The sequence below is a fragment of the Musca vetustissima genome, unplaced genomic scaffold (genome assembly GCF_032173495.1).
Source record: "Musca vetustissima isolate MV318-11 ecotype Yass unplaced genomic scaffold, APGP_CSIRO_Mvet_v1 utg16925, whole genome shotgun sequence".
NCBI classification, from domain to species: Eukaryota; Metazoa; Arthropoda; class Insecta; order Diptera; family Muscidae; genus Musca; species Musca vetustissima.
The window spans coordinates 215,650-504,007 of record NW_026883972.1 but is presented as its reverse complement, the minus strand read 5'-3'; the positions used below and the strand labels follow the sequence as shown (position 1 = coordinate 504,007).

Below are 288,358 nucleotides of genomic sequence, written 5' to 3'. Positions count from 1 at the left end.
ATGCGAAACGTCGTCGATTTTTTAATAACCATCGTCGCTGTCATTTTTAATAATTTTCAAACGTGATGAATTGCGGATGGCTTAATTATCATATTTTCACTAAATCAACCACCACCACCACCAAGAGTAATGGAGAGTTTTCACCACTAACACTAAACCACACATCAATCAAAAGTAAATTTTTAATGAAATAAAAGGATATTTTAAAATTAAAAACGCAAAGTAGAGAGAGTAGAGATTTCGAAGGGTGTCTTGCCACAAAGCCACTTATTTTATGCTGCAGCATAATCCTCGACAAGGCGGATAAATGAAAAAACTACTCTTTATTAAAAAGGTAATTCATTTGAAGATGGATGGGTGGATGAATGATTTTCCTGTAATTTATACAGGACACATAAAAGAGGATAAAAGGGATAACTCATTAACTCTATGTGTCCGACACTTGTTTTTATTGTAAAGTCATGAAAGATATTAAAATGACCTGTCAACACTTTTATTTTGTGAGCTTCATTTTGATGGAATATCACACAGACAATGAAAATTAGCTACTTAAAATCGCATTAATTTTGATGGAGAAAGCTTCCAACGACAAAGCTTCCAACGATGTTAATCAAGCAAGAATATTTCTGTTGTATTTCTATTAATTTTATCTATTTCTATTTTAGATCCTGAAACTATGCTACACTTCAATGAAAAGCCTGAAAGTATACTTTGATTTTATGAACACAAAAAATGCTTAGTCATTGGGTCATTTGCTCGCTCCATGTTCTATCACATGGAGCGATAACAACTATTGATATTTCTATTTCATGTTAATATTTTGTGCTGACCTCAGCATTTCAAAAGGAGTAAAGTCATATTTTTTCGACCAATGGTCATTTTCTTCGATGGCCATAAATCTTAACACGACAGAGAATATGCCACGAAATAGTTTTAGTTCAACGAAACGAAACGATTGATGCCCTACATTTGGTACCTCCAATATATGGAGGTAAGGAACGAACATCGGCCTGGTGGATACATCCTCTAAGCTAATAATATATTACTTGTACAATTCTGCACAGACGTCAATAAGGCAAGGGCACATAGATATGCTCTCCTTATGTTCTAAGCCGTATGACTTAGGCAGACATATACAATCTGGATTGTCTGCTCTGAAATTTTTAATCGGTTGCAGTATGGAAAGATATTCAAGTCCTTGGTTCTGTAGTGTTTGTAGGGAATGGCTGCGGTATTTTATGTATTAAATTGGATCCAGTATTTCTAGAAATATGAGGATATTGTCAGACGTCAACATAATAATCCAGGCAAATGGCGTAAACTGATAAACTGCAATTTATGACGGACCACATAAACTCTACACTTTTCACAGACCTTCAAACTGTATAACTTCTGATCACCGTACTTTCCTGGACCATGGCAAGGTTTACACATCTGAGAGATACCCACCCCCTTAGATCTTCGGGAAGTAATTTCCGCATTATATACATACCTAATACCCAAATAACATCCTTCGATTCCTGGAAGGAAGGATGACAGCACGACTTTATGGTCGTAAGGGTGACAGACCCGTTGAGATGCGCGTTATATTTCAACCGGTAGTTTATAGAGCACATCGAAAGTGACAGGGCGAAAAAATGTGTGTTATATATTCGTATGTTATAGATGACTCCAAAATTGCAAAGCCACCAAGGGTGTTGGACAGGACGTAATGTGATGAGCACGTAACTTGTCACGGAATCCCGGCAACGATAAATCGTACAGGCGGATATCACTTCTGTCACCAGTAGCAAAAATGTCATTTCCATCCATATTAGTTGAGTATTTATCAAGAACAGACTAGGAAATATGTTCGATATAAAAAAGTTAGTTATATCTGGCGTACTTGACTGTATAATGAAAATGGGCAGGTACGGATTTATTATGATATACCGAAACGTGGATCGATTTATCCCATTTTCTTGTCTCATTTAAATAAATACTCCTTATGCCAATCCTCCGAACATTGAAATTTTGAAACATTGAAATTTTGCTGACAAACCCCCTAAGAAAAAAAAAACAATAATAGAAATAAGGCGTTTGAACTGGACCGGATTTTTTATATAGGAACAAATTTGATTTTACATTTGGATAATTTTTTTAGAAAAAAATCGTTTTCTATGTTTGTTAAGAAGAAGTAAATTGTTTGATTTCCTGTAAAAATATATATTCCGTAGACGTCCAGTAGAAAAACATATGTCCTCAGTATTTGAGAATTTTTCCCACAGAAAAACTTGATCATCGACTACAAAGAATGCTTTCCATTAAAAATTGACTATTAGTTTCTAGAGATTATCCAAGCTTCCTGGGGAATTAATCGGTTCTCAGCGTCCATCTGTGGGATAAAATCGATACTCCGCTGCGGGAATTTTTTCTATTGTAAACAATCAGAAATCAGCTTCGAATTTTTTCTATAGATAACAATCGATCATTATTGGAAAAACATCCTACGCCTCTGAAAGATTTTTTCAGGGAAAAATCGTCACCGCTGTATATAAAATCTCCCTGCATATACATCTGCTTAGATTTTTTCGATAAGAGAATTTGGCTATCACTTTGTATCTGTGAATGGATCCACAGGGTCGGTCTATTGGAAAACAATCGACATTCCGCTGAAACTATCGGACACAAATTTCTGACATTTTTTCAATCGAAACCAGTAAAGAAAGTAGTAAAGTCGGACGGTGCCGACTATATAATACCCTTCACCACCTTGGGTATATTCAACAGATGAATTTTAACGGACGTCGCATTATTGAAGGACCAGTAAAATAAAATTGGATCCATAAACATGCCATTCTGCAAACTATACTAAATTTTTCATTTGGTCAGATATATATCTGATCCTATATCTAAGTCTGAACAGATTTCAACGAGACTCGCCAGATAAATTTGTATTAACTTCATTGTACAAAATTGTGTGGCAGCTAGACAAACATAGGGTATTTAGTGCACAATTTACATAAAATCGAAAGAAAAAATATATAGGAGCTATATCTAAATCTGAACCGATTTCTCAGAAACTTAGACTTAACTCAGTACGCCATGTCAAATTTCGTGCAAATCGAAAGATATATATTGACTTTGGTGCACCATTTATATTAAATCGGAGGAAAATATATAAGGGAACTATATCTAAATCCGAACCGATTTTCAAGCAAATCGAAAGATATTTAGGGACTTGGAAGTCCCATTTATCTTAGATCGGACGAAAATATATATGGGATCTACATATAAATCTGACCCGATTTTCACGAAACTTGGCACACAACATTCTGGACCTAATTCAGTACTCTATGCCAAATTTCGTGCAAATCGAAAGATATATAGGGACTTTGGTGCACCATTTACTTTAAATCGGACGAAAATATATATGGGAGATATATCTAAATCTGAACCGATTTTCGTGAAACTTAGCATACATTATTATAGACACATTTGGTACACCATTTACCTTAAATCGGACGAAGATATATATGGGAGCTATATTTAAATCTGAACCGATTTTTACGAAACTTAGCACACATTCATTACGCTGTGCAAAATTTCGTGCAAAACAAAAGATTTCTCAGCTTTTTGTTTTTACTGTGCAAAAAATCGACGTATGTCTTTTATAAAATCCATACTTCGTTTATATAATCGGACTTCTCCTGCGATTTTTTTCAGAAAAACTTTATTCTCGTTCGTAAACAATAGATCCCATTATTTTGAAGTTTTTTTTTTCGTTGGGGAATATAGTTCCTTAGTTTGTATTCACCATCCTATATAAAATCTCACTTCAGCTTTTCTCTAAGAATGACATCGTCCTTAAAATATTTATTGGGAATAAGCTTTGATTAGCTTTCTCATTTTTTAGGATTTTTCGATTGGAAAGATATTGCTGATCGAAAAAATGATTTAGTATTCATCTCCACCCGACAAAAAAATCAGCAATGCTACAAGTAATATTGCGGTAAGAAAATCAGGACTTAATAAAAAACAATAATTTGTCTTCCCCAAAATGAAACTGAATTATAAACCCAAAATGCCGAATAATTCTATAGATCTACATTATACACATCTTAAGAAAGTATCATAAAAGCTAAGCAAAGAAATTAGCTTCCTGGTATATCAATTTTATCTATAGTTCACACTTGAATGGCAATCGGACAACTGTTAAAGCTAATAGCGAAGGAATGGTCAAATAGTAGCCAATAGAAATACACAGTTAATACTCCCCTCCCTCCCTTCCTCACCCAAAAAGCAAACAATCTAAGCACTTAACCATACCGAAAATACAAAACAGGACAACAATATGTATCGACGACCAAACACCAACAATAGACAGACACAAAGCTAAGAAAATCAATGAACGACGCGTGGCACATGGTGTTTGGCTATCGACCATCTACAACGTCGTCGTCATCATCCTCGTCAATGCTTGGACGACAACATTTTTGTGTATATAAATCATAAACAACACCAAAAAATATTAATCGTTATCATGTAATCTACACCCCCATACCCCACACCATGCAACAAAAGAAGCACTTTGTGTCGCACAAGAATGGCCGTCGTCTCGCTTATGAATTATAAGTGTTAAAGGTCGAAACTTTATCTACTTGCCATCATTGGTAAGGATCATTACAATTGATGTCCTTTCTATTATTTTTTTTTTCGATAGAAAAATGAATATTAGTATCGATAATGAAAATATTGATTTGTTGTGTGAGAGAGTGTGAGTGTTTGTGTGTGTGTGTCGAGTTTTAATGGTCTTATGATAATAGTTTGATGTTATCCACCTAAAAAGTATACCCAGTATTTATTTATAGCCTAATGGTATGCTAAGGTTAATTGAGTCGTGAATATAAATGACAATGAATATTTAGTGGTTAATACAATTGAACGGTTTTATTTGTAGCAATAATTTGTGGTAAGGGGATTAAATATATAATATTTTGTGTGATTTACATTGCAGCATGGGAAAATGCAGTTTAAAGACCAAAAACCAGAAAGGAAAGTAGTAAAGTTGGACTGGGACGACTATATGATACCCTTCACCACTTTGGGTATATTCTACATATGTCTCCTCTACAAAGTTTAATCTCTATCAGATACCCGTTTGAAATATATATGAATGCTGTATCTGCACCTGCCCAATTTCAACAAAGGGCAATAACGCTATTCTAGTCTCAATTCGATACGTTGTGCAAAATTTCGTGTCAATCGGTGCACCATTTACTTACAATCCAACGAAAATATTAGGTTGGGAAAAAGAAATTCATTATTTTTTATATAAACTATAGGACTTTATTTAACATGTTTCGGAGTGTTTCTGGCGAGTTTCTGGCGAGTCACTGTAGATGTGTGTGGCCAAGCGTTGACCTGGGGGAACACGACACCTCACCTGTTGGCTAATTCTGGTCAATTGCCATCTTCAAACGGTCCAGTTGTTGACAGTTGAGATCAGAATTTAGTATTTGGCCATATGGAAGCAACTCATAATAAATAACCCCCACCAAATAACCTTCCTGGCCGTTAGTCCTGGTTTGCCCACCGGTCAATTTCGATCATTTCTGCGATTTTATCAATATTTTCGGCGACGCACAATTTACATAAAATCGGAGGAGAATACATATGTGGGAGCTATATTTAAATCAGAACCGTTTTTTCACGAAACTTAGCAGATATCATTCTAGACTCAGTTCAGTACGCTATGACAAATTTCGTACAATTAGAAAAATATATAGGGGTTTGGTGCATCATTTACATAAAATCAGACGAAAATATATATGGGAGCTGTATATAAATCTCAACTGGTTTTCTCGAAGCTTACGCTGTGCCAAATTTCGTGAATAAAAATTTCGAAATATATATAGGGACTTTGGTATACCATTCCTATTAAATTGGACGAAAATATACATATATGGCAGCTACAACCGATTTTCACGAAACTTAGCACACAGATATATAGCGATTTTGGTACACTATTTACGAATAGGACGAACTATACATGGGAGCTATATCTAAATCGGAAACGATTTTCACGAAACTTAACACACATTATTCTAGAGTTAATTCAGTACGCTATGCATATTCTCAAAAGGGACCATGGGCCTATCTCGATTCCTTTTGCCTGTTACAAACATATGCCCAAAGACATAATTACTTATGTGTGTATGGTGAAGCGTATACAAATTACAAAATATGGCGTGCAGTTCACCCGGAAAAATTTACAGTGTATAAATCTGATATCAAGGGGACAGATATGGGCAATACAATGACCTTTGTAACGGGATACACTTATGTAGACTTATATTCTTATATGGTTTAATATTATCATTGCGACACTAGAGAATGTAAATATCGCGATTTTTGTCCAGTCTCGGAATTTTGATCCGCAGTGGTAGTCCGTCTATAATACTTCGCTCACTTGTTTTTGACTTGAAATTCCCAAAATTATGGAAAAACATAAAAGGACAGATGGTGCGTGCATTCTGAGTTGCAAGAACAGTAAAACGATTTATATCCATATCCACCAACAGAAGGACCCTTTAGATTAAAGTGGAAAATAAAAAGAACGTAATGATATTATGATACTGAACATGTGCTACTCTTTATTCTCAACCTAAGCTAATTATTCGCAACAAATTTTATTCAACTGATTTAAACACTAAATATAACAATGGAATGTTTCGACTCTGAATTCATTTCAAATTTAATATAAATTACAAAATTTTGATCATTCCCAAGAATTTCCCCAAAAAACCAAGACTCCAAGTCTTTGCAAAACATTTGTATCCGCCAAACCTTTACATTTCAATTATAGACTGTGCTCAGGCATGTAAACAAAATTTACCAGATGACGGACGGGGAAAACGAATAAAAAAACACAAAAAGGATTCAGACCATTAAATTCCGGATGCTAGACAAGAGCAACAATAACGGGTAGTAAAGTAAAGCAAACAGGCGAAGACCAAACTCAAATAACTAAACCTGAAAACTGTGGAAATTTGCATGCAACTTTAGAAGTATTTGGCAGGACCATAACCAACAACAGAAGCAAAAAATATATATTGCAAAGTACCAGCAGCTCAGCACATAAACAAAATTATAATTTATACATATTTTTTAGAAACTCCACACAAAGATGGGGTATAAATAACAAGAAAATTAAACAACCCTTCCGGTTCGTATAAATCATCGGAAAAAAAGAACAGTTTACTTGGATAAAATGGTTATGATAGTTAAATGGCTATCTGCAAAATATTATCTAGGACATATGGCTGGATATCTAGCAAATACAATCTTTCACCCTCCCTCCGCCACACACTTTAACCCTTTTCCTCTGATAGGAAATTGTAAAATTTTACACAAGCATATCTTTGGGTTTTTTTTATCGCTCAACTCACACTTCATTACAAAACCACAATGATTTTTTTAAAAACAAAATCAATTTTTTTGCGATTTTAAAATCTAATGTTTTTCACGCACTCACACTCCACTCTCAACTTAGTCGACGAAATGTCCTTTTCCCCAAAACAAAAGAAAAAAACTGCCACACATTGAAACTTGTTATGCTTATGGCGGCAGTACTTCGTACAACTATGTACTTCTACAGTAGCTAGCTATTCGTACATTTCCGTTTCCTGTTCTCATTTGTATTGTTTGGCCAAGCCAAAAAACAACAACAGAAATAAAAAGCCAAGCCAGCAAAGAACAATGATCCGTTACGTTCCGTTGAATTGTAGAAAACTTTTCTCTAGACATCCTTGTTCAGGACAAGTTCTTTAGCAATGCTACCACGAAGACAGACGACGACAACGCTGATGATGGTGGCGATGGCGTTATTTGTTTACAAACAATTTAGCAAATAATTTTGTAGGATTTTTCGAGCATAAAAAAACAGCGACACAGATTGAATTGCTTTGAAATGCATAAAAGGATTTATAAAGAGTACACGGAGAAAAATAAATTTGGGCGTAAGACTGTGCATATGTTTGTAACATGCAAAAGGAAACGAGATAGACACATGGTTCCTTTTGAGAATAAGCATAGTATCACTTTCTAAGTCGATTTATATATGTCCATCCGCCCGTCTGTCGATGTTAAATTGTAAAGAAAGTACAGGTCGCATTTATGACCTGAATTGGATGAAATTTGACACAGCTCATCTATTTGGCTCAACCCCTATTGAAATTGGGAAAATCAGTTCAGATTTATATTTTTAGCTCCCATATATAGTTTCATCCAATTTTAAGTAAATAGTGCACCAAAGACCCGAAGTTAGGCCGATTGCCGCAAAATGTTACTATAACATAACGCGTGTTAAGTTTCGTAAAAATCGGATCAGCTCCCATATATATTTTTCTTCCGATTTTATATAAATGGAGAATCAAAGCTCCAAAATTTCCTTCGATTTGCACGAAATTTGGCATAACGTACTAAATTAAGTGTAGAATGATGTGTGTCAAGTTTCGTGAAAATCGGTTCAGATTTAGATATAGTCTCCCTATATATTTTCGTTCGATTTAAGGGGACCCCCCCCCCATTCTCGGGGTCAAAATTTTTGTTGATATAATTCGAATCTACACTGACTAAAGAATGTCTCTACAAAGTTTCAAGTGAAAATCTCAAGAACTTTTGAAGATATAGCCGATTTATTGTGTCAGCATCTTTAAGTATACAGATCTCTACATCAAGTGACGGCTGAAGGGCTTCTCAAACTGTAAACGCGTTTTTCTCTAAACATTTTTTTGCGAATGGCGGGCACTATAACTCAAAAACTAATAATCCAATCGGTTCCAAATTTTGCAACGTTCCTCTGGGAGTGTATAGCTCTGGTATGAACTAGGATAAAGCCAATCGGTGAAGATCTTCCTTATTTTTTAACTTGGTTTTTGGTAAAAAATCGGCGATTTTCCAAAAATATATTTTCAAAGGTCCACCATTTTGTTAATTTTAGAACGATGTCAATAATCTTAGTTCATACGAGAGCCAGACATCTACTCTTTCTAACATCGTTGGAATTTTCGGATTCCGATGTTCCAGTGAAGAGTTATCATGCCCGCCATCAAAAATAAGGACTTTTCTTTAATTACAAAAAAACAACAACAAAACAATAACAAAAATTTTTTGTAAATTATTTTTCTTCTCTTTTAAATCTTCAAATATATGGGAAATTACAAAAATCTTTTAAATTCCTTGAAGCTGAGGTTTGCAAGGTTATAACTCGCGAAATATGAACATATTGCATATAATTTAAATTCAATTCTATAAAATGAAGTGTGCTTGTCAAAATCTTGAAATATTGGTAATAAATAATAAGTTGCGTGGAAGCTGTGATGGTGGTAATGTAAAAAAATGGGTGAAAATGTGTTGAAGCCAACGAGTTTTTTTGTGTTCGTTCCCGATTTGTGGCTAAACTACACAACGCACGCACATGTGATCAGTGACTAAGTTGCAGAATACCCCATGGACAATATGGTTCTAATGTATGATTTTTCGATATAATCACTGCATCCACCCAAAATGGATGCTGACATTTTGAAGCCGGATTTTCGGTGTTTTTTGAATTTTTCTTATAATTAGGATGCGCATCCAGATAATAGAATAAACTAATTATAGGATCGTAGAACTCGTGATTCTGCTTCGTTTAGTGTATATCTCATGAATGTGCTCACTGTAGCTTCTTTGCAATTGGGTTCCAAAGACGAAAATTTGGTGCGTAAATTTTTATAAAAAACATATTTTTTGAGTCTAAAATTAAGAAAGTCCATTCAAATTCCGTGGAACCCCGCGTGATTTTAGTTTTTTTACGTGCCGGATCGAATGAGCCCATCCATGTTCAATTCCGTCCAATAAAACGGCGGATATAAGTACCTTGAATGTGGAAAAAACTGCAAAAACTTATTTTGACAAATTCGCGTAAAAAATCGCGGTTTTCTTCGAATTAATTTTACATGCATTTATGCTTGTATTGTCAAATTCGCGAATCTGTGTGGAAATAGGTCAAAAATACATCGATACGCGAATAATATGCGTATTTTATCAAAAATTGATTGTGGAGGCACATCCGCGGTTCTTAACCGATCCTTTTAAAATAGGTGTCCGTTTGCGTATTTTCATAGGAGATTACTAAAATCGGATGCGCATAAAAATCGTATGCACGTTGCGTGATTTTTAGCCATTTTTAGGGTTTTTGCATAGTAAAGTGCATCGAGTGGCACACTTTGACCGCTAAATTAAACATCGAAAAATTAATAATTATTGAAAGACATTGATTCGGTTTATACGAAAATCGCATGCGCATCAACTGATTTCAACTAATTCGCGAATTGCAAGCTTTTCAATATTGATCATTTTTATGTATTGTAAGTGCAATATATTTAGCCATTAATGACGTCGAAACGCTTATCAGATGAATCTGCCGATATTTAACAATCATCTAAAAGAATTTGCAGAAGAAAGCGTCGTATATTTTAGAAGATTAAGGCAAAATCGTATCCTCTTAACCATACTAAAAAAATCGAAAATTCAAAAAAAAATTTGTTTTAATTCAAAAATTAATTTATTTTATTTTCCGATATCTTCATGTTTCTATTTGTTTTTCGCGACTATTAAACCGTATTTCAGTGTGATTTGACTAGTATGCAAAGAAAACAATGGTGTTTAAGCATTTGTGAAGAAATTCGCGAATTACAACGGATAGGAATCCATTTAATTTATATTTGAAATACAAGATTTAAAACCGCTATAACTTTTGTGCGCAGCATCCGAATTTGTGAACGCGAACAGATTTCGAATCAGCATATTTTTCTTAACCTATGTACCAAAAATCATAAATGTGCTCGCAAAAAATTTTCAAATGGAATTTTTTCAAAATTTTTTTAATGGAATTTTAAAAGAATTTTGTAATTTCCCATATATGTGCAAAGTTACAAACCTTAACAAGCATTAGTATTGATTTACCAGCCCATTGAAATTCTTGAAAAATTAAAATCGAGAATGGGTGGGGTTCCCTTAATTTAAATCGTGCACCAAAGTCCCTATATATCTTTAGATTTGCACGAAATTTGGCATAACGTATTGTAATAAGTCTACAATGATGTACGATAAGTTTCGTGAAAATCGGTTCAGATTTAGATATAGCTCCCATGTATATTTTCGTCCGATTTAATGTAAATTGTGTACTAAAGTCCCTGTATATCTTTCGATTTGGACGAAATTCGACAAAGCGTACTGAATTAAGTCTAAAACAAGTGAAAAAGCGTTAAGTTCGGCCGGGCCAAACTTTGGATACACTCCACCATAGATATACTGGCTGTTACTTGAAATAAAAGCATAGGGAACATACCAAATGTGTACCTATACCGACATTTCTACTAACCGATTATGGTTTTTTTGGAGGTACTGTTATATGGGAGCTATGTGTAAACGTGGACCGATATATCCCATCTTCGAACTTGACCTGCCTGCAGACAAAAGACAAATCTATGCAAAATTTCAGCACAGACGGACGGGCATGGCTAGATCGTCTCAGAATTTTACCCTGATCAAGAATATATATACTTTATAGGGTCGGAAATGAATATTTCGATGAGTTACAAAGGAATGACAAAATTAATATACCCTCCATACTATGGTGAAGGGTATAATGATATGGGTTAAATTTAGTGAAAATCGGTTCAGATTTGGATATAGCTCCTATACATATTTTTTCCGATTTTAGGTAAGTGATGCACCAAGGACCCAAAATATGGCCGACAGGCTCAAAACGTACTGAAATTAGTATAAAGAAGCCTGTGACAAGTTTCGTTGCAATCCATTCATATTAAGATATAGCTCCCATATATAGTATTGCCCGATTTAAAGTAAATGGTGCACCAAAGACCCAATGTTAGGCCGATTGCCACACAATTTTGCACAACGTACTGAATTAGGTGCAGATTAATGTATGTAAAGTTTTGTTGAAATCAGATCAGATTTAGATATAGCTCTCATATATAGTTTCGTCCGATTTTAAGTAAATGTTACACCAAAGACCCAATGTTAGGCCGATTTGCACAACGTACTGAAGTTAGCACAACCTAACGTGAGGAAAGATTCATTGAAATCGGTTTATATTTAGATATAGCTCCCATTTATAGTTTCGTCCGATTTAAATTTCATGTTACACCAAGGACCCAAAATATGGCCGAGATGCACAAAACGTGCTGAAACTAGTATAAACTAACCTGTGATAAGTTTTATTGAAATCAGTTTAGATATAGCTCCCATTAATTTTATCATCAGATTTTAAGTAAATGGTGCCCCAAACTCCTCATTTTTGTCAGATTGACGCGAAATTTTGCACAACGTACAAAATTGAGTAGAGAATGGCGTAATTGCATTTTGAAGAAATGTAGACATAGTCCATATATTCGACTGACTTCATTATTAATGGGTTGTAAAATAATCAACGAGTGTCCGATTGAGATTTACTTTAAATCAATTTACATAATTTTGTCGCTATCCCTTCAAAAGAAGAGTTTAGTATAGGTTACAGAATGACATGTATATGGATTGATCTAAGTCGGTTCACATTTAGCTATAGCTCACATATTTCACTTCATCCAATTTCATGTCAATGGTCCTTCGAAAATGCGACGTCTGTCTGGTGATGGGTCCCGTCCGACTTTACTACTTTCCTTACTGTCTTTTTTTTTTAATTTTAATAATCCTAGTTCGTATAAAAGTCACAGAATTTTTGGAATCGGATGTTTCAGTTATCGGAACTGTATACCAAGAAAAAACCAAGGTAGTTTCTGGATTTCACTATAAAAAATAATTAATTAACCCCTTCGAAACCCATAACGAAATTACTATAATTGTTTAATATAGATTATAGTTCCCTTCCAGAACCTAATAGAATCTACTCATTTTACATGTTTTGCATCTTTTTACTCGAAAACCGTTTCTCAACCCACAAAGCTGGTGAAACATTAAATCAAATTTAAGAGAGCACAAAACAAAATGGCGTTCTCTTTGTAAACTTTTTACTCGAGAAATTTGGCCGAGTAAAAATGGTAAACAGGAATGCCTACTTCTGATTGGCTGGCATAGTTGTGTAGGGTATAAAACTTGGCAATATTGCCCATATATGAAAATTTTTATACCCTTCGCCAGTGTATCAGGCAAAAGGAATCGATATTCTGAGTCGATTTATACCTATCCGTTTGTCTCTCCATGTATTTTTGTGAGCAACGTACAGGTCGCATTTATGATCCTGTTTGGATAAAACATGGCACATGTCACATATTTCGCCCAAGGACGAACCCAATTGAAATTGGAGAAAATCGGTTGAGATTAAGATATAGTTCCATTTATAGTTTCGTCCGACTTAAGATTGAGACAAAATTTTGTAGAGCGTACTGAATTAGGTCCGGATTGATGTATGCGAAGTTTTGTTGAAATCGGTTCAGATTTAGATATAGCTCCCATAAATGGCGCACCGAGGAGTCTATGTTTGTTCTATATTCACGAAATTAAGAAGCGGGTATGGAATTTAGTCTAGAATGATTTTTGTTGATTTTGAAATCGGTTCAGATTTAAATATAGCTCACATATATACTTTAGTCACATTTTATGTAAAAGGTGCACCATAGTTCACCTATTCTATTTGCATGATATTTTGTTGTTTAAATCGGTTCAGATGTAGATTTAATGCAAATGGAGGATCCTATGTCTGTTCGATATAAATGAAATATTGCGTAGCGTATTGGATTGAAGTCGTCTCAGGTTTGGATATAGCTTCCTTATACATCCAATTTCATCTGAATGATGTACAGAATAACTAATGTTTGTCCGATTAGGACGAATCATTGCACATGCTACCAAATGGAACCCAATATAACGTTTATACATACATATTTTGCTCGATTTCAAACAAATGATTGACATTAAGTTTTTCATAAATTTCAGATTGGTATGTGTATGGCTTGTTTAAATTGAGTTCAAATATCTATGTACTTCACACAGACAATTTCGTCCGATTCCATTGCAATGGTTCTCCAAAGATGATATGTCTATTCTAGCTAAAGGATATTGTACATATGAGCATCTCTTATCCCGTCCGAACTTTCCTTACTGGTTGTATGTATGTTTTATACTCCCTATAGACTTGGAAATTCGAAAGGTACGTGGTACCGTCATGAGCCGCTTTTTTAACCGCTTTATGCTCAAGACAGCAGAACCGATTTTGCTAAAATTTTCACAGACCATCATACATTTTCTACAACGCTTTATTCTCAAACGGCTGAACCTAATTGGCTGAAATTTTGCTAAAACGTACTGATTTCCAAGGAATTCAAATGGGGTGGTACCTCACACACGCCCATTGAAAACTATTTATCCTATAAAAGGTTGATACGATTTCGCAAAAATTTTCACAGAACATCCCTTTTTTATTGAAATCATAGGGGGCGTGGTAACTTCCGCACGTCCCTTTCTTAAAAACGATTTATTTAAAAAAAACTTATCGATTCAAGAAGGGAAAAGAACTTTCCATTTAATGAAATCCATAGTTTCTAAATATAGTATTAATGCGATCTAAAGTATCGAAAAAAACCTAACATACGATTCAAAAATTTATATACGATACTGTAAAACTTGCACCGTCAATCGAAAAATTCTATTTTGGATAGCTGAAGAACCGAACCTAAATGAACCTGTAATTTGGTGGGTAGAAATGAATCAATGGTGTATGTAGATACACTTTTTTTGTCACAGAGGAGGAACCCACAACTGTGTAACAGTTGAGGGCCATAGCAAGGGAATTCCTAATGGTTGAATTGAGAATTTAATTATTACTTTTTGAATTAGTATGTCTACGAAGTAAGGTAGTTCTAGGTAAAATATTAGAAATTAAATAAACAGCTACAGATAGAGACCCGACATTTGATTTTAGGCCAAGCTCTGTAAAATACCATCTTCTAACATTTCTAGTCCATCACCAATTACACGAACTACTGGGAAAAGAGGAACTATGTAGGTAGTATATTCTTCAGTCAAATATAAAATAAATATACGACACAAGTTATGTTTATTTGACATTTCTTCTACACATAACTAAAATGCGAAATATTGATGAAAGGTCCTGATTTCTAACCAAAATGGAGTAGAGATTGCCACACACAATTTCTTCCAGACGAATCTTACAAACAATTGTTTTATTTGAAATAAATTTTAATATACATATGTCAATTTAATTTGTATTTTTTTACATAGTATTCATAACAATGACACACATACACAAATATGTGTTCTGATTTGGCCACTTTGAGAAAAAAATGTAATCAGTTGGTAATCAGCTATGGCCTTATAGGAGGTTATAAAAACTTCAGTTCTACCGAAGTATTTTTTTTTTTATAAAATTTGTTTGTTCAAATTTCAACTCCCTTTTTCTCGCTGTGTATAAAAAATAACCATTGCTCCTCACTCACTCTCGTTAATAGTTTCTGCACAAGGATTGAAATTTGTTTTGCCAACATAATCTGTGTTCCATTTGAAGCCAATATTTTGGCTATTGGCTTTGCAAATCACTTTTTATGGCTCTCCATAGCCAAGATGCTAGCTAACCATTACCATGCCAGCGAAAGGATATGAATATCGCAAGCAAACCCACAGCTACAAAAAGACAAAACGGAGGGTAAAACATCTAGGCTAAATAAGAGGGTGGCAATATTGGGTGTTCAAAATCACTTGCCAAACATATGTGTAGCGAGGGTTGGGCTGGGTTGAATTGGATTCAGGTTTTTTATCGAGTTTGTTTTTCCGCTTAAAGTATTTCCTTTTTATTGGCTTTTCCTTTTTTTTGCTGCTCCTTGCTATACAACTTGACAACTTCATTGTGATTTTTTATGGCCTTTTAACAATATTAAGTGCCATTGTTGCGTCTCTAGCATTTCGAATGTACGACTGTCTGTCCGTGCGTTCGTTTGGTCGGACGGTCGTTTGTTCTGCTTGATAGGCCACGACAACGATGCTGACATTGTTGTCGATGTTGTCAACAATGTCAACATCATCATTATTGCTAATCTAAACAAATTTTTTATCATTGAACGAAAAACCAAGCAGAGAGAGGGCGATAAGCGAACAACAAAAATTGGACTGACATTTGCTAACCATAAAGGAAGTATTACAACAACTATACCACCTCCCCCTACACCTCCCATCTATTCAAACAAAATCTTGTCTTTTTTTGTGATAATTCTTCCTATTTTTGTTGTCGTTGTTATTTTTATTGGCATGTATCTTCTTCTGGTTCTTCTTTGCATGCTATGAAGGGTCAGGAAAAAAGACAAGTGGGTTTGGGTTAAGTAAAATATTGTCAATCAATTCAATTAGAGCAAGCATCGGTTTGGGGGAATGGTATGGTCTTTAACTTTTATGGTTCCACAACCCAGAACATTGACAATGTCCACAACTACATGAATGGTGATTTATTGGATGGTCTCCCATGTACAACTCAAAAGACTTGAAATAAATTATTCATGATTGTCCTTGTTGGAATTACTGTTTTTTATTTCATCCTTAAATTGACCATTATTATCTTAGAGGGGAGTGATTACATCGCTGATTTTTCGATGGAAATTTAATTAATTTATTGGTTAACAAATCATTGGACAGAGGGACAGAAGAGATACAATGTAGTTGAGAGCTTCATAAAAAGTTTGTCTGACCTGTGGGAGGCCAATAGTCTCCCACAGGTCAGACAAACTAGGAGTATGCCTTAATTTTTTATTTAAGTGTGTGCCTAATGATATGTATGAAGTATATAATGAGACAATAGGTTTTATAAAATATTAAATATCAAGAATTTTTTAGGGAATATATTTCAAGCCATAGTTTCGAGAAATATTCGTTAATTCCACGGTCCACGTTTTGAGGTTTTCATATTTTAGGAAAATCCCCAATAAAAATCGTTTAATTTTTATATTTGGTGTACATAATGGTTTAAATAAATCGGTTCCTTATATTTTTATTTCAAGTACCTTGCAGTATACCTATGGTGGAGAGTATCCAAAGTTCGGCCGACCGTACTCAACGCTTTTTTCCTTTTTTTTTGTTTTTTTGTTTTTTTAATGTCACAAAGTAGCAAAGAGTTGGTGAGTGATGTCCCTCTCGATTTTAATTATTAATATTATATTTTTGTCGGCGCATTCTGGTACCAGAGCCAGCTGATGTAGTTTACAGTGACAATTACCAAATTATAATCCCTGTTTTTGTAATTGGCCAATCAATTCTTCCACTCATTACGTTAGCACCCCTAGTTAATATAATTATATCCACTGTTCTTAAAAGTTTTACATTTACTGATTCAAATATCAACTTGCCCTTTGTATTAGACAAGCAGGAAGAGTTAGAATTTTGACATTTGGAATGTCGATCACTGATGGAATGTCAGAAAGATGAACAAATGGGTTTTTGGAAATTCGACCTATAAGTGCACCAAACGTATGAATCTTTACTAAATTTAGTTCTAATTGTATATATTAAAATCGTATGTGTACGAAAAGTACTAAATGGTACTAAATTTGGTTCAAGTTTGATATAGGTCAACAAATAGAGCTGAAGCCTTGAAATTGAAAATTAAAATGGGGTAGGAATTAAAATGGAGTGTACTTATGGCTACGAATGCTACTAATTTTAGTACAATTTGGAATTTGGGTGAACGAATAGATTTAAAAACCTGAAATTTGGAATAATGATTACTGTTGGAGAGTAGGATTGATTTGTGGAAAATTGAAATTAGAAAATTCGTAATTATGTGTTCTAAATGGTACTAAATTTGGTACAATTTAGATTTAAGATTAAGATTTGAGTACAGAATTGAGGTAGTGTTGGAATTTCGAACTTATAAGTACGAAAAGTGCTAAATGGATATATGTTAACAGAGCTGGGATCCTGAAATTTATAATTAAAACAAGTTAAAAAGTGTCAGTTGGTATTGCCGATATCTTCGGAGTTTTCACAGGTTTTATTATTCGTTTTATATAAGGTATATGTTTAATTGAAGATATTTCGGATTTTATATTGATCAGATATATAATATTGACGCTTTTTTTAGGATAATATTGGATTCATAAATATTGAAAATGTTGATCCTCTGTGGGGGAGGTATTTACTATATTGAATCGGTAATACAACATCTTGCACCCTATTTCCGGGTTTCTGTCATCAAATCGATTAAGAATGGATAGTTTTACGACACTTTAAAGACGTGGGTAAATACTTGGGTAAATACCCGAGTTTTTACCCAAAAATTGGGTATAAACTCATTAACTGCCGAACCACTTGACATAGGCGGCCAAAATTTTGCACACATGTTTCTAATGACAAAGCAAATATAGAAATCCAACATGGGGTCCCTGGGTCCAAGTTTTGATATAGCCCCCATATAACCATATCTCCCGATTTAAGGTAATTTTTGTTTATTAGACACATTTTACAACCAAATTGGCTGTAATTTGGCACAGAGTGCTCTTCTTGGATACAAAATGTCCATGCAAAATTTTATGTATGTAGGTCCACGTTTACTGGTAGCCCCCATACAAAAGTACCCCTATTTTGAGTATTTACCCAAAAATTGGGTATAAACTCATTAACTGCCGAACCACTTGACATAGGCGGCCAAAATTTTGCACACATGTTTCTAATGACAAACCAAATATAGAAACCCAACATGGGGTCCCTGGGTCCAAGTTTTGATATAGCCCCCATATAACCGTATCTCCCGGTTTAAAATATTTTTTGCCTATTAGACACATTTTACAACCAAATTGGCTGTAATTTGGCACAGAGTGTTCTTTTTGGGTACCAAATGTGCATGCAAAATTTAATGTATGTAGGTCCACGTTTACTGGTAGCCCCCATACAAAGGTACCCCTATTTTGAGTATTTACCCAAAAATTGGGTATAAACTCATTAACTGCCGAACCACTTGACATAGGCGGCCAAAATTTTGCACACATGTTTCTAATGACAAACCAAATATAGAAATCCAACATGGGGTCCCTGGGTCCAAGTTTTGATATAGCCCCCATATAACCGTATCTCCCGGTTTAAAGTATTTTTTGCCTATTAGACACATTTTACAACCAAATTGGCTGTAATTTGGCACAGAGTGTTCTTTTTGGGTACCAAATGTCCATGCAAAATTTTATGTATGTAGGTCCACGTTTACTGGTAGCCCTCATACAAAGGTACTCCTATTTTGAGTATTTACCCAAAAATTGGGTATAAACTCATTAACTGCCGAACCCATACCTTTGTATGGGGGCTACCAGTAAACGTGGACCTACATACATAAAATTTTGCATGGACATTTGGTACCCAAAAAGAACACTCTGTGCAAAATTACAGCCAATTTGGTTGTAAAATGTGTCTAATGGCAAGTGGTTCGGCAGGTAATGACTTTATACCCAATTTTTGGGTAAATACTCAAAATAGGGGTACTTTTGTATGGGGGCTACCAGTAAACGTGGACCTACATACATAAAATTTTGCATGGACATTTTGTATCCAAGAAGAGCACTCTGTGCCAAATTACAGCCAATTTGGTTGTAAAATGTGTCTAATAAACAAAAATTACCTTAAATCGGGAGATATGGTTATATGGGGGCTATATCAAAACTTGGACCCAGGGACCCCATGTTGGATTTCTATATTTGCTTTGTCATTAGAAACATGTGTGCAAAATTTTGGCCGCCTATGTCAAGTGGTTCGGCAGTTAATGAGTTTATACCCAATTTTTGGGTAAATACTCAAAATAGGGGTACCTTTGTATGGGGGCTACCAGTAAACGTGGACCTACATACATAAAATTTTGCATGGACATTTGGTACCCAAAAAGAGCACTCTGTGCTAAATTACAGCCAATTTGGTTGTAAAATGTGTCTAATAGGCAAAAAATACTTTAAACCGGGAGATACGGTTATATGGGGGCTATATCAAAACTTGGACCCAGGGACCCCATGTTGGATTTCTATATTTGCTTTGTCATTAGAAACATGTGTGCAAAATTTTGGCCGCCTATGTCAAGTGGTTCGGCAGTTAATGAGTTTATACCCAATTTTTGGGTAAATACTCAAAATAGGGGTACCTTTGTATGGGGGCTACCAGTAAACGTGGACCTACATACATAAAATATTGCATGGACATTTGGTACCCAAAAAGAACACTCTGTGCCAAATTACAGCCAATTTGGTTGTAAAATGTGTCTAATAGGCAAAAAATACTTTAAACCGGGAGATACGGTTATATGGGGGCTATATCAAAACTTGGACCCAGGGACCCCATGTTAGATTTCTATATTTGCTTTGTCATTAGAAACATGTGTGCAAAATTTTGGCCGCCTATGTCAAGTGGTTCGGCAGTTAATGAGTTTATACCCAATTTTTGGGTAAATACTCAAAATAGGGGTACCTTTGTATGGGGGCTACCAGTAAACGTGGACCTACATACATAAAATTTTGCATGGACATTTGGTACCCAAAAAGAACACTCTGTGCAAAATTACAGCCAATTTGGTTGTAAAATGTGTCTAATGGCAAGTGGTTCGGCAGGTAATGACTTTATACCCAATTTTTGGGTAAATACTCAAAATAGGGGTACTTTTGTATGGGGGCTACCAGTAAACGTGGACCTACATACATAAAATTTTGCATGGACATTTTGTATCCAAGAAGAGCACTCTGTGCCAAATTACAGCCAATTTGGTTGTAAAATGTGTCTAATAAACAAAAATTACCTTAAATCGGGAGATATGGTTATATGGGGGCTATATCAAAACTTGGACCCAGGGACCCCATGTTGGATTTCTATATTTGCTTTGTCATTAGAAACATGTGTGCAAAATTTTGGCCGCCTATGTCAAGTGGTTCGGCAGTTAATGAGTTTATACCCAATTTTTGGGTAAATACTCAAAATAGGGGTACCTTTGTATGGGGGCTACCAGTAAACGTGGACCTACATACATAAAATTTTGCATGGACATTTGGTACCCAAAAAGAGCACTCTGTGCTAAATTACAGCCAATTTGGTTGTAAAATGTGTCTAATAAACAAAAAATACCTTAAATCGGGAGATATGGTTATATGGGGGCTATATCAAAACTTGGACCCAGGGACCCTATGTTGGATTTCTATATTTTCTTTGTCATTAGAAACATGTGTGCAAAATTTGTCAAGTGGTTCGCCTATGTCAAGTGGTTCGGCAGTTAATGAGTTTATACCCAATTTTTGGGTAAAAACTCGGGTATTTACCCAAGTATTTACCCACGTCTTTAAAGTATCGTAAAACTATCCATTCTAAATCGATTTGATAACAGAAATCCGGAAATAGGGTGTAAGATGTTGTATTACCGAGTCAATATAGTAAATACCCAAATAAATACCCGCAAATGGGTATTTACCCGGTATTTACCCACCCCTTGGGTATTTACCCGGTAAATACCCGGTAAATACCATCTCTACCCATCATCATTCCCCATCATCGAAAGAAATATCGAGAGAAATATTAAGATGTGCAAGGTTTGGATGAAATCGATTATTCCCTTCAAGAAGTATCGTGCCCACCAGACAGACAGACGGACGAACATGTGTAAATCAACTCCAAATTTTCTGAAACGGATTTGGTCCAAATAATTATGGGGTCTAAAACCAATCTTTCAATGAGGCATATTTTCACCTTATCAAAGTGTATATAGGTATAAGTGTATTGGCCATAAGGATGGGAGGTATAATTACTGTTGTAGTGTAGAATAGAGAAAGTTTGGGAACATCGTACATACATCTACGAAAGGTAATAAATGGTACTAAATTTGGTTGTTGGTAAACGGATAGGACTGGAGTCCTTAAATGTGGCCTTAGGATTATTATTGAAGTGCATTACTGAAGTAGTTTTTAAAATTAATACTCATGGTTACGAAAAACACTAAATTTGGTACAATTTGGACTTTGGATTACCGCTGAAGTGTTGGATAGTGGTAGTTTTGGAATATGGGTACGAAAAGTACAGAATGGTACCAAATCTGGTACTATTTGGATTTTGGGGAACAGATAAACGTGGACTTACGATTTATGTAGTATTAGAAATTCTTACTTATGAGTATGAAAAGTACTAAATGGTACTAAATTTGGTACAATATAGATTTGAATAGATATAGTTGTAATCCAGAGATTTGGAATTTAGTTGAAGTGTAGAATTCAGCTATGGAGACAGCTTTAGAAATTCAAATTTATGTGTACGAATATTTCAAAATTCACAAATTTTGGAACAATTTGGGTTAACGGAGAGAACCTAACCTGGAAACCTAAAATTTTAAATGTGGGCCACTGACGGAGAGTTAAAAGGAAGTAAGAAAGGGTTTTAGGTACTAACTTGTACTAAATTTGAGGATGTTAGAAGTACGATTGATGAATGAAGGTAGTCTTGAAAAAATTAACTTATGTGTAGCGGACAATTCGCTAGTGTATTATAAAATTCATTTAAATTCATATATGCATGTTTGAATTGATATATTAGATCATTCAAAGATCAATGTATAAAATTATGCATAACCAGTTAGCGGGGCGGATATATGTATAACCAGTTAGCGGGGCGGATATGCCTTACACTGGCATATTTTCCGAATATTACTAATATTCAATACATCTCTTCTAATTCTCTCTTCATCGTGGGCCGTGTTGTGATGTTCGGCTTATAATTGTGGCCTATAGATCGGCCCGCCCTCTAGTGTAATAATGGGGTACTAAATAATATATGAATACGTAAGCACCTGTAAATATTTAAGTGTAGCTCACACATCCGAGTACATACGACAATATAATTAGTATCACTTTAAAGGTCAACCACTCCTCTCGGGTCTATATCCTTCAGGAGTAAATATATACGCCATAGAATACAAATTTTGTAATTTTTCACATAAAAGTCAGGGTCCATTTGACCCGCTAACTATTTATCAAAACAGGCATGCTTTTCTCGATTTTAGTGTCATATTTGCGGCTTCTAGGACGACAAGAAAAACAGACAAAAATAGAGTTTTTGTTACATTTCATTCCCTATGTATAGGGGTCTTCATTGACCAGGACCGGTCCTACATGCAAAATTCCGTGAAGAATTGTCCATAACTGTGGCTTGTATCGTGTTTACAAGTTATATTGAGCAGACGGACGGACGGAGGGACACACATGTCTAGATCGACTCAGAGATATGACGATGATGACTTAAAGGTGGGTCTAGAACCAATATTTCGCGGTGTTAATTTAATTTAATTCCACGATTATCGGAAATTATGTTTATAAACTCAGAATCCGGTATGCCTTCTTTCTAAAAACGAAATAACATAGTCAGACAAACAGAAAGTGTATATTAGTACATCCCATACTCAGTATTCAATTCGTCTAAAATTGTCTTTCTTTCAAAGAATTGTGTCATTCATTAACGGATTTTATTAACGACTTTTACTGCAATATCCACAATATTTGTCTAAATTCTAAACAGAAGTATATCCTCAAAGTAATTATGGATCGATCTTGTTTTCTTCTCCATATTACATTAAAATAGTATAATAACGACAATTTCCCGATGCGAAGTTAAAACAACTTCTTATCTTTACATTTTCAAACAGATAATATCATTTAACGCTTCTTCCTATTCTTACCCAACTTATATATTAATAAATACCTACTTACTCAGCAAAGGAAACTTTGCTTTAAAAAATATTAAAAAACTGCTGGAAGAATAAATAAAAGAACGAAGAAAAGAAAAGCATTGCCATTATGCCCGTCTGGACGTAGCGGAGTGTAATATTAATTTTATGAAAATCTCAGCATTTGAGGGTTATTTATGACATGCCGTCCCTCCCCCCTTTGGTTTTGGCCACTAATAAACGTCATCAACGCCACCCACTGTGTAACAATATCATTAACCAGATTTCAATTTGTGTTACAAAGTGTTTATGACTCGTTTCCTGTGGCACCCTGCCTCACCCACAGGCCAACAAACAGCGACATTAAACTGCGCAATCAAAAGTCTTTGGGGGAAAATTCTCACTGTCTGCCTGTCTCTCTCTTTATTGGTACGAGAAAAACACACACATTCACTGATTACGGTGTCTAATGGGTTTTTGTTTTAACCCTGTAAAACTCCACCCCCATGTGGAGAGTTTGACGCAGACAGAAATTTATTTACTCTCACAGCAGTACGCCCCCAAAGCATTTCTCTTTACACAAAAAGTTTTCATAGCTGAGAAAATTTCCCAAAACACTTTCATTTCACTGGAATAAATGTCCCGTCCCACACTACCACTCATGGCAGTAAGAAGCACAAAATCTCTACACAAATGAGACAGAGAACTCGTTTCATTTGACATTTATGGCCAATTTAGTTGCTGAAATTCGCACCTAGGGAGGTCATCTGTTAAGGGACCAAACAGCCTGTTTAGCTAAAGAAAATATATTTTTAATGAAAGTCTGGGTAAACATAAGAAAAATCTGTAATCAAAGTACTCCTATGTGTCCCCCAAGCGGAGTAATCTGACAAACACAAGCGATTGATAGCCATGGAATAGCTGCTAATGAGACAATGATGTCATCATTAAATTACCAACCGTGTCAATGAGAATTTTTATGTGCGGCATGTCCTCTAAATGAAATATATTCAAAAGGTAATGATGTTTGAGCAACAAAGTGAAAGAAATGAAGTGGTGTGTGTGTGTTTGTGAATCTAGAGGTGTTAAAGAAGTAGTGATAAATGAAATGCACAGGGAACTTTAATGTCAAATATCACTGATTAGACTTAGACATGTTAAGGAAGACATATTATATGCAGTCAAAACATGAAATACAATTTAAAATAGTTCAGATTTGTAGATTTTTGTACAGAACTGTCCAAATTTCTAAAAAAAAAAGAAATTGTTTAGTAGCCATCAACACTCATTATGATCAACTCTTCGTAAACAACGGAATTTTGTTTACAATTTTTGTAGATGCTGTCTTCATTTTTTTCGAAGTCGTGTATTAATTTTTATCCTCCTCAGAATCGGTCGTTATCGATTGCAAATAATTATGTATCAAAAATGTACCATCTTTAATATAAAACGCTGAGAATTAGAAAAAGTATAGGAAGAAACGTGATTTTATTTAGAACAGCAAAAGAAAAACTCCAAATAATTTGATATTTATTAACCGTTCAATAGATTCGGCGAAAGAAGGGTAATATAAAATGTAATATTCGTGGATTGTGTTTGTGTTATGGAAATTAATTGTTTTAGGAGGTTTTCGTAAGGAATGGAAGGATAATTTCGAGAAAAGGGGTAGTGGACGGAACAGAACAATGGGAAACCCTAAAATTTTAAGTTATGCCATGTACAGACGAGCGTCGTTTGCTCTCTCATTCGTTGTTCGACCTTTAATTATGAAGTAATTACTTAGTTCCCTATACAAAAATTGGTATGTTCCCGTACTGCAAGAATCTACTCAATTTTAGTATTTTCTTCGATATCATAAAGGAAAAAAGTGTTATCGGAGTAAACAATAGTAGATTCTTGCAGTACGGGAACAGACCAAATGTCTGAGCGAACACCGACTTTTGTACGTTGTTCAATTCGAATCACTCTCTGAATAACCAAGAAATTTGCCCCATCCCTAACAATTGAGAGAATTTATCGAAAATAAATTAATTTTGACAGCATTAAAATATTTATATATACTACGCTAATTTCTTTTCCCTTGGTTCTAATTAGCGTACAAAACAAGAAACAAATGTGGGGCAACTCAAACAAAAAATTCTCCAAATTTTTATATGTGACAGTATGTGACATTTGAATTGAGAAAATATAAAAATGTATTAAAAACAACAACATTTTCAGAAAAAATGGAAAACATGAATGAAAAGTAAATAGATATGGGTTTATACTATAGTCAGGAGAATTATTTTTTCTATTTAGATCCCTATGTAATTCAATAAAATAAGTTAGATTTTTGGTGTAAAACAAGAAACAAAAAGTTTGAAATAAAAAACTCTGATGACATGAATTATGAATAGTGTTGTATGAACGGGTTAATTCATGTACGTAATTCTGAGAGCGAACTACGTTGTTCGGATGCCCGTCAGAACATGGCATTAACCTAAAGAATGTTGAAAACAAATGTCAAACAGAAACACACTAACAAATGACCACTTTTTCTGTGCAAAATTCATAGCGGCAACAAAATCATAGTATTCGTCGTGAAATTTGGCCCAACTGATTTTTTTGTTACTAGAATGGTTATTATTGAATTTTTCATATATATTTTCATCCGATTTCAGGTTTAAGATGCACCAAATCCATTATATACGGATTGTGATGAAATTTGGTTTGTACGATTTTTTTGAGTCTGCAAATAAGTGTGTCGAATTTCGTTCAAGGCGATTCAGATTTAAATATAGCTCCCATATGTATATGTTCTATCCGATTTCACGTCTAAGTAACTCCAAACCCACAAAATAAATCCGATTATCGTAAAATTTAGTTTGCATGCGTTTATATAGGCTAGAAACAACTCAGAAAAATTTTGTTCAGATGGGGTCATATATAGATATCCATATAGAGGAGGTGATGCAAATGTGGTATAGGTTGGTAATGTGGTATAGTCACTTTTTTGTAAACTGAAAATTTTAGAATAACTGAAACATGTTCTATAGTTTGCTGTTCTCAAAAAAATAAGATAGTGTAAAATTTAAATTTAATCGGATAAAAAATAACCAGTAAGGAAAGTAGTAAAGTCGGACGGGGCCGACTATATGATACCCTTCACCACTATGGGTATATTAAAAAGGACTATTAGCATGAAATTGGATGAAATAAAATATGTGATATTTGTCTAAATGTGAATCTACCTAGATATATCCATAAAGTATGTAAATCGACTTCAAACAAATATAAATAGGTCATCCGTTGGGCTATGTCTGTACTTCTAGAAAACGCAACTACGTAATTCTATGCTCAATTTTTAAATTGTGCAAAATTTGATGTCAATCTGACTAACATGAGGAGCTTGATGCCCAATTTACTTGAAATCGGGCGAAAACATATATGGAAGCTCTCTCCAAATATTAAGCGATTTCAAACAAACTTGTCACAGGTTAGGTTATACTAATTTCAGAACGTTTTGTTCCTATTAGCATATTGGTTCCTTGGTGCGGCAATTACTTAAAATCAATCTATAATAAAAGGGAGTTATATCTAAATCTGGACCGATTTTCGCGAAACAAGGCACACATCACTCTAGGCTGAATTCAGTACGTTATGCCAAATTTCTTGCAAATCGAAAGATATAGGGACTGTGGGGCACCATTTACATGAAATCGAACGAAACTATATATGGGAGCTATATCTACATCAGGACCGATTTGGCAGACATCACTATAGGCTTAATTCAGTACGATATGCCAAATTTCGTGCAAATAGAAAGATATATAGTGACTATGGGGCACCATTTACATGAAATCGGACGAAACTATATATGGGAGCTATATCTAAATCTGGACCGATTTTCACGAAACTTGGCAGACATCATTCTAGACCTAAATGATTAGGCTGTACCAAATTTCGTGCAAATCGAAAGATATATAGGGACCGTTTACATTAAATCGGTGAAATATATATATGGGAGCTATACCTAAATCTGAACCGATTTTTCCCAATTTCAATAGGGTTCGTCCTTGGGCCTTGCCAAATATGATTTAAATCGGATCTAATTTAGATATAGCTCTCATATATATGCTTAATCCGATTTCAACTTAAACAACACCACTACACTACAGATCAAATGGCCAAAATTAAAACCTGTAAGAATTGTATCAGTAATCATAAATTTATTATTTTGTGGTTTGTGCTCTATTAAAAATTGGAATTAATCCATTAGAATTCAAATAATAACTTCTTTTATTATATTATATACAATGTTATTAATAGCTTAAATGTAATTCATTTTGCAAATTTAAATCAAAAACTTCATCCATTTCATCAATTTCGTCTTGATTGCAATATTGTCCATCGGCTCACTGCCATTAAATATGTCTAATATGTTATACATTATTTTTGTCATTGAAAACATTAATCTTTCTGTAAAATTTTTCCGAATTTTGTGCTAATTTTAAGCAAAATAAATGTACTATTTGCTTTAAAAATGACAACAGCACCAGCTTTTTTCTGTTTGTTACCTTCTTTTCGTCATATTTCAAAAAGATCGATTTTTTTATACGGAGGTGGCCTAGAAAAAGGGGCATTACTCGCAAAACGCAAATTTTAATTTAATTCGAAACTACTCTAATTCTAGAATGTCCCTAGAAAATTTCAAGTGAAAATCTCAAGAACTCTTGAAGATATAGCCGATTTATTGTGTCAGCATCAAGTGACGGCTAAAGGGCTTCTCAAACTTTAAACGCGTTTTTCTCTTTTGCGAATGGCGGGCACGATAACTCAAAAACTAATAACCCAATCGATTCCAATTAAATCAAAAAAATTTTTGACCCTGAGAATGGGGGGTCCCCTTAAACTCGTTTTTCTCTTTTGGGCACGATAACTCAAAAACTAATAATCCAATCGATCCCAAATTTTGACACGTTTCTCTGGGAGTGTATGGCTCTCGTATGAACTAATAAATAAAGCCAATCGGTGAAGAACTTCCTTATTTTTAACCTAGTTTGTGGTCAAAAATAGGCAATTTTTCTAAAAAAAAAAATCAAAGTTCCGCCATTTTGTTAATTGTTGTGCGAAGTCAATAATCCTAGTTCATACGAGAGCCAGACAAGTACTCTATCTAACACCGTTTGAATTTTCGGATTCCGATGTTCCAGTGAGGAATTATCATGCCCGCCATCAAAAATAAAGAATTTTCTTTGATCACAAAAAAAGAACAACAAAGCAATAACAAAATTTGTTTGCAATTAATTTTTCTTCCTTTTTAAATCTTCAAATATATATGTACAAAGTTACAAACCTTAACAAGCATTGGTATTCATTTACCAGCCCATTTAAAATCTTAATAAAAATAAAAAATGGAGAAAGGGGGGTGGTTCCCTTAAATAAATTTGAATTAACTCATTACTTATGACTTAATTTTTGTGCAAAAATTCAAAGAGCTCATATTGGGTCATTTTTTAATAGCTTACTGAAAATCAATCTATCAAACTACTTTAACTCTTTAAAGTCTTAATAGGCTAAAGGGTTATTTTCAAGTATACTGTCGCAAACATAAAAATGTTTTGATTTAATATAAATAAGCTCACTTGTATCTATATTTTTCATTTTACACTAATTAATTATCGTAAACACAATCGAAATAATACGCACTCAATGTTGACTAAGCACCACAGAAATATAAGCATATTTATAGAATAAATTGTATTGAGCGACTTGCACGGCCAGATGTGTAACGGTACTTCATATTTAGCACTAATAAATATCACATTTTTCAATTTTGCACAGAAAAAACGGTCATATGACCTATAGTGCGATGATACATTGGCACCATGACTGGAAGAATTAATGGATTGATAACCAATTACAAAGCGGGAAATAAAATTTAACCATTTTCACTGCATATTACATCAGCTGGCTCTAGTATCCGCATAAAAAATCATTCATCGATGAAGGTAGTCAGAATCGTTTATTTCATCTAAGGAATGAAGTTTTTAGAACTTGAGAAAAAAATGATAAATATGTTTAACTAAAACATGAAGAACTCCTATTCTCTTCGTCCCTTTTAAGCTGGATCTGTTATCAAAATTTATAAAAAACATTCATCGATGGAAATCACCGAAAAAATAATTAATAAAATTCAAGGAGAGCTTTACTCCCTGCTTATTATGTGATTTAACAAAGTGCACCGATGTTATATGATTCAGGCGAGGATAGTAGTAGTAGTAGTAGTAGTACTTCTTTATTGATTAAATATGTTTACAATTCATTTCACAAAATATATTTACCGTAAATTATAAAGAAGTTGTATATGTTTGTGACAATGTTAAATAAAACGTCTGTCACTCAATATAAAAATATAATTTAATTGAATTCATTTAATAAAAAGAGGCGATATTTATAGCTTTTTTCCAAGTAATTTGTTAAGTTGTCCCAGTCGGCATCATCTTCACCATCCAATATTTTAATTATTTCCGTTTCATCCAATATTGGTTTTTGGAAAGATATTATTCTGAATTCTCGAAGAACGGGGCAAGTTCCTAAGAAATGTTGCAGTGTTTCAATCGCATGTAAATTACATAGTTTACATACTTTTGATGTCGATTCTGAATGAAATGTGTTATATGCGAGAGGGATCATTCCGCTGCGAGCTTTGAATATCCAACGTATTTGTTCGTGTGTGTATTTTTCATTTAAGTAGTGTTGGGCTCTGTCCGGGTTCAAATGTTTATATATTCGGAGACTTTGACTGCTTTGCTTTCTATATAACCTTTCCTCCTTCAATCGTGTTTTTATGTTGCTCATTAAACTTGTACAGAAAATATTCCAATTATCTGGGGACGACATCATATGTGACCATGGTATGTTAAACTGTTGAGCCAATTCATTCAATTCTTTTGCCCAAAACGTATTTTTTCGAAGTATAAGCTCTGATAGCTGCTTCGGAAGTCTTTTGTTTGAATACTGGAACATAGCTTTGCTTAAATAGTTTAGGTGAAGTCCTAAAGTGTAAAATTGAGTGTCTTCCACACCAGTTTCCAGCATCAGCACATAGTTTGGTGTAAAACTTGGTACATGCAAAATTCTCTTTAAGTAGTATTTCATCAATTTGTTTATCTCTTCGAAATAAGAGAACCCCCAAACTTGTGCAGCATAAGTTTGTATGGATCTACAGACAGCTAGAAAAAGTTTCCATTTCGCATTCATTACTACATCCGTTCTTCCTATGAATTGGTTCCAAGTAGCATTTATTGCGTTTTTTGCTTCATTACATCTGCTCTGCACATGCTTATGAAATTTCATCTTAGGGGTGAATGTAACCCCCAAATACTTGAATTCGTTTGTGACCTTTATCTCGATGCCTTTATAAGTCCACTTTTCATTCTTACTTGGTCTTCCTCCATTTCTAAAAACCATAATTTCGGATTTGGATAAGTTTACCTCTAAGCTCCAAAGTTTACAATACATTTCCAAATTATCTATCATAGTCTGTAACACATTTATATCGTCTGATAGAAGAACAATATCATCTGCATATAGGAGAATTCGTATGTTAATATTTTCAACAAACAATCCGCCTTCAATGTACTCATGTAGGTCGTTTATATAAAGGCTAAATAATAATGGGGATAGCAGACATCCTTGTTTAACTCCCTTAGTTGTTGCAAAGTATTCTGAGAGCTCTTTTCCATTCCAAACTGCAGATTCAGGCGAGGAGATCGTCCAAATCGTCTACTTCATTTAAGAAATTAAGTAGTTGAGTTTTTAGAACTTGAGAAAATAGACGAATATGTTTTACTAAAAAATCAAGAACTCATATTGAATTTAGCATGTTTAGCATATATTTGTATACCCTCCACCATAGTATGGAGGGTATATTAATTTTGTCATTCTGTTTATAACACATCGAAATATTCAGTTCCGACCCTATAAAGTATATATATTCTTGATCAGGGTAAAATTCTAAGACGATCTAGCCATGTCCGTCGTCTGTTGTAATCACGCTATCTTCTGAAGGAATTGAGATAGGGTGCTGAAATTTTGCATAGGATTGTCTTTTGTCTGCAGGCAGGTCAAGTTCGAAGATGGGATATATCGGTCCACGTTTAGGCATAGCTCCCATATAAGGGTACCCGCCAAATTTCGGTATTTTGGGGTTCTTGAGCGCGTTTTTCAGCCGAATTCGCTGAAATTTGGTACATTGGGTTCTTATTGGGTACTAAATGTCTCCACAAAAATTATAAGTATATGACCACTTTTTCTGGTAACTCCTATATAACGGTACCTCCAAATTTTCAGGATTTTTCAGGGTTTGGTCGTATTTTTCCACCGAATTGGCTATAATTTAGTATTTTGAATTCTTAATAGGTACCAAATCTCTCCACAAAAAATTATGGATATAGGTAAATTTTTTCGGGTAGCCCCCATATAAGGGTACCCCCCAATTTTCGGTATATTGGGGTTCTTGAGAGCGTTTTTAAGTCGAATTCGTTGAAATTTGCTACATTGGGTTCTTATTGGGTACTAAATGTCTCCACAAAAAATTATAAATATAGGTCCACTTTCTCTGGTAGCCCCCATATAACGGTACCCTCGAATTTGCAGTATTTTGGGGGTTTTGATCATATTTTTTCACCGAATTTGATGTAATTTAGTGTTTTGAATTCTTAATAGATACCAAAACTCTCCACGAAAAATTATGAATATAGGTCCATTTTTTCGGATAGCCCCCATATAAGGGTACCCCCCAATTTTCGGTATTTTGGGGTTCTTGAGCGCGTTTTTCAACCGAATTCGCTGTAATTTAGAATTTTAAGGTCGTATATGGTAACAAATCTTCTTAGCAAAAATTATTAATATTCGCCCCCTTTTTGGGGTAGTCCCCATACAACCCCTTTTTATATTAAAGTAGTTATCTGATTCTTTCCGCGTTTTTTCATGATTTCGCATTCCACCATAGTAGTGTATTTATTCTGTACTCGAAATATGGAATTCTATGACGATTTAGCCATTAGCCACCAGTTACGCATATCCCGCATATTGTGATACCTACCCATTTTCGGTATTTTTAATGTTTGGTTAGAAATAGAGCTATGTATATAAGTCCTTAATTTACATAGAAGCTCAAATAATTACAACTCCAACTGTAAGGTATTTCCAACACAATGTAATAGCCTCCACGAACCTACACATAGAGATGTTTTTTTCTGCAATGACAATATCCATATTAAACCAGCAGCTTCCACCCCACCCCCCAAATAAAATCATGTGTACATTGGTGATGACCTCATATCGACAAAACCTGTTCACGTTTTGGGGTTTTCCGATTTTAGGACAAGTCTCCATTAAAAATTGCTGAAATTTGTATTTGATATACATTATGGTTTACAACAATAATTGTTGTTATAGGCATACGCGTTGGTATGTTCCCCATATTTTCATTTCAAGTAACTATCAGAATACCTATGGTGGAGGGTATTCAAAGTTCGGCCCGGCCGAACTTAACGTCTTTTTCACTTGTTTCTCTTTTAAATGAAGTAAATTTATAACTTCAAGGAAAAGAGCAATAAGTAAGGCTTATAAGTCTAATGCGAACTTCTTACATTTAGAAACAAAAAATAACTAACTTTGTTACATAATATTACATCGGTTCTTCTCTTGAAGTTTAAATTTATTAATTTCGAAGGGAAATTATGTTTTTAAAATACTAAACCAAGTATGAAATTCTTGATAATTTATCACGTTCTTTTTGGTACAGTAGATATCGGATATAATCACATCTGATATAAGAAAAAATCGCATATAACAAAGAATATCAAAAACACAGAGCCTTTTTACATCTCCTCAGTTTAAAAATTGCTTCATATAAGAAAAACGCGAATAAGAAATACACTGATATAAGAAATGTTTGTAAAACACCAAAGCTGACAAAGGTATTTGAAAACGTTTCATATAAGAAAATATATATGATTCTTGGCCAGTTTATTTACATTGAAAATGTTCAAAGAAAAATAAAATAGTTTTTTAATTCTAGTTGTAGACGCAGGCACGGTTAAACTGTTTGGTTTGTTGCTGTATACTAGCAACACCAGCAAAGTCGTTGTGTGCATTTGTCGCGATGTGACAACACACAAAAGTGGGAAAGGTATGGTATTGTTTGTAAATGCCTTGTTAACCTCGAAGTGAGGCACCAGCGAAATTCTCATGCTGTTTATGTCGTTGGTCTGCTAAGTACTTCGCTTTGTTACAAGAGACATTTGGGTATGAAAGGTTTTTTGTATAGAAGCAATAGCTTCCGGGGAAGAATATCCCAACAAAAAACTAAGGGAACTGATGAGGATCAGTGGCGTGATCCGATACTATAGTCTTCCCTGCCTTACCCCTCGGCAAACAATGCCATACATTCCCCATTTTCCCCATTTTATAAAAACAACAAACTGGGATTCGCCTAATTATTTTTCAAAAACTGAATGAATATTATTTATATGTATTGAAACATATGCACCTATTTTTAGTCAAACCCTGAGCTGATTTTAATTTAGTAATTTTGTATTTTTATAAGCTGAATTCCTTTGTTTAATAACATGTTTTTCTTTAAAACATGTTTTTCTTACTTTAAACATTTTAAACATTTTTCATTATGACAGTATATTTATATAATAAAGATTTCATATATGCGTATGTGCGCTTATAAGAAACAACTTTCTTATAACCGTAATTCCATATAAGAAAATAACGCATATAAGAAAGAAATCTTTGTTTTTTTTAATTTTCTTATATCCGATATATTCTGTATGACAACCGTGAACGTTTGGCTGCCTGAAATCGCGGGCGGTGGTTTATTTAAAATGTAATATTTTTTGGGCGATAACAAAACATCTTCCACAAGATCGTTAATTGTTGAGACATCTTGACTTGTATTGGCACTTGTTCCATGTAGGCAGTCCGTAACCGGCTTTTTATTTATGATTTCTTCCTACATAAGAGAATGCGGGCAATACTGTGAGACACCACCATCCGTGCTGCAAATACTCACTTTGTTCCTGTGCATCTTAACCTTTGTATGGGTTTTAGATCAAACCAAACATCTAAATATGAACACATATATTTTATTTTATTTCGAAGAGTAACAAGCGAAATGAAGGTTTGCCGTTATATGGATTCTTTCGATGAGTGATTATTTCGAGGTGTTACAAGCGGAATGACAAAATTATAGTACATTATCTAAAACTCTTCTAGTCTAATATAAGCTAGTACCACTACAACCGTTTTACCATATTAGAGGGTATAAAAAAATTATATGAAATACACGAATATTCACATGCCCGTCCGTATATCATAAAATGACCTTTACAATCAAAATAAATCAAAATACCTCACTATTTATCATAATTTTCCCTTCCGGTATTGTTTTCATCCAACAATGTCACAAAAGTCCTGGGAATTTTTCTTTGTGTGATATTTTGTTTGGTCATAACACGATAGATTTGTGTTAAAATCTGACCTATTATTGTTCTCAATGACATTTTTTGATTGTTTTTGTTTTAGCCTGACTAAAATTGACAAATGGAAAGCACAACCCTTTCGCTATTCTCTCCTTTTCTTCTCATCGTCGACTGCCACATTATTGGTAGGCTATTGTGTCAAAGGGAAAGGCTATAAATGCCCTGCCCACGCAATCATTTGATGACAATTAACGTTAAAATGCTTACGGCAATTACGCCACACCAACGGTTGAATAAATGAAAGAACAACCACCGTCACCACAAAACATTGAACAACAACAATTGTCACACAACAATTATCATTCGAAAAGTGTGGGGGAGGGGGGGAAATATTTCACCTAAACCCACCAACCAAGTCACAACAAAGTAAAAAGGAAAAAAACAATTAGCAAAGGAAATGCGCAATACAACAGAAAAAGGGTTAGATTTCAATGCCGGTTAGTTTTAGCGGCGGTCGTTTGGCCGTCGAAGAAGTGACAAACACATTCTTACTTACTTAGCTGGCTTGTGACAGAACTTTCCAGGCACGTCTTTTGCGCAGTTTTTCCAATTTGAAAGACCATATTTGTCCATGTTATCTTCCACTTGATCTTTCCATCTTATTTCTTCCGTTTCTGCATGAGATGCAGCACGGCATCTTGTAGGGTATGAGTTTGGTCCGGCGCGAAGTGGCCTTGCTTTTGAGTTGTTTGCTCAGACCATAGTAGCATCTGTTGGCCATTACTATCTTTCTCCAAATTTCTAAACTGATGTCATTTGTTGTGTTTATGGCGGTACCAAGGTATATAAAATCTTTGACTACCTCGAAGCTGTAGTTCTCAAGTTACACAGTTGGTCCGAGTCTACTGAACATCTTGCGCGTTTATACCATCAGCTTGGTCTTCTTGCCGTTTACTGCCAGAACCACTTCGGCAGACTCTTTCTCAATTTGTTCAAAGGTGGCTGTTACCGCTCGCAATGTTCGACCCATTATATCGATGTCATCGGCGTAGGCGAGTAACATGTGTTGTTTGGTGTACAGAGAGTCATTTCTGTTCACCTTTGCGTCTCGTATGACCTTTTCCAGTAGGACGTCAAAAAGATCACACGACAAACTGTCACCTTGTCTGAATCCTCGTTTGGTTTTAAAGGGCTCCGAGAGGTCCTTTCCGTACAAGTTGTCCTGCATAGCGGAATTAATTTTGCAGAAACACCAAACGCAGACATGGCTTTATACACCTCTGAACGGATAGGGCTGTCGAATGCGGTTTTATAGTCGACGAATAGGTGGAATGTGTCGATGTGTTTTTGTGGGTTTTTTCCAGGATTTGACGCAGAAATTTGGTCAATGGTGGATTTGCCAGGTCTAAAGCCGCATTGGTATGGTCCAATAATATAATTGACCATTGGCTTCAGTGTTTTACACAGTAGCTGGATAACACTTTATATGCGATTTGAAGGAGACTTATTCCTCTATAGTTGGCACACATCGTCTTGTCCTCTTTTTTTCCAAGGGATACAGGATGCTGAGGTTCCAATCATTGGGCATGCATTCCTCTAGCCAAATTGTACTAATAAGCTGGTGCATGCTCCTTACCAGCATCTGACCACCAGTCTAGAATAGTTCGGCTTGTAACCCATCGGCACCTGCTGCTTTATTATTCTTCAGCCGATTGATTGCTATTCTGACTTCATTTTGGCTAGGTGGAATACACTGCATACCGTCATTTATTATTGGTTCTGGGGTATCCACTTCACTGCTACTATTTGATACTAGAAGCTTTTCGAAATGCTCCTTCCAGATCCTCAACTCGCTGTTTGTATCTGTCACCAGGTTTCCTTCGTTATCTCTACAGGAGGATGTGCCTGCACCAAAGCCTTCGGTTTGGTGTTTTATCCGTTGGAAGAAGTTTCGGACTTCATTCTGACTCCTGTACATCTCGATTTGCTCATGCTCCCGTTGTTCTTGTTCTTCCTTCTTTTTTCTGAAAATACGATTCTCCTTTTCTTCCGATAGTTCTCCATCGCATTACGTGATGCTACTGTCCGCAGAGTTGCCATATACGCTGTGTCTTTCATATCAGTAGCATTACGACACTCCTGATCGTACCACGGATTTCTTGACGGTGGTCTTTGGTACCCAAGTGTTGATTTTGCTGCAGTTTGTAGGGATTGGGCAATTCTCTGCCACTGTGCTTCTATATTATTATCGGGACAAGCGGAGCTTTCGTCAAGCAGTTTGGTAAGTTGAGCGGAGTAGGCGTATATGACAACCCTGCGGACAGTAGCAACACGTAATACGATGGAGAACTTGGCTGCCACAAGGTAATGGTCCGAATCGATATTTGCTCCTCGGATCGATCGGACGTCTAAAACACTGGATGAATGTCTTCCGTCTATCACAACATGATTTTTCGTTGTTCGATCGGGAGAAATCCAAGTGGCATTGTGTATATCGAGATGCTTGAATCTGGTGCTGCTAACTACCATGTTTTTTGCTGCCGCGAAGTCAATCAACCTCATTACGTTGGGTGCTGAATTTTCCGACGGTTGGGCCAAAGATATTTTCCCTTCCGATTTTTGCATTAAAATCTCCAAGCAGAATTTTAATGTCATGGCCAGGGCAACGATCATGTGCTGTTTCTAGACGCCCATAAAATATGTCTTTGGTCTGTTCACCTTTATCTTCGGTCTGGGGATGCGCGCAAATGAGACTGATGTAGAAGAACTTCGCATTTATACGGATTATAGCAATTCGCTCATCTACTGGGGTGAATCTGTAGACGAGGTCTTTTATTCTCCTGGTAACCATAAATCCGCAATCAAATTCACGTCTCGTTTCAGGGCGTAATCTTCTGATTTACTTACGCCAGTCCCTTTTCATCGCATTTCCTGTAAGGCAATAATATCAGTTTTGTATTTCTTGAGTACATCCGCCAAAGAGAACACTGCGCCTGTTCTGTACAATGTGCGCACATTCCAAGTGCAGATTCGCAGATCGTGGTCCTTTATACGTTTGCGGGGGTCGACAACATTAGGTGGGTTTGGTTTTCTTTTTCTTAGCTTTTTCATAGTAGGTTCGGTTCTTCGCCTGTGGGCTTCTAACCCGACGCCTCAACCTATTTTTTATAGTTCTTATGGGTGAACTCGTGGCACATATTAGCTCACTATTTCATCGGGTGATAAAAATAGGTACCCCAGGTGGCACCACGGGGAGGTCAGTGTCCACAATTGAGATGAAAGATGGACCAAGATAAGCCTGGACTTCGCCATGTTAAAGCCAATCAGAGCCGTTGCTTGGTATCTATCATCCCCTACGCCACAAATACATTCCGCTGTTTTAAAAATCGATATAGTGGAATAGTAATATATCCTCTTGAAGCGGAACTATAAACCAATATGAGTAAGTTTTGAATGGTGATTTTCGCACTGGATGAGCGGTATTTTCTAAACAATAAGATATCGAAAAATGAAATTGCAGCCATATTAGTTGTCAATTATTTTAAATTGTATCTAATTTTTGGTCTTTCTTCTTATTGTATCTACAGATTATTTTTCCTCCTTGTCACCGAAAAACTCGGTTCTAATTTAATTTTTTGATTTATCCCTTTTTGGCACTTGCGAATAATTAGTGCATCTTCATGAGCTGTCGGAGTTCGTCCTCTCAGCTTAAAAGGTAACTTTTCTGTTGTCCTTAAGGACAGACGCGAAAATTTTAATAATTTTATTTATTGAAATATATCGCCGTTTGCTACATATTCAACGACTACGAACTGTATCAGACTAGCGGAAGTCATTAAGGTTGTGTTAAATAAAGGGGTTGCTGTTTTGTTTGTGCTCACTTCACTCGCTCTAAAAGAGTTTTGCCATCGATAATTTCTCTTGAAGATTTCCACCTACTTCTTACAGACACTCACACAACACTTTCCCCAATATCTTTCTTCGGTGGAAACGCAGAAGGGTTTGACAACACTTTTCTCGAGGAAATGTGATATTTATGAAAATAATTTGTTTACATTTTTATTTGTTGTTGTTTTACACCTACTCATGTGACTTTGTTCTTGGTGCTCGATGGGAACTTCGGAAAACAGGATACTAGCTGACCTTATTGGCATGTGAGCGTGTGACTGAGGTGTGCTATTGTATTTTAAGCTAATGGATTTTGACTTTAATTTCCTTTTTCAGACTGCAAGTGCCTAGCAAAAGGGGGGGGGGGGGGGATGGCGGGATAGTTGTAATCATTTCGAACTAAAAGCCTGACAACGGAGACTCGTGATTTTTCATCAACATGAAAATGTATATTTAAATTGTTCATAAAAAAATTATATGCATATAACACCACTTATATAATAAATGCCACATTTCATTCCCCTTCATGGCATGCATGAGGGGTGCAAGGATTCCTTCCCATTGTTTGGTTTAATATGTAAATGAACCGAATAACCAACCAAATGGCAAACAAAGCAACCATTCATTGTTATTTATATTCATTTTTGAGTTAATGAAGGCATATCCTTGCTGCTAATGGATGTCGGGCTGGAAAGCTGATCTGGAAGTGTGTCGCAGTAAAAGTTATTACAACAATGCAAATGTTTGTTGTAATGATTTCTTTTTGTGTGGGCTTGAGAGTCAGTGTTTTTGAATGAAGATAACTGGTTGACTGGCGGGCTAATGATGACATGACAATAAATATTGTCGGCTACCCCATTCAGATGGATGGATTTCCTTTTTTTCGCTCAATAATTTGTTACCACATTTGTATATCAGTAGCGTGGGAAGTGTTGTAATAACACACAAACATACTAAGGCAGGCATGCACTAAAAAGTATCGATGTCAATTTTGATGTCACACATCCTTTTTCCCACTTTATTATTTTTGTTGTTTTAAAGTCAAACAAATAAAATCAGGTCATGTGAAAAAATTACTACTTTAAAATAATGAATTAAAGTAGAATTATGTCCATCATGCTAATCTAAATTTTCAACTGAACACGAAATAGAATTAAATTGAAAGAGTTTTTATAAAATATGTGTAGAACACGATATCAGCACTGAAAATATCGCGAGTTTTTTCCGGATTCGTAATTTTCTAGAGGCCTTTATATTGGAAACGTTTATTTTGGGCAAGAAGTGTTAAAATTAACCAGTGAGCAGAGCAGTATAGTCGGACGGGGCCGACCATACGATACCCTACACAACTACCACGGAACTCAGATGTTTCTTCCAAGCCTGGGCAATATTTCGAGATATTTGCCCCGACATCTTCCTTACATGTTCCGAATATTACAAATATTCAGTACAGCCCTTGTACTTACTTGTCCAGATTCCCTTCACGGTGGGTTGAGTTGTGATGTTCGGCTTATATTCGAATAGAAAACACACAAAGAAATTATGTTTTCGGTCCACTTCATCCCAAAATTTTATTCTGATCATCACCAAAATTTATAGGCGTTGTCCTTGACCATAATTGGAACTTCATTGAAAATTTCAAAGCGATCAATGCTATATTTCCGCTCTCTAATTTGGTAATGGGTTACTAAATAATATCTGAATACGTAAGCACCTGTAACTATTTAAGTGTAACTCCCACATCCGAATAGATACATCAATATATTTGGCATCAATTTAAAGGTCAACCACTCCTCTTGGATATACTATCAACATATCGGGTCTATATCCCTCAGGAGTAAATATATAAGCCATAGAATTCAAATTTTGTAATTTTTCACACAAAAGTCAGGGTCCATTTGACCCGCTAAATAATGATCGATCTTTATCAAAGCAAACATGCTTATTCTTTGGCCCAATCCACTTCTCCATGTAAAATTTTGCGATGTTAGGGTCATATTTGCGGTCTCTAGAGCGACCAGAAAACCCGACAAAAATTAAATATTTGGTCCATATCATCCCCTAAATATTAACCGATCTTTACCAAAAACAATAGGGGTCTTCATTGACCAAAACCCTTCCTACATGACCAAAACCTTCCTCGTGAAGATTGGTCCATAACTGTGGTCTGTATCGTGTTTACAAATTATAATGGACAGACGGACGGACGGACAAGCATGTCTAGATCGACTCAGCTAGTCGAGATAAGACGATCGGTATACTTAATGGTGGGTCTAGGACCAATATTTCGCGGCGTTACAAAATCTTGGGGCTGCACAAAGCTGTAATACCCTGACAACATAGTTGTGTAGGGTATAATAAATACAAAATCATTTAAAACTACGCCGATTTTAGCAACCTACCCTACGACTATTGATGCGAAAATTGTAAATTAAGCTCTCGTTGGGTACAACTCTTCTAAATATTGTTGGTTTCGTTCCAAAACCCGACCTTAAAAAAGATTTTCAGGCGCGTCGGTCTTTTGCGCAATTTTTCCAATTTGAAAGACCATGTTCGGCAATTTTGTCATCCACTTGATCTTTCCATCTAATTCGTGGCCTTCCACTTCTGGGTGAATCATCAGCTGGTTCGCTTTTATATGTTTTTATACCCTTCACCACACTGTGGTACAGGGTATTATGTCTTTGTGCATATGTTTGTAACAGGCAAAAGGAAACGAGATAGACACATGGTTCCTTTTGAGAATATGCGTAGAATCACTTTTTAAGTCGATTTATGCATGTCCGTCCGTCCGTCTGTATGTCTATCCATGTTAAATTGTAAACAAAGTACAGGTCGCATTTATGATCCGAATTGGATGAAATTTGGCATAGGTCACTTATTCGGCCCAAGGACGAACCCTATTGAAATTGGGAAAAATCGGTTCAGATTTAGATATAGCTCCCATATATATATTTTATCGATTTAATGTAAACGACCCCTATATAACTTTCAATTTGCACGAAATTTGGTACATCCCAATCATTTAGGTCTAGAATGATGTCTGCCAAGTTTCGTGAAAATCGGTCCAGATTTAGATATAGCTCCCATATATAGTTTCGTCCGATTTCATGTAAATGGTGCCCCAAATTCCCTATATATCTTTCATTTTGCACGAAATTTGGCATAACGTACTGAATTAAGCCTAGAGTGATGTCTGCCTAGTTTCGAGAAATTCGGTCCAGATTTAGATATAGCTCCCATATATAGTTTCGTCCGATTTCATGTAAATTGTGCACCAAAGTCCATATATATATCCTTCGATTTGCACGAAATTTGGTACAGCCTAATCATTTAGGTCTAGAATGATGTCTGCCAAGTTTCGTGAACATCGGTCCAGATTTAGATATAGCTCCCATATATAGTTTCGTCCGATTTCATGTAAATGGTGCCCCAAAGTCCCTATATATCTATGAAAATCGGTCCTGATTTAGATATAGCTCCCATATATAGTATCGTCCGATTTCATGTAAATGGTTCACCAAAGTCCCTGTATATCCTTTGATTTGCACGAAATTTTTCATGACGTACTGAATTGAGCCTAGAGTGATGTCTGTCTTGTTTCGTGAAAATCGGTCCAGATTTAGATATAGCTCCCTTTTATTATAGATTAATTTCAAGTAAATTGGCCATCATACTCCTCATGTTAGTCAGATTGACATAAAATTTTGCACAACGTACAAAATTGAGCATAGAATTACGTAGTTGCGTTTTCTAGAAGTACAGACATAGCCCAACGGCTGACCTATTTATATTTGTTTGAAGTCGATTTACATACTTTATGGATAGATCTAGGTAGATTCACATTTAGATAAATATCACATATTTTATTTCATCCACTTTCATGTTAATAGTCCTGTTTAATATACCCATAGTGGTGAAGGGTATCATATAGTCGGCCCCGTCCGACTTTACTACTTTCCTTACTGGTTTTTTAACTGTGGTATCTTCATCCATTTTCACAACATGACTTAGCCAACGTAGCCGCTGCAGCTCGATACGCCGGACAATGGCGATTTTCGAGAATAGCTGGTACAACTCATGGTTCATTCGACGGCGATATTCACCGTCAACGCAGATCGGCACATACATCTTTCGGATCCAAGAGCTGCCTCATCTCCTTGCGTATGTAGCCATGCTTCAGATCCATATAAAAGCACAGGTAGTATCAGCGTCTTGTAAAGTGTGAGTTTGGTCTGGCGGGAGGTGGCCTTGATCCTTCTCCGAATTTCTAAAATGATGGCATTAGTTGTATTTATGGCGGTACCAAGGTATATAAAATCTTTGACTACATCGAAGCTGTAGCTCTGAAGTTCCACAGTTGGTCCCAGTGTACGTCTTGCGCGTTGATACCATAAACTTGGTCGGCGTTTATTGTCAGACCCACTTTGGCAGACTCCTTCTCAATTTGTTCAAAGGTGGCTGTTACCGCTCTCAATGTTCGCCTCATTATGTCGATGTCATCGGCGTAGGCAATTAACTTGTGTTGTTTGACGTACAGAGTGTCATTTGAATTCACTTTTGTCTCTCTGAATTCTCGTTCGTAATTAAAGGGTTCCGAGAGGTCCTTTCCAACTTTCACTGCTGACAATGTGCAACTCAAAGTTATCCAGCATAGCGGTATTGATTTTGCATGAATACCAAACGCATAAATGGCTTTAAACACCTCTGCACGGATAGGGCTGTCGAATGCGGCTTTATAGTCGACGAATAGGTGGAATGTGTCGATGTGTTTTTCGTGGGTCTTTTCCAGAATTTGGCGCAGAGTGAAAATTTGGTCAATGGTGGATTTGCCAGGTCTGTAGCCGCATTGATATGTCCCAATAATGTTATTGACCATTGGCTTCAGTCGTTCACACAGCACGCTGGATAGCACTTTATATGCGATGTAAAGAAGTCTAATTCCTCTATAGTTGGCACATATCGTCTTGTCTCCTTGTTTGTGCGCGGGACACAGGATACTGAGGTTCGAATCATTGGGCATGCTTTCCAAATGGTACTAATCAGCTTGTGAATGCTCCTTACCAGCATCTGACCACCAGTCTTGAATAGTTCGGCTTGTAACCCATCGACACCTGCTGTTTTATTATTCTTCAGCCGATTGATTGCTATTATGACCTCATCTTGGCTAGGTGGTAAACACTCTATACCGTCATCTATTATTGGTTCTGGGATATCCTCTTCACCGCTACTATTGTGTTTCTGTCACCAGGTTTCGTTCTTCATCTCTACAGGAGGAGGCCTTCGATTTGGTATTTTACCCGTTGGTAAAATTTCCGGACATCGTTCTGACTCCTGTACATCGATTTGTACTGGCCAAAGAATATGTATATAGGGGAGAGGGGGGCACCTTTGAACACTTTTTTCTTTCAAGCCTTATAAATTTTTTTATTTTATAATTTTTGGTTTCTTATAAATTTTAACTAATAGGTACATATGTAACCTTTAAAATGAATATATATATGACATACTTAAAACTTGATAAATATATTTTATTACTGTTTTAATGGACGAAGTCAAAGTGTTCAAAACTGCCCCCTCAGGGGGGCAGCTTTGAACAGGGATTGGCATTTTTGAACGACATGGTTTTTTACAGTGTTTATGTTAAAATATAAATGTATTTTATTCATACATATCAGAAATGCATTTATTCATTAAAAAATATATAAAAAATTTTCAAAATTTAAAAAATCAGATCAAAATTTATTAAAACATAAAACGACTTAAAAACAAAAATTAATATGGTGAAAAATACAGTTAATTTCGTAATCTTATAAGTCCATTTGAAATTTTTGAGAAATCGGAGCCAAAAGTTAAAAATTTCGTTTTTTACTCGAGTTTAATGGGCATGTTCAAAGGTGCCCCACCCATGGCATTTTTCGGAAAAATATAAAATTTTTTTTGTAATAAATATATATGGAAGAAATTACTTTAGTTATGTTTGAAATGATTGTTGGAATGCAAGAAAATTGTTTGACGAAAGAAAATTATCACAGAATTCTTCCTGCGTCCTTACAACCAAATGAAAAAAGTTTACAATGACACTGCGAAAACATGGTCACCCATGCACAATTTGTCGACACATGAAAAAGCAAGCCAAAGTGGTTTACGCAGATAGATAACAAGATTGTCATATACAAAAATGTGGTTGCGGGTCGGAAAAATTTAAAACCAAGATTTTATGAGCGCTGTTCAAAGGTGCCCCACGTTCAAAGGTGCCCCACGTTCAAAGGTGCCCCCCTCTCCCCTACCATTAATTGATAATTGTTGCAATTATTGAATTCTCAGAAATTCGCAGAAAATTCACAGAATAATTTTTATTTAATATTGTTTATTGTAGACAAAAATTTCTCTGAGGATGAAATTCAAGGAAATTTGAAGTAAGAAAATAAACAAAAACTAGAAAACTGACCTCATTATTCGAATTATTTATGTTTTACAACATTATCGCTGAGAATGTCAAATATCGCAAGACGTTTATCGGCACAAAAAAGTTATAAACTATAAAGGGCCCCATACACTATAAATCATGCCGTCATGCCGATGAACCCCTTTGTGTATATGTGAGATTGACTAGTGTATGGCAAACTCTTCAATCACAATTCCAAAAAATCGATTTTTGTCGCAAAAGTTGCATTTTGAGTTGTAAATTCAGTTGTTTTTTTATTCCGTCACAATTCTATTATTTTTGTACACAAAATTATTTACTGACAACTTTCAAAATGAATATTATTCATCAGATTGATAGGGTTTCATTTTTAAAATTAAAGGGCCCCATACACTATAAATCATGCCGTCATGCCGATGAACCCCTTTGTGTATATGTGAGATTGACTAGTGTATGGCAAACTCTTCAATCACTATTCCAAAAAATCGATGTTTGTCCTAAAAATTGCATTTTGAGTCGTAAATTCAGCTGTTTCTTTATTCCGTCACAATTCTATTATTTTTGTACACAAAACTATTTACTGACAACATTCAAAATGAATATTATTCATCAGATTGATAGGGTTTCATTTTCAAAATCAAAACTATTTTGATTTTCTTCATGCATTGTGTGTGTCACACATACATAAATAAACTTTCAAAAAATAACACATACTATTATAAATGCTGTACGGCATGATGTATAGTGTATGGGGCCCTTAAAACTATTTCGATTTTCTTCATGCATTGTGTGTGTCACACATACATAAATAAACTTTCAAAAACCCAGCAAGCATTTTCTATCCAAAACATATCCAAAAAATTACTACCAGGCGATGAAAACACTCGTAGGCGATATCGTATTTTTAACAAATAAGTTATACCGTTTGGGAAGAAATGAACCACGTACTCGTTACCTTTAAAAAGTAACTTCTTCGTCACAATTTGAAGTTAATAAAGCGACACTCCAAAATGACACTGTTTTGTTACCTTAAATATTATCGCCTTAGTTACTTTCAACTTTCACTAAGAAGATACGTTTAAGATGTGACGAATGCGTGTTTTGCGTGTGTTGTTTCCAACAACGACGTCTGGGGAAACTTTAGATGGCACATATCTGTAAAAATTAATGTTTTAATTTCAAATTAACGCAAAAGTAAGCTGACTTGCCTCTTATTATACTATATGTAGTAAATGGGGTTTTGTATAGTTCCAAGCCATGTAATTTAATTGCTATTTGATCACTTATAACAGCTTATTATTACCAATTGTTCCCAAATTTTATCTTCTATTAGAAGTTTGGCATCAAATTTTTTAAAATCGTCGAAAACATAAAATGACAGCTATGGCAACAATTGCAATTATTTTTCTAAGGGAGTGGGCATTATGACAGTCTTTTAACCCATAATGAGTATATGATCCCCCTAAAATACTACGAATGTATACTTCGTTTGGAGTTCCTCTTAATGTTCTGCAGTCTTTAGGTACATTGATTCCTTCTTCTCTTAACATGACCAAGAGCTTATTATGCGTTATGATTTACAAAATTTTGGATTGCCCATTCGGATCATTTTTTCGAAAAAGATTAATTTTTTTAAGTTGTGCATTCAGTTTTATCTTCGCCGTCATATTCACTTTCACTATTTTCCGAACTGTCATTCACATTAAAATCATCAAGTTCAAAAACACTTATATCATTGCCTTCTTGGATGTAGCATTCTGTTGACTTTGAGAAAAAGGTTGAATATAATCCAGATGCCTCCCTCTTGTTTCTCAATTCAATTTCCTTTTTTGGTGTACAGCTAATGTGCCAAATGATACTTCTTTACTTGTACTTATAACCAAAGAGTTATACATCCATGACCTTAAATGTACTTTACACGTGAATTATATTGTTCCGCGCCTTTGTATATTATTTGATACAGCAATGAAAAAGGTTTCAGGCCGAAGATTTTTTATAATGAAAATGTAGTATTATCTACAATTTTTTTTTCGATGACAAATATTTATACAACGACAGTTAAATTATGAAACTATTTCCATCTTCTTTCATTTAACTAAATAGTTATTACAGACGATCGAAATTGGATAACAATTCATTTGTTATTGTAAAATTACGAAGTATCACCCTTTTACAAGAAATAAGTGTCGAAGTAGATAATTATTTGAAGATGGAGTTAGAAACTCACTTCCAAATGCTTGCAGGGAAATAACAAATACTATGATAAATGCTGTACGGCATGATGTATAGTGTATGGGGCCCTTAAAGCACGACAACTATTCAGCTTGTAAATTTATATATTTTTTTTAACAAAAAATATTTTCCAAAAAGTCTCGTCATCTTCATGTGATAGTCTCGCTACTCATTGTATATTTCCTATATTGATTTTTATTAATCGGAAAAGTCAATCTTTTGTGTTTTCATTTTGGGCATCTTTTCTGTTTGGTATAGTTCCTCTGCATGCATTTTTTTCTTTTTTTGTGGATGGATAAAAAACATGAATTTTGTTCATGACAGACGACTGACTCCTTCAAAACGTCTTTTGGACAATATCTTGTTGGGGGTGCTTCGAAAGCAAGGAAATGATATGTTCTTTTAAAATTCGTCACAGTGTTTTTGTTCATATATTTTGTTGTTGCGTTTTTTTCCTTCATTCTTTTATTTAAGTTTATTTTTACGGAATACACAAGATTTCATCCGGTTTTCTTTTACACAGTACAGCGGATGTTGTAATTCCGTATTATGTAGGGTATTTAGTTTTGATGGTATTTCCCATTAAAATTGAAATGAAGCCTGTCAGAAATATAATTCGTAATAAGAGTGTGTCGCTAGAAAGGGTTTAGATACACAGGTTAATGCTGTGTTAATGATACGATTATATCACTCAAACTCAAAAATGAAATAAGGAGGAGTCAACTTGTTGATAAAAGTCTCCCCTAATGTACAAATGTGTATATATGTGTTGTTGTGTGTATTTGTTATTTTTGACAACAATTCCACTTCACACCCTTATCTATCTGTGTGATAATGAGTGTATTACCATTTGTAGCCCCATTTCTTCGTAACATATTTTTATATTTTCTTATCATTTAAAATTCTAATGTCTACAATTAGCTTCAAAACTCCGCCAGTTGGGGCGTGGCCATTATTCAGTGATTGGTCTAAAAATTAAGGGAACTGATAACAGTATCAACAAATCATATGAATTCTCCAATTAGAATCAAGTGATATCAAAAACATTGAATTGAATTGAAGGCATACTCACGTGTACAATGAGTATGCATTCAGTGAGACGATCCATCTCCAAGAGTACAGGAGTCAGAATGAAGTCCGAAAATTTTACCAACAAGTAAAACACTAAACCGAAGGCTTTAGTTCAGGTATATTCTCCTGTAGAGATGAAGAAGGAAACCTGTTGACAAATACAGACAGCGTGTTGAGAATCTGGAAGAAACATTTTGAAAAGCTTCTGGTATAAAATAGTGGCGGGAAAGAAGATTCCTCAGAATCAATAAGAAATGACGGTATACAGTGTTTACCACCTAGCCAAGATTTTGTCAGAATAGCAATTAATCGGCTGAAGAATAATAAAGCAGCAGGAGCCGATGGGTTACCAGCCGAACTATTCAAGACTGGTGGTCAGACGCTGGTAAGGAGCATGCACCAGCTGATTAGTACACTTTGGCTAGAGGAATGCATGCCCAATGATTGGAACCTCAGCATCCTGTGTCCCGTGCACACAAAAAATGAGGCAAGACGAAATGTACCAACTATAGAGTAATAAGTCTACTTCCCATCGCATATAAAGTGATATCCAGCGTACTATGTGAACGACTGAAGCCAATGGTCAATGACATTATTAGATCATACCAATGCGGCATCAGACCTGGCAAATCCACCATTGACCAGATTTTCACTCTGCGCCAAATCCTGGAAAAAAACCACGAAAACCACATCGACACATTCCACCTATTCGTCGACTATAAAGCCGCGTTCGACATCCCCATCCGTTCATAGGTGTATAAAGCCATGTCTGCGTTTGGAATTAAATTAAATTTAACATCCTGCTGGAAAAGGTCATATGAGAGGCAAAGGTGAACAGAAATGGCACGCCGTACACCAAACAGCATATGTTACTCGCCTACGTCGATGACATCGATATAATGGGTCGAACATTTCGAGCGATAACAGCCACCTTTGAACAAATTCAGAAGGAGTCTGCCAAAGTGGGACTGACATTAAATTGTGAAAAGACCAAGCTGATGGTAGACTCGGACTGACTGTGGAACATAACAACTACACCTTAGAGGTAGTCAGAAATGTCATATACATCGGTGCCGTCATACATGAAACAAATGACATAATTTTTGAGGTTCGGAGTTGGCCTAAGTAAGTAATTTGGGAAAAGGTCACCTCTCGCTGTTGCAGATGAGGCAGCTCATAAAGTGTTTGAGGGAAAAAATACCCCGAAAGATCTACGGATTGATCGGCGTCAAATGAACCACAAGCTAAAGGGGAGACTGGGGGACCTTCGGCAGTTTTTTTAGAGCTCTATATCTCAGTACTTATTCAACATATATAACAACTTTATGGCTGATTATTGTCCTCGGACACTTAATTATAAAAAATAGTACCAAAAAGATATAAAAAAAATAGGATTAGTTAAAAAATTTTACAGTTTTGTAAAAAAAGTCAAATTCGCCCCAACCCGGGGTAGCTTCGGCATTTGATGGGGCACATTCTGCACCATAGCCATAGCCGGGTAATTGTCATCGCTATCAGTCTGGTTGAAATTCTGATCATCTAAAGGCTCTATTTGGCTTTAATACGCCACACAATGTTTGAATTATAGGACTTTATTTTCTAGCGGCGGACGTTTACATCTCAAGTTCGCACACACCATCAGAAGTTGGGGTTTTATATCGCATTTTTGTCAATACAAACACGTTTGATCTTATATATGCAATTTCGAACCATATTAAAGGATTAGTTTTAAAGACAAACTCAAAAACATTTTAAGGAAATAATATTGCACAATCTGTATATGGCCGAATGTGCCCCACTTTAAAATGCCGAATGTACCCCGAATGTACTTTTTATAGTTTTTTTTTTTTCATTTTTTCGATCAGTTTTGTAAAAACATTATATTTTTAAATATTTCTATTATAATACACATCGTAGTTAACCACTTTTAAATAATATTGTCTTAAAAATTTAAAAAGTTTTATACACGAAATACTTACGAAATGGAATCGAAATATTACAGAAACATCTATAAAAATACAAAAACCCATGTATCTAAATTATCTTATTAGCTAGAAATTTCAAACTTTGTGTCAGTTATTTATTTTGATATTCGATACCTATGTATTGAAACTAGTGATGTACGGTGAGAGCTTCATATCGGAAACGCGATTGCCGAAGGTGCCCCGATGCCGAAGGTGCCCCAGTCTCCCCTACCATCTATACAAGCCATCGATATAGTCATACGTATTGAGATGCTGCGAATACGGTGGCTAGGCCATTTTGAGCGAATGGATGAGGATGTCCCAGCTCAAAGTGCATATAAAAGCGATCGTAAGGGTAACGCCAGATATGCTATGGCAAGATCAAGTGGAAGAAAACATATCGAAATGCGCACAAGATCGACGATTTTGGAAATGGATGAAAAACATGAATGAAAAGTAATTAGTCATAGAAAGAGAATTAATTTTTATTTTTAAATCAACAGCTGATGCTCTCAATAAAGTTCAAATGTTAGCATAAAACAAGAACATAAGATTATTATATTATTTTATTATTAACGTTATACTGAAATCGAATAACATACCGAATAATGCTCGTCAGAACATGACATTAATCAAATCGATTTTTAATACATTTGACAAAACCGAAAGATCGAAAAGTTGATTTCGAAAAGTCAGCTTTTGCTCTCGACCATGGTTCAATAAAAAGGTGATGTATCAAAACAAAAACATTTATTTTTGTCTCGATCATCTGTCAAAATTTTCCATATAATATTTCACATGGTTGGCAACATTGCACATCGAATTCAAGTAGAAATTACACACTTTGACAGTTAATCAAAACATCAGTTGCTCTAAATGGACTACCTATTCATTGTGCCATGCTCTCGACTACGTTTCCCTATCTTTGTTTCATGATTTTCTCATACTTTTTGTAAGTAGATCCATTCCTGTTCCTCCTGAATTCAAACCGTATTGTTCAATTTATTTTTTCGTTAAGAATTTTTATTCAAAAATTAAAAACATATTAATATTATTTTATTTATATTTCTTACTGTTATTTTAATTTTATTAGCACACTATTTGTTATTAGTATCCATGATGAATATCATATTCAACATTCACACATCACTCACATATTTATTCAGTTCAATTTGATACTATTTTAAATAAATATTTTTGTTATTGTTGTATTTGAAACTAATAATCGTAATATTAAATATATAATTATTTGTGTGTTTGTTGTTTTATTAACTATAGCAATTTTGTAATTTGTTGTATTAAATATAAGAAAAAATATATATTTCGATTTTTGCACCAATGACAATATTGCTCGTTCATTTAATAATATTAATTATAAACAGTACTTATATATAAATAATAATTATATACACAAAATGAAAATAAAAAGATTAAAAAATAAAAATAAAATTAAAATTTTAATATTATAGGGGTCCCATACTGGAACGACTGGAATTTTGAGTATTCCAAAACGAAGATTGAAAATGAGATCATGAACAACTTTATAGGAAATGTCTCAACGGGATCGTAGCGTATCCGTTCATAAAGGTTACAGCTTTTTCTATTTTTCGAAAATACTACAGAAAATGATTTTCTGTAGGATGCAATGCAGATCCTAAAACATAACTAATAAAATTATTAGTAAATATAATTATTTTTTTATGAAAACAATAATATTTAAATCACTGGTGCATCTATTGTTTGGTGGTTAATTACGTTCTTAACACATATTTTTTGTAATTGGTTCTGTTCTTAGTTTCTATATTATTATCGGAATCAGAAATAAAATTGAATGCAGGATTACAATTCATTCCCGCATTACTTATAAAAATGTATAAAACTTCCCCGAATTTTTTAATACCTTTCCATCCATTAAAAATATCGAACATAAATTACCGATTAACATTTGCAGCAAAAAATTAAAAATCGGGGATGTGCCAACCTAATATAAAAATCTATTATTAAAAAAATAGTGGCTAGGTTCTGCTCAATTTAAAACCAGTAAGGAAAGTAGTAAAGTCGAACTGGGCCAACTATATGATACCCTGCACCACTTTGGGTATATTATACATATGTATCCTAACAGACGTCGCCTTTTCGAAGGAACATTGACATGAAATTGAAAGAACTTAATATGCGATCTTTAACTATAAGTAAACCGACTAACATCAATCCCAACTCATGCCATTCTGCAACTTATTCTAAATTTTGTAAATAGATTTAAAAGAAATTTTACAAACGCTATTTGGTATGTTTCACTGTTTAAAATGTAATATCAATCAGGCACCTATTGACAATCAACATGAATTGGTCGAAATTATATGTAAGCTATTCTATATCTAAATCTAACCCATTTTAAGGTAACTTGCAGAGATTAATTTATATTAATTTCAGTACGTTGTGTCAATCGGCCTAGCTATGGGTATTTAGTGCACAATTTACATTAAATCAGACGAAAATATATATGGGAGCTATATCTAAATCTGAACCGATTTTCACGAAACTTAGCACACATCATTGTTGACCAATTCAGTATCCTATGCCAAATTTGTGCAAATCGAAAGATATATAGGGACTTTTGAACTCAATTTGCCTGAAATCGGACGAAAATATATATGGGAGCTATATATAAATCTGAATCTCGAAACTTGGCACACGTCATTCTAGACTCAATTCAGTATCCTATGCCAAATTTCGTGCAAATCGAATGATATATAGGGACTTTGGAGCCTCGTTTACCTTAAATCGGACGAAAATATATATTGGGGCTATATCTATATCTGACCCGATTTTTTTTGGAACTTGACACACCTCATGGTAGAGTCAATTTAGTACACTATGCAAAATTTCGTGCAAATCGAAAGATATATAGGGACTTTGGTGTCCTGTTTAATCGGACGAAAATATATATAGGAGCTATATACAAATCCGAAGCTATATACCGAAAAGAGCCACACGTCATTCTAGGCTCTTTTCGGTAACCCATGCCAAATTTCATGCAAATCGAACTATATATAGGGACTTTGGTGCACCATTTACATTAAATCGGACAAAACTATATATGGGAGCTATATCTAAATCTGAACCAATTATCTTCAATTTCTATAGGGTTCGTCCTTGGGCCAAATAAGTGACTTGTGCCAAATTTCACCCAAATCGGATAAATGCGACCTGTACTCTATTTACAATTTAACATCGACAGACGGGCGGATTGACATTCATAAATCGACTCAGAAAGTGATTCTATGCATATCCTCAAAAGGAACCATGTGTCTACCAAATTGTACTCTTAACGCATTTAGCTTTCGCAACACAATACAGAGTAACCTCCCTGAACTTTTAGTTTCGTATCTCGATGCTAAACATATAAAATACCTAAAATCGGAATGTATGTCTCATTATATGGGGATTATGCCTATGGTGATATGCGGTGATATATCGCATTTGCAATACCAACCATCCTAGAAGTAATAGCAATGCCAGGCCAAAAGTTCAAAGCTCTTTGAGATTTCTATCGTGATATCAATATACATAAAGGGGGCTCCAATGAATATTTCGAGATGTTGCAAATATTCCGCCAACATTACTGAAAATAAAGAACATACATCAGGGACAGTGTCAGCAAAAATTAAAGTTTAGTGATTTGTTTACTAGATTTCTAACAATTTCATTTAAATGTCGAAACGTTTTGTAATTGGAAAAAAGTATCATTGTAACCCATCAAATCTTCAAATAAATCTCTCATTTTTCCCGCCATTGGCAAATTCTATGACACATGATGACTTCTGAAAAATATAAAAGATGCTATTTTTTATAAATGCTGCCAGACCCGCTCCATCTATTCAGTAGCAATTTACCTAAACCCTACCCCAATATCTGTGGTCCTGAATTAGAATATTGGGCACACAGAGGAAGACATTAAAGCAATTTTCGTAGACCTATAAGTTCCATTGTTTTCTATACAATTGACATAGCTCGTCAATCATTTGGAGTATAACAGCAGATAGAATAATTTACTTACCAACTCGACAGTCTACTTTATTCATATTAACAACCTGTATCGATGCTTTTTAGGAAGAAGATTTGCTACTCATCATTATACCCTACACAAGTATGTTGTCTGGGCAGCCCCAAGAGTTTGTAAAGCCTCGAAATATTAGTCATAGACCCACCTTTAAATATACCGATTGTCATATCTCGACAACCTGAGTCAATTTAGACATGTGTGTTCGTCCGTCTGTCTCTTATAATTTGTAAACAGGCCACAGTAATGGACCAATCATCACGAAATTTTGCATGTAGGACCGGTTCTGACCAAAAAAGATCACTTTGGTTATGATTTAGGTAATGAAGCGGTTAATGTTTAGGTGATGAAGCGGTCCAAATACTTTATTTTTGTCTGTTCTGGTCGCTCTAAAGGCCACAATTATTACCCAAATATCACGAAATTTTATAATATTTTCTCCTGAAGGAATATGTGGGAGTTTTTCTTAAATACTTACAGGTGTCTACGTATTCTGATCTTGTTTAGTATTACCATTACCACACATGAGGGGGAAATGTAGCTATGATTCCGGTTATGGCCAAAGGCGAATGCAAATGGCTTAAAACAAAAAAAAAAAACAAAATATTTCTTCCAATGAGCATAAATCTGAAATTGTTTGATCGATACTTTACGAGAAATCTATCAGTACAGCCATCTGTCGAAAAACTAAAGGATTTCTTTTTCTCCAACCTAATATTTTACTCCGAGAAATCATGATTCAGAAAAGATCCCACAGAGGAGTTGTTTACATCTAAACGGTTGATACCCTACACTACTAGAACTGAGCTCTAACTTTCTGTGGATTTATTCCGCGAGATTTGCACTCTCTTGAGTTTGGTATCGAAATTCGTCCCTCAATTAGAAAATTCTGCACAGAACGCCCTGGAAGTGTTTAAAATATTGAGGAATGGCAACTTGAAGAAAATTGCCATTAATACCGAAGATAGTTGAACAGAATAAAAAAGAAGCATCAGTCATTAACGAGTTATTTCAATACACTTTTAAGCAAATAGGAGCTTATATTGTACGTAACCTATACACTGTTGGCCAATACTAAAGAATCAATAATCAGTTTGCAATTTCAGTTGCTTTAGTTTTGGCCATCTCATATGAATCGGACAAACCATGAGAGTTTAGAACATCATTTACAGAAAATACGAAATTATATATTGAAGCATATCCATATCTGAATCGATTTCAATGGACACGCACACATCACTATAGACTCAGTATGGTATGACATTCTAAGTTTCGTCTTCATCGGACAAATATTGGGAATTTAGCCCAACATGAAATAGAATAGAAATATATATATATATATATATATATGATGGGAGCTGTATCTAAATCTAACCCGAATTATACAAAACTTTACATACGTCAATCTGTAATTAATTCAGTACGCGTTGTAACATGGGTGAACTATTGTGAAATCAGACAAAACTATATCGCAATCGGTTTTCTCCAAATAAATGGACTGTGCCAAATTTCATCTAATTCGTATCATAAATGCGAAATGATTGCAATTGAATATGGACAGACATGCATAAACAAAGACATAGAAACCGTAAAGACTCGACAAAATGCATTTTGACAAAATAGTTTATGAAAAAGTATCCAAGGGGGGGAATCAGGCATAACAGAGGTATGTTAGGAATAAAACTGCCAATACGCGATAATGTGTGTAAAGAAACTAAATAAAATCAGAGGTCTGCACTCAAAACATATATTTTCATTTTATAAGCATAAGATATAGCACTAAAAATGTTTAATATTGTTCTCTCTGTTGTTATGATATCGTAACAACAGAGGAAAAGCCATCTGTTGGAAATTGCTTACGTATCGATTGTCCTCTCTTTATACTTTTATGTCTTTGGCATAAATCGACTCAAAAAGTAATTCTCAAAAGGAACCATGAGTCTATCTCGTTTCTTTTTGCGTGTTACAAACATATGCACAAATACATAACACCCTGTACTACCGTGTGTTGAAGGGTATAAAAATAAAAAACGGATCCCAGATTTTTAGTATGTTCTGGAATTTGTTGTTAAACCGAAATTTTAACCTCCAAGTTTGTTCTGATTCATGTTAATAACATAGTAACCATTATTTCCTTTTCATTACCACATACTTCTCTTCACATTATTATTCATGTATTTCATAATTTCTTTTATATTGGGTTTTTATCATCATAATTATTATTTTTGTTTTTTTTTTCTCATTAGTTATAAATTTATTTAAAAAATTTCGAAGATATGTTATACATCTAAAAATTTTTGTTTATATTATATAGACTATTTATTTTAAACTTACAATTATTGATTTAATTTTATACTTTTTCTGTCACTAAATTGTTCACATTATTAATTTGTAGTTTTGTTTTCTTAATTTAATTATTATTATTATTTTACTTAGCATTGTTTTAAAATCAACAAAATCGTGATTGATTAATTAATTAATGAAAAACAAAACTTTTTTGTTTACAAATATCAAATCAAAGGAAGAATAGGAGGACGATTCCTTATTGCATTTCATTTACATTCAATTTAATTTAATATCTCAAAAAAAAAAACTAAAACAAATTTCAAAATACTATGTATATAAAAATTGTTTTACATTTATGTATGCATAATGTATTACATATTATAATTAGTTGTAGGTAATATAAAACAATAGTATTGAAAAAAAAAACATCTCTTACAATAGCTGAGATATAGTTAAAAACATAGTTTGTTTAACTGTGAAGACGTCATCGCTGTAATTCACTTGCTCGTCGTCGGTGGCCTCGTAGATTGCCGCCACATTGCAGAGGAGAATGGGGAAGGAATTTTATTTGATTTGTGTATTGGGTATGTAGCGAACTTTCACTTGATTGCCCAGCAACAGCTGCTGTTGTTGATCCAATTGTTGCTGCTGCTGTTGTTCCAATTGCTGTTGAGCATGTTGTTGTTGCTGCTGCTGAGCTGCTTGCTGGGCGGCTTGTTGTGCTGCCTGTTGCGCCTGCTGTTGAACTTGTTGCAGTAGTTGTTGCTGAGCTTGCTGTTGGGCCTGTTGTTGCTGTTGCAGGTGCTGATTGATCTGTTGGGGTATTGACAAACCACTGACATTGCTCAAAACACTTTGATTATAAGGCAGAACATCATTTATATCGACTTTGATCAACGATGGTATATTCAATGCATTGGCCTTTGATTTATTTTTGGGAGGGCGACCACCTACGTGAGAAACAAAACGGGTACAATTGAACAGAGTGGGGGGAGAGAGAGACAAAGAGAAATATGTGAGTCGAAAAATTGGGGGCCACAGGGTAAAAATTGTAATTTTGTTATAGTTTTGTAAATGAATTTCGAAATCATCAATTAAAGTGAAGAATCCATGGAAGGGACTTGGGTAAGGGGAATGGCATTTGTTGGCAAAATATTTGTTGGGGGAAAACGTGGAAGGGATGTGGAGCAAAATAATAAGAAAAAATCAAAAATATTAATAAGTTATGAATTGCAGCTCATGAAAAAATAAAAAAAGAACCAAAAAATAAATATTTAAAGGAATTAAAAAAAGTTAATTTGTTTTTTTTAAAGAAAATACTTTAATTAGTATTAGAATTATTAGATTTAAAAATATATGTTATTAACATAATTTAAAATTATTTATATGTTTGTTTTTAAAATTAAGAGAAAAAAAGTTTGTCTCGTATACATTTTGAACATTTCCATTTGAAAATCTTAAAAAATAATTCATAAAGCCATAGAGTAAAATTAGACAAAAATAATAATTAAAAAATATATAGTTGTATGTAATATAAATTGTTAGTATTTAGAAACCATTGCTAATGTATATATATATATATATATATTTAAAGAAATTAAAATTTTCAAAATAAAAAAGGCCACTTGAAAAAAATTATAAAAAAAAGCTTTTTTTAAATAAATCTTATATGATAAAAGAAATGAGGTATATCAGAGGTTACAAAAAAAGATGTGGGTCCCACAAAAAAAAAGATTAGAGATTTTTGAAGTCATATTTTAGACAAAATTTTAATGTTTTTTAAATATCGAGTTGATCGAAAAATTAAATATGTTATGGATGTCGTCCTGCGGACCAAAACTGTGTTACTGTATCATATTTTATAGAATATATTTAGACGGAAATTTAAAAACTCATACAATTTTGTATGCAATTTGTCATGATTGTTAATCATATTTTATAGACAATTTTAAAAACTCCTAAAATTCTGTATGAAATTTGTCATGTTTGCTAATCAGCTGTATTGTTTTATTTCCTTCAAAATAACTGACTCAATTGTGAATTTGAATTGATATTTGGGTATTTCATTTGTGTAGTTTTCTCTATTAATTTGTGTAAGCATGTAATTTGACCGATGTAGAGGGAAAATATTGATAATTGTCAAATCCAATATGGATTTGACAACTGAAATCAACTGACGACGTACTTCGCTGTAAATGGTACAATTATTGAGTCGGTTTTATCTTGTAAGAATTCTTCAATTTGTTTCCAGTCCTCATGTCCCATCCAAAATATAGAAAAAAGCGCATCCTAAAATAACGTTACTAAAATGTATGCTTCAAAACGATTCCACTTCAATCTATACTGTGGCTATGGATCGGTAAAGAACCATACGCAAAATTCTCTAACAAGTGGTCCGTGGTATTCTTGTTAACGCCAAAAGAATAAACATATATGCTATTTAGTAAACAACTTCTTCATTCAGGGACGTACATTTTGGATTTCTGGATATATTAGATATGGAATATATTAGGATTTCTTGAGTTAAAGTTCATCAAAGCTGAACCTGAAATTAAATACTGAACATAAATGACTGAAAAGATTAAAATAACCTATAACCGAATATCAATTTTTGAAGTATTTCAAATGTTTGAAAACAAACTTAGGAAGTATTTTTTATTTCCATATTACAAAAGAATTTTTAAGAGGAGTTTTATAATTGAGTTCTTGCCATTTAAACGTCGCACATATAACTTTTTATTTTTATCTGTAGTTATACTGCATACGACATCATATCGAAAAATATGTAGAAGTCATTCCAGAGGTCAATATAGAAGTTATTCTAATTGGAAAGAGAATGACATTACAATTCAAGCTTTAACTCATTTAGCGACACCGCCCTTTTAAAAGAACTCCAGAAATGTCAAAACCGCGGTTCAAAAATTACCTTATTTCCACAAATTTCGATTGCCTCGTATTTAATGGTTGTATAATCTTCTATACATCCTCAGTTTTAAAGTAAAACTTAATTTTATTTCAAAAGTTTAAACTAATAATAAAATATTTAGGCATTGAAATGAAATATTAAAAATTGAAATGAAAATCACTGGCGTTATCTGGGTTTAAGAAACTCCTAAGGACGCCCTGGCTATAGAAACTTAATTAAAATTAAAGCGCATTTAGAATAACTCCTAAAAGTTAGAAGATATTTGAAATATTTAGAATGGCTTTTGAGGGACTTTTAAAAACTGGAAGAGTTAGAACTCCAACAATTTAAACCTCACTGTTGAAAATTGCGTTTTTTCCACAAATTTCTATAAAATTTCGTATTTAATGTTTGTATCATCTGCAATACACCCTTAGTTTTAAAGTAAAACTTAATTTTATTAAAAAAAATCTAAACTAATAATAAAATATTTAGGCTTTCAAATTAAATATTAAACATTGAAATAAAAATCTGCGGCGTTATCTGGGTTATATAAACTCCAAATTACTTCTAGAATTGCAGCGCATTTAGAATGACTTCTAAAGCTAGAAGATATTTTGAATATCTAAAATACCTTTTGAGGGACTTCTAAAAACAGGAAGAGTCTTGATATCCATAGATGGCATTCCAAACATTTACAAGAGATTTCATACTTTAGGGAACATCTAAACATGAGATATATTATTAACCATCTATAGAAGACCATCCAAAGGGGTAAATAGAAAATTCTTGCAAATGGAAAAAGCAATGGTTTATTTTCTTTATTTATAGGAACTCCAAAAGAGCTAATAGCTATGGAAACTTCTCGAAATAAAGCACTTTTAAATAATTTCTAAAGTAAAAAAAAATAATATATAGAATATCTTTTAATGGAAACAGGAAGAGTCTTGATGTCATGATGTATTTAGGTTTTGGAAAACCTTAAACTGGCTCATGATGAGAAATACATCAAAATTCTTTTTTAAAATTTAATATTCCGAGGCTTTTAGAACAAATTCTAATTTTGAAAAATAAATAAAAAATTTTTATACATCATAAGTCAAAATACCTTCCAACTTCTTTAGAGAGGAACTTTAAAATGTTAGGCAATATGAAGACTGCGAAAGTGCGGACTTTTATCCACCTATAGAAGAAGTTCAATGGGTAGTATATGCTGAAATCCTGCAATATATCTTATAATAGAAGTGATTAAGATATACGTTATTTATTCAATTTTTAGAAATAAAAAATTTTATGTGCCGAGAAAGGTTGAAATGCGATGAGAGTTTGATCGCTTCAATTCTGTAAATGTTGAGGGGAATAAAATTAGCTTCTTTCACCTACAAACTGAAAATTAGAATTGTCTAATGTATAACAGGGCATAAGCAGAAGACCCTTTGACATTTGATAAAAGCTTCCAATACTTCTGCGGATAGAATACTTATTGAAGTAGTTCTATTGACGGTCGAAGATATTCCATAAACGGCAAAGTATCTTGCTATATGTAGGCTAATCACTGAACATGTCCATTACATTAAATAGCCTAGTTCCTAAGAAATATAACGATTTTCCTAATTAAGAAAATGTCTAAAATTCATAAAAAAAAGTCTACTATAAAAAATATTTTCCACATTCCCCTTATTTGTATACTATTTAGCAGCATATATATGAATACATATTTTTAAATGTAATTAGAAAAAATTTCAAAATTTATTCTATAAATTTTATACACATTTCATTGTATAAATTATATTATTTATACACTTAATATTTATAATTTTAAAATTTTCATTAAAACTTGCTTGGTCATTAAATCATCACTCTATCCATTTTTGTTTCGCCAATTACACTAATTTGTGTAAAAAATAAAAATTAAATAAAAATTTATAGGAAAAAAATTACAATAAACATGGACAGAACTAAACAAAAGGAGTTTATGTATGATAGATGATGAAAATGATGTTGGAAGGAGATGGTTTACAATTTTCCATTGGCTAAAAAAAATACAAACAATGAAATCAAATAATAAGACTTTCAAAAATCTCTATCTTAATGTTAGAATTTGTTGCATTTTAGAGTATGATGATGTTATGGATAAATTTCGTGTTGTTGTTAATATAGAAAAGAAATTAATATTTTTGTAAATTCAAGAAATTAAAAAAATAGGTAAATGGGGGGTGGGGGCATATCATGTTTACAAAGTGGGAATTTTATCCCTGGGGTTGGGTGGGGAAATTGAATTATTATTTTCTTGTTTTCTTAAAGGATAGAGGTGTTTTTCTGTTTTTATTTTAGTTTGTTTTTCTGTGTTTGTTTTTTCTTAAGAATCATCATCTTCGTCTTTTATAAACATACGTTGGGGAGCGTGTTGCAGCGACAATGGTTGGCCCACCATGGCCAAGGGTTGCTGAGGCGGTTGTAGTGTTATACATTTCTTGGATCGTTTTGGAGGCGGTAATTCTGTGTGTGAATGACTATTTAACAAATGTTTCGAGAGATGTTGGCGAACAGCAAAGGCCTCATTACAACTGGCCACAGGGCAAGTGAGGTACCTATTTGGGAGAGGAAGAAAGAAAATGTGTTACTTTTGATTTCTTTTTGTTATAAAACTTACGATATATTATGAAAATTGTATACATAAACACCATATGGTGGTATATTGCATAATTTAGAATTGGAAAATGAAATTAATTTGATTTTGCTGGGGATAAGAGATTATGTCTACATACAATTTAACCATTTGTGGGGGAGGTACCAGAAGGAATGGCCCAATGGGTCTCATATTCGGTGTTGATATAGGCTTGGTAAAGATAATAGGTTGTACAAAGTTTGGTTCGTTCGCCAGATATTGGATTTATATATATATATATATATATATTGGCAATTTTGACCAGAAGGACGGGGCCAATGGGTCCCATCTTCGGGCTTGATCTAGGCTTGATAAAGATTATAGATTGAACAAAGTTTGGTTCAAATCAGATAGTCCGTTCGCAATTTTGGCCATATATAGGGTAGGTACCAGAAGGAAAGGACCAATGGGTCCCATCTTCAAACTTGATCTAGGCTTGGTAAAGATCATAGTTTGTACAAATTTGGTTCAAATCAGATAGTCCGTTTCCCAGATATTGAATTTATAAATATTGCAATTTTTGACCATTTGTGGGGGAGGTATCAGATAGAGGTGACCAATGGGTCCCATCTTCGGACTTGATCAAGGATTGGTAAAGATAATAGGTTGTACAAAGTTTGGTTTAAATCAGATTGTCCGTTCGCCAGATATTGGATTTATATATTGGCAATTTTGACCAGTTGTAGGAGAGGTACCAGAAGGAGTGGGCCATCTTCGGTCTTGATGTAAGCTTGGTAAAAATAATTGGTTATACAAAGTTTGGTTCAAATCAGATAGTCCGTTTGCCAGATATTGGATTTATAAATTTTCAAAATTTGTAACCTTTGTGGGGGAGCTACTAGAGGGAGTGGTCCGATAAGTCCCATCTCCCAACAATATACAGGCATGATTAAAATATTAGGTTATGCAAAGTTTGGTTTGAATTTGATGATCTGGTTGTAATGATATTATGAAATGCATTTGCAGCAAAATTGTGACCATTTTGTTGGGGAGGTACCAGAAGGAGTGGACCGATTTTCCCCATCTTCAAACTTAATTTGAGTTTGAAAGAAATCTTACGATTTGCACAGCTTGGATCAAATCGGACCTTCCATTAGCCATAATATTGCATTTATAAATATTGAAAATGTTGACCCTTTGAAAGGAAAGGTACCACAAGGAGGTGGCCAATGAGTCCCATCTTCGGACTTGAACTAGTCTTGGTGTAGATAATAGGTGGTGCAATGTTTAGTTTAAAACGGATTGCATGATACTATAAAATTAAATTTTGACAAAATGTTGACCACTTGGTGGGGAAGGTACCAGAAGGAGTGGACCGATATTCCCCATCTTCCCACATAAACTAAATTTGGAAAAGATTACCATGTGCAATGTTTGGATGAAATCGGTTACTCCCTTCGAGAGATATCGTGAGCACTAGCCAGTCAGACAGACTGACAGACGGACGGACATTTGTAAATCGACTCCTAATTGTCTGAAACGGATTTGGTCCAAAGAAACATGGGGCCTAAAATACCAATATTTGGATAAGGCGCAGTTTTGCCGTAGCAAAATGTTTATACCCTCATTATCCATATGGATGGGGACATCATTAAAGCCTTTCTTTGCCAGCCTCCAGCAAAATCAAATAATTTCTCTGTGTGAAGTTTTCATTTCGATTCGAACGATAAATCGAAAATTGTCACATTCTAAACTCTTTTTTTTTTCATCTAACTCTAAAAGCATTTTTGGTTCTTTAGCCAGCACCTGCCCTCTAAATGACGTTGTTCATGCTTCTTCAGCAGTGATTCCTGATTAAACGAACTCGGACATATATTGCATTTATATTTGAATTCTTCGTGCATCTTCAGGTGGGTCTCCAAATGGGTCTGTTGCAAGAATTTCTCATCGCATTTCGTACACTCGAATGGATATTGCAGGCCATGGGTTTTCATGTGCGTGTGCAGTTGTGATTGCTGTTTGAATGTTTTCTCCGGACAACGGGGACAATAGTAGCCGGTGATGCCCGCATGCGCTTGCAAATGTTGATTTAGAGAGGTGACCTGGGTGAATTTCTTCGGACATTGATTGCAACAATATTGCTGGACTTTGTGGTGGGTTTTCATGTGATTGTTGAGATTAGTGACCTGGGCAAAGGAGCGTCCACACTCCGGTTCAATGCATACAAAAGGTCTTTCGCCCGTGTGCAAGCGCCGGTGATTGTTGAGGTTGGTAATCTATGGAAAATAAAAAGGAAAAATAAATTATAATAGAATTTTGAACAATATACAATTCTACAACTTGACTCACCTGTGTAAATGTTTTGCCACAATCCACACACACATAGGGCCGATCATTGGTGTGAATGCGTTCATGGTTCCGTAAATTGGCCGCTTGCGTAAAACCTAAATTTGCAATTCAACCAATTACATACCAATATGGTTGGTAGGAATTTCCAAATAGGAATTGTTAAGAAAACATGAGGATTTTATTTAGTATTTGAATTGATTTAATGTTTTTTTTTTAATTCTTTCACATGGTTCACGATTTACCTTTATTACAATAATTACAAACAAATTTCCTTTCGGCCGCATGATTGCGTATGTGTGTTATCAACGAAGACTTCCTTGAAAATGTCTTATTACACAACGGGCACGAGCCTTCTTCGTTAAATATTAGGTCCACCTAAAGAATAAAATTTTGCGTAAGATTTAGGATAGAAGGAAAAGATAGTAGCAGGTGTGTGTGTATGTGATATGTATGTGTGTGGGTGTATAAGAGTGTAAATGTTTGTGTCTATGTATTTTTATTAGCTAGTATTTTCTTTTCTAGAGATGTATGGATGTGTGTGAGTGTGAAAAATTACAGCAATAGATTAAGAAGGATTCTTTTTGTGTGATAAGGATATTTCATTTTGTCATTCTGTTCTTTTTACGCGCATTTGTACGATTGCGAATTTCTCATTGATTTATAGATAACGTTTGAATTGTGGGTTTCTTAAGACTTATAGAATTACATTTTGGTATTTTTAAAAACTATTACAGAAACAATATATTGCCATGCAAAATTGAAATGTAAGCTTATAAGCTTTTACAATATTTTAAAATTAGTTTTTGTTTTTTTTTTTAATTTTTCAATATGTTTATACTTTAATTTTAGTCATTCGAATATTATATATAGTTAGTTTTTTGTTTAAATTTACATTTTTAAAATGTATATTCCAGTCAATTTAAACGTCAATGCGGCATATTTAAGACATTATTATTAAATTTATTATAAACTAGTCACAATTATTGGTACATCATCATTAAATATGCATTGCTTTAATATATAGGCAGTTCGTGAATAGAGGGAACACCAGTTTCGAATTTGCAAGGAACAAATCATTGTAATGTTGCCTTCATTCGCCATGCCAGGAGAAATACTTACAAAATACTACTTAAATCTACATTGTATCATATACTTTGCGGGAGACTAGCAATATATAGATGATTGTGATCATCATTCTTATTTCTTTAATATTTTTTTGAAAAATTTAAAGAAATGTCTTCTTTCCTACTGTTTATGAAGTTCATTTCAAAAATATGATCTGAAATTAATTTATAAAATCTCTCATATTCTATTTGCAAAATACTTTAAGAACATATTTATATTTTGAAAGTCTACGGTTTACTGTCACCCTCAAAAAAATAATTGAAATCTAACTCAAAAATATATTTTATCTTTAAAATTATTCATAACATTTTCTGTTATAACATTGCATGTCTCATATTTACTGCAGCCATCAAAATATATCATATAGTAAAAGAAGATGGACTAAAATGTTTGAAAACCAAATATAATTCCTGAATTTTAAATTTTAACATATCCTCTTTTTTAAATACTGCATTTTATCTATTAATTTCAAACTTTTATTATAAGATTGTTTTAATTTTCTAAAACTAAAGCTCAAATTTGTCATGTTTGCATTATTATTCTATGATTTTCTTTATCCCTATTTAATTTAAATTCAGTAAATTATTTTCCCTTCAAAAACACAATTGCAGATTTATACTGAAGCCCTGCATTAAGTAAACCCAGATATGCCGAGTGTACTACATATAGTACGGCTGTTATGTCAAAAATTCTATATTTACTGTTTGTTACATTTCTAATTAGTTCTGCAGGCCATACCACTATGTTGATCGTTATGTTCAGTAGATCCCTAGCATTCAGATTATAAAATTTAAGTGCAATAAACACAGTAACTTAAAAATAACAAGTGTACAGAATTTTCTATCCTCAGCATGTCTGAGTTATTAAAAAATATACAAATTTCTTTAGACCTTACAACATAGCAATGAACTTAAATAATGTTTTTACAATTTTTTATATTATTATTATTATTATTGATGTTCCTATTTAGTACACCATGGAACAAGGGACCCTACTAAATGCGCAATTTTGATAAAACAATGCGCAGGAACTGAAATAGCTTATACCAATATTTATAGAAATGAAGCCGACGGGAATTCGTGTCAATAAAAGTATTCAGTATTTTTTTAATTATTTAAGAAAAGCAAATTTGATATAAGGTTTGAATAAAAATAGAATGCAGAACTGAAATTGTTTAAAATGCTGTGCTATATTCTGAGTCATTGAAATATATAATAATACAAAATGAAGCTATTGGTGGATTGACACTGTCAATCAACATGATTCCAAAGTCATCGAGATCATTTAAAGGGATTTTGAAAATTCATAATGCCATCCCGCTTCAATCGAGGAATGCTATCTCTACCCCCTCTCTCGACAAGTCTAATTATACCCACACAACTATGTTGTAAGGGTATTATTGGCCCTAGACACACCTCTTAGTATACTGATTGTTATATTTCGACTAGCTGAGTCGATATAGACTTGTGTGTCCGTCTGTGCATTACAATTTGTAAACAGGGCACAGTTCACTATTATGGGTCAATCGCCACGAGTTCTGGCCCAAGAAAATCCCTATTTTTGGTAATGATGTGATAATATGTATGGGATGAAATGGACCAAAAACTTTATTTTTGTCTATTTTTCTGTTTGCTCTAAAGGCTACAATTATGACCCGAAAAAACAGTTCTGATAAAGATTAAACATTTCTGTGAAAAATTACATTATATGTATTATATTTGCTCCTGAAGGACATATACCCGAGAAGTAGATATTATAACCAAGAAAAGTGGTTGACCTTTAAGTAGATACTAATAATATTGGCGTATGTACTAGGAAGTGGGACTTAAGGGAACCCCAATTGTATTGTTGTTGTAGCAGCCCTATTGCTTTTACACAATGGGCTGAGGTGACAGACGTTGGCCGTGTAAGACTCGGGTCGTTTCGGATCGTTGACCCCTTTATCGTGGAAACGAACAATTGTATTGCAATTGTTCTTGTTTTACTGCTTGAAAACAAGATTTGGGGAAATGCCGCAGAGGATCTACTGACCTCTAATCGGCCAATAAAGAGTAAGTATGGCGAAATATCACCCAAAAAGAAACCCCTCATTATGCCTCAATCACTATATTCCATCTTACAGGACCGCTGACTTTACTACGATTGAGAAGATAAAATTATTGCAGTTTCACAACGGCATAATGGAAATTGGAAGATTATGTCTTGGAGCATTATTGTACAAACGTGTATATTATTCCTGGTCGTATTTCCGTCAATGGTTAACAATTGTACCTATTTGTTGCATAGAGTAAATAGGAACAGAACTTATTCTAATTATAAAATAGTTATTGGTTTACATTATTAATATTTAACATAATAAATTATAACAATATCGGCATAATGCAAAATTTAACGATATATATAACTTTGAAAAGCTTATAAAATATAGACTAATATAATTCCTTAAGCTAAAAATCATATAGTTTTTTATAGGTTGTTATGAAATTTGATTAGATATTATTGATACAGTCGAAATAATATTAAATGACACCTTTTCTAACGACATATCGGTTGTAACGACTTATGTAAAAGTCCCGAAAAAAGTTTGGCCTTTTATTTGATATCGTTTACAGCGACCAAATTTGCCGATATAAGCGATAGCGACTGTATATAAATTGAACCTAATTATAGCTGGAAATCAATATTTAAAAAAAATATATACGGGATATGCATTAAGTAAGAATGGGCGTCCCCAAATACTGGCATTTTTTGTGATACATGGATCCATTTTTGTGATAAATTGATAGTTTTTTTCCAAACCAATTCTTATTCTGATCACCAATCAAATTTCATAATAACAATACAGGTATATACAACAAATATCATTGTCAATATACGATAAATCATAATAAGTAGAAATTTAAGAATTTTTATATAAATATTTTCTACAAGATTTTTTAAAAATAGTAAATGTTTTTTTTAGTTACAATGAGGTATATTTTCATAGCAATACTGGTAAATTGTATAATGTAAATTTGATTGTCTATTTATAAATTATATCATTTATTTATCTAGTCTGTTAACAAAAATATGTAACTTTTATAATTCTTTTTTGGTCGAAATATATAACTTTTTTATAATTTTGAAACATAACAAATATTTCTAACAGATATTATACAGAATCTTTTCTTTTTCTTCAATATATTTAAAAAATTTGATTTATTTTGATTTTATACAAATTTCGAAGAAGTATTAAAATTTTGATTTACATTTTGAAATATTTTACCTTTGTTTCCAATATTTCAGTACGTAATCATGTTCAATGTTTACATTTTTTATGAAACATTTTGTTGTTTTCTTCTCCAAAAAGGTTAAATGATTAGTTCGGTATGTGTTAATAAATAATTGTTATCGTTAATAAAATGTTAATTTTTTTGTTTGGTTATGTTAGAGGTATTATTACTGTTTGTGTTAAGTGTTAAAATATGTTATACTAAATAGATATATATTTGTTTAAATATAATGTTAATAAATTTCAAAAGCAATATTATTTTCAATTGGAGCCAACACTCCAACAATTTACCATAATCCATGTTTTTTTTTTAAATACTCATCATTTGGGGTTAGAAAATAAATTTTTAAAAAACTAGTTTATACAGTACTTTTTCATTAGAGATCTCTAAATAGATGGAAGAAGATGATATAAAAGGATTTTGCGACATTGTACCAAGAGCCTGGGGACCGCACTGTGTCCTTGCCAAAGCAAACTTATTCTAAATGCTTTCCTTTCAAATTGCTGGCCTATATATGCACATTACAAAGATAAGAGGACATAAAAAGAGAGGAAGAGAGAGGAGAAAATAGAAAAAAAAACATTTTTTAATTGAAAACGATTTTGACATTAAACAATAATTTATAATTTAATTACATTCTATATCCCTCTATATCTTGTATACAGTACGTTTTTCTTTAGAATTCGGTAGTGCTGATTCTCTTGTTGATGCTGATAAAATTTTCTGAAATTGAAATTGAAAAAGATTTCTATTTCTGAAAATAAAAAAAGAAGAGCAAACAAAATAGTAATTACTGGATAAAAATTCCCTTAACCATGGAAATTACAACGCTACGTACCTGGAGCTCCACATAACCTTCATCCGGCTTGTAATAGGTGTTGGGGGACGATTCGTTGTTGTTATAGAGGGGATATATATTACTGCCAGTGTCCAGCTAGCCAGTCAGCCAACTCAATATTCCTTGGATCCAAATCGAGGTTTTAATTTGTCTACATCTTTTGTGGGGAACTTCATCTTCTTATTGATCTTTTATTTCCACACATCCATTAAGAAATCTCAAACCGTATCTGACTCTCTTATATTCAACCCTCACATTTTGATTTAGTATAGTATATCAAAACAAATTATAATAATAAAATATGCAAACTAAAAACAAGTGTGTAATGAGAAGTGGAAGCAATTTGGACCGTGTACCGGTTGTAACAAAAATATGTCACCTACTCACCTAAGTCTAATATTAATAATAGTGTACAAATATACAAAATTAAATACTAATATACAAAGTGTTATACGGTTATATTAAAGATTTTCATTCCTATTAAAAGTGTTATACCGCTATACAAAGTGTTATACTGTTATACTATGTGTTATACTGTTATAAAAAGTGTTATACTGTCATAAAAAGTGTTATATAATTTTAATATACATATATACACCCTATAAAACGCTTGAATGGCGAAATAAAACTGTTATACAACGTTTTATAATATTATACAAACTGTTATAAATATAAAATATGCAATAAAAATAATTTTGAAATTGTTAAATAGGGTGCATTAATTATATTATACAGAATTATACTGATTATACTGTTATACACATAAAATAAATCTATTGTACCAATTCAGGCGCTTCTTCCTGCGAAGAGTTTATCTTCAAGCGAGTTTAATTTGATTTATAATTATATGCTAACCAGTCAGTCAGTACCAACATACTGACTGCATCGTCTGTATTGTATTTTTTCGATAATTATTATTTTATAATACATAATTTATATTAGAAAACGTTGTTTCCAATATATTAAATTTTGAAACCTGATTTAAGAAATATATAATCTGCATTACCATGCACAATATTATATGATGGATGGATGTCGGTATAATACATCTTATTTATTTCCGAATTTACTTCTTTTAATTTAATTTAAGGAAGGTCTCATTTGCAAGATATTTGTTTTAGTTAGTTCTGTTACAATCAAGTCGTCTTCAAAAAATTATACATATTGGCCGTAGTGACCTCAACAAAAGATCTTCAGCGACCTCTATAAAAATTCATGACATCTATATACAAATTATTCAAAGAATAATTTGGGCTAAAAAAAAATTCTTTAAAAAAAAATCAACACCGATTCGGCTACAAAAATTCTTTAAAAAGTCCATTCCGATTTGACTACATTTTAAATCCACGACAATATCAAATCCTATTCGGCTACAATTCCTTTTTTAAATCCACGACATAATCAAATCCTATTCGGCTACATTTTTTTTTTAATCCACGCCAATTCAGCAAGAATTTTTTTTTAATCCACGCCAATTCAGCAAGAATTTTTTTTTTAATCCACGCCGATTCAGCAACATTTTTTTTTTAATACACGCCATTTCAACCACAAAATTGTTTAAAAAATCCACGCCATTTCAACCACAAAATTGTTTAAAAAATCCATGCCTAATGGCATCAATGACCTCTATAAAAATTGTTTAAAAAATCCACGCCTAATGTCATCAATGACCTCTATAAAAATTGTTTAAAAAATCCACGCCTAAATCTATACCTATTGACCTCAGTGACCTTTATAAATATTCTTAAAAAAATCTACGCCTATTGGTCTCAATGACCTTTTTAAAAATTGTTTAAAAAATCTACACCTATTGACCTCAGTGACCTTTTTAAAAATTCTTAAAAAAATCTACACCTATTGATCGTAGTGACCTTTATAAAAAAAATGTACGCCTCTTTGCCTCAATGCCCTCTATAAAAAAATACTCGCCTAATGGCCTCAATGACCTGTATAAAAATTCTTCAAAAAAATCTACGCCTCTTTGCCTCAATGACCTGTATAAAAATTCTTCAAAAAAATCTACGCCTCTTTGCATCAATGACCTGTATAAAAATTCTTTAAAAAAAAATCCACGCCTACTATTGGCATCAATGACCTTCATTAAAATTCTTTAAAAAAATCCACGCCTCTTTGCCTCAATGACCTGTATAAAAATTCTTTAAAAAAAATCCACGCCTCTTTGCCTCAATGACCTGTATAAAAATTCTTTAAAAAAATCCACGCCTCTTTGCCTCAATGACCTGTATAAAAATTCTTTAAAAAAATCCACGCCTATTGGCATCAATGACCTTCATAAAAATTCTTTAAAAAAATCCACGCCTCTTTGCCTCAATGACCTGTATAAACATTCTTAAAAAAAATCCACGCCTATTGGCATCAATGACCTTCATAAAAATTCTTTAAAAAATCCACCCCTCATTGTCTCAATGTTCTGTATTAAAATTGTTTAAAAAATCTACGCATCTTAGCCTCAATGACCTGTATAAAAATTCTTTAAAAAATCCACGCCTCTTTGCCTCAATGACCTGTATAAAAATTCTTTAAAAAAAATCAAAGCCTCTTTGCCTCAATGAAGTCTATAAAAATCTTTAAAAAAATCCACGCCTCTTTGCCTCAATGAAGTCTATAAAAATTCCTTAAAAATCCAAGTCTCTTTGCCTCAATGACCTGTATAAAAATTCTTTAAAAATCAACGCCTCTTTGCCTCAATGACCTGTATAAAAATTCTTGAAAAAAATAAACGCATCTTAGTCTCATTGACCTATATTAAAATTCTTTAAAAATCCACGCCTTTTTGCCTCAAAGGCCTGTAGAAAATTCTTTAAAAAAATCTACGCATCTTAGCCTCAATGACCTGTATAAAATTCTTTAAAAATCTTCGCCTCTTTGCCTCAATGACCTGCATAAAAATTCTCCAAAAAATGCACACCTATTGGCCGTAGTGAACTCTACAAAAATCCAGACCTATTGATCTTAGTGGCCTCTATAAAAGACTTAAAGCCCCAACCTTTTTCCCTCAATTCTATACAAACACACGTCTTTTGGATTCAATCACCTGTATAAAAAATCACACCTATTGTTCTATATAAATATATAAAACCAAGACCTATTGGCCTCAGCAGTTAGTATAGGTCACTGAAACTTGAAGACTTAATGACCCCCATAAAAATGCATTCAATACTATCGTCTTAGGTCCTAGACTTCCATAAAAAAATTGAACAGAAGCCGTCGGTAAATTTCATCAATTTTCCGTCGGCAGAAATTTTGTTGTAAAGAAAATTTCAATTTCTTTAATAAAAAAAATGTAATTTTTAAAACAAATAGCTTGAAGCCAACACTTCAAGTATTTGGTTGATTCAAAACAACTTCCATCCATCATTATAGGTTAGAATAAATATATACATACATTATTAATACATATTAAAACCGAATGTCAAATATCACTCCACACATCTCTTCGGACACGAAATTTGAACCAAACACAAAGTCTGGTGGTCTCATTTTTGGGACTATATAAAAATTTCGCAATACTCTTTTTTTCGTTCTTACAAACTAAATTATTTAAGTTAGTACTTGTGTATAATTGTGTGTTGTGTTTGTTGTATTTCATTTTTTTTTTTTTTCTTGAATGATTGAGGTTAGTATTTATATAATAATATTATAAAAATATGAAATAAAAGTAGCACATATTACTGTAAATATTAGCACTTCAGCTGCATGATTACGTATATGTGAGATCAAGGATGAGTTCCCTGAAAATGTTTTATTACATAAAGGACAAGATACTAAGTCCACCTATGGGAAAAAATTTTGTGCAAAAAAGGTTTGTTTTAAAATTAAAGAAAAAGAAAAGAAACATTCGATAGAAATATTTTTGTTGTTTTTCTGATTCTGATTTCAAATGGATTTTGTAAATAGTGTTTATCGTCTATTTTTTTTTTTCTTTTTTCTGTACACATTTCGAGATTTCATTTAAATCATCATTTGCGAACACTATTTAAAATCAACATTTGAAAATAGATTATCATTCTATATAAAAATTTTAATTATTTTTATATATTATTTTTTGTACAATCAGAAAATGCAAGCTTAAGTCGTTGATTTTTGTTTTCTTACGAATTTCTTATAAATCTCCAATGAGATTTGTTTGCTAGAGAAACCCAACAGTTTCTCAATTGAAAAGAGCGTCCCTATAAAATTATAAAGAAAGGAAAAAAGGAATGTTTGCACCATTTTTAATATGTAGATATATGGATTCTATATATCGTCGAAAATCAATTATGAAAACGTTTTAAAAGGGTTCTGAATCGAATCGAACATAAAACTTTTAAATTTATTATTTTTTTTTTAATTTCATATTTAACTGTTATAGATTAGTATGACAGTTAAATGTATCCAATGAATTCCAGCATTATTAAACCTTTAAATGTATTCAAGACAAAATATGGCACAAATAACGTCTCAATTATTATATAAACTAAACTTCCTGTAACGTTCACTTAGTTGTTGTCAATTTTAAATCAATCGTTAAAAAATTCAGGCAAAGTGTTTAAAAATGGTGCAGACAGAAAACACAAAATAGATGAAAATATAAACAAAATCCACTTGAAATTTACATTTAAAAAAGTTAAAAAAATATATTAAAATAAATTAAAGAAATTTAAAAATTTAAAATTGGATTGTTAACTTTATATGACATTTACAAATTTCCAAAATTTTCAACCTATGTTGGGGAGATACCAGAATGGGTAGACCGGGTTTCCTTAACATTATATTATAAAGTATTGTTTAACAATATTTTGGTCATTTTGTGAAGAAAGTACCAGAAAGTAATATCTTCGAACTCGATTTATGTTTGGAAGAAATTAGTAACTGCCCTTTAGCTAGATAGAATAACAGACGGGCATTTGTAAATCGACTCAAAGTTGTCTGAAACAGATTTGGTCCAAAGAAACTTGGGGTCTACAACCAATATTTCGATCTAATGAGGGTATATACCCTACCCTCATTAATATATATTATAAAAAATTAAAAAAAAAAAACATATAATAAATTAAGAATAAATAATTTTAAAAAATTAATATTACATAATATTAAAAAATATAAATATCCTCGTTGGAAACTGTTTGCAAATTAAAATTTCTTAAATCATTTATATGCCAGTAAATGTAAATAAAATTATAAATTTAATTTCTACAATTAGTTTCTAAAATAAAATTGCCCAGTTTAAACTTACACATAATCAAATAAATATAAATTATTAATAAATTTACAAACTAAGAACAAGACTTCAATGTAAATACAAAAATATGAAACAAATATATTAATAAAAAAATTAAACATTAATATCTCCTAAACATATTTTCAAGTTACATTGTAGATTTTTTCTATCGTATTCAATATAAACCAATGTTTTTCAATTCAATTATTGTGCGATTTCATTAACAAACTGTTATACATTACTTAATTTAAAATCAATTATTTTTTAATGCGTTTAAAATACACAGCAGCCAACACTGGTTTAACTGTTATACCAAAGCCAACACTTTGGATTTCTATTTATTTAATAAGTTTTATTTCATACCAAAGCCAACACTTTGGATTTTATTTTATTTTTTTCGTTTCTTACACTTCAAACCAGCCAACACTGGTAGGGGGATTCAGCTCAGCTTGTCTAAAACAATTTAATTTTTTTAACTGTTATAAATATATAGGGAAAACCAAAGCTTTCCGATTTTTTTAGTGGACCAGCCAACACTGGTTATTAAATTATTATTATTAATAAATAATTAATAACAAATATGTTAAATGTTATTATTGTGGCAATTGTTAGTAATATTTGTTAGAAACCCATCACCAATTGTTAGAAATACATATTAAGTATATACGAAATGTTCTTTGGAGAAAGAAAACATGTTTCATTTGCTGAAAACCTTGTAATAGCTGAAATATTATGGAGAAACTTTGAATTTGTTTTAAATAATTAGAAATCAACTAATGTTTTTAATTAAATTTTAATAATTTAAAATTGTTATTGAAATATTTAATATTTATATTGTTGAATTTATAACGATTAGGATCATTTTACAAGCTGTTAAGAGAAGTTTCAGGGTCATTGTTGAGAGACCGTATGTTAAAAATTCTAAAATATTCATAAAAATACAAATTCTATACACGATAATCATTTAATGGGATTTTCAGCTAAAAGGATCTGAGTATAATTTGAGAATAATTTAGTGAACAGATAATTCCACGAAATTTCAGTATTGAACCTTCGATTCTCTGCTTGAAGTTTAATTCCATAATCTGTCCACTTGGTAGGGGTTCTGAACATAATCATTACTAAAAAGGACACTGAAAAACCTCCGTCCGAAGTGCTAATTGCAAAAAATTATATTATTGTATCGAAGATGTCTATACTATTCTATTTAAATTAGATTCTGTCGCGGAGTCGATGTTTATATCACGCACAAAAACTATTGTTTTAAAAATGTGATACTGTCGCGTAACCGGGAAGTGACCGGCGATGATTTTGCAGCATAGCATTTGAATTTTGGAAGCCAATATTTAAGGAAGAATGATCTTTTCTATTGTATTAATTACATTTTGGTAATCAAAATTTCAATTTCCGACTGGGACCTAAACATGTCTTGTTCCCCGATCTATAATAACACATGAATCTAAATTGACAATTCGTTTTGAAATTTAGGGTGAAAATTTCAAAATACTAAAAATCGATGCGTGATGAATGGAGATTTATTAAAATTGGGTCCATTAGGTTGAAAAATGTCCCTAGTACCTTTTAAATGCCTTCCGAGACACCTAAATGTCAAATTCCAGCCACTTCGGTTCAGAAAACGCATCCTCACTATTTAAAGTACCTAAAACGGGGCGGAACCATATAACAGAGACTACGTCAAACAATAGGCCTACATTGGAGGGAGGTTCATTTCCCCATTGAAACTCGATTTGATAAGCTTCTGTGGGGAAATTTGTCTAGGAGAAGAAATACATAATTGCAGCCAATTCGGTTGAAAAATTCGACTGAAACCTTCAAAACCCCTAAATACACCCTCTGAAAACCAAACATTCCAAACTCAAGCTAATTTATTTGGAAAATGTCTAGGAGCATTAAAATACCTAAGAAGTGAGCCCTTTAAGAACCTGCATTGCCTAATTATAGCCAATACTGTTGGAAAATCCATCAAAATAAATAAATAAAATAGGTGGGAACCGTTATATAGGCACTGGTTTCAATTTTAAATATTCAAAATACAAAAAGCTCACCGGCACCAAACTATGGCCCTTTAACGCAAATTTTCTATCAGGAGGTCTCTTTTCCTCTGAGAACTCGATTAGGCTAGCTATCGAGCATTAACATTCCTAAAATGGATGCACACCGGCCACTAATTTAGGTTTGAACAGTTATATGGGGCCTTCAAATTTTTTGTCAGGAGGAATTTTATCATCAGAGAACGCGATATGTGAAATTACTGACACTTAGCTTGCAAGCATTAATGCTTGCAAGCATTATGTCAAAACATGGACCCATATAGTTATCCAGACTATAAAACTCGATTTTGTACAGGCGCTTTGATTGCGAAATTTAAAATTCTGGGTCTCGCTCCAGAGGCTACATTTTCCAGATTCGATGTAAACCTAGAGAACATTAGTTTCAGAGATATGCATCCATCCAATATAAACCGCAATGTCTAATGCATAATATCATATACTGGGTCCATATTACCCAGAAGACATTACTAAGATTCGATAAAGTAAAAAAATTAATGTAAATGACCCCAATCGTATAAAAACAAGGATACATATTTTCTTTTATAAATCGATTAATTTTTATCATTTTGACTAACAATTATGTACTTTTGTAAATTATCCAAACTGTTATACAGTCAAAAAGTGATTCTAATTATTTGAAAGTTCATATTTCACATATAAATGCTTAAATACGCTTCATTTTCGGAAATTCGTAACTGTTATACAAACTGTTATACACTTCAAAAGTGTTGTAAATTACTGAAAATGACGTATCTCATCTAGACATGCGAAAATATGTTATTTTCTTTAAATTCGTAACTGTTATACAAACTGTTATACACTTCAAAAGTGCTATAAATTATTTAAAATTACGTATTTCACCGAAAAATACGAAAATATACAATGTTCGTTAAATTTGAAACTGTTATACAAACTGTTATACACTTCAAATTGAGGTAATTTCGTTGAATATGCCACTTTTAACACAAATAATTTATTACACATACGTTTGAATGCATGTAATAACTGTTATACAGTGTGAAATAAGGATTTTTTCATTGGATTTCGAGAGGGATAATGAATTTTTTTGCTTTGTAATTCATTAAGGTATTGATATAAATTATGCACCTGTTTCTTTAAACAGCTAGGGGGACTATATTTTATTCCAAGCGTTACTGGCCGATTTGAAGGTTTTTCTGTTTTTTTCTACCGTTATTTTTGAAAAAAAGTGATTATTTTACGCACACGTTTTTACCGAATTTGAATAAATTTTTTAAAAACCGTTCTCTCTTGCACCTTTGTTGTGCGACGACGAAAAGCTTAAGCTTACATTTTTTTGGGATTTTTTGAAAGCAATATAATGTTTCTACAATAGTTTTATACAAAAACAAATAATAGGTACATCTAAATGTTGTATGGTCTTCTCCAATTCATAGGAGGACATGGTGATTTGTTGTAATTTATTTTTAACACCGTTACGTGGACGGCGCGTTGGTTGCTGTTGCTGTTGCTGAACTGTCTGCTGCAGCACCAAATTTCGTAGTTGCAAAACAACGCGGCGAGAGAGCCAATTTGTAATGTTCCATTGTTAGAGAGTCGAATTTAAAAAAAAATTGAATAAAAAAGAGAGTAGTTTTTTAATTGAGAGAATGCAATTCGTTGCCGTAGTCATCGTCGTGTCGGGTTTGATGGAGCCGATTTTTTATCGTTTTCGTTTTTTTTTGCAATGATTAGAACAAAATCAAAATAGTTTTTGTGTTGTTGTGCAGGAACAATTGGGAATGAGGGGGGTGGTGGTGTGTATTGGCGGGGAGGGTGGTAATAAATAGTTGAATGTCCAAAGGATATAATAGAAATATCCGTTAGGAAATAAAGCAGCATGTGTAGAGTATAAGAAAAGCAAAACAAAAACAAAACAGAAAATCATTTCAAAAGAGAGAGAAAAAAGAGAAGAGAAGACAAAAAAGAAATTCACTCGTTTAGATAAAAAATATTACAACATATTATAACACAATCTTCATCATCATCTTCTTCTTCTACGTCGTCTATGTGATAGTTCGTGGAGATTCACAATTTTGGGGGGTTCGGTATGTTTCTTTTTCAAATGAGTTTGGGGGGAGTTTAGAGACACACACTTGTTGTTTGGAGCATTGGCGTGGGAAGAGTACAGGGATATGGGGGAATTTAGAGGATAGGATTCGAAAAAGGATGTGGAATTTTGAAGGTGTTGGTGGTTAGGTTAAGGTTTTGTGGCAAGTTCCAATTTCATTTTTTAGAGTCTCGCCAACAGCTCACCAATAACTCCAACAACAAGAAAAACAAAACGTAAAAAAGTGGGTGAAGAAACAACGAACATCAAACACTTACATCTTCTGAATCGTCCTGCGACTGTAGACTATTTGTTGAATTTGTGGAATTTTGCAGTTGCTGGTGTTGTTGCTGTTGTTGTTGCTGCTGCTGGGTCTGCTGTTGTTGTTGTTGCTGTTGCGTTTGTTGTTGATTCTGCTGTTGCTGTTGTAATTGCTGAGGCATTTGCTGTTGATTCAATGCGTTCGAGGAGTTGGTGGTACTGTTAACCACAGCGGCGACGGCGGCGGCAGCGGCTGTTGCAGACAAAGCCGGTTGTCCGGATGCAGCGGAGGCAGCTACAGATTGATAAAAACCATTACCGCTATTTGTCAAATGTTCCGAACACTTCACACAGGTGGGTATATTATAGCCGGGAACTTGAAACAACTGCAAACAAATTAAAAATTTTAAACAATTTTTTCATCACAAGAAAACTGTCATAATTACAAAATGATTTTTTCTCTATATTAAAATCTAAAAAAATCAGTTTTATATTTTTCTTTGCTCTGTGTTAAGCTCCTCAGAAATATATACTACTTTAGCCCTATGCGGCTTTAAGGCTACTAAGGGAACCAACGGCAAAGCATGAAAAAAATACATGGCAAGCTAAATGAGAAAAAAGCGCAAAAATGAAAAAAAGCAAAAATAAAAAAAAAAGAACAGAACAGAACAAAAAAATAAACACATATTAAGACCCAACATACATGGTCGGTTGGTCGGTCAACTGCTGGAGCTTGGCTATGGCAGTAACAACAACCACACTGCCATCACCACCACCACTGACAGCAAGAAAAATGAGAAACAGAGGAACACAGAAAGAAAAAAAAAACAAAAACAAAAAAATAATAATATAAAAAATCTACAACAACAACCAAGGCGCATAACGAACTCTTGTTGTAAGTTTTGTTTGGTTATCTTTACATCTCCGAGTCCCTGCCATACCATAGGAACCCCCCCCTGTCCAACTCCCAAACCCATCTCAACAAACCCATAGTAGCCCCCCTCTATTATCCGCACTATTCACTCACAACCTCACCTGACTCACTCCACCACCACCACCACCCTGCCAATGCTAGCTCTTTTGGAGAAGACAAGTTGGATAAAAAAATCGACAAAAGCACAACAAATAAAAAAAAATTAAAAAAAAAAATAATAATAAAAAAAAGAAAAACAAAAAAATAAATAACAAGAACACAACTCATGTCAAAGCACCAAGTAAAATTAAAAAATAAAAAATAAAAAATAAAAATGGGTATCTTGAACATGGCCAACCAGTAAGTGAGTATCGCATCGTATCGTCGTAGTATAAAGTTAAAATCATTCATTTGGAATGTAAATCTTAGGTATTATATCCTTAAGACAATTCTGAGAGCATTTTATTTAAAGTGGACTTTTTTAAAGTTTTTTGATTTCTTTTTTTCTCTTAAACTTAAGTTTTAGTTATAGACACCCTCGTTAATGCCTTAATCATAACAAAATTGTCTTAAAATGGGCGTCAAATTAGACTGATCCGAACTTTATACACCCTCCGTTATCATGTGGTAATTAACACAGGCAGGGAAAACAAAATACCAAACTACGGACACTCTATGAGGCTAGGTTTTTTCAACACACCAAAAATAATGCGTAAAATCTTCAAAATACAAAAAATTGGGTGTATATCGTTATATGCGGCCTTGTCAAATGTTACTTTCATACAATATGTTGAACAAAGTACTGGGAAATTTCTATGAAAAAAATGCTAATATTTTTTTCATTGTTTTTTCTTCTTTTTATATATATTCGGCATATATATTGTATATACCAATTTCTCTTGTTTAGTGACTTATACTAAAATTTGATGGAGAATATTTCTATCCTTTATACCATCCTTCTAAAACGACATCTAATGGGGAAAATTGGCACAAACTCGGAATAAGATCAGTTTTAAACCTAAAATAAGTTTTCACATTTTTAAGATTTTTGACACTTAGGCTGATTTTCAAGCTTTAGTCTATTTTGGGACTTATAGTAAAAAACATTTTAGTAGAATATTCTGACCTTCTATAATCCCGTTTTAAATGGATTTTCAATCAAAGACTCCTTTAATGAGTCGACTGAGGGTTAACGTATTAGACAAAAATTGTATAATATAGTGAGATTAATTATACTTTTTGAGTCGAGCTTGATAATCTAAGTCGAACTTTGACAAATTTTGAATTTAATTCGCATATGCAAGTTTCGCATCAGGGCGGAATAAATACAAGTTATCAACGTACGATCTTTGTAAAGCCACATAGCCCAATATGCCTGATGAGCCGCTTAACCAACGGCGATACGCGTCGCATAATGGTGGGTACGTAGGTTCTTCTTCTAGTATCCAGTGGACTTGGATACTGGGTTTGTGTCATGAATTTGAATTTTGGCCAAAAACTCACGCACAATCTTCGACGTTGGTGCGTTATGATAATGGAAAATTCATGATCGGATTATTAGGGTTTGGTTTCAATGTCATGGCCATGATTTGTTCGTTATGACTTTTTTCAGGTAATCTGAATAGTTGTTGACAATGTTTAGCAGCTCCTAAGCGATGTCCATGCAACATTGTTTTTGTCAAATTTTAGCTATTTCGGAACAAACTTGAAAAATAAAAATGTGAATCGAAAAAAAGGCTGATATTACTAACACAATCCTACGAAACTTCCAAATGCGGAAAATAACGAGTTTTTGTCAGATCTCAATATTTTCCGAAAACAGTTAACACAAAGCATATTATATAAAAGATCTAATTGGCTGTTGTGTTACCAAAATAGAAGAAAAGATTCATCTTAAAGAATATAAATTGTATATATCCCATTAATTTTTAAGCATAAATTAATTGTAAATCTTGTACACTGATTGCTTGTAAAATTGCGCCCTAAAAGACAAAATGCAAAGTACTAGTATAAATCTACAGATACATTACAGAAAAATATTTCGGAACCAGTGACTTCCAAAATTCCAACAAAATAAATTATATAAACATGTAAAAAAATCTCATTTATTGCATTTTTAATTGGCAATTGCTTTCTTCATGGACTGTAATCAAAAATAATGTTAAAAAATAAATTTCTCTTAAAAATGTTTCAATCCATTATCATATCGCTCATTTGCTGCACGTTTCTTGAGTTATGCCTGGTGGTAGCATTTCTGACTTTATTTTTATATCCTCCAATATGTTCAAAATATTTTTCAACACCTCAAAATATTCAGAGGAGACCTCATAAAGAATAAAATGTACGGTCGGTTTAATATTTGCACAGAAATTGCTACTGATTGGGTAGAAATTCTTCCTACCAAATACGATCAATGATTATATTTTATGATATATGATTACCTCAAGTTTTGGAGAAGCCCCCATATTTTCTAGCCCCCATTATTGGAATTTTGGGCACGTTTTTCAACCGAATTGACTTTATATTGATATTGGGTTTAAAATCACACTACAAACAAATTGTCAATATTGGTCCGCGTTGTTGTATGGTCCCCATATAAAGGAATTTTGAATGTTCAACTCACGCTGGAACTTAACGACGTTTTTAAATTTTCAAAATATAAATATTACAGCAAAATAATTTTTCTCAATAATGTTTTTATGTATTGCAAACTCCAAACATGATATTTTTATACAGAATGAACTATAAGAAATTCTTTTTATGATCAAATTGTCGGAAATCGTCGATAATCGTCGGAAAATATGTGGTATAACAATTAAAAGGTATCGATAGTTCTCGGTTGTTACATAGTTCAAAAAAAAAGATTCACTTATGTTGTTGGCTTTATATTAAATTTGAATTCCAAACAAATAATTTTACCGACGGCAAAATTACAATTTACAATACATGCTCAAGAAGTTACGAGAGCAGTTCGAAAACTTTTTTGCCTAGCACAAAAAGCGCGATATAAACAGAAAAAGTTAAGTGTTTTGGAAACTTCCATATCGGTTAAGGACACATTTCTGACAACTCCTTCATATAGAAACAGGTGTTCAAAAAAGACGCATCCGCAATTGTTTACAATGGAAAAATTATAAATGCGTATTGTCATTAAATATTTACATAAAAAAAATATCGGGACAAGAAATTCATAATGATAACGTGAATGTGTTATGTTAAAGTGCTCCTTCATATGAAACAGTAAAAAATTGGGTTGCTGAATTTAAACGTGGTGGTAGGTACAAGCATTGAAGATAAACGTCCAAACAACCAACAGCAACAGAAATTGTAGCCAAGTGCATGATATGGTATTAAATGATCGACGAATAAACGTGCGTGAAATTGCTAATAATCTGGGCATCTCAAATGATCGAGTCCATTTAATTTTTCATGAAGAACTAAAGATGAAAAACTTTCTGCTAGATGGGTACCGCATTTGTTAACAGTCGATCAAAAACACATAATCTTGTTTAGATCTTTTTAAGCGAAATAAAATGGATTTTAAGCATCGTTTCATGACTGTTGATGAGACATGGATCCACCACTACACTCCAGAGACAAAAAAAAAAACAATCCAAACCATGGACTGAAGCTGGAGGAAGTGCCTCAAATAAGGCAAAAACAATTCAATCGTATAAATTGCTATTAACCCAGACAAAGCAAGATTTGTTCTTCAACATCATAAATTTAATTTTAAAACATACATATTTTATTAATAAATGAATAATAAAATTAAGTTTCAGAGTACCGAACAAGATAAAACAATAAAATAAAGTAATAGAAATTCACTGAAATAATGGTTGTTATGTAGAAGTGGTATTGCAATTTTTGGTATACTTCTAAAAAGACGATTGATTGAGATTGATTTCCCTAATGTTCTTCGACCTTATAAATTGATCGATTGTAGGCATATGCCTATAATTTAAATTATTAAATAATTGGAGTATAGCATATAGACTCTATCCCTTATTTTTTAACCACAAACCAACACCGTGCCCAACATTCGCAAAAACACTGTTTCGAGAAAAATGCGTTTTAGGTTTGAGGTGCACTTTTACCGTCGCAACATGCTATATTTGCAAAAGCTGTTGAGATCTTCACTTGAAATTTTAATGAGACATTCTTGAGAACTTATAGGTTCATATTAAATAAAAAAAATTTTGAAACCGGTCCTTCGTTTTAATTATTTAATTTTTTTTTTTTTTTTTTTTTGAAGTTGATATTTTTTTTTTTTTTGTATTATTACCTAAACTAAATAGTTCTTGGGAACTATTAAGAGAAAGAGGAGCATATGTTAAAATACCATAACACCAGTCAATACAAAGCGTCAACGCCTAGGGGTAAGTAAATCGACTAGGGATAAGTACATCGACTAGGGATAAGTAAATCGACTAAGGATAAGTAAATTTGAGGAAATCATAAAGTCGAATTTTCAAGATCGACTTTCGATTTTCTTCATTTTGGTTTATTATCATGAAACCGAAATTATCAAAAATTTACACATTTTATAACTTTTTTTCGTCTGTTGACACAATTCATATACAATATAAAATGTTTAGCCGATTTTTCATTCGTCGGTAAAAGTCGAAAAAAGCAATTTTGAACAGGTTTGACAAAATCGAAAGATCGCAAAATCGAGTTTTTAGTCAGAGACAAAAATCGAAAAGTCTTAAAGTCAACTTTTGCGATCGACTACGTATCCCTAGGCCAAATTCGATTCCGCAGCTTTGATTCTGAGTCTTGAATTTTCGTATGTTGTCCACAGCTTTCTTTGCAAAACGACACGAAGTTCGAAAGAAATGCCAAGTGAATTTGCAGGAGTACAAGGTAGTAGAATAAGTCAAGGTATCATCTTGAATGTTCGTATGTTGTCCAGAACTTTCTTTGGAAAACGACACGAAGTTCGAAAGAAATGCCAAGTGAATTTGCAGGTGTACAGTGTAGTAGAATAAGTCAAGGTATCATCAGAAGGTAAGATCCCAATCTGGATAATTGGATTGTTATATTTGCGTGGTGTTTAGACACTCCAGCTTCGACTGTTCCATATCTGATTCGAAATTTGAATTTGAACAATTTTGAACAATGAAGTCCAGATCGGAACATATTCTATATTATTGAATTAGGAGTGACTGTACATTATGGCTATGGGAATATAATGTGTTGATCTATTATTTTTTTCAAAACTCAATTTTAAATATAAATTTTTAGACAAATTTAATTATTTTAAGAAAAATTACCTTTTTTCGTAATAAAAAAATATATCCTTAATCAACAGCTAACAACTTTTATAAGAAACCACAAAAAAAAATTCCACAAATATTTCAAAATAGTAACTTTGATCGATTCACTTCAAAGATCAGTTCGTTCAATAGTTCACAACAACAACTAAAGTTCTATTAAAATTAATTTTTTTTCGAATATTTCTTTTCTCTTTAATTTTAATTAAAAAAATTTGCACTTAAAAAACCACGCACTTTGTAACTTCAAAAGTTAAAAAAAGAATGACAGTTGAATTTTTGATTTGTATATCAGACAGCGGCATACACCGCCGTGAATTGAAGTGATGATGAAAAAGGATGATGGCTGCGGCGAGTGGCCGCAGCGGGCATGTGTGAGGATGTCTGTGAAATATGTGAGAAAGGGGTGAGAAGTTAATGTGAAACGGCACGCGGCCATCCCATACGTGAATAAATCCGCGTCATATGAGGGAAAAAATCAAGAAAAACTTGTTTGGTTTTTGGTTATTTTTTGTCGAGCATTTCTATTTCGAAACAAAAACAAAGCGTAGAAAATCTAACAACTCTTTTTTTGAAAAACGCTTGTATTTTTGGCAAGGTGATGTTTGAGGATTTCGATGTGTTGTTTTTTGAAAGTTTATGTACATATTCCCAAACCGGATACGTAGACAAAAATTAGTTAACCCTTATTTTTTAATTTTTTGGCTAAGATGAAAGGCAACCAAAAAATAAAAAAGGAGTAAAACTAGTTTCCTTTTTGGGTTGCTTTTTTGGTTCTGCCAAAGAAAGAATCAACCCAAAAAAAGCAAAAACAAAAAGAAATTATAAAATTTCAACCACCTTGAAATGAAAACCCAAAAAAAAAAAATTACAAACCCAACCATATGTGAAAGGATTGAAATTAAAAAAAAAAGTACAGGGGATTTGGTATGGAGATTCATGCGTGATTTCTTAGGAAAAAATGGTTGCTAAGCCAGTAACCATATATGCATGTAGAGAAAAAAATTAGAAAAAATAATAAAAATGAAACAAAGAAATGTTATGAGCAGAAGTTGAGGCAACGGCTGCCCCCGTCCGCCTTAGAGAAAAATAATCAATTGTCATTATGGTATGGGTTGAGGCCGGAGATCATCCCCGTATGGGACATTTGCATATGTAGATTTGTAGAAAAACTTTGTGGATGACGGGATGGCAAACAAATAAAATCTTGAATTGCTGGCTGGCGATGAGAACTAAACAGCCAAAAATTCACCCGCCATGCACGCATAATTATTCTGCCAACAAAAAAGAATAGTTTTCATTCAAATGCCTTAAGCAGCAAGGAGGAGTGAGTCGGAGTATGAAAGGGAAGGAAGCAAGGCAAATTTCTAAAACTACTTGAAAAACTAAACAAGGACCAAAGCAACGACGACTGCACAGACACACAATTTTTCAACCACTTTTGCGGACTTTGTGGAGTTTTCAAAGGCAAGTATGTGTGTATATCCCCCCACGCTCCTCACAACAACTTCTTCTTCACCTCATCTCCTTCCCCAAACAACAACATATTTTTGAAAATGTTACAAAAATTTTCAAAAGGAAGTGATGAGTTTTAGAAATCAGCCAAGTTTAGAAAGGCTGCCATTTAGGCAGGCAGCGGCAAAGCAGCCACAATGAATGAAGCAAAAGCCTTTCAAAGGGTACCCCCAAAATTTATATTTTCAAAAGGGGAAAGGGGTGAGGAGCAGGGGAGGGGAGCGGTAGAGCGCTTCTTACAAGCGTTTTTCTTATACAATTGTCATCCCCGATTGGAAATGGAAATGGTTGTAGTAATTTAACATTTCTAGCCAAAATTTGTATTCAGTTTTTTCCTAAGTTTTTTTGCTTTACCTAAGGCGGCTTTGTTGCCTAATGCCAGAGATGGGAGTTTGCCACCTCCGTTGCTGTTTAGTTTTTGCACTCAATTGTTCAAAAAACCCCCCGACCAGAAAAAACTTCCAAATGATTTTCATCGTCGTTGCCGTCGCCACCGCCGCCGTCATTTTCGTCGAAGTCGTAGTCTTTCTAATTTGGAAATGAACTACCTTAGGACACGCCTTAATTTGAATGCGAATCTAAATGTTATAGTGTGGATTGTTTAGATAGCGGGTGAAGGAGGGAGGAGAACGAAGGAGGAGAGTGGGGTCTGCTTTGAGCTGTAGCATATTGAGTAGGAATATGGCTTCATAGTCGAGAGATGCGTTGCCGATGCCGACGAATGCCACAAACAACATTATTTTTCACCAAAAATTCTACGTGGGCTGTTGGCAAAAGTTTCACCCAAAAGACGCTAATGCGGTTAATAAATAACCGTCGTCTATCACACCAGCATCAACAAGGACCGACCGACTCAAAGATGCAGGCAAAAAGGGAGGGCGGCAGATGGGAGATGGGAGGCTGTGGCAGCCACTCAGCCAATAACACCACTCAATACAAATATACAAAGGCGGCAGCTGGAGCAAAATTTCCCTACAAGAAGAAGAAGACCATCAGCAGCCCTTCCCCTACGCACAACAATCTAACCCTTTGGTTGTGGTGGGGCACCCCGAAGTACACCCAACCACCCATCAAACAACATCTTAAAGGAACCCAACAAAGTCTTTTGGTTGCTGTTCAAACACTCACCCCACCCACACCCCCAAGAATTTCTTTTACACACACACATACAAACTCGCAAGTCGTTTGCAGACCAAAGAGCCAGCCAGCCAGCCAAAAACAGCCACACTTTAAAGTGACCAACTATTGATTTTTATCACTCACTCAGTGGAGATTGCAAGGGGAGGTATGTATGTGTGTGTATGTCCATGTCCGTGTGCGAGTGTACGTCTGTGTGTTGCCTGTTCTGGCCAGCTTCTTCAAAAGGATAACTAATCTTCACGATGTGGCAATGTGGCGTTGACGAGAGGCCAACAACATGGTGGCGAAAGTCGGTGACAACGACGATGACGACGAAGCAGTAAGACGATGGCAACGACGACTTGGCGATTTTTCTTCTCGTGGGGTTTTGTGCACAAGTCGTTGTCATCGTTTTCTTCATCATCATCGTCGTTGCCGTCGTCATCGCCATGGCAATCGTTGCCGTTGTCATAGTCATCGTGTAACTCCTTTTCGCCGAAACCTAAACAAAATGCTGTGTAAAAAGGCGGAGTGTAAGATGCACTTCGTGGCTGGTTTAGCTGGTGGTGCACCTCGGCGGTTCGTCATCGTCGTCTCGATTTTTTCTTCTAATTTTTTCATGGTTTCATTGGATAGAAAATTCAAAGTCGTATGTGGTTGAAAACTAACATAGCAACAACAACAGGAAGAAGTAGCAACTATTACTGTTGAAACAACAACAATAACGGCCCATATGTGGAAGTAAACTACTAAAAACAATAATAACAACCACATCGACTTAACCACCTAACGACAACCCCAAAGAAAGTAAAGAATAATAACAACAACAACAGCTTCAATATACCAAAACTATTGACAACAACAGCAATAATAATAACATCCGAATACATCTTATCAGCAACAAACATCTCAAAATTTCAATTGCAATCGGATGAAGACAGTGGGGTTGAATAGAGGACCCAGAACAATTTCACAACTTTACATGGAGATCACAAGTCTCTATGGTCTGTATGATCATGATAGAGATCGCAATATTTATGATAGAGTTCTGAAAATTTGCAAAGACTTTTTTTTTTTTTTTTTGTTACCAAATTTTTTCTACGATATGGCGACAAAACCATTTTCGTTTTTTCGATACAGGCCACAGATTTGGTCCAATTGTTACGAAATTTTGCATGTATGTCCGGTACTGGCCAAAGGAGACCCCAATTGTCTGTTAATATTTACGGAATGAAATGGGTAAAAAAACATTATTTTTGTCTATTTTCTGGTAACTCTAGAGGCTACAATTCTGTCCAAAACACCACAAAATTATACAAGAGGAGGGAAATAAAGGAGGGAAAGAGGAACATTACCAAACTAGAGGGAAATTTTGCATTCAGTTCCTGTTATGGTCAAGGACGACAGCTATATTTTGGTGGGGATCGAATGTTATTTAGGGGATGAAAGGGACCGAAAAGGCATTTGTGTTTGTTTTTTTTTCTAGTACAATTATAATGCGAACATCAAAATATATTTTGACCCACCACCAATACCTTTCTATGTATAATTTCAAAATTTGCATGCAAAGGCAGGGGAAAACAAGATTCGGAAAATTTCAGGGTAAGAAAGAGGAGCTAATCGGCCTAAAGGAGGGCAAATATCGGGAAATATTGCCAGGCTCGGAATATAGATCCGTGTAGGGTATCATACCGGCTTCGTCTGACTATACTGTTCCGCTCACTGGTTTATATTTTAAATTTTTATGTTTTATATTTATACATTTTTATATTTTCTATAGTCTCTATTTATACCCTACACAACAATGTTGTAAACGTAATGTTTTGGTAAAGATCGGTCAATATTTACAGAAGTTCATAGTATATCCAAGAGGAGTGGTTGACCTTTAAATTGATACCAATTATATTATCGTATGTATTCGAATAAGGGAATTACACTTAAATATTTACAGGTGCTTACGAATTCAGATATTATTTAGAAATCCATTACCACACTAGAGGGCGGAAATATTGCGCTGATCGCTTTGAAATGTTCCAGAAGGTTCCAGTAATGGTCAAGGACAACGTTTATTATTTTCGGCGATGATCAGATAAAAATTTTGGGATGAAGTGGACCCAAAACTGTGTAAATAACGCAAAGTTAGATTTTCGTGGAAGTTGTGTAGATCGGCCCTGTCCGACTATACTGCTCCGCTCACTGGTTTAATATTAGGTTAGGTTAATATTTATTAAACATGCTAACCGATTTGGACTAAATATGCACCGTTTTGTTGTAATAATGTCACTCTCAAATAAGTCCTGCTCTACATTTGCAAAAGTCGATTTTCACAATCCTCCCTAGATATACATTTTTTATCATTAAAGAAATTCCAAGTTCCAAGTCCGGACTGTATGGCGGATGCATTAAAACTTCCCAACCAAGCTCCCGAAGTTTCGGATCCATTTATTATCTCCAGTCACCATCCTTTTAAGAAATGGGTCTATCTCATTCCGTTTGGCCAAGGCTACCCAAAAGGAAATTCGGGCCATCCTACCTTTTTTGTTAATTGGTGTGGCACTCAAACATCGAGCTTCTTTTTGAATCCAGCTTTGTGTAAATGGTTTTATGGTCGATTTTTAGCTCTTGGGCGATGTTGCGACTCAACTTCTATCATTTCTCCGATTTTATCGACATTTTCGACGACCACTTATTTTGCCCCAATCTAATATATTTATTTTATTTATATTTTAGTTTTTTTTTTTATTTATGTAAAATTTTAATATTTTTATTTCTTTAGATTTCTATTATTTTTGTAATATTTTTTTTTAAATATAATATGTAATAAAATATATAATATAATTTTATCTTTTTATACAATTATATATTTGTTGATACAATTTAATTTATTTCTTTTATTGTAGTTTTTTTTTCTTTTTATTATTCTTTACATTCTTATTATTTTTGTTATTTTTATGTTTATTAATTATTTTTTTATTTTTTAGTTTTTATTTATTTATTTTTATTTTTTTTATTTTATTTTTTTATTTTATTTTTAGGGATTATTTGTATTATGTTTATTATTGATACTTTTATTTTATTGCTTATATTTTTATTTTATTTTTATTTTTTATTTTTATTTTATTTTTTTTTTCATTTTATTTTTATTTTATTTTTTTTCATTTTATTTTTATTTTATTTTTTTTTTTCATTTTATTTTTATTTTTATTTTATTTTATTTTTTTTTCATTTTATTTTTATTTTTATTTTATTTTTTTTTTCATTTTATTTTTATTTTATTTTTTTTCATTTTATTTTTATTTTTTTTTATTTTATTTTTTTTTTATTTTATTTTTTTTTTATTTTATTTTTTTTTTATTTTTTTTATTTTTTTTATTTTATTTTTATTTTTTTTTTATTTTATTTTTATTTTTTTTTTATTTTATTTTTATTTTATTTTTATTTTTTTTTTATTTTATTTTTATTTTATTTTTTATTAAAATTTTTTATTTTATTTTTTATACTATTTTTTTAATATAATTTCCTTTCATTATTAGTTCCTTTGTACGCAATATGTATTTCCCTATACGAGAAAAATTTAAATATTTGTATGAAATATTTGTGAATGAATATCATTCCTGGAAAAGTTCTTCTAAAACACTTTTCGGAAATGAAAAAATTATTCAAAATATAAAAAAATTGACCACAAATAACATAACCTCAATTTATTAATCAAGCCACAACTTCACTTTCTATACCACATTCTTCTAATCATTTCTATGTCACTCCACTCTGCCAAAATAATTTACTCATCAATATCATCATCGTCATCATCACCATCACAGTTTGCATTGTCTGTCCCAATTTACACTACTACTTGTCCCAATTTACAACCACTGTTGTAACAGATATTCATTTTTTAGGCAGACAAGAAGCAAAACTTTTTAGGAAATCCCCCATTAGAAAACGAGAAATGAAGGCCAACAACAGCATTAACATCGACACATATTCTTTAGCAATTGCCCCCTCAACTCACTTCCCTCCCTTGCAATCCTTTCAGTACCATCATCATCAGCCGGAGTTAGTAGTTGTTCTTCGTACGCACAAGGTAGGTAGATAGATAGACGAGAACAGTGCGTGTTGCCAATGCTAGACGACACAGAGTTCGTCCTTAGAGTGCATGTGCGTGTGTTGAAAGTTTTGGCAATAGGAGAGCAGATCACACACAGAGGATGAAAGAAGAAACTGCAACTGAATGAATGTTTCCAAATCCAGATGCAAGGCAACAGAAGAAGAAGCAGCAGCATAGCATCATCACCAGACTATACTACCAATACTATCAGCAAGAGCAAGGCTAACAACACCAGCACCACCAACACCACCACATTGGCAAGACAAAGTGGTCAAAATGAAGTTAACACTCGAAACTTATAACAAGGCGAGTGTTTAACCTTGTCAAAGGTCATTTCAGATCGACACCAAAAATATGTCATTGCGATGCTAGCCAGTCAGCCAGCCAGCCAACCAACCCAGTTGCCAGACCAGGACAAGTTCTCTATGTTCTTGAATCTGTGTCCTGTGAACGACGACGACGACGATGTTACGCCTGATTGCACTTCCGTTTATCAAAAATTTCGTTCTTCGTTCTAATTAAAGTGAAATACGTAAATAACGAAGGAAGAAGGAAACGCCAAGAAAGGATATTTTAGAGACACGGAGACCTTGTAAAAGAAGTTGCTGCTGAAAGTAGCCCTCGTGTACTTGAAAATTTGGAAAGGGGATAAAAAGAAGAAGTACAAGAAGAGGTAAATATGTGAATAAAAAACACATCTAAATGAAAAGCTAACGGAAGAAATTAATTGGTGAATCGAATTGCTGAATAGATGGATGGTTGGATGGATGGATGGATGGATGTGGATAAGTGTCATTTGGTTAGGAAGATTTGTTTTAAATTTTCAACCCTTTCGTTCATTTTGTTAAGATGGAGGACATTGCTTAGAAAATTTAGATAATGAAATAATTTAATAAACTATTTGATAATAAAACATGAAATGAAGGAAAAAAGAAAAAATCGAAACATTTACATCTACATAAACGAAAGTAGAGTTTATTTATTGCCAAACGGCAGAAAGCGATTGGCAGGGAAGGATTTTATTCTTTTGGAAATATGAACTGCAAAAAAAGCTGGAACTACGACTATATATTTAAATAAATTGTAATTTCAATAATAAAATATAAAAAAATATTGTTATGAAAACCCCAATAACTTCAAAATATGACATGGAATCAATATTAAAAAAGGAGTAGCGTCGTTAAAGGTTTATTGCAAGTGACTGCAAATTTTAAAGAATCGATCGAATCGAATCGATATTTTTTATGTTTCAAAATAAAAAGGGAAATTGAATATTAAAAAAAATAAAATAAAACGAGTCGGTCGGACAAAAATTGACTAAGATAGGAATGTTCAAAGGTAAGAATCCGTTGGCCTAATTTTACGTAGAGGCGTCCTTCCATCGTGTTTTTCTCGAAGTGATAAAAAAAAGAAAATCAACAAAAATATCGCTTTTTGTGGTCAATAAATGGCTATGGCCCATTATTATACTCCTCCTGTGATTTATATTAAAATTTTCTAAAAAAAAAAAAGGTTGGGAACATCGTATGTGTTCCGTTCCAGTACTGTCTTTAATAGCAAATCTAGTAAAAGGGAAAATTTCAGAGTACAAAATAATACGAATGTCAAAAATGTTTTCACTAGGCCATATTTCTTAAATAAAAAATTTACAAACAGAACCCAATTTTTCTTTATGTTCTCTTAAATTTGGTTGAATATTTTACTAGTTTTATGGGTTAGGGATGGGTTTGAGTAAAAAATTGCAAAATAATTCGTATTTTATATGAATAGTGTTCATAAAGTGTCCGGATTTCTGCATTTTATGAATTTAATACATAAAACTTTAAATACAGGTTTCATGTTAGAGAGCGAAAAAAACAACTTTGGATTTGGGTTTGATGGTGTCGAATTTCTTATGGCACAGAAACTATTTGTCGTTTTGATTTTTCTATTTTAAGTTTATGTTTTTTTTTTCTTTGTTTTGTCTCGATTTTTCTTACTTACATACAAGTTCTAGTCTTGCATCATTATAACAAGCCTATACAATGTTAAACATTGGGTTGAGCTTGTTACTCGTATCAACACTTATTTGTTATATTGTATATGGCATTTATATCGAAATAATTTGGAAAATGCATATGCGAATTAGGGTTGGGCAATCTAGTTCACTTAGTGGATCGATCTTTCTCGTTCCTTTTTTTAAAGGAACTAGTTCCTTAATGTATTTCCTTTGCTCCATATAGTTCTTTTACTCCATACAGTTCCTTTGCTCCATATAGTTCCTACTCCTACATAGTTCCTTTGAATCTCACTCTTTCATTGATTCTTTTTGTTTTTTTTTTTCGTTTATTCCTTCGATCCATGTAGTACCCTTCCTCCATATAGTTCCTTTACTCCATACAGTTCCTTTTCTCAATATAGTTCCGACTCCTACATAGTTCGTTTGCATCTCTCTCTTTCATCGTTCTTTTTTTCTTTTTTTTCTTTATATAGTTCCTTTGCTTCATATAGTTCCTTTGATGCATGTAGTTCCTTTGCTCCAAATAGTTCCATTACTTCCTATAGTTACTTTGCTCTTTATAGTTCCTTTGCTCAATACAGTTCCGACTCCTCTCTCTTTCATCGTTCTTTTTGTTTTTTTTTTTTCACGATAAGTACAAAATACTTTTGTTTATAAGTAAATAAAAATATTAAAAAAATTAACTATTTACACAATTCGAATTAAGAACGAATGAAGAATATGGGAATAAAGGAACGAGATCAGAAAAAAAGAACGAAAAAAAGGGAAAAGAAAAAATAACGAAAAAAAGGGAAAAGAAAAAAGAACGAGATCAAAAAGGAATGATATCAGAAAAAGGAACTATATTAAAGAGCTGGAACTAGTTCCGATCGTTCCTTTCTCGGAATAGTTCCAATGAACTAGTTCGTTCCGGAACTACAATGTTAAACTTTGGGTTGAGCTTGTTACTCGTATCAACACTTATTTGTTATATTGTATATGGCATTTATATCGAAATAATTTGGAAAATACATATGCGAATTAGGGTTGGGCAATCTAGTTCACTTAGTGGATCGATCTTTCTCGTTCCTTTTTTAAAAAGGAACTCGTTCCTTAATGTAGTTCCTTTGCTCCATATAGTTCCTTTACTCCATACAGTTCCTTTGCTCTTTATAGTTCATTTGCTCCATATAGTTCGGACTCCTACATAGTTCCTTTGAATCTCACTCTTTCATTGTTCTTTTTGTTTTTTTTTTCGTTTTTTTTTCCTCGATCCATGTAGTACCTTTGCTCTTTATAGTTCCTTTGCTCCAAATAGTTCCTTTGATCCATATTGTTCCATTACTTCCTACAGTTCCTTTGCTCTTTATAGTTCCTTTGCTCCATATAGTTCCGAATCTTCTCTCTTTCATCGTTCCTTTTGTTTTTTTTTTTTCACGATAAGTACAAAATACTTTTGTTTATAAGTAAATAAAAATATTAAAAAAAATTACCTATTTGCACATGAATGATGAATATGGGAATAAAGGAACGAGTTAAAAAAAAACGAGAAAAAAGGAAATGAAAAAAGAACGAGATCAAAAAGGAATGATATCAGAAAAAGGAACTATATTAAAGAGCTTGAACTAGTTCCGATCGTTCCTTTCTCGGAATAGTTCCAATGAACTAGTTCGTTCCAGAACTACCCAACTCTAATGCGAATTTTATAACCCCAAAACAGAGGTCGGTAACAATGTCTGAAATAAAGAGACAATGGAATGCAAATCTAGCCGCAAAGCTATAATCGTATAAAAATACGGGGCATTTGTACGAGAGTCAATTTAAAAGCATAAACCATTTGTGAAAAGAATTTTCCGAAAATCGAATGAGAACCCAAATAGTCAAATTAGAACCAATTCGACTTAAAAACTTACTCAGAAGCCCTTAAATACCGAATATTGAGGGGAACCGTTATATGGAGGGCGTGTCATTTGCAATATCAAAAAATCACGAATATATTAGCAATATATATGCAGACAGAATTTTGTTGTCATCAAGAATATAAAGTCGAACCTCCATATGTCGAATTTTCTTTAAACGCGATAATTATAACAAGATATTTTTTCTTCAAATACATATAGTGACATGCAAAAAAGTACCTACTAGAACACTGAAATTATCTGCCTAAGTTATAAATAACCACGTTAGTGATTGGACTGTTCGTAGATTCGTAGAAAAAAATACAAAGATTTAAAATCAGAGTATTGAAAACATGTTATTTGGTCCGATAAAACAAAAACTACTCCTTTCTAAATGGATGGCAAAGAATATACACCGGCACCACTTACATGAAAGTCTTCGGCAACATCATGTAAAGAAACTATAAAACATGGCGGGGGAAGTTTGGTGATTTTACATAGTTAAAATTGGTGGAACGCTGGCCTGCTGGTTTAGGTAGAAGGTATAATGAAGATTAAAAGATTATCTAAATATTTTTTTGACCACTTTGCTAGAATATATGGAAAAAGTGCATATACCGAGGTAGTGTTAGTACTTCAACAAGATGAAGGTCCTAAGCACACCTCGAAAATTGTTAAACATTGATAGTCTAACCAAAAAACTTTAAATGCTCAAATGGCCAGCTCAAATCCCCCATGTCTTAATCCCATCGAAAATTTGTGAGAGCTTTTAAAGGGAAATATTGGCAGTGTATGAAAGAGCACCAACTAACATAGATGGACTCTGACAGAGTACAAGAGGAATGTAACAAAATCCCTGATAAAAACATAAAAAAATTGGTGGAGAATATGCCAAAGTCCATTCAAAATGTAAAAAAGAGCACGGATTATGGACAAAATATTAAATTTTATTAAATATTATTTAAAATGTGTCCCAATATTGGTAATATTTTGTAGACCGATTTCTTATCTAATGGATATAAAAAGTACCAAACCTAAATGGGCAATAGACCCAATTCACCTGAAAAACATACCCAAAATTCCAAAAATACCGTATATTGGGTGTACCGTTATATGGAGAGCTATACCAAAACGTGGACCGATATATCCCATTTTAATTTCAAAGGTCTATATTAAATATTTTAATGGACAGACGGACGGACAAATATTTTGTTTCTGGGGTCTACCAATAATATATTTTGGTATTGGAAACGGAATGACTTATTTAATATACACTTCACCTTATGGTGAAATGTAAAATATAAAGGACTCTCAGACCCTTGAAGAAGCCTATATCTCCGAAGACTGGACATTTTTTTTAATTACGAGGGTGGTTCGGAAACTTCTTAGCCTATTAATGGAAGCGAATTGTTAGTTTTTCAAAAATATTTTTATTTTTCAATATACTCTCCTGAAACTTCAATACACTTAGTCCAACGCTTTTCTAGCAATTCTATCACTTGATTAAAATAGTTTTCCTCAAGGTCTTCAAAATAGTGGTTTACAAAATGGTAGTTTACAAAGGAAACCTCGTAATTCATATGCCTTTCGAAATATTCTTTATCAATTTAAAAACCAGTAAGGAAAGTAGTAAAGTCGGACGGGGCCGACTAAATGATACCCTTCACCACTATGGGTATATTCAACAGATGGAATCCTAACAGACGTCGCATTTTTGAAGGACCATTAACATGAAATGAAGAATATATAGGGAAGGATATATAGGGACTTTGTTGCACCATTTACATAAAACAGGACGAATATATATATATATATGGGAGCTATATCTAAATCTGAACCGAAATTTAACACACATCGTTCTAGACATAATTCAGAACGCTATCCCAAATTTCCTGCAAATCGAAGGGTATATAGGGACTTTGGTGCACCATTTACATAAAATTGAACGAAAATATATGTGGGAGCTATATCTAAATCTGAACCGATTTTCACAAAATTTAACACACATCGTTCTAGACTCAATTCAGTACGATATGGCAAACTTCGTGTAAATCGAAGGATATATGGGGACTTTGGTGCACTATTTACCTAAAATCGGACGAAAATATATATGAGAGCTATATCTAAATCTGAACCAATTTTTCCCAATTTCAATAGGGTTCGTCCATGGTCCAAATAAGTGAACTGTGCCAAATTTCATCCAAATCGGATCACAAATGCGACCTGTACTTTGTTAACAAAAATACATGGACGGACGGACAGACAGGCATGCATAAATCGACTTAAAAACTTCTTAAACTTCTATGCATATTCTCAAAAGGAACCATGTGTCTATCTCGTTTCCTTTAGGCTGTTACAAACATATGCACAAAGGCATAATACCCTGCACCACAGTGTGGTGAAGGGTATAATGAAATTATTTAATGAATTTTTTATATATCATCTAAATTTAAGATGAAGTCGGATGACCGATGATATTATGACTGTGTCTACAAGAGGTGCTATATAATCATATAATAAATAAAATAAATCCACAAAATATTATATGTATATCCATTTGAACTGAACTGAACTTATATGCAAAAAAAACCTTTCTGTCCATCCGACAAATTTGCACCACTTACATAAAATTTAAGGAAATAACATTGAAGTTATATCTAAAAGTATCAGCCGATTTATATCAAATTAACGTATATAAAATTTCGAGAGAATCGAAATTATATCAGCCGCTCAGTTCACAATAGGGTTCTAACTCTTATCTCAAAAACGATTTAAAATAGAGGGAATGAAGGAGCTTTTGCCTATTAATGACTAAACTAATGTTTATTCCATTTAATTTTGAAAAAGCTCCCGCAATATCCCTTTAAATTATTTATTTTTTGTTTGGTCATTCTTAACCAAACGGAAAAAGTGTCAATTTTTAAACTTCCACCAAGTTTTGAACAAAATGAGACATTGGTCATAAAAATTAATATTTGACGATTTATTTACAATTCAATGGGATATATTATTTTTTGAAACGAAACGAAAATCTTGAAAATTTAAAATCGAAAATGGGAGTGGCCTCCTTAACCTCGATCCAGGTTTTTAATACCAAACATTTCCCCATTTCTAAAATTTTAAATATTGGAAATATTAAAAAAGACTCGCTTATTCGAGTATGTATTCAGCCTCCTAGGTATATATTTTCTCTATAGAATTCGACAACACATAATATTTTAGTAATCTTCTGAAAAGAAACATGTATTTCGGTTTTTAAATTCTTAAAAATTAATCGCTAATAAAAGTTCCAAGATAATTGTTTTTCTTCTAAATGTAACCCTTTGTGGCCCAATGTTGCCCACAGGCAACAAAATGTTTTAGAGCTTATATTTTATATGCAGCTAGTAGATATGTATTATTTAGATTTCATATGTCAAGACCTGATTATGGACGACACATATCAAAAGAAAAATCAAAATAATTCAAAATTTTGGTAAAGTTATGAGCTCTTTAATATAGAGAAGAGGGTAAATTTGTGTACAGTACTAATTTGTGTTTACAGTCCAAATCATTTAAATCGCTTCGTATTCAAATTGTACAAATTCTACCCTCAGAATTATTTTTTATTCTTGTAAAATTGAATATAAAGAATAATTTAAAATGATTTTTTTGAAGATTTTGCATTTGGTTTTCTTGATATTGGACTTTAATTTTTCCGAAAGGGTGTACTGTATCTCCCGAATGCAAGGATATATCGATGTCAAATTTTGTGCATATCCTATTTAGGATTGTTGCATTAAATCTGTGAACAGAAATTTGTTCTAAGATTGCGGAAAAAAATTCGGGGCTCAAAGGGTTAAAGATCACTGGCTATCATTATTGTTTTGAAAAACTTTTGGACTAAATACCTCACCTTCTCGAAGGTCACAAATTGCCACTTCCCTTTTTTCCCCAATTACCAAAAACAAAAACAACAAAAATCTCTTTGTTAAAAAATAAAAAAATTCCCGCTTTTTTATTTTCCATCTAATGAGACGAAAGGCCGCGGGGTTGCCACATAATTATTTCATAATAATGGCAATATTGGTGGGAATGGATGGCAACCCATGTTAGAAGAATTAGAAAATATCTAAACATTTTCTTGCAACAACAACAACAACAACAACAACAAAAAGAAAGCAAAAACTAAAAGAAAGTGGGTGGTGAGAAAACTAGTGAAGATGGGGTTTAAGAGTAGAGTGGATGGTTGGGCTGGGCCATTGTATGAGCTCAGCTGAGAAATGTTATTCAAAGTTGCTGCTACACAGCTTCTAATGCTGGTTGGTCTAGTTGTTTGGTAGGTGGTTTAGGTAGGTAGGTGGGTTAGCTGTTGTTGTTGCATTTCTCCTCTTTTGAGCCACCCCCAAAACCATTCGAAGCGGCTGAGCTGACGATGCCACAGCAGAACACTGTAAATTTTCCATTTTCCTTAGCGAAGGACGAAGACGCCGAAGAAAACAGCAAGAAAATCTATAATTTCTTAGAATAACATCTTAGAAAACTATAAAGTAATTTTCATTTATATCTCAGGGCAAACAATGGCAGCAACAACAACAAAAAACGGGGACATGCGTACCAAAAATTAATAGTTTTTGTTGTTGCTACAGGAGTTTTTAGAGCAGGCTAGTCTAGATGCTGTTAATGTTGGTGTAGTAGTGTGATGTTATTACTATTATTGTTGTTGTTGTTTATTTTGTGGGAGCTGGAAATGAGTTGAGTGTAAATTGTTGTTGTTGTTGCTGTATTTTATTTTAGAAAAACACACCAAAAACGTGAAACAATTATTTCGCAACCCTAATTTATAATTAGAAACCAAAGAAGTGGAGAAAGGAAAAAACTTTACAAAATGAGCCTGGCTGGCTGCTCTCAGAGTTACGACAATGTCTTTGTCGGACAACAACAACGATATCATTAAGAATTAGACATTAAAATAATGTCAGCATCGCAGTTACCTTTCGATATCAGAGTTAAACAAGACGACGAAGAAGAAGAGGAAGATGAGGGGGATGGGGAAAAGGAGATGAGAGGGAGGGGAAATTTTCAAAAAAGCCTGACTCTTAAGTAGTTGCAAACCTTTGCCTGGTAATAACTCACAACTACAAATACTCACGCACACCACACCACACACACAGTTGCAAATATACAAAATTATATACAACAACAAAACCAACAGCAAGCATAATAATAACATTCTTATAATTATTAACTAATACAACTACAACAATAAGAACTTCCTAGGCATAGAAATGACGCCGACACCGCCGCCACCGTCGCCGTCAACCTAAACAGCATCATTATCAGCTGTTGCAGCATTTCGCCGGCTTCGCTGTCTCAACATCTTCGTCTGCTGCCTTCGTGTGTCCTGTGCTTAGTGTTGTCCAACGAACATCATTAGAGAGTCGGCCATCGGTTTCTTTATTGTCGACGGCATTGGACTTCGTTTTATGCGGCGACTTGATGGCTGGCTGTGTTTTTTTTTCGGCGCGTTGGCCTTCGTCCTTCTTTGGCTGGCGCTGACTGTCTCTTTGCCATTTCTGTTTCTTCTCCTTATTTCTGTGTGTGTTCTTAGGTTATTGTTGCTGCGCTACATCATCATCTTCGGACATGAACTTTGTGCGAGTGTATTGGTGTTGGTGTGCAAGGCTTGTAGTTTTTAAGAGAGTAATTAACAACCCTTTTAACACCTCAACAAGGGACGAGTGGTGCGGTGGATGGACGGGTGGCCAAGCAAGTACTCTTGTCTAAGTACATAATATAAAGGTTGGCGTCGACGTTAACGTCCTGGCTGGCTGGCAGGACTGGCCATCCAGCCACTACCACCAAAAAACCATTTGTGTGTTGTTGCCCCCCTTCCTCCTCCTCCACGCTGTTTTCCACTGTCTTGAAGTTGTGTGTCTTTGCTTGTTGTCTTTGCGCTCCTTGCTTGTGTGTTTTGTTGGGGAGTTGGTGGGTATGGCATGGATGGGGTGTTGGAAATAATTCAAATAAGTATGGCTGGCTAGGAGTGTTGGCTGGCTGGCTGGCTTGTCTGTGTAAGTTGGAGTTTTGCATTTGAGAGGTGGACTATGAGTATTAATGTTGTTGGTTTGCTGGCTTGCTGTACATGGATGGCAAGTAAATCTCTGTGTAGATGTGTCTGTAGTATGGTTGGGCAGGCAAGTGTGTGTGTGTCTCAGTGTTGGCCAGCCATGGCTGTGTTGGATGCTTGGTTTTCGGGTTTCTTTTGTATATCTTTCATTTCGTCGTCTTCTTGTACTTTTTTTGTTGTCCGCAATGGCCAACGCCATCAATTTCTCAATGTCTCTGTGTGAGGAGTTGGGGTTGAGGTTCCCCAACTCCTCACAGAGACAAACAAAATTGGCACCCTTCCGCCATCCTTAACCCCCCACCATCTAACACCAATTCCCCCGTCCTCTTCACCTCTTCTTCTTCCTGCTTAATTTCCATCTACTTATAGAAAATAATGCCGTTTAATATTTTTTTATAATCGTATTTTTTTCATTTTCAAAAAAAGAACAACATAGCTTCTTGGACCTCCTGGTTCCTTGGCGATAATGATGATGATTTGTTTTTTTATGGTTTGTTTCGGGGATTTTTTTCTCACAGGCAGCAGTTTTTTATTTGAATTGTGTGTGTGTGTTCTCCTCGTTGCCATTTATTACTGTTGTTGTTGTTGCTGTGTGAGTGTATTTTTTTAGTAGTGTTGCTGTTTTTTTTTTAATTGTCCCGTTTCATCATATTCTTGTTGTTGTTTCTCTTCTTGCAATTAAAAAAATAAATACTGAAACAAATGAAACTTTTTTGCTTTGCTTTGCTGGGAAAAAACTTTAATATAGGGGTGGTCGGTAGGACGGACATTCGCTTGGCCGGTCTATGTACTGCCACGACTACACTTCATTGTTAGAAGCAAAGGCAAAGGCACAGAAACAGAAAAAAAAACAAAAAATAATATGAAACAACGTTACGACTATCAAAAAAAAATCAAGACGAGGCAGCAGTAGAATTAGAGGAAGAGAAGGAGGAGGCAAAAAAATTAAAATTAAACGTCCAGCAGCAGGAGGAAATCATCACTGAGGAAGGAAGCCAGTATAAAGAAATAAATAAAAAAAAGAATTAAAGTCATTTTTTCTTCTACTCTTGAAAAGGAGTACATTTTCGTTGGACTATGGTTGGGAGTACATCCTTTAAAGCGTTTTTTTTATTTCTTGGAAATTTATTGTGGAAAATTGTTTAGCTTTGCCAGAATAAGAAGAGGATGAAAACATCTAACTTCCTTTGTACAATTCTTAATGAGATTGTCCACTGCTATTTTGGGTCTAATTAAAATTTAAAGTATTCAAAAATATTGAAATAATATTTGGCACTACAATTTTACTAAAATCCTATTTTATGAACACAATGGACATTTAAGGAGGCCTAAATAGTATTATCTGAATTTTTAATGAGAAATTTTTTCCGATATTCCATTCTAGTGATAGGGCTTTATTACTAACATTTTGTAAAACTCAATTCCAAGAAAGAACCGGTTTCTGAATTTTTGAAACGGATATTCCGATAATAAAACCGTTTTTAATACCTTATATGCAGCATATCATCAGAAATCTCATAAACAAACATGCTAAATTTTTTTGAACGGTTTAATGATGTTTATATCCCTTTCCAAGAATTTAAACCCTACCTTTTTCCTACATTTTTTTTGCCTTTTCTGCATAACTACACATCTTTTTAGTAAATAAATCCGACAGTTCTTCATAATAAATAATTTTTACTGAATATATTGAAATCAATACAAAAATGTTTTTTACATGACACGAGTAAAATTTAAAAAAATACAATTAAATTTTTAAATTGTCGATTTCTCGTCTTTGGGAACGCTACCTAAAATCTTTTGAGCAACAGTTTTGTAGAACATTGCAATGATAAAAAAAATCACATCTTGCAATGATAGGAGTCCGTTTCAATAAATTAAGTACGAAAAGGACATAGAAGGAATCGGGTTAGAAGGACAAAATGTTCTACAAATAAATTCCTCATTTGATTCTGCTGAAGAATTGTAATCCCCAACAATACATACAATGGCTACAAATTCAGATATGATGATCTCTCTTCGTGTATAATAGAGTCGTCAGCAAAAAACAATCACACCATATCTCCGAACTTGGAACTATGTCAATTTTTTCCTTCTGGTGTTTTCTTATACAAATTAAGGTCTTCTTTTCTCAATATGAATTTTCCATCCCCCGACCACCATGACCACCCGATTTTGTCTCACAGTGTTACCCGAAATGCCATATTAAACGCAATTCCTTTGGAAAACTTTATACATTTGATAAACATTGAACATTTTTGCGAGAAGTTTCTTCCTACTGACTGAGAATTATAAATTCAAAATGCAAAAGGTATCGGTGTTACTGGCAGATATGTAGCATCAGTAGGTGTTGTCCAAAGATATATTCCTTCATACGTAGTATACATTTATCCTGATGTTTGTGTTAACTAATTTTGGACTGCTTTTCACAGGTCTGCGGAATAAGTGTTCATGTGTCAGGATCGAATTAATATGTGTTCCTTAAGCCGAAAATTGGGCTTTTTCGGACATTATACGAGTTTCGACCAAAAAATGAGCTCTATTTTAAAATTTCGTGAGATACTGATGTTCGATTTTCGCAGTTTTTTTATGTTGGTGCACATTTCTGTTATATATGTGTGCAATATCAGTCATTTTAGATCGCCAGTTTATTTTGACAGATAAAAAGGTTAGTCATGATCTGGTGTGCTTCTCGATTTTGTTACTATTGGAAAAATTGAGTTTACTTTTTGTGAAAAAAGGATTGTGGTATAAGCGGATTAAGGAAAGCCAAAAAAAGCATGACAATTTTTTGCCAAATGTAAAGGTTTTACTCACTATTTTCTTAGACTGAAATGATGGGGTATATTAATAATTCTTGACACAGGGTCATTACTAGTTTTTGGATTACTAGTTTTTGAGTTATCATGCCCGCTATTAGTAAAAACACTGTATGGATAAAACCCCGTTTCAACTTTGAGAATCACTCCTGCCGTTACTTGATGTCCTTATTTGGGCTTGGAAATAATTCATTTATCTGAAATTAACACACTTTCAAAATTTTGAAATGGGACGATGTGTCTCATCTTTGATCTTTACCCTATATTTTGTAGACATGTGAATTGCGAAGTTTGAATCTATTGCGATAATCTATTAGCTTCCAATAAAATGTGCACTCGGACCACTCTTGCCACAAAGGTAGATTAAATAGATTAATCCGATCGCATGGTATTATATATTTTTTTTATTATTTTGTGGGGAGGTACCAGAAGGAATGCACCGAAGTCTTCCTCTTCGAACTTAATGTCAGTTTGGAATATTATGTGCAAAGTTTCGATCAAATCGTTTAATCCCTTTCAAAGTTATCATGCGCGACAAATTTTTCAAACACCACCTTTTTCAATCAACTCCAAATTGTTTGAAAGGACTTTTGTGCAAAGGCGTTATATAACACTTTGGTCCATATTGTCATTCTTGAAAGAAGTTATCTTAAACTTTGGGTAGCCAAAAGTCTAAATTTCAGCAATGTAGGTTTTCTTACTTAGACCCAGACCCAAAATTTCAAAATACAACATATTCTATAGAAACATGTAGTTTGGGGAAACAAAGTTACCCCAAAAGACCTGTAAAATGAGCAGTATAGTCAAACGAGGTTTACAAACTTCCACCGAACTTCAACTAAATCCCAAGACTGGGTAAGATTTCGACATAGCAATGCTTATTCTTTGGCGAACTTCGTTGCGCCCAAATCAAGCGTATTCGCATAAACTCCGGAACAACTTCTCACAAAAACTCTATTTTCAAAACAAAACAAAATCGGGACTTTTCTGCAGGATTTTCTCAAAGTTTTCTTTGGTAAAAAGATTCCTATTAAATCTTTTTTCCCTAATAGGATGTTTTATTTTATAAATATTTCAGGTAACCAGAAAACATCTGTGTCCACAAATTGACACTTTTTATTTTCGCCCGAAAAAATATTAGGATTCTTCGCTCTGAACTTAAAACCTCACATTTTATAAAAATAATACAAGAGTAATTTACAACTATTTTCAATATTAGATATCTGTCAAATCTATACAATGTTAAATAACTTTGGACGACGAATGTTACTTGTTCGGTCGACCCTTAGCGAAATACCAAATTAATAATATTTTATATTAATAATATAATTATATTAATAATATTTTCAGCGAGAATTTTTTCAAGAAACTGGTTTGCAGCAAATTCTAACTAAAATGCCTACTTTTGATTGCTAAATCTGTGAGCAGAGCAGTATAGGATGGGGTCAACCATATGACTCCTTACACAATTGTCACTGAACTCTAACTTTCGTGGATCTTTATTATGAACCTGGGCAGTACATCGCGATATTTGCAACTTCTAAACTGAACTATAGGTCAACTACTCATCATTCTTACCCTGGCATCTTTTTCGAATCGTGTTTTCCACGATTCAAATTTTGTTATTTTTCTAGTCTGAGTCCATTTGACCCGCTAAATGTTGTCCGAGCAGGCATTCTAATTAGTAGGGCAGATTCCCTTCCTCGTGTAAAATTTGTGATGTACAGCGCTTCCAATATTGGCCTCTAGAGCGACTAGAAAAACAGTTTCAGGTCCATTTAATCCCCTAAATATCATCTAATCATTAAGGAAAATTAAAAGAGTCGTCTTTGATTGGAACTTAATGAAAAAATTTCAATTTTCGGTCAGCGCGATATTTGCGCTCTCTAGTGGGGTAATAAATAACATCGATGATTTCTCACAACAAGGACCTGTACGGATTATATGGTCACCAAGGAATCATAGGCAACTACCCACGATAGAAGTGAATACCGCCAAACCCTTTAGCGAAACACGCGAAGAAATGAGGAAATGGGCGAATGGGACCCACAAGTCCCTTTTGGGAAAATGATGGGACAGGAAAGATCACCAAAATCTTATGGGGTGACCCAAATGAAGACAAAACTAAGCAAATCCTAAAGATAAACAAAAAAGAAATAAGCCGACTGACGGGTATTCTGACGGGACACATCAGCTTGAAGGCACATATACTCAAGATTGGATCCGAAGGCAGCAGCATGTGCAGGGCGTGTGGGAAAGACAATGAAACGCTGGAACATTTCCTGTGCCATTGGTCAGCATTTACATGCCTTCGGAAACAATTTTTGGGAAATGACACTTTTCACGGACTACCCGATGTGAGGGGGTGTGAATGGAGAGGACTGAAGGAGTTCACAAAAAAAAAACACGGAATTCCTAGATTCATAGGGGGATCAAACCCAAATGCTTTTTAATCTAAACTTTCACTAATTCTAACTTTCTTCGCATTTCTAGAGCGCACAATTGGTATCAATTGGCTTATGTCTATGTCCTTCTCATGTTGGACATGTGGTGGTATTATCCACCCCTCTTTTCAACCTAACCTACTCTAAACTGTGGGGTAATATTAATACTAAGCAGCATTACATTACGTAGACCCCTGTAAATATTTTAGTACAACACCCAAATCCGAGTTCCTACATCAACATAATTGGTATAAATGTAAAGGTCAACCACTTCTCTGTTAGTTATTCAATCAACTTCACCGTTCTAAGTCCTTCAGGAGTAAATATATACGCCACACAAAAGTTTGTTTCCAATTGAGTCGTTATCATGAGAAGATCTAAGCTTGCTCCTTGTTCAGATCCCAAAATCCTTGTAAAATTTTATTTTATTCCCTAAACATTATGCGATCATTACCAAAAAAAAAAAAATAGTGTAGAAAACGAACTTTCGCGACGATTAAGCAATTACTGTGTATACAAATTATAATGGACATACAGACGGAGGTGTACTAATTGATGGGTCTAGGGCCAATATTTCGCGGCGTTACAATCTCTTGGGTCCACACAGAACTATAATAACCTACAACATGTTAGATTCGCTCATGGACCTCTAAAGAATAATTCCAGTTTTTTTGTGAAATTTTGAGAGTAGGAAAACTTATTCAAAACAAAACCTCTAATTTATTTTTCAATAAACTTGAGTATTGCAAGAAAAAAAACGGAGATAATTTTTTCAGAATGTTTTTATCTGATAATTTTAAATAACAAAATTTTTCCAAGAATTTTATTTCTAAAATAGGTTTTCAACGCCTTTTTGAAGTATCTACTTTGTTAAATTTTAATTTTTTTAAAAAAACGTATTTGTTATTTTTATTAAAAATAATTTTACGTACGTTTTTGCCGCATTTATATAGTACTCCAATTTGTATATTTTTTTTGTCTACTCCTCTTTTGAACAACACACACGAGATTTGTACGATTTGCTACGTTTTTTAAGCGCACCTGTTTTTTGTCACACTTTTTTAGTCTTTCGTTTTGTTTTCGTTTTCTTTTTGATTTCACATTAATTTTCCCGGTCTTTTGACACGTTTTGTTATGATTTCATCATTCTACACCCGTGTTGTTGTTCTCTTCTCTCTTCTCTTTTTTAGCTATTTTTTGCACAGAATGCAATTTTTGATTGCATGCACTTTTTATAGGTAGTGTAGGATTTTGTTGTTGTTGTTGTCGATAGAAATTTTTTGGGGGAAAACTTTATTTCCATTCATTCACTTTTGCCAGCAACAACAACAAGAAGAAAAACAAAAACGAGAAACTTTTTAGAATTTTTTAAGTTCACTTTTTATGACGTCGTCGTCGTCGATGTGTGTTGTTGTCGTCGTAGTACCTATACTACTGTTGTAGTAGTTGTTGTTGTTGTTATTAAATGCTCTCCTGATTGCAACAGCAGCAACACAACATCACCACCACCAACAACAGCTGCTGCTTGATTATCCACAAGTAGTCCAAAATGGGGATTCTCCAATAGTTGTATTGACATCCTCCAGTGTCATTATCCTCGTCATTATTGGCAGGCCATAGTCCTTGTCCTTGTCGTCATCCTTGCTAGATTTACACAAATAGTCCTTGTTGATTTAATCCAATGGTCGGTAGGAATTGATGCAGAAGAAACAGCAGTGCCAGTCCAGTCCAAATATTGGTGAATAGTTGGCGGGACAGACACCTTTTTTCTAAGCGTCCAGCATACAGCCCTCAACAAGCCAACGTGGAAACGATGAACGGTGAACGATTTACGGTTAGCGTTTTAAGCGTTTTATTCGCGACGTTATTCTAACGTTTGATTTACACAACTTTTCAAAATCGAAATGGAAACCAAAAAAAACTTTTTACAAATTATTCGCAATCGCACATTGAACGCGCGGATGAAGAACAATTTCACGCTGAGCACAACGCACCACACACGCGGAATACAGCACAAGGAATACAACAAACAAGCCAAAATACAAATCGCATTCGTCGTCGTAGTAGTCGTAGTCGTTGTCGTCGTAATCGTCGCTGTCCTCGCCGCGCGTTCGGTGTACTGTGGTGTTTGTGTGTGCGTGCTTTTTAAAATATATACAACAATACCGACCGAAAACCTCTATAACTCAAAAATATGAATCTTTTTTGAAATTTTGTCATGAGCAGACACAAATTTTTAAATCTATCTAATTCTCCCAATACACTCATTAGAAACTATACAACAGAACTGCTGCTGCTGTGGCATCCACACAGCCAGCCATTCACACAAGCAGCCATGCCATCCCATGCTTGTGTTATGCTACAACAACAGTTGGCAGGCAGCTAGCTGCGAAAGGACACACACAACGCTGCTTGCTGCTGCAGCATGTTGCTGCCTGGTCTCCCCTTGCCACACTCACTCTACACACAACACACTGCCCCTTTGCCGCGCGCCTCAGCAGCCAACAACAACCCTTTGGGCCCAGCAAATTCACCTCCTTGTGTATTTCCTTTGCATTGCCCCATTGTCGTCTTTTGTTGCTGTCTCCCCCCACGAACATAATGACGATGACGACGACGATGATGATGATGACGAGGACTACATTCATCTCCTTTAGTGCGCGCCCTCGCCATGGTCACACTCCAACACTGCCCACCTCTCTGGGCTAAAACAAAACTACCTTGACGATGGTGACGGCTTGGAGGAAAACATAACATCCTGGCCGCCCACCGCCAACATCCACCACGCTGCATCAAAAACATTACTAATACAACTTTAAAATATATATATTTGAATACAACAAATATTTGAATTTGAAAAACAGAAAAAAAAACGAAGCACTCACACACAAACACAATTGCACATGTACATGTACTCACTCACCAATACAATGGCAATGCAGAATGAACATTGCGAACAAATAATCAACCGCCTTTTCTTTCGCGATGGATGCAAAAGATGGATGGACGGACGGACAGAGGGCCAGCAAGGATATGAGAATTGTCGACTGACGACTTCGACTACGATGTTAAAGAAGAAGAAGAAGAAGACGGAATAGAAATCCACGTATTTTTCAATTAATCACAAAGAAGAAATTTTTTTGAAAAAGTTTTTCCCGAATATTCACTACGGCAACAAAGTTTTAATTTTTCTATTCCGGGAAAATTGTAAAGAAAACAATAACGGGGTAGGGGGGACGGCTAAAATTTTTTAATTATAAACACACCATCATCATGTCAAAGAACAATAAAAACTATTTTTCGGAACAAATATTTGAACTTCGCGGGAACAAAAAATTATCTATCTCCACAATTTCACTTTTTAACTACGTTCGCCAAATAGAAATGGTACCATATTTAGTACTTTTAGCACTTTTTTACCTTTCCAAAAATCCCGCCTTATCTGATAACTTCGGACTAAGAGTGACCCTCACCCAAAATTTTAAGCTTTTTGTTTAAGCTCATGGTACCTATGAGGCGGGACAACTTTTTCGGCCTTTAAATTAGTGGTATGTCAAAACATAGGCCAATGTTTTTCAGGCTGGAGTGTTTTATCTTTTGAGAAAATGAGGCTATGACCTTCAAAACACCATAAATGGGGCATAGCCTTTATATGGGACTGCATTCATATCATAGACTCCTTTTTATGAGAGAACGGTCGGTTGGACAATTATATGAGTGAAATATAAAAAATATAGTCCCAAATTTTTAGACTGAAATTTGTTATTGTTTAAGAAACCGAACTACCGATTTGGAACCATCAAAGTACTTAACATATTATATGAGGGCTAGGTCAGTATAAATTATTTTTTTTTCTGCGAGGAATTTCTCCAAGATACCGGTTTACAGTAACGCCGCTCGGGAAATATGGGCTATATTAAAAATCCAGGAATTATATCAATACTAAACGCAGCAGAAGTGCATATTGCGAACTCTGTCGGTATGTTCGACAAAGAAGCGAACATTTTTATATCTAAATAGAATTATTATTAGGTATACTAACTACTTTATTGGGCCTCCGACGAATAATAGTACCTATTACAGACAGAATGACAAATTTAATATGCACTAATTTCTGGAGATCGATCGGATTATTTTTGTGAATAAATTCTAAAGGTTTAAATCAAATTTAGGATAGTCTGACCGAAGTCTGAAAAAAATCGGAAGTGTCCAGATTTTACTAATAATATAGTTGAAAACAATATCTGCCAAATACGCCACAAAAAAATAAATTTCAAGGAAAAAAGAACCGGTTTTCTAAATTTTTGAACCGGATTTTCTGATAATAAAACCGGTTTCAATATCTTATATGCCTAACATTAGAAAGCTTGTAAACAAACGTGATAAACTTTATTGAACTGGATTATTATCGTTTTCATTAACTGAATATCCGGTTCAAAAAATTATAAATCCCGATTCAATCATCTGAACACTGACTGAATGGTCTTGTAAATTACTTAGCTATATTACCTATCGTACAGAGTTCGATCAGATTTTGTGTTTCTGAAAAAATCTGTATTTAAAAATAATATCTGTCAAATACATGAAGAAAAAAACTTCCGAGAAAAAAGAACCGGTTTTCTAATTTTTTGAACCGGATATTCGATTAATAAAAGCGGCTTCTATAACTTATCACTGGAAAGCTAATAAACAAACGTGTTAAATTTATTGATACGGATTATTATCGATTGTATTAACTGAATGAAAACCGGGTCAAAAAAATATATATATATAAACCGGTTCTTTCCTCTGAACACAGAATAGTCTTGTAAATTGTTTTGCTATATTACCCACCCATCATGCAAATCTCTGGCTTTTTTAACAGAATTCGATCAGATTTTTATGTAAATAAATTCTAAGGGTTTTCCACAAATTCAGAGAAATCTGACCGAAGTCTGAAAAAAATCTGAAATCTGTCAGTACCAAAAATGTATTTAAAAATAATATCTGCCAAATACATCAAGAAAAAAGAAATTTCGAGTAAAAAAGAATCGGTTTTCTATATTGTTGAACCGACTCAGATAATAAAACCGGTTTCTATACCTTATATGCATATCATTACAAAGCTAGTAAACAAACGTGCTAAATTTATTAAACCGGGTTATTGTCGGTTTTATTATCCGGATATACGGTTCAAAAATTAAAAAACCCGGTTCTTTTTATTTCTCGAAACTTATTTTTCACTTATTTGGTATAGCGATATATGTTTTTACAAAAATAAATGTGAAAGAAATAAATTTGGAGGAAAAAAGAAACGGATTTCTAAATTTTGGAACCGGATATTGGGATAATAAAACCGGTTTCAATACCTTACGTTCATATCATTAGAAAAATCGCAAATAAACGTATTAAAATTTATTAAATAAGACTATTATCGGTTCTATTAACTGAATATCCGGTTCATAAAGTTTGAAACCCGGTTCTTTCTGCCTCGATATTAATTATTATGTATTTATTTTATTATTATTATTTTTTTTTTACGTATTTGGAATTTTTTCAGTTCGATCGAATACGACAGTTTTACATAATAAGGAATCAATACGAATTTTACTGGCGAAGAACGGGTAAAGTTCCAGAATAAACGTTAAAATATCGATTTATTGTCCTTGAGGACACCACTTAAAATTTTATAAGCAACATTGGAGTCCGGTTCAATAAATTTAGAACAAAAAAGGACACACAAGGAATCGAGTTAGAATGTCGACATGTTCTACGGAAAAAATCCTCATTCGATTTTATTGCAAAACTTTCATCTCATTTTCGAATCTAGGATTATTTTATACAACTTTAGTTAATTTTAAAAGATTCTACCTCCACTTACTTTTCAAATATGAAATTTTGATTCCGGTCAGTGTTATCTTAGGGTTTCGAAGGTGAGAGTAAGAGTCACAAAAAATAGGCTTCGATATTCAAAAGTAGACTTGGGTATATCTAGAGTTTTTTTTTTTTTTTAAATATTCAAACTACGGATATGGTTTCTAATAGAGGAACAATTCGTTGCTGAAATCCTGAACGTTTGAACGAAGTATACATCGGCAAATATTTTGGAATTGGTTCAAAATTCTCTCCTATTTTTTATGTACTATTTTATATGTTCGGAAAAGTCTGATTAAAGTCTGAATGAAATCGGATGACCCATCCTGACACAGTTTGACTATGTATAACGCTTTTGGACCAAATCATAATTTTTTCTCAACTTACATCGGCTTTGTGTCTTTTAATATTAAATTTCAATTCTTTTTGGGATATTTTCAATTTAAGTAAATTAAAATATTTTGAGGTCTAATCTTAGATTTTCTCTTGAATCAGGTCTTTGTCTGCCCCATCTTAGAACCATTTTTTTTTTTTTTTTTTTTTTTTGTAAAAAAATTATTTTCATTTGGAGCTCGTCCATTCTTCATTCATTGTAAAAATTCTTTAATTCACATTTTTTTATTTTTAATTTATTTATTATGAATTATTTAAAAAATGTTTTTAATTGATAGATTTTCAAAAATTCTGAAAATTTTTAAATTCCGTGATTTTTGAAAAATTTTGTTTTTTTTTAATTTTATAATTTTTCAAAAATTTATTTTTTTATTTTCCCTTCAGTAAAAATTTTCCTTTAATTTTTTGTTCATTTTTTAATTATTCATTCCTAAACTACATTATTTAAATTAAAATAAAATTCCTTTATCGTGACATTTTTCAAATCACACAAATTATTTAATCCTTAAGTTAAAGAAAAAATAAATTTTTCAAAAAAATTTAAAATATTCAAATTATATAAATTTTTTCCTTTCTTTGTTTTCCTAAGGCAATTTATCATATTTCCTTAACAGAATTTATAATTGTAATTTCTTTCATTTTAATTTCAATTATTATGTAGTTGATTTTTTGTATTCAGATTGTTTGCTCCTCGCTATCCTCCCTTATGACAATTCAAATGCTAAGTACAAAATCATTATGTGTCCATTTTCCATTTGTCTTTCTTTTATGATTTCTTTTTTTGTTTTTCTTGGGGATACTGCTGTTGTTTTTTTCTCCATTCGTTTGCAAATCCCCTAGCATTCATTTGATAAATAGCCAACTCCACCACCATAACCACCAGCCAAGGAAACAGTACACTACCACTACCACCCTTTATTTAAAAAATTATATACATTTTTTTCATTTCAGTTCCTTCTCCATTTCTCTTAATTAATCACGTTCTTGGTTTCAGTTTTTTTTTTCTACGGATACTAACAATACCACTACTAGCACAGCATTTTCTTCGTCTTTGCCTTCTGCCTGATGATGATGTATGTCTGTGTGTGTTTGTGTTTCTCTATAATTCTTATGTACAAAAATGAAATTTCCATAAATACACTTTCGTTTTTTATTTCATTTACCTTCTGACCAGACCAAACAGCCAGCTAAGCAGACAGACAGAAATCATCTATCCATTCAGCCAGCCATCCAGCCAGCTATCCTGGCTGCCGGCCATGAAGCCAACCAACGAACCTAACACAAAAATTATAACCAAAAACTCTAGTATCCCATCTATAGATGTGATGATGATGATGGTGGTGGTGGTGTTGGTGTAGACGTGCTAGCCAGAGCCATAGTCATGACATTATCCACTTAACCAGGCAACCGAGCTAACTGGCCGGCCGGGTCAGCAGGCAAGCATCCATTCATACAACCAGTCAAGTCATTCATGCATTTTTGGCTAGCCAGCCAGTCAGCCAGGCAAGGCAGCATTTGTTTGACTTACTTTTTCGATAACATCAAACAAAGTTTTACTTCTTTCACATACTTTTTGGTGTTCGGTATATGCAATTGTTGTTATTGCTCTATTGCTAATACTCTACTATAACTGATATAGTTGCTGCTTCTGCTACTCCTGTTGTTGTTGTTGATGTTTTTGTTTTGATTCATTTTTTAGGCAAATTCCTTTTTAATCGTATTGCTGTGTTCTATCTATGCTTTCATACTTTTACTACGACAACACAACGTTGTTACTACAAACAAGATGATACATGCTTTCTACTACTATCGGTTCTACTACAATGCAAACTGAGAGACAGAGAGCAGATATATGTAGAGAGCGAAACTATTAGTGACGTTTCAAGTATCATTTTTTAGCACATGCAACCAGTCAACCAACCATCCAGCCAGCCAGCACGCACATGCATGTGTTTTTTATTATTATTCTTTGTATTATTGTTTTTGTTATTGTCTTGTCTTTTGTTATTGTCTTGCGTATGATTGTTTGTTTACATGTTGTCGGCAGCAGCCGATTACTGATGTGCTCGGCTGTGTGTTTATACCAAACAACACCAGAAGTCAGCCGTTTTTTAACCAACCAGTCTTTTACATTCGTTTTTTCTCTCTCTTGGTTTTTGTTTTGATTATCATGTTTTACCCACACTTGAGTGTTGTTGTTGTTTTACTGTGTGTGTGGTGGATGCCTTTTTTACCCAAAAAATTACGTTGATTTATTTGCAAACACAAAACACTTGTTCGCTATTGCATTGTATGGAAAAACAAGTAGAAGAAAACGACGACGCAGGCGGCGACGGTGGCAGCAGCAGCGACGTCGTCAACTGATAGCAAAACAAACCTCTTCACCGGTAAAAAACAGACAGGAAACACTCTGCATGGTTGGTTGTTTAGTTGGGTTGATTGTTTGGCGCTCTTTTTCTCTATGATGCCCATGTAAGAAAGATGGTTGATTGTGCATTTATGTTTTAACTGTAATGGTATTTGTGAGAGTTTTTGTCATCATGTAAAAAACCCGAAATATGGGCAACAGAGTCAAGTTATAAACATAGATAACAGACAGCTGGCAGGCCAGGCTTTGTAGTAGTGTGCTGTGTATTGTAATATTGATAACAGCAACAACTTCATTATTATAATCAACATTATTTGAAAGTTACCCCTAAAAAAATAGAATGCCTAAAAAGGACGACTTTGCAACATAACTAAACACAATAGAGAATAAAATATTCAACTGCTATTTTTGTGCCACTACCAACACAACACCACTACCACACCAACATCGTTACAGTCTCATCGTCATCATCATCATTGCAAAGAGGAAGAAAAAAAGTTGGATGGTAATCCCCACTCAGTGCATGTGTTTTTTAGCGAGAGTCCATCCAGAGAGCCGGCACACAGAGAGCATTTCTCGTCTAAAATTTGACAAATGGTCAAGTTTACACTATGACCCATAAAAAGTACTCATTTTGCTGGCGCCAATTTGAAAGAGAAAAAAACCATGGTAAATTTGTTTCTCCGAGAATAAAACAAAAAGTATCCATCCCTATACAAATTCATATTTGAAAAAGGGTAACTGTGGAAATATGAAATAATAGCTGGGTTTTATTGACGATTTGAATAAAAATACATGCAAAAATATAAAATAACAAAAAAAAAAAATTAGGTAACTAAAATATCTTGAATAATCATCAAGTCGAAACATTTTTGATTTTCAAATATTTGTTGTTTTATTAAAATTAATCATGTTGCATAGGATTTTTTTCTAATTTAAGCTAAAATTCTAAAACAAAGTAAAAAAAAAGAATTTGCAATAATCGGTTCACTATTAGGAAAAATGTTAAATATGTTGTATTGAATAGAAATAAAATTAATTTTAATTTATTAATCGGATTTAAGGTTTTAGTTTAATAATATTTATTTAAAACGTTACGACTTTTTCCTAAATATATTATTTTTAGTTTTTTGCTATTACAAAAAATATTCCATTTAAAATTATTTAATTTAATTAAAATTAGTTTTTAAAGTCGACGCGCGCACATATTTTATATACTAAATGTTGAAAATTATTGTTGGCGTTTAGAATTTGTTTTTTATATATTCTCTTTTTTCGTCTTAAGGTCATTAAAAAATATTGTTTTTTTTTATTTTTACAATATATCGATCATCGTCGATATTAAAATATAATATGAAAATAGATTGATTCATTTTTTCACATGAAAAAAACTGACAATGTTATTCAACTTACAGTCGAAATCGTTAATTTAAATAATGAATAAGAGATTGGATCCCTACAAATTTAATGTAACTATTTCAACAATTGCCAAAACGAAAAGACTTAGGCTATCATCTTAAAATAATAAAGGCAAAGCTAAAGATATGGATGATGAAGTGGAATTTTTTACATAAAAATTTCGAGTGGACAGTGCATAGGAAGAATAAAGCATGCATTAGAAAATATGCGTTTCACTGACGATTCGAAATTTTGTTTAAAAAATTATTTAAAATTAATGGGGGCTCCTAAAAGGAAACTCATGTTATGATAGGTCTATAAACATACCGAAAAATTCGTGAGAAAAGATGATTGAAATTCTTAAAACATCTAATAGTGAGGCTACCGTTATATGGGGCTATAATAAAACGGAGATTAAGAGATTTCAGATTGAGATTTTTGGTAGTGAGATTTGACAGCCAATGAGAATACAAAATTACAGCCAATTCGTTTAAAATACATGTTGAAATTTCTCAAATTACCGGCTTTTGTCAATATTAATAGTTTTTAGTGCGAAGATGCGGTGATACCGATGAGAACCCAGAATACCAAATTAAACTTGGACCAATATTAATAAGTTTTGGTACGGAGATGCTATTACAAAGTATTTTTCTATTTATTAAGTTAAGTTGAATTAAAGGGAAATTGTGTAGTCTCGTTGTATGATGAAACCTTTAATCCACTGAGGATCCGATATTTCTAATTACAGCCAAATCGAATGGCAGATTTCCAAATAATAATAAAATTACAGAAAATTAAACCGCGCATTTTTTGAAAAAGTCGCTGGTTTTCCGAATTCCGAGCAGAAGCTAGCGGATGTTGGTACTTTGAGAACTTTTACTTTATATAAATAATAGTACAAAAGCAAATTGAAAAACAATTGTATCTTTTATCAAGTAATGATAAAATTACACTGTGCGACAAATTTAAATTTTTTTGATAATTACCGGGAAATTCCAACAAGTTATGAAAGTTTACGACCGGGATAACCTAAAAAGGGTGACAATATTCCCGCTTTCAAAAATTTTGATCAATTTCGACTTATGATTTCTTGAAATCCTTGCATTTTAGGTACATAGTGTTTTCGGCAATATTACTAATAAAATGTAGAGGTATATTTTTGTATACAATTTTCACCATAAACCGACTCATTGAAGGGGTCTTATTGGTCCCCTTTTCCAGAAGTGATTGAAAACTCAATCAAAACGGGATTAAAGTTGTTCAGATGTTCATAATGTTCATAATGTTTTACTATAAGTCTCAGAATAGACTAAAACTCAAAAAACAGCCTAAAAATCAAAAACCTTAAAAAAAACAAAAAATTATGTTAGGGTTAAAATCGGGGAATATTCCGACGAATATCCGTTAGTTGATGGTCGGCGTAAAGAACCCATTGATTATAGCAGCAGTAAAAAAAAAATTACCTATATAAGAAGAAGAAACCATAAGGTCATATTAAACATTTTTCAACTAGCCCAAAAATTGAACAATGGTCCACTGGAAACGTGTGATAGAGTCAGAATCCAAATTCAAGCGTCAAATTCAACTGAAGGTAAACATTATTGCTGATAAAATGTTTTGGATTGATGCAACATGATGCATACTCATATTCACAGGTTTTTATATATAAGAAAGCCTATCCTGTAGAAGAAGTAATTTTGAGCAGGATGATGATCCAAGACTCACGTCCAAAATCTTGGTCAACAAAAGATTTAATTGTTTATTGTTGTTAAGAGTATACATATAATCGACAGATTGTGAATGTGGTCTTCGGACTTTGAAATTGTGAAATAAAATAAATAAATAAAAGTACCGACCACCATCATATTCCTTGCGCCCTGAACCTTTGGGAAGAGGATATGTCTTTTTGTTTAGGAAAACCCTTTTAATTTTGTTTCAATGATTTTTCAAAAGGGTGAAGATCTGATAATTGTGCTGGACATTATAATACCCTTTGACATGTTTCGATGTATGTTTGACATGTTTCGATGTATGTTTGAGGTTTTTGTCAAGCTAAACCACCCAACCAAGCCTTATATTTTCTTTAGCAAAGGTTAGCTTCTTCAAGAGATTTGTATAAACAATCCGATCCATTACTTCATAAATATCGTAAATTGATCGAATTCCATAAAAAGAAAAAAAACCCAATACCATTATTGACCCTACTCCATGCTTACCAGTTCCCTTGCAATACTGTGTCACGGGCCTTTCATTTTTGGACTTTTGCATGGTAATTTTTTCATGTCTGAGTCTTTAAATAATCCGAGTGCATAATATTTCTCCACTGAATCAGTTTCCAATTAGTATGAGCGTTTGCGAAAGGCAATTAAATGGCTTTCAGATTCTTTTCAGAACTTAAAGAACTTTCTTGATAGTTTCCGGACATGTAGTCCTGCAACCATAGCTCGTCCACGCTCTGTTCTTGAGGTTATATTCATCGATAACCGTTTTACAATTTTTTTAAATGATTTATAAGAATCGAAGTAGGTGTTGAAACCAAAACACAGTAATTATAACGGTACGCTACAGTAGAGTTTCTTTTGTTTTGTCCAAGCAAAAATTTAGTCAATTTCATTTTCTATACCCTATTTATTTAAAAATAACTTTTGCGTTTGTGCTTTTGCCTTTTTTTTTAAACTGAATAAGTACCCGATTTACAACTGAAAACCCAACACGGTATCTCTATTTTTAAAAAAGTTATACGGCACTTATAATCTTAGCAATTTCCGTTGCGTTAGTTTTGGCCACCGGGGTATATTCAGCCCATTCCTCTCTATAGTTTTTATGAGACATTTCGAGGAAATATAGTCAATATCGAATGCGGTCATACAAGAGTCGTCACTATATTTAAGAGTCGGCAATATATGGATCGAAGTAACAATGTTTTTGAGCTAATTCTATTGCCCAGCTCTACATTGGTTATATACCAACAATTTCGAAAACATTCAGCCCAAATGTGACCTATAGATAATAGCGAACCTTCTATATACTGAACACGTTTTTACTCTAAACATAGGAAATTTGTGAAAAAGCACTGCTAAAGTAAGTTTCTGAACTGAAAAGCAACGTCAATTTCTGAGCGAAAAAAAAAATCAATTACCGAGAATTCAAGAGGTATTGCAAAAATTATTTTATCCAAACCAGATTGTCTGATTATGCGCCAAATCTAAAAAAAACACTAAAACATCGACACATAATCTATTTCCACGACAGTGAGGTCATTTGACAGTCCTATCCGTTCAGAAGTGTATAAAGCCATGTCCACGTTCGGCATTCCTGCAAAATTAATATGCAGTATAACTTTAAGTGGCACAAGGTCAGCAGTTAAAGTCGGGAAGGACCTATCGGAGCCCATCAATACCGAACGAGGATTCAGACAAGGTGACAGTTTGTCGTGTGATCTTTTTAACATCCTGCTGGAAAAGGTCATACAACACACATTACTCGCCTACACCGATGACATCGATATAATAGGTCGAATATCAAGGACTGTTATAATTATGACCAACTGTGGAACTAGCTTCGATAGTTAAAGACTTTATATACCTCCGCCATAAATAAAACGTAATATCAGTTTTGAAATTAGGATTGTGATGGCCAACAGATGCTACTTGTTGTTAATTACAAACACACTTTACGGGACTGATACTACCCGTGCTATTATATGGATCAATTACTTGCGCAAGCAGATGAGGCAGCGCTTGGGGTGTTTGATTGTGATCATCATTTTCCAAACTGTCGACATAGTGTCGTATTGAGCTGCAGCGACTACGGTGGCTACCATGTTGTGCAGCGAAAAGGCATATAAAAATGTTGATGGTTCCCGTAGAAGGGGAAGGCCACGAATTAGATGGAAAGACCAAGTAGAAAACAACATCTTGGAACGTGGTCTTCCAAATTGGTGGACTTGCGCACAAGTATGTACTTGTTGTTAATTACAAACATTCACTCCGAGACAATTGTCCATTGTGATCATCATTTTCCAAACTGTCTGTGTCTTCTGCCACTATGCGAGGATATGTTCAATAGTTTCTAGTTCCTCTTCGTCCTCACATAGACGACAGTCCCATTTCGAAGTGAGGGATATAATCTTGCTGTGACCTGGTATGATCCCCACAATGATTTCGCCCTCTCTCTTATTATTATTTAAGAACTTCTTCGGCGAGAGAATTCAGGCTTTCGAGATTGTGCAACCAGGTTCTATTGACCATCTGTTGCCGACTACCACGCCGTAGACCAAGCGGAATTAGCCAATGAAGTAGCCAATGGGCTGTTGCACAGATCTTTCAATCTCTCATCATATTCCCTTTTCCAAATGTTAGACGATGTATTGTCAGATATAGTATTTTGAACCATTTCTTGTAACCGGAACACATCTTCCCAGTTAATGATTATGTTATTGTAATCAAACAAGAGTATGTAGAAGTTTCAAATGCACAAAAATTGACTGCAATTTGTAATAAAACTATATAATTCGATATACATTCAGATTTTTTAAGATTAGTTTTAATATAAAATTTAAAAAGTAGTTTGATTTCATTTTCAACGCATTATTCATCGTCACCTTTAAATTTCAAACTAGAAAATCCGATAAATTTTTATAAGCGTTTAAAAGCGCCACTTACTGCAGAAATCCATCAACAGTGAGCAACACTAATGCGGGAGTTTAGCCAACCCTTTTGTAAAATTCGCACACACACACGCAACCAACTACCACCCCTCAACCATACACGACGCTACAACGCCTTCAAAGAAAACAAATTATTTGACATTCAGTTGAAATTAGAAGCAGCAGCGGCAGAGCCAGGCATCAACAATAACAATGCAATGTTAGAGGAATAGCAGCAGTAGCAAACATCGCGGTGGCATCACAACAACATTTGTTACATACAACCATAGTTCCCCAGTCTCCAACATTTGATTGTCTCTCATTGAGAGCACTCTCTTCTTTTTCTCTTGATTACCATTTCTTTCATATGCATGGATGTTGGGTAGTTGACAGTAAAATTAATGACAACGACGACGATGACATTAACGTCAGCTGCAATGCATTTCTCCACCAAAGAGACACGGTGAGAGAGAGCGCAACAAACACTCCACATAAACAACAAGACCCGAAATGTAGCAACACTTGCGAGCGAGTGTGTACGTACGTGCGTGTGCTTGACTGTGCCACACAGTGTATTGGAATTGGGAGTATGAGTGTAATTTAGAAAACGACACTACGCGCGCAAAAGTGGACAATTGCTTGTATAAAATTTTAAGCCTTTTTCCAAACAACGATAACAACAACAACAGCGGCAATACTTATATTATTATTGTTATTATTGTGACGTTGATGTTTTCACCTACTTGGTGGCAGCACTCTTCCTCTGCTTCTACCTCATATTATTATTAGAGTTTTAGTTTGTAACATCCCCGCCTCTTTTTGGGGTGTTTGTATTGATGCTGTACTGTGGCTGTTGGAATGCCGTTGTTGTTGTTGTTGGTGGTGGTGGGGGCATTTTGAGGCGTCTATATACAAAAACTACTACACCAATTGTAAAATTGAGAAATTTTCTAATGTCTTACTTCTAATATAAAACGCACACACACGCAGAAGAAGACGACTACGAAAAACTCAAGCAAGTACCTAGCATCCATCCATGCCAGCCAGCAAACCACTCTAATCCCCAAACAACAACATTTCTTTGATATTCTTCTCTGATTGTGTGTGGGGCTCACACAATGCACACACACACCTAGCATCATCACAATCTAGCTGCTGCTACTGGGTGGGGAGTAGGAAAAAAAGCAAGCGCCAAGAAGAACGAACGAAAATCAATAAAAACAACAAAATACACATTTTTGCAAAGGCAATAAAAAGGCGCGCGCAAATTGTTATTTTAACCCAACTCCCGTTGGTCGTCCCATGGAAAGGAAAAAAACTTGTATATGGAATAAAAATTTTATAGCTAATTTTTCAGCGTATAGATAAAAGAAAACATTACTTACCGCAGCCGGTTGGAAACATAATCTACAAATACTTTCCATGACGAACTAAAGAGTCCAAGCCCAAAATTAAATTTCGATTGCTTTGCAAAGCCAGTCAATGGAATTTGTGGTATCGTTTTGTTAAGAACTGTTTTGTCCAGGAGGAAGAAAAGAAAAACGCCTAATTTGGGCCAAATAAACACTTTTTATTCTGACAATTGTCTTCCAAGTAGCTTTTTCTTAAATGTTTTTGGGCATCAATCACTTTATTGCTTGTTTTTTTCACGTATTGCACATAGTTTTTTTCTGCTTCTGGCGGAGCTTATTTTTTTAGATGGTCTTCATCGTCTTTTGGTCTTTTGTTGTGTGTGTTTGCTGCTGCCTAAGCCTTTTGGCATCATAGTTTCTTTTCAGCGTTTTTTCTTTTTTTATTCCATCACTTTCCAATTGTATCTTTTCCAATTCAATTGTTTTTATTTAGATCCTGTTGTAATTTGTTTGCACTTGTTTTCCATTGATTGGCGTTTGTTTATATTTTTTTGTAGTTGTTGAGCATTTTTATGTGACCGAATCAAAATAATTCTTTTTTCTGCTGAAATGATTTTTTTCTTGTTGCCTACCCGTGCAGAAGCTGATTGCTATGAAATTATGTATGCGGAGCATTGGCAGCACTTTTGTGGTGTGGTGTTGCCATTGTTGTGTGGGGTTTGGGGTATTTAAGAAAATGATGCTATTTTTACAACAAAAGAATAATATTAACAAAAAATTGCAATTAATTCCTAATAAAGATAGTTCTTATTATCATCCTGTTTAAAATCAACAAAAGAAATGAAAACTAAAAAGGGAATGAGAAATGATTTTTACAAGATTCTACTGCAAAATGCTCCTGAATCTTTAAACCAATATTTAAGAGAACACAATACAAAATGGCGTTTCTTTACACGAGAAAATTTTGATTGGGTCTTGTGTTGATTTTGAAGTATTGCAGTGGTAAGTCGGAAATTAATTGAATTATCAATTCGAAAATTATTTTACGATACTATGGTATGATATCCCATGGTCAATGGAAAATGCAACACTGGATTTGTACGAAAGAATTGCATATATTTGTAGGGAACCAAAATTGGCAAGTGTTGTTGAGGAGTCGTGATAAGTCCAAAAAAATATTAACATTGTTTCGTGTTTTGAAATTGTAATCTTTTAGGTGTTGAAAAAGTATCTAAGGAACACAACCACTTGTTGCGTATGTTTTGTTATACCCTTCACCACACTGTGGTACAGGGTATTATGTCTTTGTGCATATGTTTGTAACACGATTTAGACCCGTGGTTCCTTTTGAGAATAAGCATAGAATCACTTTCTGAGTCGATTTATGCATGTCCGTCTGTCCGTCCATGTATTTTTGTGAACAAAGTACAGGTCGCATTAATGATCCGATTTGGATGAAATTTAGCACATGTCACTAATTTGGCCCAAGGACGAACCCTATTGAAATTGGAGAAAATCGGTTCAGATTTAGATATAGCTCCCATATATAATTTCGTTCGATTTAATGTAAACGGTCCCTATATATCATTCGATTGGCACGAAATTTGGTATAGCCTACTAAATTAGGTCTAGAATGATGTGTGCTGAGTTTCATGAAAATCGGTTCAGTTTTAGATATAGCTCCCATATATAGTTTCGCCCGATTTTAGGTAAATGGTGCACCAAAGCCCCAGAAAAGCATTTGATTTGCACGAATTTTGGCAAAGCTTATTAAATTAAGTCTAGAATGACGTGTGCTTAGTTTCGTGAAAATCGGTTCAGATTTAGATATAGCTCCCATATATAGTTTCACCCGGTTTTAGGTAAATGGTGTACCAAAGTCCCTTTATATCTTTCGATTTGCACGAAATTTGGTATAGCGTGTTGAATTAGGTCTAAAATGATGTTTGCTAAGTTTCGTGAAAATCGGTTCAGATTTAGATATAGCTCCCATATATAGTTTCACCCGGTTTTAGGTAAATGGTGCACCAAAGCCACTTGAAATCATTTCATTCGCACGAATTTTCGAATGATGTGTGCTAAGTTTCGTAAAAATCGGATCAGATTTAGATATAGCTCCCATATATATTTTCGCTCGATTTTAGGTAAATGGTGCAGCAAAGTCCTTTTTTGCACCAAAATTGGTATCTATTTAGGTCTAGATTTGCACCAAAATTGGTATATAGCTCCCTATAAAGTTTCGAATTTTAGGTAAATGGTGAACCAATGCCCCTGAAAATCATTTGATTTGCACGAATTTTGGAATGTGTGCGTGTGCTAAGTTTCAAAATCGGTTTAGATTTAAATAACCTTTTAGAAAATCATTTGATGAATTTTGGTATAGCGTACTAAATTAAGTCTAGAATGATGTGTGCTAAGTTTCATAAAAATCGGTTCAGATTTAGATATATCGTAGCTTCCATATATAATTTCGACTTATTTATGTTAATTGTACACCAAATAATCAATAGGTGTCTGATTGAGATAAAATTTTAAAACGTCCCGCATACCGAATAGCGTGTGTCAAGTTTGCTTTAAATCGATTTACTGTGCCACTGTGCGCAAACGACTAAACTTGACCAAATGAAATGAAATTTAGCATAGTTTCCAGAAAGACATAAAAATCACATATTTAAGTTCGTTCAATTTCATGCCAAAATTCCTTCAAAAAGACGACGTCTTTTCGAATATACCCAAAGTGGTGAAGGGTATCATATAGTCGGCTCAGTCCGACTTTACTACTTTCCTTACTGGTTTTTATATACGACAGAAGAAGCCACTGCCTACATAGCTGAATTTTTGTAATTCACCTCATGTTGTCCTGCCTTACTTGAATTTCAACGGCGTTTGTTTTATATATATAATTGTAAATTGAATAAAACGATCTGTCCGACACGAAATCTAAATCTATTTTAGTGGAAGTTAACACTAAAATAGATTTAGATTTTGTCTCTTAAATAAGGAAAAACTAAAAACGCCCTATTTTATATTTTATAGCAACAAACTCCGGATATGATATTGCGGCTACCAACGAATCTGAAAAAAATGGAGAGCACAGAAATTGACAATCTTATAGAATCGATTCCAACAAATTTACAAATTACAGATAGCAGCAAACGAAAACAAGAATTAAAACATTATTTGCAATTTAGCCAGCAAACTCCATTAGGTGCTAGATTTTTTACTTCATTATTTGTAAAATAAGGTTGGTGGACGATAAAATTTAATGCATGTGCAATTGATGAAGTGTTTGCAAACTTAAAGTACTTACAAAATGGAAATAAGGCTCTACGTATTGAAATATATAGATCGTCTCCAAATACAGGCAAAGATGGAGAAGGAATATCGCAGCCCTGCATACAAAGATGGATTTGAAATTAATACAACAAGTTGAGGAATTAACCACATCCCTAAAGTCAGTTCACCATAATTCTATCTATTTGAAGGATGTGGAAGATAAGAAGGCGATTCATTTCTCCAAAATGATTTGTACGAACAGCACAAATTACACTGCAATGCAAAAAAAAAAAAAACATTACACAAAGTGTGCATATAACATCACGATTGTGCCACAACTTTTTGCGAAAATATTTTTATTTCAATTCGATGGCTCTAGTATTTATAGTAAAAGGCTTCTGCAGTAACTGGAAATACGTTACTAGCTTTTATGCTCTAAGCAGGTCTGCAAGTGGTTCAACCCTAAAAAGAGTTTTATATGCAAATATTGATATGCTGCAGGATCTCGGATTTGACGTGCTAGCAATTGTGCGCGACCAAGGTGCTGGAAACCAAAATTTGAATAACCTCCTTAACTTGGAACGTAAGTTTTGTTCATAAAAACAAGAAGATTGCGTTCTTATTGAACTACCATTTAATGCATGTGCAATTGCCATATACATACACATCTATTTAATTCAATGAAGAATAATCGGAAAAGAAATACGAAAGGAACCGATTGAAGCTGTATTCGAGAATGACAAACGCAATTTTAACGTGAAGATATGTCCAAAGTTGACTGACAGACATATATATTTATTCACCTGGTATAAAATTAATGTTGCAAGCGCCATTCATATATTCAGCAACACCCTAGCATATGCCATAGGGACCCTAATTCAAAATACACACCTTCCACCCGCAGCAAAACCCACCAGTGAATTCCTCTGTTCTGTCAACCTCATTTTCGCCCAAATGGATGCTAAAAATCGTTCTCACCGAAAAATAGAAAATCTAAACAGTGCCATACATTTTCTTAACTCCATTCAACACAAAGCCAACATCAAGTGCATCAGGGGAATGGTTCAGATTATAAAAGCTATTTTAGTCCTGGCGGAGGAAATATTCAAGGAGTGTGACGATGACAACTGCATTCTTCCAGGGAAATTGAGCCAGGAAGCACTTGAAAATTCCCTAGATTAAGAGATTAGACTAGTAATAGTCATCCCTCTGTGAAAGAGCGTGCAAATTCCATTAAAATAAAAATATCAAAATTTGAGTGTGACAAAGAGGAAAATGGCAAAATGGTTTCATTTTTGGATGAAATAGACATGGTTAAAGCAAACGCCATTGAAATTCAAGCAGAGAGATATGTTATTGTCTTTTCGATTTTAAAAACGTTAATAAAAGAAAATAAATGTTAGAATTGCACGACACCCATATCCAAAGCTGAGATTGAAAATAAGTCATCTGAATACTTTCTCGAATTAAAAAAAATTACAGTGACTTAAAAGTACTTCTTATAAATCCAGCCGAAGATGTTTTTTCTTATTTATTGGTGTTCCAGGCAAAAATCAAGAAACTAAATGAAGAGTTCCTGTGGTTCCTGGCCGATGCATTTGCTTATAGTAAAGAATTACAAATGGTTATCGGCAAAAATGACATTGAGGCTTAATATTGCTTTACAATGCATACAACAATAAATCTAAGCTCGTATAATGAAGTTTGTATAATTTTATATTTTTAAAAAGCCCATAGCACAACTGAAAATTGTATTCATTCGAAACAAAGCATTAATAGCATATTTTCATTTCAGATATGTTTCAGATGAGTGCTCTATTTGTCAGTGTAATCTGAGGCAAAATTAAAAAGTTGTGTGACAAATAGGAAAATGGCAAAATGGTTTCATTTTTGGATGAAATAGACGTGGTTAAAGCAAACGCCATTTAAATTCAAGCAGAGAGATATGTTATTGTCTTTTCGATTTTAAAAACGTTAATAAAAGAAAATAAATGTTATAATTGCACGACATCCATATCTAAAGCTGAGATTGAAAATAAGTCATCTGAATACTTCCTCAAATTAAAAAAAATACAGCGAATTAAAAGTACTTCTTATAAATCCAGCCGAAGATGTTTTTTCTTATTTATTGGTGTTCCAGGCAAAAATCAAGAAACTAAATGAAGAGTTCCTGTGGTTCCTGGCCGATGCATTTGCTTATAGTAAAGAATTACAAATGGTTATCGGCAAAAATGATGATTTATTGTTGTGGCATACAACAATAAATCTAAGCTCGTCTAATGAAGTTTGTATAATTTTATATTTTTAAAAAGCCCATAGCACAACTGAAAATTTTATTATTTCGAAACAAAGCATTAATAACATATTTTCATTTCAGATACGTTTCAGCGCTATTTGTCAGTGTAATCTGAACCGAGGCAAAATTAAAAAGTTGTGGCATGCGGACACATGTTCCATACAAATTGTGTTGATCAACTACAGACAGAAATTTGTTCCCTCTGTCGCGAAGTAATAGGTATATTGGAAGATATGGTTCGGACAAGCTACATAGAATATTCATTTAAGATAGGAGCTGAATAATTGAATGTGCAAATAAAGGAAATAATTGGATGGTACTTGCGTAAAGTTTTGCATAACTTATTCAAATGCAATGTATTAGTTGAAGAACTAAATTTGAAAATTTTTATGATGGTGATTTAACTATAATGATTTAACTGTAAATAATATAAATAATAGTTAGTGCCCTTCCGCCATCTAAAAGACCAAATGGTTCTTTGATTATAGCAATCGGATATAATGGCGTGATAAAATGGATACACTGCGTGGTTTTTTCGTGCTACAGATGCCAATGAATGGATGCGGTCACTTCCTGAGAAATGAAAGGAAATGGGAAACAATTTAACAAAATTGGTTGTGGTTTGTGACATTGCTTCTTGTCATAGCAAATTTGACGAAACATTTCTAGAATCGACAGCATTTTTGTTAAAACTGTAATCTCCTTATGTTAAAACTATACTCTCTTAATTAAACCCAATAGAGACAAAATAAAATGTCATGTAAGGTCAAAAATAAAATGTCATATAAGGTCAAAAATTAAAATGCAATAAGTTAGAAGTTCCAATAAATGTATAATTATTGTTAGTAGTAATTTAATATTTATAAGTTATTTTGAAATTAATATTATTCAAATTTTGTGTACGAATTTATTTTAAATAATATATTGTAATAGTTTTTTGGGCATTAGGATAATTATTACAAAACATTAAATAATAATAACCACCTCCTAATTTGGGAGACCAAAGAATACAACATAAAGAAGAATTGGTACACGATGTTACGCAAATTGTAAAATTATGGGAAAGCAATTATTCATTCAACATCATTCCATGAATAGGCTTTGCGTTTAGAAGATATGCCAGTGGGAACATAAATTTATAAAACTAAATATTAATTATACCTAATCATAGATATACTGTTTCTGATTTCTTTTCTAGTAACATTTAATTAGTAAATTCTATTTCTATAATACGAAGAAAAGTAACTAGAAAACATCCAGGAGAGTTTACGAAATATATCGTAATTTAATTTCAAATGCTTGGAATGTTCTCTTTAGTCTTATTAAGGAAAAAATTAAAAATTTTTCTTGACATTGGTCAAAATTTAAAATTAACGGCTGATTGAAATACATATAATTGGGTTGAATAAATCTTACAGGAAGAAATTTACCAATTAAAATTCAGTAAGTTCTCAGCGTTTTCGTCTCTTTTACTGAACTTTGGAGAAAACTGACAAAATCCATAATGTAATTTTTGCCGATAACCATTTGGAATTCTTTAATATAAAAAGTGGAAATGATATTATTCTTCTGGTGTTCTTGGCATCGGCAAGGAACCACGGCAATTCTTCATTTTGTTTTTTTGATTATATCCTGTAACGCCAATGTATTCTGGTTTGAAGTGCGCGAGAAATTGTTGAAAAATTGCTTACACCAACATAATATTAGCTGATAAATAAAAAAACATCTTCGGTTGGATTTATAAGAATTGTTTTTGATCCATTGTAATTTTTCTAATTTGAGGAAATATTCTGATGTCATGTTCCCAATTGCAGCTTTAGTTTGGGATTTCTGATATTTATTTATATTATTTACTGTTTTTTAAATCTAAAATCCAATAACATATCTCCCTGCTTGAATTTCAACGGCGTTTGTTTTAACAACGTCTATTTCATCCAAAAATTAAACTATTTTGTCAAGTTCATCTTTGTCACATTAAATTTGTTTTAATTTTAATTTATTTAATATTTTTATTTTACACTGCGCTGCCACAGGCGCTACTAAATTTTTTTTTTTGGGAGTTATATTTGGCAATGTGACATCGAAGCTCACTCACCGAAGGATGACTATTATTCCCCTGAGCTCTAAATCTGTAGAAGGAATTTTCAAGTGTACCCTGGCTAAGGATCGCTGGAAGAATCTAGTTGACATCGTCACACTCCTTGAATATTTCTTTCGCCAGGACTTAAATAGAGTTTATATTTTGAATCATTCCCCTGACGCACTTGATGTCTGGTTTGAGCATCCTCTCAGGATAGGCTGATTGTGGAGATGCAGGGTGATTTTTTGACATTCTTTTTGTCGAAAATGATATTGACAGAACAGAGGAATTCACTGGTGTGTTTTGCTTCGGGTGTAAGGTGTGTATTTTGGTTTCTATTTCACATGCTAGGGTGTTGCTGAATGAATGTGAAAGTCACTTGCTACATTTATTTCGTCCCAGGAGGACAAATATATATGTCTGTCAGTCAACTTTGGAAATAGCTTGACGTTGAATTTGCGTTTATCATATTCGAAAACAGATTTAATGTATTCCTGGCATAGTTTTTTCCGTTCGCTATAAATCGATTAAAACAAAGACCGTTTCTCATTGATTTAAACAGATGTGGGTAGTCCCATAAAAACGCAATCTGCTTATTTTTGTAAACGAAATATGAATAAGGGCCTAATTTAAGGAGGTTATTTAAACTTGTGGTTTCTAGCACCTTGGTCCCAAATAATTGCTTGTACGTCCAATCCGAGATTCTGCAGCATGTCAATATTTGCAAATTTAACTCTTTTTAGGGTTTCCCCACTGACAGACCGGCTTAGGGCATAAAAGCTGGTAATATATTTCAAATTACTGCAGAAGCCTTTCACCATAAATACTAGAGCCTTCGATGCCATTTCCCAAGTCCTCGAACCCATCCACAATATCTTCTTTGTTATACTCTAATTCTTTCTGAGTCCCATTTCATCGAAATGAATTACAACTTGCCGCTCCCTTTTTGAAAATGTTGCCACCACATTTTTTAGGGTTTCGACAACCGAGGTGTCGATGCCCATTTCAAATCTTTTTATGAGACGCCAGTTCATTAATGATGAAGGATGTGGAAGATTAAAATTCAAATCATTCCTCAAAAAGTTGTAGCACTTTCGTGATGTTATATAAATACTTTGTGCAATGTTTTTTTTTTTTTTGCATTGTACTGTAATTTGTACAAATTATTTTAGGGAAATGAATCGCCTTCTTATCTTCCACATCATTCAAATATAGAGAATTTTGGTGAAATGTCTTTAGGGAGGTGAAAATTCCTCAACTTCTTGCTTCAATCTTAGTTCATTCTTTATATGCCGCTCTACCATGATTTCATTCTTCCTCTTCTCCCTCTCTGCCTCCATTTGGAGACGATCCACTTCGTTGCGTAGAGCCTTATTTTCATGTTGCAATTGATTTAAGTTTGAAAGCATTTCATCTAATTTACCATCTTTGTGGCAATTGCAAATGCATGCAATTTCATCCTTCTCAATTTTTATTTTTTTATAGTCAAAATTGAAGCCCTTTCTTTCGTAGCACTTAATGGAGGTGCTTTTTGCTAAATTGTATATTATTTTGTTGTTTGGAAATGCTGGCATCTTCAATATGTAGATTTGTTGGAAAAGATTTTATAAGGCTTTCAATAGCAATGCTGTCGATCCCTTTTAAATTGTTTGGTATCCGCAACATCATATCTGGAGTTGGTGGCTCTTAAATATAAAATATGGCCTTTTTAATTTTTTCTTACTCAAAAGCTGGATCTATTTTGGTGGAGGTTATAAAAAGTTCGGACAGGCCGAAATTATCGCTGCTTTTATATATATATATATATATATATATATATTTGAAGTCATATCAGATGTTAATAGACATTTTTCAGAACAATAATATATATATATATATATATATTCCTTTTCTATTTTCAGAACATGAATTTAATAAAATTACATTTAAAATCCCACATTGGCTGTTGGCGGTAATGATCCTTTATCCCGCAAGGTATAATTTCTTATTGAAGATTTTACACCTACTAATGATACGTTGCATTTATTATTTTAATATTATTTTATTATTACTTTTGTGTGTTGTTTTTCAGAAGCATGAAACAAATTATTAGGTGTTTCTGTTTCAGAGTTTCTGAAGATACATTTCTTCAATAACAATGAATTATATTTTAGTGATGTTGTATATGAGTTATTCTTTAAAACAAGACCTTCTGATCTGATATGTAAATAAATTAGTGCTGAGAGTTTTTAAATGTCGAATATATTTGACAAAAACACTTTAATTTTGTTATGTAAATATTTTGTAATTTTAGTAATCATGCAGTGTATTGTTGTTTGGTATGAGCTAAATAATGAAATTATTAACCCTTTCAGTGTCAAAAAAATTTTGTCCGAATAAAAAATCTAAAATTTTGTATTTAAAATCATATAAAGGGACATATTTTAGAAAAAATTTCAATTATCATTTTAATCCTCGGACAGTTTCGTCTATCTTTAAGCAAAAACAAAAACATCAATAGTAACGGTACATAGGATAACGGAAAAATCGCTGCACGAAAAGATTATAAATTGTTATTGACTTTTCAAGCTTTTAAATGTCGAATATATTCGACATTTAAAAGTACTCTCTTTGTCAATGCCAGAAATTTAATATTAGTGTTGGTCATAGATTTTTTTGTAAAATATTTGACGTTTAATTTAAGTAGACTCCTTTCCTTTACAAATTAAAAAAAAAACTTTATCCCTGATAATGATTGTCGATGACAATCGAATCATCATCAAAAACATTAAAAATATATAAACCTTTAAGCAAATTTCCCAAATAAATATACAGTAGATATCGGATATAAGAAACTCAAAAAAGCCGGAGATTTCTTTCTTATATGGAATTATCGGATATAGAAAGTATAACGGCGGTGTTTTGATAATCTTTCTTATATGCGATTTTTTCTTATATGAGATGTGCTTATATCCGATATCTACTGTATTGTATTATCCCTGCCTTACACATCGGCGGACAATGCCATACATTCCCCACTAATAAATAGTTCAGCCAGACTATTTTGCAAACACAAAATACAAATGGTATCCCAAATAACCCGCCAACACTATGAAATATTAAAAAATAATAAAATTATTGTGGGGGTTTATTTTTGTCGCAGTTCGATAATTTAAATTCACGTGAGATGCAGAACAGGAGGTAACTTTTGAGGTGAAATCTATGTGTGAAGTGAAAAGAACACACCGTGAGTTCCAGAACATACCCGAAAGACTGGTTTTCAGTAATACTTTCAGCAAGTAGTGATTTCAGGTAAACTTTATTTTGATTTTTTGTAAACTCTATTTTGTTGTAGATCAAAATGTACATATATAAACATTGGATCATGTGGGACTAATAATGACTCTTACATTTTTGAGAAGAGTGCATTAAAACGATTTCATGAAAGTGCATAGACGGCGTAACAAACCTGTAGCTTCTCTCATAATGTAATATTTGTGTTATATTATTCTGTGAAAACCTTATTAAATAATTGTATTTTTTAGTATTAAACTCCCTGTACATTAGAACTTTTTACTGGGTTAACCTACTTTATGAGGATTTATTTGACAAATATGCAAAGGAAATGACAATTGAAACCAACTGGGTTAACGAAATCCGGTTAAGTGTAAACGTAGCCTTACCCTGAAGACGACTGTCGAAGAATACTGAATTTTATTCATGGTACAATTATAAAAGGTAACAGCAATTCCCAGCTGATTTGATTCCAACGTAATACTAGTGTCAATATGAATTTGACAAATTATGTTTTTAAAAACCACCCAACAGGAAAATTAGGAACGCATACAATTTGAAATTGTTCATTATTAAATGTGCTCCCGTATTCAATTTACTCAATCTGCCTGCTGGGAAAGTTTCAGGAAGCAAATCTTTCTTCAAGGAATAACTCGCTATTCCCAGCATTTTCATATGTGTTACACATATATGTGGCAATGGCTCAATTATAGGAAAGATGTGGAAGTGATAGAATTATAAATTTGAAAGATTTTCATTCATGTTTTTCAATTTTTATTTTGAGGATTCGAAAATATTTCATTTTCAAATTAAAAATAATTTGATGATAATTTGTTTGTTTGTTTACATTTTTCTGTCAAATGAGTTGACACTAATAGAACTTACAACAACAAATTTCCATGTGGTTGTTGTATCGTTTTTTGTACAACAACACTTGCTGTTACCTTCTATTATTATACCATGAATTTTATTTAACCTAAAACGACATAGGTTAGGTTGAAAAGAGGGGTGAATGATACCACCACATATCCAACATGAGATGGACATACACATAAGCCATATGAGACCTGTTCTGTGCTCTAGAAGTGCGGAGAAAGTTCAATTAGTGAAAGTGTATATTAATAAAGAAAACCATTTGGGTTTGATTCCCTATGAATCTAGAAATATCGTGTTTTTTGGCGAACTCCTTCATTCACACTCCCTCAGATCGCTTAGACCGTGAAGAGTGTCATTTCCCAAGAATTGTCTCCGAAGGCATGTAAATGCCGGGCAATGTCACAGGAAATGTTCCAGCGTTTCACTGTCTTCCTCACACGCTCTGCACTCGTTACTTCCTTCGCATCCAATAAAACGACATATACATTAGAACTTTTTACCGGGGATTTATGAGGATTTATTTGATATATATCCAAAGGAATTGACAATTGAAACCCACAGGATTAACAAAATCCGGATAAATGTAAAGTTACTATAAAACCAAAACAAATCCAAACAAGAAAAAAATTAAAAAAAAGCTTCCTTTGAATTGTTGTTCCCTGTAAGTCAAGTAAAACACGTTCAATGTAAATGTATCTCAACTCGTCAGTTTAATATTTTTATTCTGCTGATAGCGACATCTATTGTAAATTATAAACATTATCTTAACTGCGTTCTTCATAAATAAGAAAACGTTCAAAACTACACACAGTCTATTTAGCTGTCAATAAAATAAATTGAAATATATACAGCACATTTAAATATTACCTTTTTTATAGTGTATTAAACAACCGAAGTCCTAATTTTATATATAGAAATGAAAAGAAACCAAAATATTAAATTCAAACGTCATTCAACCACTGTCAGTGTTGCCATAACAAACAAAAAAATCGATAATAATAATAATCGAAATGATGTCTGTTCTCAACATCCCATTCGCATGTTGCTTCTCTCTTCTTCGTTTCCCCTTTTGTATGTCATTCGCATGTTGCTCGTCTATGGTTCGTCTCGGTGGCTACATCAATGCGACTTGTCATAAACATTGACTTGACTAGCCAGCCATTCGGCATTGTTACTCTCGCGCGCTCTGTCTTCTACCACGGTAAAATTATTGCAGCGGTGTTGCTACGACATGAATGTGTCTGAATTTGTTTGACTTGAGTCTGGCCATCGTTTATTGTGTGTGTTTTTGTTTTTTTTTTAATTAAACATTAATTAAAAACAATTGAAATTAATTAAAGCTCAACGGAGAAGAAGAAGAAAACATAGCATATAAATTGTTGATATTTATTAAACGGAAAAAAATATTTGAAATGCCAAATTAAGGCAAAGTGCAAGAATGCAAAATGAAAATTGTTGCAAATTTATTGAATTTATGTGTGTGTGTGCAGTAAAGAAAAACGAATGACAGCTGGCTGGCTCTATTGGACTAAAGTGAATTGGGAAAAATCATTAGAAGAAAAATTGCTGGTCGATAATTTTGTTTTCTTCTTCTTCTTTATTGTGTGTGTGCAAAATTTGTGGTGCGTGGTTGGAAAAAATATTAAAATTATTGTGGTATTTTGTAATCATTGCAATTTTTCCTTTGGAAAATTGATTTTCTTGTGAAAGTAAAATAGAAAAAAAAATATTGTTTTTCTTTCCTTTTTTCGGTGAAGCCTTTAAACAGCCAGCCTGTCATTTTGCGTCTTGGTTTGTTCGTTCCTAAGCTATTTTGCCACCACCAAAACAACTTAACGTGTTTTTTTATGTTGGTGGGCTTTGAAAGAAAAAAAAACAAGAAGAAGAAATAGAAATAACATAATAAACAATAATAAAAACAACAACAACAAAACGGTATTTGCATTGCATTTTGTGCAACGGTTTCTAACGTAATTAGCTGTTCCTTTTGAAAATGTTTGTTGTGATTGATTTTGTTATGTTGCACACCGCCTTTTAATTAGATTAAAACTTGGGAGAGAGTGTGTAATTTTTGCTGGGAGAGTAAGAGTCTAAACGCAACCATAGAGTCTAGAGTCAGCGACAGTCGTTTGCCGTGTGTTTCTTATAGGCAACGGGAAATCGCGACGGCTGACGTTCGCGTCTAGCGGCATGACGCTAGAATAGATTTTATTCATTTTTGCTCAGCGTCATACTCAAAATGTCTCTCTTGCTCTCAATTGAGTTGCCATATTTTAGGTAAAAATCAACAGTGCTACCAAATTTCAATGAGAATTTATATCAAAACATATGGCAGTACTGTTAAAAAAACAAATATTATCAAAGATTGTGGATGTTTTTTAATGAATTATTAATAAAATGGAAGAAAAATATTTTTTTCAATAATTTTATCCAAATTCCTTGACATTATTGTTTATTAAATAATAAATTGATTTTGGTTTGCGCAACGTAAAATTTTCTGTCAGAAAATCAAAACAAATAATTGACATTTTGTGCCGCTAACGCCAACTCTTCCGTTTGGTTTTCACGCCGGCGAAAAAGTATGACGCTGACTCGTGACTCTCTGGTTGCGTTTAGACTCTAAGAGAACGGAAAACCCGTAACGTTACATTATTTTTCTCCGGAAGGAAAAATAGTCGCATTTTGCTGCCCTCTGCTGGGCGAGTGCGTGAGTGAGTGTTTGTGCCAAAAGAAGAAAGAAAAATCTCCCAGTTTTTTTTTATGTCAAATGTCAATTAGAGATTGCAGATGCTGTTGCAGTCTGTCAGACAAGGCAAATAAGTGGTGGTCAATATAAAAAAGTGTGTCAAAAGTGTATAAAAAAAGCAAATTATGTAAAAAATTAAATAATAAATGATTTTATAATTTTAGCCACTTTCATGGAAATTTAGCCCGAAGCAGAATTTATTCAACGAAACAATTAAAACTTAATAATTTATTTAAAACAAACCATTATTAAAACTCAACAATAGCTGAAATTAGAAGCTGAAATTGATGCAGCTAATTGATTAATAACATTAAACAATATTACTAAATAAAATAATAAAAAATCGGAAACAAAGCTAATCGATTATTAGGTAAGTTTTATTTAACATTCGGTTTTTTATTATTGTTAATCAATAGCCGAACATTTCTTAATTATGGAATTCTTTGTTTCGTGTGAAGAGCCAGTATTCACAAAATATATTTTTTTTATTTCAAAATTTTCTATTTTGCAATAACTTTCATTTTCAATTTTAAACATCCCATTATCGCTCAGACAAAAAGAAATTTTATACAAAAATTCCCTCGTGGATGGTTGTTGGTAAGTTCAGGTTGTTTGCTTTGGGGGGTATTGATCAATTTTTATTCACAGAAAAACAAAAACAACAAATGAGCATAATTTTGCATTTCAATGAATATCATAAATAAAAAGGGAGAAACGAAAGAAAAAGAAAAAAAATAAATACAAAACTAAAACAATAACAAAACAATTTCTATTGTTTTGTGCTGCTGCATATGAATTAATACAACAACAACAGAAAAAAAGTTCACAAAACATTTCAAATGCAAGGTCTGATGGCAGCAACAACAACAACAGCAAGAGATTCCAATAACAAACGTCATTTGTACATTCAACCCACCACAGACAAACCGACTGGCTAAAATATAACCATTTGAGGCAAAAAACAAACCATTTTCTCATCTACAACTGACTGACACCCAACATATTACAACAATAATTTCTGCAATTCTTTATATTATTATTTTTAGTTGTTTTTTCTTTTCCTTTTTATTATTACATTGTCTCAAAGTTATTACCTTGCACAGCTAACCCAACAAAAATGTAACATGCTACACAACTCTCTTCTTCTTCTCACTCTCTCTCACTCTATGTTGGTGTTACAAATGTTGTTTTTTTTTATTATTTTACTTCTTGTGATAACTGCAGCTGACGTTTAACTCTCATCTATTGCCAGTCAAAAAACAACAAAACACACAAAGGAATAAATTAACCACCTTTTTTTTTAAAAAAAAAGGACCTAAAATAGAACACCACCAACCGGCAGCAGCAGCAGCTACCTTTTTCTATCAAAAAAATTACAAACAAAAAACAGTAAACACCTTTTATAAAGAGTCATCGTTTTTCTTTTTGAATGTATGTTTTTTTATCCCCAATATTCTTATTTTCCCACGTCGTGTGTTGTTGTTTACTTTTTGTTCTACAATGTCCATGAGTGTAAAACGCAGAAAGAGAGAGGCCTTATTGTATTGATGATGATGCCTTGCTTGTTGTTGTTTTGTGTCATATTTTTTTGTTGTTGGTTGATTTGTTTGGTTGGTGTGTGTATGTGAGTGCGTGCCTGAATGTGTTTGAAGTGCATAAAATGCATCATTACCCTTTTTTTAATGGGCCATTGAAGGATGTTTGTTATTCTCTGTGGTGAATAAAATTAGAGTTGCCACAGTGTTATGCTACGCGTGGTTTTATATTTGTCGGGATCGGGATCGGTGTTGAGAGTTTCACTCTCTTGAGAGAGTAATTAGAGTTGCGCTATTTTTAATTTTGTAACAAGCGTACTTTTTGTTCACAAAAGGTACGAATTTACATAAACGTACCAAAACAAAAATTTTATTATTCGTGAATACATTTACGCTTAAATTATAACATATATTATTTATGCAAATAACTGGTATGAATATTGGTCAATATTTCTCGATAATTATGATTTATTATCATTTCAAGTAGAATTTTAGGTACCTTTTCGTACTTTTTTGTTCCTACCTGTAGTAATGTTTTCCAACACAATTCACAATTTACCACTGAGAGAGAGAGAAACTCTCAACACCGATCCCGATCCCGACAAATATAAAACCACGCTACGCAACACATTTGATGCCAGGGGAGTGAATAAACAGTGGCGCTCACATCGAAAGTTGGGCAAATAATTTTAACAACTATATCAATGATTTGAAATATTTTGACGAAATATGTTTCTAAGTTTTACATGCAATTGTTAAATTGCTTAATACATAACAACATTATTAATATATAAAGTCGCAGAAGTGGAGAAAAAGACTAAGATATTATACTCAAAAATGACATTTGATTTACCATTATATTTGAGCATCCACTCATTATTCTTGGATTGGATAATCATCAGTTAACCTCAAGCAGTGTTACCGCGGGAAATTTTAAAAAAGTTGCACAAAAAGTCGTTCACTTAAAAAAAGTCGCACAAAAAATAAATTTGCCAAAAAAATGTTTCGAGAATATGTCAAATTTGTTTTAATTTACTCGTAAAAAGGAAAAATACAACTTAAAAAAACGCAGGAAAGAAAAGTCGCACAAAGCTTAAAAAGTTTTGTAACAGATTTACAGAACTTTAAAAAGGTTGCAAATTGTCACTTTAGTCGCTCAACGGTAACCCTGACCTCAAGCCATGTCCAGAAAACAATATTTGCAAAATTTGTCAACAATTAAACAGTCTATCGTTATTAATAAGGAAAAACTGAACGCGAAATTGCTAATATTGTTAGCAAAAGTAAAAAAAGCGGTAAAAAAGCTATACAACGAATATCGAATAAATAACGTGCGGCAGTAAAAAGGATCTTAGATCCATGAGAATATATGCTTATTGTATTAAAAAAGATCCGTTTGCTTTTACAACAAAACTTGTCACTATCGTTAAAAACAAATTTGGCAAAGGAGTTCATTCCGAACGATAAGAAGGACATTCATGAGAAATAATTTAAATGGCCGCAAGAAGACAGGCTTTATTATAATAAATAGGAAAGATGGATTTTTCGATTTTTCATTTTGGATGAAAACCTATATTTTGGATAACCTCATTTTAAAAACGAGCGTCATTTTGGATATTGCGATATTTTAAAAACGAGCGTCACTTATATCAAAATCCTGGTTACTGTACAATTGTCCTAAGGTCATAAAAATACCTTATCAAAGACTTAATCTAAACTTAATGGAACATTTATGGGATGAAATTGGGTGTCGAATGCAAAATAGGTTATGCACCAGTAAATAGTTACTTAAAACCGTATTACAAGAAAAATGGAGACAAATAAGTACTGATGTCTTTGAAAAAAAAAACAGTGGCAGTTTTAAGGTTGCTTTCAATATACCATTTTTCAGTCCTTACGGAAGATACCGAATGCAGCACTCGCTTCCTCCATATTAGAGTCAGGTTTGCCGACTTCAGTCAATTGGTTCCGCTTTCTCTTTATATTAGCCGGCATGAATTCTTTTTTTGTTTTTGCGGCATTCGCTCTCATTAGCTCTCAGGTGATTACGTTGCATTTACTGTCGTGTTCAGACTCAGAATTTGAGTCTCAGTCTCGTGACAGTCTTATTCAACGAATTGACTCCTCTTTCTCTGTATATCAGAAAACGGAAAGCGCTTTTTGCGGGTTTGACTTCCGTCTGCTCTTCCGGAGACGTTACAGTCTGAATTCAGAATTTCGTAAAAATCGGCAGATTTTTTTTCTAATGTTCAAATAAAACTTTAGAAAATATTAAGAGATTATTCCGAATTTTAAATCGAACATCTGATTATTTCTGATCCAAATTTCGGATCAAACTCGCTTTTTTATTTCTCGAAAATCTTCGGACGAACGTCATTTCCAATTCTTTTGGATTCGGAATTTTTGGTTTCAACTTCACAATTTATTTTGTTCAGCTTTCCAGAGTAGTTTTTCGGATTCCGAGGCCACCATCATGACCTTTGGTCACAGACACTCACAAGTTCAGACGCATTTTCTCAGTAAAAATGAATAACAGAAAATGTGGGCTTGACTAACTGCTTTGAGCAAGTGATTTCAATTAGAAAACAGACGTTCAGAAGCCCACTTATACCTTTAATTGAAATCACAATTTCCGATAATGGCCAAAATAAATAAAATGGCGCCCAACGAAAAAAGTTTGTATGCGCAAAAAATGTGAATTTTATACACTTGTTCTTAAATTTAAATAAAAATTAAATTTAAATCAGAATGATCAAATTAGAAAAAAAATAGCGCCCAACGTGGAAAGTTTGTATTCATTAAAATTATTGGACTATAAAAATGCGGCTTCAGGTCTGGCGAATCCACCTTTGACTTAATTTTTACTCTGCTTCAAATCCTGGGAAAAAACCCACGAAAAACACATCGAAACATTTCACCTATTCGTCGACTGTAAAGCCGCATTCGACAGCCCTATCCATTCAGAGGTGTTTGCTATGCAAGATAACTTTAACTGGTACAATGTGAGCAGTTAAAGTAGGAGTCTTTCAATACCGAACGAGAATTTAGACAAGGTGACAGTTTGTCGTGTGACCTGCTCAACTTCCTCCTTGAAAAGGTCATACGAGATGCAAATGTGAACAGAAATGCCACTCTGTACACCAAACAGTATATGTTACTCGTCGACGACATCGACACAATGGGTCGAAAATTGGAAGCGGTAACAGCCACCTTTGAACGAAATGAGAAGGAGTCTGTCAAAGTGGGACTGGCAGTAAATGGGCGAAAAGAACAAGCTGATGGTATCAACGTGCAAGACGTCCAGTAGTCTCGGACCAACTGTGCAACTTGAAAATTACAGTTTCGAGATAGTGAACGATTTTATATACCTCGGTACCGCCATTAACAAAACTAATAACATCAGATTTGAAATACAGTAAGCAACTCAAAGGCAAGGGCACCGCTCGCCAGACAAAACTCACACTCTACAAAACGCTCATATTTCCCGTGCTGTTGTATGGATCTGTATCATGGGTACTTGCGCAAACAGATGAGGCAGCTCTTGGAGTGTTTAGGAGAAAAATTCTCCGGAAGATATATGGATCGATCTGCGTCGATGCTGAATATCGCCGTCGAATGAGCCATGAGCTATACCATCTATTCTCGGACATCGACATAGTCAGACGGATCGAGCTACAGCGACTATGTTGGCTAGGTCATATTGTGAGAATGGATTAAGATGTCCCGTAGAAGGGGAAGACCACGAATCCAATGGAAAGATCAAGTAGAAGACAACATCTCGGAAAATTATCAAATTGGATGAGATGCGCACTGGAAATCTTTTTTAAGCTCGGCTTATGGAACAACCGTACTGTCATAAGCCAGCTAAATAAGTAATCTATCTACCAGCTGATTTTAAGGTTATATGATTGCTTGCTTGTTTATAAAGCAATAAAATTTATTATTATGAAAAATAAAAAAATGTAATCTTGCTTTGGACTTGGAATGCCCAAACCAGATCCCTGACACTATTTTCTATTTACTTCATACCTCGATAGAAGTTTCACTGGAAAGCAATCTTTGTTGAATGAAGAGATAATCGATGAAACTGTGACCTGTTTTTACAAAGCCTACTTTGTATGGGAATATTGGAAGGTTTCTATCTACAGTCAATATGTTACCGTTATAGCCATTATTGAAACAAATGGCGCCCAACGTGTGTTACAGTTACCTTTCACGCTGCTGCCTTTTAAGCATTACAATTTGCATTATCAGCTGCTATAATTAACGTATGTATTGCATTACACAGCGTACTACACCGATACACGATATGGTTAATGGTTTAACAAAATTGTTTTACATTAGAAATCATCTATTTTTTTTAATATACTATCTACCGTAGAAAAAGCAAACATTAATTAAAGAAACAAAAAACATAAACGAAATACGTTATATATACTTTTCACCTATTTCTTTGGCGCATAATTACCATCATTACACTTTGACTGGCTCTTCCTACTCTACACGGGGTGCCCCTTCGTTCCGTTTGTTCGACCATCCGTCTGTCTGCTGATGTTGGTATTGGGTTAATTACTTGCACACCATCGTCACAGAGATGAGCATGGATTTCATTTGTCGGTTTACACCATTCAGGTGAAACTTTATAATGTGGAAGCGTAAATTTTCACTTGTTTTTAGAAATGTTAAGCTTCGCTGAACTTTTGTGAACAAAAAAATAATAATAATAATGGAAAAAAAATATTATGCTGCTGTGATTGTTTTGTGCACGGCAAAAGGGGCTGCGTCCCGGCAGCTAAGCAATGAAATTAAAAAATACAATAAACTGCAAATATAATTTTTTTACCTTCTTCATCCATCCAATTCTCTTCGTTTTGCTTTGTTGTTATTTTTTTTGTAAAATTTATTACGTATAATATTTAAGGGGAGTGTTGTTGCTATTGTTGTTGTTATTATTATTATTACAACTAACCAAAACTATGCATATTTACGTAGTCGTCTTGTTTTATTTCTATTTTTATACCATAAATAAAATAACAATTGCTGTTGATTTCTGGTTATTTGGCGTTTTAAATTAAACACCACAACTACATAGGTACTCTGGCGGTGATGTGGATGGACGCTGGGGGGAAGGTGAGGGAGCCAGGGTGGCATGGCGTGTTAAAGAGTCGCTTTAATATAATGATGCAAAAAAAAAACAGACTTCTCTATGACACGCTAGAAATAGTCGGTGCACATGCGCACAAAGCTTTTTTTTTTTTGTAAAGTGGTGTGCACGTTATGTGCCGTTAGCTTAGAAATATAAATAATGAATGAATGAACGAGCGACCGAACGGCTGACTGAATGAATTTACTTAACAGTTGTGGCGGTGGCGGCCACATTACTTGCGGTCGGACAGACATTCTATGGAATGGTACTACAAACTTGGGTTTTATTTTCTAGGGGACAGACAACAATAACAACGACATGCTGAATGCTGAACAACAATTGACGTCATTTGCTCTACTAATGTTCAAAAGAATAACAAAAAAATAAAAATAATAATAAATGTTCATGAATAGAAAAAAAAACAAAAGCAAAAAAAAATAATTAAAAAATGCTCATAAATTAATAATTAATTATCATATCATGTCACATATTAAATTAATTATTCCAACTAAATGTTAGAGGAGGAAAAAAATGTCTAGGTCCATAGAAAACCAGAACATAGATTCGTTTATTGTGACAGGAACTTGAAATGAAACTGGAATTAAATTGCGTTCCGTTAAATATTCCACATAACAATTATTTATTTTTGCTTACCTGTATGTACGACATCTGAAAATGCCAAATCTGGAGAAATGCCAAACAATTTCAGGAAACCTATATTCGTTTAGCTGCACAACATAACTATCATTCGTTATTCTTTCATTCATAAACAAATCCCTCAGGGTCATATGCAGGATATTCTGGTCCAACGTCATAACTTACTTGAGCTATGGAAACTAACGTAGGACATGGATTGGCCACACCTTAAGAAAAAAATGTCCATAACATAACCAGAATTGCACTTCAATGAAAACCCTAAGGATCACGAATTCGATGTCCATCAAATAGGACCTGACGACGAGCAATAACTAAGACAAAATAAAATCAGAAACTTTTAAAAATTGACTTATGATGATATGGCTGCCTTGGCACTCTTACAGCCTGTTTTTGTAAAATTCTAAACGAACGAATTCGAGTGACTTACGACCAAACCTTTGTTTATGTAAACAAATACTTTTTGATTCATTGTTGTTATTATTCAATGCCACAAGTGCTAGAAACCAATGTATAAACTCAGGCTTGTTCTCTTCGGTTAAATCTAAAAACTGCTGGAGGGTACGACTTTACCTGACATACATGACAACTTAATGATAAACATCATATCGATCAAGAAACACATTAAGGTCATGTAGAAGTTCGAGGGAGACTACCCTGACAAGGGAACTTCCGGTCGATCGAATTCCCATCTCTCTTACGATTTGTTATCTCACACTTGATCTTTCCATCGAATTCGTGGCCTTCCCCATCGGCGTGATCCATCAGTTGGCTCGCTTTTATATGTCTTCGCCGAACATAGCCACCGAAGTCGCTACAGCTCGATACGTCTGAATAAGTCCATGTCCGAGAATAGATGGTACAACTGATGGTTCATTCGTCGGGGATATTCACCGTTGACGCAGATCGTCTCGTAGATCTTTCGGAGAATTTTTCTCTCAAATATTCCAAGAGCTGTCTCATCTGCTTGTGGAAGTACCCATGCTTCAGATCCATACAGAAGAACGGGTAGTATCAGCGTATTGTAGAGTGTTAGATTGGTCTGGCGAGAGGTAACTTTGTTCCTAAATTGCTTATTCAGACCATAGTAGCATCTTTTGGCCAACCATATCCTTCTCCGAATTTCAAAGCTGATGTTATTAGTTTTATTTATGGCGGAGTTGAAGTATATAAAATCGTTTGGTGCACAGAGTGTCATTTAAGTTCACCTTTCCATCTCGTATGACTTGTTCCAGCAGAATGTTAAAAACATCACACGATAAACTGTCACCTTGTCTGAATCCTCGTTCGGTTTAAAGGGTTCCGAGATGTAATTTCCGACTTAAACTGTTGACTTTGTGCCAGTTAAAATTATCCTGCATAGCCGTATTAATTTTGCAGGAATGCCGAACGCAGACATGACTTTAAACACCTTTGAGCGGATAGGGCTGTCGAATGCGGCTTTATAGTCGACGAATAGGTGGAATGTGTCGATGTGGTTTTCATGGGTCTTTTCCAGGATTTGGCGCAGAGTGAAAATCTGGTCTTTGGTGGATTTGCCAGGTCTGAAGCCGCATTGGTATGGTCCAATAATATAATTGACCATTGGCATCAGTCGTTCACACAGCACGCTGGATAGCACTTTATATGCGATGGGAAGGAAACTAAGGCAAATGTCGCCTTGTCTCCTTTTTTATGCAAAACACACCGGATGCTGAGGTTCCAATTTTTGGGCATGCATTCCTCTAGCCAAATTGTACTAATCAGTTGGTGCATGCTCCTGATCAGCATCTGACCACATCTTAGAGTTCGGAATGCTAATACATGGGTATACAGCGCGGCTGAAGAATATTTTAAAATCAGTTAGTATTAACATAGAGAGATAGAGAGCAATATTCATGTTGCTATTGGACATGCTGATGATGGAGATTTCAGCTGCATTCTCTGACGCTAGAATGGTGTTATGCCTCAAGAGTATTCGCTGCTCACAACTAATGTGATATTGACCTATATGAATCGCCTATGATTTGAACCTTGCATGTATTCAAGTGTGGCGCAAATAAGGAAATCTTGTTGATCTTCTATTAAGCGATAGGTTCGCGAATACTAATGCTTCGCAATGGAGATGTAATCAGACTTGAGAACTGCAACAGTGTGCACCATTTACATAAGGAGACGATGATTATTTCCTTACTTGGTGGATAGAACCCCCCAGGAAAAATCGGCAAGGGGGAGAGGTCCAACGTTATAAAAGGGAGCCTTTAAATCAAGACACTGATGTAGTACCGACGTGCTAAATAACTACAGTGTTAATGACGTCCTAGGCGTCAACTGCCTAGTCAAAACCAGGGTAGTTTTGGCTCAATTATCTTCAGGATGTGTGCACCATAGTCTCAATTCGTATTGGTCACGGAGCTGCAGCGACTACGTTGGCTAGGTGAGGATGAGGATGCTCAGCTGAAGAGGCATATAAAAGCGAGCCAGAAGGGGAAACTACGAATTAGATGGATAGATGGATGGAAGGTGAAAGACAACTTCTCGGAAAATGGTCTTTGAAATTTGATGAGCTGCGCACAAAATCTTGATGAGCTGCCCACAAAATCTCGCCTGGAAATCTTCTTTATTCTCGGCTTATAAAACAAAAGTTCTGTCACAAGCTAGTAATTAAATACTCCTATTAGGAGCATATGACTTCCACAAAGCTGCCGCATCTTAATCGATTACAACACCTTCATTAGTTTAGTTACCATTGATTTTTTTGGTCCAACTAAGTAGGTGATTGGTCTGCTGTAGCCTGTTTTAGGTGATGGCGCCGCCATCCGTTGTTGTCTAAAAGCTACGCTTCATTGAATTTTGCAATGATTGGTGTCCTTGCTTATTTATGCCACCTCCGCAAGAATTTAGTAATGGAAATATTTTCAGCCAGCTCAAATGATTAGGTTGGGTATATGTAATTGAGCGATGAAAGGGACGATCAATGAAACTATCTTGGAGTCGGAACTATATGGAGCAAAGGAACTCGTTCGTTTTTAAAAGGAACTAGATTGCCCAAGTTCATAGTCACCAAACATTTTCCATAGATATGGGAATGAATCGATTGTTTAAATAGAACTTCGCAATTTACGGGTTTTTAGTACTACGGATGTCCTCGAAGGACCAAAAGACCGATAATAGGGAAAGACGCCTATTCACCTAATTTATTTACTGGAAATTCTTGCGTTCGCAGATATTCGGGTGTAAGATATTTGTCTTCTCCTACCAGGTGATCTGATCACAAGTGAATACTTAACATTCCAGATTTTTTTGAGATCGAAGAATAATACTTTGGTCCATAGTCTTCAGATCCCAAGAAATGTAAATGTAGATCAACCATCAAGATTTGCAGCAGCAGTGAGAAGCTGCTGATAATGTTGTGATGATGATAGTGGATCGGTGGCAGAAAACTGTGAAGGGAAATATGGCAGAAAAATCTGCTCTGTGACCAGAACAGAACAAAAGATAATTTGCTGCTTTTGTTATGGCTTCAGAGCATAGCTGGCGGAATAACAGCAGGCTGGAAAAAATAGCCGCTAGTTTTACTGGGATTTATTTTTTGCATTGTTGTTGTTGTCGATTCTTTTCTTTCTTCGTTTTCTTTTGCTAAAGTCCATTTGTTTTTTTTTTTCTGCACTACAAAAGAGCTTCTGACAGACTACTGCTAAAGTTCGTTCATTCTGTTGTTGTTGTAGTTGCTCCAAAATAGTCGACTTTTGTTGTCGCGCCTATATATTCTTGAGGAGAGTTGTTGATAATTATAGAACAGCAGTAAAACAAGAGCAACAACAACAACAGCAGCAACAAAATACGATGACATCAAAAATAAACAAAAGATCTGTCTTCTGTTTTGTTTTTTTATACATACAATATTTCACTATTTTGTTGTTGGCGTTATTGTTGCTGTTGTTTTCTTTTTTGTTTTTTTCCTCTATTATTGTTATTATTGAAACTCAAAGCCATCCTCGGTATTCATTGTCATCCATCGTTCCATATGTCCGTCCTTCCGTAGCATGTATGTCTGTCTGTCCATCGTCATCATGATTATCGCCAACGACATCTTCATAATGATCATGAGATCGTCAAACGCACACAGCCAGCTACTGATGTGTCGTCTACCAGCCAAAAGAATAGTGCCATAGACCAAGCAGAAGGCTGGAAAGCAGGCAGGCAGTCCGGCAGACAGACAGACGGGCAAAAGATGGGACAGACACAATAATGAAACGACAGACAAGAAATGTTCATGTTTTGTAAACTCTAGTGATCTTGTTTTTTTTTTTTGTTCATAGGCTTTTGTAGTTGTTGTTATTGTCTCTGTGTCTGGTTTCTGTAACAATCGGATTCGCATTGAACGCTGATATTGTTCAGCATCGATCGGGCGATCGATCTTTAGTCCTAGAATCGATAATGTTGTTGTTTTTGTTGTCTACCAGTTACTGCCATTGATCTAGCCAAGCAGCCAGCTATCCAGGTAGGTAGGTAGGCAGTTTGATTAAAATTCCAATTTAAACTATGGAGGAGAACTCAACTATTCCCGCATAGAACGATCAGCACAAGAAGGAGGAAGAAAATAAAGCAAAAACGAAGAACTCCATTGGTATCATCACGATGGTGGAGATACCACAGAGTTTTTTTGTCTATTTTCCAACTTCTTTCAGATTCTTATCGCAAGGGCGAATAGTAACTCGCCTCTCGTTCCATCTCCCCCCTTCCCTTTCCGCTGAAGATCATTTTGATCGCCTTATGTATAGACTTCTTCATTTAATAACGACAATTAGTTCGTTTTTTGTTGTAGTTGTTCGTGATAAGAAGCCCTGGTCGCACAGCTGTTGCTTCAACTGCTGCTGATTCTGCTGCTGGGCAGAATAACATCTTTTCGATTTGTTCTCACATTTGTTTGATTTGTTGTTTCAAAGTCTCTTTCATGGCGTTTTGTTTTATTTTTATGTGTGTTTTTTATCTGAAAAAATATGATGTGTCATAATGTCTTAATTTTCTTTAGGGAGGGTATCATATGTTCGATTGATCCACTTCTTACCCCCAAATTATTTGGTGTAATATGAAATGTAATTATTTTGGGTCTGTAATTTAGAAAATCCAAATGAGAGGGGTTGAAAAAAACCAACTTTTTACAGAACGAAATGGGAGGAAGAACACGGTCATGGAAAGGGTTTAAAAGAAACTCGCGGTCGTGTCTACCAAAACATACAGTGTTAAATCTACAAAACAGAAGACGTCCTGAAGTCAACCGTTTTTTTATGAAAATGAAAAAATAAACATAAACTGATTATACAACGTCCTTGATGACGGACGAGAGTCTTTCCAGAGTTATGTCGTCAGTTTGTTCAAGATCCGGGGTAATTATACAGTGTCAAAATGCATGAGCAATCAACCTCCCTTTCAATAGATTTGGGAATGAATCGATTGTTTAAATACAACTTACTTTACCACAAATTTACCACAGAGCTACTTAATTTGCATAGGAGGGAGCGATGGACAATCCCATTCACTTAACGGATCAACCTTTCAAAATGGAACTAGTTCCTTCAACTCGCTCCTTAGTTTTCTGCAGTTCCTCCGTTCATTGAGTCATTGAATGTACCCTTTAGTTCAATCGTTCTTTTCAGTTCATTCGCTCCTATTCCTATTCGTTCCTGTCTGCAATAAGATGAATAGTCGGAATAATGTCCTCAAGTCACTAGCCGGCTGCAATTGTGGAGCCAAAAAGGAAATCTTTTTGGTCTCTTAAAAAGCGATAGGTCGTTCAGTAGTCAGTCTTGTGCGCAAACGCTAGTGCTAGACAATGAAGAAGTATTCAGACCTGAGAACTGCATCCTCATGACACCTGTGGACCATCATCCCTTACGTAAGCATAGCAATATGCTATCGTTGCAATACTTGCTTGGTTACTTCCACATGACACATGTGAACCATCTACATGAGTAGACGAAGATTCTTCAGCATAGCAATATACTTTCTATATAGTATCTACTTCAGAGAGAATCTTCCTAATTATCATATGGTGGATACCAGTGTCAGTTGAACGAAGTTGAACGATATAAAATGGAGCCTCCAGATCAAGATGCCTGTCGAGCAGATATAAATAGCGTTCATACTGATGCAGTTGCCGACGTGTTAAATGAATACAGCGTGAATGCCGTCCTCAGAACTCACACCACCCATCGCAGCCGAAGAACGTAAGCTGCTTAGATAAACAAAATGTAGTTTTAGCTACATTACGGTCATGTAGGTGCAGTCGTCTCTATTCGTATTAAGAACGGATTCATGAGAACTGCAACAATGTTCATCCTCATGATACCTGTGGGCCATCTACATTAAGAGACGAATATCCTTCCCTTACTTCAGCATAGCAATATGATTTCGTTGCAGAGAATCTGCATACGAGATTCATAAGGTGGATAGAACTTCACTAGAAGGAGTCTGTATGATAAGAGAGAGAGAGGTCCAATATTATAAAAGAGAGCCTTTAGATCAAAATACCTATTGAGAAGGTCTGAATAGCATTCACACTGATGAAATTGTCGACGTGCTAAATGAATACAGAGCGAATGCAGTCCTCGGTGCTCAACTCCCACCCATCGCAGCTGAAGAACGTCAACTGCCTAGTCAAAACCAGAGTAGTTTTGGCTCATTTACGTTTAGGATGGTGCAGTCGTTTCAATTTGTATTGGGCACGGATTGACAACAACGTGCAGTATATCTACAAGTATGTGGTATAGGTCTGTAATCAAGCTGCATTTATTCAATTGTCCCTTCAACCCTACCCAATATACTCCGGAAGATCAGCCATTGCAAGGATCAAACAGAGAAAATAACAATATATACTATGCTACTATGCATTTAGTTAGATCTATCGCTAATCCGCTTGAACTTTTAATGAAAGAAATATCATTGCTATCACGCACACTTTCAAAACAAATCGACGAAATGAATTCGCCTGAGCGAATTGAACTAGGTACACTAAAGAAACTAGATATATAAATAAAAAGTAAATTACTCCGGGCGTTCATTTCAGAGAATTCTTCGTTTGAACTATTCCGTTCCGCAACGACACAACTCGATGTTGAAGTTCTCTTTGTTATTTTAAATATTTCGATTATTTTCCAGATTTTTTAGCAGGATATAAATATAATTTCCAGCACCACAACAACGATTTTGAACTGTTAAAAGTAATCGCAATAAATAAGAAATGTATACAAATAAAGCACAAAAATCTTCTTATATATTTTGGATCTGAATAATTGGAATCAGTACTAAATTAAATAAGACCGGGTCGATATCTAGTAATTGTATCGTTCCGGTACGAACTAGTTCAAAGGATTGGTAATAGGTCCGGTTCTTTCGTTCATCTAGTTCCTATTGCTCCAGCCACTCCTTTTTAAACTCGTTCGCCTAGTTCCTTTAGACCCAATTGTTCATTTAGATCTATCCGTTCATTGGCCGAATTTACTGTCGTATACCAATGAAGGATTGCACTAAAATGAAGTATAGAACTTCATGAACAACCTATCTCTTTTTACGGAGTGAACTGAAAATGATCGAATCGCTTCCGGAATGAGATGGCGGAAATCTACCGATTAACTTTGGTAGTATTCTTCACAAGATCCCGAGAAATTCTACCCCATTATTTTACTTACTCCGCCACTATAATTTTTGACGCTACATAAAATTTAGTAGAGGTTGGAATTTTTTTTCTATTTTTTTAATTATTGTTGATTTTTTACTATTATTCTCCCCCTATAATGATATCCTTTGAGGACATTTTTCATTTTTAAGAGTTGAAGCCTTTTAAAAGTACTTATGTTTTAATCTTCATATGTTCTTCTCCTGTCCACTTAAAAGTTTTCAATTGTGGTTAAAATTTTGTCGCCAAAAACCGCAAAAGGCTCTTAACACACACAACAAGCTAACTTAATTACATGATATAAGAACATTAAGTGTAAAGTTATCAATACGGAATGCTGTTGTCTTTTAAATACAGTACATGACAAAAAAATAGCACATGAAATGAAAGGTATGAAAATTCAGAATTTTGAGAGTACTATTTAAAATAAGTTAGAGTTAAAATCAGAATAGACCAAGGTGCGGAGAATGATTAAAATACGCTCTTTCTCACAAAATCTCGCGGTGAGAATTCGAATATTTTCAATTTATCGCGAATGATATAGTTACAATGAATGAACAAGCATTAGCAATCACTCGCGAATGTTCGCATTGTACGAAAAATTCACGAACGATAAAATTTCGCTGCATGCGTCGTCGATACGTTTTTTCGCGAGCATTTGTTGCTGAAGAATTAAAAAAACAAATATTCGCGAATGCTCGCGAGCGCTGTTAAAAACAACAACAAACTAAAATTAAAAAAAATTGCCTTAATTCGTGAGCGAATGTCAAAAAGAATTTCAACCACCAAATGAAAAGAACGATCGTTGTTGTGTGCTCTCACTCGTTTGTTATGTGCTTGCGAACATTCGTTTGGCGAATGCTCGTTTGGTAAAGAATTTATCGCGATAAATGGATTCGTAAAATGAGCCCAAAACGAACATATTTTGAATCATTCGCGAGCAAATTTTGCGCACCTTGATAAAAACACCAAATCGTAGTCCGACATTGATAACGCATGTTTGGGTGCAACATGTGTATAAATCCTCAAAATACTGCAATCTACAGGACAAAGGGTGATCAATATTGATTACATCGTGTAGGAATTACCAAACATTTAAAGTTATCATTATATGAGGGGATATGCTTAATTGAGGACCGATATAGCCTAATTTCAAATCTAATACGGCATTTACATTAGAACTTTTTACCGGGTTAACCTACTTTATGAGGATTTATTTGGCATATATTCAAAGGAATTGAAAAATTAAACCCACTGGGTTAACCAAATCCGGTTCAATGTAAACGACCTTTAACATTTTCGTTTTTTGTAGGTATTTTTATATAGAGTCTAGACCTAAATGCGGGCCGATATAGTTTATTCTCGAATCTGACGTTTTAAATTTTTTTTATCACGATATCCTCCGAAGGCACACTATTTAAAAGAGATGGCTAATTCGATTAAATCGTCTTAGAATTTCATACTTTGTGGGGTATAAACTTTTCGTTATACTTTTGACTTTGGCATAACCTCATTCATAATCGCATTGTCCATTGCTAGAAACTCATTTCAGCAAAATAGGTTTTCCCGAAGGTCTTCCCTTTTGTTATTTCTTTTGAGTTTATTGCCGATATGAATTCTGCCGACATTCGCGTCATTTTCTTATATGAGTACAAACTTGGTAATAGTGCTGCAAAAGCTGCACGCAACATAAACCAAGCGTTTGGGGAGAATACGTTTTGGTTCGAAAAATTTCGGACTGGCGATTTTTCACTGCAAAATTAGCCGCGCCTAAGGCCCAAAACGTCTGTGAAGAATGATGACCTGAAGGCTTTAGTGGATGCGGATCCAGCCATATCAACGAGGCAACTTGCTATCCGGATGAATGTTGACCATACAACGATATTGAGACATCTTTCTGAGAATGGTAAAGTTAATAAGATGGACAAGTGGGTACCGCACGCACTGCAATTATGAAACTGAACGAACTGGAATATGAAGTTTTGCAGCATCCACCATATTCACCGGATTGAAGCATACTTTGATTGAATAAACAGCTATTGAAGAAAGATATGCAGTTTTAAACAATCACTTAAGAATCCGACATTTCATACGCACCAACCTAATATATACGGAGACAACCCCAACACGCGGAACAAACAAAGTTAACTATTTGGGGTTATATGGGGACTACCCCCAAAAGGGGACGAATATAATTATTTTTTGAGAAGGAGATTTGTTCGGATGAAAAAGGCACTCAAAACCCCCAAAATACCGAAAAATTAGGGTACCGTTATGTGAAGGCCACCAGGAAAATTTGACTTATATTTATAATTTTCAGTGGAGAGATTTTCAGAGATTTGAAAAACGTGCTTTACAATCCCAAAATACCGAATTATTTCAGAAGATAGCGTGATTACAACAGACGGACGGACACGGCCAGATCGTCTTAGAATTTTTACCCTGACCAAGATTATATATACTTTATAGGGTCGGAAATGAATATGTCGATGAGTTACAAACGGAATGACAAAATTAATATATCTTCCAGGCTACGGCGAAGGGTATAAAAATCAAATTTTTAATAAGTTTGGAATTTTTGAACAATTTTATTTTTTTATTTAAGCTATAAACAGTGTAGATGTTGATGTGTCTTCTATGGGAAATTCTGTCATTCTTTGCACATGGTTTTTCTGTTGTTTTTGCACCATTGGAAATCGGTTAATCACCTTTGTTTGCCAATGCTGTCCTCTCTGTGGTGGCAAGTTCACAATTTTATTTCCTCAATCATTTAATGGCAATAACAACAACAAGAAGAACTATTGCTAATATCGTTGTTGTTATTTCCCTGTAAGAAAAAAAAATCTGTAATTTTTATTGGTTTGTTGTTTGTCTGTCTGCTGTCAACCATTGTCAACAAACGTGTATGTTCGAGAGTGTGCGTCTGTGTGTGTGCAGAGGGTATGACAAACAAACCACAAAGCCTTACATGTTCGAGGTGTAATTGATAACGTTTATGTTTAACGACACGATGATATGAGGAGATTCTTGTTGTAACAACAACTATTGCCACCCTATTTCCTTCCTTGTCACACCACCTCTAGTTGTGGAATGTAGCAAAGTTGTAGTTGTTTTTTTTATTTTTTGCAGTTACCATGGCTATTGTTGCTATTTTATTATAATATAAAACATATTTTCCTTCACATATATGTATAACTATTGTTTCTTTGCAAATTATAAAGCAAAAAACTGTACATATATATTTTTTCGGTGACCATCCTTTGGCCACAAAATAACACGGGGTTTTTCCTTCCCCTTCTGCCTCTTCTATTTCTTGTATGGCTTGTTTTGAGTTTTTTCTTGGTGGGGAGGAGAAGGTTCTTTACGGTTTCTATCTCTTATAAATTTACTGCTAGTATTATTATTTATATTATTATTTTTGTAGATCTTGCTTGTGGTTGTTGTTGTCGTCTTTGTTGTTATTGTTGGCCATTGTAATTGATATGCGTGTAGTTTGCTAATAATTGCAACTTGTTCTAACACGCAAAAAAAAAAAATGTTTAAGTGTGTGCGGTTGTCGTCCACCACATTTTTCTAATTATTTTTATACACATGCCCAGTCCAGTCCAGCTAGCCATTAGTTTTTTAGAGAGAGAAGAAGAAGCAGAAGAAAAAAAAAAAAGAAAACTACTAGTGAAAATAAACCACAAAGTGAAAAAATACAGAAACTTTGGTTTTTTCTTCATGTTGTTGTGCTAAACCACCAGCCAGCGTGACAGGTTGAATAAACCTGCTGAGCTGTCTGTCTCTCCGTATGCGAGGTTAAAATTGAAAGTTTTTTAGATAATATTTATTATAGTACAGTTATTAGTGGCCAAAGAGGTCATCGACTGTTGATTTAAAGTTTTTTTGAAAGGGTATAAAGGAGTCATGAAATATTCTAAATAATAGTTGAGCTATTAAAAATTATTGTTACAAAATTATCCTAAATATCCTGAGACCACTTTGAGATAAAATCAAGGTCATGGTCTGGGATGTGGAAAATTCCTACAAAATCGAGGTTTTGGTCTTTGCTGTGGAAAATTCTAATTGGGGATGAAAGATCTTGATTAGTATATGAAAACCCCCAGAAGGACAAATTCACCGTGGGTAAAGTTCCGAGATCATTTTTTTGCTGCCACCCTATTATACCTGAAGATATAGCTCCATATCTTGATTTCTACCTTTTTATGTATTTTTATACCCTACACAACTATGTTGTCAGGGTATTATAGCTTTATGCAACCCCAAGAGTTTGTAACGCCGCGAAATATTGGTCCTAGACCCAACTTTAAGTATACCGATCGTCATATCTCGATTAGCTGAGTCGATCTAGGCATGTGTGTAAACACGATACAAGGCACAGTTATGGACCAATCTTTACGAAATTTTGCATGTAGGATGGGTTCTGACCAATGAAGACCCCTACTGTTTTTGGTAAAGATCGGTTAATATTTAGAGGATGAAATGGACCAAAAACTTTATTTTTGTCCGCTCCAGAGGCCGCAATTATGTCCCAAACGTCACGAATTTTTACATGGAGAAGGGGATGGGCCCAAAGAATAAGCATGCCTATTTTGTTAAAGATCGGTAATTATTTAGCGGGTCAAATGGACCCTGACTTTTGTGTGAAAAATGACAACATTTGTATTCTATAGCATATATATTTACCCCTGATGGACAAAGACCCAAAAAGTTGATAGCATATCCCAGAGGAGTGGTTGACCTTTAAATTGATACCAATTATATTGTCATATATACTCGGATGTGGGAGTTACACTTAAATATTTGCAGTTGCTTACGTATTCAGATATTATTTAGTAACCCATTACCATACTGGAGGGCGGAAATATTGCGCTGATCACTTTGATATTTTCCATGAGGATCTAGGTATGGACAAGGACAACGCCTATAATTTTCGGTAATGATCTGATAATAATTTTGGGATGAACTGGAACGAAAACTTAATTTTTTTGTGTTTTTTTAGTCGATCTTTGGGTTACGATTGAAAGCCGAACATCATAACACAACCCACGGTGAAGGGAATATTGACAAGTAATCAGAAGGGCTGCACTTATATTAGTAATATTTGTTGACCTCTTGTAGGCAAAGAGGAGACAAATAACGCGAAATATTGCCCAAGCTTAGAATATGGAACCGCAGAAAATTAGATTTTCGTTGAAGTTGTGTAGGGTATCATATGGTCGACCCCGTCCGACAATACTGCTCCGCTCACTGCTTTAAAATGTTTCTGTAGGACATTTTATCCTTCTAACTCGATTTCTTGTGTGTTCTCTTCGATATTTAATATTGCTAATATTTTAGAACCCTTAAATTTGAAATGAGTGTCGCTGATGAGGTGCACAATAGATGTACCAAAGGGAAATTCGAACTGTATGTATTCGAAAAATACTAAAATGCACTAAATTTGGTACGATTTCCTAGCATTTAAACGACGGATAGAGCTAAAAAATTGAAATTTGGAATGCTAATGAAGATATAAGATGTAAGAAAGTAATTCTGGAATTGTGTACCCCCCAGTACTAAATTTGGTACAATTTGAATTTGGAGGAATGGGTGGATGTGGAATCCTAATATTTGTAGTTAACATTAACGTCGAAGTGTACAATTGGCATATGTAGTTAGTTTTGGAAACTTGTACTTTTGTATGTGTACGAAAATTACTAAATGGTACTATATTTGGTATTTTTTTGCTGGCGATCCTATTATACCATATCTTGAATTGTAGCTATTATATGTATTTTTTGAAATTACATTACTGCAGTAAAATCGAATGAGTAATTTTTCCTGTCGAACATTTCGTCCTTCTAACTCGATTCCTTGTGTGTCCCTTTAGTACTTAATTTATTGAACCGGACTCCAAATATTACAAGATGCAATTTCTACAAAAATGTTACTCATAAGATTTTAGGTGGGGTCCTCTAAGACGAGAAATCGATATTTTAACTTTTTAATGGTATTTTCTTAATTTTACCCGGTTCTTCTAAAAACATTTATAGTTATTCCAAATAGTTCAAAAAAATAAATTGCGAGGAAGAAAGAACCGGTTTTCTAAATTTTTGAACCGGATATTCAGATAATGAAACCGGTTTCAGTACTTCATATGCATATCGTTTGAAAGCTCTAGTAAACAAACGTGCTAAAATTATTGAACCGGACTTTTATCCGCTTTTTTAAATGAATATCCGGTTCAAATATTTAGAAACCCGGTTCATTCTTGTTGTGGTCCACAATAAACACTCTTATAATTATTCAAAATATATTAAAAAAAGTTTAAATGGGGTCCTCAAAGACGATAAATCGATATTTTAACGTTTTAATGGTCTTTCCTCAATTTTACCCGGTTCTTGTCACTAAACCCAAATATAAATGCATTTCAATATATTCAGTGTACATTCCTTATTATCTGGAAATTGTGGATTCTTCTAAAAACATTTATAGTTATTCCAAATAGTTAAAAAAATAAATTTCGAGGAAGAACGAACCCGGTTCATTCTTATTTTGGACCACAATAAACATTCTTATAATTATTTAAAAAATATGAAAAATTTATTGAACCGGACTTTTATCGGGTTTTTTAACTGAAAAACTACTACTAATTACACTGAGCTACAAGAGTTAGGGGGTATTGGAAAATTCCTTATGGGGATTAAAGCCCTTGGCTATAATATTAAGAACCCAGTGGGATAAATTCACCACAGGTCATGGTTTTGAGTTATGGCGTAATGAATTTTTTGCTTGAAACTCTAAAGGTTATACTGAAAAAGATTATCTTTTTGTGTTCGACTTTGCATGCTATTTTTAAGATGGCATGCCGTATGATTTCGTCGTCCTTTATAAAATTTTTAATAGGGTCCCCAAAGAGGAGAAATCAATATTCGCTTCGTACTTTTCCACTATTACCCGATCCTTGCTCAGAAAATCTCTGGTATGCCCAACCTCTTCCGTTGGAAAATGCAACTAAAACCTTTGAAATGCCGAAAATTAGAAGGATCCTGAAGTGGCTTTGGTCCAAAGAAACTTGCGGTCTAAAATCAATATTTCGATGGGGCACATTTTTGTCGTAGCAAAAGTCTGAGGTCCTTAAACATCGAATTATATTCCCGTTAACTGTCAAAATAATATGTATTTTGTTTTTCATTGCCCAAATGTCACCTCGTATCTATCATTAGTTTTGTTGTTGTTGCTCTTCTGGAACGCTGCTAATCCACCAGTTCAAGATGGCCAAGAAACATCCATTTAAAAAAACGATAGTGACCACCGCTCTAGCACAGCACAACAGCTATGCATAACTGTAATAAACAATTTTCCAACTATGGCATACCAACAACAAAACAGCGCCAACAACAACAATGAAAAAAGCTCGAATGAAAAATGCAACAAAACATGATCATCACAACAACATAAAAAAGATAACTACAATTGACTACTGCAAGCTTAGAAAAACAACAACAACAACAAAAACGATTCAAACAAATTAAAAAGTCATCAAGGCGAACATTTTGGTCGGTATTTTAGATACCTTACCTAGATAATTTGGAAATTTTATGTATTAGAAAAAATTAGAAAAATTATTATGAATTATTTATATAAATATTTATTTTAAATTAATTAAAATAAAAACATATTTTTCAATATTAATGTTAATTAATTTTATATACCTTGCCTTATGACTGTTGCTCATCGAAATTTTTATTTTTAGGCGATAGATGAATTAAAAGGGTTTTTTTTTAACGACGACAGAATTTTTAAAGGCCCCCTTTTAGACGATAGAAGCATTTAAACACCTTTTTAAATGCCCTTTTTCGACAATAGAAGCTTTTTCGACGATAGAAGCCTTTAAAGGCCCTTTTGACGACAGAAGCCATTAAGGGTTTTTAGAGGATAGAGGCATTTTGTAGGCAATAGAAGCCATTTTCGACGATAGCAGCTTTTAAAGACTTTTTTAGACGAAAGAGGTATTTTTAGACGATAAAAACCTTCAACGGGTTTTTAAGTCCAATATCAAAGGATTTGAATTTCCAGTTTGATCCAAATCGTAATATTTTCCCAAAATTTATCAATTCCGAATATGGGACGTATCAGTACACCCCTTCTGATATCTGAATCTCATATGTAGATCCCAAGTAATCTAAAAACACTAAGCATTGAGCTCATGGTTTGGGGGAGGGTGCAAAATTTTTAATAATTTCTAAAATTTTATAAAAGAAGTCAGAAGTACAAATTCGCCGTAGGTCAAGTTTTCGAGTTATGGCGTGATGAATTTGTTTACTGGTATCTTTAAAGTTCATGAAGAAAATGCTTAATAGTTTTGTATGCGGCTACTGCAGGTTATTTTGTACCCTCCACCCTCGAAATATCAGAGTAAAATTCTATGTCGAATTATGCATATAGAGCGCAATATTAAATATAGAGCTTTGAAATTTTGCACTGGCATTGGAATTGACACTAGGATGCTTGGCTTTAAAATGGTCCACCTTATGATATAGCCCCCATATAAAAGTACGACATTTTTGACATGTTTTTTTTTTTTAATCAAATTCGTTGTAATTTGCTGCGTTTGGTGATCATTGCCTTACACATCCTCCTACCAAAAAAATTATAAATTTTTGGTCAACTTTTTAGGGTAGTCCCCATATAACGCACACACCTATTATTCATTTTTTTGTAATTTAGTATTTTGGATTCACATTGGGCATCAGATCTGCCTACGAAAAATTATCAATATTGACTGTTGTTTCGGGATAGCCCCCATATCGGATATTTTGAGGTTTTTGGGCACATGTTTCAACCTAATTGGCTATAATTTTATATTTTGGATTCACTTTCGCAATCAGATCTGTCTAGAAAAAATTATCAACGTTATATGAGCATTAAGTTCATGGTTTTGGGGAGGTTGCAAAATTTCTAAAAGTTTGTAAAATTTTCTATAAGAACCCAGAAGTATAACGTTGAATAGCCATCGTGAGAATTTGAGACCATGGAACGCCACACAACGATTGCGAGAAAAAATGTTTTCTTCATCATGCTGAACTAGGAAAACCTAAACGGGAAATAGCGAAAATACTCAATATTACTCGATCTGATGTCCGATAACTAAACTTGCTTAAATTGCAGAGCAATATCTGGAAAAAATACAATCTAGGAACAATTCGATGCATTCCTCATAAGCATGGTCTTCATTATAGAGCTGCACTGAAAAATTGGGGTTCGTTCAGGAGGAACACAAAAAATGGATTTTGCATTTTATAAATCTGTTATTTTTGCCGATAGCAAAGTTAACTTGTTTGGATCGGATGACTTAGGGCGAATAATGCCGTGGAGACTGCACAAATTTCATTCGTAAACCAAAAAGCTCTGTATTTGTATGAGCGCTGCCGGAGTAGGAAATCTAGTTTTTATTAATATAATTATGGAGAAGATTTATTATTAAAAAAATCTAAAATATAATTTGAAATGTAGTGCTGAAAAATTGGGATTGTTGACAATGATCGTTCGAGCATGGAAGCTTTATAATTGTCCGAAAGTGCTTCAAACACCTTCTCGACACACAGACAAAAATGACAAATTTATACTCCGACATGAGAACGCCGCCAGATAACGGGACTTCGAAAATAAAAATAAAAAAATTAAAATATTGCATTACCTTGTCGTATCCTTCGGGAAACGAGTAGGTGATTAGTACGCATTTTTTGTCAATTGAAATTACCCTCTACACCTTTTTCAAATGTTATTCAAAACATTTTAATTGCAATTCGCGAATTTCATTTGTAATTCGAAAACTCAATTTGCAATTCATAACATTTCACTTAAAATTCGAGTATGTAATTTGTAATTCACAATATTTCATTTGTAATTTTAAACTTTTCGTATGAAATTCAAAAAATTACATTTGAAATTTAAAAAATTTTATTCGTAATTCGAATATTTCAATTTGAATTTTGTAGAGTTTCATTTGAAATCCAAAGAAATCCATTTGAAATTCAAAGAATCCAATTTGAAATTCATAACATTTCACTTGTAATTCATAAAATTTCAGTTGTAATTCATAACAATTCATTTCAAGTCATACATATTCCTTTTGTGTTACCAATAATATTTTTCGAATTTAAAATTAAATGTTATGAAAAACAAATGGAATGTTATGTATTTCAAATAAAATATTAAGAATTTCAAATGGAATTATTTAAATTTCAAATGGAATTTTATTAATTTCAAGTGGAGTTTTATGAATTTCAAACACAAATACTTGGAATTTCAAATGGAAGTTTATGAATTTCAAATGGAATTCTATGAATTTCGAAAGGTAATCTATGAATTACAAATGAAATTCTCGAATTACAACTTACATGTTGTGAATTTCAAATGGAATTCTCGAATAGCAAATTATATGTTTTGAATTACAAATGGAATTCTCGAATTACATTTGATATGTTTTGAATAACATGTGAAAAAGGTGTAGTTAACTTTGGAATATATTATATAACATATATAGAATTATGTCTTTAATAATTTATCTTTTTGTTCAATTATATTCTTTTCTCGATTCTTACGGATACATTATATAATGTGATGATAACTAAATCGATTCTCAAAGTAATACGTTCTCACTTTTCCCACTGGGAATTTGCAGAACTAAATTGCAAAGAATTTCGGATATGGGAATTTTTCCGATTTTCTGAAAATGTATAGAGTGACTTTAGGCAAATTTCCGATAAAATGGGCCACTGTACAAAAATTAAGATGGATGCGGGGTTGAGAGGGTATTAAAAGTCTAAAAGTGTACTTTCAGAATATGTGGACCATATAGGCAAAACGAATTTCGGATCAATTTAGTTCTGCAATTTCGCATTCTCTCACTCTCTCTTGGGCGGTTTCTGTCTTTGCTGGATAAATTTTAAATTTATCATCACGGTCATGTTGATAATTTAAGTGTATTATTCAGTATAACCACGAATAACAGTACATACCTACCGATATTAAATATTTCGAGAGTTTCAATTCAATTTTCCCACATTGAAGTCTGTGATCTCATAGTTAAAGCAATTCAGTCAACATTTGTGCCTTTTAAGATTGAAATCTCCCTCCCTTTTAAATAAATCATTTAAAATTCAAGTAGCCGCCATGTAATAATATTAGCTAGTAAATATGACATAAATGCAATGATTATCTTTTAATTTATTGACAAATAAAAATAGAAAAACAAAAACAACAACTAACATTCTTGGCATTTAGCCCACCCACAACCCACACAGCGCGCACACACACAAAGAGAAACATGCTCACTCACTTCAAGACATTCCCCCATTGCACTTGACTTTACAACTAATTAGAAATTATTAAAATGCCAAAAAAACAAACACAAGAAACTAGAAATTAGACAGAAAGAAAACCAACTCACGAAAAAAATAACAACAACAGCAACAACAATTAAACAGCTAAAAAAACAGTAAGCCGTATTATAATAATATCTATATAATTTGTCGTTTTCTACACTTTGGTATGGGGACAACTTTTGAATTTTAATTGGCAATGGAGCAAAAAAAACGAAATACAAAAACAAAACAAGAAGAAGAAACCGAAACAGCACCAGCAGCAACAACTTTCATTGCATACGTATATTTGTATGAAATGGGGCCTCGGGCCTGGTTACTACTCTCTTCACAGCAGCAGCAGCAAAAACAACAACACAAACGTTAGTCACATACAAATAATGTTGCTGTTGGATATACTGAGGTTGCTGGCTGGCAGGTATTGTATGAAATGTTTGTATGGTATGAGTCTCTGGTCTAATATAAGGTGTTTCTTGCTGCTGCTGTTGTTGACATTTGTTGTTGGCAGCAGCAACAACTTAAGAACCACAATTATACTTTTTTGTTGGGAAAACAATACACCTGACCCTTAAGTAATGTGTGATTGCGGTTCAAAAGGGAAATTTTCTTATAGACATTGTTGTTTTTGTTTTCAAGTGATTTTGTTTTTGTCCTCGGTAATTTTTTTGTCGTTGCCTTTGTGGTAAAGAAGTTAGAATGTCATTCATGTTATTGTTGTTGTTACAACATTTAACTGATAAACGTTTCAGTTTCGTTTTTTTTTTCTTTTTCAAATATTTGAATAATATCAATATTATTATCAACGTCATTACCACACAACAGCCTTCTGCTGCTGCTACTTCACAGTTAGCGGCATTATAAAAATGTTGTAATGCCAAAAAAAAAACAACAACAACAAAAAATAATTGGACTTTTGTTTATAAACACTAACATACATAGAAATTAGTGCACACGAAAAAATAGAAGAAAAAAAAAACTAGAATACGAAATTATTTTTTATGATTTCAAAAAAAGAAAAAAAATGTCGAAAATCCAACAACAATAAGTGTTATAATAAAATGTATAAACAAATGGGTCTTGCATCAAATCATACAAAAGCAACACTCAAATATTTCATTGGTGCTATAGGAAATCCAAAAAAATTGAATCATACTGGTTGAAATCTTAGGCGATATAAAAAATTGGAAAATATTTTATATTATTAAGTTACACTGTTAGACAAAATCGAGTCATGGTTTGGGGGTCGAAAATTCCTATTGGGGATGAAAGGCCTTGGTGAGTATATGAAAACCATAAATTAGCAATAAGTCAAAGTTCGGAGATATGGATGGCTGGTCATTTTTTGCTCGATTATACTTGAAGAGATAGCTTCATATATTTTTCTGTAGAACATTTCGTTTTTCTTACTCGATTTCTTGTGTGTCCTTTTCGTTCTTAATCTATTAAACCGGGCTCCAATTATCACAAGATGTGATTTTTCATCCTCAAAATGTTCTACAAAAATGTTGGTCATGCGATTTTAGAAGGGGTCCTAAGACGAGAAATCTATATTTAACGTTTTTTCTCAATTTTACCCAGTGAAAAGTATCAAAGATATTTTTTTTAATAAACGAATTTTTTGGATGGTTAATACTTAGTATGATATCCTTTGTAATCTTTTACAGCTTTCAACCTTGCCGGCATAGATTTTCCTTTCATACTGGTTGAAATCTTAGGCGATATAAAAAATTGGAAAATATTTTAGATTATTAAGTTACACTGTTAGACAAAATCGAGTCATGGTTTGGGGGTCGAAAATTCCTATTGGAGATGAAAGGCCTTGGTGAGTATATGAAAACCATAAAGGGAAAAATTAGCCATAAGTCAAAGTTCGGAGATATGGATAGCTGGTCATTTTTTGGTCGATTATACTTGAAGAGATAGCGTCATATATTTTCCTGTAGAACATTTCGTTTTTCTTACTCGATTTCTTGTGTGTCCTTTTCGTCCTTAATCTATTAAACCGGGCTCCAATTATCACAAGATGTGTAATCTTTTACAGCTTTCAACCTTGCCGGCATAGATTTTACCAAGTTTTCCTGTCACCCCCTTCTATTGTTTTTCAGACTTGGTATAATTGAGATTTTATTGTTTCTAATATATTTTCTCCAAAATACTTCATATGTTCGCTATAGGATTCAAATACGGGAGAATGAGAAGGTGTTTGAATCACTTTTGGACCATTTTAAAGCATATATTCTCGAACGATCAAGGGTTTGTGTTTGGCGTCATTATCTTCATAAAATTGAAATTTTGCTCCCCAATGCCAATTCTTCAGCACAACATGTCAAATTATCTTTTAGAAATTTAAATAATAAATCGTGTCCATAATAATAACGAGATTTCCTACTGCGGCAGCAGCTCACATAGCCCCATACCATTACAGAGCATGCTCGGTGATTTACAATCGGTATTGTGTGCGTAGGGTCCACGGCCTTATTCGCCCTGCACCATACCATACTTGGTCCATACGACCCAAACAAGTTAAAATAGCTTCCATCAGCAAAACAAAACAGATTTCTAAAATGCAAAATCCATTTTTTAGTCCTTTGCAGTCTGTTTTTTTTTTGTATAATTCTAAACGAACGAAGTCGAGTGACTTATGACTAAACTCCTTGCTTTGAAAAATATGCGATTTATTTTTGTTTTGAATCAAAAAACATTTCTTTATGAATAAAGATTTGATAGTAATTCGTTCGAATTGACTCGATCCGAATTTTGCAAAAACAGGCCGTTATATTGAATATGTTTTCTCGATGGTTTTCAGCATGTTGCAATTCTGGTTCCATTCTCGGTATTGTGCCGCCTCAATATAATTTGTTTGGTCAGCAGATCGAGTAATATTGAGTACTTCCGCTATTTTCCGTTGAGATTTTCCTACTTTTGTATTGTGAACAACTAATATTCTCTCGGCACTCGTTGTGTGGCGTCCCATCGTTTAAAATTCTCACGATGGATATCCAAATAAGCAAACACACGCGTAATGTGTAAAACAATTTCTGAACCAATATTTAACTTGATATTTCATGAGACCGTTAACAAAGACATAGAAACCCTAAAGACATGACAAAATGCATTTTGACAAAATAGTTTATGAAAAAATATCCAGGGGGAATCAAGGTTAACAGACGCATGTTATGAATAAAAACGTCAATATGCAAAAATGTGTGAATAAAATGTAAATAAAATTAGAGGCCTGCACTCAAAATATGTATTTTCATTTTATAAGCCTAAGATATAGCAATAACAACTTTTAATATTGTTCTCTCTGTTGTTATGATATCGTAACAACAGAGGAAAAGCCATCTGTTGGAAATTGCTTACGTATCAATTGTACTATCTTTATACTTTTATGTCTTTGCCGTTAATAAGTTGTAAATAATAGCTATGGATACTTTTCACTGTAAGGTTTTAATTGCTTTTGTTTAACAATAATTATTTTTTTATATTGAATTTATATAAAAATTGGCTATTTTATTTAATAAATTTTTAGTTGGGATGTTTGTGTTCACATATAAAAAAGAATACAATTTTATTTAAATATTAACATTATTATTTTATTATTATAATGAAAATAAAAAAAAACAAGTGGATACTTTTGACTGGACTCACTGTATATATTTTTTTCATTTGTGAATGTCATATTTCTACTGTTTATAACACAACGTCATCTAGCTGGTCTTCATACAAACTACGACACACATATATGGATTGTGTCTTGGCTAAGCTCTTTTAACATTATGCCAGTTTTCCAAATAACATATATTTATTTACATGATCGCACATGTCAGTTAACAGTGTTGTACTGTTTTAACATGTGGTCTAATTGTGTTATACCAGCACTTCACACATCTATATGTGTCATACATACCCCCAACTCCCTCCAATACTATTATAATGTAGAAGAATATTGTTTTGTTTTTACTTAACTGCTGCTTCTCCACCTCTCACAAAATACCGGTCTCATATTCACTCTCTTATTCTGTTGTTTTGCTTCGGTATGAGTTCGTGTGTTCTGGTTTATTTTTTCGGTTGTTTACTTTGATTAATATTTTCTTGCTGCCTTCGTTCACATGTTGAGTGTCTCAACGATTTTGTTTTTTGGTATTGTTTTGGTGTATTTTTCATTATTATTGCTTATTATTATTATTTGCTGTCGCGCTATATACAAAACAATGTTTGTATAATTTCTTTCTTTGGTTTCTTATTGTTGACATTATTAGTCATATCTTTTTTAGTTTTATTTTTGCCTCCTTTTGACCATAATTGTTTTTTATCTTTTCTTGCCTATGTATTCTAAATCTGTAAAAGTAATTGTTCGTACAATTTGCTAGGTTTTTTTATTCTAGGGGTGTTGCCCCTAGTTTTTCGTTGTTGACTTTGATTTCGTTTGTGGTTTCTTTTTTTGGTCTTCCTTTTTACTTTGGTTTCTTTTTTTTTTCTTTTCGTTTGTAAAATTACATGACATGTTTTTTCATGCTTTGTTGTTGTTGCTGTGGTTTTTATCTTATTTTATTTCCATTTTTATTTCAATTACGTTGTTGTGGCTCACGTGAGAGAGAGACTAGTGTGTTAGTACGTATTGTTGTTGTTATTGGTTGTTGTTAGGAGTTAACGTATTGTTGTTGCCTTAATTCTCCTCTGTTGCTGGTGTGTGTGTGTGTTTGTGTTGTGTTCGTGCTTGAACTCTAGCCAGCATTTTGGTTCATGTTTGTTGTTCATCAGTACGTCTATACAATTCGTGCGAAGTTGTTGGTCGTTCGGATGTGTTTCGGTGTTTTTGGCACAGTGTCGATCGGTTGACTTTTGTTTTATTATTTTTTTCATCATCTTCTTCTGTTTTGTTTGTTTCTAAGTTTTTCTCTACGTGTAATTTGAGTTGTGTGTAATATTTTGCTGGTTTGGTTTTTCATTTCTCGCAACTTTTACAAAACAACGACGATCGATCCATACGAAAAAAACGGTGCTGTATTTTTCGGTGTTTGTGTGTGTGATTTAACAAAATAAAACAAGATTTTCTCTTTTTTTGTTAATGGTTTTAAATTAAGTTTTGTAATGGAATTTCCCTTAAAAGGGAATTTTTTTTTAATTACACAAAAACGAGAGCAAAAAGTGAATCGAGAAAACAAAACTCAACCAAACGTTTAAATCATTTCGAGTGTCATTTAAATGTCAATCATTAATTTGTGGATGCTGCTGGTTGGTTGGTTGGCTGACAGAGGCTGTTGGTTGACTTTTTTAATAGGTTTTCTTCGATTTAAGGCAGGCAACAGTAGTATTGCTCAGTACAACAAAACGAAAAATAAAACAGCAGCAGCAACAGTAACAGTAACAACAACAATATCATGAACGATCAGTTTTGCTTTGTGTGGTTTTATATTTGTCGGGATCGGTATCGGTGTTGAGAGTTTCTCTCTCTCTCAGTGGTAAATTGTGTGTGTGTGTAGGAACAAAAAAGTACGAAAGGTACCTGAAATTCTACTTCAAATGATAATAAATCATAATTATCGATAAATATTGGCCAATATTTATACCAGTTATTTGCATAAATAATATATGTTATAATTTAAGCGTAAATGTATTCAAGAATAATAAAAAAATCTAATTTTTGTTTTGGCACGTTTAGAGACCTTTTGTGAACAAAAAGTACGCTTGTTACAAAATTAAAAATAGCGCAACTCTAATTACTCTCTCAAGAGAGAGAAACTCTCAACACCGATCCCGATCCCGACAAATATAAAACCACGCTTTGATGATGATGGGGCGTACTTGTGTGTGTGTGTGTTTGTGTTACTTGATTTGTGTATGCCTGCTTGCCCATGAGAGAGATGAAGAAGAAGAATTTCTGCTGTTGTAAGACCGCCATCTCTCTCACTGTCATTTGTTTAATATGTATGTACGTGTGTGTGCGGGTTTTATGTTTGCGTACTAGATTTTTTTGAAGTAAATGAATAAATAGCAATGGAAAGAAGTAATAAAAAAAGAAAACACAACAGTGGTGATGTACAAGTTTAATGATACGGCGACACAATAAATTAACTTCAACAAAGCCCCCGAAAAAATCAACAAATAAATCATCTCTGTTTTATTATAAAAAATATAACAATAAATACAATTCCACAACATAAAGGTCACTTCAACAAAACAAAAATCTTTAGTCACCCAATATCAATAAAAATTATTAAGTTCAATGAAATGATATGCTAAAATATACAACCCACATTCACACAAAATGCGAATGAAAGCGAAATCAATAATAAACAAAAACAAATAAAACAACAGCGCCTACTATTCCAAAAATATATCCCAAAATGGCATTGACATGAATATAAAATTTTTTTTAATATAAATAATTTTGTTTATTTTATGATGATGAAGTTGCTACTCAAAGTATTTTTTAATCGTCTACTACATATGGCAAATCAGGAAAATAGACTGACAGATTTATCTAAAATCACATGAAGAAAAATTACAAACAAATAAACGCCGTCTTTTCGCTTTGTTCATTACAATTCCCTCCCATATGTCCACGAAGCAGAAAAAAAAATATGCACAACAAATTCAACAGATGACAACCATATTTAGTGAAATTCTTTGCTCAACCAAATCCCTCCCTTTCTATTTGCGTTATGCAGAGATGGAAAATGTGAATTTGTTCAAAGGTGTCCCTATCTTTTGATCCAATACAACATAAGGGGGCTTTTCAAAACAAATCCAAGGTAAACCCAAAGTTTTTACTATTGGATATAATAATGTTTAGGACTCTAAGGTACACTTTATTAAATTTAATGGGATTTTTTATAAATAGTCGGGGTCCAAATACCTGATTTTTACTGTTGGAGATGGATAGACATCTTCTGATTTCATACTTATCGGTTCCGTAGAATCGGGTGAAACACGGTGCCCGAACTGTCGGTTCTTAAAACTTGGTACGTCCTCCAAGAAAAAATATATGCATCTCCATAATTAGTTGTCTACATTTAGACAAAATCTTCAAAACAAAATCGGGTCGTTTTTACTAAAGAAAATTTGCTCCAAAACCTCTTTCAGTATGACCAATACTTGGTCAGCTTCATGTTGCAGGTATTATGCCGTCTGGTTCTGGAGATTTGAAGTATTGATGAAAGCTGTATATTGTCCATACCATTTTTGGGTTAGCTCGAAGTCTGTGATGTGCTTTGTTGTACATCGTCAATCAAGTCCGTTCAACCGTCAAAGTGAGTCAATGATAAAAAATCTAGAGTCTTCTCGCCATAGTTAGTCCACATACCTCTAACAAAAGTAATCGAGGACAATAACTATATCATTATCCGAGGACAATTTTTCTGATTCCCTCCAGTTTCTGACCACAGAGTCGTCGATATTCGTGTTTCTAATTCTGTTCGTATAAAAATCAGAGGAAGTCGGAAAGTCCCCTTTGTTCCTCCTCAGATAGGCTTCTCCAGCAGTGTATGTTGCAAACTTCGTGACAGGGCCGTCGTTCTTCTGTTCTTTGTGTTGCCAATACCTACAACTTATTCGTAGACCGTCGTTCTGCTTCTCAGCCAACTTCAGTTCTTTTTTCTAGACAAATAAAAGGGTCACGGTTTCGGTATCTCTTGGGATAATCAGCAGACTCTTTACCGACAGAAGATTCAGACGATCAACATCATCAGACAGGAAGAGGTCTTTCAATGCACCTATTGGAATCAAATATTCCCTCTAGGTGGTCATTAGCAAATTGAGGTTGATTAGCAGTGTGACTCAGCATCGGTTCCGATTACTGAAGCCTTTGTTTGCAACGGATGGTTTGTCTTTTGGTCTCTCCTTAACTCTCTTGGCAGGGGTCGTCATTGATGTAACCGCGTCCTCTCTCCATCCTCTTTACTGCCACTGTTTATGTTAGAGGTTTAATCTCCAGAGTTACAGCCGCCGCAGAAGTCGAATCTGATTCTCGTGGGTGTGGTGTTTGGGATTTTCCATAAGCTGTCATAACCTGTTTCTGGCGGCCCAACAACTGATGATTTGCTGGGTGGTGTTGTTTGTTGCTCGGAGGTGGTTTACGTCATAGCTACTAGCCGACTTAGACACTTCTTTTACTTCCTTCGCAAAAGGTAGATAATGCCAAGGTTTCTCGCCTTTCTGGAACCCTGTCGATGGTCCTAATTTATCATAAATTTCTGACATTAGTCTAAAGTCTGCTTTTCATGGTCGATCTTCGGAATTATTTCATTCAAGATTTCACTTTCAATAATATTAGGGTAGAGATATTTGCGAACTTTCGAATAATTTTACATCCTCTTCATTTAAATAAATTCTTTGTCGGTATAGTGCAACTGTCCCACTTTATGAACCGTCTGTAACAGGTGTCGAAGGTTGCTGTGGCGACTTGCCACTAGGTCCGACTTTTGTCTTCCCTGAGATAGCCTTCTCACTTCCTTCTTTATTCGCTACTGAAGCCGTGTAGCAGACCCTGAATGTTCCTGTGTTCCTTTCCACTACCTGATAACTACATCAACATGCGAAACCGAGGACTTTCGTCTACAAAGGCTTCTTTGCGCCTGTTTGCTGTTCCCCCGTCGATCTCATCATCTCCATTGCTATAGACATTGAAGAAGATTTGATTTCAGTTGGAATAGCTTTCACTTTAGTTACCAATGCTGCCGCTGATTCTATTCAATGGATTTCCTTTGTCATCGCCTTTGTATATATGTCCCAGAAGGCGTAGCCGTATAACCGTACGTGAGGTAGGAATTCGGTCGATCGGAAATTCTCTATAGTTCTTTTGGTACCTTCTCACGACCATTAGGCGTGAGAAGCTGAATTTTCTCTTGCTGTTGTATATGTCGGCCCTTATGTATGTATCGCTAGCTATTAAGAATTGCCATTCAGTACGCCTTTTTATGCATCGTTTATTTTGTTTTAGAACTTTTGGGCGCAAACAAATGTTGTCAACACTGTAAATATTTATATACAACTGTACAACTCCCATCTCTGACTCTTTGTTATAACTGTTGCTGCATTTCACTTCTCCAACTTTTTCTACTCCATTGCGCTCTCTTCTAAGAAAGTAACAAAGTACTCGCACTCGCTCACACTCTACATGTTGTCTAATTTACCACACAACAATGAGTAATTACAGTTTTACATAAATAAATAAATCTACTCGAGCCCTCACAAGTCATAGTCAAAGACCGAGAGCCAGCTCTATTCATGCGATACAATTACCCGCTCTACAAACAACTTCATGTTCCATTCACCATTGTGGACGACGACATGTATGGCAGTGTTGGGCAAAATTAAATTGAGAGCAAGTGTGTGCGAGCGTAACTGAGAATTCACCACTAAAAACGACTGACGTAAAGAGAAAGAAAGAGAAAATGTGTTTACCCATCGACCCTCAGTTACGGTAGCGTATATGGCCGAGCATGCCTGATGTATGGCATGATATTATGATTATGCATGCATGCATGCATTTTTATAAGAAACAGATGGGAAGAGATAAGTGAGAGCGACCGAACGACAACACGCAACAAATATAATATATAAAATAAGAAATGTCATTACAATTTTACTGACTGCTGGTGTTGTTGTTGTCTCTGCTTTTATTTGTTTTTCAAGTTTTATCGGGATTTATCTATCGAACACCAAAACGAGTTAGACTAATTTATGGAGATATTTGTTTCTACTGTTTTCTTGTTTCTTCCTTTATGGGCGAACGGGTGTTCATTATATTTATATATCTGATTTGAATGCAAAACGGCTTTAAGCAGGTTTTTTTTCGATTTTAGTAAACAAATGCATATTTGGATTATCTACAACCATGTGTGGTATTTGTTTACTATTTACTGAACATGATTTAGTTTGTATGGAATGCCATTTGAGCAACAGAGATCTATGAATTTTTATCAGTGTGACGTGAGAGAGAGGGAGAGAGATAGATTGAATGTGATAATGAACTCGGAGAGTTCTTGATGAGTGTTACCAGAATGTGAGTTGTTTAATGAATTGTTTTAAGGAAATTAGGGGATTTAAAAGTCGTGACAATTAAGTGTAGTTCATATAGCTAATAATAATTTAGAACGTAAAATAGAGGAATTGATAATTAATTATAATTATGCCTTTTTGTGAACCCATATAACTAATTTTGGAGCTGAAGCTTTTAGTTTATATACAATCCTCAATCTTATGATTTAAAATACGAAAATTGGGATGAATTATTATATAGGGCTATGACAAAATGTGGACCGATATATAGGAAGTGATGCAAATGTGGTATAGGTTGGTAATGTGGTATAGTCACTTTTTTTGTAAACTGAAAATTTTAGAATAACTGAAACATGTTTTATAGTTTGCTGTTCTCAAAAAAATAAGATAGCAATGATCTGTTTAAATTATTTAACTTACGTTGAGAATCAGTAGCAAAAATTAAATTTTTCATGAAATTGACTTTTTTTCGGTTGAAGTTTAAAAATAATTTTTTGTTTTACAGATTTATTTTAATCTTTATTTTGAAATCATTAAAATAATCAGTATGTACTAAAAATCAAATAATATGCGCGATTGCACCACATTTTTACCAATTTAGGAAAAAAACTAGACAATTATTCAGTGAACACAAGTGCAGGTAATGTGGTATACCTGGAGTCTGTATGAAAAAAAGCCAGCACAAGACAAAATTTCATTACTATTTGAAACATTTGTCCTCTACGAGAGCCTACCATGCATCATAAGGAAGGAAAACAAAGGCCATGGGATTTAAACTACTTCTCCGTACGAAAATTAAATATTGCCATGTGTAGACATTATTATATAATAAAAATGAATGTTCCACTCAATATATCCGTTAAAAATCTTAACAGACATAAATCTCGAGCTAATTCACATTCATTAAAAACAATAAATTATATAAGATATCAATTGGAAGTGAAAATTATACTATACCACATTAACATCATGTGGTATACCACATTACCTTCACTTTTTTTAAAATCACTTTTAATGGAATTTCAAATATTTTCTCAAATATCTCTTAAATTGTTTGAATAATATTATTTTCAAATTGATACATGGAAAGACAACACATGTAGCATGTTAAGTGTAAAATTTCAATTTAATCGGTTAAAATATAAAAATTTGGCAATCTAAAAACAAATGGGTATACCACATTTGCATCACCTCCTATAGCATACTGACCTTTCAGTTTTGTATTTCGATACTCCGAAGGTAGTATTATACCAACAGACGGAGAGAAATGGCAAAATTGTCATAGAATTCCATACTTGGCCGGATATAAACTGACAATTTCGAGTTCAGAATATGGACCATACTATTGTGAAATACCCTTATATGGGGACAACCCTTAACATTCGAAATAAATGAGTTTATATAATATATAAAAAAGGGGTTGTAAGGGGACTCCCCCATAATTTTTAGTAGGGAGATTTGTTACCAAATACGAATTTAAAATATCGAATTACGATATATCGTTTTGAATATATCGGACCAAATTTGAACCGAAAAACAAATAATTTTCAATTTGATCGGATGATTGTTTATTTCGGTTAATTTTTATACTAATAATTTAGAAGAATTTCACTTGAGTTTTCAATGTTGTTCAGAAAATCTGATTTTGGTACATTTTGGCCCGTTTTTTTTCGAACGGCAACACTGGATCTGAAACCATTTTTTGTAATTTTTCCCACTGATTTTGCATTGTCTTGTTAGATCAGCTCTTTTTTCGTCAAATGTGATCTTTTAAGCTATTTCTTTCCTAAAACAGTTGCATGAGACTCTTGGAGAGGGCTAAATGTTTTTTCTTTTAATTTGTTTGTCGATACATTACCCTCATCCTCTTCGGAAAACTTAGCGTACCAATCATTCGTGCCGTTTTGGGCGTATTGGCCCAAATTTGGTCCGAAAAACAAATTAACTTTCAATTTGGTCCGATGTTTGGCCATTTAGGTCCATTTTAATGCTATTAATTTAGGAGAATAATGCTTGAATTTTTTTATTGTTGGTCCGAAAATCAGATGCCGACATCATATTATTATTAATAATAATATAATGCCGACATTATATTATTATTAAGAAGTATACAATTTTATATCAAAAAGGGCTATATAAGATTTGAAAACATGTATTTTCAAGAATTGAGAAAAAATACTTCCAACATTTTTTTGTTACTGTTTGTAGACGAGAAAAATATAAATGTATATGTTTCAATAAAAATCCCTATTAAGACCTACAATAACATATCCAAATATGCACCGTTTTGCTGTATGATTTGTTGCCATTTTAAAGGTAACTTCACCTCTCTCATAGAAGTTCTGCTCTCTATTTGCAAACAACTCTAGTAGTCAATTTTCACAGTCCTCCCTAGATTTCATTTTTTTATCATTAAAAAAATTTTGCAATGCAAGAAAAAGATGATAATCGCTTGGTGTCAATTTCGGACTGTATGGCGGATACATTACAACTCGCAGCTGAATGCACTAAACAAAAACAGCAAAATGTCACCCTTCCAACTAGCATAAGTCTGACATTGTTCGAAAAATGGATTTCTTTTCCCCCAACCTAATATTTAATAAGCCATTATTTATTTGTAATTTTAATTATTCCCTTAAACGAATTTTCCCCCTCTTCTTTTCTCTCATAACAATGTGGCAACCTCAACAACCTATGTTCTGTATCTACATATCTATCTTATCTTTGCTCTGATAACAATGATCTTCAATGTTTATTTCGTGTTGTTGTCGTTGTACTACAATTGTCAAATGCTGTCTAAATTATTCAATGGAGGAAAGCGGAAATTTCTCTCAATTAATTGTCAATTCTTGTTGCTTGTTGTATTAAATGACTCTCTTCAAATAAGATTTTTCTGTCTCCCTCTCCAGAGAAGTAGACAACACATAAATAAATCGATTGCAAGACGACGTTTTGTGAAGGGAATGGGCACAATTTTGAAAATGCATTGCACGTCGTCGTAGACGTTGTTGTTTTTTCGTTATATTTAAACTTGTGTCATTGTTGTTGTTGTGACTGACTTGATGATTTGTCTACTTCTTATTCCACTTCTCGTACTGTTTTACACGACAACGCTGTTATTACTTTTTTTATTTGTCGGAAAGGGGATTTCTCTTTCTTCCTGTGTTAACACTGACACCAGTCGTCTCCGATAAAAAAAAAAAACGAAAGAAATAAACAACGACAATATTCTAATAAATTTGTCAACAGAATTAATGAAATCATGGCTTTTGAAATGTATTCCACGTACCTGGTGGGCCGCCCATCACATTTCAACATTTAGTTGTTTAGTGCAGCCAGCAGTCAGTCAGTGTTAGCTGTGTTTAGATACAATCTTCAACGTCATCCAATACCACCAACCAACCCATCAGCCAGTGGAAACAATTTTTTATTTAATTTTTGTGTTTTTTTTTTCAACAAATATAGATAAAGTTTATATAAAATATTTAAGAAAAACAAGTGAACTAACACAATAAATACGAACAAAAATGTTTTAAATGCAAGAAAAGAAAAAAATTATGGAATGAGATCTCTTCCATAAAAATCCGAAACTTGAAATTGCATTTTGTTTATTGCTGTAACAAAGATCAAAACAACAAAAAACCATTCAAAGGGGAAATTGTATAAAAATTTCTTATATAAAAATTGAAACAACGAATTCCATAACAACGATTTAAAATAAAAACAAAACATTTTCCAATATGATTAAATTAAAATCACTTTTTCGCAGAGGACAAACACCCTCACAGTCCTCATCTAAACATTCCAACAGTAGCAGCAACAACAATCGCAACAAATCCCAATCAACTCAATCCCTAAACACTGCCATTGAAAACGAAGACAAAAAACAACAGGCAGCAGCATCGGCATCATCGAAATTCTATCCCAATGCCGATAATCCACCGCCCATCATACAAATTGAAGGCTCGTCCAGTGAACGTGGTGTAGATGTGGGTGACGATCATTTGAATAACAGCTATCATAGTTTGGAACCAAATAAACTATCATCAAGTGGTGGTGCAGCATCCGCGGCACAACACGCCCATACCTTGCCCCATAAGAAAAACAAAGGTACAACACCGAAGAAAGGTCAAAAACAACCAAAACCATTACCAGTTGCCCCCAAAACTGCCACGACCGCACCCACAGTTGTTGCTCCATCACCAGGTGGCCCAACAGGCGATGTAATGACTTCAATGGCAGCTGTAGCACCGGGAACTCAAAGTTCTAGCGTTAAGCCTGGCTCGGCCACATCCCTATCAACATCTCATTCAAATCCAGCCCTATCGGCAACAACCGGAAATGCTGCTGCCACAACAGCTAATGATTTGTATGCCCTAAATCCTGCATTTATGGCAGCAGCCGCTGCCGCCAGCTATCAATTTATCAACAACGAACAACAGCAGATATTGGAGGTATGTAGAAATTGGAAAAAATAAATAAATCGTATTGAAATAATAATCGCTTTTTTATTTTCTATTTTCCATAGGCTTCAAATATCAAAATGCAAGAATTGCAATCTCAATTGGATCGTTTGGCACGTGACAAAATGTTGGCTGAATCTCGTATAACTGAACTATTACCATATCAAAGTGAAGTTAACAAACTTAAGAATGATATAATCAAAATGCAGGTAAGAATAGAAAATATTCAAATTAATTTAATTTCTTTGGATAGATGTTCAATAGATTCTAAAAAATTATAGGCACCAAGATCTACTTTAATGGAGATGCCGTTCAAAAAAATATTAGGACCAAAATTTACGTAAAAAGTCACCAAAATCTTTCTATAAAAGAGCTGCAGGTCTCCTTCTTCATATAAAAGAGCAGCAGGTATTTTTCTTCCTATAGAAGAGCTGCAGTTCTTTTTCTCCCTATAGAAGAGCTCAACATCTTCTTCTTCATATAGAAGAGCTGCAGATATAATTCCTCTTATAGAAGAGCTACATGTATTCTTCATATATGAGAGTTGGATGTCTTCTTCTTCCTATAGAAGAGCAGCAGGTATTCTTCTTCCTATAGCAGAGCTGCTGGTCCTTTTCTTCCTATAAAAGTGCTGAAGGTATTCTTCATATAGGAGAGCTGCAGGCCCTCTTCTTCCTATAGAAGTGCTGCAGATATTCTTCATATAGGGAAGCTGGAGGTCTTCCTATAAAAGAGCTGCAGGTCTTATTTTCCTATATAAGAGCGGCAGTTCTTTTTCTCCCTATAAAAGAGCTCTACGTCTCTTCTTTCTATAGAAGGGCTGCATGTATTCTTCTTCCTATAGCAGAGCTGCAGGTCTTCTTCTTAACGAAGAGCTGCATGAATTCTTCTTCCTATGGAAGAAACCGTTGTGTTGACCACAGTGGTGTCACTCTCATTTGTCAAGGGTGAATCATACCAGAGGTTGGTTGGACTACTCTTTTGGCTAAGACGTTTTAAATTAAATTCAGGACAAGGACACTCCAGGCTCGCGGTAAAGTCCTCAAGTGTGAAGTGTCGGGAAAAGCAAAAGGTCAGGTATCAAAAAGGCCCCGTTTGAATACAGTCGGTACGCTGACTGTAAACCGTGAATCGACGAAGAGCACGATCTTGGGATCATATGAACTGTGTAATTTCTTCCGCACTCTTAGCCATTTGCGAGACGAACTGAATGGACTGTTCTGGACGGCCCTTTTCATCAACCGTAAACGCATTCAACATCAATCAGCTATGCCTCTCGTATACGGATTGTAAAAATTCTTCATATTCAATTTGGGTTCTTGTCAAAGTCATTTCACGTTTGCTCCACTGAATTCGACCTTATAGTTTAGAGAAATGAGAAGAAAAAATCAATGAGCAACAAATCATACTATAGTAACGCTTATCTATATTTTAATTTACTTGCCAACGTTTATTTGAGTCTCCACAATAACCATTGACCAGAGACAATGGAATTCGGACAATGAAACGACTCCCAAATGGGTGGTGTAGTCGGTCCAGTAATTTTCTCATGCTCAAAAATATTAATCTCAGTAAACACAATTTCTAAGTTCGAAGCCTGTAAAAAGGGAGAGTTACATAAATTATTTTGTCTGGCAAGAGTAGTAGTTATAACATGAAATAAAGTAGTTAAGTTCAAAAATACCAGTTTGTTGTTTTTATAAAAACAACTATTTGTTAGTGGGGAAAGTATTTTCTCATGCTCAAAAATATTAATCTCAGTAAACACAATTTCTAAGTTCGAAGCCTGTAAAAGTGGAGAGTTACATAAATATTTTTGTCTGGCAAGAGTAGTAGTTATAACATGAAATAAAGTAGTTAAGTTCGATTTAGTCTCAGTCTGAATACCAGTTTGTTGTTTTTATAAAAACAACTATTTGTTAGTGGGGAAAGTATTGCATTGTCCACCAAGGGGTAAGGCAGAGAAGACTATAGTTTCGGATCTCGCCACTGGCCCTCATCAGTTCCCTTAGTTTTTTTCTTGTAACAAATGCCTTGTTAACCTGGACAAAATGTTCTACAAATAATCCTCATTCGATTTTACTCAAATGTAATCTCAAAAAGTACATACAATAGCTACAAATCAAGATAAAAGGCTATTTCTTCATATGTAATAGGATCGCTAGCAAAAAATGATTCCGCAATGTTTCCGAACATTGATCTATTGTGAATATTTTCTTCTGGGGTTTTCATATACTCACCAACGCCTTTTATCCCCAATAGGAAGTTAGCACCCCTCAGTCCATGACCTCGTTCTTGTCTCACAGTGTTTTTAAACAAATTGAAAATATATCGATGACAACTTTGTCATAGCTAACTATGGTTATTTTTTCGATTTCAATTTATTTTGACAAGCAAAAATTTTGGTAATTTGAATTTAGTTTCAAGTATTTAAAAAGGACATTTTATTTAATTGTTTTCAAATGGTTTTTTCGTGCAATTTTTATAATTAATATTCGCATTTTATAAAGAAAAAATAACTATAATACCCTCAACTCTCAAATCAAACATAACAGTGTGAGGAATACACATCAAAAAGATGTACTCTGTGTTGCAGTAACGCTCCGAGTTTGATCGGGAGTATATTAGTATGTTGGAGAGTATATCAGAAAAGATCAGATTTTCAACCGATTTAGTATTTTATTAATATTGATTAAAGATTCCTATAACGACCCATCTTTTGGTATTCCAAAAATTTGCTGTAGGTACACTGTTGGCGAAAATTGCATTACACTGGTGGTCAAAACTAAAGCAACTGAATAAATGAACTGTAACTTTTTTTGAAAAGAATTTTTTTTTTGTCAGAAATAAGGAGGTATCTTATTCATGTAAAAAATATATAAATGCAAATTTTATTTTGAGTCTCTAGTATTTAATTTTAATGCATCCGAGGGCATAATAGTTCTCCACTGAGTCGGATTGCAATTCATGAAATCACTGATTTATTTATGAAATATTTCTTCGAAATAATTTTCTGTGATAAATTATGTTCACATTTCACTGGTAATTAGCCGTTTTTTATTTATTTTATATTTTTTGACAGTAAGTGAAAATTGAAAAATTCATAATGAATTTTGCATTAATGCTTTTGTGTGTTTTTTTTAAGATAATAAAATACCTGATTTAAAACTGGAAAGACCAACACGAATCTTTATTTTTGAAAAAGTTATGCGGCATTTATTTACCTTGCAATTTTAGCTGCTTTAGTTTTGGCCAACAGTGTACCTACAGCAAATTTGGTTGAAAAACGTGCCTAATAAACCCAAAATGTCGGATATAGGGGTACCGTTATATGGGGGCTATTTCGAATCTTTAATCAATATTAATAAAATACTAAATTACAGTCAATTCGGTTGAAAAACCCCAACCTCAAATACCGAATATTGAGGGGACCATGATTTCACTCAATTTAGAGATAAATTATATTATATTTTAATTAACTCATGACAAACCCAACCTTCAATAACAGTGGTGACCACATTTTTCGTAATTTTCGTCAGCATATTTTAAATGGTATGAACAATAGTTTACATGTACCACAATTAGAGATTATGTTTAGAATAGCCATATACTAGAAACATATTGTGGTCAATAATAAGTCATTTTATGTCATTTTTAAAGAAATTTAATTTTTTAATATTCTACAAAAATACTGCCCTTTGCCTCTTTTTGAGATTTTCGTTAAATTTGATATTTTTGCTGAAATGGTTACACTATTCAATTTCGTTTCGTTGAATGAAAATACTCATTGTTGTCGAGCTTTTTTTTCAACATTACTCACATCTAGGATTTCAAATCATTTACCACAAATATAACAAAATTCTAAAGCCACATCTAAGAACTTGGGTGTGTGTGTGTGCACATACGACCCTGAAATTGTTAATAAAGATGAGAGTAATTCATTTTACTTGGAACCGAATGGCACTTATATGTTGCTCCTTAGTGGGAGTTTTAGTAAAATCTTTTTAATTTTGGGCATATTTTAATTTGTCCCCATTTTATATCTACACACAAAATCTTCCTTCGTCATATACCAATGCACAGGCTATGAAAACGAATAACGATGATGTCGACGACGACATATGCTGTTGTTTTGTATAATTTTGTGTATATATGCATCCATATGTCCTCTTCCCTCCCCTACTTCAAATACCGACACATTTGTTATGTTCATTCAATCATAAAACCACAAAACGAAAACATTTCATTTGAGATCAGCGAAAATATAGATCTATATATCTGCCTGTCTAGCTGTCTATCCACCTATCTACCTATCCATCTATCTGTTCGGTTAAGCAGCTCAATAACAAATCAACCACTTGACCACAAATCTATCAAAATTCTTTCTGGTGGCGGGTGGGCGGACGCGGACCGAAAGATCGGTCGGTCGTTAAACAAAAGCAGCTTTAGACCAGCAACGACTTACTACGACAAATGAGTTCTCTAGCAAATAAAACAAAAAAAAAAACACAGTTAGAATTTTTGTTTTTGTTGTCTCCTCAACATTGTCCAAGTGCAAGTGGTGGGAAGTTTCCCCATTGCCAGAATGTGATTTTATTTTGTATAACATATGTCACCCTAACAATATCTGACGCTTGGCCGACATTCCCTTTGTCGGGGTTTTCAATTACTACTTGATGGCGTTTTCAATTTGTCATGTTGTTCTTATTGTTGTTGCTTTTTTTGTTTTGTTTTTCTACATATGTAGAGTGCCCAAGAGAAGAATCAACTGGAAATTGCAAATTTGAAATATGAAAATGAGTCGTTGAGAAATCGTTTAAGAGACGTTGTCAACTCGCCTTTATCCGATGCGGAAAAACATCAAATCATACAAGATTCTCAACGTTTACATAGTTCAGCACCAGCATCCATTGCTCTACCAACAGTAAGTAGTAATACCGTAATGGAATGTATCATCACCCGCATCGATGACAATTAATTCACACCTTGTTTTTCTTTAGTCTGCAGAACACGACAATGGTGGTACTCCTTGCCTCACCCCGGACTGGGATAAACATTCCTCGTCCAGTGAAATCTCTGTAGCCTGTCTGCAGGACAAGATCATACAAATGGAAGAGACCCATTACTCAACCAATGAAGAATTGCAAGCCACGCTCCAAGAACTTTCCGATTTGCAAGCCCAACTGAGTGATGCCCAGACGGAAAATGAACGTTTAGCCGAAGAAAAGGATGTCCTGTTCCAATCGCTGTGTCGACAAACTGAAAAACTAAACGATTCTCGTACCCAAATCAATAATCTGCAAGAACTTTTGCTTAGAGATGCTAACAAAAACAATGCCGAGGAGGCTAATTCCTCTGAAAGAGAAAAGAAATTGATGGATCTGATCAAAACGGCCCAGGATGAACGTGAAGCGGTTTTGGTTAAGCAAGAAGAACTCAATGCCGAATTACAGGAACTAAGGCAAGCCAATGAAAACCACATTGCCGATCAATCGCGTCTAAGGGAACGCATTGCTCTCCTCGAATCGTCCATAGATGCAGAGCATGCCCAGCGTAAACAAATGGAACTACAATTACAAGCAGCCAAAGAGGAAATTTCACATGGACTTATTGAAATCAATCGTTTGACAACCCTGCTGGAAAATGCCAAATCCAAAATTGAGGAACTCGAACAAGATTTGGCTCGGGGTGATAAGACCGATCTCAGTGATCTTTTAGATGCGGCACGCAAAGAAAAAGATCTGCTCGAAGAGAAGGTAGCCGAAATCCAAGATCAATGGTCACGCAGTCAGGCCGAGGTCAGACGATTAAAAGACCAAATTGCCGATCTATCCGAAGAGCTCAAAGTATCGAAAAACAATTCGAAATGTGCCCTTTCACACCTCGAATTCCGTTTGGATCAAATGCAACAGGAAAAGGAAAAACTATCGGCGGAACATCAACAGCTGTGTGAAAGTACCAACGAATTACAAGTGCAATGTAAATGTCATCTGGAGGACAAAAATCAACTGCAATCGTTGCTCGGCGAAAGTCAGCAACAACTTAACGAAATGGAACGAAAACTAAAGGAAACCCAACAGCAGCTGGAAGATCTGCAACAGTTGCGCAAACAAGAAGCCGAAGAATGGCAACAATTCCAGGCGGATCTTCTGATGACTGTGCGGGTGGCCAATGATTTTAAGACTGAAGCCCTAAGTGCTAGAGAACAATTAGTATTGGATAATAAGACGCAAAAGGAGAAGATACGAATGCTGGAACAGCAAATTGAGAAATTAACCAAACAACGTGAGTTCAAAAAAAAAAAAAACAAATAGAATTTAAAAACGTCAAGCAATGAAATACATAATTAGAAAACTAATAAACATTTTTAAAGATTTTGATTTTTTTCCTTGATCATAAACATGTTTAAGATTTCTAATTTCGAAATTCTATGTGTATTTAACTATCAAAATATTTTGTTTTTAAACGATGTTAATTTTTTTATTCTTTTCCGTTTTATAGAACAACAACAAACCGAAACACAACAATCCGTATTATCGTCTGTACAACAAGAAATGGCCTCCAGACGCAGTAAAGCAGGCAGCTTTTCCCGACAGGACTCACGTCTGTCTGTCAAGACTTTAATCGAAAGTATAGAAAATAACAAACAGGTGAGTAAATTAAAAGAGTAGATTATACAACAGGTACCAGACCACATAGTAGCATCTGTTCTAAACTGTATGTTTCAACGGGATTACGGAAGGATCGAATAAAAAGCATGGGGAGGACTTGTATTCCTATTTTACCATTATGTCAAATACAGCATTATCCGCTACCACCTCCCCACCATCTCCTCGGTAAATAGACCAAATTATCTTGGATATTAGCATCTAACTTCTGTTCTCAACCTGTTATTCCGGATGGGAGGAAATTATTCTGTGACCCCCTACTGAGAATTTGCAAAGGAGAATCGTACAGGAGGATTTTATTTCTGCTGTATTCAGTACCAAACTCTGGTCATGTTTGAAGAGCTTAAGTGATAAGTGAGTGAGTGACTGACTGATCATTCCCCAGACGAAACGGCAGAAGCTAGAAGCGTTGGGTTGTTTTGGAAATTCGAACTAGAAGGGTACGAAAATTAGAGGTGTACGAAAAGTACTAAATTTAGTTCTAAATGTATATTTATTGAACATATATGGTGTACAGGTTAGAAAGTGGTGTTGATGTATGGAAATGGTATTAGAAATTCGTACTTAGTGTATGAAAAGTACTAAATGGTACCAAATTTGGTAAAATTTGCATTTAATTGAGCATATAGAGATGGGATCCTGAAAATAGGACTTAGTATTACTATTAGAGCACAGGATTGAGTTAGCTTTAAAAAATCGTTCCTAAGTCTACGAAAAGTACTAAATTTGGTCTTGAAATTGGGAAATAAAATGACTGTTGTTGGAGTATAGGATTGAGGTAGTTTAGGAAATTCGTACTTTTGGGTACATAATTTAGTACAATATGGATAGACCTTATGTGAAGTAACAACACAAAATTTGGTACAATTTGATTTTGTGTGAACGAATGAAGCTGAATTTTGGAATAAAAAGTACTGTTGGAGAGTAGGATGGAGGTAGTTTTGGAAATTCGTGTTTATGGGTACGAAAAGTACTAAATTTGGATTTAGGTGAACAGTTGTTGGATTTAGGTGAACAGGGAGTCTTGAAATTGGGAATTAAAATGACCCCAACAGTGTAGGATTGATATAGTTTAAAATTCGTACTTTTAGGTACGATAAGTACTAAATGGTACATAATTTAGTACAATATGGATAGAGCTTAAAAAATTTCGAATAATGATTACTCTTGGAATGTAGAACTATGATATGAAGTTAGTTTTTAAAATTCATACTTATGTGAAGTAAACGGTACTAAATTTGGTACAATTTGATTTTGTGTGAACGGATAGAGCTGGACTCCTGAATTTTGCAATAAAAATTACTGTTGGAGTGTGGGATGGAGGTAGTTGTGGAAATTCGTATTTATGGGTACGAAAATTACAAAATTTGGTACAAGTGGGATATGGAGCTGGAATCTTGAAATTTTAATCACCCCAACAGTCATTTAATTTTCCAATTTCAAGATAGATCGGATTGAGGTAATTTAGGAAATTCGTACTTATGGGTACTAAGTGATACTAAATTTAGTACAATTTGGAAATTAGTTCTTATATGTACGAAAAGTAACAAATTGTACTAACATTGGTACTCTTTTGATTTTGTGTGAATGAATAGAGATGGAATCCAGAAATTTGTAAATCTTATTACAAAAATATATAGACATGACTCCTATAAATATTTTAGTATGATTTAATTTTTAAATTCCAAATTTTATTTTTTTTTCAGACCGCCAAAGCCGAAGAACCCGAGTCTCGCTATAGCTCTTCGTCTAGCTTAAATAGTAGCAGTACTCCTGAAATCACACCCAGTACTATGCCCTTAGTCAGTACTACAACCAACAATCCAGACTGGTCAGAGAATGTAAGTATTTGTAGATAATTTTCTCAAGCACTTCTATTTAATTTCTTCGAATTTTTCCCATTTGTCCTCATCACAAAATAGGTTTCCAGACTTACGCCCATTATTGGCAGCTTAAATACAACAACAACGGCAGCTACATGTACACCCAACAATACCACATCATCCATTGTCTCATCTTTGACGACGACGACAAACACAACAACAACCAAGGGTCCACTTAGGGAACAACAACAACAGCAATCGGTAGTATCAAATCTACACATCAGTAGTCTCAATAATGTTTCCAAATCTCTACTAAGTGGTAAGTTTGCCAGACATATAGCATATCAATTTCAATGCAGATAATTGTTATTGTATTTTTGCAACAACAGGTGAACGCAAAGATCCTTTGAACATGCTGGCCAAAAATGGTGGTTCAAAGCGCAACGCTTTGCTGAAATGGTGTCAAAATAAAACTGTCGGTTATCGCAATATAGACATCACAAATTTCAGTTCGTCCTGGAATGATGGCTTGGCATTTTGTGCAATTTTACATTCCTATTTACCGGATCGCATTCCTTATGATACTTTAAGTCCAGCCAACAAAAGACGTAATTTCTCATTGGCATTTGCTGCCGCTGAATCGGTGGGCATACCCACAACTTTGGTAAGTTCACAATCATCATCAATTTATATAATAAATCATAATATTAATTGTGTGTTTGTGCATGTCTGTTTCCTTGCAGAATATCAATGATATGTGTCAAATCGAACGTCCCGATTGGACCCAAGTAATGTCTTATGTTACAGCTATTTATAAGTATTTTGAAACTTAATTTTATTTAATTTTTAGTTTTTCTTTTATTTAGTTTTTCTTTTAAATAATTATTATTTTATTTTAAAAATCTGCTGTTGGCTAATATATTTTATTGTTAACGAAAACCCATAAATGTTATTATTATATAAGATTTATTTTCCTCCTCCTACACCACCCCCACCATCTCTTCTCATTATCCAAATAATCGATCATATTGAATCTTAATTTTTTTATGTTTTTATGCAAAGAAAGCCAAATTCATTTTTCTTTTGTTATTTTAACATTATTATTATTATTATTATTTTATTTTTCATTTCATTAAATTTATTATTTATTTTATTGTTTACTATTTTTTTTTAATTAATTACAAAAAAATAACAATAATTATTATAAAACGTTTAATTAAGAATGTGTAAATATTTTGCAAAACAACCATTATTATAGCTACTAAACAAAACTATTATTTATTTTTGATAAAACAACAAAAACGCAAAGAAGAAAAGATAAAAATAAACAACAACAAAAAAATAAAAATAAATATGAATAATATGAAATTTCGATATGGTGGTTTTATTTATGCACATCATTAGTCGTCATGTATATTTGGAATTTAGACATAATTTTCTTAGATCGTAAAAAACCTATTTAGGAAGTGTAAGTACAGGAATACACTGGATATACATTTAGCACTATCATAAAAATTCATGATGAGGAATTATGTGAAAACGTGGAAAATTTGGAAATTGGTTTTGGTTGGTTTTAATGAACCAATTTCTAATACATGATTGTGATTTTGCATAGGGTTGTCTTTTGTCTGTAGGCAGTTCCAGTTCGAAGATGGGATATATCGGTACACGCTTAGGCATAGCTCCTATATAAGGGTACCCCCAATTTTCGGTATTTTGGGATTCTTGAATTTTTCAACCGAATTCGCTGAAATTTGGGTTCTTATTGAGTACCAAATATCTCCACTAAAAATTATCAATATCGGTCACCCCCTTTTAGAGGTAGTACCCATATAACCCCCTTCTTATACCCTCCACCATAGTATGGAGGGTATATTAATTTTGTGTTTCCGTTTGTAACACATCTATATATATATATATATTTTTCATTTCAAGTACCTCTCAGTATATCGAGCCATATTCGCCAAAAAATCGTAACCCTCAAATTTGAAATTTTACAGGAGAAGTTTTTTTTAATAAATTCAGATTAAATAAAGCTATTATTTTGAAATTTAGGATTGTTGTTTTGTTTTACATACAATACTTAGTTTAAGCAATTTTGAGTCGATTTTTGGAATATAACGGTTGTTTTAGAGGGTTACGTTTTTTCGCTGTGTGGCTGGCAAAGGGTGAATAAAAAAGGTGAGGGTTAATACAAAATTTTTGAACATTTTCATTTAATTTAAATTAGATATACTTTAAATAAAATATTAGCATTAGAAATAACATAAAATAAATAATTAAATATTTTTTAATTTAAATACAATTTCAAAGTAGTGGAGACGGGGAACCTTCGGTATCGGAGCACATTCGGCAATGTCGCAAATCTGGCTAATAAAGTTATTTAGATGCACGGTTTTTTTTCAGATATTTTTGTAATATTTCCATTTCATTTCGTAAGTATTTCGTGTATAAAACTTTTAATTTTTTTCTTATAAAAATAATTAAAAATATAATGTTTTCAGAATATTGATAGAAATAAATGAAAATAACTATAAAAAGTACCTCCGGATTTCCGGATTCGGCATTTTGAAGTGGGCACATTCGGCCATAAGCAGATAGTGCAATATTGTTTTCTTAAAATGTCTTGAGTTTGTCTTTAAAAATAATCCTTTAATATGGTTCGAAATTACAAGACTAAACGTACTTGTATTGACGAAAATGTGATAGAAAAGAGCTATTTTTGTGATAGTGTGTGTAACATTGAGATGTCAATGTCAGCCGCTAGAAAATATAGCCTTAAAAGTCAAACTTTGAGTCGCATATTAAAACAAAATGGAACATTTAGAGGACCTGAATTTCAACCACACTTATAGTGGTGATAAGGCCGAATGTGCCGCATCAAATGCCGAAGCTTCCCCGGGAGAGGCACAATCGGCGAATTTGACTTTTTTACATAACTGTAAACATGTTTAACTAATACTAATATATTATATTTTTTTTGGTACTAGTTTTTAAAAATAAGTATCAGAGAACAATAATCAGCCATAAAGTTTTTTATATCTGTTGAATAAGTACTGAGATAGAGATCTAAACAAAAAGTGACGAAGGTGCCCCAGCCTCCCCTATATATAATTCTAAACATTATTCTCCTCATCGGTTTCCGGTATTTGAATATTCGATCTTTATATACCATAAGGTGGAGCGAATATTAAATTTGTCATTTCGTTTGCAACACCTCGAAATAGTCTTGACATTCTTGATCAGAATAAAATTCGATGTCGATTTATACACTTCCGTCTGTCTGTTGAATTACAATTGAGACCACAAAATTTATGATAGAGCTTTAAAATTGTGCACATACATACGTTGCTATTAATCCTAGGATGTTTGTTATTGCAAAAATCGGTCCACGTTTTGGAATAAGCCCCATATCATTTGCTAACAAATCTTGATAAATATTGACACATTTATTTGGATAGCCCCATATAACGTTACCCTCCATTATTCTGTATTTTGGGGATTATGGGCCCGTTTTTTAAACGAATGTGCTTTAATTTGTGTTAAATCTACTAAACAATTTTCGTGGCATAATCTGTCATATCTCTAAAGTCATGAAGGATTACAGGTGTTCTATATGTACACCTCATGGTATAAGTTATAAAAAGCCCAGGCCGGTCAAACTTAACGAAATTTTTACTAGTTTTTTACTTAAATCAAATATATACCTTTGACATATTATCTAAAAACTTCCAAAGTACGAATATTCTAATATATTACTAATATAATTGTGTTTTTTAATGTTTCATTTATTTTTAAAATAGAGAAAAATAACGTAACCCACACGCGGGCTTAACAAAAATATAAACAATCTGATTAAATGTGTTTACGATAAAATTGTTTTTGTTGTAAAATAAAAACGGTAAAAAACGGTATCTTGACAGTAGATATAATATTGTAATCCTTGGCCCTATGTGCTAGGTCGCTACATCAAATAATCTAATTATAACAATAAAAATGTTTTTGAAGTACAATGGTTGTGAACCCCTCCAACTAAATAGACGTTAAGATATTATTAAGATAATACATTGTTAGTTTTAAGCTTTTGGAGTAGTCTATATTTTGTTGTTTTTTGAATCGCTCTAGACCCTTTGGGCTAGATTCTCGTTTATGAAATAAATTGAATTGAATTGGAAAAAATCTGTAGCCACCAAATTCTTAGAGATGATGTATATTATCGAGAACTATTGATCTATCAAATAAAACGAAAATCGATTATTATGAGGATTACTTTTTTGGCGAATATGGCTCGATATCTATGGTGGGCCAATTTCAATTTCAAAATTCAGTTTTATCGACTTATACACATTTTAAGCTAAACATATAACGTCTTTTATTGCACTTATTTGGAAACATGTAACAAACTGTAGCAAACATCTAAATATACAAATACATATACTAATTATTAATCTAATACTGATGTGACCACCAAAATTCCCCTATCTTCACATTTAAACTTGAGCTGGTTTGGCCACAGTAGCTTTATTGGGTTTTGGTTGAGCAGCATTCATGGCATCCAATTCATTTTGTATGCATTCGAATTGTTGATACAATTGCAATAGTTCATCATGATTCATTTCCAGATTGATGTCCTCTCCGGCACCCGTCTTCAATTGCAGCACTGCCAATGCTGTCTTTTCCCTTTGCTGGCAATGTGACGAGATTTCCACGTTCAATTTCCAGGCAACATCAGCAATTTCATTCGATTCATAACAATCTCTTGCCAAGTTGTTCATAATGGGTGTTGTTTGTCGTACCCATAGACGAACGATGGCATCGATTTTTGCCTCATCCTGCAGTTGGAGTTTATCTCGCAATTCAGCTTGCAATAGGGAAGGCTTTATAATATAGGTGCTGGTGCGTCGCAATATATACGAGAATGTTTTTATCAATAGCAAAAAGTCGGGACGTGGAACACCCACCAAACGTTCCAATTCCTCTAAGGCATTTTCGTTTTCAGCAGTCGAAGAGGCATTTTCACCTTTGGTATCACCGCCCGAGACAGTGGTGAGCATTTGACGATGGACATATTGGAGAACGGTGCTAAAGGTATTGTATGGCAGGGAATTTATGATTTTAATACCTTCCCGAGCCCTAGAAAATTGAAAGAAGATGATGTTTTGATATAAATGTAACCTTTCCTAAGAGAACAAGCAAGTTGAAATGCTGGCATACCTATCTGTTATTTTTATCCAGTTAATACTCATTTTATATATTTTATTTATTAATTTTATGCAAAAAACCAAATCCACAAAGACAAGAAACAAAAAGACGTCTTCTAACTTGGAGTGACGAGACTGAACCGACCGAATTTAAAAACGTTCCACATACTGCGAATAGAAAGACACTGCAGTTAATGACTGATAAACACCGAATTCAAAACAAAACGACAAAAATAATTTTTTGTTTACGAATAAGGGTGATGCATAACCGCTGAAAAGCGACGTTTAAAAATAAAATCAGCTGTTATCATTACGGATTCTGTAAAATAAACCGCTGATACTAATGTTTAGTTCCCGTACTTTTTAATACACTCCCCGATAAGAGGGATGTTTAATAAATTTGTTATCCCGTTTGCAAGCAAGCCGATGAACAAGAGGGGTAGCTTGTCTACTTTTATCGTACATACCAAGCCAATGGAAAGAGGTAATGGTGACCTGCATTCCGAAGGTCGGGAAGCCAAGTCATACGCTCTTTAAGGACTATAGACCAACTTTCTACTTAAGACTTTAGAAAGGTTACTAGACTCTGCAATTAGAAATACTATCAATATAAATAAAATTAGCTCCAGCTTGGAATTCACTGAATTTTGATCACGACACCAATTTGTTACTTTTTAGACAACATGGGACCCGTGACTATATATTTCGTTAGTCAGGCGGCCCTTTAGGCTCTCAAGCCGTGTACTATTAACTCAGAAGTTGATCATTGGGTTCCAGGACATAGTAACATAGAAGGGAATGACATAGCCGATGAGTTTGCTAGAGAGGGTTCGCAGCATCATATTGGTTACCTATTATTGGCTACTTTATTGACAAAATCCGTATGAGCTACTGCGAGGTAGTCGGTAATAGAAACCGGGTGCAAGATCTCAAAAACTCTGTGGCCAGAATAATCACGCCGTAGAACTTCTTCCTTGTTTTCTCATAGTAAGAGGGAGATAAAAATTGTTTTGGGGATCATCATCAGGCCACTGCCGTATTAAATATCTCACTTTTAAATGGGACATTAACGGAGTGGATTATTGCCGTCTGTATGACGGCAATAATAATAATAAACTTCCAATATATTTCCATTTTCCTTCACTCCTATTCTTCTCAGGAATCGAGAATGAGCACAAAGGACAAATGTCTCTAACTGAACGGCTGTAAACTACAGTCGTACATCCCTTAACCTAACCTTTTGGGTAGCCCGCATATAAATATACCCACAGTATTCGATATTTTCGACACGGTTTTCAACCAAATTGGCTATAATTTTTTATTTGAGGTTCTCACATCTCCGTAATGAATACTATTTCAGGGTATTCCCCATATAACTATAACCCCAAACATTCCGTATTTTGGACACGCTTTCAACCGAATTGGGTGTAAATTGGTATTTTGTATTCTCATTGGGTGTCAAATCTCGCTAGCAAAAGATATTATTGTTATTTACCCAAGTTTCAGGGTAGTCCCCATATTATGGTACCCCTAACATTGGCTGCCGAATTGCCTGCAATTTGGTTTTTGGGGTTCTCATTGACCCAAATTTAAATCATATTTTTCTAATGTATTTTTCGGGTTGTTCAAGGCCCTATCATAACACGAGTTTTCTCCTAGGAGCACCCATTAATTATAGATATTTTAAATGTCATCCTCATTGTAAAGGGTATAAAAAGTTCGGCCGCGCCTAGTAGGAGATTGGTGAGATCACAAGCCACGTATCGTCGAGATCAAGCGATTGTGATCCGGCTGCTCTAGGTGTGGATGCCCTGGCACCTGCAGCTGTAACTGCTACAAGCACATCAATTTCAAACCCGAATAACGGGCGAGCAATGTCTACACAGGGGTGATTGTTGTGGCCTCAACGAAGGCTACAAATTCGTGGGGCGAAGGCTACAATTCGTGGGGCGAGACGCGAATTTGCTTTCGGAGAGGGTGGTTCAACTCTATGGCCACTATGGACCCTTTATACCAAACAAAAAATGACAAACAAAATTTCGTAAATGTAATATAAACAAAAAAATCTTTATTTATTAATAAATAGAGAAATATGCAATAGGGTTTAGGTGTTTTTTTAATAATCATTTTAATTATTTGTTTTCCGTTTTTCTTCTTCTTCTTCTTAAATTACAATTAATATGTGTTTTTATTAAACAAACAATTCTAAAAAAAAAAAACTTAAAAGTACAATTTCTTTTCTGTATAAAGGACTCAATTTTTTTTATTCAAAAGATTCAACTTTTGATATGTTTCCGGTTTGCTAAAAAATAAAAACACAACAAAAAAGCAACTGCACTAAACTAAGCAACTAAAAATAATTAAAGTAAATTACAATTGAAATACAACTAAATAATAATTGGGGGAGAAGCTTGTGGTAACTTAAAATGTAAAATAATAACTTAACAAATTTAGAATATGTATATATTTTGTTCAATGATTGGTTGATTAAGGGTTAAGCAATTTTGTTAAAAAATTTGTGTTTTTTTTTTTGGATTTTCAAAAAATGAAAGCCAAATTTAAAAAATGGCTTAAGATCATTTCCTTTTCTTTTTGGGCGAAAATCAAAGTCAGGTCTTTTTTCATAGAAACAAAACATGTCATATATATAAATACACTTTAAAACAAACAATTATTATGCGGGGTGGTTGGCGTTGTAATTAATAATAATATAAAGACAAAACAAGGAGTGAATGAGCTAAACTATCGACTTAAATTGTTAATATACAGGGCATGGAGTTCAGTGCGTGGGGTATTTTCAAAGAGGGCGGCACGATTTTGGCCTTCACCCTTCTTAACCCAATGACCATATACTCTGAAGGCACAGCCATCAATAACCTGTAGAGAAAAGAATGAGGAGAAAGAAATTAATAAAAAAAATCCACATTGAAAGAAACAATTTGATAAAAAAAACGCATGGCATTTAATTGCTGATCCATTACTCACCTTACGCAATACCTTAACTCTATAAGGATCCCGTATAGCCTCTTCAACATGTAGCGGTTCAGCAGTGTAACGCAATCTTCTGATGCGGATAACTGCTCTAATCACCAATATGGCAAATTGGAATTTCTTACGGGCATTAAAACGACTCTGCTTACGAAGCTGTTGGTAAAAGAAAATTGAAATAAATTAAAATTAAAGTTCGAATAGATATATAACATTGGATCAGTAGATATAACAAATAAACACTGAAAGCCAAATACGAAGAATTTAAGAAAAATATATGGATATTTCAAAATTATCTAAAAGAATGGATCTCACAAAGCATATACCATGTATTTTTTGGTTCTTTCAAAACGTTGATTTGTCTCAAAATTCAGAGATATTCATCGATGCGGGTCGTAATAGTTTATAAATTTTCTTCAAAGCTATAAGGAAATTTTTTAATAAATGCAATATTTTTGTAAAACAAAGATGGCATAGCGTAGATTTAATAACAATAATTATAACTATAATAATATAAATATAATATAATAATTATAATAATATAAATATAATATAATAACAATAATTAAATAAAAAATTTAATTTAATAATAATTATAATAATAAGTATAATAATTATTATTATAATAATAATTACAATAATAATAATTATTATTATAATAATAATTATTATTATTATAATAATAATTACAATAATAATAATAATTATTATTATTATAATTAAATTAATAAGTATAATAATTATAAAAATAATTATTATAATAGTAATTACAATAATAATAATTATAATAACAATAATTATTATAATATGAAGTTATATAATCAGTTAGTAATAATTATGATAGCAATAATTATTATAATAATTATAATTATAATAATGATAATAACAACAATAATTATAATAACAATAATTATAATAATAACAGTGAAGTTCTTTAATTATTTCGGCAGCCTACTTGATCCAAGAATTTAAACCAAGAAAAGTGTACATAAAAAATATCCGAATTTGGACATAACAAATTTTCGTTTGCCAAAAATACATGGGAGCTTTGGATCTGCTATTTTTTAAATTCATATTTTTTTGTTCTTTTGTTTTCAATATCCATATTTTTCTTAATCTTCTATTTGTATAATTAAGGCTCTACGATTTTTATATTTGTTTAGTATGTATAAAAATATTTTTTTTTTTTGTATTGTTCATAATATAAATATGTATATACAAGTAAATATGTAACAATGCACAGAGTTATGGAGACAGACAGAGACAGTTTAAGTCATTCAGTGTGGCTGTGGTGGTTGTGGTAAAAAAGGTTTAGTGGTTGGGAATAATTCAAGTAAAACACTATTAAATTTGTACAGAATAATGGTGAATAAATTATAAAATATAAATATATATTGCAATTTTTTGATTATAAAAATACTACATAGGTGGGAAGTGTTGAACTAAAGTAATGCTTCATAATAGCTATTATTTTCTTTAGATTTGAGCCTAGTGATTTTTTGTTATGGTAAAAAATATATAATAGAATGCTATTGCAGAACACTGTGCGACTGGATGACCAAACATTTGAGATTTGTGTTACATTTGATGGCATTCTTCGAAATATAAATTTTGTTGTAACATTTTTTTTCTTAAAGCCATGATATTTATAAGCACATCTCTGATCAGTTTCAAATTTAATATTGATAGAAATATAATTTTATGTAGAAAGTGCCTAAGCATTATATTCAGAGCAATGTTTGCATAGTTTCATTTTCATGCTCTCTTACCTTATAATGGCGATTATCGAAACTTAGTTTATTTGTATACATATTTTTTTGTATATAAATGTTTGTGAAATTGGTAATATTATAAAAACGTGTATATTCTCCGTTTGAATGATTTCCCTGAGTGTTTTAATGAAAATTTTTTTATAGTACATATTTTCATTTTGTTCATTCACATCTACAAATACTGAGAGTATAAACGAAATGCATTCATTATAATTATATATTTATGATATATCCAAAGTCCAGTCATGTACCTAGCAACAATATTTGTATCCTATATATTTATAAATACTAGCACACAAATAAATCCAATGGCACAGGTGGATAATATAATTAACACAGCTAACGAGAACATTTATTCATTATATACCAAAGTATTTTTATTGAATATGGGACCTAAAACATCATAGACTGAGCTTTTAATTTAATTTTTCTATTAAATCGATAGTGATCGTCTTTGGAAGATATTCAGCCTAATACTCCGTGGATTTGTTCGCTCTTCCCTTTAAAGTTATTCTGAACCAGAACTAGCAACAATTTTTTTCGCATTTTCACTTTCCCCTTATTCTGAATCATGTTCGAAAGGGGAAAATCCACTTAGGGGAAAAATTAGTTATTCTCGATTACAGGGAGTGGGAGAATGTGATGACATTTTGTGCTAATAAATTTAAAGGGAGGTGAATACACAAAATATAGGTATGCGGGTTTTGCCATCATAGAAAAAATTTTATTTTGTTTGTAAATCTGTTGCAGTTGTTGCACCAAATTGCATCAAAACAATAAACAGCTGTTTCACATGCCATATTGTATTTTGCCATATTTTCAAACTTTAATTTATTTTCTTTTGATTACAAAGTAGTTTTACGGCGAATTCCTAATATTTTCATTATTTTTGGTTGAGAGCTTTTCAACCCTGCGAGGACACCACCAAATATCAAATTACAGCTAATTCGGTTGGAAAATGTGTTCAAAATATCGAAAATTGGGAGACCATTTATAAGAAATCTAAGCCTAAGCATGGACCGATATAGATGATTTGTGGTAGATTGAGATTCTACCTAATGCGGACCCACAATGTCAAAATGCCAATTCGGTTGGAAAATGTGATCAAAATCCTCAAATTAACGAAAATCAGAAAATTTCAGGGCACCCTTATAAGGGGGCTATAACTAAAAGTGGATCAATATTTATTACATTTGGTTGAGAGACTTTCTATGCATAAAGAACTCAAAATATCAAATTACAGCCAATTCGATTGGAAAATGTGTCCAAGGACCTTCATATATCAAAAATCGGAAGGTAACGTTATATGGGACCTGCACCCAAAATGTGGACCGATATTCATAAATTTTAGTAGGAAGGTTTTCTATCTAATGAGAAGTCAAAATATCAAATTACAGCCAATTTGGTTGAAAATGTGTCCAAGATCCTTCATATATCAAAAATCGGAGGTAACGTTATATGGGTGATATATCTAAAAGATTTTTTTTTTGTAAACTTTAAATGCCAATAAAAAGTAACAATTTTAAAAAAGGAAATCCAGAAATAAAATATTGAAAAATATTAGTCCCAATTTAGATTAAGCGAGTTTACTTGCGGCATGTCTTTGTTTGCTGGAGAGAGGGGGATAGAAATTGAAAAAATTGCTCGTACCGGCAAAGTTATGGCAATTCGTTTTGTTTATTTTGTTTGCAGTGTCAGTAATTTGAAATACCAATCCAGAACATTGTCACAAAATGTATAGACGCATGAAGCAAGCTCAATAGAAAACGATATGAATTGCCACAAGTGAACTCGCCTAAATTACAATGGGGCAACACACACATTACACCTTAAATTACAATATGGCAACACACGTCTTTTATTGAATCACCATTTTAGAAAATTCAAATCCGCATATCGCATTTTTTACTTCTACCTATTCATTCACAATAAGGCGAGAATGTGAAAGCGATTTTTTTTTCACTAGCGAGATTTCTCCCCAGCAAATATACAGAATAGGGCTGTATGTGTAGTAGATATCGTGCCAATAAATTTGTTAAGATTAACGATGCTATAGTTTGTTCGTTACAAAGAAATTCGTCTGTCTGTATAGCACTAGAAGAAAAATCACTAAGAGTTCTATCATTAATGAAGGCTTAGAAACTCATAGACTTTTTATTAATTAAAAAACTTTTAACTTTTTCCTAAGTTTTTCAAGTACCATAACTAAAAACTCATGACTGAACAAAAATTATTCTTTCTAAGTGCATTTACTTCCTATATTTCCTATTTCGTAGAAACCATACCACATTATTTTTTGTCTGTTTGTAAAATGGTTAACTAAAAAAATATAAATAATAAAGAATAGCAATACATTATAAAATAAACACATACACGCACACATACATATTATACATGTAAATAATACACACATCATTATGTTACTGTTACTAAATTCTAAAATTACTTTCTTTTTTAAAGGTGCATATAAAGTACTTTTTTATACTTTTGTTTTCGAAAAGAAAAAAAAAAACCAAAATAAAATAGTAGTGCAGCCAAATATATCTTAAACTTAAAAATTAAAAGAAAAGAAAAAAATATTCAAATAATAAAAAGAAAATTAAAACCTGCCTGGGGTGTATAGAAATATTCTGTAGTGGGAGGAGGAGGTGGACAATTAGACAACTGAGATGAAAACTGATGATATAACGTCGTCGCTTGATGTTGCAACGGTGGATGTTGGTGTGGTTGTTGCTGGTGGGCAGGCGGTGGATGTGGCATTGCAAAATAGCCAGCAGCTGCATTGGAGCAATTTTGAGAATAATCCATAATATAGCCACTCTGTTGTTGCAATTGTTGTGAACCATATATCGTCGTATTGTTGTTATGATGTTGTTGGAAAATATGTTGTTTATCACGTTGAGTATTGTTGTTGTTGTGTTGATGTTGTCCCGTACCAGCGGGCATTATGTATGGAGCATTTGTGGCATTACTTGCGGTGGCGACATTGTCGAGGTTTGGGAAATTATGGTTGTTGGCGGCATTGATGGAATATGTACTTTGTCCAGGATAATTGTTGGGGTTAGTGGAATTATTTTGATAGAATTTGGAATATTGTCGAATAGTATGAATGCTTTTTTCACGCAGATGATAAGTAGTTTTTTGACCATCAAACGAGGGTTCGGGCAATAAAACCTAAAAAATGTTTGGTAATAGGGATTGTTGGATAATAATGTCGTTTTTTTTTTTTGGTTGTTTGTTTGTTTATGGTTTTGGTAATTTCAAATGTAAAATTAAAACTAAATGAAAAGTAAATTTTTAAGAGAAAAAAAGAAAGAATGATGATTTTAGAAATGAGAAATTTTTTCGATGAAAAAGCCGAAAAAGCACTACAAGTATGAACCGCTTAAAGTTGATGATGATGCTGATGATGAAAATTCGATGGTTCGTTACTGATACTGTCTTGGAAATTTTGTGGAGTTGTCAAAAATTCCCCTACCGGTATCATTTACTCTAGACTTATCCTCAGTGACGATGATGACGCTCGCTGTGTGATGCTAATAAAATTCAACTAATGATAACTTAAATTTAAATAAAAAATCTGGGGCAATTTTAAAAAATTTTGTTTCAACTTAGAAATTTTACAAAATTTTGGTTTCCCATATATGCACCTTTGTTGTTGTATATATACAAATATCTCTCTATAAGAAAGATAACATGCACAAACACGCCTAAATTAATTCTTAAAAAAAAAAACATAATAATAATATAGGACAACATAACACTTAATGAATGACAAAAAACACAACAGCAATAAAAAATGGGGATAGTAGGATAATAAACAAAATTCAAAAACAAGGACAAATAAAAAAAAATAGTTCGTTCAACAAAACAAAACGTAACAATTAAGTCACAAAACTTAAATATTAAATTAAAGCACAATCACTCGTTTCATTAGGTTATTGAGACAGTGTTGACATTTTTGATAAATCCAAGAACAAATCGTTACCATTGCAATTTCAGTGATGCGACTCATTCTCCTAGATTTGAGTGAGAGACTGCGCTTGAGACCGTCGATATTTTGCTCGAACAACTTTAAATTATAATTGTTGATTGGATTGTGTTTTTATAAAATTGTTTTTTAAATATTTATTTAAGAAATTTTTTATAATTATAATATTTTTTTGTTTTGAATAGAAATATGAACATCATCGACAATTGAGGAGCGAAAATAATGAAAATAAAAAAGAATAATAAAAAATAATGAAAAATTAAATAAAACTTGAAAAAATAGGTATAGAAAAAAAGTAATTTGAAACGAAAACAGAAACTAAACGAAACTTTAATTAAAAAAATAGAGTTAAACAAAACAAAAGCAATACTAGGTGGGTGTCTGAGAAATATGTTAAGAAGTAGGGGTAAGAAAATTAAAATGTGATGAAGAAGGGATTTTTTTTTAATTTAAAAAAGTGGGTGTTAAAAAATTTGGAAAAATTTGAAATTTAATATTTAAAAATTTATTACAAATGAATGATGTTAATGATTATGTGGTTGGTGTTGTGATTAGACTACAGCATGATATGTATATGACGACATTTTGTTATACAAATGATGTTTGTTAAAGAAATTTTGTTGTAATGGAAATTAGAAAAAAGTATCGAAACAATTGACTTGTGATCTATACTCAGTTAACAATTACCTAGTATTGTTTTATATTTTCTTCTTCTATTCACAAATATGATTACAATAAAACATAAACTTACCATTTGATTAAAGAATGGATGTTGTAATACTTCTTGTACTGTTATCCTTTGTGCAGGATCAACGACTAGACATTTTCTTATCAGATCCTTTGGATCTTCTGCGGTGAAGAAAAAGAAAAATAAATACAGTAATGTAAATAAAAATTGCATGTGTTGGAAATAAGGTAAATAAGAACATAAAATAAATAACCTCTAATATTTATTAAATATTTTTTATAATATAAATTTATAAAAAATAATATATAATGATAATGATATAATCTGATCTATGATAAATTTATATTATTATTTAAAAAAAATATAACTGAAAAAAATATATATGAACTCAGTTCGGAAAAAAATAAATGAAATTAAAATTTTAAACGAAACGTATTATTTGAATGCGGAAAAATTCGCAACACAATAGGAAGGTAGTTCCAAAATCTCGCAACACGAAGAACATACAATTTTTCATATAAGGAACTATGTTTTTAGTGGTTGTGTTATAAATATTAAAAATAAATACACAGCCTTATTCTGGATATTCGCTAGGGAGAGATCTCGCTTGTGAATGAATAGGGAGAAGCAAAAAATGCGAGATGTGGTTTCGAATTTCCGAAAATGGTGGTTAAAAAAGATTCCTGTTGCCATATTGTTATTTAAGGTGTAATGTGTGTGGTGTGAAACATTAAGAATCCGCTGTAAAACTGCTTTGTAATTAATAAAAAAATAAATTAAAGCTTGAAAATATGGCAACATACCACGGGATGTGAATCATGAAACAGCTGTTTATTGTTTTGATGCAATTCGGTGCAACAACTACAACAGATTACAAATAAAGGAACATTTTTATGATGACAAAAGTCGCATTGAACGATGTCAAAGACACAGCGAATAATGGGAAGAAATCTGCGATTGAATTTAATTAATTCGCACATTTTTATTTCACTACATAATTGTGTGTCTTTTTATTCAATTTCAATATTTTATCTCCGCAAATTCTTAAAGTGGTCAATTATTTTATGATATGCCCCTCATCCTTAATTTCGTCCCTTAAAACATGCACACGATAAATTTGCCATAACATTCTCCCACTCCCTGTGATCCATAATAACTATTTTGCACCAAAGCGAATTTCCCCTATAACTATTTTCCCCCTTTCGAATTTGATTCAGAATAAGGTGAAAGTGAAAATGAGAAAAAATTCGCTGCGAGTTCTGCTTCAGAATAACTTTAAAGGGAAGAGCGAACAAATTCACGGTGAATTGATGTCTAGAATAAGGCTGATAATAAAGTATTTGTTTTTATGATCTTCGTTCTGCATACCTTTACGTTTTAGTGATAAAAAACGTATGAAAACTGAATGTTGGGACCGAATAAATCGTTCGTTATATTCGTATTTCGCTATAAGAGTAAAGATTTATATGAAAAGTATGTCTTAAAACTTCGAGACCGGGAAATGTGTTCGCTATAAGAAAAGTTCTTTATAACCGGTGTTCATTATAATCGTACTCGAATTATAATAATGATTTTTAATACTATGTAATGGGTTAATAAGGCTTTTGTATGTATGTTTTAATTATAAATGTTTTGTATTCATACCTGATATATCCGCCCATTCTGGTGATGTAAAACTATATTTGCCTTCCATAATATTGCGCAGCATAACCATTTGTTTGCGATGCCAAAAAGGCGGACAGCCTACCAATAAGGTAAACATTATGACACCGCAGGCCCAACTAAAAAGAAAAGATAATTTTTTTTATCGAATTGTCAATAAAAATGGAAAGAATTTTCATTTAAAATAAAAAAAATTATTGGTATGTCCCATCATAGAAGTTAGACACGCATCTCAGTTTCTAGAAATAAATTTAAATACTTACATATCCACTTCTCGGCCATAGCCCGGTGAACCTTCAAACATATTACATTTAAGTGTTTCGGGTGCTAAATATCCTGGGGTACCACAAAGATCTGTAATTTGTTAAAAACATTAATTTTATGTCGCATCATTTGTGTCTTTTCATTACAGTTTACCTGATAATTTTTCACCATCTTTTAGTTGCCTCGCAAAACCAAAATCGGTTATTTTCACATTATGATTTTCATCTAATAGAATATTTTCGGGTTTTAAGTCTCTATGTACAATATTCTTTGAGTGTATATATTCAACACCCTCAAATATTTGCCTCATTATGGTGCGGGTCTTTTTCTCCGATAATGTTACAACAGATGTTAAATAATCGAATAGTTCACCCTTGGGACATAGTTCAAATACCAAAAAGACAAAAGCATCCGATTCAAAAACGTCTTGTAAGTCGACTGTCGAAAAATATAAGAAAAACAATTTAAATTAAAATTTATGTACACGAGAAATTGTTACCATTATCTTACTTATATAGGGATGACCCATTACTTGTCTGAGTATTGAGATTTCTTGTCTAGTAGCTTCTAACATATGATATGGATTTGTATCACCGGTTTCTGTGCCAGCACCTAAATCAATGATTTTTGCGGCAAATTCTTTGCCAGTTTCTTTTTCGATGCATCTTCGTACCGTGGAACTTATGCCTCTGTAAAAAAGAAAAGAAATTGAGAAGATTAATATAAAATAATGTATAAAATAAAAAGTAAGAGGAAGGTTACAAAAGGATTAAATAAAGAAGTTGGGCAATGTATATTTTCCTAAATTTTTATTTTGTTCTTGAAATTTGAATTGCACCCTTTTCACAATAAAGGGATTATTTAACTTTCATTTCAAGGTCAATTATCACCTTGTTATTTTAGGTTTTTTCTGTAGTAATAAAAATAAAATTTTACGTACTTATTTGTTGCTAGTTACACAGAAAATAGATAACGCAAATATGCAAGTGTAATTATCTAAATTATCAACAACAAAGGAACAAGAAAAACTGTCGGCATATATTTTACAAATATTTATATAACAGTTATTGTCGGTTAGAAAAATCCGTATAGAGATAATCAATAAGACATGTTTATTTGTTCTAATTAGAATGATAAGCAAAACTGCAATGAATTTATTTTGAAAGAAAAGGAGAAGAAAGTATATTTGTTGTAGTTGTTGGCTGGCGGTGGGTTTTGAAGAAACGATTACCGTCAGTAATCCGCTATAATCGTTTATTGCCTTAATTGACAATTCTTTCAAATATTTATTGGTTTTGAAAAATATACGCTATATTGTTGACAAATTATTAATGGATTATAACATCAAGATATTAGATAATCAATTATCAGTATTATTCTGGACAACAATTCACCGTGAATTTCTGAAATCTGAAACCAGAATCTTGTTCGAAAGCGAAAAAATCTCCTTTGGGGAAAAATTTGTTATTCTAGATTACAGGGAGTGGGAGAATGTGAAGATATTGAGATAATCAATTATCAGCCTTATTATGGACATCAATTCACCGTGAATTTGTTCGCTCTTCCTTTTAAAATTATTCTGAACCAGAAATCGCAGCGATTTTTTTTCGCATTTTCACTTTCCCCTCATTCTGAATCATGTTCGAAAGGGATAATTTTCGTTTTGAGGCAAAGTTAGTTATTCTGGATTACAGGGAGTGGTAGGAGAATGTGATGACATTTTGTGCGAAATTTTTCGCTAATAAATTTAAAGGGAGCTGACTACGAAAATGTAAGTATTAAATATTTTTATGGAAAATATCTACACAATATTTATTCTATGACGACTTTGAATATTATAAATGATTGTATGCATATTTTTAACCCTAGCGAATATCCAGAATAAGGCTGTATAGATATTGTGAAAGAGAAATATACTCAATGGTTGTTAGTTATATTTCGGGTCCAGAAATAATAAAAGCACTCAATGCAATTGGCATATCGACTAGTCAACATGTATTATGTTAAGCTCTATAGCAGACGCAGTACCTAAATAGATGTAGTGAGAACATTTGGGAGGTTCAAAAATAGAAGCAAATTTTAACATCCATGAAAAATTTCATTTTTTCTTAAGAATCAATTGAAGTTATTGCAATTTTTGTTTCTAACTATAGTCTCCCCTCTAAAACTATATCAATGTCAATGTTGTGCATGCAGCATTTGTCCATGCACTTCACACGTTGTAGTTATTATTATTTCCTGGTCAGTCATTTCTCTTTTTTATCAGATACGTGGTTAAGGCGTTACTTCTTATCAAAACATTGTTTTTCTAATTTATGACTTAAATAGTAATTTCTAATCTTAAAGTAAATATTTGTTGCAACAATTAACAATTAAGACCACCATATAAGCCAGTTATGTGTTTATTGTCTATTGCTTCAAGAAGTAATACCGGTAACAATTTTATTTTATTTATTTTTTTTTATAAAAATTAAAGCTAATGGGAAATCACATGCATTTTACATGGCCCGAACATTAACAAAGTGAATGATATTTTTTTATTAATTGTTTTATTATTTTTTTGTCTAGGGGCCTTTAATAAAAAAGAAAGCCAAATAACGGCAGTAATATTTTCTTATCTAGTTTTTTTTTTGTCTTGATATATATTTTTTTGTTTGTTTGTAAATAATATTAGTCATAAGACCAAGTGGTGTAAACAAAATATAAAGTAAATCCCAGAAAGTATATATTCATAGTATATACAATATTAAAGGGGGGAAAATAGGAGAATGCAAAATGGTTTATACAAAAAAATATTCAATTTTTCGGAATAATAAATTTTGGACCAATCATGCAAAACACCACGATGCACTCTGATGATATCGATGACAAATTAATAGATTGAGTTTTATTTTGACCAGGTATCCTCCAATATATGACGAGTCTAGAGGGGTTGCGTCAAACCCCTTTTAGAGATAAAGATTTCGAACCAGGCTAGTTTTATCGTCTTTATCGTTTCCGAAAAGAAAAAGCTTGAAATTGAATCCAAAGTATTGCCAATATCTGACTCCCAGAGATTATTTTCTTTTCTGAGATCTCACAATTCCGAAGTAAATGTACTTTGTATCCAACATACGGTAGAGTAAATGTCAAATTTAATTTTTCAAATATTTACAGAAGCTTCATAAAGTACAGTGTATATGGTGGCCAAACTAAAGCAATTGAAATTGCAAACTGAATAAATGACCTGTAACATATTTGAAAATAAACTTACAGTGAAAGTGTTTTCAGTAATAAATAGAATAAATTCATAAAATAAAAACAAAAACTTCTTCGAAACAAAAAATATTCTATGGAAAACTAAATTGACCCAATTTTTAATTGGTAGAAACTAAAGCAACTTTTTGATTTTTTTTTAAATTTAAGTAAAGTTTTCTAGTAATCGACAACCTAACCAGTATTTTTCATTACAATTTTAGTTGCTTTAGTTTTAGATCCCTAATATCAACCGTTATGCACCATTTTCGGTATATCCGAACTCCTAGATCTATTTTCCATCCTGGGTGTCGGTAGTTAGTCTGGTATATTGTTTTCTCCAGTAAGCAATTTACCATAACATGGCCACCTTATAAATGTCCCCAACGTTTGTAGGTATATTGAATGGTCACCTCATGGTGGAGGCTATAAAAGGTTCGACCTGATCGAAATTAACTACGTTTTAATAAATTATTTTTCAACATTTTAATGAAGAAATTGTAAAATTAATTTTGTAGAATTATCGGACATAAAAATATTGAACATTTTACTATTTTCTTTAGTATTTTATAAAGGTTACAAATTTCCAACTAATGCCATAAATTTTATGACCCTTTTTAGGTGACATTTTACTTTTTAAAACGCAATATTATTTGCCATAGAAAAAAATGCAAACCCGATTCGGTTCCCTTTCGTCTCTGTGTGCAGGTGCATTTTTTTGTTCACTTATTTGTTAGATGTCAATAGAATAGAATATTTCAATCTCTAATTTAAATAGCAATAGACACTACAAGTGACAATGGATGTCGTAGACGCCGCTGCTGTCAGACGTTGAGACGCACATGCGACAGTGATAATGTCTAAGCGAACAGCAAAAGCAAAATGTATATAGCTGGGAAAATATTGAAAAGGAAATTGAGAACACGGGGTGCAGTTCGAAATCAGTACAATGCCACAGAGTTTGGTAAATACAAATGGACGGCACACTGAAGTGTGTGTCTTACACATATTCATACATACATATGGACAATTGTTTATATTACTGCTGTTGTTTTTTGTTATTATTTTTGTATGTTTCATCAAAAGGGCAATGACAAATTATTTTCTCATGAAATGAAAAATAATATTGAAATATTTATTTATTTTCTGGATTTTGGGTTAAATCAAAGGCAAAGCATTGTTGTGTCGCGTGTGACAATGACAACACGTTTGTAATCGAAGTAATTACAAACAAAAGAAACGTTTCAATGTTTATGTGTTCTTTTCTATTCGTTCTTCATCGAATGACGATAGTAATAATAATTCTCAAAATATATCAAACATTGTTGCTGACAAATTAAACAGATGATGATTAAACACTTTCTTTCAAAACAACATTTTTAGAATAAATTATTTGCATTTTTATTGTTGTGTAATAATTTATTGAATTTTACAACTGATAAGCATCTGTCATTTACCGATTTGCTATGCAAATATTGTGTTTTGTTCGTGGCATCAAGGTGTGGGATTTTTGCATTTTAAACCTGTATAACGCGTAGGCGTTTAAGTAGGGTTTTGATGCATTTAATAGAAGCTCAAGGGATTATATCACCCTTTTTTAATAGTTTTTAGGTTTTGCATATAAATTAACATCTCTATAAAATAAATAATATTATAGAAATGCAAAATATTTAACAACTTTCTAGAATATTAAAAAAAATTGCGCATTACATTATACGTTCTATCGACAAATGTAAGATAGGTATGTTAATTAATATTATATATACACTAGTGGCCAAAAGTAACCGCATAACTTTTTCAAAAAAAAAAAATATCGTCGTGTTGGTTTAAAACCCTGAAAAAGTTGGGGTAATTTATAAGGGGCCATGTTAAGATAAAGTTCTGACAGGAGCAAGCGATCATTTGAAATTTGTATTTGAACTTCAAATAAATTTTTTTACAAATTAAATTCTATTTGAAATTTATAACATTTCACTCGTAAGAATTAATTTCAAATGAATGAATAACAAATGAAATGTTATGTATTTCAAATGAAATTTTATGAACTACAAATGAAATTCTTTGAATTTCAAATAGAATTTTAATAACTTCAAATGGATGGATGGATTCAAATGCAATCCTTTGAATTTCAAATAGCATTCTATGAATTTCGTAAACGTATTCTATGAATTACAAATGAAATTCTCAAATTACAAATAATATGTTATGAATTGCAAATGGAATTCTCGAATTCAAACATATACGTTGTGAATTACAAATGGAATTCTCAAATTACATTTGATATGTTTTGAAGAACATGTGAAAAAGATGTAGTTAATAAAATTATCATGTAAATAAAACCTCTTATTAATAGCATAATTTTAGGCGCCTCAACTGTTTACCTTTAAAACATACCTTTATATGTTTTTAAACTAAAAAAATGATGAGAACAAGTTAAAAACATACATTTTTTAATTAAAGCTTTATATAGTTGTTAGTTATGTTATGTTGTTATTATGAACCTCCCTTTTTCAATTGAGTGAAGATACACAAATTGCTTTCTAGTGAATGCTAGATAAAATGTAGTCGCATCATAGTTTTGACAATTTCCTAGTTAATTTGTTTCTTTTTTGCCAAACGACCGACCTTGACTGAGTATTAAAGACATTTAAAAAAACATAATAATAAAAAAATATATGTATGTGTGTCAGGTTGCAAATGGGCATGTGTGCGTGCCCGCCAAAGTATCCTCAATAGACAAATTAATATAAAAGAAATTTAAAACTATTAACTATAAAGAACAAGACTACATAATAAAAAAATAAACGGCACTGTATGTGCGTCCATAACTGACCTTGAAAGAAGAGCAAACAAAACAAATATAGGTACAACAGTAAAGCCTATATAAATGGTTCATATTCAAAAGAATATCATATATTTTAAAAAATTTCAAATCAAATCGAATTAAGGTGACCTATCTGTATTAAAAAAATATACATGGAAATAATATAAAAAAAAATATATAATATATATTTAAAAAAATGAAAAGAATTTGAAAAGTGAAAATTAACGATGTTTTGTTTGGGGTACACACAGGACAACAAACTTTTTCTATATTTTTGATATATATGTAAATATATTGGTATATATTTGCTTATATACTAATAAATAATGCTAGATTTATTCGAATGTTGTCTTTTATTGGTTAAATTTATTTGTTTTTCTTTTTTGTTTAATAAAATGAGTCATTGCATGGAAATTTATAATTTTTTGTTAAAATAAAAATTTTCTACATAGCAAATAAATTAAATATATAAGGAAATGAAAAACATCAATAATATAAAATATTAAGAATTATTCCCATAAAATAATTTTATTATTTAATAGAAATTTTATTTTGATAGGTCTCACATGGAGGCTTTTCTCATAACACCTATGGGTGAGTGATTTCCCATGACTATCATCCACATAATATCTTGTATTATTTGATTCGTTTCGTTTATTTTGAAAGTGATTTAAGTACATTTTTTCCTATATTAAGATATTTAAAGGTTTGGGCTCCATTTGTTTCAAAAATATTGTTATGTGGTATTTTGTTTGTGGCTTTTGTGGCCCTTAACCAGGATAGCATATAAACTTCTACACCTTTTTCACATTTTAATCAAAACATATCAAATGTAATTCGATAATTCCATTTGTAATTCACAACATACAATTTGCAATTCGAGAAATCCATTTGCAATTCATAACATATCAGTTGTAATTCGAGAATTTCATTTGTGATTAATAGAATACCTTTCGAAATTCATAGAATTCCATTTCAAATTCACAAACTTCCATTTGAAATTCCAAGTATTGCATTTGAAATTCATAAAATTCCATTTGAAATTTAAATAATTACATTTGAAATTCTTAACATTTGATTTGAAAACATAATATTTCATTTGTTTTTCATAACATTTAATTTTAAATTCGAAAACGGAAACTCTACAAATTTCAAATGAAAATATACCAATTACAAATGAAATTTTTTAAATTTCAAATGGAATTTTTTGAGTTACATATGAAAAGTTGAAAATTACAAATGAAAAGTTGTGAATCACCAATTACATTCTCGAATTACAAGTGAAATGTTACGAATTGCAAATCGAGTTTTCAAATTGCAAATGAAATTCTCGAATTGCAATTGAATATGAATAAATTACCTATTTACATCTTTTCAGAGTTTTTTATTCACAAAAAAAAAACAAAAACTTGCAAATTTATTTTAAAATAAAAAGTATTCTATGAATTCTCAATTTTTAATTGAATTGCAACTTTTTGATTTTTTTCTTATAACAATTTTTTCTAAATTAATCATAATCATTATTTTTTATTACTATTTACTCAATTTGATCCTTGGGTATACAGAAATTGAATTTATATGAATTTGTTTTGATGTTGCTAACTTAAATGACCCAATTTTTGAACAAAGACAAAGTGGTAAATAAAACACAATTCCAAAAAAAAAAAAAAAGAATTGTATTTGCGTTATGGAAAAGACAGAGTTGTTTTCTGTTAAAAACGACCGTATCACTTCGTTTAATGCTGAAAAATTTGCATTTTGCATTAGAATTTGCAAAAGAAATCGACTAATCGATATCATGATCGATTGTTGCCTGTTGTTTTAGTTTTGGCCACCAGTGGTATATAACCAAAATTTGTATCAGAACCTAAAATGGACTTAAACCACTTTCAAAATAAACGACTCATTTTATATTTCTTTATGTATTATATATTCCTAATATAAAATATTTATGAACTATTTGTTTTGTCAATTTTTTTTTTAGTTTTAAAAATGAGAAACATATTTTTTGTCGCAAAGTATTTTTAGTTTTGGCATAGCTGCCAAAAGAGATAAACAAAAACATATTCTGCGACATTTGTTCCAGAATAGTTTTTAAGCATTAAAGCGAGTAAAATAGGCATAACTCGGGTGAAGATTTCGAGGTGTTGCAAACGGAATAATAAATTTATTTTGGAGTGTATAATGAAGAGAACAAGTCTTTAATCAGTCGCTAGTGCCCGTTATTATTCCAGCATTTGCATAAACGCATTATACCCTACTAGTTCTTATCTTCCCGTTGAAAAATTCTACTGGTGAACCAAATGGTGACATTTTCATAATCAATAACATCTGCCAGAGGTTATGTATTTTTTTATTTAAAACAAATTAACAATATTGCAATTTTTTTTGTTAATATTCCATGAAAAAGAAGTCAATAACCCAAACAAGTATTTTTTTTTTGGAAATCAATAATAACAAATGGCTAAAATTACCAACTAAACATGAATGAAATTTATGCTGATATTGGTGGCTGGGTTTAATGAAATACAAGAATATAACCAAGAAGGAAAAGGGAAAGGCAGAGGGAGGGTAACTGAGCCGGCCGCCGGCCAAGTCAATAAGGAGTGATATCAATGTTAACAAATATTGTAAACTAAAGCTAAAATGTTAATAATTCGTTTTTTCGCCTGAATTGAATTTTCATGAATACATTTTTTCCGGTGCTAATTTTTGGCCATAGCGTGAGAGAGTTTGGGTTATTGAACTTTTAGTTTTGAAAGTGGGAAATAATATATTTTTTTGTTATTGTCATTTCTTTTTTGGTTGGCAGAAGAGGTTATTGTCCTGCGTTGTTTATAATATGTATTACTTGTTATTGTTGTAATAGTTAAAATACATTGACCTAAGTTCTGAAAATGGGGGGTGATTGTCACATACATTTGAATTACGTCTTTAGTTATTGCCTCATAATACCATAGGCATTTCCTACGTATAATTGTTGAATTGCAAATTTCTATATTTATATTTATTTTTTCGGGTAAACAAGAAAATTGACAGTGTCTTTGACATCGGTTTTGGATTACAATTCATAAAAAATACTGTTTTACTGTTATTATAATTTGCGGCCTTTAGAGCGAACAGAAAAACTAACAAAAATAAAGTTTTTGGTATATTTTAATTACCTAAATATTAACCGATCATTACTAAAAGTCATCAGGTCTTTGGGCCACATCGTACCTACATGCAAAATTTCGGGACTATTGGTCCATTCGTGGCCTCTACTGTACACACATGTCTAGATTGCCTCCGTTAATCGAGATATGACGATCGGTATACTAAAAGGTGGGTCTATGACCAATATTCCACAAAATCTTGGAACCACACACAACTATAATACCCTTTCAATATAAACAAATGTAATAAAATTCTTAAGAAGAAATAAGTGAACTTTTTATAAAAAAATATAATTTATATTATATAATTATAATTTTGAAATGATTTCATTCACTTGATATATTTTTAAAAAATATTTAATTTGGCTGCCTTTGCAAAAGTTTGTGTAACTCTGTATGGTGTTTTATTACAACCAACTATTTATTTATTACTTTTTTTATTTTTGAAGTAATTCCTGGAATTTATCATACTTGCTTCCCCTTAAATGCTTAACTGACATAAATTGTTCATTGGCTTCGTTCGTATTGTGTTTTTTGGTCATATTTGTCATGAAGAGATTCGAGGAAACATTTTCAAATGCACGTATTCAAAATTATTATTCATTTTTTTCAAAATCAATTACTCAACATGGTGAAATATGTGCATGGTAAAATTTAAATCATGGTAAATCTGAAATATTATATCAGTTCTTGAACAGACTAATGCCATGTACAGACGAGCGTCGTTCGCTCTCTCATCCGTTGTTCGACCCCAAATTATGAAGTAATTACTTAATTCCCCATACAAATTTTTCTGAGCGAACACCGACTTTTGTACGTTGTTCAATTCGAATCACTCTCTGAATCACCAAGAATTTTGTCCCATCTCTAACAATTGAGAGAATTTATCGAAAATAAATTAATTTTGACAGCATGAAAATATTTATAAAATTTTCAAACTTTTTCAGAAAAATTGAAAATGATGAATGAAAAGTAATAAATTGTATAGATTTTATATATGCAGCAGAATGTAAATTTTGTTTTCTACATAATGCATTATGCAGTTCTTTTCCATTGGTTCTAATTAGCGTACAAAACAACAAATGTAAAATCGAACAAAAAATTTTCCAAATTTTTATATGTGACAGTATGTGACATTTGAATTGAGAAAATATAAAAATGTATTAAAAACAACAACATTTTCAGAAAAAATGGAAAACATGAGTGAAAAGTATTTAGATATGGGTTCTTATTATATTCAGAATAAAGAGAATAATTTTTTCTATTTAAATTCATAGGTAATACACACAAATAAGTTGTGATTTCGGTGTAAAAGGAGAAACAAGAAATTTGATAAAGAAAACTCTGATGACATGAATTAAGAATAGTGTTGTATGAACGGGTTAATTCATGTACGTAATTCTGAGAGCGAACTACGTTGTTCGAATGCCCGTCAGAACATGGCATAACCTTAGTTGTCCACACTCGGAAATAGGGATACGTAGTCAAGCGCAAAAGTCGATTTTTAGACTTTTCGATTTTTGCCTCAGACAAAAAGTAGATTTTTAGACTTTTCAATTTTTGTCTTTGACTAAAAAGTACTTATTGATCTTTCGATTTTGTCAAACCTGTTCAAAATCGATTATCGACTTTTACCAACTAAAGTAAAATCGACAAAAATATTATTATTTAAAAGAATTGTTGCCAACAGATGAAACAAAGTTCTGGAATGTGTAGTTTTTTGGGTAATTTCGGTTTTGTGATAATAAAACAAGTATTTATGAAGAAAATCGAACTTGAAAAGCCGACTTTGCAATTTTCTCAAAGATCAAAAGTCGATTTCGACTTTTAGACTTTTCAATACAAAAAGTCGATTAGTCGAAAGTCGATTTAATTATCCCTACTCAGAAAACCACTGACATTATTGGAACATACCAATGCGGCTCCAGACTTGGCAAATCCACCAAATCCTAGAAAAGACCCATGAAAAACACTTCGACACATTACACCTATATTCATCGACTATAAAGCCGAATTCGCCAGCCTAATCAGCACAGAGGTATTTAAAGCCATGTCTACTATGGTCAATGTAACAATTCAATACAAGACGCTGATACTACCCGTGCTGTTATTTGCATCTGAAGCATGGGTACTTGTGGAAGCAGATGAGGTAGCTCTTGAAGAAGTGTTTGAGAGAAAAATTCTCCGAAAGATCTTTGGACCGATCTGCGTCGACGGTGTATATCGCCGTCGAATGAACCATGAGTTGTACCATCTATTCTCGGACATCGGTATTATCAGACTTATCGAACTGCAGCGACTATGTTGTCTAGGTCATGTTGTGAGAATGGACGAGGATGCCCCAGCACAAAACCCATATAAAAGTGAGCCAAGTCACAAGGGGAAGGCCACGAATTCGATGGAAAGATCAAGTGCAAGACAACATCTCGAAACATGGTTTTTCAAATTGGATGAGCTGCGCACAAGACCGACCGACGCGCCTGGAAATCTTTTTTTTAACTCAGCTTATGGAACAAACGTTCTGCCATGATACTATAGCTGTTATTTTTCGATGTGAAGATCTCAATTTCTACTCTAACATTTGATAAGTCAAAAGATCAACTAAATCCGCATTATTGAGAGAATTTTGCAATCTTTAGGCGCTTTCAAGCTGGACCCGGATGTTTTAATAAAGTCCGGAAATTGGAATAATGTTTTTCAAAGTACTAATATTTGAAGATCTACTTCTTACCAGAAAAAAATAAATGAAAAACCATACGGTCCAATAGGGTATTGGACATTCTGCAGTACTATAAGCAAATTTATTTTCTACTTTATCAACAAAACAAACAACTAATAAATATCTAGAATTTTATTCTTAGTCATGACAGAATTTGTTGCCCATTCGTCTATGCTGATAATTTCTGATGATGATTATATATACACAGTTTTGGGCATTTTTGATTGTCCACGCGCATTCCGCAAACAAATCTGCTCACATTAACAAATTTTACTATCAATTTCGTAGAATCAGACAATTACGTCTTTCAAGCGATAATTTGTTTATGAAATAACTGATTGAATGGTTTATTTTTTTTAAATACTACAATAATTTGATTTTGTTTTCTTCTGTTCTTTTCTTCATTCATAATATTTTGATTTGCGTTTCTCAGTTTTCGGTCTGCCTGTCTGTGTCTGTGTCTCAGTCATATGTTATTTTTTTATGATATTTATTGTCGATTTTGTTATTTTTTTATTTAGCAGATAAAGATAGGTCAACGTAAAATGTATTATATATTCGTTCTACAACAACAACATGTTCAGACAACACAAGAAAATGACAACTAATACAATAACGATAGGGAGGCGATAATAATATTGATGATGGATTACATTTTCTTTTGTTTTGAATTGATTTGTCGAAATGATCTGATCATCATCGAAAACGTAGCCGGTAATAAATTTACAATTCGCACACAAAGTGAGTAAAAATTTGCTGCTCATTGCTTTGCCATAAAATATTAACAAAATATTTACATTTTTCAATGCCCAAAAGAGGGAAAATAAACACACAGTCATGAGATGATAAATGTTTCGAGCCTATATTGGCATAATCACAGATGTAGTATATATTTCATATCTACTATACAGTCGATATCTCTTACAACCAAAAAATAGTCTATACAAAAGAATTATTTCGATAGCCTCTATTTTCTACTTCCAAAAACCTCATTACATGGACTACTCCATGTAGAACACAATAGAACTTACGAAAACCTAGAAACAGGTATCGGTAGATCAATCAAAAATGTGTCACCTTGAACAAGTTGGTCAACTAATGCAATTCATTTGGTATTGCTAGGTTCTGTAGATTTCCATTACCCCCATGTTAGCGCACCAAGTTCCTTTCCCTCAGAGTCCGATTTCATTCCTTCTTTCCAAAATCAAACAGCCCAATGGTCCTTTCGACATTTTAAATCGTTTTTATTTTGGGAGAGTGAATTGACCAGGCTGCAAGGGGAATGATGCCCAGAGATACCCCCATACAATTTCAATCAGAATTCCCTGTCCCACTAAAAATATCCAGCTTTACACTGTTAAAGGCTTCCTATATATTAAGGTAAGGTTAGAGTTCTCAATGTTCATCTTAAGAGACAATTTCCATAACAACCTACCTTAACAATCATAAGTACGAATTTCCAAACTTTCCCACATAGCCCAAAATTTCAAATTTCCACATAATTCCAAATTTCAGGGTTCCAGCTTTATCGGTTCACCTAATTTTAAATTTAGTACAATTTCCAAAAACTTCCTACATACGCCAATCCTACACCCCAACAATGATCCTAACCTCAAAAATTTACACAAAATCCAAGTTGCACCAAATATAGTACCATTGATTAATTTTCGTACAAATAAGTATAAATTTCCAAAACTACCAAAATATCGATATATTACGCTCCGAATCCGGTAATGTTAATTTCAAAATTCCAACTCCATCCGTTTCTCTAAATTCAAATTGAACCAAATTTACTAATGTTTATTACTTTTCGTAAACATGAATACACGCTTCGAAACCACATCCTTATATCGACCCTACATCTCAACATTTATTTGCATTGCAAATTTCAATTTTTTAGCCCTATCCATTCACATGCCACGAAATTGTACCAAATTTTGTACATTTCAAGACTTTTCGGATACTTATAGTTCGATTGTCCAAAAAAACCCCTTTCACACAAAATCCAAGTTGCACCAAATATAGTACAATTTTGTATTTTTCGTACAAATAAGAACAAATTTCCAAAACTACCAAAATATTGCAATCCTACACTCCGACTCCGGTAATGTTAATTTCAAATTTCAGGATTCCAGCTCCATACATTTCTCCAAATTCAAATTGTACCAAATTTAGTACTGTTTAGTACTATTCGTATACATGAATACACGCTTCCAAAAACACGTCTTTATAACGACGACCCTACTTCTCAACCTTTATTTGCATTCCAAATTTCAAGTTTTTAGCTTTATCCATTCACATGCTACGAAATTGTACCAAATTTAGTACTTTTCGGATAATTATAGTTCGATTGTCAAAAAAAACCTTTGCTAGATTTATTCTACACTACATCAGTAACTCTCATTTCAAATTTAATAGTTCTACTACTTTTTAGTACTTTTCGTGCCGTTATAGTATGAATTTTCAAAACCCCAGTCTTATCTGACACCTTTGGACCAAGAGTGACCCTCATTCCAAATTTCATGATTCTAGATTCAGCCGTTTCGCCTGGGCGATGTTGAATCGTGAGTATGTATAGATAAACTGAATTTGACAAATTTATTTTTCTCAGCAAGTGTACTTCGGAAACACATTTAAGATGTCGAATATTTAATTTATTTACCTTGTAGGAAAATTCAACACTTGATACATTTCAAAGCAAAAAATAGATAAAGAGATATTTTTCTCAAAAAAAAATCGCACCGCACACTTTACAACTATCTTAATGATCACAAGCTCTTGAGGATTTATTCAGAACTGAATGAACCGAACGAACCATTGCAATTTAAAAAGAAGAGTAATTATGATAACAATGACATAGTTTTAATGTTAGATAAAAGATATTCAAAATATTTAACAGCAATGTTAAGTAACATAACTGAGTTTTTCACTTTGACCATTAAAACGATGATAAAATTTTATAGCAGTAACAAACAAATTGTCTTGTAAAATAGTACATAATAATGCCTTTTCAACTACCTGCATGCTGTCAATAACAGAGTTGTAAAATGTGTTAAATAACATAATTATAACTGTGAAATGTTAACAGTTAATTTAATGTTTAACATTCTGTTAGTTAACATTTATTATTTATTGATCTATTTACATACTAATATCTATTATTTCAAAGTCAATCTCTTTTTAAGGCTTTTAATCTTCGTAAATTTCTACTGGAATTTACTTAACATCACAGGAATCTACAAGTAAATATCACATAACATTTATATTGAGATATTGTGGAGGGTCCGACTTCGTATCCCTACACGATAGCCAGCTACAACGTTTTAAATTAAAACATTTCATTGGTAAAACACAGCAAATGACTCAGAATTCCGCCAATCATTAATTGCTGGTGAAACGTAAGAATGAATTCCATCTTTCAACACCTTTCAAATGTTTCAACATCGAAAATACCATAACTTTGATTTCGAGCCTTTTTGTTTTTGTTTACATGCTCTTTTTATCTTTGTTGCTGTTGTAATTTAGCGTTGCGTGTTCCTCTTTTTTTATAATTGCATTTTGTTTTGTGTTTTATATATATTTTCTCAATTTTATGGTATTTCAAATAAAAATTCAGATGGCGAACGGAATTCTACGAATTAATTCACTCACACACAGAGAGGGAGAGAGAGATACGAAACAACATTTAGGCACACTTTACAAAAAATCCAAATAAAACACACCGCCTTTAAAAATTAAACGAGACCAGGCCATAAAGGCATTGACCGTGGAGGTCATTGTGTTGTTTTGTACTTCAGAGTGCCACAAACGATGTCGTATTTTGTTCCTCTCATTTCATGCTATGCAATGGCCGGTCGCTGCTCAGAAATACTCTGCCTCTGAAACAGTGCAAAGTGGCTGATTTAAAATAAATTGTATTGTTGTAACAACACCCTATATTTTACCACTCTTATAGCTTTAATGAAACCGGAAACCATTCACAACACTCCACAGGTATCAGCAGTCAGTATGTCAGGGCTACAAAGGAAAAAACACACACACACTAATAGGTATAGGGAAAAAGTAAAGCTGTGCAAACAAGTAGGGTTTTTTCTTGTGTCCAGGTGTAATTGTAGGCAAGGTGTTTATAACCCCGGTTCAGTTCGGCCGGTCATCTGCCTAATGCGATTTGTGTAAGAAAACACTTATATTTTCTAAAGGTAATCCTTTTTTATTACATTTAATCTCCAGTTGTGCGCTGAGTGGGGGTTTCCTTTTGTCTTTTTGGAAATTGCTTCTGGAATTATCCACGCCTCAAGATGCGGCAATAAAATTTGAGGAATATTATGTTGTTTTATGTGAAAGGTTATGGCTATAAGAGGTTATTATAAAGATCTTGTAGTTGATATAATTTTTTAGTAGAGGTCATAATGTTAAAAAATAAAGAAAAGAATAGTAGAAGGTCGGGGAATTGGTGAGAGAATTCTTCAAAAATGTTTTTTTTTTCATCTTTCGTATTAAAATAACTAAGGGGTCCTTAACAAAAACAACTAACGATCGATACAAGAAGTTATGATCATATTATATTAGAAAAATATTAAACTATATTTAATATCCAACACAAAAAAAAAACAAATTAGAACATTTGCAGTACCATTATATGGGGCAATACCAAGGTGTTTTACGGAACATTAGAAGAACAATGAAATCTACAACCTAAAATAGAGTTGTGATTTGACCAGATCACCGTAGCTTCCGTCGATCAACTTCATCGGACCGGAAGAGGTCTTTTAGATAGCTGTCGACCAGCAACCAGCATTATCATCACTTATAATTCCGCCGGGGTCATCTCGATCCATGATTGCTACTCGCAGATCCTCCGGTACCTCTGGTAGAGCAGCTGGGTCGCTACGCGCCGGTGTAGGTTTCTGGACGTTTCCTGCTTCGAGACGATGGGTTTTGCTTTCATAACACCCCTACCACTCCTTTTTTAGAAAATATTGTTTCAGGGCCATATGGACGTGGATTTTTTACAGGATAAGGCGGGGATTTTTAAAGAATATTTTTCAAGCATCCATAGCTCCACCAAACGCGTGGATTTTTTAACGTCCACTAAAGGCGTAAATTTTTAAAGTCCACCAAAAGTGTGAATTTTTAAGGTCTACCAAAGGCGTGGATTTTTAAGCTCCACCAAATCGTGGATTTTTAAGGAATATTTCTTCAAGCTCTACTTCCAAGGGTACATCTTAAATTTCAGTATTGTGGGAACAATTTTCGACCGAGTAGGCTGCAATTTTATATTTTGGGTTCCCATTAGGTTACTACTAACCAACCCTATCAAAAATAATCAATATTGGATCTCTTTTTAATATAGCCCCCGTAAAATAAGGTTACCTCCCGCATTTCGGTATTTTGTGGATCTCGAACACATTTTTCAACAGAATTGCCAGCAATTTGATAGTTTAGATTCTCATTAGGTTGGCAACCTCCGTGCCAAAAATTATCAACAATAACCTATCTTTGGGTATAGTGCCCATATAAGGGTACCTCCCGAATTTCGATAGTTTGGGTACATTTTCCAACCGAATTAGACTTATTTTGATATTTTGGTTTCTCACTAGGTTGCCAACATATTGGTCGATTTTTAGGTATATATTATCGATATTTTGGGGATCCACATATAAGATTAGCCTTATTTTGATATTTTGGTTCCTCAGTAGGTAGCAAACCTCCCTACCAAAAATGATCAATATTGGTCCACTATTTAAGGTAGCCCCCATAGCGGTACCTCCCAAATTTCGATATTTTGAGGATTTTGAGAAAAATTTTCAACCGAATTGTCTGGAGTTTTATATTTTGTGCTCTCATTAGGTCGACAACTAACTCTCTAAAAAAACTGATCGATATTGGTCTATCTTTGGTTATAGTATATGGGCCTCTACGAATTTCGGTATTTTGGTGATCTTCTACCGAACCTATTGTGATATTTTAGAATCCACAATATATGTCACACAATGAGTCTAAGCAGCCTATATAGGTGGAATTTATCAAAAATTACTTGCTTATCGAAACACGTGCAAATAATCTTAGAAGGGTTATTTTCCAAATTTCAAATGATTTTTTTTTTTTGCATTCCATAAGATGACAATGTAACCTTGCAAAAAATAATCCATTTAATTTGCTGGACCCTCTCCATACGGCTATACATAGCTGCAATTAACAACTTTATACTGTCGACGACTTTACAACCAGTTATAGAAGAGGGCTTGTCAAAACACTTGTTCGCACACAACACCCCCTCTACCACCATCCTCCATCCACTCCACATAATAATCTCCAACAAACTTGACGTCTCCAAAGCCGACACTCACTGTTATAACCAGTTTTGGAAATGCAAAAGCTTTTTTAACACACATTCGATGATAAGTAGGGTCCATTAAAAAAATTTTTTGGCTTTATGACATTTAACGAGATACCAAAAGTCAACAACTAAAAAAGATGTAGAAGAGCATCACACAAACAACACGTGGGACACGTGATGTATGGACGCGAGAGCGGCAACAACCATTGATGGCGTATTTGTGGAAATTTTCCATTGATTTGTGTTGGCCGGCGGTTCGCTGATGACGATGATGCCGGTCATTTGGTTGTTGTTTGTTGTCGGTCTATGTGAGTGTGGATATATATAGTCTACATGATGTAAACACTCGGAATTCATTGGCAAACTATACAATACATTTATGTATATCTATTCAATAGATACATTCTTATTATATGAATGTGTATTGAAAAAAAAATGGAAACTATTGCTGTTTGAATTTTTCTTTTTGCTAAAATCGTATCAGTTGTCTGTGTAAATATATATACATATGTGTGTACATCTATATGTGTATGATTTAGTTTGCTTGTTTTGCTGTCATCGTTTGTTCAAGTTTTTTTTTTCGTTAATTAGAGGGGCCTGTCTCCTCTGCTGGTGTTTTTATATTGTGGGGCTCGTTCGTCGTTGTCGCAAACTAGCAGCAGTAAGCAAGACGCTCGTCTTTTATTGATATTGAAGAGGGGACGCTATCGTACGACTGGCACCGTCTCCTCACCTCCCCCCTTTTAAATGATTTGCGCGGCTTTTGGCACGTAAAGTTGTACGACAACTTACGAAATCGTTTAATTAAATGGCAAACGAAAATATCTACAAAAAAACGGCGGCTAAGAAAGAGGCACACACCACCCCAGTAACCAATCACACAACATTTTGCAGATTAAAAATAACTAAATAATCAGAGAATGCTGAAAAAAAAACAAATAGAAGAAGCAGAAAAAAGGGCTCGTGTCCCCACTTTCAGAAAGTAATAAAAATAAAAAAGAAAAGAAATAACCGATTGCGACATGAAATGAAATTATGTCGCAGAATTTATAACATCGTCACATTGAAGGGCATTTGAATGAAGAGTAAAAGTCGTCTTAATAATCATGAGGTCGGTCGATCGGACGGTCAGTGTTCTACCCAACATAATATCAATGTGAGACATAGATTGCAAGAAGCAGCTGTTGTTTTTTGTTTGGCTTCATTGACAATATTTGTTTTTATAATTTTTTTATTGTTTTGTTCGTTTTAATTAAATATTATTTATTTTTATAGCTTCTATAGATATTGTCTTTTTTTGAATTGAATAACTTGTGGTTTGACGTAAAATAAAAAACAATATACACATGTACTATTAACGTAATATGGTATTTGATTGGCAGAAATTTGAACTCTTTTGCACTACCTCTCATAGTGGCAAATGGTGGATAAATTAAAAAATCCCAAAAATCTGCTCTGAAATGGGATGTTCTGTTGTTACTTTACCCTATAGACTACCTCTCATAGTGGCATATGGAGGATAAATTTGAAAAAATCTCAAAATTCTGTTTTGAAAAAGGATGTTTTGGTGGTGATGACAAATGTCCGAACATTGACATGGTATATGGATATAAAAAAACAACATATCAAGAAACGGCCCTAGTTTTGGTTAGGTTAAGGGCTGTCATATAAGTTTGTTAAGTTTATATGAGTTGTATATTTCTAATTCCCTACAGTAAACACCTGCACCAGTGACTTCCTCCATCTTTGACCCGTCTGTGAAAAATGACAGACCTTGGCGCAGGTAGGGAGCCACTACTCCATGATTCCCTACTCTGATGTCATTAAAGTCTCTATGAGAGAGATGTGAGTATTTCTCCTCAAGAAATCACAACCTGGCGTTATGTTTAGGATACTAGCGTAACCATAGTTCAGCGATTTCCAGGCATCCGTTTCTGGAATCCTCAGGGCACATCTGGCCGCCTAGATTTTAATCAGAATGTCCAGTGGTTGGAGATTTAAGATCGCATTCAAGGCTGCCTGTCGTATACTTCTTAGCGCTCCGGTTGTCAGGAACGAAGCCGATCGCTGTACTAAATTTAATTTTGTCAGCAGTATCCATTTGTTGACACCCTGCCACCATACAAGGCAACCATATGTAAGAATGGGGAGAACGACCGTCACATACAGCCAGTGTATGATCTCCTTTCTTAGTCTCTTTCTCTCTTTGGAGTTCATGCCGGAGTAGAGTGCTATCAGTCCTTTCTTAGAGCATTCCTCAACATTCCAAGCAAGGTATTTTGCTTCTTACGTTTTATAGTGAAGAGCACCAATTCTGTCTTAGTGGGGTTTACACCAATACCTTGGCGTGTGCCCCCACTTGCAGAGTTGAATGGGCGCCCTGCATAATATCTGAAATTGTCATTAGAAATTTCCCACCAACCAGCAAGACATCATCAGCTATAACCTTTATTTTAAGATGATCGAATTTCAACAGTATCTCATTTATCACCAGAAGCCACGGAAGGGGTGCGTCTGTTCACAGATTTCCTCACGGAACTCTCTCCTAAGGATGAGTTGATAATTCTGCTTTCCAGCATTCTATCTATCCAGTCCGTTAGAAGTGAGGAGATGCCTGAGCTTACGAGAGCAGAATGGATGGCCTCTAGCTTCACATTGTTGAAAGCTCCCTCAATATCTAGGAACGCAGCCAAGGTGTAGCCAGTGGACTCCATATTTTTCTCAATGTGTCTAACCACCTCATGTTAGGCCGTATCCTCTGATTTGCATTTGATGTATGCGGGTGTATGCTGGGTGTTGCTAATTTTGCTATGATCAATAGTATTTCTAATTTCTGAGTCTAGTAACCTTTCTAAAGTCTTGAGTAGAAATGAAGATAGGCTAATCGGTCTATAGTTCTTTGGAAGCTTATGACTCGGCTTTCGGGATGAAGGTCACTGTTACCTCTTTCCATAGACTAGGTATGTATGATAGAAGTATACAAGTACATATTTATAAATATTATTTAGTTATTATTTTTTTTAAATTTTACTATTTAAATTAGTAACCTCCATTCATTTGAATTTAAGTCTAATTTTTATATCCAAAATAGGAAGGAACAGTTTATTAATTTTTTATGGCACATAATTTCAAGGTACCTTCTGGTAATAAATGGACAAAATAACCATATTAGTGGTGTATATAAGTTAAATACTCTACTTGGTAATAAATCTTATCTATTATAATTATTACTTTGTTTCCGATGGCCATAGATCATCTAATTACGTTATTTGTATTCACATAACGTTACAGGAGCCAAAAATAACTAACAACTTTGTAAACAACAATGCCAATGCCCAAAAAATTCCCCCAAAAAACACTCAATAACATGTACGTCACGTGTCATATCTGGGTAGTGGGTCAATGTCTCATTGAATAAATGTTTACTACGGAACGTAGAAGTGAGAATAACGCGACATTTATATTAAACGAGATAAGATTTATATTACGTACTTGTATGTATTTATTTAAGTGTTATGCGTGTATATAGAATATGAGAAAATAACATTTTATTTATTTTTATTCAGCAGAGTTACAAAGTCCAAAAAAAAACAACATATGAAAATTTGGTTAGGAAGCTGTGTGTGGAAAATTTGTTGCTTCTTCGTTCTTTTGATTTGAAAAAATAACAATGACGCAAAAAAAAAATGAAAACAAAAAAAATTATAATAAAGGAACCCAGTGGTGATGACAAATATCTAAAAAAATAGGAAAGCGTTGGTTTTACAAGAGTGGCAACATTTATTTGGATTATATCCAAATTAATTGATTTCGAATACAGATTTTGTCTAAATTTGTGTTTTATATATTGTAAGGGGTTTATCGCCACGAAATTGAAAAACTATTATATTTATTTGCACGTGTTCTACTAAGCTATGACTCAAGAATAGTAGAAATAAGTAAAAAATGATTTAGAGTTCAACAGGGCCAGAACTTTAATAGCCTCAACAATGAAATTTTACATGATAAGGGAAATAATTTTTTTTTTTTCAAAATGGGAAGTGATTGCAATTTTATTAACACAATTTATTTTAACAAATATTTGTTGAGCAGATATGAAATCAAATAAATGATTTATTTTTTCTATTTATTTTTTGCTCTACGTGAGCGTGTTGCCTTTAATTTATTTATTTACTTTTTTTTTTTTTTTTTTGCAATAATAAAAATAAACATAAAAATATATCAAGACATGCAAACAACAAACCCATCTTGTATCTGTATGTATATATGTAGACGTGCCCCCTCATCACAAGCGCGCCTTTTAAATAGCAATCAAACTCAGCCAGACAGCTTAATGTGACAAATAAATACAGCCTATCCATATCTATATGGTTTTTTTCTATCTTTGAATTGACCATCTGTCTGTCTGATACACTTAAAATGAATGTTATTTCAAATGTTTAGCGAAGCAAAAAGGTATGCGATTGTGTTTTTATTATTGCAAAAAATTTGAAATCATCAAATTGAAATTGAATTGTAGACAGGAAAAATGCGGTGGGAGTGTGATTACTATAAATAATATTCACAATTAGTTGCATATGTAATTAGAAATAGATATTGAATTACATACCTAAGATTTGTTCAATTATAAAAATAGCATAAATATAATTTTAAACAATAATAAGATAGGATACGACTGAATCCGTATGGTCAGCGTAAATCGACAAAATCTCTGCAGGATGTCAGGAGAAAACTGTACGATATAATTTCAATACAAAGGTGCAACATATTATTTTGAAACCAAAAACCTATACTTATGTTGAAAATTCTAATTAAATACGGTTTCAAATCGTGTCATTCAATGAAATTAATCTAATTGTACCATTGAATATTTCGCCAATAGAAGATTGTACAGATCTCTCAATCGATAGATTGGAAGACTGCGAACCCCCTCGAGCAAGCTCATGGGCTATCTCATTTCCTTTTATGTTACTATGTCCTGGAATCCAACATAATTGAAATATCGGTCGTATATCATGAAAAGCACTTTTGCAGCCCCGAACCTCTTTTGAGTTTATAGTACTAGATTTGAATGCATTAAGGGCGCCTGACTATCGTCATATATAACCACGGGTCCTATATTAAAGGCAGTAAGTGTTTTGACTATCTCAGCCGCATTCATGATTTGCTGGGATTTCTGCTTGAAAAACGCTACAAAGATTGTTAAGTTTATATGAGTTATATATTTCTAATTCCCTACAGTAAACGCCTGCACCAGTGCCTTCCTCCATCTTTGACCCGTCTGTGAAAAATTACAGACCTGGCAGAGATAAGGAGCCACTAGTCCATGATTCCCTACTAGGAAACTCTACTTTGATGTCATTAAAGTCTCTATGAGAGTGAACATAGTCACTATTGTAAGTATTTCTCCTAAAGAAATCACAACATGGCGTTATGAGGATATTAACGTGACCATTTCAGGCATCCGTTTCTCGGAGCCTCATGGCACATCTGGCCGCCTGGAATTTAATCAGAATATCCAGTGGTTGGAGATTTAAGATCGCATTCAATGCTGCCTGCGGTGTACTTCTTAGCGCTCCGGTAGTCAGGATCGAAGCCGATCGCTGTACTGAATTTAATTTTGTCAGCAGTAACTTTTTGTTGAACCCCTGCCACCATTCAAGGCAACCATATGTAAGAATGGGGAGAACGACCGCCACATACAGTCAGTATATGATCTCTGGTTTAGTCCCCAACTCTTTCCCATAGAGTTCTTCCAGGGGTAGAATGCTATTAGACCTTTCTTAGTGCGTTCCTCAACATTCCTTTTCCATGTTAGCTTGTGGTCAAGGTCTTTGTTAAGATTCTGTACTTTGTTAAGATTCCTAAGCTTTGTTAAAATTCTGACATGGCTAAAATGACCAAATGTCTACACTATTTAATCCACGACATAGGGGTCTATGATCCGAAACGACCCGAGTCTTACTCGGCCAACGACTGTCACCTCAGCCCATTGTGTAAAAGCAATAGGGCTACAACAACAACTATTTAATCCTCCTCTATCTCCCCTTTTTCACTTTCCTTTACTCCTTTCTTGTTTGTCTTGCTCATCCTGGACACCATGTAGAAATGTCTTCAAGTGAACGTCTACAAATGGTAGCCGTACATCCTTTAAGTTAACCTAACTTTAGGTGCCTTGTTAGGTTCCGATATAAACATAGTTACATATTAACTGTTCAATGTTCCATCGCTGCCTAATAAGGGTGCCAATTGCCTTTTAATTAAGACCTCCTTCCATTAAGATCGACCCATCCCATTATGGTAGGGATTTGATATTGAAATTGAAAACCAAGCACATACCTTTTTTATTGCCTTCACCCCCATTCTGGAATATTCAAAATATGATGCAGCCAGTGTGTGTTGTTAACCACTTCACACATTTATGTAAAAAGTAAACAAACACAGCAACTGGTGGTTTTCTTCTAAAAAAATATTCTTGTAAATATATCCATTGCTTTCGAGAGAGCGTCTGGCGTTTACAAAAAACAAACAACCAAAAAATTTTCCATTCAATTACATATAACGATAAATGGAACCTACAAAATTCAAAAATTTTCCTACACTTTCGAAAATGTTTTTATTTTCTTGACTTACCTTCCCAAAATTTCTTTGGGTTCATATTTGGCATAGAAACCTTTGGCGGCATCCTTATCGGGCAACAAATCATCTTCTTCGTCCTTGGCCATAATTGGTGGTATTTTGATGGTTTTTTATGGATCAACAAATAAAAATTGCAATGGTTTTCTCAATGTGATTTCTCCTCGGACCACAAAATTATTTGAATAGGCCTGTGTTTTTTATTTATATGAATTGGCTGTGACCACCGATCGACCGGTAGATGAGAATTTCAAATAAATAATTTCTTAACCGCTACCACAAGACGAAGGTCATAAATTCGGTTGTTGTTCAGAGTCGTTGTCCTATGTCGGGCTGTTTGCTTGGTTGGTTGGTATTATGCTTGTGTTTATCTTTGCACTGGGTGATGCTATTGCGTTGTTGTTGTAATCTTTTTGGAAATTTTCTTTTTTTGGGGAAGGGGAAGAGCGGAGAGAGTGGAAATTTCCAATGAGCTTAACGTTGGATGTTTTTTTTTTTTGGTTTCAATGAAATTGGTGGCTGTGCGTGCCGTCAACTGTTATTTGTTGTTGTTGCCGTTTTTTGTTGGAAGAGGAGTAAACGTGAGGATTTACACGCACGCCGCCCTTCTTGTAAACAAATGGAAAAACACTGAAATCGCGTGCCGTGTATCTCGTTTCGTTGTTTAGCTATGAGTTTGTTTATTGGAGACAATTTTTTTTTTTTTGCTTTGGGTGGCGTTCGTTCTATGTTTCGGTATATTTTGGCTTTTCTTTTCAATTTGCAAAATCTTTCTTTCTATTTTTTGATTACACAACACAATCTTCTTATTACATTCTCTTTTGCATTATAAATTTTATAATTTTTCTTTTTGCATTGGCTGCTCTGCGCGCTGTGGTGCACTTCTGTCAATTATCTCTTTTACTTGTTGTTGTCTTGTCTGGCATTTCTTCATTCACTTGCAGTTCACAGATGATTTATATGTACGTGTATGTATGTATGTCGTTATATGTATATGCTTTTTTAGAACACTTTTCCTTCAAATTTGTATTTTTCTTCTTTTATTAATTATTCTTTGTTAATGGAAATTGTGAACTGCCGCCCAGAGCGTTGATTGTTTGATGGCGATGATGATGATGTTACTGATTGGTTGATGGTTGGCTGGCAGGCTGAGTCTGGCCGTCAATGTCAAAAAAGGTTACAAGTTATTCTTCACTTTCTTCCCAGACTACAACATTCCCAGCACACAAAATCTCTATGGGCAATATTATTAATTTTTGTTTTTATTTTTCAAATATATTAGAACACATTTCATATTTATGTCAAACGGATTAACATTGCCTATATTCTATTATTATTTATTTCTGGCAAATCTTCCGCGTAGAATTAACGTTTCAACCAATTCACGTCGCGAATGAAAATGATATTAGAGTTGGGTAGTCCCAAAACGAACTAGTTCATTGGAACTATTCCAAGAAAGGAACGATCGGAACTAGTTCCATCTCTTTAATTAATATAGTTCATTTCTGTGATCCAGTTCCTTTTTTGAACTATTTGAAGCAAAGGAACTGTATGGAGCAAAGGAACCATAAAGAGCAAAGGAACTATATGGAGCAAAGGAACTATTTGGATCAAAGGAACTATTTGGAGCAAAGGAACTATAAAGAGCAAAGGAACTATATATGGAAAAACGAAAAAAATAATGATGAAAGAGAGAGATTCAAAAGAACTATGTAGGAGTCGGAACTATATGTAGCAAAGGAACTATTTGGAGCAAAGGAACTGTATGGAGTAAAGGAATTATATGGAGCAAAGGTACTATATGGACCAAAGGTACTATAGGGTTGTACAATGAGAGGGAAGCCTCCAAGACTCCAGCCTTCATAAAATTCGCTTGTTAATTGTCGTTCTGCCAAGACTCAAGCGACGTCGTACGCAATCCTTCGCCAACAAATGGTCTGTTCCAGTACTTTTTTAATAGTAAAGCTAGTAAAAGGGAAACATTTTAAAATAATGGTCTGTTCCAGTACTTTTTTAATAGTAAAGCTAGTAAAAGGGAAACATTTCAAAATAAGTCTCAGAGTACAAAATAATTTCAAAAGTTCCGGAACGCAAATCTAGTAAATATGCCAAAATTAGATGGCAATACTTCAAAATCAACATAACAGCCAATCAGAAGTAGGCATTCCTGTTTACCATTTTTACTCGCCTAAATTTTTCAAGTAAAAAGTTTACAAAGAGAAAGCCATTTTGTTTTGTGCTCTCTTAAATTTGATACAATGTTTTACCAGTTTTATGGGTTCAGGAACGGTTTTCGAGTAAAACGTTGCAAAACTTGTAAAATTAGTAGATTCTTTTAGGTTCTGGAACGGAGCTAAAATAAAAACGACGACTGAAAAAATTGAAAAACGTTCCACCTACTAACGAATGGGAGGAGAAGACAAAATGGCCGATAAAGATGAACTCAAAATGGTATAACCGAAAGTTTACGAATTAGGTGGGATGGAGACTAAAAAACCGTGTTGTTTACGAATGAGGTTTAGGCAAATTATGATTAGGGATAAGTAAATCGACTTTTGACTAATCGATTAATCGACTTTTTGTATTGAAGTGTGTAAAAGTCGAATTCGACTTTTGATAAGAGTTGTGTGTCGTTCGTTCCGGCAGACACCTGAGCCGAGCAAACTTGTCGACGGCGGTCAAGACGGGACGATAAAAAGTAAAATACGTTCCAACAGCTACAAATGGTGCAGTGAAAGAAAGCGGGATTTTAAACTGTTGGTGATTGGTATTGGTCATGAAAGTTTTGTTCTCTCTCATTGCTACCAACTTATTACAATTTTTTCCCTAAGTGATCTGTTCTATCGAATCAAAATACATATTTTGTGTATGTTCTGAACACCATGCAAATAAATTAAACTGAAATATTTTCAAATTTAAATGGTCTGCTCCCGATCTTGCAGGAATGTAAATTTTTTTTTAGTACGATAGATTTTTGCAGTACGGAAACATACAATATCTGTAATAATTTGGGTTTAGCCCTGTTGCGTCATTTATTTCCCAAACCAACCAACAAAAGCTACACTACATTGTACATTTGTACCATGTGTAAACCCGCTTTTGTGTTCGTCCGGAAGTCGACACCACGGACTCATCAAAAAATCTTTACTCATTATTAATAAGTCATCGAAACTACGTGACAAATGACATGTAAATGCAAAAGGCATGATATTTGTTAATTTAGTTTGTGACGTTTAAGATTTCAGGATTGACCAGGTATTAATCGGCGTAGGTTTTATTGTCATAATGTCATTACCTGAGAGCATTGAGGACGTTCTTGGAGAAACCCAGAAGAATTCAATAAAAATGGAAACATATTGGTAAATGTTGGTCTGTTCCAGAACCACCAACAATGTACAATTTTTACTACGATAACATGATATATACAAAAAAAATGTGCAAAATTGCAATACAGGAACAGATCACGCATGATAATTGGTCTGTTCCCGTACTGCAAGAATCTACTAGTTTTTACTACGATAATGAATTGTCCTTTATGATATCGAAGAAAAAAGTCCAAATATCATGCATGATCCGTTCCTGTATTGCAATGGCTATAGAGATCGGACAGAAGATATATTACGTGTCAAGGTTGCACTTTCCCAACCACTTTAGGTGCTCTTTCATTACCCATGATGTCACAGTGTCCTGGTACCCAACACAACCGATAGCTGTATGTTCTTCCAAAGCTGTTCTATACTTGAGGACGACCTCAGATTTGAGGTAACAGGATTTGATAGCTTTAACAGCCGCTTGATTATCCACAAAGATATCACCGGTTTAACGATCTCTGCATCCAGACTTTTTATCAATTCCGCTGCCTTCCAAATGTCGAAGATTTCAGCTTAGAAAACACTACAGTTGCTATCCAGCTTGTAGGTTAACTCAAGGCCTAGCCTTTCACAGTAGACGCCAGCCCCTGTACCTTCTTCCATCTTCGATCCGTCTGTGTAAAAAGCCAGATTGTCCAGAGGAGGGTTACTCCGGTTCCAGTCGTCTTTACTAGAAATAACGACATCTACATCCCCAATTCTCAGGACTGATGATATATAGTCGCTTAGTTTTATGCGTTGATCCAATGTCATACCTAGTTCGTTCAGGATACTTCAATATCACAATAGATTTTGTTCATGCAGCGTTAGGGCACTACGTGCGGCCTGACACTTAATGTTGAGGCTCAGAGGCCTTAAGCATTGCGTTCAGAGCTGCTTGTGGTGTGTTCCTTATGGCTCCTGTTCCTCAGTGTTCCTGTTCCAGTCATTTGGTGCAGAGTGGCTTGGTTTCCCCGCTTTAGGAATGTAAATAACCTTTACCTCGTTCCATAGACCCGGAACGCACAAGAGAGTCAAACACGCCGTATAGATCTTCTCAAGGATCAGATATATGCTTGGCGAGCCAAATTGAAGCATCGCCGTTATGATTCCATCTGGTCCTGCCGATTTATATGGTTTGAATGTATTGACTGCCCATCGTATCTCATTTTTGGCTGAGCTGAAGCTATTCTTCTAAAATAAGTTCTAGCCTTCTCCTTCTAGATTTACACTCCTGTGCATTTACAAATATATTTTTCAGTTATTGTCTATTCGAAATAAACGGCATTTACATTACAACTTTTTACCGGGTTAACCTACTTTATAAGGATTTATTCAACATATTACCCTCTGGGTTAACGAAATCCGGTACATTGTAAACGTACTATAAATTTTTCACCATATGTATTCAAAGGGTCATCTAAGTGGTGGTCACCTAATTAAAACATTAACATAAATAGTTTTTTTTTCTCAAATCTAATGTCAAAAATTTGGACATTGTTTACGTTTTCATAATGGAAGTCAGAACAACGGATTTTGACAGCAAACTTAAGAAGCAGCTGATATGCAACTGGTCTCCCTAGATCTAAATTTTCTTCGAAGCTTGATGAATGGCGAACGTGAGCAGTATAGGATCCATTGAGCCGTCGTTGTTTTTGTTATCGGTAATACCACAACTACAAGGGAAAAAATGCGTAACGCGATCATTGGCGTAAAATACCATTGAAATGTCATAGTGTGAACCCCGCTTAATTGAATGAGAGTAATTTTCAAGTCAAATTAACATGTTGCCATGCCCCTTATTTCGATATGTCGATTCACCAATAATCGATTTTATGTTGTTTTTGTTTTGAATCCGTTTTGTGCTTTGCATTCTAAACACCGAGTTTGAGTTTCTTTTTGCTGGAAGGTGAATTAAAGACTAGGAACGTTCGTCCTTATCGTGGCAAGTAAAAAACATTAAATTTTAATGGGCACTTTCTAAAAAATATTTTTATTTTAGATAAAAAATGAATGGATTCAACACTGGGAAAGACATTGGTCTGTCATGGATTAGACCACCAGAAAGTGAAATGGCCTTCCCCGATATAAAGAAACCTCATCCAATTGGATTTTTTAGCATTGATGGTGATCGAATGTTCGAACCCAACGATACTCAATTGAAATACTACAAAAGCCCAGCAGCTGAAGCTTTCCCTTTGGATTTAAATGCCGGCCTCAATAGAGTCATCCACAAACCAGAATCTGCCCGAAATGAATTATTGGATCATTTATTACGTTTCCTATATGATCATCAACAAAGGATTTTTGTAAATTCGCCGGCTCCTGAATTTGTATCATATCGAGGTTTGCTACGACTACTGATGTGTACACCATATGAACACCGAAGTGATTGGTGTATCCACGTTACACGATTTAAGAATACAATTTATTTGGTAGAACGTGAGACGGAGCAGAAACGTTATGAACGATCTCAAGAGAGTCAATTTCAGAAGAATTGTTGTTCGTGGGGTTTTAAATTTGAGCAATATTGTTTGTCAGATTCACCGTTTCGAGAACCGGATACAAGTCCCCCCGTTAATGAGTCCGAGGAGTTTTCTCTTGTCTTCCATACACGTTTGGCTGGTATGAATTTGTTGTATGGCGCTGAAATGGATGGTGTTATAAGTGAACAACCGGTCCAGCTGTAAGTTCATGCAATATGTAAACCTTTTCATAACTAGATCTTGAGGTCAATTTTTATTGCAGAAACTATGACAAACCTGTATTGGAGAATCTAAAATTCGTTGAGCTCAAAACACGTCAAGCTCTTTTTAACGATCGACAACGCACATCCTATCTAAAATTCAAATCACGCAATTGGTGGTGTCAGTCCTTTTTGGTTGGCATCGAAGATCTTTATGTTGGTATACGTAATGACAAGGGTTTTGTCAGAAGTTTGGAGCATATCGAAACGCGTTCTTTGCCAAAAAATGGAGCAGTAAGTCGTATGAATGTGCTAATGATTGTTGAGAAATTAAAAAAATCTTTATTTTCTTTTTAGCAAAATCATTGGTCCCCTTGGGTCTGTGCAAATTTCCTCAGTCAATTTCTGGGTCGCCTCAAAGCTATTACAGCAAATCTTAACTGCCCTTATACAGTATATGAATTTTATTTTAATGCCAGATCGGGACAAATAAATTATGTTTGTCTGCCGGGTAAAACAGATCATTCATTTCTACCCGATTGGTATGTTGAATCATTTTCACGTCTCAATAAAAATTCAAAATAATGATAATCTTTAAATATGTACTGTAATATATATAAGTAGAGATGGTATTTACCGGGTATTTACCCGGTAAATACCCATAGGATTTGAATTATATAAATACCCATTTGCGGGTATTTATTTGGGTATTTACTACATTGAATCGGTAATACAACATCTTACACCCTATTTCCGGGTTTCTGTATCAAATCGATTTAGAATGGATAGTTTTACGATACTTTAAAGACGTGGGTAAAAACTTGGGTAAATACCCGAGTTTTTACCCAAAAATTGGGTATAAACTCATTAACTGCAGAACCACTTGACATAGGCGGCCAAAATTTTGCACACATGTTTCTAATGTCAAAGCAAATACAGAAATCCAACATGGGGTCCCTGGGTCCAAGTTTTGATATAGCCCCCATATAACCATATTTCCCGAATTAAGGTATTTTTTGTCTATTAGACACATTTTACAACCAAATTGGCTGTAATTTGGCACAGAGTGTTCTTTTTGAGTACAAAATGTCCATGCAAAATTGTATGTTTACTGGTAGCCCCCATACAAAGGTACCCTTATTTTGAGTATTTACCCAAAAATAGGGTATAAACTCATTAACTGCCGAACCACTTGACATAGGCGGCCAAAATTTTGCACACATGTTTCTAATGACAAAGGAAATATAGAAATCCAACATGGGGTCCCTGGGTCCAAGTTTTGATATAGCCCCCATATAACCATATTTCCCGAATTAAGGTATTTTTTGTCTATTAGACACATTTTACAACCAAATTGGCTGTAATTTGGCACAGAGTGTTCTTTTTGAGTACAAAATGTCCATGCAAAATTGTATGTATGTAGGTCCACGTTTACTGGTAGCCCCCATACAAAGGTACCCTTATTTTGAGTATTTACCCAAAAATAGGGTATAAACTCATTAACTGCCGAACCACTTGACATAGGCGGCCAAAATTTTGCACACATGTTTCTAATGTCAAAGCAAATATAAAAATCCAACATGGGGTCCCTGGGTCCAAGTTTTGATATAGCCCCCATATAACCATATCTCCCGATTTTAGGTATTTTTTGTCTATTAGACACCAAATTGGCCGTAATTTGGCACAGAGTGTTCTCTTTGGGTACCAAATGTCCATGCAAAAATGTATGTATGTAGGTCCACGTTTACTGGCAGCCCCCATACAAAGGTACCCCTATTTTGAGTATTTACCCAAAAAATGCGTATAAACTCATTAACTGCAGAACCACTTGACATAGGCGGTCAAAAATTGGTTCAGATGGTTTTAATATCAATACAAATACTGGTGTGGGAAATGGGGTCTCTGGGTCCAAGTTCTGATATAGCCCTCATGTAACCGTAGCTCCCGATTTTAGGTAAAGAGTTCTCAATGAGTACCAATTGTTTACTCTGGTCCACGTTTTCTGTCCTATATAACGGTCCTGATTTTGGGTATTTATATATATTTAACATATTTATATATATTTAACAGCCGAACTAATTGACGTGTGTTTGGAAGACCCCAATTCCCATACAGGAAATAATGTTGATTTTGAACCATTTGTGTCAAAAACCACCTTAAATCGGTAGGTACGGTTATGTGGGGCTATATCAAAACTTGGACTCAGGGACCCCATGTTGGATTTTTATATTTGCTTTGACATTAGAAACATGTGTGCAAAATTTTGGCCGCTTGTGTCAAGTGGTTCGGCAGTTAATGAGTTTATACCCTATTTTTGGGTAAATACTCAAAATAGGGGTACCTTTGTATGGGGGCTACCAGTAAACGTGGACCTACATACATAAATTTTTGCATGGACATTTTGTACTCAAAAAGAACACTCTGTGCCAACTTACAGCCAATTTGGTTGTAAAATGTGTCTAATAGACAAAAAATACCTTAAATCGGGAAATATGGTTATATGGGGGCTATATCAAAACTTGGACCCAGGGACCCCATGTTGGATTTCTGTATTTGCTTTGACATTAGAAACATGTGTGCAAAATTTTGGCCGCCTATGTCAAGTGGTTCTGCAGTTAATGAGTTTATACCCAATTTTTGGGTAAAAACTCGGGTATTTACCCAAGTTTTTACCCACGTCTTTAAAGTATCGTAAAACTATCCATTCTTAATCGATGTGATAACATAAACCCGGAAATAGGGTGTAAGATATTGTATTACCGATTCAATATAGTAAATACCCAAATAAATACCCACAAATGGGTATTTACCCAATTTACCGGGTATTTACCCAATTTACCGGGTATTTACCCTTTGGGTATTTACCCACTGCCCATATATATAAGAAATAATATGGGTGTAGAGTGTACATAATAGGATTTGAATTATATAATAATTACCTTAACATGATTTGTTATACATTATACATAAAAATAATAAAAAAACAACACAAATTCTTAAATATTTTTTTTATAATTGGTCTGTTCCCGGATTGCAATAATCTACGACGTTTTTACTACGATAACAAATTTTGACAAAACGGGGAAAAACACTACATTCGTTCGCAATTGGTCAAAGTTAACAATAATCTCGTTTATCACAAAAAGTCGAAGCGGGGGCGATAGCACCCGGCCTTGTGGTCCAGCAGATTTGTAGTATCGAAAAGTGTTAATCGCTCATACCAGTTTTGAATAGCTTGTTGGGTCTTCTATCAGAGCTTTATTTATCATGATCCGAGGTTGAATATGATGCAGCAATTGCTCATCCGTACCCAATTATGTGCTAACTGGAAAATGAGTATCCGATCCAGAGTCTCTAAATCAGAATTTGTCTACGTGGAATCATTTCTTTTAATACGACCAATGGATTTAGGGTCTTTCCATGTTATTTTCCGAAAATTACTCCCTTTATCGACTTACTAAAGCATATCCAAGACTATTTCATATCTTTCTTAATCTCACTTTTATACTTACTCTCTAGTGTTCCAATCTGTTCTAAGTTTTGATTTATAAGATTTCCTCGTTTCCCTTCATGGATCTTTCGGAGAATTTTTCTTTCAAACACCCCAAGAGCAGCCTCAGCTGCTTTCGCAACTACCCATACTTCAGGGGGGTTACTCTGTATTGCGTTGCGAAAGCAAGTGCGATGCGAAAGCTAAATGCGTTAAGAGTACAATTTGGTACTCTGTAACGTTCACGCAAACGCATTCGCAAACTGAATTGAAAATGGGGCAACACTGTCGCCACAAAGTAAACAATAACGAAGATGACAAAAGGAAACGTCAAAAAATTGTAAATGAAAACATATTTTTGTGTGGTACGAGTGTTTTTTTTAAACAAAAATGATGAACGAATTAAAAAAAAAGAATTTTATGAGATCTATCAAATATACTCTCCCTAAGTGACCACGGGTATGAAAATATAAGTACGAATTATGTGACAAATGTTTTCAAATATTTAATTTTTATAGATTTATATATAATGTCTCAATTAAGATTCGTTTATGTATTTTTCAAACGCTCGTCGTTTCAAATAGATCCACAACAATTCCAACTCCAATAAAAGAGGCCGCTGCTTTGAAATTGCTTGGACAAGGTGGTTATCAACACCAACCTATAAATATGCACACATAGTTTCACATTTTATATAAAAAAATAATATTTTACTTTTTCCAACCACCGACATCTTTTACAGGAGGTCAATTTGAATTGAGGTCATCAGACAGTTTTGTCCACAAATTGTTGGCGCGTTGTTTCGCATTTGAACTCTGCAACTGTCCCTTTGCCAAATCACTGTGTTGCCCCATAAAATCTACTGAAGTTAGGAACTGACGTTGCTGAGTCTGTAACTGTGACTTTTTTGCCTTTTACTTAAAATAATTTACAATTTATATATAAATAAAACCTTTAATGGAGCTTACTTATATGTTTCGCTTCCTTTGCGTTTGCTATTTTGTTAACGCAAGATATTTGCGCTTAACGAACGAGTTTGACATGCGTTTTCGTATTACAGAGTGCGGTGATGCCACATTTGCGTAAAGTAGATGCGAAAGGAGATACGAAAACGAATTAGAGAGTACCAATTACGCGATGCGTTACAATTTTTCTCACGCATCGCAATACAGAGTAGCCCCCCAGATCCCAACAAGAGCACGGGTAGTATCAGCGTCCTGTAGAGTGTGAGTTTGGTCTGGCGAAAGGTGGCCTTGTTTCTAAACTCATTATTTAGACCATAGTAGCATCTGTTGGCCAACACTATCCTTCTCCAAATTTCAAAACTGATGTCAGTTTTCAAGTAGTTTTCAAGTTCCACACTTGGTCCGAGTCTACTGGACGTTTTGCGCGTTTATACCATCAGCTTGGTCAACTCGCCATTTACTGCCCGATCCACTTTGACCGACTCCTTCTCAATTTGTTCAAACGTGGCTGTTACCACTCTCAATGTTCGATCAATTAAGTCGATGTCAACGGCGTAGGCGAGTAACATATGTCCTTTGCTGTACAGAGTACCATTTCTGTTTACATTTGCAGCTCGTATGACCTTTTTCAACAGGATGTTAAAAAGGCCATACGACAATCTGTCACATTGTCTGAATCCACGTTCGGTATTGAAGGGCTTCGAGAGGTCCTTTCCGACTTTAGCTGCTGACCTTGTGCCAGTTAAAGTTATCCTGCATAGCCGTATTAATGCTGCAGGAATGCCGAACGCAGACATGACTCTAAACACCTCTGAACGGATGCGGTTTTGTAGTCGACGAGTAGGTAGAATGTGTCAACGTATTTTTCGTGGGTATTTTCCAGGATTTGTCGCAGTGTGAAAATTTGGTCTATGGTTGATTTGTCAGGTCTGAAGCCGCATTGGTATGGTCCGTTGGCTTTTTTCGTGACCATTGGCTTCAGACGTTCACACAGCACGCTGGATAGTACTTGTCTCCTTTTTGTGCACGAGGTTCCAATCATTGGACACGCATTCCTCTAGCCAAATTGTACTAATCAGCTGGTGCATGCTCCTGACCAGCATCTGACCACCGGCTCGGCTGGTAATCCATCAACACCTGCTGCTTTATTATTCTTCAGCTGATTAATTGCGGTTCTGACCTTATCTTGGTATCTTCTTCACCGCCACAATTTGATACCAGAAGCTTTGCAAAATGCTTTCAGATCTGTATCTGTCACCAGGTGGAGGAGGATGATGGAATTTTCCAAAACATTACGACGCTCCTGATCATACCACGGGTTTCTTGATGGTGCTCTTTTGTACCCAAGTGTTGCATTTGCTGCAGTTTGTAGGAAGTGGGCAATTCTTTGTAATTGTCCTTCTATACTATTATTGGGACAATGAGTGCTTTCGGCAAGGCTTCTGCTATCTGTTGTAATTGCAGCTTTTTCGACATCGAATTTTCGTTTTACATTAGATCGCACCTTTGCTGCTACATTAAGACTAGTGCGAACCTTGGCTGCTACAAGGTAATGATCCGAATCGATTTTCGCTCCTCGAATCGATCGAACGTCTAAAACACTAGATGAATGCCATCATCATCAACTGCCTAAATAATATTTCAATACTTTTGTTGTTTAACTCTAATCTTCGTTACCATTTTAACAAAATCTATGGCGAAATTGTACCTATCATGAACGAACTAGGTATGACATTGGACCAACGCGGAAAACTAAGCGACTAAATATCACCAGTCCTGAGATTTGACGATATAGATGTCGTTATTCCTAGTAGAGACAATTGGAACTGTAGCAACCCTCCTCTGGGTGGTCTGGACGGATCCAAGATGGAAGAAGGTACAGGAGCTGGCGTCTACTGTGAAAGGCTAGGCCTTGAGCTTACCTACAAGCTGGATAGCAACTGTAGTATTTTCCAAGCTGAAATCTTCGCTATTTGGAAGGCAGCGGAATTGATAAAAAGTCTGAATGGATAGATCGTTGAACCGGCGGCTCTTAAAGCCATCAAATCCTGTAATAGCAAATTTGAGGTCGTCCTCGAGTGTATAGCAGTTTTGGAAACACCCACTTACAGCTATCGGCTATAAGTGGGGTACAAGGACACCGTGACATCATTGGTAATGAAAAAGCAGACGAATTAGCCAGACGAGGATCTCAATATACAGATCTAGCAATCGATCAAACCAACCATCTGTCATCTTTTTCCGAACTTTGAGGCGTTATTCGACGAACGAGCCAATGAACTCTCGCACAACGAACCTATGTGCAATGTATCAAGATCTATATGGTCGACTCCGTCAACCAAGAGAACAAACTCACTGTTGAACCTGAGCAAAGCAGAAAGTCATTACTGGTCATTGCAATATCAGGACCCTTACCAGTAAATGAGACAATTATGTTACTGATTATTGCAGACTCTGTGCTATTTTAGAAAAAAAAAACGATTAGATTTTTTAAATTTTTTCCAGAGAGGTAGATATTATTACCCTAATTATGGGTATATATTTTTTTCTTGGGTGGACGTACCTGGTTTTGACTCAGAATTTTGGGTCAAAGGGGTGCCCGGTTATACGGAACCGATTAAAATAAATTGGTATATTTTTTAGGCGTTCAAAAATATTCAACTTCCCCACTATGGCAAAATGTTTTGTACGGCCGTATTACCCAAATACGTCGAATCAACATCTCTTTGAGAAGTAAACAAAATCGCGAAACAAAATTAAAAAAACTTAAAAAATTACCAAATATTTCACATTATTTTTAAAAATTTAATATTTTCTTTATGTTTTGTTTCTAACCTAACCTAGCCAAAGAATCCATTAAAAATAAAACACATTCAATTATTTTTGTTTGATATATGTATAAAAAAGCGCATATATTTAATATATAATTTGTTCTCATTGTTTTTTTCATGTTTTTCATTTAAGTAACTATAAGAATTAATTTTATTATGTATATATCCGAAAAGAAATCTTAAATATGTCAATAATATATATATATATATATATATATAGATTATCATGTGTATTTTTTGTTTAGATGTATATTAAAAAGGATGATAGTTACTTATACACGAAGACATTGTATATATATGTTGTGTTTGGTATGTATATAAGATATAATTATTACAGGTATATAAATTTAGTATATAGAAATAAAGTAAAAAAATTGATAATAAAAATAAGTTGATTTTTTTGAGAAGTGTTAAGGGCCAATGAAATATTAAATATAAGTAAAGAGATTTTTTGTTGTTGATTAACATACCTTAGAATACTAAAAAGCTTATAGCAAATTAAACAAAAATAAAATATAAAAATTATGCCAAATTGTTTAGTTAGTGTGAAATATAATTTTGGTTTTTTCTTTATAATAATTATAATCAATAATTTTTTTTATTTTGAGTTATTAAAAGAACCATAATTGAACAATCTCACAAGACAAGAGTTATTAGGAATAAGTTGTGCCAATCTGATGTATTCGATTTCTTTTTTTTATTCAAAACAATTTTGTATATAGCTACAGTAAACAAATGAAAAATTGCTATGTCCAAATTAATTTTTTATTTCTTTTTTAAAATATTATCTTTTTTTGGAATTTCTACTTTAAATAAATTCCATTTTTTTATTAATTTGATTGTAGTTTGAGCATATATTTCGTTTTTCAATTAGTTTAACTTCATTTAGGAATTAGGTTTAGGACGTGGTGTTGCAGAAAAATTTGAGGTTAATGACAAAATGATTAAATATACATAATCAATCATGTTTTCTGTGTTTCAATTAGGAGTTTCACTTCTTTTATATGTTTGGATGTGTACGTGTGAGTGTATGATTTTTTTTAATCTAATATAACAATTGTTGTTTAACAAACAAGAATTTCGTTTTGTTTCTCTTTTCCATTTAGTTTTCTTTTAATGTATGGTGAGGTGAATACTATTTATGCGTCACCTAGTTACGCCTAAAAATATGCACTATAAAATGTTTGAATTTGTTTGTATTGTAGATGTGTGTTGTTGAGTGTGGTATGTATTTCATTTGTGTCAAAAAGGAGGGCCTGGCCTTGTTTCGTATGAAAAGAAAATAATAAAACAATAATTACACAATTTCCAAATGAAAATACGCGTCAAAAAGATAATTTTATGTTTGACAGAAACAGAGGTCAACATTTTATAGGCCGGAAGAATGCGAACCTTGTGAGTAATCACCGTAGTTATTATTTAAACAACGAGTGCTATAAGTTACAATATGCTTCGTGGTACAATTTTGCCTTTCAAAAAGCCGCTAACTTAGTCGAAACTGGAGTCTTTTATAATGTCAAGTTCTATATTGACTCCACTTACGGTAACGCGATATGAAATATCATGGGAGTTAGGAGAACCACAAAATAGTTGACAAACCGGAATCATTAATATGACTCGTCATTGTCTGCAATGCCTGGGTCAATATCTATCCGCATAATTGTGTTGAAAGTGGAAATCTTCAACTGTCTGTCAATTTAAGAAATTCTTTTTCAAATATCAATAGATTCATAGTTTCATTTGGAAATGGTGTAATCTAAAATTTACACTTTAAAGTGTTACATATATTGTGGTTTCTTTTAATACAAATTTTGTTTTTCAATAATACTTATATAAATAATGATTATTTTTATAGTAATAATAATAATTAGGTCGAGATTTGTAACGTGATTTTCTTTTTTTGGAATTTCAAATATTTCTTTAAAAGTTCGTTTTCTTTGTGTGGGTCATTAGCGCAAACTATTTTACACACACACAAAAGAAAGAAAAAGAACATCTAAAAATTACTACACAAAACATAAAAGAGATATAAAAAAATATTCTACATACATACATATTTTAAAATAATAGAAAAAAAAGAATCATTTGAAATTCGGCACCATTATTTTTTGTGTTAAATTATAAAAAAAACTGTCTGTCTGGTTTATATACCTAGAGTTACAAAAAAACGTGGATGTCGGTCTGTGAGTGTATTTTTTGTGTTTACTCTCCACCTTGAGAATGGGTGGTGAGTGGTTGGTAGGGTTTTTGTTGTTTGGAAAACTCAAAGACTTATTGTTGCGCTTGCATTTTAGCCTGCATTTGTGCCAACATTTCCTGCATACGTCTCAGTTCAGCTTCCTTTTCCTGCAGTATCCGGTCCTTTTCTGTCAGCACAATTTGTGTGGGCACCATAGAATCACGTTCAGGTTTAATTATGCCATTCTCTTTGTTTTTAATACCCTTGGCTAAACGATCGGAACGATAGTTCTCATAGTGGACTTCCTGTGTAACCTCTTGAAGGTCTTGCATGTGGGTGCTGTAACAAAGAAGCAAACAAATACAAATAAATTAAAAATATTATTTAAATGAGTGTAGTATACATATAGTAAATATAACAATATAAACTTAAAGGTAAACATCTAATGTACAAAAGGTTTTAATGGGATATTCTCAATTTTACGTGTTTTTTTTTCTTTTTTTTTGTCTTTTTTTTAAGTGGTTATTTATACTCTTTCGAGTCGAGCTTGATGATCTAAGTTTTTGCAATGAAAAGGAAAGCCAGGAGAAGAACCTACGTACCCACCATTATGCGACGCGTTTCGCCGTTGGTTAATAAAACGGCTAAAACAATAAAACGGCATTTACATTCGAACTTTTTGCCAGGTTAACAACGCCTTGAAAAAAACTATTTTTAAAAATCTACGCATTGAAAAAACTATTTTTAAAAATCTACGTCTTGAAAAAAATATTTTAAAAAAATCCACGCCTTGTGAACTTGAAAAATATTTTTAAAAAAATCGAAGTCTTTGGTAGGTAATTAATTTTTTGAAAACATATTTTTAAAAAATCCACGGCTTTAAAAAAATATTTTTAAAACACCACACCATGTATAGACCTTTGAAAAAAAAAATATGAAAAAATATTTTTAAAAAATACATGCCCTAAAAAAATATTTTTAAAAAATCCACGCCATTGGTAGGTTATTGAAAAAAAAAACTTCAAATCCACTCTATTGGTAGGCCGTTTGTATAGCGCGCTAATATGAGTGTTACTCCATTTTTTCACTCCGTATTTTATAAATTCAAAAAGAAGCCTAAGTTTATAAAGATGCAATTTTTAGAATTAGTTATCATCTGTTCAAACATTATAAAGACTGGTTAATTCTCACATCAGTATACTTCCACATTACAGTCATAATAAATTTAGTTAAATTCAATTCTGACCCATATGACCTAGTTAAGGGAGTCAATGGCAAAGCACCATCTCTCCGAATATTTTTTTATAAATTACGGATGCAAATTTTAAAATTTCTAAATTTCTCACACACAATTTTTACTTACATCAACATTGTTCTTAGTTTAATAAAATCGCAATGTTCTGGATTCTCCACTTCGACCACACCCCATGGATATAAACGACCACGGACTTTTTTACCCTTAACTTCGAGTAGAGTATTGGCACCGCAGACGGCAAATGGCACTGCTGCTTTCAATTGTTTCACCTGTTCCTTGTAGTCTTCATCCTCGTCGGAGTCACAATCGGGCAAGGGATAGATTTTAATGCCATGATCTTCGATTTCTTGCATGATGCGACATTTTAAACGCAGAATTTCCTTTTTTGTAAGGCAATCGGCTTTGGCAATCACAGGCACAATATTGACTTTGGAATGTAGTTTTTTCATGAATTCCACATCGAGGGGTTTGAGACTAAAAACGAAATAAAAAAACATACATAATTCATATCATCAAACGGATATTAGATGGGAGTTGAAATTGCGCCGTTGTTTCACTTACCCATGACCAAATGGCGATATAAAATAAAAACAACAATGTATACGATTATCGACAATATTGCGACGATTCAAACCGCTTTCATCGCGCAGGAAACGTTCATACTGTTCATCGATGTATTCCAATATGGCACTAAAACTATCCGAATTATCGATGGCATCACCGAAACCGGGTGTGTCCACAACCGTTAAACGCAACTTAACACCACGCTCCTCAATCTCCACAGTGGAGGCTTCCAGCTTGACGGTTTGCTTTTGTTTCTCCACGGCATCGGGTATGATGCGTTCCGGATATAAATCTGTGAGAAACAAACTGTTGACCAGTGTTGATTTACCCAAACCAGATTCGCCCACAACCATAAGAGTGAATTCGAAACCTTTTTTCACTGATTTGCGGTGCACCTGATTGGGTAGATTGGCAAAACCCACATAGCCGGGAGTTTCAATGCTGGAAAACTGCAAAGAGAGAGAAAGAAAGCAGGAAAAGTAAAATATAAGAATTTAATGGATTTCAAACAAAAAATTGCTATGGAAAATAAAGCACACAGAGAACAGAGAAAAAATGTGTGTTGTTTTGCACCTTCATGGTATGCAATATCAATTGCTACTACTACTATTCCTCCTCATACGGAAATTCAGGCAGGTGATGATGGTGACACACCCGTAGCTTGCTGCCTTCTGTTGTTGTTGCTATAAATGCAGCCCCTTAGACGCGATTGCTGTTCGAACAAATATGAAATGCAACAGAAACGTGATGCCACTTCAAATGTAAATCGTCATAGCAGAACAATTGCTTGCCCGTCTGCCTGCATACTTGTGGCGACTATGAGTGAGGAGTGCAGTGCAGTGTACAGTGCATTCAGTATTAGTTTGCCTACATGTATGTATGTAGGGTGGGCCGGCCCCACCACATGTGGTTATGATTCTTTTGGTGGCTTTTGTGGCCACACTGCGTATGCAATAACACATTGCTGTGGGCTCAGTTTTTATAAACTGCAACAACATTTTTACTTCCATCGGCGCACCGTCGAACAGACAGCAGCTCGCTCCTTTGAAGCAAAAACTCAAGTGTAAATGACGTATCCACTGACAAAAATTTAATGATTGTAATGATTTTACTCCTCATTCTCCCATCATGTTGTTGCAGCTTGTTTGTTTCTTCTTCTTCTTGTTATATTTTCTTAAATGACTACTGGGAACTGAACTGAGCTGAGCTGTGAGGCGAAGAATGCCTATGCGAACGTGCGCTTTTCAATTTGTGCTCTGTATGGTGTGGAAATCAAAACAAGAGCAAGAAAGAAGAAGAATATCAGTTTGCATCGCATCATCATCATTATCATCATGTAGACTTGGCGACGAATGATGCGAGTGGTAGTTGTATGACCATAATTGAGGGTATTGTTTTAAATAAGAAATGCAAAGAAAAAGACGTGTTCACTACATAAACACACACACACAAAATTCAAGACAGTGTCAGAATCGATGATTTAAATAAATATTTAAAAAATTCCATTTGAAATCTTGGGAATTTCCAGATGTTTTAGTTTTTTTTAACAAGGCCATCATAAGATACAATTTTATCTAAAAATGGTTCTACATATAGAGAAAATATTTTCTATACGTAGAATATATAACAGAAGCTTTTTTATTCCGCTGAAGATCTCTGAGAGAATTTGGAACAAAAAGAAGCTGGATAAAATGTACCTTTGTTGTTGTAGCATCTAAAATACCCAATTCATATTTAATTGTTTTCAAAATGCAGAAAGGTTCCAACATGAAGTTGCTGGTCCAAAAAGTAATAGATGAGGGTATCGGAATCATTTCTGTCAGCCTTTTGTATGTAGTCGTACGTAAGTCTATTGGGTAATGAATGAGGGTAATATATGAGGTCAGTTCGGAAAGTTCTTAGCTTTGCACAAAAAGCGCGATATAAACAGAAAAAAGTTGTGTTTTGGAAACTTTGGAAACTGAAACTTTTGGAAACACATGTTAAATTTTGTTTCTATCTGGCAACTCCTTCATATAGAAAAAGGTGCTAAAAAAATAATATTTTCAATATTTACAAATTCAATGTAAGGCTAATACAATAACCAATTTGATCCAATTTGTGTACATCGTAACATTTCTCTCAAGCTCAAATGAAGGAGATGGGGCTCCTTCTAGTACCTCCCCCATAAAGGGTCAACATTTTAAAACTTTGTAAATCATATATTATGAATCGAACGGAATATTCAAATTTCATCCAAAAATTTCACATCGTAATATTTGTAACAAGCCTTAATTGAATTCGAAATTGGGACCCATCGGTCCACTTATTTTGGTACCACCCTCACAATGGGTCAAAATTATGAAAATTTGTTAATCCAATAATCATAGTATGGAATTCCGATTTGATGTCAAATGTGCACATCGTAATATTTCTTTCAAACTTAATTCATGTTGAAAGATGGGGCACATCGGGGCACATAGTCAAAATTTTGCTGGAAAAACGTAATACTTTTTGCAAATCGTAATACTTTTTCGAATATGGGACCCATCGGTCCACTCCTTCTGGTACCTCCCCCACAAAGTGTCAACATTTTGAAAATCTGTCTATTCAATATCAAACAAATGGAATGTCCGATTTGATCCAAAATTTACACATTGTTATATTTTAACCTTGGGTAGATCAAGTCCAAAGACGGGACCCATCGGTCCAATTAAATATGAAACGAATGTCTGATTTGATTAAAAATTTGCAAATTGTAATACTTTTTCCAAACCTAGATCATGTTCGAAGATGGAACCCATCCGTCCACTCCTTCTAGTCAAATTTTTGATTCAATATGATCCAAAATTTGCACATAATAATAATAATTTTACCTTGGCTAGATCAAGTCCAAAGACGGACCCATCGGACGACTCCTTTTGGTACCTACTTTCCCTTACAATGTGTCAACATTTTGAAAATTTGTCAAAAGGATGCCCGATTTAATCAAAATTTTGAAAATCGTAATAATTTTTCAAAATCTAGATGGGAACCCCGTCGGTTCACTCCTACTGGTACCTTCCCCAAAAACATTAAAGCATATATTTCTATAGAGCAACCCCTTCTGATACCTCTCCACAGATGATCGACAATTTGATAAAAACATATACCTTCTACAAAGCGAATAATAAAACCAGTGTTTAGTAATTCCGTAAACCTTTGCAACGGATAATAAGCTAACAAGAAGTATTAGGAGGAAGGTGGGAATCCTTTCGATGGCTACAGAAATTAGACAGAACATATATTACGTGCAAAGGTTGCACTTTCCTAACCACTTTAGGTTTCTAATGATGCTGTATATTAAATCAGGTTCCATAGTTGAAAAGAAGCTTAGAGAAGGCGGAAAGTGAGCACCCACTAGTCTGTGCCGTCTGTAGGAACTGGACAGCGACTCAGGAGATGCTCAATTGTGTCCGTCTCCTCCTGGTCAGCACAGAGTCTGCAGTAATCAGTAATATCATGATCGAATGGTAAAGGCCCTAATAATGCAATGGTCAGTAATGACTCCTGTCATTATTCTGATTTCAGCTTTGCTCAGGTTCAACAGTGAGTTTGTTCTCTTAGTTGACAGAGTCGGTCAGATAGATCTTGACACATTGCACCTAGGTTCGTTGTGCCAAAGTTCATTGGCTCGTTCGTCGAAGAACGCCTCAAAGTTCCGAAAAAAGATGACAGATGGTTGGTTTGATTGAGCAATCGATTGCTGGATCTGTAGATTGACATCCTCGTATAGCTAACTCGTCTGTATTTCATTACCCATGATGTCACAGTGTCCTGGTATCCAACACAGCCGATAGCTGTAAGTGAGTGTTTCCAAAACTGCTCTACACTCGAGGACGAACTCAGATTTGATATTACAAGATTTGATGGCTTTAAGAGCCGCCTGACTATCCACAAAGATAGTCACCGGTTCAACCATCTCTGCATCCAGACTTTTTTGCAATTCCGCTGTCTTCCAAATAAACGTAGATTTTTGATGGTTATGTGTAGATTAGTAAGAGAGTGAAGCAGTAGAACATCTCATATACTCCCAAACTGTAAAATTGTGAGTCTTCACATCGTTTACTTTTTTGCTTGCAGAATATTAAAAAAAAATTAGAGGACCAATACTTTCAGAATACCCAAACTTTTAGCAACGTAGATTATTCTAAGGCTTCATCAATTTTATTTGTTGTATTATCGGACTCAGTTAGACCAGCTACAGGTCTTCGTATCAGATCACTGATGCGAATATACTATCAGAACAATAAATGTAGACTCTTTATAGGTATGTGTGGATGAGTAAGGAAGTGGGCCGATAGAACACCGCATATACTACATAACATTAACATTTGGAGTCTTCACATCGATTACGTCCTTTCTTGTAGAAAACAATACATTTTAGGAGAACAACACTTTAGAAATTCCCTAACTTATTACAACGTAGATTATTCTAAGGCTTCATGAATTTTATTTGTTGCATCGGACTTAAATCAAAGTGGGTCTTCGTATCTGATTACTGATGTGATCGATAAATATTAATATTAATCTTTGTCCACATATTGGTCCACGGAACTCTTTTAATTCATACCGACTTAGGTCTTTTATCCAAAACATTGATTCGTATTGTATGGAATGTAAAGCCTGCCAATAAAACCAAGTCATCAAACACACAAATTGTTTACATCAGACACCTGTGGATAAAGATAAAAATATACTACGATTTATTCCACGGTGTTTGTGATTCGATTTGCCGAAACACTATGATATACTTGACTATACATTTTTACTAGTAACTATTTCACCTTTTGACAAATTATGAGCAATTGCATTTTGTAATGCAATTTTGTGTATGTGACACACTTTTTCAAAATGACACTATTATGGCTTTTGGCTGGCATTTCCATTTAATTTCATTCTAGTTTGTGTTATTCTTTGTCTTTCAAACCCCAGCGGTGTTGTTAATGAATGGCTTGGAGATGCATTCTAAATAGACAAGTGGTTGGGTGGACTGGCCAATTGGGACAGTGGTGTAAAAGGAAACCAGTTAATAAATAAAAATGTAGGAAAATTTAAAGTACATGACTATTTAATGGCTTCCTCGGACATGACTTCCAATTATGATCCGGATTATGACATTTAAATATAATATATTGATAATATTAGCGCAAAAATGTGTTACCAATAACCCAATTTAACCCACTGTCGGCTGGTGCCACATTGCTCTATACTTCAAGATAAAAATCCATACGCTTTAAGCGTTCTTCTAAATGATTCATTTCGTAGTAATAACAACCATTGAAATGAATGAATAATCATAAATGTTAATCGAGGAAAATAATAATAATAAAAAAAAAACAACACACACATTGTATGAATGAAGATTGTAAGTGAATATCTTGAGAGAAGGATAACCTCATGACGTATATCCACACAGTGTTTAATTACTCATTGCAAATGGCACTTTTGTCGATCAATACATGACAAACAATGAGAAGAATTCCTTCCCCAATTATTTTTGCACTGTTTGCAAAACTAAATACGATACGAAGCAGCAGTTAGTGGTGGGAAGGAAAACTGTGGCGGGTTTTGTATTAATCGTATTAGCAATTTAAATGATTTGAAATAAATGTTTAATACCTCATTACAAATGTAAAGCAACCAAAGGTTAATTCAATTATTTCAAATCCACATTGAGAGTGAAATTAAAAAAAGAAACAATATGAAGCTAAGTGATAATAAAAATTGTATATCAAATGTTGAATAAAATTTAAAAAAAAAATAGTTTCTATTTTGAAAAATACTAGAACAGCTGTTTATACACATCATCATGCCCTTGAGAATATGCCTAAGCTTATAATCGGCTTTTCGTCTGTGGTAAACAAATTGCCTTGAAAACGGAAAACATGTACTGTGATGGAAGAAATAGTAAACATATTGAAAATATACGTGAAGAATAAGAAGACAAGAGGAGGGCCCACCAACGTGATTCCCCATCGACCTAAAAGAAACAAACCGATATAGGGTCACTTTTCTACCCAAAATATGTTGGATCAGCCAGTCATTGGTAGCGGAGCGTACTTCTCATGACCACCTTCTGTCAGGACGAAGTTGATCAGAGCAGTACAGCAATATTCAATTTATTTATTTTTTTCATAAATGGGAACCTAGCCACAAGCCCATGATCGGTTCCTAAAACCACTATATATCTACTAGTCCAAATATTCGAAGAAATTCTAATTAGGTTTGTTGTTGTAGCAGGTTGAGAAAAACGATTTTTTTTTCTTTGTTCCCCTCACTTTCCTCTAAATATACACTGCTGGCCAAAACTAAAGGAGTTCAGCATGTAGGAAGGCTGCAAAAGAAATTGTCATACTGCTATGACAACCCATTTTTGAGTTCAATAATTCTCTTCAATGCTCTCGGATAAATTAAAATTAAATAAATTAAAATCATCAGATCTTTACCCTATAGAAAAATCTTTGGAGTATCATAGATATCAAAATTAAAAGAGTTTTACAAACAGACATAACCTCTTCCCAAAGGTTCAGGATGCAAGGAATAGTATTATCCCGGGATCAAATTGAGCATTTTATTGATTCAATGCTTTATATGTGTGCTGCCGTAATGAAAAATAGTGGTTATGCTGTCGACTACTTGCAAAATTTGCTTATTTATAAGAAAAAATAAAAAAGTGGCTTTAGTTTTGACAAAGAAAAAAAAAATATGTCAATTTTGTTTTCCATGGAATATTTTTTTTTATTTCAAAATAAATTTTGCGTTTATATTATTTTGACGAATAAATTACTTATTTATTTCTGGTTTTTTCTAGTTTTGATCAGTGTATTTAAACAAGTAAAAAAGTGTCAGTCAATGTTGCCGACAGATGTATACACTCAGCATATGATTTGCGGAGGTCAAAGGAACAAACTATACACTGATTTTATTATTCGCTTTATATAAGGTATATGTTTTTATAAAATAGTTGACCATCTGTGGAGAGGTACCAAAGGAGGGGATCTATGGGTCCCATTTTCGGTCATGATCTAGGTTTGATAAATGTATTACGATTTGCAAAGATTGGATCAAATCGGACATTCCATTCTTTTGATATTGAATTTACAAATTTTCAAAATATTGACACTTTGTGCCGGAGGTACTAGAACCAGTGGACCGATGGGTCCCATTTTCGAACGTGATCTGTATATGTAAAAAATATTAAGGCGTGCAAAGTTTCGATGCAATCGGATATTCTGTTCGCATCAAATGGAGATGTAGAAATTTGCAAACTGTTGATCCTTTGTGAGGGAGGTACTAGAAGGAGTGGACCGTTAAGTCTCATCACCCATCAATATACAGGCATGATTAAAATATTAGGTTGCACAAAGATTGGTGAGAATCGGATGCTATGTTCGTATGATATTATAAAATTCATTTTCAGCACAATTTTGACCATTTGTGTGGGAGTTACCAGAAGGAGTGGGCCGATATTTCCCATTTCCGAACTTGATTAATGTTTGGAAGAAATATTACGATGTGCAAAGTTTAGATGACATCGGTTACTCTTTTCGAGGGTTATCGAGGACACCAGCTAGACAAATGGCCACTTGTAAATCGACTCCAAATTGACTGAAACGGATTTTGTCAAAAGAAATATGGTGTCTTAAACCAATATTTCGATGACGAACATTTTTGCCGTAGCAAAGTGTATATACCGTCATTAGCCATAAGGCTGAGAATATAAAAAAAATGATAATTGAAGTATTTTAGTGGGAAATAACTTTCGCATCCCTTCGAAGCATAAATAGAGCAACATCTTAAGGCTACTGCCCAGCCTTTTCCTCATTCTTCTTTCGACATCCCTAACAGGAAAAGTAAATCTAACTTTTACTCTGTGATACAATTTTAATAATTGTGTAATTATTACCAATACTCTTGAACTCTGCCTATCACCCATTCGAAAATTCCTTCCCATCGAAGAATTAAATTCCAGGAAATTCGGGACATGAGTAATGTAAATCAGTTTTGTGTGGAATATCGATCAAATACCTTGTCATTAATAACTACCGATAAACATGGAAGAGAAGAGCGTATAAATAGGTGATATATCACACGGTATGCATGCAAGGTGACTCGTAACCTGATCTGTAGATATCAAGTCTACGGCTCTTGCTATTGATGTGATTTTGAATGCCCAATCTAAAATCTTCGATTGATATTAAATGACAAATGGAACTTATATTATAAATCTTCAAAGCTACTTATTTGGTTAGAATCTGCTGATTTTAAATGGAGACTGAGCAAAACATTAATCGATTGTGTTCCAACATTTAACTCAAATGGACATTTGAACGAATAAGGTCCATATAATACTAAAAAAACAATTCTCAATGTATTGGTCATTCGATTCGAATTTGTTGTATTATTCAAAGTTCTATCGAGCATGAAAACAAAACTCTGTATGTCTGAATGTGATAAGTGATTGCACTTAATTTTCACAGCTGAGTCAAGCAAAAACAAAAAAATGATGTTTTATTACTTTGACTGACTTGGGCTTTGTTCAAAAAAATACGAAATAAATTGTTTTTCAATGCCAGTAATGAAATTGCAATGAAATTGATTTCAGTTGCAAACTAATTGCCATGGCAGACGTTTATTGGTATATGCATACTCTTTAGTTTCATGAGGAATTACAATAAATCAATATTGATTTTTGTTTTTCTATATATTTTTAAGGGTTCACATATTGTAAACGTGATATAGAGAGATATGCCATCAAAAATCAATAACACAGAAAATTACAACAAACTAATGTTCAAAATGTTTGTGGAAAAGAGGCGTAAAACGAAATAATGGTGAAAAGCTTATTGTCAATACCTCCAGTAATGAACCATGTACCTCCATACATATAATATGTATTCGTTTTCTACACCTATCTATGCAAGTATGTACATTAAATTTCCAAAATCATATTTATCACAAGTGTATGGGGGGATAAAAGAAGGGAAAAACATTCACATACCAGCACATAATTGCAAATTACTAATAATGGAAGACGATAAAAACCAACACACATACATTTTTTGTTCGTTTTAATAATTAAGAGCAAGTGAAGCGCAGGAAAAAAAGAAACTTATGACCACTTTTGGGTATTTGAAAACTAAGGCAATAAAGTTCATTGACAGTGTCAATAATACCATTAAGCATTTGTATCAACGCTCTAAGTAATAATGGGCAAAGAAATATTAAAAATATCAATCCAAAATTTGTTTAATGTACTCAACATTTTCAAATATATGTACAAATGCTAAATCGAAGAAGCTATTATTTGTAAATAGGGCAGTTTGAATTAATAGTACAATTTGTTTTGTAATGTTTCAGATTTAATGTTGATCAAATCGGTTATTCAATTCGCTTCAAACTAAATTTACAAGTTTATGGAGTAGACCAATAGGTCCCATCTTCGGACGTGATCTAGGTTTGATATTTTGGAGCAGGCGTAGTAAAAGATAATAGGCTGTGCAAAATTTGGTTCAAATCGGAAATTCCATTCGTATAACAATTAGTTCGTAGACCATAAATTTCGTGGAAATTATCAATTTTATTCGATTATTTGATGTCCGTTACCCCAACACAATAAGCCACAAGGCTATGAAAATAAAGTGTCTGGTGGCTTCCTTATTGAGTCATTAAAGGAATTAATATAAAGTGGCATCAGAATTAATTGTTGAGATACCATAAGGGCTTCTGCGATGAGGAGAGACGGAAGGGAATACTTCCCAATCGATACATCAAAGTGCCCCTTCTACGCCTCAAGTATTCCACTCCTGATTGTCCGTGGCGTATTTGAACACCAGACCGCCGTTCTCCATATTAAGACCGGTGTTTTGTTTCTGTTCGACGATCCTCTGCATCTGACCTAGTTCCAAGAGAGGGGGATTGAACCATACAGAGGTTATCATACAGCACGGGATCTCATTCACGATACAGCCGAGGATTTCTCACCCTCCCAAAGGAGTTCAAGGTCATTTACTGCCTTAATAAGGTAGTCGGCGGACTCCTTATTTCACCAATTTATGACTGCAAACAATCGTGATAAACAACCAATCATGATAGTATGAAGATCATCTCGATTAGTGACTAATTACTTTCACTGATCCTAGCATCAGGATGCTACAGTCTGGTCATCTGATACCATCGGTTCCCTCGGAAGCATAAATAGAGCTCCATATTATGGCTTTTCCAAAACCTTTCCTGTTTCTTCTATAATCTTCCATACAACTTTTCCCCCTAACGGGAAAAGTAAATCTATCTTAAACTTTGTGTTACAATTTTAATAACGGTGTAACTACTACCGCAAGTTTAAATTTTGAATCTGAACAATCTCTCTGGACCTCTGTTATCCGCCGTTCGAAAATTCCTTTTCATCGAGAAATGAAAATGCAACTTCGATCATGTAGCTCATATCGAAAAAAAATAAATAAAAACATTTACATGAAAGCTTAAAAAAGCTTAAAACTCAAAAAAATTAGCTTGAGTCCGGCTGGGATTTGAACCCTGGTTCTTATGGTATCTCCTGATTGTTGTCCGGCGCCACATTGGCCAATATGCCTTATGAGCCGCTTAATCAACGGCGAAACGCATCGCATAATCCGGGGATTTAGTATCTCTCCGGCTTTCCTTTTCATTGCAACTTCGATCATGTAGCTCATCTCGAAAGAAAAATAAATAAAAACAAATCCAGGAAATTTGGAGAAGAATGATGGCTACTCTCTGGACATATGGTAGTAGCGGGTTTTAAAAGTTGATGTGATGTTTTGTCATTAGACCCGACTTTTGTCATCCAACTTCCAATGCTAAAGCCATTTTTCGAGGAGACACTGAAGGTTCCTGTGAAAACTTGTCAACAGGTTCGACTTTCGTTTATCTATTCATAGCCTATCCTTTCTGACTGCTTCCGCGGCTAAGCTGCTTTCATCAGCAAGGGCTTCTTAACAGATAGTTGATGTTCCTCCGTCGAGCACATCCTTTTAATTGCTATATGTATTGAGGAGGAATAGCTTCCAGTGGTAATACTACTTAAGTTCTCAAGAGTTGTATTATGAACGGAATATGAACTTTATCAGAGCTCTCAGTACTTTTCAATTGAAGTCTACTTGGAACCATGAATTTTCCATCGAGATTTGAGTATTTATCCAAATGTATCCAATTTCTTTCAGTAAGTAGAATATTCTATTTCTGTCGATATAACAAATACAATATGAGGAGAAGAGCAAACTGCACAACATTCGATACCCATTTGTTTGTTGATTCCCGAGTATTTGGACTACAAACTTGATTATGTTGGCGCCATAAAATAACCAATAATAAAAAATAGTGTATCTGTTCTTCTATCAAAAAACGATTTTTTAATAGAAGAAAAATGTTTCTTTGGAATTTTGCAACATCATTCAAACTCCATCAAGATTAAGGAATTAAAGAAGGTCCGATATACAGACAATGCATTAGATTTTATCTTAACTGTAACAATAACAGTCAAGTCCACAACAAAGCACACCCCATAACCAAGCAGAGCAGTTCATGAAAAACTGTAAATTTAAATGCCCAGCCGGGGTAAAGAAAATCCAAAGAAAGCTGCCTCAACGATTTTAAATTAAAGCCAAACATGCATGAAAATCAAATGAAGAGAAGAAGAAATGTGCATTCTTCTGGCGGCGACTGGCTTGGCTGGCTGGCAATCCTAATGTATGATTCAATAAATGAATGAATGGATGGATGGTGAGTGAATGAGTGCAATCCTCACCACTGCCTGCTGTTGTGGGCTGACTGGCTGGCTGTTGCCTTTATCATCAAATGTTAGCGTAAATGATGATGGCATTATTAAAACGCTTCTGTTGGTTTGGTGGAGGCAGCGATTGGGAATTGGTGGTGGTGGTGATGGTATGCTTCTGCTTTTTTGTGGTATTAATTGATTTATGCCTCTTTTGGTACTAACATTTAAATAAAAATTAAACAAAAAAAGAATCTGAAGTGATTTCTCATCTATAGAAGTATGTATGTGTGAGTTGTGTGGTATGTCTGATGGGTATTTTGTGTGGCCTGGCAGCCCCCAACCAAAAAAATACAAAATTTCCAGACGGACAGACGGCAATCAGTCAATTATATTTTTGTTGTGTGTGTGTTTTTCTTGTTGTTGTAATTCTTTGTTCCAAATAACAATAACAACAACAATGACGACAATAAAAATATTGTGTCGATTATGTAGTACCATCACCACCGCCACTAAACAAACAATAGAAAGTCGGTCTTTATCGCCTAAGTGTTGTGTCTCTTTACCCGCTCCACCGCACCTCGGTTTGTTTTGGGGACGTGAACCAGAAGAGAATTCAGCACAACAATAATATTTTTTAATTGAAATGCTAGGCACACATCATTACGATTTGAACATAACTTTCAATTGTTAATAAAAAAATTTTGTTTTTTTTATTAAAATTTGTTGAGGTCTGGGCAGGAGCGAATTACTTTACTTGCTCATATTTGGTGGTCACGACATCGAAAAAATGCATTTTTGGTGGAATTTTATTTGGAATTTACTTTCCCTTGGTGAATGAAAGCGCAAAGCCTAATTTGGAAAAAAACATTTTTCTATTTTTAATTTTTGAAGTCAATACGCTGACCAACCTCAAGTGCGGGTTTAATTAGAAATAGCTATATGGATAAAAATTCCCCATCTGTTTAGGATTCCAGAAATAAGGACATAGACCTTTTTTGTAAGTCTTTGACTGTAAAATTGAATCTCTCCACCAATCATTTTTCATCGCTGTTAATCCCATTGGGGTCATCTCGATCCATGATTGCTACTTGCAGATCCTCGGGTACCTCTGGTAGACTGGCAGGGCCGCTAGACACCGGTTTCTGGGCTTCCTGCTTTGAGACGGTGGGTTTGGCTTTCGCCACACGCTTACCACTCTTTTCAGAATTCTATATCGACACTACCGCACGTACGATGCAGTATTTCTTGTATCCAACGACTACTTCGGATAGTTCGTGGAGAACTTCCGGATGAATTTGAGGTTCCTCTTAATTAGAAGAAACTCCTTATCCGTTATCGAGTCTCTGTCCCGTCCGATAAACCGGTTGCAGTAGTTAATCGCTCTGTGGTAAATCTTCTTGTCAGAGATCTCTTTGACATTTGCTCCTTTAGTCGTTTACCGTTCTGATGATTCATCCATCATCATTGGAACCTCTTCCTCGCCAGGGTTTACGTCCCTACTCATCATCTGGGAGGACCCACCTTGATTTGGAGGAGTCATCAGGATAGCTATTGTATTTGTCACTGTAGTGCTAGTCGCAGTAGTTTTCATGACGTCTTCCTCTTCTGTCAACGGTGAGTCGCCCCAGAGTTGATTCAGGATTCTCTCCTGATTACGGCGGAAGGAGCCGGTTTCCTCTATAAAGTCGAGGAGTAGATCCTTCTGCCTCTCCAGGCTTTCGTTTACGTCGTCGAGAGTAACGGGGGTTGAGGCAAAAGAGTGGTCCAGTGGAATAGCCTGGGTTGTCAACATTTGTGGGGGTTGATTGAAATCTGAACTTGTAGAGTTCGAGACTGAGGTCGCATAAATTGTTATTAAATTTTTTAAGGATTTAAATTTGGTGAAGATTTGAGGTCAGCCATGACATAGCCTCTTACCATGGCAAGGACTCGGCAACTAAGGCAGAAAAAAATGTTGATGCGCCCAGGTATCAACAAAGCTCCGTTCAACACAGTCGGGAATCTTACTGCAAACCGTAGAACACTAATGGGCACCACAGAGAGGTCACGACTTAAGATCTTTGAGATGGATATTTGAAAGCGCGATTCTCGCCTAGTCAGTCCTGGGACCCAGGACCAGCAGATTGTCTGCGACTGTTAATTTGATATTCACAGCTACCCAAAAGAATATTATTGGGCCTCCCACTATCCGCAATCTGTGGCACCGTCCGTTAGCATTCAACTCTGCTCCCCGATCATAGAATTTGACATAATTATATTATGTCGTATTTGTAATAATTATCCGAATTTCCACGAAATATGTTCACCTGTGGAAACTTGATATTTTCTGCTAACGAAAATTTATTTCCTACCCCAATTTGTTTTGAGACCACTTGAAAATGGTAATTAAATTTATACAGACAATATAACACCAGGTTATTGCACCTCTTGTACCGCAACATTTTCCATGGTAACCACCAACACACCACCGCAACAAAAACCAACCCTGTTGGTGAAATCCCTTAGCGTGGTTTTATATTTGCCGGGATCGGGATCGGTGTTGAGAGTCTTTCTCTCTCTCAGTGGTAAATTGTGAATTGTGTTGGAAAACATTGCCACAGGTAGGAACAAAAAAGTACGAAAAGGTACCTAAAATTCTACTTCAAATGATAATAAATCATAATTATCGAGAAATATTGGCCAATATTTATACCAGTTGTTTGCATAAATAATATATGTTATAATTTAAGCGTAAATGTATCCACGAATAATAAAAAATATAATTTTTGTTTTGGTACGTTTAAGTCAATTCGTACCTTTTGTGAACAAAAAGTACGCTTGTTACAAAATTAAAAATAGCGCAACTCTAATTACTCTCTCAAGAGAGAGAAACTCTCAACACCGATCCCGATCCCGACAAATATAAAACCACGCTTAGCGCTACAAAAAATCAACAACACATACACACATAAAAAGGAGACAGCCGGTAAGTGTCAATGTTTGTATTTACATAACGATTGGATATGCTGCAAAAAGTGACAAAAATGTCAGTTACATTCACAGTCGTCAGTCAGACGGCCGGTCGGTCATAACGAGGAGTTACGTTTATGAGTATTATTTGCATCAGACCAACAACACATCAATTGTATGAAAGGGGAGTGGTGCTCCATACATAAGAATAAAAACAAAACAGCATGAATGTGCTGCTGTTAAAGTGACAATGTCCGTCTGTCTGTTTGTCAGTTAAATTAAAATTTTACATAAAGGGTTCTCCTTTCATTTGTGCGAAAACAAAACGATTGTCAGCCTCTGGGTGATGGTAGATGTAATAAAGTCCAACCGACCGATTCTTTGTAAAGCTTTAAATGGTCTTAAAAGCATGTTTTTTTAAAAATCGAGATAATAATACAAATGATATAGACATTTCCTAATGAAATTCATATCTAAATCTATTTTGGAATGGAAATGACTTGTGCTAGAATTCTACAATTTTCAACAATATTCTCCAGCTCTATTGATGGCAGGTTTGATGACTAGATATTTACGACTCAAGTATCACAAATTGACGACCGTTTCAACAAGGGGCATAATTATATTTAATAAGGAAGCAAACAGAGAATTAATTTCCACAATGCGACGCCGCCCTGGGAGTATATATTTATATACAGAGAGAGGTAAAAAATAAGAAACCAAACCATGTTGATATTTTTTCTCTAGATTGACAAAACTTCCAGATAGCATTTAATAGATTTTATACCAGTGCAGTCACAAAACAGTACCATATGAATATTGTACTTAGAGGCTCAAAGACTCAATAGCAATAAATACATATCAGTGGTCTTACCGATATGTGATGAGAATTGTGCAATCGCCTCAAATCCTACAGGGCACGTCGTCTTGTTGGCAACCTACCTAGCACGAAAGCTTTTTATTGCCCAAACCAGCTTTGGTTTGCCTATAGTGTTCTCTATCAGCTTCTTCTCTTCCTTGGTTCGAACCGTATGTTGATGTGCACATCGTATTTCACCGTTGTGGTCCATACAATCAGGGAAGTGGGTTGATGATAGAAGATCAAGAGTCTCTCTGTCGGAGTTAGTCCACGTTCCGTAGCTTCGCCTAATACTAACATAGATTTTGGATCTTGCTCTCTGTAACCGTCTCCATCTGTACAAAGATTCGTCCTACAAGAGTTATTATAAGATTTCCTAGCAGCCTTCCTCAAGGGTGCCAGGTTCTTTTGACCACCATAGCGGCTGAAATTTCCTGCCATGCGACCAAAGGTTGTGGATGCTGTTTTAGCTTATCCCAGTTTGTCTTCCGAGAGTTCCTATAAGATTTCTGTTATTTACTACTACATACGGTGTGGAAAGTTTCGCTAAAGTCGGTTCAGATTTAGATATAGCTCCCATATATAGTTTTCGATTTTCAGTAAATGGTGCACCAAAGCTCCAAAATATGGCTGATTGACCAAAATTTTGGACAACGTACTGAAGTTCGTATAACCTACTGTGTGTAAAGATTCATTGAAATCCCATATATAGTTCCGTCCGATTTAATGTATATGGTGTACCCAAGTACCTATATATCTTTCTCTGTGGTCCGAGAAGGAACATTTCTCAGGGGCATTCCCCATCTTCGAATTTGATATAAGTTTGGACGAAATATTACGATGTGCATATTTTGGACGAAATCGGGTACTCTCTTCGAAAGTTATCATGCGTACCAGCCAGACAGACACACAGACGAACGGACATTTATAAATCGACTCCAAATTGTCTGAAACAGATTTGGGCCAAAGAAACATAGGGTCTAAAATCAATAACAAAAGGATTGTTATCTAACTGCATTGTTTATTCATGCCCTGGTATCCCTCACACTGTACAAAGGAATAATAAATAGTAATGAAATTTTCAACTTTATGGAGAATGTTATACCCTTGTCCAGACAATTCAACAAAAGGTGACTTGATCTTGGAAGTCAATGGACCTCCGTTACACTGTGATAATTTCTTATCGGTGTAGCCGTTGGGATAATACTTTTGGTCAGAATGCAATTTAAGCCGTTGAGTTATAAATACCACATGTTTACTAAAAATATTAGGAGATAAAAATCTACTGATGATAATTAGCTTGGTACCGATTCATTTATGGCAGTGAAATTTGAATAGCTGCATATCTAAATTGGAATGTACTATTTATATTTAAAAAGTGCCTTCAAGTATACTTATCACACTCAAAGAGTAAGTAAGCAGCATAAAATTTTTAAATTTCAAGTGATTCATGCATTCTTTTGTTTAGATTTTTCAAATTTATTTGACGCGCTGCTATCCAAACATACATCAATGTATGAAAGGGGGAGGAGGAGCAGGAGGTTGGGAGCTGTTATCAACACACCACCACCAACCACACATCCACATGTTTCCCAGTTATAATGTAAACAAAGTCAATTTTACTTCACATGCAGTACGTATGCATATACATACATATGTACGTAATACACATTTTTGTGCGTTTGTTTTCATTTTTCGTACTGCACTGTGCATGACCCCCCAAACCCAACCACATTCTTCCCATACTCCTCCATATGAATATTGTGATAAAGTTCAGAAAAATCCCAACAACACACAAAGGAAATTTCAACAAAATAAAAAAAAAAAACATTTCAGACTTAAGACAACGGTGGCGGCAATATAAACAGCATCGACCAAAATATACTGCCTCTCCAAATGTAAAACAACGCAACCATTACTCCCTCTCAGAAGTCAATTGAACTCTTTATTCAAATTACAAACAATGTTTTGAACTGTTGTTTCCCCCATACATACCAGAGTAGATGAGAGGGGGAGAGAGAGTGGGAGAATAGGAGGGACACGCTTATGTGGATGAACCATGTAATAAAACCGTTATGACTTAAGGGTTTAATACACCACACACAATCAAACGTTCACAAAATATAAATAACACAAAACAACAACAATAACTTCTACTGATGTAGGATGTAGAATTTTTACCGAACACAATCAGGCAGGCAAGGCAGTTAGTCTGCAAGGCATACAGACAGATAGACAACAATCAGGAGTAATATTATAGGCTACAACGACCGAACGACCAACCGCCCTCCATAAATGTGTAACAACAAAGCAATTGATGCACAAAAATTGTGTAAATAAAAAAAAACAATGGAAAGAGCCAAGTGATGAGAGTAAGTTTGAGGGGCTATTGTTTGCTGAGAGTGATGTAAATTGTAAACACAGTACAGTGAATTATAAATTAAAAAAAGAGAGAGCAAGTGTCATGATGCATCAACAACACAAGCTATAAATGGAGAAGGGGGGCGAACTTCATAATTTAAATTCGAAAATGAGTTCCTTGTTGTTTAATACGTGTATATCAAAAAGAAGCAAAGAAAAGTCTATTAAACTCCCAAAAAAATGAGAAGGAGTATTATAAATTTTTAATAACATTTTTTTTTTTGCTGGAATGACAACAATGCTGCCGCGTTTTATCTTGAGGGCTCTTAATGCTGATTAACACGGCATAATAGCACAACGCAACAAAAGACTTAATAGGCGTTAAATATTGTTTTTGTTTTTCATAATTAGCGAGGAAGTCTGGGTAGATTATGAACTAATTATTTTAAGGTCTTTTACAGGAAGTTATTTCTTTGACGAAGAATAATACAGGTGGCAATTTCTAGCACAAGAAGAAAAAGAAGATTTTGAGGACTATTATTGGTATTTTTCAGGCGTTCTAAATATAATATTAATTATTTGAATTTGATTTTTTTGAGTAATTCCCAGCACCCCTAGTTTAAGTAAAACAAAAATCATGGAAAAAGGCTCAGATAAGACTTTCGTAACGAGAAAAAAATAAATCTCATTACTGCGATTAAAGTGAAAATCTACAAATTCACACTTCTACAGACAGTTCGTAGTCATGGTTTTCGGTCTGAGGAATATGATGGTGCATAATCTGTAATCTCTTATGGAAAAAAACTACATGGACATTTTTTGTTGTAAGTTATACTAGTGTCAACAACGTCATTGGACAGAAAAATGTAAACAAATTATCAACAAATTATATTTATTTTGAAAATGTAATATTTTCGAATTCTCAAAATAAAAATCACTTTCTCAAACTTTCCCAGCAGGCAGATTGAGTAAATTAAATACGGATTCCGCCAACACGGTTAAACTGTTTGATTTGTTGCTGTATACTAACAACACCAACAAAGTCGTTGTGTGCAATTGTCGCGATGTGACAACACACAACAGTGGGAAAGGTATGGTATTGATTGTAAATGCCTTGTTAACCTCGAAGTGAGGCACCAGCGAAATTCTCATGCAGTTCATTTCGTTGGTCAGCTAAGTACTTCGCTTTGTTACAAGAGACATTTGGGTATGAAAGGTTTTTTTTTGTATAGAAGCAATAGCTTCTGGGGAGAATATCCCAACACAAAAACTAAGGGAACTGATAAGGATCAGTGGCGTGATACGGAGCTATAGTCTTCCCTGCCTTACCCCTCGGCAAACAATGCCATACATTCCCCACTAATAAATAGTTGTTTTTTATAAAAACAACAAACTGGAATTCAGCCTGACTATAATAAATAATAATAATTGTAATCACAAACAGTCAATTATAAGTGACAAACGATAAATTCGGGTTGGGGTTAATAAAACGCATTTTGGGCAATTAGAAAAACTCATTGTTGGCGATTATACGATTGGATTACGACTAAGAGAGATGTCCTGAGAATATAATGTCTCCAGAAGTTCAATATCAAATATAGTGGAGAAGTATGAAACCGCAAACCCAGTTTGGTTCACCCATTTAGGAGGAAGAACAATAGCAGTCGTACTGATAACTTGTCCATGCAGATGGTCAAAAACAATAATTTATTACATGTTCTCAACTATCAAAAGCCCTTCAAAACCCAAATCGCTACAGAATTATACTGATTCCATTTGAAAATTTGCTAACATAAGTGGTCCTTGCAAATGTTTACCACTTCAGTTAAGGTTTCTACGCCCAACGGGTCGTGGAGTTATTCTTTCTAGGCTTTAGAATCATTGAAAAATTCTGGGAACATTTTTTCGTCCCCGAAAATTCTAAGTCAAATCGTTTCGCTTTTATCTAAACTAGCGTTAAGCTGCCTTGAGTTAAAATTGGCCTGCTTCAATTTTTATATTGTGGTTAATGACATGATTTTTTATCTATTATAGGTATTAAATAATACAATTGTTTGTCAGCACATTTCTTTTATTAGTGGTTTCATTTATTTACATTTATTTTACTGCAATCAACCATTCGTATCTTAATAGGGATTACACGGCACTACTAACAACTGTTCAATGTTATTGTTGTCAGTACGAAAACAAAAAACACACAAATATACTTTGCAGAAATAAAAAAATTAACTGACATTTTCATTTCCTGTTTTCTTTCATTTTTTTCTTCTTCTTCAGTGACATCAAAAAAAGAAATAGACACCCTCTCCTTGACCTACTTAACATTGCAGCAAAGTGCACTACACAACAATAATAATACCCACTGTACGCCCCCCTTCTTTCCCAACAACAACAAAACAATGTACGGAAGTGCATGAACTGTCAGCCAATGTCTTGATTTGCCAACAGAGCACGAAGCCGATCGGCTCGCAGTCGGCGTGCAGCCGCCGCCGACTTTTTTTAAGTGATCTGAGCCGCCGCTGATGTATGCGGCTCTCATCGGCTCAAATTTTTAGCCGACTGAGTCGGCTAAGCCGTTGAAAAATATAAATTTATACAGCAAATTTGTATAAATATGTCTTTTAATCTTATCGATAAATTAACATATTATAATGCTCATTATTGGACGATAATTTACATTGTGCACTCGTCTTCGAGAGGCAAAAACGTGTAGGCTATTTATATTAATTATACCCTACAGCACATAGTGGTAAGGGTATTATGTCTTTGTAGATTTGTTTTTTTTTATCACAAAACCTTTGGCAACCTTTTGTAACTTACGAATTTTGATGGAGTGGCAACCATATTGTTTGCCAAAGATTCGTTGTGTTTTTGCTTGTTCAAAGAAAAGAATGCAAAATGTGCCAAAGGAATATTAAAAATTATTTTTCCGCTAACCGAAAGGGTCAAACAGTTTTGACTAAATCAGAATCCGATTCTGACGAATCTGTTGATACTGAAATCAATATTTCTCAATATGCAGATGTATCTCAATATGAAGATCTTTTTAAAAAGAAAAATGAATTTAAAAATTTGGCAAAGGTTGTTGTAAATTAAGGTGGTATATCATTGTGTTGGAAATATTTTGGTGATCTCTATTTTAAAAAGAGGCATATACTTCAAAAATATAAATTTTGCAAATTGTGTTTGGATGAAAAGACTAATTTAAAAAGGTAAGAATTTCTAATTTTTTCCATTCGCATGTGTGTAATTGTTTATGATTTTAGTTTTGGAAAATCAACATCAACCACAAATTATATGAACCATCTACGAGCTGTACATAACTTGGACGTGAAATCTTTAAATAACCTGAAAAGTTCAACAATGACACAAAATGCATTGAAATCCTCAACAAGTTGTAACAACAAACAACAAAATGCTCGCCGGGTCGCCGAAATGTGCTGTTGGGATTTGCAACCGTTTAAAATTGTTGAAAGGCCAGGATTTAAGAAATTGGTATCTTTCTTAAACCCAAAGGCTATGTTCCCCACAGATAGGACAATAGCTACAACGGCTTTAAACGATGTTTATAACATATATTTGGACCACGTAAAAACAAGCCTTAAAGAGTCGCCCGAAAATGTTACACTTGTATTGGATATGTGGTCAGATAAACATAAGCACTTGTCTTACATAAACATAAAAGTGCATTTCTGCCAAAATTTTCAAATGCAAATTGTAACGCTCAAGACAGAGATCTTTCCACGACCTCACACTGGACTAGCAGTTGTAGAAAAAATTGAAGAAGCTTTATGTGAATTTAATCTGTTGGAAAAAAACATATGTGCTGTTACTGATGGTGGAAGCAACATCGTTTCAGCTTTAAAAATTAAAAATATACCAAGATATGGTTGTATGGCTCATGTTTTACACAGATTTTTGATGGAAGATATACTAAACAACAAGTCATTTGAAAATATTAATAACATAATATCAAAATTAAAAAAAATTTATGGCAGCTTAATGTATAGCTATGAAGAAATATCAAATATTCAAAATATGGAGGAACAAAACGATTTAGTAAAAATATTTACAGAGGTTGAAATAATTTTGGAGAGTTTGGATAGTTGCGAACAATTTCCACATGGAGATGACTATTTTACTGAACAATATGAAGCAACTTTAAACGTCAAGCACCACACCTCTTTGAAAAATTCCGTTGCAACACGTTGGAACTCTCTGCTTGCAATGATTCAAAGCTATACGAATAATATATCCACTATAAATATAGCATTAGTTAAAGCTAAAAAGGAACTGTTAGTGATTGGGACAATGGAAATGCAAATTATAACGGAATTTGGCACGTTTTTAAAAATTTTTGAGGACGCCACAAAACACCTTCAAGGCCAAGATTATCCGACGATATCTTCGTGTATTTATTTTCAGGAATCCATTATGTCCTCATTGAAGAAAGAAGAAGAAAAAGCGTCTTTTGAACTAACAATCAATTTATGCAATTTCGCTGTGCAAAACTTTACGAAGCGATTCAAAGTATATAGAATGTATGTTGTAGCTGCGCTTATGGACCCATGCCAAAAAAACTGGCCTGTTTTAGATAAATATATACTACAGATACGCAAACAATCGCCAAACTCCTTGGAACTTGTGCATGATGTTCTGTCTCCAATTTCCAAGGAGAACTTGATTATGGAAGAAATTGAAAAATTAAAGGAAATCGATGACACATTATTAAATGAGCCATCAACGAGCACTGAACCAAATGCAAAAAAACAGGTATTATGTTTTAATAAATGTAAAGGTAAACTTAACTAACGTATATTTTACTTGCAGAAAATATCAGCTAGTCGTCAAAGAATGTTGGAATTTATGGGACCATCGCCTTCTAATGTACAAAATAACGTAGAGTTAGAAATAAGAAAATATTTGGAAATGAAAGTCGAGGCGGTTGAGCCTCTAGATTGGTGGCGACAGAACAAACAAGTACGTTAAAGATTCACATCTTAAACTTATTTTAAGCAGGTTACGTTTTGACCATTTACTTTTTATAGATCTTTCCAAATGTTGCTGCTGTAGCAAATATGTGCTTTGGAATTCCAGCCACATCAGCATCTTCAGAGCAAGCATTTTCATATGCCGGGAATTGTGTAAATGCAAAGAGAAGCAGCCTGCATCCGGCAACAGTAAAGAAACAATTGTTTGTTCACGATAACAAGGCAGTCGTCGAACCATTTTTATCAAATTAAAGTATTTTTATTAATTTTTAATGTGCTATAAGCAACAAATGTGCATATAAACTTATATTTTCATTTTTATTTTAAATTAAATGAATTGACAGTTATTAAAACAACCGAAATTATTTGTTCACGTTAAAGTCGTCGTCTGTAGCCGACTTTTAGCCGCCGCCGGCCGTATATTGCTTTAGCCGCCGCCGCCGATTTTCTTTCGGCTGCAGTCGACTTTTAGCCGCCGCCGACTTTTTTATGCTTTGCCAATATGATCCTTGTACACAGATATGAGAGAGCGAGATAATTAACAACACAGAGTTGTATCCAAGGAGAGCAAGAGAACATACATAACATATGTAGATGGCTGGCTGGATATGTATGCATATACATATATGTACAAACTAAAATTCACCAAAAAGAAATATGAGTCAAACCAGAAAAACAACAACAACAAATTTCAAGAATAAGCAAAAGCAACAAAATGAAACAGGAGTTTCACTTTACCAGCAAAAAACACACTGATACCCTTACAAATCACAACACACAGCCAACCATCCAGCCATTCGCGCACACAAACACACCCGAAATATCACAACGACGATGCAACAGTGAGCCAGAAGTCAAACAACCGCGCCCTTGATAATAAAACATTTTGGCAAGGAAATTTAAAACAGATGTTGAAACACAAATTGGAAAAAGTAAACAATAATGAAATGCCCATAAATACTTACACTTTTTGTTTCTGACATTTTGTGGAAGTTCCAAGTATTTTTTCTTCGTTATTGGATGTTGGATGGTTTTCCTCTTTTGTTGATGTTGCTTTCTGTAGCAAAGACGTCAAATACAAATTGCTTCTTCTATTTGGAAAAATGTAATGTTCACTGTTAAAACAAACGGTAAATAATGCAATGCACAGCCAATGTAATTCTTCTGTGCTTTTTTGAAAAGCGTCTTTGTTCTTGTTGTAAATTTTGCTTAATTCGTTTTGAAATGCTCCACACAACACAAATACACCGAATAAATGAAAGGCAAAATATATATATATGGGGCCACACCAACTACAGCACTCACTCGCTGTTTGCTTAACTTTGCCGACAGAACTCCAAACACAAAAAGAAGCGAAACAGCCAACAACTAAATTTATTTTTTTATTAACACAAAAAATGCAATGCAAACCGCACCGTGATGACACACACTCCACACAATTTCTTTTCCGTCTCGTCTTATCGACAAATAAGTTGAATTTTCTTTTTTTGAATTTGTTAGCTTGGCTTCCTTGTACTTTGTTATGATTATTATTTGTTAACACTAAACATAAATCGTCGAACAAATAAAAACGAAAAATGGGAACTAAAACACTGAATTATGGTTATTCTTTCCGCTTTTCTCACAGCACATAAAACTGTCAACACCTACAATTCGATTTTCTTTTTTCGTCTTCTTTAATTTTTTTGGTAAAACAAAAAAACTCTATTGACCGGCTTTCATTCGGTTTATGTATTCAGACAGCGTTTGCTCTTCTACAAGAATTTAAAACAAAAACCAAACAAAAATTCCGTCCGTTCTCATCGACTTATCGCACTGTTATGAACTAGGGAATTTGAAAATATTTCTTTTTTATCTGAAAGAAGAAAAATTGAAAAACGTTCCACCTGCTAACGAATGGAAGGAGAAGACAAAATGACCGATGAAGATAAACTCAAAACGGTATAACGCGAAAGATTACGAATGAGGTGGGATGGAGACTAAAGAGAGCCGCATTGTTTACAACACACACTCACAGCAGCTGCAGTCACAGAACCTTTAATGTTAATGTGTGACGGCGTTGTTATATGCATGTTGACAACGCAGAAGTTTGCTGACGTAAAACGATCAGCTGTAATCTTACAAATTAAATTGCATTAGTCGAAAAAATCATCAACTAATTCAACAAATCGCACTATTATGAAATGAAATTTAATAGTTGCTCAGCAGTTGTAAAGGCGCTAGAAATTTGTATCGTAACGCCGGAGTGCTATTACAGGCGGCGTTGACTAGCAGATATTTGACATAGGAATGTTCACACGAAATTGTGTGGAAATACAACTCTGCCTCCAAGTCATTTAAACCATGATACAATAACAAGCTACATTTCAATACATGCTTTTGCTTTTAAATGCCATTTTCTGTCAAAAAATGCCTTAAATTTGTATTGTATTGTTTGAAAATAAAAAAGACGGATTTAAAAATATTTTACAACTTAGTTTTAATAAAAAATCTTGGGGAAAGAATTTCTGTGCATTGGAAGGAAACGACATTTGGTTAATTTGGACAACATTTTCTTAATGCAATAAAATTTAAAACTACATGCCACTTTTATTATATAACTTTTTGTCGGTGTAAACTCCTCTATGGGGATTTATTTGACATACATGTAATCAAATTGACAATTTAAATCCATTGGATTTAAACAGTAATGTACGGGTAAAAATCTTCAAAAGCTTTATAAATGTGAGAAGTTTTCCTTATTTATTAGCACGAGAATAGAATAATATATTTACATTTTTGTAGCAGCCTTGATGCTTTTACACAACGGGCTGAGGTGACAGACGTTGGCCGAGTAACTCTCGTGTCGTTTCGGTCGATCTCCTTCACTGCCGATTGATCTATTTAATTTTATTCAAATTCAATGTAATGCAGCCAATCTTCAAAGTATAATTGTCCCAATACCAAAATACGAGCAAAAAGTGAATGGATTAAAAGACAAAATTCTGAATAATGCTGCGAACAATGACAGTTCTACGCCTTATGGCTCAGCCTTATGGCTAATGAGGATACAAACACTTTGATATGGCAAACATGGGCTTCATAGAAATATTGGCTTTAGACCCCATGTTTCTTTGAACCAAGTCCGTTTCAGACAATTTTGAGTCGTCTGTCTGGCCGGCTGGCGCGCACAAACTTTGGAAATCTTAATATTTTCAAACCTCAGTTCATCTTCAAAGATGGGGAATATCGGTCAATTCCTTCAGTAAAATTTCGATGAAATCGGTTACTCACTTCGAAAACTATCGTGACGGGAGGAAATCTGTAAATCTATTCCAAATTGTCTGAAATGGATTTGGTCCAAAGTGATATGAGGTCTAAAACTAATATTTTGATGGGGAACATTTTTGCCGACTGATGGTAAAGAAACTGTGACTGCTCGAATTTTTCTCGAAAATCTTACTTGAAGAAATCGGCACTTGAAGAAAAAATTAAGCCTGAAGGAATATTTAGATTGTATACACCTTATTTAAAAATATCAGAGAATACAAATGTGAGTGGATTTTTAAAAATATTTTTTCAAGGACCAAGGACAAAAAGAATTGGACTTTTTTTAAGGACCATAAATAGGGGTGGGCTTTCTAAATTTTTGTTCAATAACCACAAATAAGGGTGGAATTTTATTTTTTTAAGACCTAAAACAGAAATGTATTTTTTAAAAAAAATATTTTTTCGTTGAACAATTATAGCCGTAGACTTTTTAAAATATTATAAAAATATCTCTAATGGTTAGGCAGAGGTAAAAACAATATTTTTCAGAGTTGATTTTATAAAGTATATTCTTTTTATTTAATAGAATAGATTCTTCAAGGAAGTTGATTTTTATACTATATATATGTATTTAATTTACTTATATATTTTCTTTAAATTAATTATAATTATTTTTACAACCTCTTCGGCGATCTTGGCATAATTTATCATATTTGGTTAGTCCCCTTTTCCACAGGCTAATTTTTATTTCGCAAATTCTGAGTTTGTTGGCGAGAGGGGTACGAGGAGGAAAAACAAAACTTTGCCTGTTCAGAATTTGCGGTACACGTAAATTCTGCTTTGCTCTGTTCGATGAGAACAATTTTGTTGACATTTCGTTCTTAAACCTATTCGTTTTACTGAAACACAGCCGGCTTTTGTTTACAAACCTGTTGCTTTAATGTTTGAAAGTGAAATTTAATTTTTAATTTTTGCAATTTATATAATAAAATATATAAAAAATAAACAAAATATTTCAAAATTCTTTCAAATGTAAAAATTTTGACGTTTCTTTCTTTTGTATTCTATTTCGCAAATTTAGCAAAGAAAAATTCGCTAGTTGAAAAGCAAGCGAAAATTTCAAAAGAGAAAACAAAAAAATATGAAAAGGAGACTTTTATATAGGTGGAAAACTTTATTTTTACAACAAAGTTTAAAATACAAGTTATAGTACATTTACATTTAACCGGATTTCGTTAACCCAGTGGGTTTCAATTGTCGGTTCCTTTGCATATATGTCAACTAAATCCTCAAAAAGTAGGTTAACCCGGTAAAAAGTTCTAATGTATGTGTAGTTTTAATGTAATTGTACTTCAAAATTTAGTTTTATTATTTTATATGAATAAAAACATTGAAAAACACCACTACAAACTTTATGTATATCTTCTCTACCTACTAACAGAGCCCTTGAATTATCTATATATAAAAGAGCTTAGTGTTAAGTGATTGAGTGAGTGACTGACAGATCATCGCCCAGACGAAACGGCTAAAGCTAGAAGCTTGAAATTTTGAGTGTGGGTTGGTGTTGGTGTGTAGGCGTGAGATAAGGCTGGGTTTTTGGAAATTCGAACTAGAAGGGTACGAAAAGTACTAAAATGTACCAAAAATGGTACCCTTTGTATTAGGCGAACGGGAAGAGCTAGAATTCTTAAGTCACTGATGTAAAGTTAGGAAGATGTACAAAAGCGTTTTTGGAAATTCGTACTAGAACGGTACGAAAAGTACTAAAAAGTACTAAATGTGATACCATTTGTATTTGACGAACCGGTAGAGCTAGAACTCTGAAATTTGGATTGGTGGTCGCTGAGTGTAGGATATATGTATCAACGGGTTTTTGGAAATTCGAACTATAAATATCCGAAAAGTACTAAAATGTACTTAATTTTGTACAATTTCGTACCATGTGAATTGATAAAGCTAAAAACTTGAAATTTGGAATGCGAATTAGGGATGAGATGTAGAGTCCATTTAAGGAGATGGTTTTGGAAGCGTGTACTCATGTGTACGAAAAGTACTATATGATACTATATTTGGTACAAATTTAATTTGGAGATAAAAATCGAGCTGGAATCCTGAAATTTGAAATTAACATTACCGTCGGAGTGTAGGATTGGGAATGTACGTAGTTTTGGATTTTTTACCCAGTTTCAGTAATTTTTATTCATGGGTACTAAATGGTACTAAATTTGGTACAATTTGAATTTTATGCAAACCAATAGAGCTAGAATCATGAAATTTGTAGTCAGGATCACTGTTGGGGTGTAAGATCGAGATATGTAGGAAGTTTTAAAAATTTTTACTAATATGTACTAAATTTGGTACAATTTGCATTGTGGGTCAACCGATAGAGTTGGAATCCTAAATCTTGGATTTAGGATCACTCTGGGGGTGAAAGTTTGGGTTCAGTGGGACGTTTTGGAAATTCGTACTACCGTGTACTAAATTTGGTACAATTTGAATTGTGAGTGAACAGAAAGAGTTGTAATCCTGAAACTTGGATTTAGCATCTATGTTTGGGTAAGTAAGAAGTTTTCGAAATTCGTACTACTGTGTACTTAATATCGTACAATTTGAACTGTAGGTGAACCGATAGAGTTGAAATCCTGAAACTTGGATTTATGATCACTGTGGGGGTGTAGGATTGGGATATTTAGGATGTTTTGGAAATTGGTACAACTATGTACTAAATTTGGTACAATTTGAATTGAGGGTGAACCGATAGAGTTGGAATCCTGAAACTTGGAGTTAGGATCACTGTGAGGGTGTATGATTGGGGTCTGTAGGAAGTTTTGGAAATTCGTACTGCAGTGTACTAAATTTGGTACAAATTGAATTGTGAGTGAACCGATAGAATTGTAATCCTGAAACTTGGATTTAGGGTCACTGTGGGGTTGTAGGGTTAGGGTAAGTTGAAGGTTTTGGAAATTCGTACTACTGTGTACTAAATTTGGTACAATTTGGATTGTGAGTGAACCGATAGCGTTGGAATTCTGAAACTTGGAATTAGGATCACTGTGGAGTGTAGGTTTGGGTTAAGTAGGAAGTTTTGGAAATTCGTACTACTGTGTACTAAATTTGGTACAAATTGAATTGTGGATGAACCGATAGAGTTGGAATTCTGAAACTTGGATTTAGGATAACTATGGGGGTGTGGGTTTAGTAAGAAGTATTGGAAATTCGTACTACTGTGTACTAAATTTAGTACATTTATATTTGAATTTGGAATCATTATGCGGGTGTAGGTTCGGGGTATGCAGGAAGTTTTGTTGGAAGTAGAAGGGTACGAAAAGTACTACAATGTACCAAATATGGTGCCCTTTTTATTAGCGAACGGGAAGAGCTAGAATTCTGAAATTTGGAATGTTGGTCACTGATGGAAAGTTAGAAAGATGTGCAAAAGGGTTTTTGGAAATTCGACCTATAAGTGTACTAAAGGTACTAAACTTTACTGAATTTATTTCCTATTGTATATATATTGAACATATATAGCTGGAATCTTGACATTTTAAATAGAAAACATGTTGGGAAGTGTTGTTGATGTACGGAAATGGTTTAAGACATTCGTACTTATGTGTATAAAAAGTGTAAAATAGTACTAAATTCCGTACTATTTACCTTCAGTTGAGTGTGTAGAGATGGAATCTTGATAATCGGAATTAGCTTTAAAAAATCGTACTTATTGGTATGAAAAGTACTTAATTGGTACTAAGTTTGGTGGAAGTTGGATTTAGGTGAACCGTCTTCAAATTGGGAATTAAAATAACTGTTGGAGTGTACGACTGAGGTAGATTATGAAATTCTTACTTTTTGGTACGAAAGGTATATATGGTACTAAATTTAGTACAATTTGGATGTTGCTTGAAAGGATAGAACTGAAACCCTGAAATTTGGAATTAAGATTTCTGTTGAAGATTGAGCTATAGAGACATCTTTGGAAACTCGTATTTATGTGTACGAAAAGTACTAAACGGCACTAGATGGATTTGGGTGAACGGAGAGAGCTGGAAACCAATAATTTGGACTAATGGTTGATGTTTGAATATAGAATTGAGATATGGAAGCATACCACCTACCTACTACTAAATAGTACTATATTTGGTACAACATGATTACATGTTGACCGGATAGAGCTGGACTCCCGAATTTTTTAATTAAAATTACTGTTGGAGTGTAGGATTGACATAGTTTAGGAAATGTTTAATTATAGAAACAAAAAGTACTAAATGGTACCAAAAAACTTAGAAATGTGTGAACGAATAGGGCTGTATTCTGAAATTTTGAATTAATATTACAGTTTGAGTGCAGAATTGAGATATGTCGGTAATTTTTTAAAATTCGTCATTATGGTAAATGGTAAAAAAATTTGGTACAATTTTGATTCGAGTTAACGGATAGAGATAGTAAACGTAAATTTGGAATTAAAATTACAAGATTAACAGCCTGTTTTTGTAATTTGTTCCGGCAGTCACACGCATCGTTCGTATTAAAACGTATACGTCGAAAATTTGGTTTTTGTAATAATTGTAAAAGCTTTCGTCTAGAAACGATTGAGCTTTTTCATTCGTTTTTAACCATTAGTGCCAAAGTGTTTCTTTTGGTATCTTGTTGCAAATTTTCCAATAGAATTATTGCAAAATGAGGGTAACTCTGTTTATTGTTTACAAACAGTTTTTTTTTACATACATAAGTGTCAAAATAGAAAATTCAAAATGTTTGGTACGATTGCAATTAATTTTAATTATAAAGAAAAGCAAAATATTCCCCAAAGGAGAATACCTATGGCATTTAATGATACAGCAACATTATTCCACTTGTTATCCACTTCAAATTTATTGGATCCGAAAACAGGACGGCCAGTTGCTAATTGTGGGTAAAGTTCCATGAGATCAACCAATTTTTGGAATTGGGCAATCGTTGTCCTTTTGCTGCTAGGGGTTCAAACAATTCAATATAATTTTTTACATTTCATAGGGATATATAATTTTTTACAAACCATTTCTTCTTATATATTTCATCAGAATTTTCCATATTTGTTACGTTCTTTTCACTAACAACACACAAATTGTAATGAACAAATAGTTTTCTTTATTATTATTTTTTAAACGAATGGTATTTTCTCTTCGTTTGTTTTTGACATTTTTGTTCGTAAATAACGCACCGTTTTGTATAACAAAAACCAAAAAAATACGAATACCAAAAGCTCTTTCCTATTTCTCACTCACTACAACCGGTAATTTGTTTGCGAAAACCAAAATGAGTAATCGTTCGTTTTTTCGACGAACGAATGGACATTTTACATTTACAAAAACAGGCTGTAAGGAAGTATTGGAATTTCGTACTTATGGATACGAGAATGGATTGGATTGGTACTAAATATGGTACAATTCGTTTTGTGTGAGTGGGAATCTTAATATTTGGACTTAAAAATAAGGTTGGAGTGTAGGATGAGGTAGTTTTAAAAATACGTAAATATCTGTACTAAATGGTGCTAAGTTAATACAATTTAGATTTGAGTGAAAGGATAGAGATGGATGGATTTGAAAATAAAATTACTCTTATAGCAAAGGATTGTGACAGTGTTGGAAATTCGAACTCATGAGTACGAAAAGTACTAAATATGGTACAATTTGGATCTATGTGAATTTGAATCTATCCTGAAATTAATGAATAAAATTACTGTTTCAGTGGGAAATTGAGACAGTTTTAGAAACTCATACTTACGTCTACGAAAAGTAATAAATGGAACAATTTGGATGTTGGTGAACGAATAGAGCTGGAATCTTTAAATGTGGACCTAAGGTTGTTATTGAAGTGCATGACTGAGGTATTTTTGGAAATTTGTACTTTAGGTACGACAACCAAAAAATTTGGTACAATTTGGACTTCGGTGAACGGGTAGAACTCGAATCCTGAATGTTGCAACTTAGGTTACTCTGGGAGTGTAGGAAAAGTACAGAATGGTACCAAATATGGTACAGTTTAGTGAACAGATAGAGCTGAAATTCTTAAATTTGGACTTACGATTGAAAGCAGGTTTGGAATATTGAGATTGGTTTGGCATATGGGTACGAAAAGTGCGGAATGGTTTCACACAGAGCTGAAATTCTTAAATTTGGACTATTTGAAAGAAGGATTGAGGTACATTGGGAAATTTGTACTTATGAGTACGAAAATCACTAAATTTGGAACAATTTGGACTATGGTGGAAGAAAATTCACTAAATTTGGAATATTTTGAATTTGGGTAACGGAGAGAGCTGGAAAACTAAAATTTAGAATGTTGGCCATTGACAGAGAGTTAGAAAGAAGGACCAAAGGGTTTTTGGTACTAAATTTAGTGGAGGTGACGGTATAGAGGTAGTCTTGAAAATGTATAATTATGTGTTCAAAAAGTTCTAAATGGAATTACATGTGGAACCTGTACGTTTTTGCTAAAGTGTGGATTTCGGAAAATAGTGCTTATGTATATGAAGAGTACTTAATGGTAATAAACTTGATATTAAATGTAGGAACAAAGGTGGAATTCAGAACAATAGTACAACTAATTATACGGCATTCACGATTTCCATATGAAATATTTTTTTATTCCCTTTCCGCATACGAAGTAGCGGGTACTTTGCTAGTTACTTATAAATGTTAGCAAACAGTATAATGACTTACAATTTCGCAGAGGGACATCATGGTCCCTCCTCTCCTAGCCCCGTGAAAGAATTACCTTTTAACTCATATCCCAAGTAAATATACCATTGGAACACTCTGTTTGTGTTTCCATTTCGTCCTGTAACTCTGTTAAATTTGATACATCCACTGTAAAAAAGAATGATGAATATGACCGCAAAGTCGTTATTTTCCAAATTTACTCTGTATGGGATCCAAAATCGCATTGGTTTGTACATTTGAATATTTTCATTCTAAAAAAACACTGTGATTTTTATTTTTAGACATATTATTATACTCACTACTTGATCTTCTTATGTGGAGGAACTGGAACTGCATTCGGCATCATGAAATGGTATTCACAAATTCTGTCTTTCGATGTAAATGTAACACCATAAGCTGCGGACCATTTCATCTTTCGTTTATTTTGTTCACACACATATTTCTCATATAACACGCAGGTTCTCATTTTTATATTTCAACTTTCTAATGTTTTTTAAAAGATTTCGACTTTTTGTTGCAACATAGATTTTTTTAAATTAACGTGTTTGACAAACACATAAAAAACTCACCAATCAAAAAAATTCAACTCTGACGGTTTGACAGAATAGGCCTTGGTATGAAAAAATTTAAACAGATGTGAACTTTGGCCTACCTTGTAATTATTGTACCGTGATCAGTATGGTATATTTTAATCGGAATTCTCCTTATGGATGACCGTACTTAATTGAGAAAATAAAATTGACAAATTTAAATTAGGACTAACTTACCGTATATTTTCGTTAATACATGACTAATACCGTATATTTCGTAAATTATAAGCAAATGAAAATTTTCCGTTATCGTCGGTAATTCTGTCATAAAACAGTTACAGGATAGCACAACTGGTTGACTACTGTGTTGATATTTAAGGATTTTCTATTCCCGGATCTTAAAATTTACATTTTTAATTTTTATTTAATAGCTATTTGTTCTACTGCAATTTTTTAATATTAATATTAATGCAATTTTAAAGCAAACTTTCAAATGTCACAAACGTTACTTTATTGAATGATTGCAATTCACTGATGTTTGATAACAGTTAACAGCTAAACAACAGCTGATATCGTTTTTGTTCTATGCTGGCCATTTATAGTTTTATTTGTTATGTGAGTGATCGAAAACAACACGGAAACTATTTTGGGTGCTATACAAAAACACAAATTAATAAAATAAAATGCGTTTCACACAAATTTTACGTATACGAATCAAGTGTCCCGAATTAACGGCCGCTAAACAACAATATGTGCCCAAACATCAACCAGCCGTCGAAAAAGACATAAAAAATCTGGAAGATTTTCTAATGGACAAACCGAAGATAGTGGTGTTAACGGGTGCGGGTATATCAACGGAATCAGGTGAGAAGTGATAAATTTATCATGAGTAGAGTTATTTCTTACTAGGGAATGGGAAATAATAGTGTTTCTCTAATTAGATAAGGAAATTATAGGAAAAAAATATATGTTTCTAATGGAAGGTAATTACAATGTTTTTCTCTAGTTGCGGATGTCAATGTTAAGGCCATTAGACAATGTTGCCATATTGAGAAGAAATAATATGAGTTAGAGCGATGCCATGTTTTAGCGATGAATTAATCGATAACATTGTTTGGTTTTTGCCTAAACTAAATGATAAATATTTTATGGTTACTTTACAAAGCCAGTACTTTGAAAATGCTAACCTAATTCTCTGTTTCAGAATCTGCAGGAATCTAAAATTTATTTCCATACGGGAGCACCCACTATATTATCTTTTGTATACCCTGCGAACCTCCAAATATCCATAAGTAATACCATATAGTATATATAGAATAATATTCTATATCAATTTATCCATGTCCGTCAGTTGAAACCACGATCGAGCACACAATATTTAAGATAACGATACCCCCAATGTTGGGTATTTGGGTACGTTTTTCAACCAAAGTGCCAGTAACTTAGTATTTTGGATTATATTTGATTATAAAGCTTTTTTATCAGAAAAGATTAATATTGATTTACTTTTTAGGGTAGCGCCCTAATAATGGAACCTCACAGATTTCGGTATTTTGGGAAGTTTGGGCACGTTTTTTAACCAAATCGTCTGTAATTTACTATTTGGATCCTTGTGGGTTAGAATATCTCCAGATAAATAATGATCAATTTTGACTCAAGATTCGGAATTTTGATCCCTGCTCCAGCCTTTAATCGGAAATTAAAAACTCTTATATAATATATTTCTAAAATTAAAGGTAATACATATTTTATTTATTTTATTTCTATTTTCACAGGCATCCCAGATTACCGTTCCGAAGGTGTTGGTTTATATGCCCGCAGCAATCACAAGCCCATACAACATATGGAATTTGTACGTTCGCCCAGTGTACGACAACGTTATTGGGCTAGAAATTTTGTGGGCTGGCCTAAATTTTCCTCAACCGAACCGAATAGCACCCATTACTCTCTGGCACGATTCGAACGTGAAGGCCGCATACAATGTGTGGTCACACAAAATGTTGATCGTCTGCATACCAAGGCGGGTAGCAAAAATGTAACAGAACTTCATGGTTCCGGTTATGTGGTTAAATGTCTCTCGTGTGACTATAAAATCGATCGTCATGACTTTCAGCTAATCCTCAACGATCTAAATCCAGAATTTAAAGATGCTCCCGATATGATACGCCCCGATGGTGATGTTGAAATTCCACAAGAGTACATTGACAATTTCCGTATACCAAATTGTCCGCAATGCGATGATAATCGTTTGAAACCGGAAATTGTATTTTTCGGTGATAATGTACCGAAAACTCGGGTCAATAGTATAGCTGAAATGATTTATGCTGGAGATGGTCTTCTGGTGTTGGGTTCCAGTTTGCTGGTATTCTCCGGATATCGTATGGTATTGCAGGCAAAAGATTTAAAATTACCTGTGGCTATTGTAAATATTGGCGAGACAAGGGCTGATCATTTAGCCGATTTGAAGTTGTCGGCCAAGTGTGGTGATGTTATACCCAAGTTATTTAATTTTAAGAACAAATGATGATGTTTTTTTCGAATGTAGTATAGATTTATTTCAATGTTTTTGTAAAAAAGAAAATTAGAAGAAATTGTTAATAACTTAATTTTATAACAAAGAAATGGGCAGTCGAAGCGTTTGCATAAAGAATTGTAATATATATGTAAATTTGTATTGAAAACTGACAACATGAAATTTGTTTTGGTTATATAGTGGATAATAATTTGATTTATAGTCTACAAGATACTTTTATTAAACGAAATTGTTTTTGATTTTCCTCATCGATTTGAATAGAGAGTGAAAACCTAATACCTTTAGTTTACCATGACTTTTTTAATGTTTTATTGCTACCAACATAGAAAACATTTAAAATAGACCCTTCGAATGAGGAAAAATTCTAAATTATTTTTAAGTTAAGACAGTTAAATATTAAAATATTCTCTCCATTTTCTTCCAAAAAAACTTTAAAATCATAAATTGCATTGCCTTATATCCATCATATGTACACACCAAATGGAGGTCAAGTTCTTGACTGCTCGCAAACGTTCATGAACACCAGACAAATAAAAATGTATTTGGTTATTATAATTTGGTGTCAAATTCCTTACGTTCCATGCGCTAAGAAAAATATACGCACGTTCATTAGGGGAGCGTAACGGTACTCTTCATGTTCCTGACTGCCACTTGTTTTTCTTTTTTATTCGCAGTAGATGTTTGTCAACGTATCAACGATTTTAAAGGACAAAACCAACAATTTAACACGTACCGAAAATCAAAACATTTATAATAAAGAAGACAAATGCTTTAAGAAAAGGGCGACGGAAGAGGGTGTGAAATGATAACCTAGAACAAAGAGTTTGAAAATAAATGTGTAGATGCTATATCGTCGTCAAGTCATTGTGTTTGCTGTGTTAGGACATTTTATAAACATGAGTATGTGTGTATGTCTTAATCGTTGACGCCGATAGCTTGACTGGAGTTCAATGTAAGCTCTAACATATACTATGATAGGAATGGTAATCATCGTACATTGTTTAGGTCTTCTGCTACTGCGACTCATTTCAGATATTTTATATTTCATGGGTTTGGATGCTTGGTAGTAGTATGTATGTACAATGTTCGGTGTACGTATTCGAAATTGATAGTCAGTTATACGCCTTAAATAACAGTGGTTGGAATAATTTCAAATAATTAAAAAAAATGAAAAGAAGGAAAATTAAATTAAACTGAGGAATCTTATAGAAACCCTGAAAGACAATGCATTGTAATCAGAACTCTTCTGGGAATATCTCCCTTCGCATATCTTTAAATAAATTCGATTCCAACTAGGAGCTCGTAGTGTTTCATAAAAACTCAGTGGGAGCAGGACGGATTCTTTCCAACTTCAGCTTAAGGTTTGCGGAGGTCATCGGAATTACACACAGGTTTCATTTTTGGCTTTATATGTGGTATATGTTTTTATTAAAGAAGTTTCGGATTTAATGTTGATCAAATCGATTATTCAACTCACTTCAAATTTAATTCACACGGTTTTAAAATATTGTCCCTTTGTGGGGGAGGTACCAGAAGGATTGAACCTATGGGTCCCATCTTCGAACTCGATCTAGGCTTTGTAAAGTAACTAAGTTGAGCAAAGTTTGGCCCAAATCGGACATTCCTTTCGCGGGACATTGGATTTATAAATATTGAAAATGTTGACCCCTTGTGTGGGAGGTACCAGAAGGAGAGGACCGATGGGTCCCACCTTCGAACTGGATCTAGTATTGGTAAAGATAATATGTTGTACAAAGTTTTGTTCAAATACCACATTCCATTCCCCTGATATTGGATTTATGGATTGGATTTAGGTAGCAGAAGGATTGGACCAATGGGTCCCTTCGGACTTGATCTAGGCTTGGTAAAGATAATAGATTGTGGAAAGTTTGGTTCAAATCGGATACTCCGTTCGTATGATATTATAACATATTTTTTTGCACAATTTTGACCAGAAAGAGAGGATCTTCGGACTTGGTCTAGGCTTAGTAAAGATAATAGGTTCTGGAAATTTTGGTTCAAATTTTGATATTCCATTCGCCTGATATTGGATTTGTAAATATTGAAATTTTTTACAGTTTGTAGGGGAGGTACCAGAAGGAATAGATCAACGGGTCCCATCTTCGTACTTGCTCTTGGCTTGGTAAAGATAATGGATTGTGTTTGGTTCAAATCAGGATATTCCGTTTGCATGATACTATAAAATTGTTTTTTTGCACAATTTTGACCATTTTGTGGGGGAGGTATCAGAAGGTGTAGACCGATATTCCCCATCTTTGAACTTGAACTGAGTTTGGAAGAAACATTACGGCAAAGTTTGGATGAAATCGTTTACTCCCTTCGAGAGTTATTATGCACACCAGCCTGTCAGACAGACAGACGGACGGGCATTTGTAAATCGACTCAAATTGTCTGTAACGGATTTGTTGCAATGTGGGGTCTAAAGCCAATATTTCGATGAGGCACATATTTACCTATCAAAGTGTATATACCCTCGTTAGCCATTAGGCTAATGGTATACAAATATCACCTAGGGGTAAATTTCAACCAAGTTTAGATGTTTGGGTTCTCCGAGAATAGTTTGCTTGAATATTGTTCCTTGTTTTGATGAAAACCCTATATAATGTTCAATATAAATTTATAGGAACCTTGAAGGAATTGTGGGGTGTTATATCATTTTTGTCGACAATTATGGGGACATGTCTCCATATTTTAAACAATTTGTCTGGAATCATTTAATAAGAAGAAGAAGAATTGGTTATGTTAACAGCCAGCTGAGCATGGTTATGCTTATTTTTATTTTTCTTTTATTACAAATCAAAGTGTAAGGGATTTGGTCCAAAGAAACATGGGGTCTAAAGAAAATATTTCGATGAGACACCATTTTGCAGTATCAAAGTGTATATACCCTCATTAAACATTATGCTAAGGGTATTGCAAATACCAACTAGGGGTAAATTTCAACCGGGTTTAGGTGTTCGGGTTCTCCGTGAATAGATTGCTTGAATATAGGTCCTTGTTTTGATATAACTCCTATATAATATTCAATATAGGTCCATAGGTATGTCTCCATATTTTCAACAAATTGTCTAGGAATCATTTAATAATAATAAGAAGAAGCATTGATTATGTTAACAGCCAGCTGAGCATGATTATGCTTCTTCTTATTTATCTTTTATTACAAATCACCTTTCCCGCCTAAAGCACCAGGTCTAGGTTTCTAACTCCCAAATGTCCAAATATAACACACCTCTAGGTAAGGTAATAACATTGTGACCAGGATTCCATAACACATCTAGGTAAGATCAGAATATTTTAAGCAGCCTTCTCCACCAACCAACCACCTGAGAAAGTCCTCGCATTTTGAGAACTTCAGACTGATTTTTAAGAAGTATTTCTCCAATGAAGAAACAATCTATTGAAACCACTGTCTTTCAAACACACACCCATACATACGAAAATATTCTTGTGTGTGTATTTTTATTGACAACTCTGTAGAAGTTTATGGCAACAACAATAACAACGCCGAAGACGACAACAGCCAACAGATGAAATCCTTTGTGAAAGCAACAGTTGGCCTTAACAGGTCAAATAAAAAAATCAATTGAAAAGGGAAATGACTTTCTTATTTGATTGTGGAAATGGATAAATAACAGAAGCGTGGTAGACGAAGGAGGGAATAAAGACGAGAAGAAAATATATAAAAACAATCACAAAAGAAAATGAAGGTTAAATGGACAGTTTATTAAAATCGAGAGAAATACAAATTGAATATTTATTACTTTTCCGATAGAATTTAATAAATAATAAATAAAATTTAATAAAATTCTGTAGAAATTCGAAATTAAATTTTTAAAAAGATATATAGAATTATGAATGTTGATATTGCCTCATCTGATATAGGTCTCATTATATAGACCAGTAACACCAAGACTGTGACAGTTAATGTGTCGTCTATCGAAGATCTTCGAAAACATTTGTGGTTGGTCGAAGTCAGATATCGTTAAAAAAATACATAATATTCCAACGTTAGTCTCTTGACCCATATATCGGAGGGTTTTGTTGTTCTTAATCGAATATATAATTTTTAATATATACATATATGGATCTGAGTGAAATTAAAGTTTGTCAAATTAAAAACTAGTCAAAGATTTTTAGTTTTTAAAATTTTGAAATATATTCTGTTTTTTTTTTTTTTAATTTTTAAGATCTTTTTTAACCTTACATTCACATTTTTTTACCAACCAACCCTTTAAATTACTTCTATGACAAAAAAATCCATATTTATTTTCAGTATTAACTTGGAACACTAATATTCCCCCTCACTTAATACCACTTTAACTTAATTTGATTTTTTCGCATGCCCTTTCGTATCCCTTTCCCCTTGCCACAGAAAGTTTTGTTTGAATATTTCACAATAGTAATGTTCGTAGTACTACAAAACCAATACAAAGAACAAGACAATTACCAACAACAAATACACATAATGAAAAAGGAGAACTCTTGAAGATATCACAAACATGCACACAAACACACACATACAGCTGATGATGCCCGCACAATACAAATACTCGTATGCCATCCATAAACGCCACAGCAGTGACATTCAGTCATCATCAATTTATCCTCTTAGGAATTTTCTTACTCACAAATCTAACCCAGTTATAGATAACCGCATAAATTTCCTTCGGGCAAATAGTAATGGGGCATGCCCACAAAAGCTATAAAAACAAAATTCGGTGGTTGCCAGATATTATATTGGGGATTGGGGGAATTACAAAATAACATTTTTAAGAGGGAAAACACATATGAAGAATCAGGCCTACCCTGTTATGTTGGTTTTCTATGAAATGTCAATTTATAAAGGAATATCAGAGTTGTTTTTGTTCTCCCATATTTTTTTTACAATTAAATAAGCCAATTTAGCATGGCAAGCCTGAGGTCCTTTTATGTTTTCCCCTTTATTGCCTGGTAATATTTTGGATTTTATTGGAATTTATTATAATATATGTAGTTCTATTGTCCCACAAGGCATTTACATTAACTTCCATGCCTTTAGAACATTTTTGAAAAAATACGTCCACATTTTTAGATATTTTGAAAGTATATCCCCATTTTCAAATACATCCCGGTTTTCCATACCAGCCAGCTGGCAACATATTCTCGAAGTAAATACATATATGTGCCTGATAGTGTGTGTGTGTGTGTGCAAATCAGTGATGGCATACTTTCATTTTCAATCTTTTGTCTTTTTGTAAACGCCAGGGACTTTATTTCATTCTCCATAGTGAGCATGGTGGCGTATTCGTATTATTTGTACGCAAATAGTGTATACGCTAGGGTATACGAAAATTTAATAAGTTGTGTAATAGCTCTTAATTTGATCAAAATATAATGTATTCAATGAAAATTATAAAAAAAGATTTTTGGTAGAGCTATACTCTAAAGACGCAAGTACCCAGTGGCTTTTCTCACAAAACTTTTTCCGTGAAGATTATTGACGATGTCAATCGAAATATTGGAAATTAAAATAAAGAAAATTTAAAATAAAAAATAAAACCTCTTTCAAAATATTACAAATAATAAAACCATAGTAAAATGATTATAAGTAAAAACGTCTATAAAATCGATCGAGCCAAACTTTTTTATACTATCTACCATGAGATGGACTTACAAAATACTTACAGTTTATCTGGACTTTTATATTCAGTGCCCAAATC

The 288,358-nt window shown here is 33.8% G+C and overlaps 8 protein-coding genes across 11 annotated transcripts; 4 read left to right on the top strand and 4 right to left on the bottom strand.

Annotated features, from left to right (window-relative positions):
• Positions 1-57,676: 57,676 nt before the first annotated feature.
• Positions 57,677-209,500, bottom strand: LOC133330986 (oocyte zinc finger protein XlCOF28-like). Of its 3 annotated transcripts, XM_061539385.1 has the most exons (10): positions 209,490-209,500; positions 124,065-124,173; positions 79,858-80,226; positions 78,893-79,012; positions 65,226-65,358; positions 64,984-65,078; positions 64,441-64,910; positions 62,421-62,617; positions 57,869-58,071; positions 57,677-57,772 (listed from the first exon to the last, which is right to left on the bottom strand). In XM_061539385.1, the coding sequence occupies exons 2-10, from the start codon at positions 124,101-124,103 to the stop codon at positions 57,686-57,688; spliced, it is 1,713 nt and encodes a 570-aa protein (XP_061395369.1). In that variant the 5' UTR covers positions 124,104-124,173; positions 209,490-209,500; the 3' UTR covers positions 57,677-57,685. The 3 variants fall into 3 exon arrangements, with proteins under 3 accessions (XP_061395369.1, XP_061395370.1, XP_061395371.1); XM_061539386.1 differs by lacking the exon at positions 209,490-209,500 and having other exon boundaries at positions 78,893-79,009; positions 124,065-124,186; XM_061539387.1 differs by lacking the exons at positions 78,893-79,012; positions 209,490-209,500 and having other exon boundaries at positions 124,065-124,186.
• LOC133330981 (cytospin-A) lies at positions 178,642-188,740 on the top strand. The gene is made up of 9 exons (XM_061539379.1): positions 178,642-179,401; positions 179,476-179,619; positions 184,158-184,334; positions 184,411-185,695; positions 185,912-186,060; positions 187,785-187,919; positions 188,001-188,220; positions 188,291-188,565; positions 188,645-188,740. The coding sequence occupies exons 1-9, from the start codon at positions 178,688-178,690 to the stop codon at positions 188,732-188,734; spliced, it is 3,189 nt and encodes a 1,062-aa protein (XP_061395363.1). The 5' UTR covers positions 178,642-178,687; the 3' UTR covers positions 188,735-188,740.
• LOC133330974 (uncharacterized) lies at positions 192,387-193,147 on the bottom strand. Its single transcript, XM_061539372.1, has 2 exons — positions 193,116-193,147; positions 192,387-193,034 (listed from the first exon to the last, which is right to left on the bottom strand). The coding sequence occupies exons 1-2, from the start codon at positions 193,145-193,147 to the stop codon at positions 192,392-192,394; spliced, it is 675 nt and encodes a 224-aa protein (XP_061395356.1). The 3' UTR covers positions 192,387-192,391.
• Positions 195,823-229,513, bottom strand: LOC133330987 (phosphorylase b kinase gamma catalytic chain, skeletal muscle/heart isoform). 2 transcript variants are annotated; one of them, XM_061539389.1, is made up of 9 exons: positions 229,373-229,513; positions 204,978-205,156; positions 204,621-204,905; positions 204,467-204,557; positions 204,186-204,322; positions 202,605-202,702; positions 201,851-201,934; positions 196,088-196,246; positions 195,823-195,979 (listed from the first exon to the last, which is right to left on the bottom strand). In XM_061539389.1, the coding sequence occupies exons 1-9, from the start codon at positions 229,462-229,464 to the stop codon at positions 195,845-195,847; spliced, it is 1,260 nt and encodes a 419-aa protein (XP_061395373.1). In that variant the 5' UTR covers positions 229,465-229,513; the 3' UTR covers positions 195,823-195,844. The 2 variants fall into 2 exon arrangements, with proteins under 2 accessions (XP_061395373.1, XP_061395374.1); XM_061539390.1 differs by lacking the exon at positions 201,851-201,934.
• A 5,248-nt stretch (positions 229,514-234,761) lies between these two features.
• LOC133330980 (decapping nuclease DXO homolog) lies at positions 234,762-235,996 on the top strand. Its single transcript, XM_061539378.1, has 3 exons — positions 234,762-235,411; positions 235,474-235,702; positions 235,769-235,996. The coding sequence occupies exons 1-3, from the start codon at positions 234,798-234,800 to the stop codon at positions 235,994-235,996; spliced, it is 1,071 nt and encodes a 356-aa protein (XP_061395362.1). The 5' UTR covers positions 234,762-234,797.
• An 8,941-nt stretch (positions 235,997-244,937) lies between these two features.
• On the bottom strand, positions 244,938-270,657 carry LOC133330973 (septin-1). The gene is made up of 4 exons (XM_061539371.1): positions 270,594-270,657; positions 246,693-247,144; positions 246,240-246,605; positions 244,938-245,215 (listed from the first exon to the last, which is right to left on the bottom strand). Exons 1-4 carry the CDS (start codon positions 270,609-270,611, stop codon positions 244,969-244,971), a joined length of 1,083 nt encoding a protein of 360 aa, XP_061395355.1. The 5' UTR covers positions 270,612-270,657; the 3' UTR covers positions 244,938-244,968.
• Positions 267,875-269,984, top strand: LOC133330983 (zinc finger BED domain-containing protein 4-like). The gene is made up of 3 exons (XM_061539381.1): positions 267,875-269,410; positions 269,468-269,617; positions 269,686-269,984. The coding sequence occupies exons 1-3, from the start codon at positions 267,878-267,880 to the stop codon at positions 269,878-269,880; spliced, it is 1,878 nt and encodes a 625-aa protein (XP_061395365.1). The 5' UTR covers positions 267,875-267,877; the 3' UTR covers positions 269,881-269,984.
• A 10,130-nt stretch (positions 270,658-280,787) lies between the features above and the next one.
• LOC133330971 (NAD-dependent protein deacylase Sirt4) lies at positions 280,788-282,632 on the top strand. The gene is made up of 2 exons (XM_061539369.1): positions 280,788-280,969; positions 281,881-282,632. The coding sequence occupies exons 1-2, from the start codon at positions 280,789-280,791 to the stop codon at positions 282,627-282,629; spliced, it is 930 nt and encodes a 309-aa protein (XP_061395353.1). The 5' UTR covers position 280,788; the 3' UTR covers positions 282,630-282,632.
• The last annotated feature ends 5,726 nt before the right edge of the window (positions 282,633-288,358 follow it).

Excerpts from the sequence above, each read along its gene's own strand:
- LOC133330971 (XM_061539369.1), top strand. The coding sequence starts at position 280,789 with ATGCGTTTCACACAAATTTTACGTATACGAATCAAGTGTCCCGAATTA. Across the intron at positions 280,970-281,880 it reads GGGTATATCAACGGAATCAG|GCATCCCAGATTACCGTTCC; the intron begins GTGAGAAGTGAT and ends CTATTTTCACAG.
- LOC133330987 (XM_061539389.1), bottom strand. The coding sequence starts at position 229,464 with ATGGCCAAGGACGAAGAAGATGATTTGTTGCCCGATAAGGATGCCGCC. Across the intron at positions 204,906-204,977 it reads AATGGGTCATCCCTATATAA|TCGACTTACAAGACGTTTTT; the intron begins GTAAGATAATGG and ends ATTTTTCGACAG. Across the intron at positions 201,935-202,604 it reads ATCCATTCTTTAATCAAATG|TTGTTCGAGCAAAATATCGA; the intron begins GTAAGTTTATGT and ends TATAATTTAAAG.
- LOC133330974 (XM_061539372.1), bottom strand. The coding sequence starts at position 193,147 with ATGAGTATTAACTGGATAAAAATAACAGATAG. Across the intron at positions 193,035-193,115 it reads TGGATAAAAATAACAGATAG|GGCTCGGGAAGGTATTAAAA; the intron begins GTATGCCAGCAT and ends TCAATTTTCTAG.
- LOC133330981 (XM_061539379.1), top strand. The coding sequence starts at position 178,688 with ATGATTAAATTAAAATCACTTTTTCGCAGAGGACAAACACCCTCACAG. Across the intron at positions 179,620-184,157 it reads ATGATATAATCAAAATGCAG|AGTGCCCAAGAGAAGAATCA; the intron begins GTAAGAATAGAA and ends CTACATATGTAG. Across the intron at positions 186,061-187,784 it reads GTATAGAAAATAACAAACAG|ACCGCCAAAGCCGAAGAACC; the intron begins GTGAGTAAATTA and ends TTTTTTTTTCAG.
- LOC133330973 (XM_061539371.1), bottom strand. Across the intron at positions 246,606-246,692 it reads ATATCGCCATTTGGTCATGG|TCTCAAACCCCTCGATGTGG; the intron begins GTAAGTGAAACA and ends TTTCGTTTTTAG. Across the intron at positions 245,216-246,239 it reads AAACTAAGAACAATGTTGAT|CACCCACATGCAAGACCTTC; the intron begins GTAAGTAAAAAT and ends TCTTTGTTACAG.
- LOC133330986 (XM_061539385.1), bottom strand. The coding sequence starts at position 124,103 with ATGGAAAGTATTTGTAGATTATGTTTCCAACCGGCTGCG. Across the intron at positions 62,618-64,440 it reads CAACGTCATTTAGAGGGCAG|GTACCTCACTTGCCCTGTGG; the intron begins GTGCTGGCTAAA and ends TCTCCCAAATAG. Across the intron at positions 58,072-62,420 it reads GCTGCAACACGCTCCCCAAC|GTGGTCGCCCTCCCAAAAAT; the intron begins GTATGTTTATAA and ends TTTCTCACGTAG.
- LOC133330983 (XM_061539381.1), top strand. The coding sequence starts at position 267,878 with ATGTGTGTAATTGTTTATGATTTTAGTTTTGGAAAATCAACATCAACC. Across the intron at positions 269,411-269,467 it reads AACCAAATGCAAAAAAACAG|AAAATATCAGCTAGTCGTCA; the intron begins GTATTATGTTTT and ends TTTTACTTGCAG. Across the intron at positions 269,618-269,685 it reads GGTGGCGACAGAACAAACAA|ATCTTTCCAAATGTTGCTGC; the intron begins GTACGTTAAAGA and ends TACTTTTTATAG.
- LOC133330980 (XM_061539378.1), top strand. The coding sequence starts at position 234,798 with ATGGCCTTCCCCGATATAAAGAAACCTCATCCAATTGGATTTTTTAGC. Across the intron at positions 235,412-235,473 it reads AGTGAACAACCGGTCCAGCT|AAACTATGACAAACCTGTAT; the intron begins GTAAGTTCATGC and ends TTTTTATTGCAG. Across the intron at positions 235,703-235,768 it reads GTTCTTTGCCAAAAAATGGA|CAAAATCATTGGTCCCCTTG; the intron begins GCAGTAAGTCGT and ends TTTTCTTTTTAG.